General features: G+C 43.1%; 1 protein-coding gene and 1 pseudogene across 1 annotated transcript; one reads left to right on the forward strand and one right to left on the reverse strand.

Annotated features, from left to right (window-relative positions):
- Window positions 1–16,523: 16,523 nt before the first annotated feature.
- LOC141571953 (U6 spliceosomal RNA) lies at window positions 16,524–16,624 on the reverse strand (annotated as a pseudogene).
- A 2,779-nt stretch (window positions 16,625–19,403) lies between these two features.
- LOC109448935 (CLIC family member 5) lies at window positions 19,404–116,733 on the forward strand. Its single transcript, XM_019734726.3, has 6 exons — window positions 19,404–19,799; window positions 74,089–74,198; window positions 78,215–78,340; window positions 84,333–84,439; window positions 108,829–109,013; window positions 114,956–116,733. Exons 1-6 carry the CDS (start codon window positions 19,737–19,739, stop codon window positions 115,121–115,123), a joined length of 759 nt encoding a protein of 252 aa, XP_019590285.3. The 5' UTR covers window positions 19,404–19,736; the 3' UTR covers window positions 115,124–116,733.
- The last annotated feature ends 111,923 nt before the right edge of the window (window positions 116,734–228,656 follow it).

Genomic DNA, 228,656 nt, shown 5'->3' on the forward strand with positions numbered 1-228,656 from the left:
AGCGGTCACATCTGCTTGATGACCTTCCCTAACAGTATGTGATATGAGGTGTGACTCAAACATAGTTTCTATACTTGATTTGATTGTCCCCATGTTTTAAATAATGATTATTTCTTATATTTGTATATCCTATTTTTTTCATTTAGTAGGTTCTTATAATTGTTTCAATCTAATTTTGAAATACCTATTCTATTCCATATTATTTTTCCTACCTTTAACCCAAATAGTTTTGGTAATTGTCACTTGTTTTAAAATCTAGAAGGTAAATCTTTTATAAATCCCTTTGGGAAATAATCTTTTTGATATTTTTTTCCTGTTTGTTCTTCTGGAGGAATCTTGAAATCAGTGTTTCAGATTTTATAACATAGACTATGGAGACTTTAATTGTTATCATATAAATAGAGAGTTTTGTTATCTTAAGAATTTTTGGCTTTCCATGCATAAGGATGTACTATGGAAACTTGAGTTGTTATCTTATTTGAGTAAGAGCACGGAGAGAGAATTTGGAGGGCAGGGATTCCCAAGAATAGAATTTCCATTTTATTTTCAAAACAAGCTATCACAACTCTTACACTGCAAAACGCATAAGGTTTACAAAACTGGAACCCATGGGATTCCACTAATAAAACACTTGATATTCTGCAATGCTACTGAATTCATTCAACATTCATTCATTTATTCAACAAATACTTCCTGAGTACAATTCTGGCTCTGCCCATGCTCTGTAGGGAAATAAAAAGATATCTTCCCTAATCTCAAAGACATTGCCGTTTGGTTGGCAGATAACATTTACAAAGCAAAAGGAAAACTAATAATAGAGCACAAATAAATAAATGTCCAAATGATAAGTGCCAAATAAAACAATAAGTGACCCCGAGTTTCAAAAGGAATAAATCACTATAGGCTGAAGGAGTCAGAGAAGGCATTCTGGTAAGGTAGGACTTGGGTATTTGAACACAGGAAAGATATATAGCCAGGCCATTTGACTGGGGAGGAGGCATTAAAAAATCTACTCTGGTGTGACACAGCCACTGGGTCAGTTGGTGCCTCAGCCAAGCAAGTGGCCATTAGAGTGACTGGACTAATTTTGCAAAATGGCCAGTGACTTCAGCCCAAATCACCAAAGTGAAAGCCTGGGGTAGATGTAGACTGATCACAGGCTTGACATAAGTCTACTAGTTTTACACACACAATTCTGAGAGATTCAATAAAAACCCAAAGAATAGTAGAGATGGAGTCATTGATAGGGGAACTGAGGCAGAGTTATATCATTTGAAAGGAATGGAAGCATCAGACAATTCCAGGTAGTCATTTTAAACAACACATGTTTTAACAATACACCCTGAAACAAATGGCTATACTTGTCACTTAGTCACAAAGTGCCTTTTGAAGGAAAATATTTTCTGCTCCAGTAGCTTTTTTTTTCTTCTTCTAGTATTAGTCAATGACTTGAAAATTTCTGCTGTCTTTTGAGCAAAAGGTCACAGCACAATATAAAATAGGGAAAAGGAAGTGGCTATTAAAAAGCCAAGAGATCTGAGTTCCTGGCCTGGTTTTGCCATTGATACTCTTTGAAACTTGAGACCTGTCACTTAAACTTTCTTGATCTGCTTCCCCACCGCAACCTGCCCCCCAACAAGACCGATGGCAATACCACCTACCTTAAGTATCTTACAGGGTTATTTGGGTATGAAGTAAGATGCTATAAATACAATTTTTGTATGTTAGCACCCATTTTGAATAAAGTAATTTCACATTATTTATGTCATTTAATACTGAGGACAATAGTTCACATTAAGCATTAGTGGCCCTATTCCTCAATAAGGAAACTATGGAGAGGTTAAATAGTTTGTCCAAGGCCACACAGCTAATGCAATTCCAGTTCTTCAAACCCTAGAGTTACTCTTCCCTTAAATGCCCAATGACATAGTTTGAGCCTACACCCTGTATGCCTGCTCTGTCCTCCATCATTTGGGGCTCGTTTGCCTCAACAAGGTCTGAGAAAGAAAGTTCAAAGAGCCCAGGCCCTGAGATTGGATGGTGTCAGTCTGTATCCAACTCACTGGAACTGTCCAATGAAGCTAAGGCAGAAAACTGGGATGGGTTGCAGGAAAGTGCCATGGAATGCCCAATGCTGCAACTGTCATGGGAGTCGCGGTTCTTCTTGCGGACGCAGTGAAGAATCAAAGGTCAGCAAGCAGATTAATATGCAAGCTGGGCTTATTAGTGATGGTTCTCAGGGGGAAGAGAGAGGCCTAGCCGAGGTGGGAAAGGGAAGCCTAAGCCCCCAGTTTTTGTGATACATTCTCAGGGAAGAGAACAGGCCTAGCCAGGGTAGGAGAGAGAGAGAGAGACAGAGAGACAGAGAGAGAGAGACGTATCTTGACCGGAGGACTTAAAGTTTATAGTTTGCTGGGTGGGGTGAGGGAATTACATATTAATTTGGCAGGAAAAGTGAAGCATGCTCTTCCACGGGAGGGCGTGACCTCCTAAGATGGGTGGAAGTCTGTTTACTCAGATCTTTATCCTGCTCCAGACCACCTCTCTTCATCTGTTGTTGTAAAAAGAGATAGGTGGCTGGAGGCAGTTAAACAAAACTATTTATGAGCTTTTTCTGCACTATGGACCCTGTCCCACCCCTCCTCCTTCTCCTACGTTTTCTAACGTCTGCCTAACACAACCACCTTTTTATTGGTAAAAAAAAAAAAAGCGTGAAATGTCTCAGTCTGAAACTCTTGCATTGGGATTATTCCTCAGCTCCAGGCTACCTGGAGGGTAGCTCTTGTCTTCCATCTGTGGGACTCAAAATGCTCTCTCACAAGCAGCCGCCTCAATTTTGTCTACACATTAGAATCAACTGGGGAGCTTTAAACATAATCCCAGTGCCCAGGCTGCACCCCAGACCAGTGGCATCAAAATCTATGGGGATGGATTATGGGAATACACATTTTTATAGCCCCCAAGGGTAGCCAGGTTTGAGAACCACTGCTCCTCGAGAACAGAAGAAGAGTGTCCCCAAAGACAAATTTGAGCTTTCAGCATTTACAGGTACAGACGCTCCTGCAGCAGGGAGAAGCTGCTTCTGGCATCAGGTGAAATCGCACCTTTTGTTGGTTTGCGTGTTTTGTTTCTGCTGTGTTAGCAAGTGGTGAGTAGTCCTGGCATCCTACCCGAGGTCTTTGTATTCTACGACCCCATTGTTGCCTTTATAAATTAATAACCTCTTGTAGTAACAGAGCCTTTTTATGGACACCTAGTCTGATTGCTCTTAAAACTGGCTCTTCAGGTATCATTGAAGGACCAATGTTGATTTAAAAACACATTAGAAACAACAACTTCATTCTCATGAAATAGAACAGTCAGCACAGGAAGGAAGCTAGAGGAAAGACTCTCCCCAGATACCGATGAATCTACAGATAAATTCACCTATGGATAGAGATTTAATTTTACAAAGTGATGCTAGTCTTTTACCCTTTGCTATTTTTTCTCACTTCTCTATTTGGGGTCTTAAAGCTTTCAGAATCAAGACTTAAAACTTCCTGGGCTGAGACTGTCAGGGTATTGGTGGTGTGAGCAGAATAAAGGTAGGAAGGCTGTAGAGAACTGCAGAAAATACCCAGCCTCCAAGTTCTCCTCCCTTCTCTCCCTCTGCTGCCCTGGTAATGCAGCTTCAGTGGCCATGAGAATCCCTGGTGGCTTATCAAAAATGTAGATTTCCAAGTCCAGCCTTCAGAGTCAGTGTTTGTGGGAAGGGCTCAGAGAAACCTATTTTTAAGAAGCTCCCTAAGTGATCCTGGTACAGACTGTCCCGGGAAACTCTGCAGGCCCCACACCCTTCTGGGAATGGTGGCCTTTGTGTTATTAATTCCCTTCTCCTCTGATGCCCTTTGTGTATGTGTGTGTGTGTGTGTGTGTGTGTGTGTGTGTGTGTGTGTCTGTCTGTCTGTGTGTGTGTGTCTGTGTGTGTGTGTGTCCCTTTTAAAATGCAGATATGGTTGCAGCCTGAGCAAGTCACTAAGTTCGGCTCTGCTGTGGGTAGATGTGAGGACGAGGGGAGTAGGGGTGTCTCAATGTGTGTTCATTGAATGAGCCAGAGGAAAAGTAAGATGTGCTAGTATGAGAGTGCTGGTAACGGATGGGGGTTCTGAATCCAGACACAAGTCTGTGGAAGAGGCTAGTTGGCTTCCCAAAGACAAAAGTGAGTGACTTCACACTGCAGGGTCAGCGCACATAGCCTGAGGGTACTCTGAGAAGGCTGGGTACAGTCTAATTGACAGGTCTGCACCTTTCCCCACAATTTAATTAGAAAAGGAACATTCGCTCCTTGTAAAGAAACAAAAATTTTAGACACAGTAAAAATTATAAAAAGTAAAAATTTAAAAAATTCTCCCTTCCAATCCCACTATTCAGAAATAACCATTATTTACAGTTTAGTGTGTAGCTTTCCAGACTATATATATAATATAAAATTACACATATTTTACAAAAATGAAATCAATGCATGCACTCTTCCACAGTTTGTTTCTTTTTCATTTAGCAATACATCCTGGATATCTTTCCATTTTACTTCATATATGTTCTTTTGTGACATTTTTTATTATATGGATGTACCAGAATGTACCCAATTAATCTATTGATGGATATTTCGTTTTGCTTCTAGTTTTTTCTTATTTCAGACGATGGCACAATGAACATCTTTGAACATATATCCTTTGCTTACTTCAGAGTTTCCTATCAGTGGACCTGTTAAGTCTTCATATGACCCAAGCATGTCTTCAAATTTGATAGGACCACCAAAAGTATTGTACCAATGTATGCTCCCAACCCATATTACACATTTACCAACACTTTTTTTCATAAGTTTTTTAAAAAAATTTTTACCAATTAAATAAGTAAGAAACTCTCTCATTGATGCAATTTCTGTTTCACAGCTAAGTGGTATGCCTTTTCATATATTTATTTGTCCCTGTGTTCCTGTGAACTATTTATATCTCTTACCTAGAGTCAAGGCTCACCTCTGTGTTTTCACACACTGTGTTTTCTTATTTTTACTATGGCATCTGCTGGTAAATAGCAATTAAGTCATGTGCTAAAGAGAACAAATCCCACGGGGCGAGGGAGGGGCGAGGGAGCCATTTTCCATGTGATCAAGATACCAGAACCAGCAATTGATTAAAAAGCACAGCTTATGTTATTTAGTGTGTGAGACCCGAATAACTGGCGGAGCGGTTTATATTCTATAAAGCACAGTGATAGGACTAAAACAGAATCTTTTAAAGTATTTGTTGAATAAATGAGTGAATGTGGACAAACGGATCTAGACATACAGAGCTCGTCTGTACTAAGCGCAGGGAAACAGGTAAGAAACACCACCCCTGCTTTCTAAAACCTTGAAGATTTGTTGAGGCTGCCAATATGTGAAGTGATAATGACAATGCAAGAAGTGATTAATGGAGAAGGCATGAGTAGGTATCTCCTGTGCTGGAAAATCTTAGCTCTAGAGGGCAACAGATTCGTAAACAAATAATTTCAGTGTAACAGACCAAGAGTAGAGGGCCACACAGGGTGCTGTGGAGGAATGAGTTTTGAGGATGAGGCAGAGTTAGCTGGGTGAGGATACATGGGGAAAGTGTTTCAAGTAACGGGAGCAAAGACATGGTGGTATGAAACAGCAGGGTGTGGAGGTAAGAAATCAAACTCTATTAGGGTTTCCAGAATCTTTAGGGCCTGAGGCCAGATTGGTCCGAATGAGCAGATAGAATGAGCAGATAAGTCATAACTATCATCTCACGCAAGGGGGCATGGTCCACACTGAGCCACTGAGGTGTTTTTAGCAAGGGCTGGTGTGACCTGACGTGCAGTGTAGATAGCTCATTCTGGTTACTAGGTGGAAGATGGGTGAGAGGGGCAAGGTGGGTGCTTGAGAGAGAGTGCAGTTAGGAATGTTCTATGACAGTTCAGGCATGAAGAAAGGCAGCTGCAGTGAAGGGAATGAAAAATGGAGAGATTTGAGAGGAGGGACTTGGTAACTAATGGGATTTAGGATTACGGAAGAACTAAACAAAAATATGGGCTTGGTTTCTGGTTAGTGTGACTGGATAGATGATGGCGTCACTGTCTGGGAAAGAAAATGCAGGCGAGGATTTGGGGAGGAAGATTCTTAGTGTTGTAGTTTGGAAATGTTGACTTTGAGGCAACTGGGACGCCCAACGGAGGGATATATCCAACAAATAGTTATATAGTGGTATGAGGCTTGCAGGGAAGAGATACAGCCTAAAAGTTAAGATCCGAGAATGAATGAATGAATTCTGGATGACATCGGCTTTCAAGGCAGGGCCTTCATGAGGCTTATCCATAACTCACACATAACCAGGCATAACTCCAGGGTAAGTCCATTGTTCCTTTGAGGACCCATCACAACTGCAGTTCTGGAATGAATTCTGCCCTAGGTCCTTGAAGCCCTATCGATCCCCAACAGCCCAGCAGTGCCTTCTTTATTGTTGAATGCGAATGAGCTACCTACGGATCAGCTGTTCAAGTTTCCTCCCTGGAAACCAATTCCTCAGCCCAGTAGTTTGCTTGTGGTGAAAGGAAAACTGGGGTTTACTGATATGGGCTGCATGGTCAAAGCCAAGGGCACGCTTCTTTGTGAGAAGACGTGCTCGCTGGAGTAACGAGACAGGGAGGGAGGTCTTCTTTTTGTCACTATATCAGTAGGAATTACTTTCTTGTTTAATATTTGTCAGTTTCAATGACCTAGAGCCTGGCTTTAGGGGAGATGAGGCACAAGATAAAGGCACCAAATTACATCAGACAGTTGTCGAGGCCACTGCTGGCGACAGCACTTTCCAGGCAGGGAATTTGGACAAGTTATTTCACTTCTCTGAATCTGAGTTTCCTGATCTTGTTAAAATGAGGATAATAAGAGAACTATCTGTTCTCTTACTTTTCATGACAGCTATTATGGTAAAATAAGAAATATTTTTGGATGTCCCACACAAACGTTATCATTATTTGAAGATGCCTGGAAGAGAGCCTGCACTTAATACGTACAAACAGTCATCAAATGAACTGTGCCTGAACCACACTCATTCGTTTGATCATTTATTCAATCCATTTATTCAACAACAGCTCAATAACAGTGTGTATTTGATGTGAGGCACTAGGAATAAAAAGAGAATGAGTGGGCATTATGAAAAGACATGGAAGAATCACACATGCATATTATGAAGTGAAATAAGCCAGTCTGGAAAAGCTTCATACGGTATGACTCCAACCATATGACATTCTAGAAAAGGCAAAACTATGGAGCGGTGAGAAGATCGGTGGTTCCCAGAGGCTGGGGGTCAGGGAAGAATGAATAGGCAGAGCACAGAGGATTTTTAGGGCAGTGAGACTACTCTGCATGATATTAGAATGGTGGATACATATCATTGTGCATTTGTCCAAACCCATAGAATGTACACCACAAAGAGTGAATCCTAATGTAGACTATGAACTTTGGGTGACCATGATATGTCCTATGGGTTCATCGATTGTAACAAATGAACCACTCTGGTGTTGGATGTTGACAGTGGGGGAGGCTGTGCATGAGTGGGGGCAGGGGATATATAGGAATTTTTGGTACTTTCTGCTCAATTTTTCATTGAAACTAAAACTGTGCTAAAAAAAAAATAGTCTGTTAGAAAAGTAGGGAGCAAAAGAGAAAAAAGAAAAGAATAAAAAAATAGGGAGAGAGCAGGAAAGAATGGATGATGTGTGTCTTATAGGTCCCTACAGTTTACTAGAGGAGAGGGGGGATATGAACAGATCCTCAAATAGCAATAGGTGGGAGGTATAGCCACGCACGCACCCAGGGGGAGCACGCTCTTTACGTTTTTAACATTCCAATATTTTGTCTTCATTTGTGATGGGTGCATGTAATGGGTCAGTACTGTTTACTGTTCAGACAGGACCCCTTATCCTTTATATACTGCAGGGTCAACAGTCACCCAGTGGTGTGCAAATGTGACTGCCTCTGGCACCCAGGGAGAGGGGCAGGGGTACTGTGCAGTCAGCATCCACATGGGCAGCACGCAGCACCCCTATGAGCGCAGGAGTTTGTGTTGACTGGTGAACTCAGCCAGGCCACTTTGGCGTGGCTGTTTGCAGCCCTCCGCTCCTTAATTTGATGACTTCCCGCAGGAGAGCAGGGTGTGGTGAGTAAGGCAGAGCTTAAGTCAGAGTTTTGACCCTTCCGGCCTTAATGCTGGGAAGCTTCAGAAAGGGTATTAAGTCTGGTGTCTACCGATGCAGTTGCCCTGTGCTGTGTTCATGGGAGATAAACGACTGGGTCTGAATTCAGCTTTATTTCTCCTAGGACTTAATTTTTAGAGAGAGAAAAAAGTGAGGACAGTTGTGTTGACAAGATAGGGAGCAAGGTAAAAACGAATGAATTGCAATGTAATCAAATGACTTGCAAAGCAATTTTTTGAACATAAAATCAGTTAGATAAAATATCAGCCTTTGGGAATGGGTTCTGCCATTGCCCACAGGTGTAGATGCAGCTAATGAGCAAAGTCAAGGGGAAGGGACCTTGAGATGAAAACGTATTTTGCAAAGGTGTCTTACACTAAAGTCTGTCTTTTGTACAGGGCTCATTACAAACCCTTTCAAAGTGTGTTTAACTGAAGAAATTATGAATAGTTACGGAGCAATATAGGAAGTTATTTTACTGCAAACACCACACATTCAGTGGCATTGTCATTATTCCTTTATGCTAGAATTTTCCCACTGAATGAAAACCTCAGGGCAGATTTTCTCCAAAGATGTATTGAATTTACAAATGTTAGCTAATGTACAGTTGACCCTTGAACAAAATGAGTTTGAACTGTGTGGGTCCACTTATATGTGGATTTTTTCAATAAATACATACAGTACTGTAAATGTATTTTTTGTTCCTTATGATTTTCCTTAATGGCATTTCTTTTCTCTACCTTACTTTAGTGTAAGAATACAGTATATAATATACATAACACAAAATATATATTAATCAACTGTTCGTCTTATCGATAAACTTTCGGTCAATAGTAAGCTATTAGTAGTTTTTGGCTAGTCAAAAGTTATACACACATTTTCAAGTGCTGGGGGGTTAGGACCCCTGACTTTTATGTTGTTCAAGGGTCAACTGTAATTACATAGGAAAAGGTGAAAATGTGACCCCACAATGTAGACCCCATAGAGATACTATGGGAGAATTCAAGCTAGGCCTTCTGTTCCTCAAGCATAAAATGCTTTCTCCTACTTCAGGGCCCTCATACATGCTGTTCCCTTCCCTCTTCCCTATAGTCTTCCAATGACTGGCCCCTTTTTATCTTTCAGGGTTGGGCTTAAATGTCACCTCCTCAGAGAGGCCTTCCCCATGGATACCCTGCAAAGAGGGTCCCTCACACTCCACTGTGATTCTTTAGCATTATAACCCATAGTCCCCAATAAAGTTGATCACCTTTTATAATTAATTATACATCTATTTATTTGTTTGCATGTTTTTTTCTATCTCCCACCATAGATTACATGACCCACGAGGCAGGAGCTATCCACAACTGTTTCTCCCCAAGATACACCCAGTGTCTCTACGAGTATTTGGTATATAATAGGTGGTCAATAAATAAATGAAAATGAAAATGAGAAACTAGCTCTGGCCATCTCAGTGCAAGAGGACTCATTTGAGAGGCAGCTGGTGTACATTCAAGTGCTATTTCGTCCTCTGGTTATGAAAACTTAGGCAATGGACATATTTTCTCAATACCGTCAGATTTATTTCAATTCTATTTTCCTCAAAGCACATTGTATCTACTCAGCTAGAAAGGAGGTGAAGAGTGGAAGCACCCACATGTATTTCAGGCACTGTGAGCTTCTTGCAGGCAGGGCCTGGGTCTTATGCATCATTTTATCCCCAGCACTGAGCACAGTGCCTGGCACAGAACAGCCAACCACGTTCTGTTTGCTGAATTTCACTAAAATGAGATATTTGAAGTGCTTTCTGTCTTCTTCCTGACAGAGGGAAATTAATGCAATTCAAGGTAACACTCTCTGATTTTCTGTCTACCAGGCTTTGTGGAACCCGGGTTAATCTTCCTGGCAGACCATAAAAGATTACGCAGTTGGAGAAAATATATGATGAAAATGAAATTAAAGCTTCCTTCCTGAATATAGATTAAAGAGAATCTCTTATGACAGTGCTGCAGAAATAGATTGTCTCTGTATCTGCCCAGCTGTGACCAGGTATTAATGCATAGAAACGTTTATTCTGTGTATACAAGGAAATAAATGGAAAGAAAAAAGACTCAAATAAAGATATGTTTCTGGCATTCCAGGGGAGGAACAGATTTATATTGCTGCCCCATCCTTAGGCTAGATTATTTTAAAAATAAGAACAGTTCAATTAGATTAACTCCACTCATTTCCAAGAAGGAATTTGTAATTTTTCTCTATAATATTCTATGCCTTGCAGGAAATTATTTCTTATGTAGCTTAGAGAACATTGAAACGATGACAGGGAGACCAGCAAAAGATCAAGGCCATCCAGCAAGGTCAGGGTAATGATAGGGTCTGTATTCCATTCTGTACCTGGGATCATTTCTTGTTTGAATGCTCTCGTAGCTGATCTTCAGCCTTCGCTTCTAGACTGGGCCTGTATGTATGTATGTATGTATGTATTTAACTTTTCTGTTGACTTATGTAATTCATCAATAATAAAATAATACTAACTAGTACTCATTTATTGAGGTCATTAAAAGCAGATACTTGGATGTCAAACAGACCTGGATTCAAATCCCAGCTCCAGAGCTTTCTGGTTAGTTATGCTTACTGACTTGTCTGTGTGTATCAGTTTCCTCATCTGTGAAGTGGAGTCATGACAGTAGCTACCTCGTATACGGGAATGCAGTGCTGAAACTGCCTGTGAAATAGGCAGTGTTGCCTTACCTACATCGGGGATAAACACCTTTGTTCTTTGCTTACGGGTCACTCAATATGCTGGATTATGAATACTGGTAAATAATATTATTTAAAGTTTACATAAACTTCGGGAAAGGTATTGTTACCCTCATTTAATAAATAAAGAATTTGAGGTGTAGACAGGTTGATGACCAGGTTACAAAGGCTAGAAAGTGGCAGGAGTTGATTCATGAATTTGGAACTTCTGGCTCTAAGCCCAGTGTTCTTTTCACTGTACTAAGACATTGTCTCTGATGAAAAAAAAAATAAATTCATGGAGATGTTTTATGATTTTATCATTTTATTCTGTAGCTATCTATGATCACCTTAAATCTATACATATGGCCTTTCTCTGCAATTTTGTTAATTTCTGAACATATTTTTTTACTTTCATTTTGTATTTTAGTTCATGAGCCTGGAAAGACTATATAGTACTTTTATGAGGGTCTGGAACTTTCAAAATAATACGTTTTACTCCTCTCAAGGTGTGGCCTCCTTTTCAAAGTGCGTCACTGTGTTGACTTACGCCCCCCTTGTACTATTCCTGAGATCTATTTTCTATTATATGGATCATTTCTTGCCCATAGCCCTCTTTATTCTACACAGGTTCTAACTGTTGTGGATATAAATCTCCAGTTGCAAACATCAGAAAACCCAACTCGAGTTAGTCTGAGCCAAAAAGGGATTTTATTGACCATCAGGACAGGAAATTCTAGGGGTACCAAGTTTCAGGCACCAAGGGAGCCTGTCACTCAAACAATACATTAGAACTTGGGCTTCCTCTCTCCATCTCTTGGCCCTTGTGTTCTCTCTGCTGACTTTTCTCTCAGTCAGCCTGTTTGTAGTGGCAAGATAATGTGAGCAGTTCCAGGATTAAATCCTAGTTTCTCCATAAGTCCAGCAGAAGAAAAGTTGTATCTTAAACATATTTCTGACAAAAGTCCCAGATTTGAATCTCATTGGATCCAAGTTGATCATATGTCCATTTTGAACCTATCACTGTGCTCAAGGATTTAGTGCTTTCATTGGCCAACACAAGTCACCTGCCCATCCCTGAATTTCCACTTGAACCTAATGTGCTGTGTGAATGGAGATATAGATTCCCAAGGAATACTGGGGGGTCCTTTAACAAAAAGGTGAATGGATTCTAGTTGCCAATCATAACAACCCTTCACTTTTCCTTTCAAAACTTTACTTTTTTTGGTTATGGGCACTTGCCTACTTTCTTCAAAACATGCTGCATTCTGCTCCCACCGTATAAATACTGACTTCACCTCTCAAATGTCCTTCACCTTGCTTCTCCCCCAACCCTCATCCTCTTTTAGACCTTGCCCCTTTTTTAGTTATTAGCAAATTTTTTGGTCAATTAGCAAAATGAGCCTGTTGGCCAAAAGAAAATCAGATAGGTGGATAAAAGTACTATGGATCAACAGTTTTTGAAAAAATTTTGTTACAAGTATTTATTTTGGGCCCTTTCCAAGTTTTTTTATTTTTAATGTATTTGTGTAATAGTTTTGTTCTTGCATAATCTTGCTGGGACTAAAGTATAAAGTTTGCCATTAAGTGAGGACAATCACCAGAGGAGTAAATCTTGCCCAAAATGCATGGTGATGCAACAGAATATGACCTCAGATTCCCTTTTCTCCTGACTTTTGTTTCTCATGGTTTTTCTTTCTCTAGAGGCTGGGTATTTTTAATTTTTTTTTTTTTTTTTTTTTTTGTATGTGCCACATCTTGGTTGCTGGATTTTTTTTCTTTCTTTCTTTTTTCTTTTTTTTCTTTTTTTGCCCCAGCTCATCTCTGAGTGTCTCTTAGGTTAAGCAGAATAAAGGAGGGTTCCAGAATCCCCAAATTCAGCTATTCCTTATCCAAGATGAGTCATTTCACTGATTCCACCAATTAAATAAGCAATTTCTAAATCTCTATCAGCACCCCAAACTTCTCCAACCACATCCTTTTTCATGTACATAGTAAAGTGTGGTGGTTAATAAGATGGGCTTTAATGATGGAGAGACCTGGGTCAGAATACTAGCTGTGTGATTTATGATTTCCATGTGACCTTAGATGAGTTATTTAATGTCTTTAAGTCTTTGCCTCCTCATTTGTGAAATGGGACATAATAACTTGTCTTACTGGGTTATTATGGAGATGAAGCGAACTAATAAGGGATTCATAGCGCCAGTCACATGATGGGATCTTAGTAAATTATTATTATTACATAACTCTTTCCCATGTTTTAGGTCAAAATGAGAACCTTTATAAAACCCCACACTGTAATGTCCATTGCCTTTGAGTAATATCAGGGCAGAATCCTAATGGACTAGGAGGCTGTGAATAAAAGAGGTGTCAGTTATTCATTAGTTGAGTTCATCACCAATTTTTGATTGAGCAGGTACAGTGTACTAGGAATATTATCAGTTAATAAGTTTATAGCAAGGGACCATCCTGTTCTGTGGGCCATGCAAAAGAGACACAAACCTGAATTCCTGTCCTCAAAGAGCCTTTCCTCTTGTGGGAAAGACATGACTCAACCCATGAAGGAATCAGGCAGGAGCGAAGACTGCTTATGACCACGAGGTGATATGCACACTGTATGCTGTCAGCAGCTTCTATAAAGAGCACGAGCAGTGCCTGGCACACAATGGGCCCCTCCAAAGCACTGGTTGGAGAAATGAGTAATGAGTGAATCAGGGGGACGAGTGACAGCTGTTGACGAGGACTCTTGTCTTCAGTGCAGCCCACTCCCAGGCCTCTCCCTTTGCTAAGCACAAGTAGGTGGAATGCTGTGGGGACAAAGATCACTGTAATGTTGGGTACACCCAAGGGCGCATTAATTTATATAGGAATGGATAGGACTAACAACCCACCCCGATCCTCCTTACAGCCCAATCTGGGACCTCATACTGGTGTGATCCTTCCAGGGCTCACCTCTCCTTATACACACCCATGTCATCCTCCCACAGAGAAGGAATGTAACTGGTACTCCTGCCCTGCAGATGTCATCAACATTGACCAGTCCCTTCAGCTTGAACCTCAAGCCCTTGGGATTGTCCAAGAGATCCCCTGTGGAGAATGAGAATGTAAGGGTGGAACAACCTAATTTCCATAGAAATAGCTGCTACCCTGGACAGAGTGGGTTCAACTAAGTATCATTAAATACACGAAAGTTGGAGCTTGTAACTAATGATATGGTTATACTCTGGTACTGGATAAAGGGAACATTTCTGGAAAATCTCTCTACAAGAATCATCATTATTTCATAATAACCACTCTCAGTCTAAATATCCTTATTTTGTTTTATTTTTTTATTTCAATGAAGGTTTATTCTATTTTATTGATTGGCTATAATTAGGAAAACTAAGCCTCATGGCACAGAGATCCGTTTTATATTTCTGAAATCAATGAGATCTGATGTTAAGGATTTGAAGCACAGAATGTGTGGAAAGGGGATGTGGAAAAAGAACGTAGTGATTTTACATTTTTTGAAGTTTTTAAGCATCATGATCATTGACAAAATTTACATACAGAAATTTTGTTTGGTATACAGTTCTATATGTTTTTTTTTAAATTTTATTTTATTAAATTTATTGGGGTGACAATTGTTAGTAAAATTACATAGATTTCAGGTGTACAATTCTGTATTACATCATCTATAAATCCCATTGTTTGTTCATCACCCAAGTTCTATATGTTTTAACACAAACAAAATGTTTATAACCCCCACTACAAACAAGATACAAAATAGTTCTGGGAACTGAAAACTTTTCCTTGTGCATCTCTTTGTAGTCAAGCCCTCTCTTACCCAATACCTGGTAGCCACTGATTTTCTCCCCATCCCTATAATTTTGCTTTTCCAGAATGTTGTATAAATGGAATCATATAGTATGTAACCTTTTGAGACCAACTTTTTTCACTTAGTATAGTGCATCTGAGATTCATTTATGTTTTGTACCTAGCCATTCCTTTTTATTGCTAAGTGGTATCCCATTGTATGGATGTGCCACTCTGTTTATTCATTGATCCATTGAGAGACATTTGGGTTCTTTCCAGTTTGGGTCAATTGTGAATCATGTTGCTATCAATATTTATGTAGAGGTTTTTGTGAGAACATAAATTCTCATTTCTCTAGGCTAATCCGCAGGAGATGGTAAGTGGGTCACATGGTAATGGTATGTTTGACTTCATATGAAATTGCCAAACTTTTCCAGAATTATGCAATTTTGCATTCCCACCAACAATGTATAAAAGTTCCACTTGTTCTTCATTCTTGCTACCACATGGCATTGTCATTTGTATATATTTGACCATTCTAATAGGTATTTGTGGTACCTCTTATTTAGTTTGCATTTCTCTTCTGAATGATGCTGCTGTTTATCTTTGAAAGTGCCTATTTACCATTGATATGTCCTCTTTGGTGTCTGTTCAGATCTTGTGGCAATTTTTAAAATTTGTTTTGTTTATTTTCTTATTTTTGAGTTATGAAAATTCTTTACAAATTCTAAATACAAGTCATTTACTTCCTCCTCATTTCTGGAAGAGATTGTATAGAATTGATATTACTATTATTTTTTAAATATTTGGTTGAATTCATTAATGAGGACATCTGGGCTTGGAGTTTTGGGGGTTTTTCTGGAGAATTTTCAACTATGAATTCAATATCTTTAGCAGATATATGACTATTCAGGTTATCTACTTCTTGACTGAATTTTATCAGTGTGTGTCTTTCAAGATTTGGTCCTTTTCATCTAAGTTTCTAATTTATATGCAGCAAATTACCCATAGTATTTCTTTATTATTTTTTTTAATGTCTGTAGAGTTGGTAGTGATATCCCATCTTTTATACCTGATATTGGTAATATGTATCTTCTCTCTTTTTCTCTTGGTAACTCTAGCAAGAAGTTTACTGATCTTATTGATTTTTTTACTAGAACCAGCTTCTGGTTTCATTGATTTTTCTCTGTTGTTTTCTCTTTTTTCAATTTCATTAATTTATTTTCTTATATTTATTCTTTTGTTCCTTTTTCTTGCTTTGAGTTTAGCTGGCTATTCTTTTTCTAGTTTTTTAAAGGTGGTAGCTTAGATTATTGATGCAAGAACTTTATTCTTTTCTAAAAAGAGCATTACAAGGGTAAATTTCTTTCTAGGTACTGTTTCAGCTGCATCCCACAAATTTTGATATGTTGTATATTCATTTGCATTGTTAAAAATGTTTCCTAATTTTCTAAAAATATTTTCTAAAGACCTCCTTGCAGGCCAAGGAATTTCTTAAAGTGTATTACTTAAGTGAATTTCTTAAAGTGTATTCCCAAATATTTAGATGTTTTCTAGAATTCTTTTTTGTTGATCAAATTGATTCAACTATGGTCAGAGAACATACTTTGTATGATTTCATTCTTTTAAATATAATGCTTGTTTCATTCTTTTAAATATAATGCTTGTTTTATGTTTTATATCCCTTTATCTTCATTCTTTATGCCATATCAGTAAATCTGAATATATTGAAACTCCATAAGATATGTTCTATTTTTTGCTTTTAACAGCCATATAAAAATATGGATATTACATAGATTTTCCGGTTCCTTTCACTGGGGCCATGCTAATCTCTGTATTATTCTAATTTTAGTATATGTGCTGCCAAAATGAGCACTAAATATATTTTTGAAGTGTTTTTCTGGTAAATATTTATCCAAACTTGCATCAAGTTTGTGAAACTATGATTATTAGAAGGATAGTCTAGGATTGAGGAAATGTTTTTCTTTGAACAAAACTAAAATTGATTATAACCTATTATGCTTTGACATTAAAAGGTGAAAGATGGAATCTTTTTATTTTGAACTAAAGCAGAATGTGGAATTAAAAACTAGAAATATTTTATGACTAACGTTGGCTTTTTTTTTTTTTTTTTTTTTTGCAACATGAAGGTTTATAATATCAAAACTATCAGTTATCTGTAGGGATGTCTAAATGAGAGGTATCACCTAGAAATTAAAAGGGAACTGTTCAATTTTCCAGCAAGCAGTAGATTACTTGGAGAAGTTGAAATAAAAGCCAACTCTTCTAGGTTTGAGATTAAGGAGAATAGAGGCCATACCATATGTTGTTTAGATCATATTCAAGAAAGTGATCACATGTGTAAAGCATCTTTCATTAAAAAAATAAAAATAAAAAACCCTCAAAGGCATTTTTATACATATGATTTTATTTTCATCTGCCCCATTGCTATTGAAAATATTGTCCACGCTCCAGAGCAGGGAAGTGACGCATCTGTGCAGCATGCAGGGAAGCTGCCAGTCTCCCTCTGTAACCTTGTCCTTCCCAGTGTATGCAGTCATTGGCTCAGAATGTACAGCCATGAAGGTGACTGTTTCTCTAAGGCTTTGGTGATGTAAGCCTGAAACCACGGAGGAGAGCAATTAAGCCTCACCTTGGTCAAGCTATAGTGTACTGTTGAGTTGCAGGTGGGGTTTGGTGATTGTTTCTTCAGTAAGAAGGAGACATTTGCACTTGGAGTTTATAGGCAAACAGGCTGCCATAAAGGGTGGCCAGCATACCTTGCTGTTGTCTCATATTTTGTTGATGCCTGATTATTCAGGAAGGTTTGGCTGAAGTGCCTTCTGTCTTATGAGGCCTGCCCCTCGGCCCGCTCCAACGGTGGTGAATAATCTCGCTACATGCTGACTTAGGTAGCTTTTCCATCTGCCTAATTCATGTGGCAGCCTTGGTTTTCTTTTCATGAGACATTATCCTGAAATGGATTTTAATCTCCATTAAGATGAATGTTTCCTCAAAGTGACTTACCCAGTGGGCACTAAGTTTGAAAGAGGCAGTTAGTAGAACAGTTGAGACTCAGTCTTCCTGGGTGCAAATCCTGACTTGACCATTTCTTAGCAGGATGACTAGGGACAAGTTACTCAAATGCTTTAAGCCTCAGTTTCCCTACGTGTAAAATTGGAGTAATAACACTATTTGTAAAGATTAAACAAGTTAAAACCTGTAGGGTACTTAGCCTTTTTGTTGCCTGGTACATAAATAAATACTATTACTTATTTTTTATTAAGTGATTTCAAAAAAAATAAAGCTGTGAAATAAATGTATATTTGTAAGTAAGGCAAGACAGAACACAAACAGGATTAGCTAAAGAGAAGGCAAAGCAAACAGATTTTGACCAGATTCCAGATGCAAAAGACCTGGTGCCTATTTTCAAAAGAAATGAAGGGTGGAAATGTAAATTGGCACAACCACTTTGGAAAATCATCTAGTAGTGTTTACTCAAGAGGAACTCTCTCATACTCTATAGCAATTCCACTCCTAAGTGTATACCCAACAGAAAATTGTGCATGTATTCATCAAAGGATGTTTGATAGATAGAAGCATCCACAGTAGTCATTAACCAGAAACTAGGCAAATGCCCATCAACAGAAGAATGGCAAGGATAAATAGTGGCAAGGAAAATGGATGATTTACAGCTACCCACAGCAAAATGGATAAATCTCACAAATGTAATGTAAGGTTCCAGGCAAGAGTAATCTGTGCTGTCACAAACCAGCCTAATGGTTACCATGGTCAGAGAGAAGAGGGAGGGGAGGAAAAGTAGAGAGGAGAGACTAGGACAAGCTTCTGGGGGGGGGGGGGGGAGGGTGTAGCTATTTTATTTTTTTCATCTGGTGTTAGTTTTTCATGGGTAGGTTCAGATTGTGACAATTCATCGGCCTACACACTTAGGGTACAGTGCGTTTTTTCCCCTATGTGTATCATAGTTCACCAAAAAAGCAAACGGACAAGCACATACATGAAGTAAGAGAAGAAAAGAAAGAAAAGAATAGAAAGTAAAAGAAAAGAAAGACACAGCCAGCCTAGAATGTTAAAAGACATGAATCCTTGGCTCTGGCTGCACCTGACCCGGTTGGCTCTCCCCTCTACCTTGCAAGCGCCAGTGCCCATTTCCTGCCCCCTCCGGCCCCCAGGATCGCCTTACTCTATTTGTCCAGCATGAAGATGGCAAATGCCCTGTTTTCGGGGTCCTTTCTCTCCCTCTCCTGCTGCGCGCAGCTACTCTCCACTCTGAGCATTGCTAAGGCACGAAGGGGCTTTCCAATTGGGTAACGCTGGTAGTACAGTAAACGTGGAGCAGGTAAGGCCTCATCATTGAAACTTAAGACTTAAAGGCATCGCTTCTCTTCTACCTCTTCCTCTTCCTCTTCCTCTTCTCTCTGACTCCTTCTCCTCTTTCCTTTCCCAAGACACACTCTAGGCCTTGGTGGCAGTGCGGGACCCAGTGGGTCCGCGCCTCGCGCCCTGCGGAGTGGCTTGGCTGGGGACAGGCCAGGGACGAGGCCCCGCTTGCTCAAGGGGTGCCCCTCCTGCCCCGCCCGGGCTGACCCCGCCCCGCGGCCGCCGGCTATTTTGGGCGCGTTGGCGGCGACGCCGAGATCGCTGACAGGCGCGGATCCTGTGACACTTCCCTGCAGCCCGGCACTTGTTGCTCCCGTAACCTGCTGCCATCCCTGATCCCCCTTTCCCCGTAGCTCCCGGTCCCCTCCTGGCTTCTCTCTTTTTCACGTGATCACCCGGGGCACCGATCTCTCAGACAACGCTGTCCCCGGCTTGAGAAATAGATTAGAAAAAGAAAAAGAAAAAGAAACACCCGCCGCTCTCCAGAGAGGCCCCTTTGGGCAGGAGCAGGAACGCAGAGCGCTGGCCCCGGCGCCGCAGAGGTGGCGCCTCCCCAGCCCGGGACGGTGGTCCCGGGCCCCGACGGCATGACGGACGCGGAGACAGCTAATGGGGACGACAGAGACCCCGAGATCGAACTCTTCGTGAAGGTAGGTCGGCGTCTCGGCTCCCGCCGCACCTGCTGCGTCTCCAGCCCGGCTCCCGGCGGCGCCGGCTCACGTGTCCCCCGGCGCGGACCGCTGGGGCTCCGGACCTTCCCCAGGGAGCGCAGGCCAGCCCTTGCGGTCCCTCGGGTGGCCTTTCTGCAAGCCAGAGCCGGGTCTCGGGGCTCCCGGGCAGAACGGAGTCAGGTGCAATCTGGCAGGTGGCTTTCTTCTTGGAGAGTTGGCCGGCAGTTTGTCCGAGGCTCCGCAGGACAGGCGGTCACCGCTGCGGGTCCAGAGCTCTGTCCGGAGCTCTGCTGGCTTTCCCTAAAGGGCACCTCCAGGTGTAGGGAGATGGCAAGAACCTGGCTGGACCCGGGAACCTTTCTTCTAAAATTGAGGGGGGTGGGAATGGGAAAAAGGAAGCAAAAAATAACATTTCTTAAAACCCCCCTGCTCTCTTTTACTCAGAGCTATGGAAAGAAAAGCTGAAGAAAACAAAATATTTTCTTGCTTTGTGACCTGCAAAGCAGAAAACAAACATTCCATTCGCCAACTTTGTTATTATTCTCGGAATCGTGGGTCTGCAGAGTAGTAATCGTGAAATGCTGAGGGTGTGGCAATTCGGAAAATGTCCCAGTCAACCTGGGCTGACCGAGATGAAGGGGCACAGTGCAAAAATTAAATTCAGTGGGCTTGCTCCCTGGGCAGAAACAAGCTAACGTCAAAGCCGCTCCTTTCCTTTGCAACCTGTAGGATGGAGGCGGAGGCAGCGTTTCTCGGTCCGCTAGTGTAATAAGAAAGAAACATTTGATCAGTCCTCGGTGCCGACACCGCAGAAGCTGGGAAACCTGAGGCGGCAGGAGGGTTGCCTCCAGGACGGTGCAGAAAGAAACGCCAGGACTCGGGGAGGGGGAGCCGGCAGGCTGCCTGAGCGCCAAGACCTTTCACAAAGGGGGAAAAAAGCTTAGAATGTAAAGTTTCCCTAGAAATATGGAGATCACTGTAAAGGGAAGAGTGGTGCCTGTCCAGGGGCCTCTTGACGGAGTTTAAAAGGCACATACATTCCCTGGAACAGGGGAAGTGATCTGTCCCAGTTGGCCCAGCCTACCACAAAGGTTTGTTAAATTTCTTCCACTGGGTTTTACATTCTTTGTGTTTATTTTAAGAAATTATCTGTAGAAATGACACCTGTCATTTAGCGACACTTACTTTCCTCAGCCTGTTTCTCTCCCTTCCAATGTGGCTTCTGACGCCCTCATTTGGTTTCTGAGACCCCTCTGGGCAGGGTTTCCAGGGCCTCTGGGAGACCCAGGTAATGGAAAGGGTCGTATCCCCTCGGAGGCTGGGCAATGTGGGCCGGAGAGCCGGCAGCGGTGCCCTGGCCTCAGCATCCAGGCCTGCGGTCAAGGGAGTGAATAAGGAGGGCTTGAACAAAGCCCTGAGTCTTGCTGCTCTCCTTGAAGAAAGCTATTCTAGGACTTTCTCAGATTGCCTGGGAGCAGGTAGTTTCACAGTGTCAAGTTCCTGAAAGATATTTGAAACACAAATTGACTCTTTAGAGCCAAAGGAGCCCTTTGCCCCACTACCAGGCAGTGGAGACCAATTCTACCTGTACCATTGGAATTTCATGTTGGCAGCTTTAGAGGTTTTCTGCATTTATATAAAAAGCTCACTGCACAGCTCCCAGTGCCCCCAAAGAATTCTATAATGCTTGTGTTGTCATTCTTTTTTCCCCTAAAGAAAAGCAATCCCTGAGAGCCAGGCAGGGCTTCGTGATTCGCTCAAAAACCAGATTGATGCAGGGAACAAAAAATCAGATAGGAAAGCTCTTGTGATTTTTTCCCCCCCACCCTTTTCCAGCTTCTGGTTAGTAGTTATCATTTACAGGGACAAGTAAAGGCTGAAAATAATTGTGAAATAAGACACTGGCCCGGCTTTGAATGGTTGCATCTTAGGGAAGCAATGTCCTGATTTACAGAATGAAGCATTTCCAAATTTGACATTTCTCTTAGGTCTATGCTTCTCATAGGAAGAAAAGCCTTCTTGTTGAAGGTGTCAGGTACCTGAGATATTTTATGCAGGGCAGGGCACCCACCAACCTACTTTCTAGGATGCTTCCAGGCAGGCTGGCCCTACTCAGTAAGAGTTGTGATACTGACCGTCTTCAACACTCCTATGAAGTGACTCTTTGACCCATCCTGTCCACTGCGTGTCATACAAAACCTCTGTCACTCAAGGGGTTTCAAGGACATATGATTCTGTCCCATATGAATTGATAATCATTTGGTGCTGCTGCTGATGATAATAATAATAATAATAATCAGCATTTTAAGACTTCTGAAGCACATTCAAATATTTTATCTCGGATCTCCAGCATCCTTGTTCGTGAGCCTTGGTTCACGCATATGAAAAATGAAGAAAACTAAATGTGACTCACAGAGAGCTCATAAGACTTGGTTGAGGTCAGAGCACTCAGGGAGCTGCCATTTGCTCTCTCCGGAACAACTCAGGAAAATAGGAATGATGATTAATCCCATTTTACCGTTGAACAACTCATGTGCTCAGAGAAGGTACATGAACTGCCCAGAAGTAAATGGTAAATAACATTCAGATCCTGTCCTCAAATCTAGCAGTTTAGACTCTAAATTTCTTTTCAGACACCTGTATGTCAGGCCTTGCACCTTCTTTTGCCAAGTTGGGCTGTCAGGTGCCATTCAAGATGACAATTATTGATAACTTACTAATCCATTCTAATGTGGTCATGGAATGCTGCCAAGGAGCCCCGTCATTGTTGCTCTGCACTCCAAGTCTTCCCCTCCCAGGGAACATTCTAAGGGTGACTTTTAAGAGGTTATCCCTCCAGCATTTTTAGTTCTTCATCTATAAGAAGAAAGGGTTGAGTAGATCAGCTCTGATTATCATGTTTCATAATATCCGTGGAGGGGATAGAGGTTTGGAGACATGGGACCTGAGTTCAAGTGTTGTCTCTGCCTCTAGTTAGCTGAGTGACTCTGAACAAATCACTTAATTCCTGAGTCTCAATAGACCCCCTCCTAAAACAAGAGGGTGGTTATAAAATAAGGTGACCATATAATTTGTTGTCCAAACCAAGGCATTTCTGAGAGTGAAAGGAGGTGTTACCAATAATTAGGCTGGGGCAACAGGGGTGCCCTGGAGTTGTTCAGGGCCAATCAGGATGTGTGGCCACCGTGATGATGCAAGTGCTGTCACTACAGACTTGCTGTGAGAATTCCATGGGAGAGAATTGGTGAAAGTACTTTGTAAATGGAAAATGGCTATAAACACATTGAAGTGAAATAATGATACAAATTTCATGGCAGATAGAATCTTTCTTGAGCTACGTGTTTCTGATTGGCCTTGGGGAACAAAAGCCTGGCTCTTTCCTCACTCGCAGGGCTAGTTTGAGAATAAATGAGATCATAGGCAGCTTACACTTTGATCATAAAGGGAGAACAACCGGATAGAGAATTGAGAGTTGGCAGTAAGTACGGTTTATTGAAAGAAAAAAGAGCAAGGAAGTGAAAACAAAACAGAAAGTGATTTGGAAAGACAAACACAGGATGTGCTGAGTAGTTAGAACAAGACATCCCTCCCATCTTTATTGACTCCTTCACCCCCAGTCCCACCCCTAGACCCCAGAAGTAGGAAGCCACCAAAGGGAAGTGATGATGGTGGACCGATTTGCTACAAATGTCTCTTGGGCCACAGGCGTGGGCTTCAACAGAAACCAGTGGTTCTCACCCTTGGCTACATATTCAAATCATTTGGAGAGATTTTAAAACTCCTGATGCCAGGCTGTTCCCTGGACCAATTACACCAAAGTTTCAGTGGGTAGGACCCAGACACAATATTTTTACCCCCACTCCAGGAGACTCCAGCATGTGGCTGTAGTGGAGAGCCACGGAGTCATAATGAGAGGTGGGGGTGTTTGCAGACAGCTTCTGCCACAGCCGAGATAGCGGTAGGTGGCCTGGCTAGGGTGGATTCATGTCCAGAACTTCTAACTGCTTCGGGGCATCAGGATCAGGACTGTTTTTTGATAGAGAGCTTGCACCCAGCCGGTGCTCAGTTAACGGATGCTGACAGACTATAAAGCACTATCCACAGGACTCCAGAATAATCAGTGCATGGGATCAGTCTAGTCAAATCACCATCAGTTCAGCATGGGAGACATAGAGCAGAGTCCTGCTGATTGTCTGATGGAAATGACGAGCTGTTTCATTTACTGAGCGATCTGAAATGCTCTGACAGCGGAGCAGGGTCAAGTCAAGGCATGGTGACCCATGGTGTGGTCATCTGCCTTCCAGCACAGGCAAGATCACATCTTGTGGCACTCCCTCTCAGACCCCTGCTGCCTGCTGGTCGCTTGGTCACCTTGGGCAGCTTGCCTAAGCAGGGGCTCATTAGGTTTTGACATTTGCTTCATCACATTAAGCAACTGTTTTTCTTTCCCACCAGCTCTAGGTTTTGCTCATGTGGTCAATAATCCAATACAAAATTCATTCTCCCTGGTATGTTAGTGAGTGTGTATTTTCCTGATAACAAATCCACGGGAGTGTTAGTGTCAAAGGTCGACTAACGCACCTCTCAGGTGCTGTTTGGCAGGTGGTAGGAGTGAGGACAGGGGAACTGCAAATATTGAAATCCACTGTCAGTGGTGTCAGCTCCTGTTTCCCTGCCGATTTGTGTTGTTTCTCTGAGTGTTTGTTGACTCTCTCCAGCCAGGGCCAAGAGTTCATCCATTTAAACAGTCAGGTCAAAAGCTTTTCATTCTTGGTTTCTTTTGAGTACCCAGGTGCTGGGTCCATGTTAGTGGTTATAGGAGGGGCAGTAGAAGAGTGCGACTTTAGGTGTCAGGCTGTGGGTTACCTGCTGTGTGTTCTAGGACAAGCTGCTTGGCCTCTCTGGGCCACAGTTTTCTTACCAGTGCAATGCTGGTCAGGGCAGCATATATTTTGTGAGGTTGGTGTGAGCATTGAAAGAGCTATGTACGAACCTGGGGTATAAGTAAAGCCTCTGCAGGCCCAGTATAGTTCAAATGGAGAGAAGGCAAGCCCATGAGCTTCCCTCCCATGATGTGTCCGAGAAGTCAGAGCCGCAGTCCTGTCTGCCCTTGCCCCATTGCTGGAGCCGGGACACAGACCCCTGAGAGCTGGAGCACAGTGAAACCTCCACTGGCTCTGGTTGCCTCTGATGGGGCTGCTGATCAGAGAGCTGGCGACCTCAGAAGCCACCCTTTGAAATACTGTGGTTGGCCTGACCACAGAGCAAGTGCCGATCTCTGACCGATTGTTGAGTTCTTCAAGCTCAAGGGAAGCTCACCCAAGGGAACCCCCACAAAGCTCTGGGGGCTGGGCCAGGATGCATCACTGGGGTGCTGCACTTGCCACTCCCATTTAAGCTGCATGGGGATGTTATTTCAGGGGCTTCCTTCCCTGGGCTCTGGGCAGGGCCTCTCCAGACTCACCTGAAAGGCGCCTATAACTTTGACCCTAAGATGACAAAGAAGTCTTGGACGTTTAGTTCCAAAAGGACCACGGGACTTTCTGTGCAGATTTTCCCACTCCCTCCTCAGTAGCCTTCCAGCGCTGCATAGCCATTGTGGCTTTCGTAGAAAATATGCACACATGTTTACATGTATTTTCTATTGGGGCTACACACAAAAATAACACAGTCTCAATATCAGCTGTCTTTTAAAACTATTACCCGGGAGATAGCCTCATTTGTCTTTGTCATCAAGGGTGGAGGACGAGAAATAGTGAAGAAGCAAAGCGGTTAAGCATGGGTTTCGTGAAGATGTGAGTCAGTGAAAGGGTTCTCCCCACTCAGGGGCATCTGAGCTCTGCCCACGCTAGTGTTCTAAGGGGCCAGTTCCAACTACTGGGGATATTTCTCTGCCAGCGCCCTGAGTGAGTATCTACTTTGGAAGATCATATATTTATTCAAGGAGTATCTTCTGAAATGTGAAATTCTTTGAAGATAAATAAGACAGATAGTCTGCTGTGAGAATTTAAATGAATCTTTTCTGGGAAAAAGGAATGGAGTTGTTAACCTTTAGAAACACCCTCTAGCTCGGCTGGCATGGGAAAAGGCTTCGGGTTATGTTTATTGTTGCCCTCATGGTGAACAATGGCTAGGCCAATGGGGCTTTGTCTTTGGGGTATAAAAAAGTCACTGCCAAGCTTCTTCCCATGGACTTGCCCAGGTCCTGTCCCCAGAGGTCACTCAGGAGGTCAGCGTGAGGCCCAGGCATCTGTATCCTTAACAACCTTCCCCTGGGTGATTCTGGGGTTCATCACAGACTGAGAACCACTGGCCGAGACCATGAGTAAAAAGGGCTGAACTAGCCAGAGGGGCACCCAAAGGGCAAGAAGAAGTCTAGTTCCCACTGGAAGCCTGCACTTCATAAGATGGAGGAGGCTGAGGCAAATATGCTTGTTAGCACGAATCACCCCAGATTGACCAGAAATAAACCAGAAAAGGGAGGGAAGGAATGCTTTTGACCTTTCCTTTATAACTTGCTTTTCTTCCTTTATAGTTTTTCTTTTGTGATATTGGAGTGACAAGTCATTTTAAAAGCTAAGCATGAAGGAAATGTTAGTAAGATAAAACACTTAGGGAGTTAAGGGATTGAAAATAATCAGTCAATCAACCAATTAACAAACGTGGATGGAGCCACTGACTCTGAGCCAAGCTCTGCTAAAGCTGAAAGCGGGGAGGAGATATCAAAGATGGGGTCCTAGCAGTTCATGAACTTGCAGCTGAGGGGTAAAAATGCAAGGACACATCAGTGCCATATGAGCAGTAGGACATGAAACGAAGGGTGCAGATAGGGGGACCAGTGTGGCTTAAATGAGGTCTCCAAGCCTAGTCTGAGAGGAGGTGGGGCCCGAGTTGTGCTTTGAAAAATGATTAGGATGCACAGAGTGGGTAGGAGTGGGTACCCATTTCAGGTCGAGCCATAGTATGGAGGTAGGACGCTCAGGACCCAATGGTATATAAGATTGGCCGAAGAGATTGGTAGATGGAGGGGTGCAGTTGGAAATTGATAGGAAAAAAAAAGAAAAAAGAAACAGTGGAAAGGGTTTTGATGGCAGATAAGTGGTATTCGATCCCAGGTAAGTAAGGAAGAGTAATCAGAAGTTTCTACACAGGGAAGGAGTTTGATTTGGTCCCTGTTTAGAAAGGCTCCTAAGTTGCACTGCGTGATGTGGTGGGAAGACTAATGAACTCAAAGTAAGAAGACCTGGATTCCAGGTCCGGCTCTGCCACACATTGGTTGTGTGCCTTTCTTTAAGACCAAGTTTTCTTTTCTGTAAAATGGGATCAACAATCATAAAATCAGAATTTCTGATTTGGAGAAACCTCTCAGAAGTCATCTAGTCTGACTCCCTCTTATCAGAAATATTCACCCTCTAACATTTCGAAATACATGCTATATGGATTGAAGAAAGAGAAGTGAGATAAAATGTGAGATGCTGCTGTTCTTGCGACTGCTCTTATAACTGTATTCATTGTCACCACGTAAAGGAGGATTCTCCAGTCTTCCTGTCTGGAGGCAATAATGAGCCCAAACCAGGGCTGAGAGGAAGACTATGCTTTGAAAGAGTGATGTGAATACAAAATTGAGCCCAGGCCGTGGAAGGAACATGTGCAAATATATTTCCTGGTAAATTCACCTCTGGAGAGACTAGTTTCCAGATTTGGAATGATGATACCACCGATGGGCTTGACCGTTATTGTCAAAGACGTTGTAAATGGACTGAGTGCAGATAAACTAATTGAGCTTGAGCTTTCAGTTTCCTTTTAACTCTGAAACACTATGTGACTATGACAGAAATAGAGCTGCGAAGAAGGGAGTTGTCATTAATGAGGATAATGTAGTTTTGTTTGAGGGGAAGGTAGGCCAGATAAATGCAGATGTCCGTTAGCATGCCGGAAAATCAGAACTAAGAATGAAAGGCAAGATCGGGGCTAGGAATGTGGATTTGAACTTCTACTTAGAGCAGAGTAAGTTGAAGCAATAAGTTCCCTGGAGGAGGGAGCATGGAGAAGGAGTAAAGAAATAAGGGCTGAGCTTAAGAAAATGCCCATTTGAGAGGGAGGAATGAGGCACAAACAATTAGCCAAGGTGATGAACGGATCAAAGAGAGGTAGGAAATAAATGTAGTGTCATAGATGAAGGGAACTTCGTGGCCAATGGCTCATGTAGAAGGACGACATGGCAGGATGGGTCACGGAAGAACTAAGCGTTCTGCTTGGCTGTGGCAAAGGGAGTGTAAAGGGATGTCGGGAAGGTGGACAGAAACGTGAGTTAGGGTTGGATCACGACGCAACTCTGATGGCAGGCTGAGCGATTTGGGACTTTTATTTCTAATGTGGAAGGTACATGTGCCACCACCTGCTTGTGGGGCACTTATATTTTAAAAGAGAGGGACGTGCTTCGTTATCTAACATGGTGTGCCTGGTGCTGTTGCCTCCAAGGAGAGGTGTGCTGAAGTGGGAGGTCTTCCAAGTGTGTCTCGGGTCACTACCCACAGCCCGTAGAAGTTTGGTGCTAGGAGCTCTACATCCTATATCAACCTCTGAATCTTAAGATATTTTCCACTTCTGTTTATCATTATTTTATAGTAAAGGGGAAAGAAACAAATATCAGACTGGATGAAAAAAACACAAAATGTGAAAGAGGGGAGCTTGTGTACTGAATGGAATCTGACTGGGGACCTATTGCCTAGAGTGAAGAGAAAGTGAAAACCATGTCCCGGTGACTAGCTCTTAAAAATCCAACTTGGGAGGTTGTCATGGCAACAAGTGTAGGTTTCTTGGTTCAGCCCAAGGCTCCTCTCCCCTCAGTGTTCACCTCTGCTTCCTGACGCTGTCTGCGAGCAGAGACCCAGTAAACCCAGCAGATGGAGGAGGGGCGGCCTCACGTGCTTTTTATCCATTTCCTCATTTGGGTGCTGTGGCATTTTATAGTCATATCATAAAAATCTAGGATCCACAGTTTCTTTATAATTGGCCTTAGAAAGGTAAAGACCCATCTGTCTGTGGTTCTTTATCACAAATGCTGCAGTGTTTTCCTTTGGGGATTAAGGGTTCCGGGCAGGGCTTCATCACAGGACTCCAGGAGAGGGGAGCCACGTGGGGAAAGTTATGTGTGTGACCTCTCCTCGTTTGGGTACTTCGTGAGTATAACAGAGATGTGATCTGTCTGGCAGGATTATTGTTAAGTGTCAAATAAGATAAGAAACACAAACCCCTTTTGTAAATTAGAATTTTCACTGTTCAAATGTAAGGCATTGTGTTGGCCAGCAGACGCCCCGCTGCTGAAACAACAGCCCACGAATTTGTTCACATAATAGCTCAATATCAGGCTTGATGAATAGTCTTCCCACTCAGGCTCCTTCCACTCTGTATCCGGCCACCCCCAAGGGTGCCACCTTCTCTGCTGGACTCTGCGCTCCTAGCACAGGTGGAAGACCCCAAGTGGAGGGTCACATGGTAGGTTTCCATGATCCCTGCCTGGAAGTGGCCCTTCCACCCACTTTCTATAGTTCAGAACTCAAGTGTCATCCAGCCATGTTCCCAGAAAAAAGGGGGAAGGAGGTTTGGCAAACAACAAACCTGTCTCTGCCATAGAAATGATTTATTTCCTTGTTTGCTAACACTTCATCAACTCATCACCCCCTAAGACAGCATCCTGCCTACAGTACCCCCCACCCTGCCCTCTACCTACGATGCCATTAGCTTACTCTTCCTAGAATAATCCCTTTATCACATCCATTCCCCCACCTACCAGATCAAGTTTAACTGCTTCAACCTGATATTGAAGACACTCCAATTAGGCCTGCATTCCCTCTCCCAACCGTATTTCCCATGATCTCTTAAAATGGCTCCTTATGGGTCTATATACTTTCTGAAGCATTTTTAAGCCTCGTCTTGATTTTATCGTCATGCAGTCTCTTTGAGGAAGGAAGAGATTTGGTCCTCATCACAGACGAGGTGACTTGCTGGAGCCTGTACTGTGTCGGTCTGCACAAGCTGAGGGAGAAACCTGGAGATCCTACCTCCAGGCTTGAGTAGCCTCTACCAGAATCGGGTTCCCTGCTGTGCATCATATGAACCATTTGGGGCACCTTTCAAATTCCCACACAAACTTATGAATCAGCCCTCGTGGGAGGGGGTCTCAGACATCTGTCATTAACTAGTGCCCCAATGTTTCTGATGCACAGTCCGATATTGAAATACTGCCCATAACCCAACAAGGGCCCACAGGAGTGAGTCTAACGGTGGAAATTTAAAGCATTATGACACGAAAATGAGGGAGAAAAATTTAAGGGACAGTGGACCTTCTGGCTGCTTCCAGGTCACTCCAATGAACATGGTATTCTAGTCTTCTTAAATATTGGCCTTTGACTTTAGAATCTGTTCCATGCCCTGTGGACTTATAAAAACAGTGATAGGGTTTCTTTCTTCCTTCCTTCCTTTCTCTCTTCCCTTCCTTCCTTCCTTCCTTCCTTCCTTCCTTCCTTCCTTCCTTCCTTCCTTTCTTTCTTTTTTTTTTTTTTTTTTGGCACAGCTGCTCATCCCCACCCCCAGATTATAAGGTGCTTGAAGTGGACAATGTTGGGAAAGAGATTGGGGAGATGGCAGGGGCTACAAGGGTAAGAGAGACAGATGAGAACTGACCTGACTTACAAAGTAAAAGAATCACTCCTTATTCCCCAGTCCTTTTTGGTCATATGAGTCTCTGCATTTTCTGAAGTCAGAGACGAGTTTGGAAACTGAATAATGATAGCAGTGGCTATATGGTGTTCTGAACCTTGCTTACATGATCTCCTTGAGTTCTATGGGTAGGTCCTGTTATTATAATACTCCCAAGTTACAGACGAGGACACCGAAGCTCAGCGAGACCGAGTCCTCTGACTAAGTCCGCAGAGCTAGGACATGTAGAACATGGAATTCAGTAAATTCAGACCCCACCCAGGGGCATCAGAATCTGTGCTCTCTACTGCCTCTTTTCACCCAGACCCTCCCAGCTGTGTGAAGAGAAATGCTTGTGCTAAAGCAAGAGACATCTTTTTTTATTTTTTAAATGGCCAGTGAGAGCAGGATGCCCAAGGTTTTGTCTTTCCTTAATTCTCCATAGGTCATAATGAATAGCCCAAGATCAAGGTTGATCTCCATGCGTAGGCAAACCGGGCAATTTCCAGATAGGGGAGTTAGAGCCACCTAAAGACCCACCTGTTCTCACGTCTCCTTCCACTTCTCTGCCACAGGGACATCAATGCCCACCCTTTGTTTGACTCCTTTGTTTGAAGTCATATTCCCCAGAAGTCCTTTTGACAGTATGTGTTGTCTTGAATGGGCTATACACATGGACACTGGGGCCCCAGCTGCCACATTACCCAGGATTGCTTTATCAGGAGGCGGGAGGAAGAGCAACAGGAGGAGGGATAGAGAGAGACCAGGAGTACCATTGGGTACTGGAGTGCTGCACTACATGTCTGTCAAGGCAGGGAGATGAAGCAGAGCCTGTTGTGTGGTGTGGGGGTGGCTACCAAAGGCAGACTTTTTACCCAAGAGCTGACCATTGGCCAAAGTGCCTCAGGATTCTAGGGTAAGCTGTGAAACTCCTCTTTGCAAGGAGGAAGTCTTTGACGCAAAAGAAACCTTATGTTTAGTCCAGTTAACCCTTGTCACTACTAAGAACTAGACTCATTTACAGATACATGGAGAGTCCCACAACTTAAAAAAAAATATATAGACAATTTGCCAGGGCACTATAAAGATGAACAATGATAAACTGACAGGAAATTAACAACAATTTTTGTCATGGAGTTCACTGGATTCCATTGAATCCTCGTGGCATTCCAGCAGCTTCCAAGGAGCCTGCTACAGGGCACTGAGATCCAGAGAGTTTAGGCTGTTACAATGCCACACAGCAGCCTGAAATCAGAGGAGGTGGAACTTGGCTGAGGTTTATTCTATGGGGGCCCAGCCTCGCTGATACCAGGCCCTTTCTGAATCATTCTGAGACACATGACATGGTCTAAGGTAACAAGACCATGGGCGGCATTCTAATAAATACATTTTTTTGGAGCAGCTACTATGTTCTAGACATTGTGCTAGCTACTCTAGTTAATTCATTATGCCTAAAGCCCCAGTGCTGTTGGGCAAGTATGTTGTGACTTTTATAGATGAGAAATACGGGGCTTGGAAAAGATAAGTCTTTCCTCGGGGGTCTTGTGGAAAGTGATTGAGCTGTGATTCAAATCCAGTTCTGACTGACTGCAAAACCCCATCTTTTAAGTGTGTTGATAATCAAAAATAACAACATTAAAGTCAAAGTTGCTTGAAGTACACGTTTCCATGTGGCAGCTATTTATTGAGGTCTACCAGGGGTCTCAATTAACAGCTGGGTCTGGTAGGAAGTAAGATGCACCGGACAGACAGGGTCAGGCCCTGGCAGAATCGCAGCCTGGAGCAGGGCAGCCACTGAACCCACCCATGACTGTGACCCAAAGGCAAATGTGAGGCTCCGGGAGCTTGAAGCAACGGCACCTGGTACTGGGAGGGGACCGAGCAGAGTTTTCTGCAGCACAGGAAGGGAAGAACTTGGGGTTCAATTCTGGGGTGGGACATGAAGGAAGAGTCCCAGCTAAGTTGACGGAGAGAAGCGGGAGGAAGCTACCCACCTCTCCCCACAACAGAGGACTTGTCAGGGCAGATTCTGGAAGGAGCAGGTGATAATGGGACCCCAGGAGCTTCTCAAGACCAGGAGAACAGGGGCGCCACTAAAGTAAAACCATGGACGATCCTTTCTGGCCCCTCTCCCACTTTAGGTCACCTTTGAAAAGCTATTTGAAGCTTATCTAGGCCTAACACTCTTCAGAAAACATTTTTCTACCTGTGTGCCAAGAATTACACTATCACGGGTGACGCACATATCATTCCAGAGTGGGAGATAAACGGCCCTCGGTGGGAACGCCTGGCTGTTCAACACTTTGGAGTGAAGGCGTTACCTCCCAATGTATAATCGAGGAGGGGGAAGGAGTGGTTCTCAGGCGCACCTAGTTGATAAAGGGTTTAACGTGAGGGAAGGATGGAGGGAAGGAGGGACTGAGAAAAGAGGCCAGGGATGGAGGTCAAGATCACCCGTGCCGTGGCTCTGCTCACAGAGGCTTGTGCTGAGTCGCTTCTGTGGGGTTCAAGCAAATAGGATGGTACCCAACTGACAAGGGGGACCTTAAAGTCACAGATCAGTTGGATCTTTTCCTCATGGCTGTTTCCTACAAGACAGCATGTGTCCCATCATTTTATGATTCATATATATATATATATATATATATATATATATATATGTGTGTGTGTACATATGTGTATACACACACATATATTCTACATACATATTACATGTTATATATACAGAGGGTGCCAAAAAATGTATACACATTTTAAGAAAGGAAAACTGTATTAAATTGTAATACTCGATATATACCGATAACAAAAGATGAATACAAGTCACATTTGACTTCTGCAATGATAAGAGGTGCTCAAAGTGGTTACCATCAGCATCCAGACACTTCTGGTTATGGTGAGAACTACTGCTTGTGCAATATTGACCAAAGTGTCCACTTGTATACATTTTTTTTTGCACACCGGTACACACACACACACACACACACACACACACTTTTCTCCTGAGATTTGAGATCAAAGACTGAAATGCCTATATCCAGCTGATCACATTGCTGTGTAAATCCACACATATCTTTACATTTATTCCACACTCACCAATTATTTGTTGTGTGACAGAGCAATACAATAGAACTCAGGAAACTTGCTTTTTGCTTCTGCTCCCTGTCACTGTATTATTTTGGACTAGTCATTTGGGTTTCTTCATCTTTAAAAGAAGGAGATTGGATGAAATAGCTGAGGTCGTTGATTCTTTGATTCTACTGTGTAGTGAGCCCTGTGCGAGGCCCTGGGGGAGATTCCAAAAAGACTCTCCCAGGCAGTTTACCGTCTGCTTGGAAAGGGTCTTGGAGCTCCTAGGCCGGAGTCAGCGAGCTTTTCTGTAAAGTGTTACATAGTAAATGTTTTCGGCTTTGCAGTCCATACAGTCTCTGGCTCAGCTACCCAGTGCTGCCACTGTAGCAGGAAAGCAGCCATGGACTCTATGTAAATGACGAGTCTGCCTGTGTTCTAATTAAACTTCATTTACAAGAACAGGCAGCAGGCTGACCCCTGACCTAGGTGCCCAACTGACAGGAAATTGAACCGACTGTGGCGTGGTGCCCAGAGCTGTGGACTTGGCCTTCACTGTAAATGGTGATGAGGTTGGACAGGCTGCCCTCAATGGAGGTGGCCATACTCACCTGTCACTGTCCATTCCACTAGGCATGGAGAGCTGGTCTTTCCAGGGTGAAGCTGTAAGATGAAGCATTCTGAATTTCTTGGAGACTGTTCCTAGAAATTTTATTAATATTTCTATTCTGCATGTGATGAAAGAGTCACAGAGGCCGAGGCTCTAGACTTTGTTGCCAGACCAATGAAAAGATGTCCAGGGTGGGAGACTCAAGTCCTCCACGGGAGAGCCGCCCGTGGACAGAACTCATTCCCAGCTTCCACCCCCTCACTCTTTCTCACTTCCTCTGCCCTTGGGGTGTTGCTCTGTCAAATGATCCCCTGACATTTACTGCTTGGCCTGGCTCCCACCAAGCTGCATGCTGCTGACACATGCTGCTTCTCCGGGCAGTGCACTGACATCAGTGTGCTGGGACATGGCCACTTGGCAGTGGAGAGGTGCAGCAGGGTTTGCCCAGGAGCGTCACTGGATGAAAACACAACAATGACCTCATTTCCTGACCAATTTTGCACACCAAGTGAGACAGGGCGAGAATTCAAACAGGCAAGCCAGTTGGTGAGGCCTCAGACAACTGCTCCAGAAGGTAGATTTCCTGAGACAGGAGAATGCTGTCTTATAAGTCAAACATTCCTCATGGGAAACATTTGCCCTGGACCTGTTGAGTTATGCCCTTGACCCCCATGTGCCGCTGACCAAGACCCTCTGGGGAATTTTTCAACTATGAAATAGATGGAACTATCTTCCTGGGTCTACTGCTCTTGGCCTCGTTTCAAATTGTGTAAATTCATGGAATCCACTTATGGTCCCTGGCTACTGTTTATTTATTTTGGTTAACGTTCACATTAGTCAGTTTCTGTGTGTGTGTGTGTGTGTGTGTGTGTGTGTGCACCTAGTTGGCTCATATTCAGGGTTTTCTTTTTCAGTAGTCTCAGATACCATGATCTGGCAGGGAATTGGCCCTTTCTTATGTCAACAAGTAATAATAAAGGGTGTGTGGCTCATTAGTCATACGTTTATGTTTTGGAGAGTATTTTCAACTGATTTCAGTATTGACAAGTATAGTGGACATTTGTCCTATTGTGTTGCTGTCCTGCACCATTGAAACATGCTTCTTTAGGGCCCACCTTCTTCGAGGCAGAAGCCAGGAAATGACTTTCTAGACCAATTCCTTTTCTACTTAAAATAGCCAGAGTGGGTTCCGTGGTTTGCAAAAGAGCTCTTATCAATATTTCCTTAGGAAAAAATTGTGCAAGAGAATCTCCCTTGAAGTCTTAGCGATCCTATGACATTAATTACAATACGTAGCTTGGGTGCTTAGAATGTTCTATTAGGATATTTATCACTAAGTATTTGCTCTGTAGCTTCTGTAAATTCTTGGAGGTGATTTTAATAGAGACTGACCAAAACATCGATCCAGGGTCACATGTAGGACTTGTTATGAACCGGAACCAGCTGACTCTCTGGCCCAGCATGGGGGGCGCAGGGGTAAAGCAGATCATACTAAGTTCTCTCTCCTCCATCCTCACCTCCTTTAGTGCCACCAAAGTGAAGTCTTTCACTGAGTGACATCAAGTTACAATTATTCCCGAGATTCTTCCTCAAGAGAAAAGAATGATAGTAATAATAACGAGCATTTATCATGTGCTTACCATGTGCCTTCTAACTACTTTACGTGTATTCATCATTGAATCCCCACAGCACATCTGTATATTAAATACTACTGTTAGTATCCCCATTGTATAGATGAGGAAACTAAGGCACCAACAATTAGGTGGCTTCTCCAAGGTCACATAGCTGATAAGTGTTCCTAATCTTTCCGTTCCCTGAAGGAGTGACCTTAGAGGCGAAAGCCATCTTCGTAGTATATGGGGATGAAGGGATAGAGTTTTCAAGCCAGAATGGGGCATCGCTAGTTTAATCAATTAGATCTGCAAATGACTGTGCATCGGTATCTTCCAGGGAGCTTGAAAAAATACAAACCCTTAGGCTCCTCCCAGGAACTCCGGTGTGGGAGTGGAAATCTGTATTTATTGTTGCCTTAATGCCAGACTTAGACTAACCCATTGCAGCCTCTGGCCTCTGGACGTACCTTTTTAAATGATTGTTTTAATTTGGTTTTTGTTTGAAATGCTCTTCACCCCCTCCACTCCCCTTTACCTTCTTAGCAACCAGCTCAGGATTTGGTTATTTTAAAGAACTTAATTTTTGATTGACACACACTCTCCTGCATCCCATTGGCTCATATACTCTCTGTCTCAGTTAATAGAATACGGATTTGCAATACTAGCTTTACGTCTATATTGCAAAGAGGTGTGATTTCAGGCACACAAAGAAAAATTACAAGTTTTTCCAAATGGTGCAGCTACCCGTTAGAAACTTAAATGGCTACCATTGTTCAGTGTGAGTGAAACATCTGAAGTCAGACGTGAGATGGGGTGAGGGAAGCAGAACTGTAAAACTGAGTGCGCCTGTGAGCCCTCCATGGTTGGTGAGCAGCTCCCATGGGGTGGGCACAAGACCAAAGATGAAGGACACAGTCCCTGCCAACAGTGAGCTAGTGTCTGTGAGGCAGACAGATGGATAATCCACAATGACAGTACCTCTGTCACAGAGGTGCTGGGGAGACGACATGAATTAATGTACATGAAGTGCTTAAAAGAGTGCCTGGCATGTCATACGTGCACAGTAGATGTCAACTATCCTTATGATTTGGCTCTGTATGTGGCTCTGTGCTGCGCTATTGTCTACAAACTTTATGGCGTGTCTTTCAAAGCTTCTGGCCCTTCAACCAGCACTTGTCTCAGTATTTCATCTTATGCCCCAGGTTGTTGCCAGGCTGGGCTCAGAAATGACAAAAATGAAACAGGGCATGTGCCCTTGATCAGACTGGAGGGGGAGACTCCACTTCCACACATGCCTAACACCCCAAGACAGAGGGGGGGGGAGCACAAAGAAGCCAGTGGAGTGAACAGCAGGGTTTCAGAGGGGGAGCAGCCACTTCAAGCTGCGGGGTGAGGTCGGGTGGAGGAAGGCTTCATAGATGCCTGGTATTGGAGGAAAGCCTTGAAAAGAGCAGGACTGGTCGTAAGAATGGGCCACACTTTATCTCTTTGTACCTAGAACTGTGTGCAGGCATTGCCTGCACTGTGATTTAATCCTTACCTTATGAAGTAGGTCCTCTTAGAATCCCCACTTTACAGATGGGGAAACTGAGGCTTAGAGAGGTGAAATCACCAATATTCAGTATCTCAGAGCTGGTAGGAATATGTTCAGGCAGACAGTATGGGGAGCAGAAAGGACATTTCAGGCAGAGGTAGCAGTGAAAAATGGACAGAACATGAAAATATAAGGCATGGGGTAGGGATGGGGGTGTCCAGTGTGAGACCCCCATTTTGGCTATGCTCAGGGAAGGGGTAATAATTACACTTAGAAAAGCTGGTTTTGTAGATAATAATCAAATGATCTAACTTTTGACACCAGTTGTAGTGCTGGGACAAGGCCTGGAGACCCCACACCACACCTGCCATTACTCAATTAATGCTGAATGCTGGGGAAATCTGAAAGGTGCTGAGGGGGCCCGCCGGGATGGTGGTGAGGTGCTTTAAAACAGCTACTGACCAAACAGTGCAGATATTTCAATACTTCAAATCTGGCACTGCCCGAATATCCACTCTGTGACCTATCATGGCAGTTCTTGAACATAAGGTAGAGGAGTCTGGAGTTTGTTGTATAGGCATTGAGAGGCAGCTTTATTAACTTTAGGCTTCAAGTTACTATTATTGGTAATTATTTTGTTATGATCATAGCTTGCTTTGATTTTGAGTGCTCGCAAAACCGTTTTTGGGAGTTGGTGGAACCTGTAAAATCAACAACGTGAAATTAAAGACTCATTTTTTTAATAACCTGAAAAATTTACAGCTACTATCTATACTGAGCTTCCAGCTACTGAGACCTAAGAGTTATTGAAGCTGATTCTCGCCTCTGTGTGAGAGTCATTGCAGTTTCCAGATTACATTAGAAGCCTTTCCTTTAAGGGGCTAGAGATTGTCCCTCTACGTCTTCAGTAGAATAATGACTGCCATTCTTTTTTATTTTAACTTGAAAAAAAATTCCATAGTGATTACTTTAGGTTATCCTTGTAACGTCCTTCTGAGCTGAGTAAAACTCGTATAATTATTCCCATTTTGCAGATATGGAAACTAAGACTCCCCCCACACAGCTGAGAATAAGAGATTAGCCCAACTTTACAGTGTGGATCAGCAAACCCGAGCTGGATGGCCATTGTTCCACCTCATGCAGACCTGGGCATGACCATGGTGGCAGGGGCCACGTGAGGGTCCAGAGTGCTACACAAGATGTGTTCCCAGCTGCTACACCAGGCACAGCCCTTAGAAAAGGAACCAGGTGTGTCTGGGGAAGCTTGCTTTTCTTTCCTTCATCCAACAATTCTATAGATGGGATAAAGGTGAACGTTGTCTTCCTTCAATCCAAGTCTGTCTCTAGGAAATGATTTCCAGAAGCAGTGTTGTATTCGTTTTCTATGGCTGTGTAACAACTTGTCACAGATTTAGTGGTTTAAAACCAATGCATTTATTACTTCTGAGTTTCTATGGATCGGGAGTCTGACAATGGCTTAGCGGGGTCCTCTTCTCAGCATCTCACCTGGAGCTCAGAGTCCTTTTCCAAGCTCTCATGGTTGTTGGTAGGTGTAGGATGAACGCCCTCTACTTAGGCAATTCACACCCTAGCAGGAAGCAGCTTGCTTCAAGGCCAATAAAAGAGCCTCTCTTTTAGGAGCTTTCTCCTATTTAAGTCAGCCTCACTCAGGAGAGTCTCTTTTTGATGAAATTAAAATCAACTGATTTGGGGCCTTTATTACATCCACAAAATGCCTTCACCTTTACTACATTCTGTTGGCTAGAAACAAGCCATAGATCCCATCCACACTCAAGGGAGGGGATTATACAAGAGCATAAATGCCAGAAGACAAGAGTCATGGGGGTCACCTTTAGATCTCTCTGTCATAGGTAGGTTTAGCTAACTTTCCTCTATGCATATTAGTATTAATTAAGCACCTCGTATACACCATCTTCTCAGATCATCCAGCCTGAGGAAGGAATTGACATGGGCCCATTTCACAGGAAAAGAAACTGAGGCTTAGCAATCGAGTCCTTTTCCCAAGGTCACACAGCTGACAGGGACAGAACCTGGTCTTGAATTCAGGTTTGTCTGATATCGAAGAAAATAACCAAAAATCTATGTGGCACTTGAGGGAGCTGAGAGTCTTAAATACTCAGCAGACACCATTGTATTGGAAACTAAAGTTTTACTTTGACCTTCCTGATGCTCACCAATTTTATTTATATTTCTGCCCAGGCTTAGATTAAGAGAACATCTATGACCTTGGACTTGGCATCAATATATTTTCCTAGGGGGGAAGGTTACTCTTAACCTGTAACAAGGGTTTTTGCATCTATTCCCTGATGACCATCCTCCAGTGTGAATGTTACCCAAATTGTTGCTATGAGGAAAATCACCTGCAGGCTCAGGGAGGGTATGTGACGTTACGTTTCTTGTATTTGTTGGGAGTCAGATGATAGACTCATGATCTTTCTATGACACTTTGTTCCAAAGGACACTCAAATGGTTTTCTGAAACAAAAAGAAAACAAAAATAAAAGACAAGATGGAAGTTGCCTTTCGTTTGCTTTAGGCAGATATATTTTTAGCTGCCTCTTTAACTTGCTGACCTCTTGCTGGAATGGAAACTGGTAACTTAAACATGAATGGAAACCACTTTAAAAAATAATAGCAAGACGCTGGTGCTGCCTACAGTGAAACAGAGGGTGAGGTTTTCAGAGGCCTGCATAGCATCTACCTGGTTTTGCTTGATCTTAATAATGCCTTCTGTTGGTAAACCAGACTGCAGCCTATAAACAATATTGGCACAGTTATTTAATTGAGCTGTCACGACAGCTCTGTTTATGTGTCCCTACTTTGCAGAGGAGGGAAAGTTTCAGTGAGAGGCTCTGAGTCTTGCCCAGTGTGGCATGAGGAAGTCCAGGAAGAGCTTACTGCCAAGTTCTCCCTGAGCAAAGATGGACATATGGGTGGACATGTCACTGAAGAGAGACTAGGGATGTGAGATGAATCCCACCATGGACTCACAGAAACACCCAGGGTTGATCCCAGAGTTCAGCCATCAGCATGCTGTTGGTGAAACTCCTCAAACCACTGGCCCAGGATGATTGTCTCCCATCCTGGAGGGTGATGTGATGTGCCCTGTACTCTGCCCCTTGCACAACTTTGGTTATCTTTAATGGGATGCTTAGCTTGCTCAAGCTAATTTTTTAATATTCCTCATTTACAAAACAGCCAGGGCAGAGAATCCTTATAGAGAGCAAGCTGGGCTCCTCCCAGGTCCTCATTCAGCTTGAACTGTACTATCTGGTTCACATATTTATTGATATCGTGAACGCCATGTTGTGAAGGCAGCACTCGAGATACTGCTCAAACAGTTGTGTCAGGCACAGAGAAGTGGTTAATCTAGAAAACTACATCCGTTGATTTACATCATAAACTGGGGATTTTTTTTTAGTGCTTTCCACAAAATTTCAAAGAAGCCCTGACTTACACCAGTCAACACGATTCTTTCTTTACAGAGGTAGTATCAGGAATGAGGGTATTTATAGAACAACACAGCTTCCGCAGGAGGCTGGGACTACTTGTAGCACAAGCTGGAAGGGGATCTCTGAGGTCCCAGTGATGACAATAAGGAAATGGGACACAGTTTGTGTGAAATGATACCTGGAAAGCATCAGTGGGGACAGGGAGAATATCCAGAGTTAGAGCCAATCATGCTGCGTTCCCTCCTCCTTTCAACATTTTGACAAGATTCAAGTGGATGTCAAGTGCAGCCTCGAAGGGCAGACCAAGCCTCACACGTTAGCACCTCCAGAAGGCAGACCAGTTCTACCTGTGTGGGCAGGAGATTCACACCACAACCAGGGAAGGAGAGAGCCTCAGTCTCTTACTGACCCCCTGTACTCACAACCAGGGCCCTAGAGACCGACCGGCCTTTAGCTTTCTCCTCAGTCATTGCCCCCTGCCAGTGACCGCACCTGCACTGAGCCTGCCAGAGGCAGGAAAGGCTCTGCTCCACCAGGGGCACCACTACCAGTTGAGTAATCACCACAGTGTGTGAGAAGAACTGGAGGGGTCAGTAGCCGCCTGGGCTCTCAAGGTGCTATCCCTTGAGCCTATGCTCTTTCTGCTTTTAATTTGTACTAACCTTTTGTAGGCAACTTAGAACCCTGCTAAGAACAAAGATAATACATTAGAGCGGTATGAACCTCCTTGGGTTTATTGATGACAAATGACCACAGGGCTTCATGCTTTGGAGAACGGGCTGCACCCGATGACTTCTGAGGCCCCTTGTGATGATGGGTTAGCATTTTGTGTCAACTTGACTGGGCTATGGGATGCCCAGGCATTTGGTAAAACATTACGCTGGGTGTGTCTGTGTGGGTGTTTCTGGATGAGATTTACATCTAAATGGGTAGAGTGAGTAAAGCAGAGTACCCTCCCTAAGTGGGTGGGCCTCAACCCATTAATGAAGATTCCTCCTGCCTCACTGCCTTGAGCTGGAACATTGGTCTTTTCCTGTCTTTGGACTTAGACTGAAACATTGGCTCTTCTTGGATCTTGAGCCTGCTGGCTTTCAGACTGGAACTTACACTATTGTCTCTCTTACCGTGTTTCCCCGAAAATGAGACCTAGCCTTATGCATCTTTTGGAGCAAAAATTAGTATAAGACCTGATATTATATTATATTATATTAATTATATTATATTATATTATATTATATTATATTATATTATATTATATTATATTATATTATATTATATTATATTATGACCTGGTCTTATATTATATTAAAATAAGACTGGTCTTATATTAATTTTTGCTCCCAAAGACTCATTAGAGCTGACGGTCTGGCTAGGTCTTACTTTTGGGGAAACACGGTAGTTCTCAGGCCTCTGGACCCCAACTGGAACTACACCATTGGCTCTCCTGGGTCTCCAGCTTGCTGACTACAGATCACGAAAATTCTCAGCTGCCACAATCACATGTGCCAATTCCTTATAATAAATTTATTATAAGGGTTCATCAGAGAACCAAGATAGTCTGTCGGTTTTGTTTCTCTGGAAAACCCTGACTAACACAGATTTTGGCACCAAGAATGTAGTGTTGATGTAACGAATACCTACAAATGTGGAAGTGGCTTTGGGAGAGTCATGAGTAATGGGTTATGGGGAGAGGCTGGATGAGTTTTGAGGTACATGCTAGAAATGTGGGTGTTAAACACAATCCTGGTGAGTCTCAGAAGGAAATGAGGAACAGCTTATTGGAAATTGGAGAAAAGATGGTTTTTATTCTAAAGTGTCAAATAACTTGGCTGTATGGTGTGCTAATGTTTTGTGGAATAGCTTGTGAATGATGAAATTGGATATTAATCAGTGAAGATTTCTAGACCAAGTATTGAAGGTACAGCTTGGATCCCCCTTTACTGCTTATAGTAAAACGTGAGAGGAGAGAGACAAATTAAAGAAGGAATAGTTAGGCAAAAATAAACCAAATTTGAGATTTGGAAAATTCTCAGTCTCCCCATGTTGCAAAAAATGAGAACATTTGCTCTGAGAAGAACACTAAGGGTGTGTCTCAACCACCATTTGATAAAGAGATCATGGGTGCAACTCATGAACATAATCAGCCATCTCAGCAGAAGCCACAATAGAGATGGGATAATATCAGCAGAAGCACTGCCATCCGGGACTAAAGAGAATAGAAAAAAAATGAGACAAAATGAAGGAAGGTTGGTGGACTTCATAGCTTGTACAAACCATAGACCTAACATGCACTATTCACCAAGAAAAGAGAAGAATGACCCCGAAGGTGACTTCAAGATCAGCAGAGCTTCCCTCTCAGTTTCAGAGACTCAGGCTGTTGCCTCCATTTCAATAGGCCAAATGGCCTTTAACCAGAGCTGTAGGGGTTGGGTCACCCTGCAGGACTTTGGAAGCAGGGCTTCCCAGAGCCTTGGGGCAGGACCCAAGCAGAGCCACGGGGGTGGGACTGTAGCCCTAGTGGGTTTGGAGGGCAAAAGACAGAATTAAATAGAATCATTCTTGAGCCTTAACATCTAATGGAATTTGCCTTGATAGGTTTTGAACTTGCTCGGGAACTGTCACCCTTTCTTATTTCGTGTTTCTTCCTTTTGGAATGGGAATGTGTATCCTATGGCTGCCCCACCCTTGTATTTTGGAAACATAACTTGTCCGGTTTCACAGATTCACAGCTGGAGATGAATGTTCCTTCAGGATGAATAGAACCTGGAGTCTCACACGATTTACGTGATAATTTAGATGAGACTTTGGACGTTAGAGTTGATGCTGGAATGAGTTAAGACTTTCAGAGCTGTCGGTGTAGAATAAGTAGATTTTGCACATAAGAAGGATAGGAGTTTGGGTGTGTGTGCAATGCTATGGACTGAATTGTGTCCCCCTGGAATTCATATTTTGAAGCAGTAACCACCAATATAACTGTATTTGGAGATAGGGCTGTTAGGAGGTAATTAAGGTTAAATATGGTTTTAAGGGTGGGGGCCAAATTTAATAGCATTGGTGGCCTTATAAAAGGAGAAAGAGAGGGACCCCTCTCTTTCTTTCTCTTCCATGTGAGGACCCAGTGAGAAGGAGGTTGTCTATAAGTCAGGAGGAGAGTTCTCATCAGGAACCAAATCAGCTAGCACCTTGTTTTTGGGCTCTCCAGCCTCCAGAACTGTGAGAAATAAATTTCTGTTGTTTCAGCCACTTAGCCTATGATATTTTGTATGGCTGCTCCAGCAAACTAAGACACCTCTTTAAGATCTTGTGATTACAAAAAAAAAAAAAAAAAAAGGATCCTCTCAGGTCATTGATTTTTCAGCCAATAAATCAATGAACATTTTCTTTGATTAATCTGTGTAAAAGGCACTGCAGAAAATATAGAGGTGTGCAAAACTTGTTTCCTTCTCCAGTGGAGACTTCAGTTTAGCAGAAAAGATAGAGCTTGGACATGCACAGCAACAGGCATCTAACGTCAAAGGGCAGCCAAAGACAGTGCTGAATGTTGAGTTTGGAAGGAGGAACAATTAGTTTTGGCAGAGAAGTGACCAAGGAAGGTTTGGTGGAGTGAGAAGTGATGTTAATAAATGTCTCTAGGAAGCAAAGTTTTTGCAGAGCTCCCCCACATACCAGCTAAGTTAATGGGGTCAAATGCTTGGGTCAAGTCCACAGTACCAGTCATGCTGCTATTCTCAGCATCTTCCACTGGCTGCCAATGGAAGAGTATCAGGTGTCCAGTTTCACTGGCAACGCAAGAGCCACACTGGCTTTCAAGTGAGACACAACTGCCCCTGATCCATATGAGCAGTCACGGAAAATGACTCAGGTTAATGCTGCTCTAGAACTGTGCACAAGCAATACAGCTCCGGTTGTCCATCCCTGCACAAGCCGCATGTTGGGCAAGGTCACAGGTACTGCCGTTTGGTAATCTAAGCAATTAAGTGATGCCACGAGTGCTTGAGCTACTGGCGGCCATGCTTGTGGATTGTAGTGGAGATTGTATCCCTCCCAGGTTCTCTAGCCAATGAATGAGCAGAGAAGAAATCTCAGCTCTAAAAATCACAAAAGACTACACAGTTCCACCAGTCCCTGTAGTTTTTCAAGTACTTCCTGGTGGCAAGAAATCCTTTTTTGGTCAAACGAAATCATATATAGAACCTCACTATATAAAAACAGATAAAAGAGGGGCTGCCCTGGCTCAGCATCCCCCACCCTAAGGTGGCCCTGAGGCACTTACCCAGAACACTAGAGCTCCAGGGACCATGGTCCCTAACCCCATTTCAAGCCTACCATGGCCCTCTATTCTTAGACAATATAGTCCTTTATTCAAAGTAATGCCCAGAAGGATTTTTGCTTACCTGAGGTCACACAGCTAATCGTGGGTCAAGGTGAACCTGGAACCTGGGTTTTCTGACTCCCAGCCAGTGTTCTTCACCCTTGAGGTGGCCTTGCCCTTGTAAGGAATCTGACAGCCCTGCATTCCTGTTACACCAAAGATCCTAGTGACACAGGGAAGACAGTGATGGTGTGTGAGTCAGGAGCTCAATGGAGACTACTGGCCCCTCAAACTGGGCACTTGGAAGAGAGTTTAATAAAGGGATTATTTACAAAGGTACAAGCAGCGTTTAGAGGCACCATCAGGAGACAGTAGAGAAATTTGTTTGGGAGAGCAATAGCAAGGACCTTTTTCTACCCCCAGGCCTGAACCTTTACCTAAACCCAGAGTCATTGGAAGGAGTATGGTCTTCCATAGAAGGATGCAGGCAACCCAGAGTAACCCCATGGGGATGGAGCCAAGGCAACAAATACCCCAACTTCATGCTCCTTCAGACACCCTCTCTTCCTCTGGTGCCTCACTGGTCAACCTGGGCCTCTGCAGCCAGAGGGCAGGTGGCCCCTAGATGCTATCCCCCTTCTTAGTCTCTCAGGGTCCAGACTGAGTGGAAAGGGGATTGAGTGGGTCCGGAGGGACAAACAGATCTCCAGCACAGCTGGTTAGGAAGTCGTCATTTCACTGTTGCATTGCTTGGTGACACACTGTTTTGCGGTGAGTGTGCTTTTTACAGAAAGGTAACCATGGGAAGAAAGGAACAGGGAGGTTAAATATGCCCATTTCCTGCTCTGCTGTACAAAAATGATGCAATGACTTTTAGATTCCCTCCTTCAAATTAATGTGCGAGATTACATCTTTCTGTTTCTGCTCTAGGTAGAATGAATTGCTTCAGGATCTGTTCCCTGTTGATCTCTCTGGACCCATCTCTCACCATTCCCTGTCCTCTCCCCCAAGTGACAACCATACTGAACAAACAGCTCAGGGCTCCCAGAGGGGCCAAACTTTCTCTCCTCTCAGACACTGCACGTGCTTCTCTCTCTACTTTGGACTTTCCTCCTGATCCTTTTTGCCTGGACTTAGCTCTTGGAAGCCTTGAGCTAAGTCCAGCCCCTCCCTCCCACCCCTTGTGCTTGGCTTTGTCAACCACTCCCATCCCATTGCCTTCTAAGAGCACGCTGGACGCTGTGTGTCAGCCCGGGGGGCAGTCATGGGTCAAGGACGGGGATTATTGACCTTATTGCCCTGGTGTGAAGATGGTGCCTGACACAGGTGCTCAGGGAATGTTTGTGGAGAAAAAGAAGTCTTTCTTGGGCCCCAGTCTTCTCATCTTTGAAAACAAAGTGGGGAAAGCTCAATTAATTCTCCATGAGTGATTTTGATTGATGGCTATAAACAAAGGCAGCCTCCTAGTGATTTATTTTTCTCTTATCAAGTGTATTCTTAGAACTCCATTTTGTGAGTAACCAGCTCCAATGAAGGCCGTAAGCCCACGAAGGCCTCACCCTGCACTGAGTCACAGGAGGAGGCGTCCTGGTGACTCCCGAAGAGCGACCCTCTGCACGTGGTGTCATGATTTATGGGGCACATGCACTATGTTACCACTTTGGACCTCAAAACAAAACTGGGGAACTGTGGGCAGTTAATCCAAATGTCATGACCCCCATGTTACTGATAGAGGAAAACTGAAGCTCCCAAAGTGACTTGGTTTGCCCCAAAGTCCCACAGCCAGTTGTAGGTCAGTGTAAGGCTCAGCCTCCTGACCTTCTGTCCAGTGTCCCTTCTGCTCTAGCACAGCAAGTCTAAGGACAGCACAAGTGACATGAAACAGCAGTGGCATCATCTGTCTCAGACAGGACAGTCACAGCACAGGCAGGCTGGAAGGTACTTCAGAACCAACTCTGCTCAAGCCTCTCAGCTCAAACGCAAGGAACCAAGACATTGATGATTGCTGTGATGTTTTGCTTGTTTTTTGATGCCAAGTACCCTTTAAAATTTGGAGTGGATGGCCAATTCAATTTTTTATACTGAGTTTTTCTTTCCTTTGTTGTCCCACTAGTTGATTTTCCACATCCTTTTAGGATCTCTGTTCAAAGGACCAAGGTTCTGTTCACCTCTGAGTTATTCATTTAAAAAAAAAAAAAAGAACAATTTTTTGAGGGCCTACTATGTGCTAGACACTGTTCTAGATGTTGGAGTACATCAATGAACAAAGTAGACATGGTCTCTGCCTTCACGAGGCTTATATTTTATTGAATGAGACAGATAATACGTAAAGAAATAAGCAAGGTAATTTCAGATTATAAAAAGTACTACAAAAGAAATAAGCAAGGGGCTAATTTAGATGGGAGAGGAGGATAAAAAGACTTATCTGAGAAAGGTACTATATTTTGGCTCCTAAGGCAGGGCTTAGCCCTTATCCGGTGCTTAGGAAATATTGGGTGAATCAATGCATATATATGTACATTAAAATGAATGCATGGTTATTCTCTTTTCACCAGAATCCCCCCCAACCTACCTGTTGCCTCTTTATACCAGCCGGTCCACACCTAACACTCCCGGGTGGCTCCTTGAATCTCCCTCCTCCCCTGACACATGTGACTTCCGTGGTAAGCCAAGATGTACAGGAGCAGTGTAGGCCTGAGCTGAGCCCTGTGCAATGCCACCCTCACTCTTCCAGCAGGCTGTGATGGAACCTACCCATGATGGTATGTGGCATACAAGAACTCTTCCTGTCTGAACATCATCGCTTACCCAACCCCAACCCCCACTGAGGATTGTAGGGACATTACTCTTTCCATGGCACTTTGTTAAGTCTGGCCATGACTGCACATACACTTTCCCAGAAGGTAAGGATTTTTACAGCTTGCTAGTAAGAATACTAACAAAGCCCTACCCAGCCATTTCCCCAAATGCTTCCTTTCCTGCACGGCTGCCTGGACTTTAGATCATGTGGGATCCGGTTGTGAAAAAGTCCCCGGGTATAGGTATAAAGATTTAACAGACTTATCGAGAGTTATGGACTTTCACTGAAGATATGCCCCAAGGAAGCTCGGCTCCTCTGTTTTATTGGTATTTCATTTTCCTCCATTTCCTAGAATGGGCAGGCTTTTTCCCATGCAGCCCATAAAATTAGGCAACTGGCCTTGGTAATTCATCCTGTGATCGAATCATTTCTCCCCTGTAGCAAGGCTTATTCCATTTCTGGATTTATCGCTATTCTTTTCAGTTCTCACAAACTCCAATTGCATGTCATTTAGACTGACTCCCAGACAAGAGATAAAAGTGTCAGTCAGTACTAAAAGCTAATCATTGACTTCTTAAATGTCCCTTATTAAAACCACTCATCTATTCAGCCATGCAACGTGAGACAGAGTAGACCCAAGTCTTTATCTCTATGTGTGAAATCTCTCCTGAGTTGTGGAGCTTATATATGGATATATATAGACCCATCCACTGAAAGAACTGGAAAAGCCTTAGAGGTGAACTAATTCAACTCATAAGGAAACCGAGTCCCAGGCAGGGGCGACAAGGGTTTACTCCAAGTCATCCAAGCTGATAGGGTGGGGCTGGGACAAAAACAAGAGCCCTGTGCAGTTTGTGGTCCTGCATTCTTCCATTGTTCCGGTCTTCTTTCACTGCTGATTGAATGGCCACCTCATCCCACACCAGAATTTCCCTCTAAAGCCAGTATCCCTCACATTTCCCATTTCTCACATTAGCTTTGCCATCTCCCAGTGTCCAAAGATTAAAGCCTCAGTCATCCTTGACTACTTCCTGTATCCCATCAGATACTGAGTCTTCCTTCAGAGCGGTCCCTTTGGCTGATGCCCACCAAAGATGAACAGAGACAGGAAGTGCATAGTTTTCCTCCCATCTAAGCCTGACCCTCACGGAGTTCACAGTCAGGGCAGTCCTCATTGCATCTCATCTCAGCATGGACTGCTTACAGCAAAGGAACCTTATAGATATTGTAGTTTTTGCGAAACATCGAATCAGATTTGCCCACTGCTTAAACTTCTTCCTGGTTATAAATCATAAGCCTTTGAGAAATGACATTACTTTTTCAAGTGCTTAGAAGCTACATTTTTTTAATTTGTTAGATTAATTTTTTCACTTAGTTGTGACCCCCCCCCCATTGAGTTTCTAAAAAGTTCATAGTGTGTAGAAAATTCAGAAATTATATAGGACAAGAAGGTTCTAGTTGTCTAATAAGGAAAAGCATAAAATAGGAAATTGCAATAACATTGAAAATGGAAAGTACTCTTAAGAACCTGTAAGAGGGGTCAACATAGCCATTGAGAGTTGTTTCAAATATGATTTTAACATTCTTGGAAGGCAAAGGGAGGAAAAAAAAGAAAACATAATCTGTTATAGAATTCTCTTTCTGAGAGTGGGTGAGGCCACCTAATTTCTTAGAGGAAATAATATTTCCTACCCTTGAATTACTTGGAAAAATAATGTTATTTGTTTTCTATTTATGAAAACAATTCATGGAACAACTAAGCATAAAGACTATCATTCATAATCCATTTCCCAAAGATGACTTCTGATAGCATTTTGGTTTCCCACCCCCCCAGGCCTTTATTTATTTATTTATTTATTTATTTATTTATTTATTTATTTATTATTTTTTATATATTAGGATTATATAGCTTATATATTTTGTAGAGTGTTTTATTCACAACATTTATCACTAGCATTTTCCCTTCCCATGAAGTATCCTTTTACATGGGACACTGGGTGCTAAGGCCATTTCTCACAGGGTATTTTATATGGAGTGTGTAGGGAACACTGAGGAACAATGTTAGCAACTTTAAAAAAAAAAAGAAAATGCAGTAGAAAACTTTGTTATGATTTTCTTCTAGTGATTAGTGGTAAAAACTGAGGCCATGATATTAAAATGTCACTTAGTGAGGATGATTTTCAAGGTGCTAATCTTATGCAATAGGAGGATTTAGCTACTGGCAGCGCAACACGATTCAAGGCAAGACGGAAATCCAGAAGGGTACCTTAGGGGACCTTCCCTAAATGTCACCTTCCAGAGAGAGACTTTTACTAGGGAATCTATTCAGGTAGTAGTTGGTCTTTAAGCTACTAAATAATACTTCAGTCAACTGGGAAAGAATGTGACTTGCTTAGAGGGTCTCTCTTGCATTCAAGGAGTCATTCTGGACTGGAAAAGGGGAGGACACGTCCCTTCCCCTGACTCTTAGGTTTGGTCTCTAGTCAGTACATGTAACAGTTTACATTTGTCGTGGGTCCTCTTAACTCTGTAAGGTATGAAGGGAATGTTCCTGTTCTAATTTTATGAATAAGGAAACCAAGGCTCAGAGGAGGTGAGTGACCTTGTCCAATGAAGGTTCCAGTGAAGGATGGAACCAGGGCTAGAATTTGGGTTGTCTAACTTTGTCCAGGGTTCATCCCACTCGGCTATCTGTTTTCCTCAGAGCCTGGCTGTTGGCTCTTTTGGAAGGCTGACCCACAGCCCTCTCATTTTGTCTTCCATCCCTGGCACCCAGTACGGAGCTTCTCAAAGTGTGGCTCCTATGCCCAGAGTATCATCTGGGAGCTTGTTAGAAATACAAATTCTTGGGCTCCACCCTAGACCTGCTATGTTTGAACAAGCTTTCCAGAGATAGCTCTGAGAATCTGAGCTAACCTTTGCTAACATTTGAGAACCACTGTTCTTGAAGTTCTTAATAAATACCGTTGGATGAATATTTCCTAGAATTCCCATACACTTTCACTAACATTTTAAAAACATTTAAGAACTCCCATCTTTATTTCAAAACTTCCAATGACTTCTCAGGAACCTCCCCTTATCAAATAATCTCCAGTCAGAGAGAGAAATATTTTATCACATGGTGATGAGGAGGCCAACACTGTGTTCCTATATGTGGAAAGCACAGAGAATAGAAGACACCGTGGGGACAGACAATACCAATGGGTATTTCAGGCCAGATATAAGATCATAATATAAGTGAGTTTACTGTGCTCTTACTTTGTATCACAAACTATCCCTAAATGCTTCATATGGACTGTCTCACTTAATCCTTGCCACAGCTTTATGAGATATGTACAACATTGCACGCCCACTTTACAGATGAGCAAACCAAGGCCAGGAAACGTGCCCAAGTTTAAAAAGCTAGTAAAGTGGCAAAGTCCAGTAAGATTGCAAAGCACAGGGGCGTAGCTCCTCTTCTATTTTGCCTTCTCCTACTCCGCATCTTCCAGAGAACATCAGTGCCATAGGAAACCAGAAGGAAAGATGCTGACTGGAGATGCGTTGGACTCCCTTGCACCTACAACAGTACCTAGTACATGGCTGACCCCTAATATGTGTCTAGTGAATGAATGAAATTAACTATCCACAAAATAATTTTAACAGGAGTGGGCAGAAAGGCATGGCAGGGAGGGTGGGATCTGAGTTGACATTTGAAAGCAGAGATGTAGGGAAAATGCAATCCAGAAAAGAGAAAGGGTACAGACAAAAATACGAATATAGCAAATTAAGCTCTGACAAAGGTGGTGGGCAAGCTGTTTGCCTGGAGGCTTGGGGAGGCAAAGGGGGACGTCCTGAAAAGGGAATATTGATAAAACTGGGAAGAGAAAGTGGGAGCCCTGGGGGGCAGCACAAGGAAGTTAGATTTTATCCGATTATCAGTGAAAGGTAGTTGGAAGGTTCTGCGTATGGGCTCCAAAGGGCCAAAGAAACCATTTAGGACGTTCCAGTGCATCTGTCCACTATTTTTAATTTTACAAATGACAGAGGAAAGTCGGCTGGACTACAGATCTGGGGGAAGTGTGCTGGGACGGCAACAAGAAAACAGTCTTCCCCCAAAAGTCACAAAGCCGGTTTGATTCATTCCGATTTGCATGCAGTCCTAATAACTACAATATGCCTGTCACTAAAGCTTGCAGTGCCATTTGATAAAAATGAGATTTATGGTTCACTGTAAGAAGCCTGAAAGTGCTGTCATAGGAAAGAGGATGGCAAATCTAAGAGACCGCTGGGCCAAAAATAAAGAATGAGAAGTGGTTACGTGCAATCTCTGTTAGCCAAGGATAGAATGGAAGCAATTACCCAACCTATTTATTTAAAATAAATATTTATCACAAATATGTATATGATATTTACTATAAACCATCATATAGCTTAAACATGGTGTCTTTGCAAAAGACAAAGCTCTAAAAGGAAGTCGTTTCCTCTTTTGCTATGCAGTCAGATCTGTCTGAACAACACTGCCCATTCAGAAGTGAAAAGTCAAACAAATATGGCAACACAATATGCACTTCCATACACACAGCACCCACATAAGATCCACCCCTAGACACAATTAAAAGTATCCCTTTGTGATTGTTTTTCTGACTAGTTGCCTTTTATCTGCCCTACTCATTTTAAGAAAACTCATTGCAATATCCATCACCCATTTCAACAGAGTCGGGAGTGATTATTAAAACGGAGAATCACTAGATTTAATCCAATGAAGGATAAAATTGTAGGATTTTTTTTTTTTTTTAAAGGATCATACTATTCACATTACTTTGTGACTTGCCTTTTTCTCCTTCCATGACACTCCTTCCAGGATAATACAGAAGACTCCAGCTCATTCTTTTTAAATAGCTGTATACGATTCCTTAACATGGGCATATCATGCTTTAATCAACCATTCTGCTATTGGTGACATGTTGTTTATAGTATTGCTCTTTTGAGGATCAAATATTAGTGATTATAAAAGAACAATTTATCTACGGAGTTTGATTCATTTTATATATATTGGCATGTTGGTTGGCAAAGAAACTTTTTCTCTCCATTATACAGGGGGAAACCTTGAGGCCAATTTTTTTTTTTTTTTTTAAGAATTAGCTGCAGCATATTGTCTTTCTTGTTTTTCCACAAATATCTATGCAGGCTTTCTATGAACTTGGGGGTTGCAAGCAGGTAGGCAGCCAAGCCACTGTAGTGCTCAACGGTGGGTACTAGGAGCTGTCAGTGTGGCACCTTCAGAAAGCCCCGTTCACTAACTGCTGCATATCAGGTTTCCATCACTTAACCTCTCAGGTGAGGGTCCCACAGGCAAAGAGGCAGGCGATTTCTCAGGGTAGAGGATGGGCCTGCACAGGATGGATATGTTCAATGACTCTCGGCTCTGCCGGCTCCTAATGGACAAACCACATCATGGAATTTCAATAAATAATTTAACCGTGGCTCTAGTTTCAGCTTCAGTGTTCACTTTCAGTGCCAGGCTGCCATTCTTATTTGCAAGCCGGCCCATCCTCTGCATGAGGTATGGAAATTTGGCCGAGATTCACTGATGTTTTTAGAGCAAGTAGGGCCAGATTACTATGTTCAGGGGTAGAGATTTTTCTCTAAATGGGAGTAACGTGAAGTCCAGATGTGCAAAGATGTACTTTTTAAAACAAAACAAACAAACAAACAAAAACCTGAATATCATTGACCTAGTGCATAGGTTATGAAGGTCTTTGCGTTGTTGCTATATGAGGCCTCTGTCTTCTGAAGAAGCAGCCTTCTCACACACTAATAGGCATAAATTATCTAGAGATCTTGTTAAACATGCAGGTTGTGATTCAGTTAAGTCTGGGGTAAGACCTGAGGGTCTGCGCTTCTCCCAAGCTCCTAGGGGATGCTGATGTTGCTGGTCCATGGACCTGCTTTGAGTAGCAAGGCTGTAGCCAACCTCAAATTTCCTTCTATCAGGAAACTTGTTCCTTTTAGGGCCACTGCTGGAAATTCATGGGGGAGAGATAGACAGCTCTTAATGGGACTAGGTTGAGGGGTGGTCTCATGTTCATTTTCCTAAGAGGACTGTAAAGCTGTAGGACTTGGTATTCTAGCTGTAATTTCAATCCACTGATAAAAAAGAACTGGATGTGAGGGTTGTCGTATTATTATTGTGCCTTCTCCTTTCAGGGCGCTTGCCTGTGTATTCTCTCACAGAACTGGTGACGCAGGTGGGCAGCTGTTTTTATTCCCAGTTACAGGTGAGGGAGAGAGCTTTGAGGCCAATCCAAGCCATCTTTTTTTTTTCCCTTCTGGGTGAAAGGACTGAGAGAAGAAATGCCTTGCTCAAAACTAGATAATCACATACTCGACTTATATGTTTGTTTCTAAGGCCTTGTTTGTCTTTAGCCCCGTGGTATATGGCTGAGGCTGTGGTCTTTGCCTGCAGGCTACATTTTGAACAACCAGAATGATGCATCTGGCCCTGAACCACATCACAGGACTGAGAAGAGGAAACTAAAACAGCATCTGTTTCATGATTTAGTAAAAAGAAATCCTGTTAAAGAAAGGTGTGAAGAGCGAAATTATACTTCTCATTTTAGCTTTGCCCAATTTGTTTGATCTCTTCAGAAGTCCTCTGGTCTCTGTGTGGAAGTGTCTACAGAATTCCACGTAAGATGAGCATTAAAAATAAAACACACAATCACCAAATAACACTGACATTCTTTCCCCTGATCCTAGTTGAGACCTCAGAAATTTTCTACATCGTGCTTCCAGCGGCCCTTTTCCAATAGCTGTGAGATGAAGCACCAGTTGAAACGGCTTTGTCATTTCTGAGCCTCCATCAAAAAATAATTCGGAGGGGTTGGTCCCAAACGTTAGGTAGGATCTAGACGTCTATCTGCTATTAATCCTTGAAGGTCATCGCGTAGCATCATCTATTCTAAACATAGCTCAACAATAGCAGGCTTCCTTCCTTAGATAGGTTTTGCAAGTAAAGGGAAGCTATTGTGACTTGCTTCTCCTGGCTGACACATGGTAGAAATGGTTTGCTGGGGGCTGGGCTGTGGATGACACAGCCATAGTACAATTTTTAACAAACAGGTGCAGATATTCTATTTGGTGCTTTCGAAGTAAAAGTAGATACAGATGAGATGCTTTGATGACTACCTATCATGATACAAACTTCTACTCGAAACCTACTGAAGGAGAAATCTCTGTTGAGCTGGACACACGTCTGCTCATCTCCTGACATACCAAATGGCTGATTTGAGGGGTCCTCTCTGTGGATCCCAGCATCAGGAAGCAGAAGCCAAAACAAAGTTTTTGGGTGCTTGTGAACTTGAGTACCCCAGAAGCATCAAACCAAATTCTGAGACTTACAGAAGAAATCCAGGAGAGAGGAACAACTCCTGCACCCCACTTCTTTTGGAGTATGCTTATTTTGGAGTTATTTGGGGGTAGTTTTGTATCTTTATAATGGCATACTCAGTTTTTTCTTTGAGGCATGAGGTGGAGAATTATGCTATAGTTGTTCACAAGCAAGGGTCATTTCTAACTTCTTCATGCCCAATTAATAATGCTGAACAAGTGAGTATGGAGAGAAGCAGAGAATTCAGAGTTCGACATTATCCAGTCAGCCCTTCATTTTACGGGCAAGCAGGTAGGAGGCCACACTGAAGTAATGATTTGCTCAAGGACATATTTGTCTTATAGGACACCTGGGGCCAGTATGAAGGGCTTCTGTTTCCCACTGGCCAGGCAGAGAGCAGAATGGGCAATCTGTCTCTTGTAACTGTAGAACTTGTAAAAGAAAATATGGTAGGTCTTGGAAAAATTCCCTTTCTGAAGAGAAACACGGACTCCATCTCAGGTTGTGGCTTCCTGGGTGATGGCTGGGACTATTGTGTGTGTGGTATACTTCCTGGGATAAGTTTATTTATTTTTTTATGGGAGTACAATAAACAGACCGTTTCCTGCCTTAGTCTGCCATTTGGAAAAGCTTTCCATTTCCCCTTTGGGCCTAGGGGATTACAAAAGATAGACTCCTTTTCAATTATAGCTCAGCCTGAGCTTAAACGTGTAACTCAGTGGGGAACGAGCTCAGATTAAGTTTTTTCAAGGTTGAAAAAAACCAAATCAGGTCTTTTGACACAACACCCGGTTCAGTTTCCATGGTTGTAGCGGTGAGGCTGTTTTTAAAAAGCCCCCTCTGAAGCAAACTATATAATTATCCAGGACTACAATCTTTATGGTAAATTCTATAGGAGCTTGAAAGAAATTGCTTAGGTGGGCTCACATGACAGAAGACACTTGGTTGGTAGAACATTTCCCTATTGCATGGTGGCACAGGGCTTTCTCCAGGCCTGTGACATTTAGTGTACTGGTGGGGGTATGAGAGGGAAGATGGAGGGACAAGGCCCAGAGGGCAGAGTGACAATGAAGACAGCCAATGAGCTGAGTTTTCTCTCCACCAGGCACTGTGTTCCCACCTTACTTGCCGGTCCCCCTTCATCCTCCAATCTGCCCACAGGCAAAAGGAAGAGTGTGGAAAGGAGAGATTTAGCTACACAGCTTCTCCTCTATCCTCCCCCAGGGAACTCAGGAGCTTGACGTCTTGTCTTTACCTTCAGTGAGTCTCCCACATTATAACAGAATATACCTTGGTTCGAATCTATACCCTACAATAATCAGAATTTTTCCTCCGGTGGTTTCAGCATTTGACTCTTTTAGAGATTAAAATGACAGGCAAGCAAGGGCTAACAGGAGGGTTTCTAAAGATGACTTGTGAAAGGATTCAGTTCTCAGAGCTTCTGTGATTGTAGCTAATTACTTACATGGATGATTTTGACTGAGCTTTCAACCATTTTCATTTGACTGCAAAGTCCACCCCCACCGCGTGTCTGTCTCTTGGACAAGTTATCTAAACTCTGTACCTCAGCTGGCCACGTTGAAAAATGAAAGGGTTGGGTGAAGCTTGAGGGATCTAGGTGGGGGTTGGGGGGGGCAGCCTTCCAAAAGAGATGCTTATTTTAACTACTTTTTAAGGTAATATGCTGAGAATACTATGGAAATGTGTTCAAGGAAAGCCTTGAAGGAGCCTGCAAAGATGGTGACAGGGGGTTTTTGCTTTATGTCTCAATTCCCCCTCCAACCTAGAGTGCTGGCCCCTGCCCCACACGTCCACCTGCCAGCCTTTTGGGATAGAATGCCAGCATGCAAGTTCTGTCATACTCTCAGCAAACATTTTTTGAGCCCGTGCCATGAACCATGTGGGGTGATGGGAGCTGGGGACTGTCTACTCGTAGTTTGCCGAGTTTCTATTCAGCCACTAGAATACTTAGCTGCAAATAAAAGATGCAGTGATAATTCACCTCCTCCCAGCTACGTTTTGGGAATAGTTTAGAGTGTCTTTTAACATCATCTCTTTTAATTTATCCACTTTAATAAATAAAACTAAGGCCCAGGAAGGGGGGAAATGACTTGCCCCAAACCACATAGTTCTTTGTGCCCAAACTAGTTTTGGAAGGCGGGACTCCTAATCCTTTGCTTTTTATTACACCGCCCTCTTTTTCCTAAAGGGCTCCCCAAGGAACTCAATTCACCCAATCATCCTGCTTCTCCAAAACACTCTGGCTAACGTTTTACCACACACGTATAGGAAGACATAACTATCCTGCATTCACAGTGCTCCTACTAAAGGCAAAGTGAAACATTCCTATAGTCTTCTACCTGCAAATTAATTAAAAAGAAATACATTGTTTTTGTCTTTAAATCTTGCCCTTTCAACAAGCCCTGAAGTAATTTTAAATAGAAAAGTTTAAATGGAAATTAAAGCAGTGTGATAATAAGTGCTGCCCTTTGGCCTGGGCCCCCATTGTGGAAGCTCCATCCTTGTGAGTGGCAGGGGTAAGAACTGACTGGATCTCACATAGGATGTAATAGATAAAGGCCCACCTGTCCGGTTGGGCAGGAAGCTACCGTTGCCCTTCTTCCTCCTTTCCCAGTTCCTCGCTCACCTTCTGGCCGCTACCTGAAACTTCACCACTGAAGCTTCATCTCCTCTGCTTACGTCTGGTCCATGCTCAATGTTAAACAGTTATCCAGAATTCGCACTTAGGTGTGGATGCTTTCAGAATCGGCTTTGAGAAGTGGAATTGGAGAAGACGCCATGTTGGCCAAGGTTGGCCGAGGGGTTAGAGAGCCGTGATGACAGGAGTAGCAGACACAAGGGACACATAAGTCCCTAGAAGATAAGCTTTTGACTGCTTTGTGGTTTTGCCTATGATTGGGCTGGCACCCCAAAACTGGAGGAAGAGAGGGAACTGGAGAATTCTTTTGTGGGTTTCCCTGATACAGCACAAAGGACAAGACCAACTGTTTGTGGTTCCCTGCACACCCCACATTGTGTAATTCAGCCTCTAGACTCATGCTTCTGTGGTCACATCTCCTCCCAGGTCCTTACCCATTGCTTTGCTTGAATAAATCCTCTTACCCTTCAGGTCTCATATCAAAGATCATTGCTGCTCCAAAACTTTCCCAGAGCTCTTAGGTAGGCTCCTTCGTGCTTCCACTCCACCGATGCTCTAGCATTATCACACTTCACTTACGACCTGCACATCATCTCTTTGCCTTTTGCTGCCTCCATGTGGGCCAGTTTCTCAAGGAGATGGACCGGTCTCATTTATCACCGTACTTCCAGGCTCCAGCACTGAGCAGGCCCTCCGTGAAGATGCTGGTCCTGCTGTGTGGGCCTAAGCAGCCGGATGACCGCATATGGTGAGGGTGGAGGTAGAGCTTCTTAGTTAGTGCTCCACACAATCAGAAAATAGGAACATTGGACTTTCTGGGGTCCCACATTGTAGAAGAAGCAAGGTGTCTAGCTATTATTGGTTAGAGGGTAATGCCTAGGGAGAGGAAACATGATTGAGCCCATATGACCATGTGAGAGCTTGGGCTCAGTGGATAGGATTTTTGGACCTGATCACACTGCTCTGTGTCACCCTCAGGAAGGACCCACCTACAGAGCTCAAGAGCTTTGTGTGGAGGGGCACCCCTAAAGACACCCGTTGGCAAGTGAGGCTCCTGGCATTGTTTGTGGATGTGTTGACTAGAGGTTCTCCACACATCTTTATCCAAATCATGCTCTCCATGTCCTGAATGACTCAAAATGGAACACTTTTTTCAGGGCCTAGGCAAGGACTGACTGCAGAAAGGAACATCAGTAGAAGTGGGTGGTAGATAGAAGGCGGCCATGATCTGAAGGAGTTTCCAGTATAGAGAGGAAAATAGGGACCTAAAAGAGCTAAGAGGGCACTGCAGGTGTTTTCCTAAGATTCTGACTGTGTGTTGGGACTGGGCTCAAGGAGCATTTTCGTTACTTTCCTTTTTTCACACACTTCTTAGGTGATTCTATTGTACGTCCCAAATGTGAGACCAGGTTGCCAGGTCTGGTTCAGCATTAGAATCCCCTTGAGAGTTTTCAGAAAAAAATAAAAAAGCTTACCTGAGCCCTACCCCAGATTAATTAAATTAGAATATCTGACAGTGAGGCAGGACATCTATTTTCTTTCTAAAAATTATTTATTGCTTTTCAGTTACAGTTGACATTCAGTATTATTTTATATTAGTTTCATGTATACAGTATAATTGTTAGACACTTATATAATTTACGCAATGATACCCCCGATTAGTCTAGTACCCACCTGGCACTATACATAATTTTTGCAACATTATTGACTATATTCTCTATGCTGTACTCTACCAATTTCTACTTCTTAAATGCTTCCTTCTTTTCACCCTGACTCCCAAACCCCTTCCCATCCAGAAATCATCAGTGCTCTGCATCTATGAGTCTGTTTCTGTTTTGTTTGTTCATTTATTTTTTTCTTTAATTTCACATGTAAGTGAAATCATATGGTATTTTTTTTTTTTTTCACTCTGACTTATTTCACTTAGCCTAATAGCCTCTAGGTCCATCCACGTTGTTGGATGGACCTAATAATTTTTTTTTTTGGTGGAATCTTTAGAGTTCTCTATATATACTATCACATCATCTGCAAATACTAATGGTTTTATTTCTTCCTTTCCAATTTGGATGCCTTTCATTTCTTTTTCTTGTGTGATTGCTCTGGCTAGGACTTCCAATACTATGTTGAATAAAAATGGTGACCGTGGGCATCCTCATCTGGTTCTTGATCTTAAACAGAATGCTTTTATAATAGTGTTTCTCCATTGAGTGTGATGTTAGCTGTGGGTTTGTTGTATATGGCCTTTATTATGTTGAGGAATGTTCCCTCTATCCCCACTTTGGTGAGAGATTTTATCATAAATGGATGCTAGATTTTGGCAAATGCTTTTTGTGCATCTATTGATATGATCATATGGTTTTTATCTTTCATTTTGTTTATGTGGTGTATCACATTAATTGATTTGTGGATATCGACCTAACCTTGCATCCCCGGATTAAATCACACTCGATCAAAATGTATGATCTTTTTAATGTATTGCTGAATTTGGTTTGCTAATATTTTGTTGAGGGTTTTTGCAACCATAGTCATCAGGGATATTGGCCTATAATTTATTTATTTATTTATTTGTAATGTCTTTGTCTGGTTTTGGAATCAGGGTGGCCTAATAAAATGAGCTTGGGAGCCTTCCCTCCTCTTGAATTTTTTGGAATAGTTTGAGAATAATAAGTGTTATTTCTTCTTTGAATATTTGGTACAATTTACCTGTGAAGCTATCTGGTCCAGGACTTTTGTTTGTTGGGAGAAGCAAGAAACCCAGTTGGGCTTAGACTTTAGCAGAAGTCTGTTAAAGCCCAAGACGCCACAGATACAGGGCAAAGGTGCATAGGGCTCACCTAAGATTAAGGTTGGACAAGAACAATTGAGAAAATTCCACCCTGTCTCCACCACAATCCCCATATCCAGTAACAAGAAACAGCGGTCTACTGCTGGGGGGAAAGCAAGAACATGGAGAAAAGATTCCCTTGCTGTGGTACATTTCTGAGATGGAAGAATTCCAGCTTTCTTGATCCAAGTATTGGGAATCATGATCAGGCCTAAAGAATAGCATGGCAACTGTAAACATCTGTGTCAAAGGTTCCTGGATATTGAGAGAACATAAAGACTTCCAGTGGCTTCAATAGAATAATCACCAAGAATCTGTCACAGAACCTGACCCCGAGCTTCATCCATTAAACTTCCTTGAGTTTCAGCCCTTCTTGTATTTGGCTCCTGAACCACTAGAAAACAATATTTGGTTGGAGAATATTGTTGTGCCCAGAAACTCAACGGCCTTGCAGAGAACAGACATGCCCATACTTATGTCCCTTCATGGTCCTAGTTTAGGAACACTCTTCTCTGGCCAGTGGAGAATGGCCATGGTTCTTCTTATGTTTGCTTTCTCTAGTGAATGCGTTGCTCCACATACAAAACCTTGAGCACCAAGGTATTGTTGAATTTTTGTGCCATCAAGGAGAGCTCTACTGACTCTTTACTAAGGCATAACATTTCACAAACAGGAAGGTTTAATAAGCTCTTCCTAAATGTTTGTCATCTGGGGTCACAATGACAACAACTCTAAATGTATAAAGCAAACACTATGTGTTTTAAGCATATTACAATCCAGTTGTAAAATAACCCTGCAAGGTAGATGTTTCTGCCCCCAATTTGCAGATAAGGAACCTGAGGCTAAGTGTGTGTGCGTGTGTGTGTGTGCGTGTGTGTGTGCGTGTGTGTGTGTGATTTATCTTCTGGGTAACAAACCACTGCACAACTTAAAGGCTTTAAACAATGACAACATTTATGTTGCTCATAAACCTGAGTTTGTCCAAGGCTTGGTGGGGATGGCTCATTTTACTTCACTGTCGTTTGGGACAGCTCAAAGGTTGGGCACTGGAATCATTTGAAATTTCACTCATTCGCATGTCTGGTGGTTGATGCCACCTGTCAGCTGAAACTTAGCTGAGACCGTCAGCCAGAACACTGCACAATGCCTCTTCCCGTGCTTCCTCATAACATGGTGGCTGGGTTTCAAAGCAAGCATTCCAAAGGAGAGAGAGAGAGAGAGAGAGAGATCCAGGCAGAATCTGTATCACCTTTTATGACCTGGTCTTAGAAGTCACACACTGTGACATTCTTCTACTTGTATAGGCAGCCATGAAGGCCCACCCAATTTTAAGAAGAAGGGAAATACAGACTCCACCTCTGGAGAGCATGTGGGACTGGAAATGGTATTTTAGCCACTTTGTGAAAATAAAATTTTCCACATACAGCTGGTTGATATCGGGGTTGGAACTTGAACCTAGCTCTGCCTAGCTCTACATCTTGGCCTTTACGCTATACCACCAAACTCTGTGAAGTCAAGGATTCCAGCCTGCCTCTAGTGCAATGGCATTTAGTTGTTAGATAACATACCTGGGGCTAGTGCAACAGAAAGGCTCCAACTTACAGGCTGAGGGTTTGGGTTTGGGGATCTCCCAAGGCTTGGTGCAGGTTTATGATGTGAGAACCATTCTGCCTCCTGAAGCATGATGGAGTCACTTTGAAGATATCAAACTTAAATTTCTTGAGCACCTACTGGGTTCCAAGGTTTCATTAAAAAAAAAAAAGAAAAAAACTGAAATAAAACGAATCACCAAGTCATATCCGTGCTACTGGAAAACTTGCTTACCAACTATATTATTGGGAGGACTGATCATTTGGTGTTAAGAAATAATAATAACAAGGAATATTCTCTGACTTTTACTAATAAAACCTCAGGTATCTAGTAACTGGAAACTATTTACTGAAGTTGAAATGAGGCACATTCTAGAATAATATATGACACCGGAGTGAGGTAGAATAGGAGATGGAAAAAACAAGGGTGACTTGGACTGAGTAAGCCCTGCAACATTTCAATATTTTCCCTTTTCTGCTGTTACTCTTTGTCCTCCCTTTTCCTTTTCTTTTTGATAAGCTCGGGGTGTAAATAGCACGTTTATAGGCCTAATCGCCATAGTTATTGCTGACTTGAGGAGGATAATCAGGTTCTCAGGTGTCGATGAGTCACTGAAAGGGCACCAAGCATAGAGGGTGAAGAGCAGTGAGCCAAGAGGGCAAAGGTCAGGAAGAAGAAGATGTCAGCAAAGGAATAAGAAGGTCTCTCACAGGCAGAACCAGCTGGCTAATTTGTGGGACCCACTGCAAAATGAAAATCAGGGGCCCTTTGTTCAAAAATGATTAAGAACTTTGAGACAGAAACAGCAGGACATCAAGCCAAGTCCAAAGCCCTTCTGAGGGCAGACCCTCATGCAACTGTACAGACGGCATGTCCCTGAAGCCAGCCCAGGGGGCGAAAGGCACCAGGTGACAAGGGAGGCTACGCAGGGCTGTGTCTTCAGAAGAAAGGATAATCAGAAGTTCTAACTATAAGAGAAAAGTCAACTAGGAGAGAAAGAGAGAGAGAGAGAAAGAGAGAGGCGGGAGGGAGAGAGGGAAGGAAGGAAGGAAGGAAGGAAGGAAGGAAGGAAGGAAGGAAGGAAGGAAGGAAGGAAGGAAGGAAGGAAGGAAGGAAGGAAAGAAGGAAGGAAGAAAAGAAGGAAGAAAAGGAGGGAGGAAGAAAAAGAAAGAATTGCTTAGGCCAAGAAAGTGATTACAAATGACTCATTTTAGAAGAGGGCGTTAAGTGTAAGTAGGACTGTCAAAAGGTTTAAAACAGACCCATTCATTTATTCAAGTAGTTTGGGCATGAAAGAATAGGGAAAAAGCCATGGAGGAGAGGAAAGAAGGGGCAGGGAGGAGGGGCATTGGTGTTGGGATGCAAAGGGCAGCTCCTTCTCAGAGAGCACGTGAAAGAACAGGACAGCTAATACACACTCAGTGCAGATTGACATAACGCTCAGGGTAGGCCAAAGGATACTCCCAAGAGGCCTCCAGTGCAGCAATATTACACAACATATAAAGTTGTAGGTGGCCTTGGGCCCAAAGCCACCACCAGACAAGGTCAGTGACTCAGGGTCAAAGGCACCACTGGACCCTGCTCTCTTAGTCAGACACTTAAACGATATGGAGCCTACAATTGCTTTGGGAGGGGATATTTACATAACTATATTTTGTTGTTTATAACACCATCTGGCAAGCTAAAGTGTTGATGACAGATACTGGATTGATGGGTTACCTGTCTCAGGAGATAGATAGATAGATAGATAGATAGATAGATAGATAGATAGATAGATAATTTTTTTTTCAGATCATATTTTTAAATTCACCTGGTGTGATGTTTAATTTTATGTGTCAATTTGGCTGGGCCACAGTGTCCAGATACTTTGTCAAACATTATTCTAGATGTTTCCATGCAGGTGTTTTGTTAAATGAGAGTAACATTTAAATTAGTGGATTTTTAATAAAACAGATTGCCCTCCATAACGTGTATCGGACTGTAATGATGAGTGGGGGAAAGAAAAGGGGGGGAACACACGCTAGAATGGGGCTAATTAATTCATAAATTTATTTAGCAATATGTAATAGCAAAAGACAAAGACAATTAATAGAATATGCTAATGACAGAAAGTAAAGGTGGTTAAGACTAAACTATACACATTGATAACAATGTCACGTCAAAGGAGTACACACACTTATAAGTTTAAGAGATCCCAACATATGTTTACTATTGATCAAAAATCACTTGGCTAAACACACAAATAACATCAGTAAGGAGTATCCAACAGCAGTAATAAGCTCTATAGGATAGTAACTACTACAGCAAATGTCAAAAGCTCACCAAACTGGGGAGAACAACACTGGAAAAATCATAAATCAAAACCTTGCCAGGTCTGTAGCTGAGAGACACTCAGGCGTCTCCCACACCGCTGCTTGCTAGTTCCCAAGAATGCTGCTGCTGCTGTTGCCGTTGTTGTTGTTAGAAGTCAGGGCGTCTTCTGATGCTATAAGCTGCAAGCTGCATATAAGTTTTCAAGGTGTTAATCTGAAGAATGTTGCTGTTGTTGTTGTTGTTGTTAGAAGTTAGGACGTCTTCTGATGCTGTAAACTGCAAGCTGCATACAAGTTTTCTAGATGCTAACAAGTCCTCAAGAAGGCTAACCGTGGGGAACAACACTGGAGAGGCCGGGAACCAGCCAGCCCTCACCAGGTTCGCGGCTGGAAGTCAGGACATCCCCTGGTATTGTAAGCTATATGTTGCTGGAAGTCCTCAAAAATGTGAGAATGATGAAAAATCACCAATGACAAATGACCAAATGATGAAATAATAATAATTACACTGTCAACTGAGGACTATCTTATATATTTTCTCAGATGTGCCTTAGAGCCAAATTTTTTGTTCCTGCCTCCCCCTCCGGGAATGGCCAGTTCCAGGAGGGTCCGCAGTTACTGATATGAGTGCTGTCCATCTGGCTGAAGGGCCAATTTATCCAGATAAATAATATCTACTGTTCTTGCTTGGGACCATCAGCCCAAGGTCTTCCAAAGCCTGGCAATGTGTCTGTCACGTTGTCCTGATATAACGTAGCTACGTCTTCACTTCACCTGCTGATGTGGGCGAAACAGACAGAACAAAGAGGGAATTCTCTCAACCCCTGATTAAGAATTTCTTTAAATAAGCTAACCATCACCTCAAAACAAAGACAGAAAAGCAACCTCATCTCATATCTCCTATGCTCGGGAGAATGAGACCAAAGAGGGACAGACAAGCAACCTCCTCCCGTATCTCCCCTGCTCAGGAGAATGAGACCCAGAAAGTAACCTCATCCCACATCTCCCTGCTCAGGAGAAGGAGACCAAAGAGGGAATTTACTTAACCCCTGATCACAGCATAGAAATCACCTCACATGCAGGAGCAGATAAAAGCTAATAGACAAAAGCTCACATCAACCAACGAAGGCAAATTTTCCTCAACATCTACCCTACAGGGGCTCATCCATTCAGTTTAAGGCCTTATTAGAACAAATTGAGGAAAAGAAAATTCTGCCAGCAGACAGCCTTGGACTCAAACTGCAACTGTTCCCTGAGTCTCTAAAATGGTAACCAACCCCATTAGGTTGTGTACTCACCAAGCCTCCACAATCCTGTGAGCCAGTGCCTCAAACTAAATCTCTCAATAGATTAGATAGATAGATAGATAGATAGATAGATAGATAGATAGATGATAGATAGATAACCAGATAGATAGAAAGAAATAGAACATACACACATACACACACACACACACACACACACCCTAATACACACACGCACCCTGTTGGCGCTATTTCTCTGGAGAATCCTGACTGATACACCTTGAGTTTTTCAGATTACATTGCACGTGCAGCTGTCTGCATAGAGCTGAGTTAGCCTTTATAGTCAAATTTAGGTAACTGCTGAGAATCTCTGAAGCCTCAAATGTATACCTGTTACCTGCTGCTTACTGAATAAAAAATCCCTGAGTGACCCCAGTGCTTTAAGCCTTTTGTGGCTGCTGAGAAAAAGAATGTTGTTTCTTCAAGTGTGTAACTCCCTCTTTTCAAGTGGACCACCAACCACCAAGTGACATCCCCGCTAATGCAAGGCGTACCAATCAAATTATTGGAAGGACAGACCATTTAGTATTTTAAAAATCATAATAAGGAGTACTCTCTGACATACATTAATAAGAAATCAGCATTGTTATTATAAAGGAAAATTATTATTATAAAGAAAAATTATTTCTGTTCCATGTGATATGAGTCAATTTAGTGCTATATGGATAAGTCATTTTTCAATCCAAGGAAATTTCTCTTCCTGTGGCTTTTGTCACTTTGGTACTCTTTCCTGTAGCATAGCAGAAAACTAGGACTCAGGAATGATATCCCTGATTCTGCCATGGGACCGGGCTGTGTAACTGTGGAGAAGTCATCTAACCTTTCTGGGCCTATTTCCTTACCAGTAAAAAAGAAAGAGCTAGACCATATCATCCCTGAGGTCAGTTCCAGCCCCAGTGTTGTAGAATTTTTACCTGTAAACTTGAATACATTGTTTAATCCCTTGAGTCTCTGGGCTAGGGTTCATGGGCTAAAGCCCCAAAAAGTGGAAATGTGACATAAATTGTGACTCAATTAACTGCCTGGAGAAAACTGAGGCTTCTTCCTCCCAGTACCTTATTCAGGACTTACCCTTATCAGATTTTTAAAGGAATCAAAGAGCCTCAAAATCTTGCCTTTTGAAATATCAGACACCTGGGTAATTTGGGCCCAACCAGGAGAGAGAAACCTCACAGCAATTTAAGCAGGAGACATTGAACAAAAAGAAGGGTTAACTATGAGAAAAGAGTAACCATAACATATAAGGAGACTCTATATGATATCCTAGAGCAGAAGGAGAATAGCCAAGGACAAACTGGGAAGACATTATAATCTCACTGGAGAAGGTATGTTCAGCCCAGCAGGAAGCATAGATGTGCACTGGTTTGGCAAGGCTAGAGCTGGTCTGGAGTTGCTGGGCAAGCAAAAGACCACACACCCCAGAGTTCTGGTGGGGAGTCGGTGATCAGGCAGGTGGCATCGGCGTGTGGTGGGATCTGATGTCAGTGGGAACAGGAGGTCTTCAGGCCACACGGGGCCTGCAGAGTAAATGACCGATCTGTGTGGACACCCTGGCCATAGGCAGGCTGTATGCGGGCTATAGGGGTCTTTGACTTTTGTGATAAGAGGGCTGTGGAAAGGGTTTGCCAGGCCACGACTGCAAGGTGCTAGAGGCTCACATGCTGGGCCTGTCGCTGGGGCCGTCTCTCCTGGGTGTCATCACACACTGCCAACCCCGAGCCCACGCCAGAGACAGGAGTGCGTCTGCCTCCTGCAGGGAACCTTCAGTGCTCTTTCCTGAGGAAGCTACCTTCACGCTCACTTAGAAACGCGGAAACAAATTGTCTCCTATTCTCACAGTGCATTTACAATAGAGAGATAATACAATGATAAGTGACACAACTTCTGTCAAGCTTAAATGTCATCAGTCTGTGTCCTACTATTCCTTCTGGGATCTTCTCTAAATAATTCTTCCCTCTCTGGACCTTAGTGCCATCAAGTGACTCTTGGATAATTATCAGCTTCCCCTCCTTGTCTGGGGTACCTGGTCTGTTCAGGGGACGTCTTAAATCAACAGTTCCCAAATGCTCTTATGGACTCCTGGGGTCTCTGAGACCCTTTCAAGGGTTCTGGGAGGTCACAACTATTTTCAAGGTAATATCATTTCTCTCTGGGATTGACACTTCGTGGGTAAACCTACTGGTGTTTTAGCACAAATCAAGGCATTGGTATAAAGGTACTGGAAGTTACGCACGGGCAGAAAAGGAAGAGCCAGTGTCATTTATAAATGTCCCTAATGGAGCAGAGAAAAGTATATAATGCAATTAAATCTCAACTCTCGAGTCTCTTAAACATTCTGGCTGATGAAATAGGAAATGCACATAAAGCTCTTTCGCTAAATCCCGAAGTACAGTAGTTGTTTAAGGAAAAGCACGTGTGTGCTTGAGTTGTGAGCTGAGCCCGCCTCTTCCTTCACAGACACTGACACGGTTTTACTTGAAAAAGAAACTGGCAGACGAAACTATGGGTTTTCAGACTTGGTATCTGACAGATATTCCCTGCAAGATCAGTGAAATGAGGTTGTCATTTCAAGGATAACAACTGATTTATTGCCCACGATAAAATACAAGCTTTAAGAGAAAGTGAGAATCTTGGAAAACACGTATCTGCCACCGTGAGCGTGGCAGCTTCTCTTTTCACTTAAACTTTTCTGCTGAGCGTGGTGGTGATTTTACTGAATGAGATACTTTGATGCTGCCCAATGAAATGGATCCGCATTTGGAAGCTCTGCATACCTCAGTGAAACACTATTTTCCAATGACAAATTTGTGATGCTACAAAATCATTCAGGGGCAAAAAAAAAGGCCCATTCAAAGTGCGTGATAGATGAACGGGTTTTCATGGACCTGAAGAACTTCATTGATAGAGTTTCAAATTCTACCTATCCAGTAACCTTTAAGAAACATGTTGAGATTTGGTGTGGTATTAAAGAAAAATACCCACAATTATTTGAAAAGGATATTAAATTACTCCTCCCTTTGCCAGCTGTGTCTCTGTGTAAGGCCAGAATTTCTTCATCTGCTTTAACCCACTTACTCACTAAATCACTAAATTTCCCTTAAAAAAATAAATAAATAAATATATATATATATATATATATATATATATATATATATATATTTCCATTATATTAAAATATGTCATTTATGTTAACATGTAATGTGTTTATTATTATAATAATATTTAAATAAGTAAAGATTTAAATTATTTTCAGCTTTAATTTGTAATATAGTAAATATCGATAGCTATGAGTATAACCCACATACACAAAAGCTCTTTAGGATTCTCAACAATCTTTAAAGGCATATAAGGGATCTGAGATGGAAATGTTTGAGAACGGGTATCTAAGTAAATCTCCATTAGCCACTTGAATTCACAGAATTGCAGGAAGTTATAAGTGCAGTGATTGAGGCCACGAGAGGGAGGTGACTGACTTACTCAAAGTCACACGCGAATTAGAGGCAGAGACGGGTCTCGTACCATGAGCTCCTGCCTTTTCCTCAGGACACTCTTCAGAGTGCCAACATCAGAATGCGGAGATACTCAAGCCACAACAAGGGAATGATATCACCTTCCCCTCAACAGGCACTGGGTGTCAACTAAATTTCAGGCGCTGTGCTTGTTGCAGCTGAAGGCAAAGTAAATAAAACATGGCCCATGTTTTGGGGGTAGACAAGCTCATTATGTAGAGGGAGAGGCTACGTGAAACACAGTATCTTATAGCCTATGACTTACCCAGCATATAACATATAATATATAATCATATGACCTATCTAATTACATTACGCTATTATTATTATCACATATAACATTATACACTGTATACTATTTTGTTTGATTTTAACTTACAGTGTATGGTACAGTATAACATAGTACATAATATAGTATGACATAGTGTAACTTATAGTAAGTACATGTACTATATACAGGGAATAGGAAGCACTTGAGGGTAGTAGCTGGCTGGCAATTGTGAGCATGCCCACTGTGCCATGGCAAAGCAGAGCTGTGAACTTGGGAACTTTGCTATTAGCTGTACGTCATTCTCCTTTTGACACTTCCCTGCTTGCATTAGTTTCCTAGGGCTGCCATAACAAATCACCATAAACTGGGTGTCTTATCCCAGTTATGGAGGCTGGAAATTTGAAATTAAAGTGTCAGCAGGGCCATACTCTCTCCAAAATCTCCTCTAGCTTCTGCTATTTGCCAGCAATCTTGTGTTCCTTGGTTTGTAGATGCATCACTCCAATCACTGCCTCTGTCTTCATGTGACTTTCTCCCTTGTTGTCTGTGTCCAAATTTCTGCCTTCTTTTAAGGACACCCGTCATATGTAGGGCCCACCCTAATTCAATGCAACTTCATTTTAACTTGATTTTCTCTGCAAAGACCCTATTTCCAAATAAGGTCCCACACACAGATTCTAGGTGGGCATGAAGTTGAAGGGTACATTATTCAACCTCGTATACCACTTTTTTGGCTGTCTGCAGCCCCCATTACTCAGAGCCTCTTTGGACCAACGTTCATTTGGATTTTCCTTCACACTTTTCAGTGCCTGGGGTCAAATTGATCCCCTCCTACTTCTTCTTGGTTGATGTTTCAAGGGGTTGTCACAGGCTTATTACATATAACCCATAAGTTGAACAAATGGTTTATCCAGCCCACAGGATTGGTGAATTGTGAAGGAGGAAAAGAAGAAGCTGAGCAACTCAATAGTAAAAAAACTAATAACCCAGTTAAAAATGGGCTAAGGACTTGAACAGACATTTCTCCAAAGATGACACAAATGTCCAACAGGTATATGACAAAATGCTCAGCATCACTAATTATCAGAGAAATGCAAATCAAAACCATAATGAAAAATCACCTCACACCTGTCAGGACTGTCATTATCAAAAAAGCGAATGACAGCAAGCATTGTTGAGGAAGTATAGGAATTGGAGCCCTGCCTGCTGTTGGTGGGAATACAAATTGGTGGAGCCACTGTGGAAAACGGTCCATCAGTCTCACTTCTGGGTATTTATCCAAAACAATTGAAATCAGGATCTTGAATAGATGTCAGCACTCCCACGTGCCCTGCAGCACTATGCACAATAGCCAAGATGTGGAAACAGCCTAAATGCCCACTGATGGATGAATGGATAAAGAAAATGAGGTCTATACACACAGTAGAATACCACTGAACCTTAAAAAAAAAGGGGGGGGGAATTCTGAAATATATGAAACATGGATGAACCTCGAGGACATTAGCCAAGTGAAATAAGTCAGTTACAGAAAGACAACTGCTGCATGATTCCATTTATATGAAGTTCCTAAGAGAATCGAGGTCATAGACTCAAAGAGTGGAATGGTGGCTGCTGGGGTGGGGGAGGGGGGAATAGGAAGTTACTAATCAATGGACATACAGTTTCAATTAGAAACTTAGGGCAAGATATATAAGCTCTGGAGATCTGCTCTACCACACTGTACCTCTAGTCAACAAAAACGTACTCTACACTTAAACATTTGTTCAGAGGGTAGAGCCCATGTTAAATGATCTAACCGCAATAAAAGGAAAGGAAAAAAAGAGGAAGCTGAAAGACCGCTGCAAAGACAATTAAGGGAAGTGACAAGATTCTCATGTATTATTTCTATCGGTGCTTTGGCAATTCTTGCTTACTGGGCCTGGAATCATAATTCACGACAATAATGGAAGTGTGGGGAGCCAGGAAAGCCACCACCTTCCACACCCCTCTCATGGCTGTATTCACATGGACTGAAAGGTAGGATGTATGCATACACTTGTAGCACCATCACCTCCCAGCTCTGTGACCTTGAATGGACATATTACTTGTCTGGGTCCTCAGGTTAGACTCTGGTAGGTCGTAGCTCTGGATCTGAAGCCCGATCCCCTGGGTTCAATCCTGGGACCCTTAGTCCAGTTATATCCCCTCAGTTTCCACATTTGTAAAAGGGTGATACTATCCCATTTCTCATAGGAATGAGTGAGTTAATAATATACACAAAGCCCCTAGAACAATGCCTGGCAATATAGACATTAATTATTATTATTCATACTGTGATTATATGCATTGCTTGTCCAGCTAATAAGAATTCCAATATTTTACTAGTTCCCCCTTCAATTTCTTTATCACCCCGCTACCACCACTACCACCAGAGGGAAAACAGATCACCATCTGTGAATATGGCTTTTGTTCTTTAATTCTCTGCTTGTCACTTACATTATAACCGACTCTGGGGAAAACGTTCTTTTGTCACGAAGTCTTAAAGGACCAAGAACCAGGTACCTGTTGAGTGAGTATTGGGGGAACTGACATCATAAACTCAAGTTAGCTCCAAGCTATTATTAAATTAATAGTTGCCTGTCTGAGTGTGGCTTTCTCGGTAACTTTAGCTCTGTGGGCAGGTGCGGCACCCACATTGTGCCCTCCCACCTTTCAGATTTTCTATAATGGAGCCCACGGCGTCTCAGCTACTCAGGGGTGGGTCTGTTTCCAGCCCTGAGGAAAAGTGAGAACTGAATAGGGATGCGGCTCTTGGTGGAGTTAAGAGAGAGGTGAAATAACTGTAATTTCATAGCGATTACCTACAACCAACACTGTCAAAGGCTCCAGTTTTCCATTATAAACCTGAGCCTCTACTGGGAGTGATTTGCAAGACAGAAATAAGCACACAATTAGCCTCTCATGTATGAAAGAAGGCATCACTCCCTCTCTGTTTAAAGGCCACAGCGAAACAAACCTCAAGGGGGAAATAATGTGTTGAGCTTTGGGAATACATTTTTTTCCCCTCCGTTTCTTCCCCCCCCCCAAAAAAAAAAAAATCTTAGTAAGCCCCCATTCCAGTATGTTGGTTGGATTGTTTGCAGCTTTGTGAGTAAGCAACGGGGCCTCCCCTCCCAAAGCCTCCCTGTCAGTGGAGCTGGGTGCCCAGGCCACCAGATGGGTTCATGGTTTCTAGGGGAGCCAACAGCAAACTAGAGTGAGCGGGTGATTTCTCCTTGTAAGTACCATATCGGGGGACAATAAACCATTCAAGTAGAAATAAATAATACAGAAATCACTTCCCCAACCTTTCTCTGTGTTGGTGTGTTTGCTGAAAATGAATTCTTATAAAATTTATGTCTCTGCCATCCACTCAGAAGTAAAGACAGACTTGTCTTTTGGATGTTAAAAAACAACAACAACAACAAAAAAACACCTAAAACATGCCGTTCTGAGGAGGGTACTGAGAAGGGGAAATGTAATGAGCAGAAGTAGGCAAGTCCTTGGCAATGCTATCGGTTATTGTTATTTATGGGTGCCCACCCCACAGAAGGATAGAAACTCCTTGAGTAAATGCAGTTTTTTATCCCCTGTGCAATTTTCTCCAGTGCCTTGCACATAAATTGATAGTCAATATGTATTAGTTCTATAAAAGGATCATTTAAAATGACTGGTTTATCGACACTGAATGCCAACTACTAGGCAGAACTCAGTGGGGTATTGATTTGTCTTGAGGCTGCTGACTATGAGCTATAGGGACATAGGGTCCAAGTCTGTGGTATTTGTACTCACGGCATCCTTCCAGAGCAAGGACCGAAGGGTGGAAGAGGGTAAACTCCAGAGGACCCTATTTGGGTTAGGTCTAACCAAAGAAAAGCATTTCTGATTGTTGGAACTGTCCTCAGAACGGACTGCTTTGGAAGCTATAAATTATTGATTAATGGAGATATTCAAGCAAAGACTAGATAATTACTTGGGGGTATAGCAGTTGGTCCAATATCATTGGTGATATTGAAGGTCCCTTTTTACCCTGAGATGCTAGGGTTCTATGGTTTCTGAAAGTTGTGACTGTACATCATCTCCATGCTGGAAATTTATTGAGCCCTTACCCTGTGCCAGGCACTGCCCTGACAGACGGTAGGAAGACAAGGGTGATTAGTATAGGGCAACTGTCCTTTGAAGTTAGGCTGGGACATGGTTTTAGTCGTTCGCTTCAGACCATTGTGTGGGTGTTATAATCCTATGTTCCTTCCTGCTAGTATGCACGTGCAAACTCAGGACTCTGGCTCTCTTCCTTCTAGGCTGGAATCGATGGGGAAAGCATTGGCAACTGTCCCTTCTCCCAGCGTCTCTTTATGATCCTCTGGCTGAAAGGAGTCGTGTTCAATGTCACCACTGTGGATCTGAAAAGGTAAAGGACATTGTATGAATGTATGTTTAGCTGCGGGCACAGAGAACCTTCCGTGGGGGAGGGTGAAAGCCTTCCCATGGCTCCCAGCAGCCTCCCCTCATACCTCATTGGCAGACCCCGACGTACAAGAAAGGCTGCAAAACCCAGTAACTCACTTGGGGCTGAACACTTCGCTGCCCACATAAAGAAGGTTCAATAACAATGAAAAAGGGAATGGACATTGGATATGGTGTTGAGAGTGTCTGTCACAGAAATGGGCATGGACCTCTTAAAATCCAGGAGTTCACCATTGCAGTAGTTTTAGAGCCCCCGTCCTGGGAGACCCTTGTAGGACTTCAGGGGCAAGAGTCTGAGATTCCAGGGAACTGGGATCTGACCATTTTCCCTGCTCTGTTCCTATGTTTACAATTCCTTAGTGTGAGAGCTCTGCATTACAGGCAGGAGGGGGAGGTATTAGTGTTCCTTTTTCAAAGTGCAATTTTAATGCTTGTTAAAAATACCAGGCATTGTTCACTATCAGGAGCCATACTCCTTTCAGTCTTGGTTTTTGAATCCTTTCTACCACCCACCCTTTAAGTGTGGAATAGCTGGGAACTTACTCCCTGCCTGTGTATCTCCTTTCCTGGTGAGCTTAGCATGTTCTCCCGATTAACCTTTATGTAAATTATCCTATACCAAGAATCCTTCCATCTTCTAGATATTTCCACTTGCATATTCTATTATCACTTTAAAATCCGTATGTCAAAAACTGTATCTGTCATTTTTCCTTTGAGTTGGGCTCCCCTCTGGAGTTCCTTTGTTCTTCCATTTCTAAGCCCTGAAACGTTTCCAGCTCCCTTCATTTGCCACCGATGCTGTCAGTCAGTCACCAGTCCAGGGCACTTTCCCGCTGCGCTGTCTCTTACCTCCAAATTCTCTTGTCCAGTCTCACAGCCCACGCCTGGTTCAGGTCTCACTGCTGTCGGCTGGATTGTTTGTTTTTCCAACTGGCCTTCATCCTTCCAGGTCCTTCCAGGCTCGCTCTCCCTCCCTCCCTCCTTCCCTCTCTCCCTCCCTCTGTCATCCATCCTTTATATTGTCATAAGGTCATTCTTCCTAAAATGATCCTTTAAGTATGTAGCTCCCCCTGCTCAGAACACCTTCGGACCCTCCCTCTGTCATCCATCCTTTATATTGTCATAAGGTCATTCTTCCTAAAATGATCCTTTAAGTATGTAGCTCCCCCTGCTCAGAACACCTTCGGACCCTTCTCGTTGCCTGTGGAATAACTTCATCTGCAGCCCTCCTTTGTCCTTTCTTCAGTTCTTCCCAACCTTCTCTCCCAACACTTGTCTGTGACTAATCGGCCTCTGTCAGGTTGGACTGCCTTCCGCTGCCATTGTTCCCTCCAGCCTCCAGCCTGTGGCTAGGATGCTCCCTCTGTCTCACAGAGGCCGTCCCCAGCTTCATGAATGGACAGATCGCCCCACTGCCCCATCCACCTTCAGCCCCCTCCCCTGGGAAGCTGCCCCCTCCCACCCCTCCACTCTCAGATGCATCTATCGCTCCAAACTCACCCAGCGCCTCTTGTCCATGTTGCCTGATGTCATCATTTAATATTTTACAAAGTTATGGTGTCTACAGTCCCAACACTTTATGACTGGTGAGTGCTTTCCCATTAAAAAAAAATTGCATAACATATGACCTCATGAGGGAGGTCTCACATTTTCATTTTATGCAAGGAAACTGAGATGGACACATTTAAATGACTCGCCCAAGATGCCCATCTAGAATTGGAGGGGCTGCTTCTAAAACACCCGGTTTTCTTGGTTCAAATTCCATGCTCTTCAGAACGCATCAGTTATGAAGTTTGTTTTGTCTTTTGAATGAGACCTTAAGTCCCTCAGGGAGAGGCCCGGGTCATGTTTTAAGTTTCCTTGTATCTGCCCTAGCCGCTGGTTCCTTCAGGCCCTCAGCTAATATCTGTCAAATACACGAACATGCATCTGCTCTGAAATTATGGTCTGTGACAACTAACAAGAGCAGGCAACTTGCATACAGTTTGAAAGAGTAGTTTCCTTCAATGGAGAAGGGGAGGTCTTTGGGTCAATATGTGGACTTGCGTGTTGCTGGAGCTCAGACTAGGAGAGGGAGCCAGCCCAGCATTCCTCTGATGCTTACACTGCTCTGTCACTACCTGTTATCACATCCCATCCTGCCAAACACTTCGTGTGGTAGCACAGCCAAGTATCACTACTTCAGTTTTATAAATGAGGAAACGTTCTTCCTGAAGAAGAGAAAAATATATATTAAAGAGTTAAAGAATATTTGTTTACGATGAACTTTAACAGTTTCTGAGAAAACTGATTTCTTATCCCGGCACCGCCGGGATAAGACCTTGAACACGTTACTTCACTTTTCTAGTGACCTTGAACACGTTACTTCACTTTTCTGAGCCTCAGTTTCCTCCTCTGTACAATGTAGTACCTTGTTGGTAGGGTTATCGTGAGGGGTTAGCGAGCAGGCCGTGCAAGGCATTTGCATGCAGTACTGGGCCTGGCTCACAGCTAGAGTGCCATCCATGTTGGCTATTCTCAGCATCATTCCTGCCCTCAAGGAGCTAGCAATCGGTCAGGGAAGGAGGACTGATACACATGAAATTATCCATAAATTCGACTTGGGGATATATAGTTAAATGCTAAGTACATTGTTTCAACCATAATTGCTGAAGAGGATCAACAAAGAGGGAGGGCCACGACGGACCAGCCTCCCCCGGCAGCGTCCAGTGAAGCTTCGGCAGCCGTGGGCAGTACTTCCTAAGGGGGCCAGACTCCAGGGGCATCTGTTCTCTCAGGCCACAGAAAAAAAATAATCATTTCTGTCTCTTTAAGCCACCAAGAGGTAATTGCTGAAAAATAAAATCAGTATAGATTTCCCCTCTCAAGCATTGCTGCCTTGTGTCAGCTCTAAGAAATGGGAAAAGGTAAAAGAATGTTCTTTCACTGTCTGAAAGGAGGGACACACACAAAGTAAACAAAAGGGACTAAGTCAATTAGATTTTTAAAATACTTTCAGTCTCAATTGTCTAAGGAGTTCCAAGTGCCCCAGAATGCTGCTGACATTGTGTGTGTTGGAGGGAATGACACGGGTGTACCACCGTAATTGAAATTCTTCTCTTCCCCTCCCACACGGATTACTCCAGGAATTTGTTTCATTACAGACTCCTCCTGTGGTTTGCTTTTTTTCAGCTCCTCCATCGAGTGTTTGCCTCTCCTGACTCCCACCAGAAGTGTTGCATTCTCAGAGAGAGAGAGAGAGAGAGAGAGAGAGAGAGAGAGAGAGAGAGAGAGAGAGAGCATTTGGGGTGAATCCGATGGCCCAGCCCTGCTCATAAGTCTCCACCATTATTCCTCCTCTTCCTCACTCTTTTCTCAGCACGACCCTCTCCCTCCCTGTTTCCCTCAACCTGCCCACCCTTCTTCCCCTCACTTGGCTCCATCTTTACTCGTGCATTCTGACCTGCTAGTGGGAGCATGAGCAGGTCCCATGTCAAACACAAGGTCTCTTTCCTTCCTGCTGCACCTACGATTAACAACACAGAATATATCCCTTAGTGTACAAGTACCGTGATGGAATTCAATAATAGGCAGAGTTTGGAACTCTGTGTAGTGCATTTTTGTTCAGCTAATGGGTGAAGGAACTTTTGAAAGCAAAGTCCAATCTCTATTCTCGGTATTGAAAAGTTGGCACGAATTTCGTCCCCTGTCATTACTCTCCTTTTTTTTTAATGGTACTTAACTCTTTCTTCTTGAGTTGCTCCTCTCTTGCGGGCTTCCCCTAGAAGGACATCCTGTGTCTCACCACATCCCTTCAGAACCTCCTCCAACCTCCCCTCCCCTACACACCACACTGTAAGTCTGGTTTTGCTGACAGGCACGTTGGACAGCTTGGGAGTCTAATTTACAGTAAGTCCCAGGTTCACCTGAATGTGAAGTGCCCTGGTGTAAGCTACCATCTGAATCTTGCTCTCTTTACAGGAAGCCAGCAGACCTACACAACCTAGCCCCTGGCACCCACCCGCCCTTCCTGACCTTCAACGGGGAGGTGAAGACGGATGTCAACAAGATCGAGGAGTTCCTGGAGGAGACGTTGACCCCTCAAAAGTAATGAGCTGCTTATTTCCAGAGATAACACGTCAGGGAGGGGTCCATGTTGGAACTGAAAAAGCACAGTGTTAACTTTGAGGAGGCAGCTCTGCAAAGGAGCCTTGTTGCTTCAGAGCGTAAGACCCTCTTTTCAAAGAGAGAGTCTGGGACGTCCCTCCCTATCCCCAAAGGGCTGACAATCTCCAAACTGCATCCCTAAGTCTAACTCCAAGAGCAGGTATTCCTGTCACAGGCAGCAGATCACTCCCTCCTAAGCGGACTGACTTTAGGAGCATTGGGAAGGTCGTCACCTCTCCTTGCCCCTGAAGAAGTCCTCTCTGTACTTCACTTGGCCTGGAAGACACTCAAGTGAGGCCAAAGGTGCCCTCATTTCATAACAAGAGCTGTAAGGCTGATGAAACAAAAATAAGCCAGGAGAAAGAGAACCACGTGACTTAAAACCACACCAAGGTGTGAATAAAAGTCGTGAATCTGACCAGGCCTGATCTGAGCTCATAATTAAACATGAAGAACCTGACTGAAAACAACTCCTCTTCTAAAAATGAGCACAGGGAGGGGACAGACCAGCGGGATATAGTTTCATGTCAGATAAATAAGCTGCTCCTGATGGAGACTAGGAGTCCAGAGAGGCAGATGAGTTCTAAAAGTAGCTGGAAACTAGACTTGTGCACTGTACTATATTATTGAAATCGTGGATTAAACAATCACAAAAGTTGTTTTAAAAAGTAGAGAAATAACGTCACATGCAGAGTAAGACAGGAACAGACTTGATCCTGGAGGGTAGTTATAGGAAAATTCTAAGCAAAGGTGCTGGAGAGTCAGTTTTCAGGCTTACTTCGGGGGTTGGGGGAAGATGAGGAAGGCAGAGGATGGAAGAGCTGGAGGTAGAGAATCAATTAGAAAGAGCCAAAAGGTCCAGGCAAGACAGACAGGAGAGCTGAGGCAGTGATGGCAAAATATGAGGACAGACTGGAGCCTAAGGCAGTGATGGTTTTATCATATTCTAAAGTGTCCAAGACTCAGAGGTGAGAAGTGTTAGATGCTCCCTTCTTGCCTCCCCATGTGCCCGCGTTACCTGCCTTGAGCTCTGCTTCCTCTAGTCTGGGTTCTTTTCTGGACTACAGTTGTGTGTGGGAAGTTTTACTAAGTGCACTCAAGCCACATCAGTGGCCCAACAATCCACCACACCCAGGTAACAGAACCTTGGAACTGTTAAAATGCACAAATTCAGAAGGCCTTTCAAATGGGGGCCCTAGTGATGAGACCACCCACTATTCCAGAGCCCCCAGCCATGTCTCTTAGATGCCTTCATATGGATCAGACTGGGCAGGTGCCACAGTTACCTCCTGGTAAATATCACCAAGCCAGTGCCTCAGTACCACAAAGGGAGACCCACTCTTCTTTCCATAACAAGCCACCAGCGTCTGCTGGCTTCCCACTGACTCAGAATGAAAGGTTGGGTGGCCTGAGTCTTGAGGTCCCTGGAGGAGCACAGCCTGACCTTCTTGTTCTCTAGGGGGCAGCAAAACCCCCATCACTGTTCACCAAGTGCTGGTCAGCCATGTGTTTCTCATCACACCACTGTTTGTAAAAGCTGCCAGAGAGCCAAGAAATTGTGGGAGCCTTTTTTCCCCTTAGCTTTATTTTTTAAAGGAAAAAACCACATACAAACACTCCAACAATTTTCTTTAAAAATCACATTTGGTCCCACAAAGCATTTGGTGTCAAAATGAGGAATCCAGGAAGTCTCAAGTAGTTTCTAAATGAGACTAACTTCCATCCCTTCCCTTAGACTGACCCAGTTAACGCTCAGCAAGGGAGCATTTGGATTAGTGTTGAGACATGCTGGCCCTTACCTTTCATCTCCGTGGAATGGCCAGAGTTAATAGGATTCAGAACTCAGAGTCAGAATACCTAATTCTGGCCACCTTTCTTCAGTGTTTGTTTATGATCTTGGGGAAGCCTGTCTCCCGCTCAGACACTCCTTATTTCCTCATCTCTAACATGAGGCGGGATACTGCATGGTTTCTAAGCTGCCTTTCAGCAGAAGCTCTGCAATTCCGCAAGTTTTTCAAAGTACTTTTCCAGAACTGTGTGTTATTTAAAATAATCCTAGTGAATAAATGCTGTGATAAAAATTCAGTGAGGAGTGGGTGAACTGATACAGTTTACTCATGTGGCATGTCATTTAGTCAGTCAACTAGCAGTCAATGACCCCAACCTGACTGAGAGGCAGAAACTGGGAAATGCAGAGAATCGCATGGATATTTGGTGAGCGTGAATGGTCTCTGCTCCAGGTAAGTTACTTAAAACCTCTCTAACCTTTAATTCTCACATCTATAAAATGATGACCATGATGTTGATCTCAAGGGACGATTGTAGAAGATAATACTACTTGGCCTAGTGCCTGACATAGAGTAAGCTCGTTCAATGGCAGCTTGAAGAGTTAGAAACAGAGATCAGTGCCTCTTTTGTGCCTGCTCCCCATTGCAATCATAAGGACAATGGGTGAGCTTAGGTCTTAAAACCACAGATCCCAATGGGTTTCTTTTATTGAATAAACGAGACCCCATCCGCTTCCAAGGATCATTTTGTACATAGCAGAGACAGGACAAGGCAACACACAGTCGAGGATCAGAAGAGTCAGAAGCACAAAACCGCTTCTTGAGTGAGGGTTTGGTGAGATAAGGAAGCAGGGATAGTGGAGGAAGGACAAGGGGGAAGTCCTTCCACTTTTCAGCTCATTAGAAAAAGGAAGCTGCCAGGAGAGTTCCCAGAATCAGCAAGAACACTCTATGAGGACAGGAGGTGTATCTTTTTCCTCCAGTGTATACCCAACGCCAGGGAAAGGGTGTACCCCTGGCAGGCACTTACTGCATGTTTATTTAATGGCATGGGGTCTTTTGTTCAGTAACGTGGTGGTCTATGGATTGTCAATGAGAAGTCAATTGGGACTCTAAGCCAATCAGAGCACTTCCACATGCAATCATATATATATATATATATATACACACACACATATATATGTATATATGTGTATATATGTGTGTGTATATGTGTATATATGTGATTTTATATATATGATATATATGATTTTATATATGATATATGATACATATCACATATGATATATGTATATTTTGATACTATATATTTAAAAATTTTCTTTGATGAGAGGGCAACTGTTTTACTTCCCAAAATAAAGGTTTGGTGCATGTCTAAGATGAATGCATTTGAAATAATATCTTAAAAACAGAGTGGAGAGAAATTTTCATTAGTTACAGCAGAGCTTGGCAAACTTTTCTTTAAAGAGTCGGATAGTATGTTTGTCTTTGTGGGCCATGGAGTCTCTGTCACAACTCCACTTTTGTAGAGTGAAAGCAACCATAGATAATATGTAAATGAACGGACATGGCTGTGTTCCAATAACATTTTATTTATGAATGCTGAAATTTAAATTTCATGTTATTTTCACACATTGCAAGGTAATGTCCCTCTTTAGATTTTGTTCCAGTCATTTAAAAGTATAAAAACTCTTCTTAGCTCCTGGGAAGTACATAAACAGATGTCAGGCTGAATTTGGCCCAAGGCCCTAGATTGATAACCTCTGAGTTACAGAAATTCATCATTTCCTTGACCGTCACCAGACCACATCACAGTGTTACTTCAAAGATTATTTCTATGACTGAAATTCTATTTGCTAGCCTTTTGGAGAAAGAGAATGTACTCTGTAGCCCATGTATTGCATATTTAAAATATAGTGTAAATATGGACCTAAAATAAATGCACTTAACGTCTTGTACAGTAACCTTCCCAAATCCAGTTACCAAAACCTTTGAAATTAATATTTGAAGACCTGCTTCCCACAAGGACAAACTTCAAATGGGACATTATGCTACACGGTAAAGTGCTTAGAAAACAGGAGGGTACCACCATGGTTTCCCAAACAGTCAGCCCTTCGTCATCCGTCTTGGATTTGGTACCACCTCCTCATGTTTGGCCCACGGTGACCATGAAGAGATGGTCAGATTACTGGACGTCTGTTCACCGACAAACCCAAATTAAAATGCATTTTCTGGGCCCTTTTCTCTTTACATTGCTGCCTTCTCAAACAAAAATAAAGAGCACTTGCTTTATATATTAATAATAATTTAAGGCAATCCGTTCTACAAGCATGCCAGATTCTTTGTGAGAAGGCCAAAACAGGGAAGGGTGATCCTAAATTCCCAGCTCTTGGAAGATGACCCAGCATCTTGCAGGCAACCCTGCTTTGTGTCCCCAGTCAGAGCAGGTGAATTTGATAATTCCTAGTACACTCAGGACGACATGTGTGCAGAAGCTGTGCGGGACATCCCCCCTGCTGCTGGATGGAGAGAGTTTATCCATGGTGCTCAGCCAATCTCCAGCAAGGGTTTGGGAGCTTTGAGGGTAAAACAACAGAGTCGGCGAGAGGCCACACAACGTGAAACTTAAGAGCGGAGCTTCAAAGTGAAACTGCCTGTTGGAATTCTGGCGCTGCTCCCTAGTCATGTGACTTTAGACAAACCGCTTAACTTCCCTATGCCTCATTTTCTCGTGTGGAAAATGAGGCTAATAACAGTCGACCAACAGAATTGGGAGGAATAAATGATGAGTACAGAGGGGTTAGAAGAGTGCCTGGAACACCCTACTGAATGGTAAGCATTCAATACCAGTCAGCCGTTGCTGCTCTCGGAGACGTGGTGTGATGGGGTGGGAAGAACACGGCTCCAGTGGCAGGAAAAGGGGTTCTCGTGGTCCCCCCACTATTTATTATCCATGGGCTCTTAAGTAGTCCTTTAACTTCTCTGGTCCGCAGTTGCTTTCCCTGTAAAACGAGGGCGATAATGTCTACTGTACCTGCCTGATCGCAGAGGGCTGGACCCAGTAACCTTCTGAGGCCTCGTCCAATGGCAATCTCTGAAATTAAACAGCCACCTGACGTGACCCAAGAGTGGAGAGTCCTAGCTAACGGGCCAGTTGAGGAGCAAAAGAATGAAAGCACAACAAATAAGTGTCAAAGGCTTTTCGGTTCAAATTATTTAAAACATTACATAAGAAAAAAAAAGCATTTTGCTTTTTAAGCATAAAGCAACCAAACAGCTCACAGTTGACAGCCATTCACCCTGAGATCACAAAGTTCCACATAATTGATAGTAATGGTAACCAAGCAGGGGTTCTCCATCTCCTCCCACCGCTGCCCGACCACACCCATACAGTGTTTATGAAACAATATTTTTTTTAAAATTAGAAATGCTCATTTGGAGAGAGCTCATGGGGTCAAAACCATGGATTCCCACACAAGCAAATTTACCTCATTCAGGGTCAAGGACTATCATCTGAGTGCTAAGCCGTTCTAACCCCAGTTCTCCTTTTTCTATTGTGCTGGCTTCAGAATGAAAGAATGTGCAAGGGAGTGGGGCTGGGTCTGCACACAAATGAAGAGTGTGCAAAGCGTCTTTCAGAAAAGGACCATGGCTACCCTTCCTTTCGAGAAATGGTTCTGAGCCCTCAGTGCCTAGTATCTCTTTGCTCCACGAATTAGATCCTTGCAGCCAGGATACAAGCACAGGCCTGGCAGCGGGTAGTTATTTTAATATGGGTTGGGGAAATGTCACGTGAGCCAGAGGCAAGCCTGTTCAGAATTTTGGTTAGGGTCTTTTCATTGGATCATCACTGTTGGTGGTCCCAGGAAGGGGACACATCCTGGGCCCTCTGAATTGTGTCCTGGTTCCCTGTCCACAGACTGGGTCCCCCAGGTAGCTCTCCTCACCTCACTGGCTTCTGTTTTCCTCTATCAGTGAACAAGGGCTGAGAGCTCACCTCCTTCTCTATAAGACGGGGTGTAAAAACCCCAAAAGATGTGTAGATCCAGCTTGAAACAGGAGAGCTGCTTGTCGTGATGGGAATAGGCTCTCCTTTAAAGAAACCCCAAGTTCTTGCAGCTCTCACACCGCGTTGTCCATTCCAGGTACCCCAGACTGGCTGCGAAACACCGGGAATCTAACACAGCTGGCATTGATATCTTCTCCAAGTTCTCCGCCTACATCAAAAATACGAAGCAGCAAAACAATGCTGGTGAGTGACTCCCTGCCACCAAGAGCCCCCAGAAGTGCTGTCCCCTGTCCAGGGCATGCCAGGTACTGAGGGCAGAGAAACACCTGGAAGCAATGCGGCTTGTTATTCGCCCACCCACATCCCCCTTGGCTCCATTTTGGCTGTGCAGGAGCAAAGGACAACAGGCCTTCTCGCTGAATTGGAGGGTGGGATGCGGTGTGTGTTCTGAGCCTGCTTCAGTGCACAACATACTGCCCTGCACAAGAGGGTCCCAGCTGTGTGTACTACAGTTCATTTGTCCCCAGTTCTCAACCCTGCCCATGTTCTCAGGAACTCCTGATTGGAACAATACATTCCAGCTTCCTCCTGGTCCCTGACAGACTTCTCAGGGGGTCATCCAGAGGTCATGGTAGGACAGTGCAGTCACCAAGGTGATGAATGCTGAGGGTGGAACCCGAACCTCTGTGTTCTCCCTACTACAAGTACAGAGGGTGCTGGGGAAGCCACTTCTCAAAGCCTGGTTCTTCCTCTGCCTGGCTTTGGCTACAGAGCTCAGGTCTTGGTTCTCTTGTGGCATCTTCTCAGAGGGCTTTAAGTGCCTCGTTTAAGCTCATAGCACTTTTAGTCCCACATTTGGCATCGTCCTCTAAGAATTAGCTACAGAGATTTGAGTGGAACCACCACACTGAGCGTGTACAACACTTGAAGAGCTGTTAGGCCCTAGTGAAAAAAAGGAAGAAGGACAAGAAAGTTTGCTTGCCCTCTAAGTGGGAGAATGAGACAGCCGTACAGGGAGCCTGGAGCCCAGCACAAAGCCAAACAGCTTAGCACCTAATGAATCTTTGTGAATGAATGAATGAATGAATGAATGAATGAATGACCCACAGATAAACATACAATGGGCCAAAATAAGATGGTATATGCTAGATGTTCCAGGATTCTGGAAGAGAAAGGCGTCTCTTCAGCCCAAGCTGATCAGGAAAGGCAGGCATGCATGAAGTGAAAGAGAAGAAATTTTGCAGGCACAGAGTCGGTGGAGTGGGAAGTAAATAATTTAGTAACAGTTACTGAGGACCTGGATTGTGCCAGGCACAGAACTAGATTCTAGAAAAAGACCCAGAAAATGACATTCCCATTCTTCGAGTCCTGGCTGATGCAGGAAAAAAGGTTTAAATTCACACGCACAAAATATCAAACGAGAGATAAATGATGGCTTAATCAAAGGGAGTCTGAAGACCTGATTAACTGCCATGAGAAAGGGTCAAATAGTTTCTGCTGAAGTTGTCCAGAGCAGGAAGAGGTCACCTTCAGGGCCTTTGAGAAAGTTTCCTGAATGAGTTTCAGCCAGGTCATAAAGACTAAAGGGGAGTCAGCTGGCTGGAAACATAGGGTAGATGCTGTGAGGAGAGTGGGAAAAGGCCAGCGACAGAGACCAGCAGCGGTGACCAAAGCCTGCAGTGCCAGCCTGGGAGACTGGATTTTATCCTGGCAGCCATCACAGTTGTGTGCGGAGGCACTAGAAGGAAAGTGGCCTCTTAGGGACCAGAAGAAGAGGATGAGGAAAATATTGTTAAACTATCCAGTGACCTTGCTTCATTGCATTTGGATCCTGTGGTGGGTTGAGTAGGGTCCATCACAAATCCATGTCCATCCAGGACCTCAGAACGTGGCCTTAGTTGAAAATAGGGTCTTTGCAGATGTCATTAGTTAAGGGTCTCGAGATGAAATCACCCTGGATTTACTGTGGTCTCTAAATCCAATGACCAGTGTCCTTATAAGAAGAGGAGACGACACAGACATAGGGGAGACGGCTTGTGACAACAGCACAGAGATTGGAGGGATGCAACTAAGGACCCCTCGGGGCTTCCAGAAGCTGAAAGAGGCCAGATAGGCTTCTCCTCTAGAGACCGGGGAGGGAACGTGGGCCTGCTGACACTTTGATTTTGCATTTCTGGACTCTAAAACTGTGAGAGAATGGATTTCCGTTGTTTTCAGCCACCCAGTTTGTGGTACTTTGTTGTGGCAGCCCCTCATAGCCAGCAAGTGAAAGGGCCATTACTGCCACTTTCCTGGCTGAGGACTCAGAAGCAAATGAGAGGACTGGGGACATGTCCTCACCTCCCCCCAGTCCCCGTAGAGCTGGCTCTCAACTCTGATTTTCAGATTCCATATCCAGTGTCCTTTCCTCTCAGCCACAAATATCTTCCTTCGTATTTGTCAAAGCACCCTCAGAAAGTTTATCTCATCTGAGCCTTCCAGATTTTTCAAGTTATAAATGGTATTTACATATTATCCATACTTAACAGTTCTCCTATCCCCAAAACCGAAGCTACAGTTTCCACTGAATGTTGCGTATCGATTTCTTATAAACTCAGCGTGCTCCAACTTTCATTGTTTCCGCTTCTTCTGTTTCACCCTGTTTTTCTCCATGATGAGTTTTGCTCTTGTGACTCCTTCTCGTCCTAACTCATTTGCACATTTCAAAGCTCCCACGTTTCTCCTTTCCCCGAACCTATCCTCCGATCACAGACCTTGAAGCTTCTCCTCTCCTGCCTTTTAACAAGACAACACGCGTTCTTCCTTCGTTCTACCTCTAGCTCGCCCACTTCCCTCCCTTCCCCTTCCCTTTTCTTTCCCCCAACCCCATCCCCCCCCCCCCCAGTTATGGTCAACAGGGTCCAAATGCTCTTAGATTCAGCAACTAGAGGCCAAGGCTATGGCAGCCTTCACAGAGCACCGCCATGGCCCCACCCCAGTCAGCCACTTCCCCACTTCCCCTTGAGACAATCCACAGCCTCTGTGCTCTGTTGGAGCTCTTTAGTGGGGGGTTGGGGGCAGCTTCTCACAGGTCTCTGCAAAGGCAACGCATTCGAACCCAGACTTCCTTTGGCATTACTTCCTGCATGACTCTCCCATTTTCCCCTTTGGATCTTTAGCTTTGCATCTATTTCTCCAATGCCCTTTCCTCAGATTATCATCCCTTTTGTGTTTTCAGTTTTTTGTTTTTGTTTTTTTCTCTTGAGCAGAGTCCTCCCTCCCTTTCCACCATCTCACCACCTAATGTCCCCCACCCCATACATACACTGGCCATCGTCATGGGCTTTTCCTGCCCTCTCAACATCAGAGCATGAAAAACCCAGCACCGTGGTTCTGCAGGTGCTTTGTCTCTCCACTCCCATGGTGGATGCAGGAACCACCATTTAAAATCTCCCTGCCGTTCCACAAAAACCTCAAAAGTCCTCAGCCCCCCACACACAGACCCTATCCCGGGGAACCGTCCACACCTACCACACAAGAGTGTTGTCCGTTAGTGTGTCCATTCAGTCATTTTTTTATTCATTCAACAAACACAGATTGTGTGGAGGTGGCTACAAGTGTGAGCTAATGTTTAAATTGGGGCATTTCTTGTGTGCTAGGCACTATGTTAGGTTCTTTCTAGAGATGTCAAGACAAATGACACAAGGCCATTGTCTGCGATGAACTGATTGTGGCAGTAAAGCATATAAACAGGCCTGGCTGGATTCCAGACCTGCCACTTCTAGCTGTACAACTTTGCCCGAGAGACTTAATTCTCTCCGAGCCTCTGTTTCAGTATCTGTAAAATATACTTCATAATACCTTCAATTTCTTCCCCTGACACTTAAGGCAATTCATAGCCTACTCAAGGTTTGTAATGCAAATTCATTCATTTTATAAGTCAATGCTTGTAAATCCTTTAGCACAGCGCCTGACACATGGTATAACAAAGGCTCGTTAAATGCTCACTTCAATCATTGTTACTGTTGTACAAATGAGACAAACACAAATATTGGCATCAGGAACTGCTCTTACCCCCCCCCCCCCAACCAGCACTTTCAAGTCTCCCACCCATTTAATCTCTTTTCTGCTTGTTTCACTTTGTTTCCCACTTTATTGGTGCATTTTCCTCCTCTCGGATGTATCAGAGAGAGTCAGCGGCCTGGCCCTGGCTGTTAGACCTCAGTATTGCTGCATTTGAAACCGAGGTAATGGCTGTTCTATTGTCTGTCACTGCACTGCCTCCATCTTCTGTAACTGCCAGAGCTGGGTCCCCTTGGTCTTCCATGACTGGATTCCACCCCTACACCCCTCATGCTTCCTGTTCAAACTTGTTTTTCGCTTCATTTAAACATAGCATGGATTTTTTTTCTTGGCAAAGTCTCGAGACTCCACATTTAGTAAGATGCTACATGGTCTCCCTTTCCTGTCACTTGAGATTCCCCCACCACTCCCTCTGGTGTGGCAGAAAAACAGGACTTTGTTTGTGGACATGCTGAGTATTCGTGGCAGAGGCAGGCAGTTGTGTGGTGATTGAACTCACAGACCCTGAAGCCGACTACTAGGTCCAGACCTCAAATTAACCTCTTGTTGGCCTTGTGACACTAGGCCAGTTATATCAACTCTGTGTGCCTCCATTTCTCCGTCTGTGAAATGGGGTAATAACTGTACACATCTAATAAGTATGCTGGGAGCAGTGCCCACCGCTGTGTTCAAATGTCAGCTGTTGCTCTGAGCTGTTATGTAGGGGCACACAGTTATACCTCAGCAGAGAGTTCTGGGATAAAAGTGTAGTTTGAGGATATACTGGGGGTGCCAAAACAAGGTATACACATTTTAAGGAAGGAAAAAAAAACTTCTAAAATTGTAATATTCAATAGCCAGTGAGGAGGAAGGCAGGGGGTTGGGTAGGATGGATAGGATCATAAAGGTGAGGAAGCAAAGCTTTAAAAAAGGAGGGGAGGAAGGAAGGAAGGAAGGAAGGAAGGAAGGAAGGAAGGAAGGAAGGAAGGGAGGAAGGAAGGAAAGAAAGAAGGCAGGCAGGAAGGAAGGAAGGAAGGAGTGATCTGCTGTATAAAACACGGCACAGAAGGCCGCGGGAGGCATTTTCTGTCGTGTCCTCTGACTGTTCCGCCCGCCCACCTCAGCCTCTCACTCAGATCCTACACCACCTGCGAGAGCCCAGGCTGCCTAAGGAAACACAAGCCCCTCTCCCTAGGAAGGGGAGGTGCAGGGGGAGACCATAGGGAATAGGAACTGACCTGGAGGGTTCAACCGTGGTCCTGAAGGGATGATGCCTTTGAGACTGGAGAGAGCGGCACTGTATTTAGATTTGGTTATAGGAGTCCCTGCTCCAGCCCTTGCATTCCTTTTTCAATCTAGCAGGTAAAAGTTATGTCATTTGTTTGGTACTGACGGCCTATAGCGTTCTGAAGCAGAAGGATTGTGGGGAGGGTGCAAGCTTTGTCCGTCCCACCTTCGGCACATCTGGTTACGTGCCTGTCTAACCGGAATCAGCTCTGTTCTCACTCTGCATCCTGCCTCTGCCCGTGTGGCTCGGCCACACAGCTGAGTACAACGGTGGTCTGGTGGCCTCCATGTCTCACATCCTCCCATCTCTCTCTGCAAGTATCCCAGTTAAAAACCCTCACCTCCTGGCACGGCTCCTTTCACCTTCCTCTGAGATGTCACCATGGCACACAGACCCCAAGTGACCCCAGACCCGGCAGCCGGCACCCAGACTCAGCAGTTCTGCGTCTCCTCCCTCCTGTACCGCACACTTGCTTTGTCACTCTGCCATGGGGACATCAGTGTGGCTCTTCAGATTTATCCCTTCCCTTGAGGGGTTTATTTTACACCCGACTTTAACATGTCACCCCCACTGTCTGTCATATCGTAAAACGATCTGGGTGTCTCTCTCTGAATATCCATCTTATGTTTTGCATGTCTTACCCTCAAAGAGTCTGCGATTTGAACAGACTCTAAAAATCTCTGCCAAACCCTTTGGCTTTCAAGAAATTGATGTTAGCGACTTACCCTACTCCGGGCATACAATACTACATTTTACTTTGTTTGTTGCAGTCTCTCTTTTTCCTTATACCTCAGTCCTATCAACTCTCCTGGTTTATTTCACGTTTTGTACATACTGCAGATTCCAGGCAATTATCAAGTGGACCTAACGTGCATCTTTAGGTTCTCTGCCCTTTCTTAGTCACTATGTTTAAAGTCCCTTTTAAATTTCTTCCAGCCCTATCACATTTCCCCCCGACACACTTAATATTCCTACCCAGTATTACCGTCTCAGTTTTGGCACAAGTATCATACTCTGATGTGCTTTTCCCCATTTGCTTTTTGGTTGGAGAAAACGTGGAGATGTCTATGCCTGTCGACTAAGAGAGGAATCCCATGGTTTTCCTACTCTGTTCACATGCACACCTTCCATCTATCATCCTTCTGCACATGCTCTCTTTCCCCTACTCAGAGGTCTAAAAAGTCCCAAACCCAATCTCTTTGATCTAATCCACATATCTATACATAGGCCTTTTCCTCACTACATTTGCATATTCATTTTTTTAACACATCTAACAGACGTGCATGTCAGGCTGCTGGTACCCCGTATTTCTGTGCTACGTGGCATTTTTCCCAATTTGGATGATTTTGCTCTTTCAGGGTTTCCTTGGAATTCCCTCATCTCTTCGCTCTTCAAGTCTAGCTTCTGCTCTCATTTCCGCCTCTGTATTCTTCTGCCTTGTGGGACTTCTTTCTATTTTAAAATTTATACTCCACTTGCTCTAGAAAGACTTTACAGCCACTCATAGGGATACATAAAGCACAGCAAAACAGCATACACTAGAAAGAAGTGAGAAAGGAAAACAAGGGGGGACCATAAAACGGAGCTCCGGGTGCACTAAAACAGTAAGAGCAGCTCCCAGAGCCTCAATGCTTGACACAAATGGCAGACCACAAATCTGGCTCTAAACCTAGCAGATAAAACCAAAAGGGACCCCTGGTCAGCTACAGTTTGGTTCTCCCAGAAGAGAAAAACAAACCAACCTCCTAGGAGAATAGCACATATTCCTGATTTGGGGGTTTCCGTAGTAGGCACGGAAAAACTGTTATTTTCATTTTCTTTGGCCTTTCCCTCTGTGACTTCCCTTTCTGTTGGTGGTAGACTCCAAGCGTGCTGGCTTCCTGCTGATATAACTTCTGTCTGTCTTTCCCCTGTAGGCACTGCCTTCACCCTGCACCCCTCCCCTCCTTCCTGGTCTTCACCTGTGCCCTCTCTACACTGGAAATCCATTGTCTTCTTTTTTTCTCCCCATCTTCTCTTAAAGACCCATGAGACCTCCCTGTAGTCTCAGGCTTGTGTCACCAACTTCCCTGCTCTTCTTTGTCATTTCCAAGATTCAGGGCGCCCTGCCTACTCTGCCCATCTCTATTCATCATGACTGACCAGCCGCCATGCTGTGTTGGCAGAGATGTGCCCCTTTCCACTTATGGAAGACACTGGGATGTCCTAACATACTCCTCCTAAAGTGTTTGCCCCAGTAAGATAGTTCCAATTTTCTAAATAAAGTCCTCTAAATAAATAAATGTTCCTTGGGTACCTGTGATGCTGTGTTTAGAGGACAAGTCACATACTCAGATTGAGTTATCTTTGCCCTTCATTAGTTATAAGCGCAGTGGCCATGTTTTCCATACTGAAAATCAGATGTCTAACAAATTGCCTTCATTGAAAGTAATCAAATTATAAGAAATTGGTACCGTCCCAGAAAATCCAGGACACATGTCCCCAAATGAAAAGCACCTGGTTGGCAGTTAGCCCTCTGCTCCTCCTTCCTCCCCAGTCCAAGGCCAAACCTGGCTGCCACCATGGAAGGAAGGTGATGTATCACAGTTCCTACCATCTCCCAGCCCCAGATCCTTTGCCGGAACAAATGGGCTGCCCTTAGCCACAAAGTTCTCTGCGCAGTTGTAAGGGCCAAGATTTCCTCTTCCCAAAGGCTCACATCAGCAGCTTCACTTCCTGGGACCTGGAAGCCAGCAGTGTGCTACCTGGGTTTATTCTGAGAAAATTGATAATCACAGCCATGTACCCCAAAGAAGATTCTCGGGGTATTCAAGAAACCTCAGTAGGCCCATCTGAGCATTGGGTTGATCGTGCCTGCTTGATGGAACCGTGGCTGAAGGATTATGATGTAGTTACTATCACAATACCAGTTACTCCCATGCTGCCTTTCTCTGTTTCCTTCATCCCCTCCCAGAGCCCGCACGGAAGGCAACACAGGCAAACCAGCTACAGCTGGCATTCCTTGCTCCTTTCTTGTCTTCTTCCTCCATTCATGCCCAAATCTTCAAATTGCTCCTGTTTTCTTTCTTCGAAGAGAGCACCACCCACCCCCACCCACCCCCGCCCCGCTGCTGTGCGCCATGCTCCTGGATAGTACTGATGGAAAATGAATCCATCTGTGGTGCCGGCAATCTTTCCTTCTCTACCATGTTCTTGGTGGTTTGTGTCCATGCAAGCTCATTCCTGTTCTTCCATCTCGCAGCCTGCCTGGCTGAACCGCACCGACACACCGACTGCCCCTGCAGCCTGCTCTGCTCTTCCTACCCCACTGGGCAAAGTGCCTTCCTCCCAGCATACAGCCCTCACTCCCTCGTAATAAAATCTGTAAGACCCTTTAGGTAAATATGCTAAACAAGACCATCCCCATTTGATGTACAGGAAATTGAGGCTTACAGACTTCAGCTCAATAGTAAGAAGTTTACAATGAAATCTGTAGAATGGGCCACCGACTACAGAAGTGAGTGTCCCCTCAATGGGAGGGTGCAAAAAGAGGCTGGACCTTTGGAGGTAGGAACTGCCTCATCTAAGGTGTCATCTATTGGAAGACACTATTGTTTTAAGTACCACTAAGAAACAAAAACTGCTTTCAGGTAAACAAAGTTCTTTCACATAAACTACAGTATTTTGGTTGTAGGATACAGTCTAATTACAAAGATGTCAAATGCGGGGGTGGAAAAAAGTACATCTTAGTCTCGATGAAACACGGTAGGCGATTCCCATAGCCCTTTCTAAATCGGTCATTCTATGACTTCCTTAGAGGCTATGCAGTGAAATGCCAGACCCTCCCTTCTGCTTGACCTTGAGCCACCCTGTTGGAAAGAAAGTGAATCTAGGTCAATATTGCTTCCAGATCCCTTTGGGATAGCTGTCCTAACTCCATATTCTGCCCTCTGTCTCGCATGCCTGGAAATAGGTAGCACTTACCTCTTAGGTCAGGGATTGGCAAACTTTTTCTCTAAAGGGCCAGATAGTAAATATTTTGGAGTTGGCGGGCTATACAGGCTCTCACAACTGCTCACCTCTTCTGGAACGATAAAGCAGCCACTGACAGCACGTAAGCAAGTGAATGTGGTTGTGTTCCAAGAAAGCTTCATTCGTGGACCGCTGTCCTTAAATTTGAATTTCCCATCATTTTTAGGTGTCAGGAAATATTCTTCTTCTTTTGACTTCTTTCCAACTGTCCAAACACATAGAAACCATTGTTAGCTTGAGGGCAGGGCAAAAATAGGCAGTGGGCTGGATTTGATCCCTGTGATTTGCTGAGCTCTGTTTTAGGCCGTCCCAGGTTATAATAGCAAATTCTCCTAATTTCTATGTCTCCTTATCTCTAATATGGAGGTTATAATAGGGCTCTTTCTTGGAGCATTGTCATGTTAATTACATGAATTAATGCATTAAAGCACTTAGGACAGCCCTTGGCACACAGGAGGCACCAATGAGTTATAGCTATTGCTGCTGCTGGTGTTAATCTCACGAATCTTCCTCAAATTCTCCAGTGTCCACCCTTTGGACCCAGCCACCCAGCTTTTAGTGTATTATAGAAGCATGTGCTGCCCTCTTCTGGCGGGTGGTGGAATCGGCGCTAGTGACAGCTAATCATGTTTAGCATAAGGAGGCCTGTGGGTGTTCAAGTGTCTTCTTCTGTGTACAGGGACCGTTTTGCCCGAGCTTTGGCTGGGGGTTCCAGAAGAGGTGAGGTCTCCTTCAGGGGCTCAAAGCCACCTTCCATCATCTGCTCCCCAACACCCAGGGTAGGGCATGTCCTCCAGGTCCAATGGATCCTGCAGAGGTCGCTGAATGCCTGATGACACGCTGTCCACCGACTGCTGTTTTTTCTCCCTTGCCTTTCCCCCTTCTACCACCGCCAGCCTTTACTTTTATGAACTTCCTTGACCTAAAATAGAACACTGTTTGAAAGGATTCACAGCGGCCTGGGAGGGCTGTTAGCCCAGAACTAACAAGCCCCTTACTATCAAAGGCCCAGTGCTTTCTCTCAGAGCGTCATGAAAGCCAACTGCTGTTGGGGGGTGAGGGTGGGAGGAGGGTGTTGGGGAGGCGAGGTGGAGCATTTTTCCAGATTCTCCAGGATGTGGCGAGCCATGTTTAAAAGAGAGTGTGTGTATTTATTATTTCAAGCCACTTCAATCGCAAGGCGCTTATTTCCTTCTCTTCTTCCTCCCTCCCAGCCCTCAGCCCCCATGTCACATGGTGGCCCCAGTCTGGAGGCCCAACCTTTGCAAGGGGATGGGCATGGCCCCCACTTCTCATTTAGCCTCCTGCTCTGAGGTGAAAGCTAACACAATACGTAAAAAGAGTAGCAATGTGAGTTATAATTACTCTGCTCAGAAACAGAAGTTACTGAGGTGGCAGTGGGGCCGTGTGTCTATTCAGTTGGGAACAGAGGCCCGTTCTTTTGGAGGAAGACAGCTGTGACCCAACTCAGGACAACTGGTTCCCTGGAAGAAGACCTCAGTCCAAGTTGTTATCATGATGGAGGCTCCCGGGTGGTCCCTGGACCACCACAGTGGTGAGGATAACGAGGTGACTGTGTTGCCACTTCCTCATAAAGCAGCCATTGCTGTCTCCTTTCAAAAATCACCTCTGGTCATAAAGGAACCCTTCAGACTGCCTTCCTTGGCCACCCCATGTGCAAATAGCCAACTCGGGGGTATTTTGTTTGTTTGTTTGTTGGGTTGAAGTTTTGCTTTGATTAGCATTCTTACAAGGAAAAACAAATAACCTAGGTTCGGAGGGACCCGCCTCTGAGGTTTGGCGTGCCCTGCCTCGATGCACACCCGCACACAGGAAGGGTCCTGGAGGCTACGAGCAAGAGGGAGGGGGAGGGGTGCGTATTTCCTTCTGGCACCTCCTAGGAGTTGCCCAGGGGATTCCTCCAGAGGGTCATTGATTTCCTTCATTATTGAGGCAGATGCTGGCAATTTATAATTTAACAAATTTCGCTCCTGAAATGAATCCTTGGGCGGTCATAAGGAAGGCAGTTGGTGGCCACGTGGCTTGTGGAAGGGGGCAGCATGGGGAGGGAGGGGGAGGAAAGGAAATGGGGAGGGCAGGAGGGTCCTGCGTGGGTGGGCGCATTCATTAGTGGGAGGAGTGGGTGTTAGCTGTGTGGGCTCCCCAGCTGCAGTAGAGCGGAGACCACCAACACCATTCCATGTGGTGGAATTTCCCGCCGTCTGACCAGAACGAGTTCTCCTGGCCTGGCCTGGACTCGTATCAAGGCCTGGGGAATAAAGGAAGTTTAAATGACTAATTTGAACACAAGTTAAATGTTCTTTCACCTCTGGCTACTGTTACCTCATCCTGTGCAACCGACACCTCGTCTTTGTGTAGTCTATGCATGGGAGTTAAATAGCTAAATATGTCTCTCTCTCTCTCTCTCTCTCTCTCTCTCTCTCTCTCTCTCTCTATATGTATATATGTATGTATATATACACACACACACATGCAGCTTATGTGTGTGTTCTGCAATTTCTATGCATTAGCAGAGGCCATGACGTATTTTCTTAAATAAATAGGGTCATTATATATCAATTAATCTGAAAAAAAGGTGCTTTCGTGTAAAGTTGTATTAATGACAGGACATGATTTGGGTCTCACAGCTTCACCTTCCAGCACAGTGATGTACATGGATGTGTGTGTCTGCATTTCATCACTGTAGTTGGTTTATACGAGGATTGCGCTCATAATCCCTCATCCGTGATTGGATGATAGCTTTGAGCAAAACTCTCCTTCCTCTCTGTTGACTGTCAGTGCAGAGGGGCTCTGGGTAAGTTAGCATGTAGAATGGCTCCTCGATTTTTGGTAGAACTGGGGCTGACAATGACAAGACGTGAAATCCAGGGGGTAGGCTGAACCTTCTAACAAAAACTTCAGACACCCCAATTCCAAACTCCGCTTGTCAAATTTGTCACTATCTTGTCCAGGCAGGAGGGGCAGTGTTCTTTCCATTCACAAAAGAAAACCTGAAGCTTGGAAAAATTGTTCAGAAGATATATATGATGGAGTCAGTGACGGACATAGGACACACCGGGCATTTCTCAGCTTTTAAACCCTTTTTCTACAAACTAAATAAGACTGAAACATAAGAATTGAAACCAGGGGTTAAATGCAGTCTGGTATTCTGAATTTATCAGCTGCTTAGCGAGGATAAGTTGTTGGGAGAAAAAAAGTTGCTACACAGAACTTTGACTTTAAAACCCCTAGTCTTTAAAAATCTGCTCTAGAGCTGTCTTTCAGGAAGGCACCCCAAACCACCTCAAGCCTGTTCATGAATTTCGCCTGAGTAGCCTCATTAGCTAAAGAGACGCATATGTTTAGAAGTTGCGTGTCAAGTAACACTTCATTTTGCTTTCCTTGTTATCCAGACCATTTTCCAACTTGAGTGTACATTTGAGTCCCCTGGGGGTCTTGTTAAAATGCATATATTGATGCAGTGTGTCTGGGGTGGGCCTGAGAGGTCCCAGGTGATTCTGCGGCTGCTGGTCCAGGAGAGTGCTTTGGGAAGCAGGGTTCTAGGCCGCGGTCCCCACGAGGAGACATGCTGCATATGTCGCATTCATCATTATTATCCCAAGAGCCTAGCTTAGCATCTGGCCCAGAGCAGGTGCTCAATAAACATCGGTTAAATGAATGAATGAACCATATCCCCAACACCCCAAGACACCCCTACTCTGTCTGCTCATTTACCTGAGAGATGTTGAAAGGGCCTAATCTGACTCATCCATGTCAGGGGCATTTCTTCCAAGCCACTTCCTGTTCCGGCCTGTCTAGCCTTTACCTTTAAGCCTGTGGCCACATTTCAGACATTTGCATTTCCTTGATGATCTCAGAAATGTCCCAGTCTTTCTTTAAAGTTTATGATGTTCTATGACTAGAATGCTCTCTCAGCTAAGAACACAGAATGCTTTAATAACCTCTGTTATAGTAAATCAAGTTTTATCGTGGGAAAACAACAGCAACAAAATAACCTCATTTAGAACCAGTCAATAAAAGAGTGTAATAATCTGAACACATCTCCTCCTGAAGAACATCAGTGGTGGTGTTTGCTTACATGGTATTTTTCTTGTGACACTCATTTTTATAATTATATTCAAGGAACATTATATTTGGTGTTCAAGGTGAAACTTAACCAAGAATCAGAAGAGAAAACACAGAAGACTCAATTCTAGTATTCTTCCAGCCAGAAGCCAGAGTTCAAATTAATTTTCTAGGAACCCCTGTTCGAAGAAGCATTTAATGATCCAGATCATAGTAAGAAATCTGTTTCTTTGTGCCCACATCCAGAACCCTTTCCATCTTGCATATTCCAGGGAAGGAGGTCAAACCACATGATTTCTCTGCTGCTCCACATCCAGCTCTAACTTTGAAGGTCACGTCTGTTGACACGTGCACTGACAGTTACCCATGTTTTGCTCTATTGTGGGAACCACAAAGACAAGTTTTACTCAATACTTTGCCCGGGCCTGGGCCTGACCTCGGTTCTACCTGTGTCACTTGGCAGAGAGGTGCTGGCTGGTGGTGGCCTGTGCTCCTCGTTTGGCTCTGGTGACCCTGCAAGAGTGCATGCCAGGCCAAACAGATGGAATCCTTTCTTCCATCCCCAAGAGACCAAGCGCTATCACTACACAAAGAAAGGGAGCCATTGTAGGTCCTTTACTGAGACGAGCATATAGACTCGCATTTTAGGGTCTCCTACTTTCCTCAAACCCCTCTGAAGAGCTCATTCTTTCATAAAACACTTATTTAGTACCAGCCACTACACAAGGTGCTAGAATAATAACGTAATGATGAAATATTGGCAATATCTTTGTGTATTGGCAAAGGCTACATTTGGCTGTACATAATAGAAACCTGATTACAGCGGCTAAAGCAAATATTTATTTTATTTTACTTAGCCAAGCCTCTATAGCATTTTACTATGTGCCATGCCCTGCTCTAGTCACTCTGTGTAAATGTTTACTTCTTAATAGGAGTTTGCTTTTCTCATATAACAGAAGTCCAAAGAGTAGAGAGTTCCCGGCAGCTTTAGTGGCTTAAAGAAGTCACGGACCCAACTCCTTAGAGCACCTGATTCTCCATCTTTAGCATGACTTTTATCCTTATGTCACAAGATGGTTGCTCTACTTCCAGACATTACATCTGAGTTCCAGGCAGTGCTAGCTGTGTCTTGTCGTTTCTTTCCCAGAGCCTATTCAAAAATTTCCACTTAGACCTCATTGGCCAGAACTTGGTCACTTGGCCTCCTTTAGCAGAAAGTCTGGGAATCTGGGAAGATAAGTATAATTAACTGGGCACATTGTTACTCTGAAAAAGTCTGTGTTCTATTAGTAACAAAGAAAATAAGAGTGAATTGTTGTATATAATTCACTTTCAACTTAAGGTGATTTTTTAAAAACTATGGTGAAAATATCTGATCTAGCCACGCCAGAAAAAAAGACGCACTATTTCAAATTCTCCTTTGGGGTTGACAAAATCTGAATCATTATCCCACCTAGATTTGGGGAGACAGAAGTATAAAATTGCACACTTAGTCTGCTATATTCTTACTTCAAACTTTGGAAGATTCAAGACTGTGTAGTAAAAAATATGTAACTAAAACACTCAGTGAAAAGCTTCTCCCCCCCCCCACTAATCCATGTGGGGGAAAGTAAGGGCACCCAGAGAACTATTCTGAGCGGCGTGGGGGAGGGACAGGTGGTGGTGGTGGTGGGTATATTTGTAGCATATCTGGGAAATTCTGCAAAAGTATAAGCCACCCCCAACCCCTGCTGGACTTCCCCTCTAAGATTGTCTTATTGCACGACTGTTAGAAAGAAGGCTCACTCTGGTGGGACTGTGGTTACAGTGGCAGAGTCAGAGTGAAAGGACCAGCTGAGCACGTAAGACAAGACTGCATAATTGGTGTGGATGACTTCCTCAGGGCAGAGGACCAGTCAAGCACAATATTTATCAAGCAGACTGTTTTCTTGCAACTCTAAGAACGAATTAGCTATTTTGTATGCTTTATTATACATCAGCGTCATCACAAATTGCACAGAAGAACCACTCTCTGCATCCCAGGTACCGTCCTCAGCCCTCTGCAGGCATTACTGATTGCAACCCTACATGTGTGCCATGTTATGATCTCCATTTTGCAGATGAGGAAACTGAGGCATAAGAGGTGAAGCAGCTTGCCCAAGAGGGTATGTGGCAGAGCCAGGATCCCAACCCAGGCTGCTGGTCCCATGGTCTGTGCCCTTGACCTATGCCCATTAGACAGTTAATATAATCCATTCTTTAAAACGTATGGGGTGCTGAGTTTTTAAACAAGAGTAAGTAGGTCGTTGAGGAAAATGCTATTGAATCAGTTCATAAACCAACAGATACTGATGGAACAGCGACCATGTGTGTTTCCCTATATATATTCAACAACCCGGCTTCACCACCGGAGTCCTAACTCAGCAGTCCATGAGGGATAAGGGATGCCAAAGTTGGCCCACAGTGGGCACTCCAGAGATGCCAGTTTAACAGATGAAAGACTGGGCAACTGGAATAGAACGTAGGATAGTCACAGAATGACAAAGCCAGCAATTATGTAAATTTAGAATTGTGGTGGCAGTTATTAAAGTTGTTAATGGTTCTTATATAAAAGATGTGGGCATTGGAGGATGAAGCAAGACAGAATGTGGTTAAATCCCTTCAGCCTGAATGTTCGGAAGGAGGGAGAGCTGAGAAAGAAAGTCCCTAGGCCTGAACGCTGGAACAGATGACCCCTGAGAAAGTTAGAATCTCCCTTGACCAGCTCATTCCAAATGGTTGAACATCAGCACTAAACCTAATCTATGGTCTGATACTTAAAAATAACCTGTTATAAAGTAGCCATAAAAAACTCACAGTTTTTCAGCCTGATTCAGTCTGCTACATAAACTATAACCAGCATTAATAGCTTCAGTCAGCATTTATGTCGTTCCTTCTATTAGCACAATGGGTTTTACAACCATTTATGAGTTTCTGGATAGCGTAATAGAAAACACACGGACGGACGTGTTCCCTGTGAAAGATGCAGAAAAGTTTTCTTTGCAGAAGGATAGGCCAGAAGGGGTCGCCACCGCCCCACTCCTGAAGCCTGGGTCGGCCTCCCTGGTAGGACACATTCTCTCCTGGGGCTCCAGCTAGCAAACCCTCCCGGTGAATTTCTGCAGTTTCCTCTTCAACCGGCTCTATTCAGAGTCAATCCCTCTCTGTCTCTTTCTCCTCCTGTTGATAAATAAACATGTGAGGTGCTTATATGGTGCAAGCTGTATACACAAAAGGAAATCTAAATGTGAAGACCTAAGTAATAATCTTTGTCTTCAAATTTACTGTGGCTTTTAGGAGACTCGGGAAAATTATCTGAATCTGGAAGTGTCTGTCCTATCCATATTTCTTCCCTTCATTCTTGAAAAAAAACAAGAAACGACTTATGAAAAGTGTGCAGAAGTTGTCTTACATTCTTTACCGAGCTGGTGTTTTAAACACAGCCAAAGACTTGTCTTTAAAAAAAATATTTTGCTTTTGTCGTTGTTGGGACTAATACTTCTGAACATAGAGCAAATACCAGGTTGATTTGAGGAGCTGTATAAAAAGTATGATTCTTCACAATGATTCCCTGTAGGGGTCAGGGAGGAAGCTATACAGAGGATCTGTTTCTTCCTCAAGGAAAAGTCCCCGAATTAATCAGAAATGTATCAGAGTGCCCCATCGCTCCATGATTCTCTCCACCAAATATGGAGTGGGTGGCTGCATCCAATAGTGTCCTATATCCCATTTCACCATAGTTATAAGACTTGAATCCTACTTTGGGAGTAAAGAATCATTTACTGGCCTCTTACTGGAAATAACTATTGGCGTTTGTCATTTAATTCGCCCTCCTATTCAAGGCCAAAATCCTTTCTGGAACAAACAAATAATCTCCCCAGCAGCATGAGCTGCAGACTGTTCTCTAGCCCAGCTGACGCAGCACGAGGGAACAGCAGGGAGTCTTTTGAAGCTGCCATTGCGTTTTGCTTTCTCATAAACCGCTATTTGTCTTTCCACCTTTCCTGTTTTCACCAGTGCCTAGAAACAGAGCCCCGGGAATTGCTTCCCACATATGAACCCCTGAGTCTTTCACAGCCAGAGGCCATCTGACAACATCCTTCTTTCTGGTTGTGAGGCCAAGTCCAGTGTACTTGGTCTGATGCCAAAGGTGGACATGGATTCTGCAAGCTTTCAGACCAAGAAAATTTGACACACCCACATGGCCTGGAGAGAACAATGCCAAACTCAACGAGATGATTCCAGGCGACTTGGGATGCTGGACATGTTGGGAAAGGCAAGAGGGAGCTTCACCCGCTGAGCGCTCCAGGGTTTTCCTCATACTTGGGAAGTTCGGGGATGCTCAGATAAGCTTCAGTTCTGACAACGTCTGCCTTGAGTTGATCGCTTGCTCTTAGTCTTTCACTCAGCCTCTGCTTCCCTCCTATTCTCTCATAAACGTAAGTTCTACAGCCGGAATACTAAGAGCTATCTTTGGTTAAGTCCCACTGTGCTGTAGAAGATGCTTTAACAGCAGGCTGTGAACAGCCATAGCCAGGGGCAGAATTCAAACCCAGGTCTCTTGGACACCAGAGTAGGTGCCCCAATCTGCTATCATATCTGTTATCACAAGACCTCCCAGGGGAGCCTGGTTCAGGGCTACCTGACACCCCCAACCCTGTTTCTCTCTGTCCCTTCCGTGCTGATACCGGGACATGCTAACATAGCCAGAGGGCCCCGGCAGAAGAGAAGAGGGCCCACCAAACCTGAAAGAAAGCCCAGTTACCATTATCTACAGCCCTGCTGCTATTTCTGCCTCAGTGTGTTCTAGAGACCCAGCATAGATACTGTTTTAAGAGACAAAGGGACAGTGGGGATCAACCACCCCTTATCTGCTGTGTGACCCTTCTGGGTCACTATGGATCAGAGGGTGTGACCCCCAGTTTCCACCTGTTTGCTAATTTTGCCTCTGTGTGGTCATTCATACTCACGTAACCCAGCTATAACTGGGCCACTTTTCTCTCTCTTTAAGGACTTTTCCAAGGAAGAAAAGCTACACAACTTTAATTCCCCAAACTGGAAAGGTGAATGTAAATCTTTACAGAAGGTTTCTTGAGGCGAGGGAATTACAGTGCCTATTACAAAGCCAAATGTCCTAAAAATTTCTTTAGAACATCTATGTCTCACCTCAAAATCATAGTCTTTATAGCACCTTTTCTACCCACCTGGCCCGCGCCTCTTCTGCTCCCACCCCTCATAAGTCTCTGGGCCTTCCTGCTGCTCCAGCCCCCTCCTCTCTCCTGGATCTATGACCCTGGGCATCTTGTGTAGAGCGATGTGACCTCTCTCAGTTTCTAAGGAAAGGCTTCTTCCTCCAAAAGGTGAGGGAAAGGTGATATTTAATTCTTATTATTTGATTTTTTGTTCCCATGACATTATCATGCATGTTTAAAACTATCAAATATCATCAAGGTGTGGCCAGCTTTGTATTTTCTCTCCAAGAATATGTGATGGCCAGAGAAATTTACGCTGTGGCTTCCCTTGAACCACAGCTGTGCTTTGTTTTTTCGTTTGTTTGTTTTTGGTGTTTTTGTTTTTGTTTGTTTTCATTTTGTTTTGTTTTGTTTTGCATTCTTTGGTTATATCGACATGGCTCTTAAATGAGAAGATGAAAAGTAAAAGCTTCATTCAGGCCTCCACTAGTATCTAGATATTTCTTTCTTCATAGACAAAACCCAAGTGAATGTCTCACTTTTCACCCAGATGTTTGGCTGTCACACAGGCAATGTGACAGGATTGGTCCGAGTACAGGCAGAGTTGGTATTTGCTGCTGAGAAATGATGGGAAGGGTCCTGGAAGGATCTCTCTTCAGGGATAACTGCTTCTGGACCCAGTCAGGGTCACAGAGAGCAACATGAATTCAAGCTAAAATCAAGCCATGAATAGTAGAACATAAACGTGTTCTCAAAGGAGCTGAAAGGCAGGGCATGAGGAGTGATATTCTGATAGCCGCACTCTTGTCCGGGGGATGAGCGTGTGTGAGAAAGTTCTGCAGCGTGAAAGAAAGATGGCAGGCTGGGTGGATCCCGGGGAGCCATGGGCAAGTTCTTGGTACCAAAAGACACCTGGCAGAGTGGAAGAATGATAAGTTTTGGAATCCACCAGCCCTGTGTTTAAATCCTGGTTTTTCTTTTAACTTGTGTAATAGGGCTACTATCTTGAAAATATGTTTCTTTTTGCCTTTCTGAGGACATGATTCTAATCTATCTCAGGCATCCACAGGCCCCATGAGAGATGAGGATCTCGAGAGTGGAATTCCCAGAAAGACAAAAGCATTCAGGATTTAACTTCTGATACTCAAAACAGCATTTTCAACAAGACAGTAGCCTTGCAAGCCAGCTATTGTCTAAAAATGTTCTGAATTCCTTTATTTCTCAATTTTCGCACACGAAGAACCAGGCGTGAAGGACTCAGCTCACAGAGGGGCATGCTGTTCTGTGTTTGATGGACTATTTGACAGAGGAAAATGACAAGGAAAGCCTGCTCCTTCCTGCCTAGGGGATTTGGGATTGAAGGAGAAGAGAGAGGTGGGGGTGGGGGGATGGAGGGGGCAGTGGGGGGACCTACAGACATCTGGGAAGCCCTGTGTAGCCCTTTGCTCGGGTATCCTTCCAGGGTCTTGGAGGGAAGCCAACAGCCCACCTCTGACCACTCTAAGGTCAAAATCCCCATGGTTACTCTGGAAGGAAGTGGAGATTCGGTGTAATTGGGAAGAGACTCAGGACTTGTGTGAGCTTCCCCAAGCCTTCTGCCCCATGGACCCCAGGACTCCCATCTCCCAGGTACCATGAGGTGACAGGAGCCTCCTCCCCCACCACCCCCATTTACTCAGGGCAGAGGAGAAGGAGGCTGTCTGAGAAACTGAGCATTTTGTTATGCAAAAGTGATTGAGAATTCTCTAGAGGGAATATTTAGATGATTGCATCAGACTTAGGTTATAATCCAGAATGGACTAACTTGAAGTTGTTTTCCCACTACTCAGGGGTTGGGAGCGTGTAAGGAATCCACAGCAGTTAAAAACAAAAGCAGGTACGTTTTCTTTGTACATCCAGGAATAGTTTGAGCAGTTTGCTTGCACATGAGTTTGTGCCTTGGATAAGTCCAGGACTCAATTTCTTTATCTGTCAAGTGGGGATCAATAAATTATTCCCATCTCAATAGCTTCATTGTGTATTAAATGATAGTTGGCACAAACATCCCGATCCACTTCAGAAATTCAGGAAGACATTTCGTGTTGGTGCTGGGCAGCAGGATTAGAGCAGAGAGGAACCCAGTGGGATAGAAAGTGCTCGGCCTGGAACCAGCCCCCCATAGCCACGACCTCCTTCTCCCTGGAGAGTCGAACAGACCTCTGTTCAGGTGGCAGACATCGGTCAGAAGTGGACCCCTGGGTCTTATCTCTCTGCAAGTTCATAGGCCAGAGCAAAACCATGCATGAGAAGCCTAGTACATTCACCTGGGCCCACAGAGCTGTGCCTGTCCTTTCAAAGATCAGCTTTGACATCTGCTCCGTTCCAAGTGAATTTTGAGCCCCAAGGGATTCTGCATGGCTGCTTGCCGATCAATACCCCTGGTGTACGAAGCAAACCAGGGCTGAGCTGTGCTTGCAAGAGCTTGTTGGAAGCTAAACTAGAGTCTTGGCTCCCTGGTCCCCGTTCAGCCTCCATGCCCTGGTAAGAGTATATTATTTTCTCAGCTCAAATTGCCGTTTCCAAGTCATTATTTCTCTATGACAAGAAAACAATATTGGGTCTTATGTAACATCAACCTCAATGAATCTGGAAGTGATCATGGAATGGGTGGATTTTTTTCCTCCTTAAAAAAGAGAAAAATAAATTTAAGATTGTTTGCATATGGCTGAGAATATTTATGAACTATTCCCCCTTGTTTCCTCATCACATATTTTATCCAATGCATTTGTGTGTGGTACAGAATAAATCTTTATGGGGAGGGTGGGGTGGAGAGGAGAAGAGAGCAATTAAAGGACTGGGTATCCATCAAGTGCCTGGGATGTTAGTGGTCCTGGGTCTCGGGGTACCCTGGCCTCAGGCTTGCTTGCTGTGGTCTGAGGGTAACCCGTCCTACTACCCAGAGGAAGTCTTTTGGAGGGAGGGCTTCAAGCTCGAACACTGAAGGATTTAACATCTTCTCATCACTCTGTCTTCTTTCATATCCCCCTCACTCTCACCACAGCAAAAGCTGCAGCACCAACGTTTTCAAAACCTGGGTGCCGTCAGCCGAAAGAGATAATTAAATTCTATAGATGCCAGATTGAGTCAGGATCAGAGGAATGCATTGGCAGGTAGGAGGGAAAAGAACTGGCAGAGAATGTATTGGTGCTGGCATTTGTGATTCGATGATATGGCAGTGCATTAGCACACGGGCCTGTGGCATCTATTTCCCTCTGGCCATGCCTCTCAACATGGCCTGTCACCGAGAAGGATCCCAAGGGAGCATAAGGGACAGGGCTGTGGCTGTATATTAAATCAGTAAGAGAAACAAAGCTCTGGGCTGTTGGTTTTCTTCTCTGCCTCTCCTCTGTTTTCAGGAACATACTGACCAAGAATATGGGTGAGGGACCCAGAGCGGGATGACTGCCACATTTGCTGACGCAATAGCAGTAGCTGTCATTAACTGGTGTCCTAGTATGGGCCAGGCACTGTATGAGGCACTTTCCCTGCGTAATCTGAGTTAATCCTCACAATGGCTTTATGGTTTAGGGATGTTTAGTCCCATAGTTAAGATGAGAAAACCAAAGCTCAGTGGAGTTCCTGAACTCCCAGGGTCACACTTAGTAAGCCAAGATGAGGGATGTTTCCAGCACTTGTGGGGTCTGAAGCCAATACAATATATCCTAAAGAGGAATTTTAAAAGTCAACGTCAAGGCCTTGGAAGGGGCCCATGTAATTAAGGGACCTTGAAGCCTGAGCCGCAGCAGCATCGCATTAAATCCACCCTGGGCAGAGTCAAAATTTAAATACAGCACTAGCTGCAGGCCATATGGTCCCGTTCCTGCTGCCTCATCTCTTCTTTTCTCTACCACGATTATAACCAACTGAACTTTCATAGTCTTGATCCAAAATACAAAAATGCAAGTGATGAAACGGACACACGGAGGACATTCTCAGAACGTGGCTACTTGGTATGTTACATGGTAATATCACAGTCATGACATAAGGTAACAACCGTACCTTATTGCCAAATTTTATCCTTCCATCTCAAGAGATCACTGGAGAGACAGCTTACATTTATCCAGAACTATCCTCCCAAGGAGCTTCAGTTGCTGTTCTAGGTCTCTTTTACCAAATGTCATAATAGTTATCAGACCAGGCGACTAGGGCACAGACTTGAGCAGTGGCCTGCTCAGGTCTCCAAGGGGCATTTGGAATCAGACTCTTCAATGTCTCATTTCCCATAATATGTCTCTTTCCCTTGGATATCAGTTGGTCAAGTGACAACAAACACTCTGATTTTTCCTTTCTCCATTATAATCAAGATTTTGTCATAATTTTCATAACTGAAGGGGATTTGAAGAAGAAAACAACGCCAATATAAATCACAAGTGCTTGGGGGTGAGGAGGGCATACAATAAGTGTTGTTGGGTGCCCAACCTCTGCTATTGCTCTTGAATAGGCTTGCAATCCCATCCCAGTCTAGATAATTACTAGGGGGAATAAAAGCATTTTTCCCAGGCCTGCTCACTCTATTCTCCCAAACTGGAAACACAAAGCAGACGATGAAGTACGAGTTCAAATGCCACACCAGGGAGAAGGAAGTATTGAGAAACTATGTCCAACCTCCAGTCTGTTTTCAAACATTCCAGTAAGCACTCAATTGATTCATCTTGGGCTGGTGTCATTTCATTGTCTCAAACAAAAGGCCTTCTATGAGAAGATAAACGCGGTTATGTGAGGAGTAGCTAACAGAAGGCACATTTGGGAAAATTTGAACAAGAGCATACAGTCCACTGGGCTCTTCCTGCAGGGGCAGCATCCCCCTTTCATCTGCTGGAAATCGTATCAAGACTGATTCCTGTAATCTCAGGGAGGACTTGTTTACACGCTGTAAGCCAGGAGATGGGACCAATGACACAGGTGTAGTGGCCACTGAATGGCACAGCCAGTCATCTCCTCCACCTGTCTCTGAGCCCAGGTGGACAGTTCCCTGGGTAGTGTTCTATGATTGGACCGGTCTATGAGATTCTGGGTGGAATGAGTCAGTGATAATAACTTCCTGCATTGTCCTTTTAAGTATGTTGTCCTGCTCAACGAATTATTGGGGAGAGAATTATTGGGGCAAGACTATAAAAGCCTTTGGCCATATTATCTTCCTTTGGATGTTTATTCTTTGAGCTGTATCCATTGCAGATTTCTGTGCAGTTGTGATCGCACATTTCCAGTAGAGCCCACTGCCTGGTGCATTGGCCCTTCCATTTTTGGACAACACTGATTTTTAGAACACTGTTCTCTGGATTAATCTCAAGTATGCCTCCCTGACACCGACCGATTCTCTGGGGGCAGTACCAAACATGGCCTCTCACTTTCCCATGTCGTGTCCTTCTGGAAGACTTATTCCCTCCCTTCTCAGGTTGGGTTAGCCATAGTGAATACTTCCACAAAATCCGGTGCATATCTGTGTCCAAGGACTGCTATACAGTTGTCGTTTACTTGTGGAATAGCCCTTTCTTCATACAAAATTATGATGTGGGTTAATTGTGGAGTATTGGAAAAATATACATAAGCAAAAAAGAACAGAAAAGTTGATCACTGTTACTGCATCTTCTGGAAATAAGCACTAAGCTTTGATATATATCCTAATGGTTGCATTTATATATATATTTGTACTTATATTTATATATATATATAGTATTTATATATGTATATATTTATTTATATATTTACATATATAAATATGTATATATACATTATTTTTCAAAAAATAAAGGATTAGCTAGTGCCTATTGTTTGGTTAAGTCCTGCTTTTGCAGGCCATTTAATACTCTTCTACTGCATCGTGACTAATGGCTGTCAGGTATTCTGTAGTGTGTGGGGCGCTGGCGGTGTGACGAGGGGTTTGGGGTAAGCTACTTTACTCTGAAGTCGATGGCTGTACCCGGTGGCAAGACAGTTCTTTTGCTGTTCCATGCCAGCCCTTGAGAGAGGCCTGACCAAGGCGCTAAAGAAACTGGATGACTACCTGAATACCCCTCTGCCAGAGGAGATTGACGCCAACTCCACCGGGGAGGATGACAAGGGGTCCCGGCGCAAGTTCCTGGATGGGGATGAGCTGACCCTGGCTGACTGCAACCTGTTGCCCAAGCTCCATGTGGTCAAGGTAAGAGACTTCTACCCACAAGTGCTCGCCAGGGCCAACTCCATCTTAGGCTGGGGTCACCTGTGTGGTTTAAGTCAAGGGCAGTGCCCCCTGCTGGTCGAGAGGCTGTGCTCTGAAGTCACATGAATAGGAACCCAAAGTCAGCCTCCACTGTGTGCTGGCTGTACAGCCTCTCTGAGGTTCAATTTTCACCTGTAAAATAGGCATATATTGCTTATTTCCAGGGTCATTGGGAGAGTAATGTGGCATGAAAGTGCCTGGCATATTATAAGGGCTCAATATATAATAGTTGCTCTTGTCATATCATATATAGTTAATCTATAGTTCTAGCACTCCATAGGTTTTCACTGGTACACCCCCACATCTCTATTAAATGTGCCCTCATAGACACGTCTTCTCTGTGCACAGACCCACCTTCTCATTCCCTCTAGCAACTCCCTAGGGCAGGCAGGCATCAACTTCCTCATCTGTCAGTTGACAACATAGAGGCTGCAAGAAGTGACATCATTTTTTGTACTGTTGTTGCACTTATTGACCTTCAACAGGCACTGTAATCCTTGCCTGTACGAATCTTAGGATCTGTACTTTGGAAAGAAGGGAATTCAGAAGTTATCCAAAACAATCTCTCATTCCAAACAGGGCCACTTTCTGTTTAGGGCAGGCTCCTATGCAGCTGTGCTGTGACTGCACATTTCTGATGATGAAGAGCCTCTGCCTCACAAGTCAGTCCTACCATTTTGGACGGCTCTGACTATTAAAACAGCATTCCAAACGGCCTCGCTGCTACTGTCTGTTCTCTGGACCATCACGTGACAGGGCTGCTTGTTCTCTTTCTTCTCATTTGAAGACAGCAGCTGTGTCCCCCAACGTTCTCTAAACTAACACTTCTTCTTACATCCTTTCCTGACCCTCACCAGCTTAGAGAAAAGTACAGTGCGATTGTCGAGTTGCACGGTTCTCTACTTGCACATGTATTTATGTCCTATTGTCTCAGACAATAAGCTCTGTGAGGATAGGGCCTACTATAAGCATGATGGTGGGTATAGGTGATGCTTTAATAAAAACTCATTGATTGGTCATTTTATCACCTAGTTGTCTTTATGATACCCAGTTTCTTTATACCCTTCACTGACAAGAATCAGTTGCAATCATTTATCAGCTGGATATCCAGCTGTTGTTTTTCTCAGCTGAAGTCTGGGCTAGAAATGCAGGCTTCCTTCCAATCACAGCACACACAAGCTTGAGTTGAGCTCACTTAGCTGGGTGTGCACTGGTGTTCCCATGGGCTCGGTCTTAGCTGGAAACTGGGAGGGAATCATGCATGCTGGTACTGGTTGCCTGGGCAAATACAACCTATTAACATGAAGATACTTTGGGTTTGGGGCCAAGCCAATGGTCAATTGTAGGTCCAGCCAAGCTACATCTCTTTGAAGTTATTCATTAGTGCATACCCTACTCCACCCCCAAGACATCTTCATTCTCTTTTCCTGAGGAAAAAGGGGCACCAGCAGGGAAGATATGATTCCAGTTCAGTCACACTGTGTCAGAGTGATGTAATGGAAAGATCCCCATTCTAGAAGTCCGGGGATCCAAGTTTTAGTCCTATACCTGCTACCAACTGGCAGCATGAGCCGAGGCAGATCATTTACTCTTTTTAGTATTCTCTTTTCTCATGCCTCAAAGAAGAGATGTGGATTATATTCCTCCTTGCTTCTTTTCCCCCTCTTCCTTCCCTCCTTCTTTCTTCTCTCTTACTCAAACATGCATGGACTACCCACTCAAGAATCGCTTGTCAAATAAGGTAAACAAATGGATCTCCGAGACCCAGTAGTTCATCATCCTACGATCTCTCCAGTTCCTTCCAGCCCTTAAATGACTAAGTTACGCCTTTGTCCTTGGATGAAGTTCAGTGAGTTGTTCATTGAGAGAAGCTGGGAAACAGAGGGAGGATGGCCTGCAAGGGGACAAAGGCTGGGCCTCGCCTCCTGTCTCCTTGGATTTCTGCTGATGCAGCTTATCAGATCCCAGAGACCTGGCAAACCTCTGCTGTGCAGAGAGAGTGAAGGGGGAGCCAAGTCAGGCCTACAGTTTGCCTTCCAGTGCCAAAACTTAATCTGGGCTGTGGGAACTAACTGTTTTCATATGAAAGAGCAAATTCAGAACATGAGCATGGACGTTCTTGCAAACATCAGAGCTTCCTGTGTGAATCCTCACCTTCTCACTGCTGTGCATGTTCTCTCCTCTCTCTCTCTCTCTCTCTCTCTCTCTCTCTCTCTCTCTCTCTCTCTCTCTCTTTCTCTCCCCCCTCCCTTTCTCCCTCTTTCCCTCCCTCCCTCTCCCTTTCCTTCTCCCTCTCCCTCTCCCTCTCCCTGGCAGTCTTTCAGGTTCATCTTCATCCGCGGAACCTGAGTTGTTTTGGCCCAGGCTCCTCTAACTAAGTGCCTGGTTTGAACTTTCATTGTCTGGCTCCCTTCTATTTCTCATCTCCCCAAGTCAAGCCAACACACGAGGAAACAACCAGTTTTGCGACTCAGGCGGGTGCACAGATCCAGGCAGGGTGGACATGGCCAGCGTTTCGTAGTGTCCCCTGGGATCCTCACCTGGCGCAGGGATCTGTTCAGCCCCTGCAGCAAACAGGAAGGGAGATATAAATATAAACACAAACATGTATTCATAAATTGAAGTCCTGCTGTTTTCAAGCTCATATTAGGTCTTTTAAAAACTTGCAAATAAATTCCAGCATGGAGGCAGTTGAGGCTGCGGTATCGGTCAGTTTGTAACCCACCACTGCTGCAGGGATTTGCTCCTTGGCCAACACAGCCTCTTGTAAAGGCTCCTGGGCAAACCCAAGGGGCCCTCATCTTGCAGTGAACATACAGAGACCAAGGAGAACTGGCAGGGGGTATTGGCCCCAACATATACTCTTGGCGAGTGCTCTGTAAAAGCACTCTGAGTCCAATACCTTTGCTTATTAGTCACCCCTAAGCTGGATAGAACATTGAGGGGGGTGCCTTCTTCGGTGACCACACCAAATTTAGTATAAAGAAGTACTAAGTACTAAAGAACTACTAGAAATGCAAAACATATCGCGAGGTTCCACCTTCAGGACGCAGCTACTCCCCAGGGTGGGGGGGGGGGGAGGTCAAAAGGAAGAGGTTGGAATTATTAAAACTTGGATGAGGGTCCCTGCAGAGCTGAACCTTGGACCTCTGAGAGCTGAACCTTGGACCTCTGGGCACTACGCAGCTGCTGCTGGAGGCTGAGTTCAGAGGATGGCCCGTGGGACTAGCACCCAACTTCAGCAGTGAGGTCACTGTTGCATGCTGGCGTTTCTGAGCTGGTGTGATGACATTGGATTTGCAAGTGTTGGCAGAACAGCAAACTGGATGCAGCTGCTGCTACTGGAGAATAAAAGACTGAGAGGAACAGGAAGCCAACAAGAAGGGGCATGTCCCGTCCCCTCCTCCAGTCTGCAGCATCTCTCTAGCGCCCCCTTTTGGTAGAGCCTGACAGGGAGTTGCTGTGATTTGCAGCTTGAACCCCAGCATCACATAGAAGCGAATACAGGATAGGTTTGAAGATAAGCAACAATAGCTGATAAACTGGCACAGGAGATTCTGAGTAAAGCTCAGAATTGTTATCATTTACATAGGGCTGAGTGTCACGGTGGCGAGAACTGGAATTAGAAAGCAGGGGCAATAATAAATATTAGTGATTACTCAATAATATTGGTTGAATTAATTATTTTCCTGTGTAACATTCCGTAAGCCCCTAAATATTTTGTAGCTTCAGCTTGCTCATTGCTAAGGATCTTCAGTCTTTAAAATTAAGTGATTGCATTACATTTGATACTAAATGCACTTTGTCTGATGTTGGATAACTGAGGATGGTAAAGATTAAATACAACTTGAAACCCTCCTTATTTAACCTCTCTTTGCTTTTCTCATCTGTAAAATGGGAATATAATATACTCTTCCTTATAGTTATTTAGAGAGTTAAGTCGCTTGCAAAGTGCTTAAAGCAGTGCCTGGAGCAGAGCATGTAGTACATACCTGTTTGTGATTGTGGTTACTCGTCTTATCAAGAGCATTATTGTGATTATCACGAAATGAAGAAGCTGTGGTTCCTGTCCTCATACTGCCCACAGCTAGGAAAGTGACCGAGGACACTAAACAGTAACTGTGATTCAGGATAGAATAGTTCTTAGTGTTGTAAAGAAATTCAAAATTGATGTAGCAGAATGGAGGGGGCAAATGCAACCTCTTTGGAAATGTGACCCTATCTATGAGACTGAGCTTTTCATGCTTTAGGTTGTCACTGTCCTTCACTCAGAACAACTTTCCAGGGAACCCCGTAAAAAGTACTCAGGATTTCCAGACATTGACAGCAGAACAGTAAACCAAAAGCAGGGCCCTTCTGAGAGTGAGGCCCATGTGACTGCATAGGTTACATGTCTGTGAAGCCCTCCCTGGCTAGTGAGACCTTATGAAAGAGACCACTGTCATGCCAGGTGGCATGCGGGGTCTCTGGTCCCGCTCCCCACATAAGAACGCAGGACATGGTGAGGCCAAAAAGGAACACCCACGGAGCCATAGAGAGGGGAGTCCTACCTCTATAGTCTCACTGGCGGCTGGGTTGGAGACATAGAAAGCAGGAGCCACACAATCCACAACCTGCCGTCTACTTCTCTCTGCCGACCAACCTCACTTGCTAACTGCAATCCACTCTTGCTCTTACTAGCTCAGCCATCATCTTCTTGGTAGCCCCCATTTGCTGCTAGCATAGCCACAGGCAGTTATATTAGTGGCCAATGGGTCACTGGTTACAGATGACGGCCAACTAGCCACAGCTGATGGCCATCCAATCACAGTTGATGGCCATTGACTACCTGAGTGAGCACCTTTCCACGTGAGGCCGAGAGCCTGGAAACGGCACTCCTGGCTCTGTCCCCACAGTTCACTAACTTATTATTCCACGTTAGGTCCTGTTATTACCTCCATTTTAGAGATCAAGAAATCAGGACTCAGAGAAGTTAAATAATTGGTCTGAGGTCATAGAGCTGTTAGGTAGTGGAGTCAGAATTGTAGATCCAATCAGTTGGGATCAGAGTTCATCTTTTTAACCACTATGCTGCTCTTTGTCTCAACACAAACACCACTTCCCCAGAATGCCCAAGTCCACAGCCCCCAAGTGTGGCGATCTAGGGAGAGAACAGAAATCCCTATTTGTTCACTTTCCTGTCATACCTGGAACCTAGCTATACATTTCAACATCTAACTAAGTTTTTATTCCTTCCTATAAATAAAGATGCTTATGTAAAACAAAGTGAATAAGAGAAAATAGAAAAAAAAAAGTCTATAATTTATCAATTAGAAATAACCACTGGTAATATATTGGTATACTCGTATATACTTGTAGCCATCACACATGTTTCTCCAAATGTGTGATATTGCCCTTTAAACTTAGCGATCTGTCTTGAAGAGTCTTCCAGATCACTGGAATTTCCTCTGAAGCATCATTTTTAATGGTTTACCAGGACACCGTTGTATTTATATATGATAATATATGTATCCATTCATGTATTGCTGGACATTTGTGTTATGTACCCCTTTTTGCGGTTTTAAATAGTCCTCTGACCATATATATGTAGCTAAATCTTTGTGCACATCCATGATTATTTCCTAAGGAAAACTCCCTAGAAATAGGCTCACTAGGTCAAAGGGCAACTTATATTTACTTAAGGAATACAAAATAAAATAATACAACACAAAATAAAACTAAAGCAGCACTGCCGCCTTCTCTGGCCCACACTCTGCTGCTGGACCATTGTGAGGCGGGGAAGGTTTCCGTGCGGTGCACACACACTGGGTCACACCACTAACATCTTCTCAGTGTCTGTTTCATGCCTTCACGCCATCTCTGTCCTACCATCTCTGTTACAGATTGTGGCCAAGAAATACCGCAACTACGATATCCCAGTGGAGATGTCGGGCCTGAGGCGGTACCTCAGGAACGCCTACGCCAGAGATGAGTTCACCAACACCTGTGCAGCTGACTCAGAGATTGAGCTGGCCTACGCAGATGTCGCCAAGCGCCTCAGCCGATCCTGAGCACGGGCCACCTTGCCCCATCGCTGCAGCAGAAGGACTCAGCTTCTCCCAAAGGACTCCAGCTTCCCAGACTCCCCTTCTGCATTGCCTCCGGGAAATTTTTTTTTTTTTTTAAATCAGGTCGCATCTTGCTGGTATCATCAGAACTTCAGCCTGCTGTCTTTTGTGAAGGTCAGCGCCAACCCCATCTGATCACACAGGAATCTGCAAGCAGAAATGCTAGAAATAGTCAAGCGCTCAGCCTTTGAGCCTTGTCTGGGTTCAGTGGATGTGGGGTCAGTGTTAGAGAACCCACATTTGGGACTGTCACTGGCCCCTTCTGCCAATCTCAAAATATCTCTTAGATGCATTGGAAACATGCAATACATCTCCCACCCTCCTCTTCCACTCTCCTCTTTGTCAGTAACTCCAAGGCCAAGGACAAATGCCATCTTAGTTTTTATTAGAAATCACTGATCTTTGGGGAGACAGAGAGTGAATGGAGAAGGACAGAGCAGGCTTGGATTTTTGGCATCTGGCAGACACACCTTGAGTCACTCAGTACTTTGACAGTCCTGTCACATTGGGCACTGAAGGCCAGATTGGAAAACCACTTTAGACACAGTCTCAGTTTGCTTCAGTGCTGTGAATGTTGTGATGCTATTGTGCACGCGACAGGTGCTGACCTTCATTTTTATGCTGCCCGGGCCTTGCCAGGAAAGGAAATTGGCATGCAATTTCAAACTGGGGTGACTGGGAAAGGGTGGGGGAAGGGAGCAGTGTAGATGCCAAAAGGCCCACGGGGGTCTACCAGCCATGGGGTTTGCTTGCTTAAGGGTAGTTGTTTGGTTGGAGATTATATACCTGGGTTTGACTATGTTTATCCATGAGTGAATTTTGGTCTGTGAGAAAGCAGATGGGTGTGGGAGATGGAGGGAGGGGTGAAGGTGAAGTTCTTTATGATGCTCGATGTTCCCTGGAAAGTTTTTAGACAGGTCTTCTCTCTCATGATCTAACTAAGTCTTGAACTGGTGATGTCACATAACTACCCACCAGTGAGCAAAAACCCAAGAATTGGCCAAAAATGACTTTCCAGTCAGTCTCTTCAAGTTGTTCCTGGATGCAGGTCTGCTAGTTGGGTGCTCTCAGGCAGCTGTTTCAGCTGCAGCCTCTCTGATGGATGAGAGATATAGTTCGGAGGTGGCATGATCATGGAACCTTAGGAAGAAAGTCCATGAGCCTTTCAGACTGGGAAACCATGTGGTTTGAACATGAAGAAAAATATATGCCCATTTGGGTTAATGTTCCTACCCTATGAATCAACTACCAGATGAAAAAAAGGAATCTTTTTTTTTTAGCTAATTTTGTGCTCCTTAGTCTCCTTGAGTGTTACCTACCTGCTTGAGCCTGGGGACCTGTGCAGAGGAAACTAAGAGAAATGAACTAACCATCAGCTCCCTCTCCCAGTGCCCGCCTTATGAGGAAACCCATCCATCATAGTCCCTCACCTCCAACCATCCTCCCTTCTCTGTTGCCTGCTGGTGGAGAGTGAGCTTCCAAGTGCTGGAAAGCACCAGGACTTGGCTCTTGCTCAGGGAGGGCAGGGAGGGCATGGGTCCTTTCCATAGAAACATCAACACATTCTAACCCAAGCAATCCCTGGACCTACCTGCCTCCAGGGATCTCTGGAGGAAAAAAAAAAAAAAAGTGATCCATTGATCAGAGCAGAGGGGAGGAAGCAGGGGGTCTCCTTTAGCCCACTGAGGAATAGGAAATTTCTCAGTAGGACATTTTATAAGCTCCAGAGCTCTTTTTTTGTTGTTGACTTTTCCCCCCAGCTGAATGAGTTGATTTATTTCCACCTCTAAAGGAGCCTTTCCAGAGCTCCCTGGAAACTTTGTTTAAAAAGACCTGGTGAGGAAATAGTCCTTTTTACTGTAGGGAAAAGCCCCAAACTGGCCTCCTGGGGTATGAAAGCTTGAATGATCCCAAAGGCCTTTTAATTACCGTGAAATCCTTCCCTGACCTTCACAGCACAGGCACGATGACCTAAGAGGCAATTTACTTTCCTGAGACCCACGGCGGCACTGTTCTTGAAGCACATCCATGTAACACAGCCAGCACAACAGAGAAACAGAAGGACGCCCAGGTGGACTAGCTCCCCCAGAGGAGCTGGCAAATACTAAGCACCCTGATTTGATACTCAGAATTCAACAGTAGGCGAGTCTTTAAAAACAAACAAGCCAAACCAAATCAATATTGTTGTTTCTAGATGTTCCTTCTGTGGTTGACTTAGTTTTACATAAGTAACAATATTAACGGGCACTGAGTTGGGGGGGTGGGCAGTTATATGATCGCTTGTAACCATTTAAAAGAGGGGGAGGAGTTAGAGCTAGAAGGCACTGCTGAATACTAATTCAGGAATATCTTTTTATTTCAATAGCAGATTATCATATAATACAACTATTGACATAGAGCTTTAATGTCTTATGACCAGATTAATCAGAGTATTTTAAAATAATATTCCCTTCAGATTATTTTTCTTCCAAAGAGATGTTTTGTCCAGATCCTTCAGCCTCCTGGGACTTTGGCCATAGCCTTGTCCTACACACAGGCTATCGTCTCCCAGCCACAGTGTGATAAGGTTCTTAGGTGTCCCCAGAACCAATCTCAGGGAGTAACTAAGGTTCGCAGTTTGACCCCACACTAGAGTTTTAAGACAGGATGTAACTCTTCTGATGGGTCTTGAATGAATATTGATCCTTCAGAAAGCATTTCAGTGGCTCAGAAAGGAGACTAACTTTGATTGAGATCCTATTTTATTTTGGATTTATTTCGCTCCTTGACTTTCACATCACGATTTTTTTTTTGTTTGTTTGTTTTTGTTTTTTGTGAGGTAGCATAATGGGAGGCAGAAGTAGAAACAAGGGTCAAACTCAATGACTGAGCTGAATTTACCCATCTACTCAGCACTGTCTACCTCTCAGGTTGGTCCGAAAGATATTGGATAAGAATTTAATAACTAGAAAAGATGAGCTGGGAAAGTAAAATCTCGATTGATCCAAGTGTAATTCCTTCTGTTGTGTGCTTTCATCTCCTGACAAAGGAAATCAAATGCTTGACAATTCAGAATCACAGGCGTGAGTATGAAGAGCTTGTTTTAAACAAGGGATACAGCTACCTGGCACCAAACTCATGAGTTGAAAAGTGAAAAACACACTCGGTTTCTTTGGCTACAGGATCTCAGACAAGTTTCAGTTTCCCAGGAAATGGCACTGTCCTTAGTGTTCACTTCTGCTGGTGGGGGCCAGTGAGGATCTTGAACTTTTCATTAGAAAAAGGCCACATTTTCTAGCATTTGTCAAATGAAGCAACAGAAGCCCTTCACAGGCCCTGCGCCCATTGGCCACTGTGCAGACAGGCAACACCAAGCATCTTAGAATTGCCACAAAATAGATCATGCCTAGAATAGACCTTAAAGATGTAAGAGTCAGCACGGTCCAGACAAATAGAATTAAAGGGGAGGGGGAGTCAGGAAGGTGTAGGCCTATCTAGTAAATGTTTTCATCACGAGAAACCAGTGAGAGTCTGTCTCTAAAACTACATTGGTCCAGAGGCAACAGATAGATATCCAGTAGGTACTTGTGGGTCTCAGCCTTATGCCCACTGGCCTGGAGCCATTTCTATAGCAGAGTGATCAAGATGGTGGTGCCTGTCTCCTGGGAAAGGTGAAGCTTAGGGTTAAAATTAAGTCAATGATTCCCAAGGGATCACATTTTATTTTTATATATGTTGTTCAAAAACTCTGAAGCATTAGAGGAAGAAATGTATGTGTAAAGCATCTGGTTCTGATGTCAGGAGAACTGACCTGGTTGGATCGCTGGCTTGGGGCCTCTTTGCACACGAGGCCTACTGTCTCCTCTTCTTCGCTCTTTAGCCTTCAAACCAGATAACATGTGCCCTCCTCACAAATGCACATTCCTCTCCCTTGGTCCATAGTCTTCTCCCAGCTTAGTTTCAGGATGCTTTCACTTCATATTTGGGTATGATCCAAAGTGTGCATAATTTTATTTACAATTACTTAAGGAAATTTGATTCAATGCTCCCCTCCCCACCCAAACATAAATTAAAGATTGCCTTATTCTAGGGTTTGTGCTAATCTGTGTTGCTATGAAAGCAATCTGTTTTATGGCAAAACATAGTTTTAAAGATCCAATTATCTAAGGTATTTTATGTATAGGTAGAGATTTCACTATATTGACTATATATATATATATATTTAAAATACAAAATATCCAGCTGATGTTTGAATTTGTCTTACTTTCCTGACCACCTGGTTTGTCCCATTTAATAAGCTGGGGAGTTAGCTAATTCAGCAAAAGATGCCTCGCTTTTATAAAAGAACAAACATTTCACTTTACAAAGACACTCCAAATGATGGTTACTTGATTTTCTCAAGGCCTTTAACTGTGGTGATAAAAGAACAGGACTGGCTTTCAAGCCTTAATAAATGTAAAATGCCTTTTAATGAAGATAGTGCTGAGTGTTTTCCTCATGAATCTCAACCAGTTATAAATTTGTTTCCCAGTCTTGATTGGTATTGACTGATTCAAATAAAGTTGGTTTATTTTCAAATATTATAAAAGCAATCAACAGACTTCTTATTTGAGGTGGGGATTCCCTACGCTGTTTTAAAGGACGATATGAATTACCTCTTTTTTCCCAAGAAAGGTTATCTTATTTCCCATTATAAAAGGAAATACAAACTTCCAGTTATAAAAATAAGTTTTTTAAAATAAAATATGTTAATGCTCCTTAAAATTAAAAGCCAATAAAAAGAAAAGGTGGAAGAAGACGAGGACAACCAAAAGGCTTGTGACCCAACCATCCAAAAATTGATTTTTACTTTAACAAGGTTAAAATTCCATTATAGTACATGGGCTAGGTTAATATTATATATATATATATATATATATATATATATATATATATATATATATATATATACACACACACACACACACACATATATACATATATATATATATTCCTTGATGTTTCTTATTTCAATTTCCTATCTGTACTGTAGTACCTGGGGGCAGGCCAACAGTGACAGTCCAGGTGTGACTGGAGGAATGCCTTAAAACACTTGTCTACCTGCACCCAAAGCTTGGCCCTCAATGGCCAAGCCCTCGCAACATTCCTGGCCTGAAATTTCCACCCTTAGCACCACATCACTGACTCTGGATTAAGGTCCTCAGAGTCCTCAGTAAGTTTACCTGAAGTCAACACCTGATAAGGACCTCTGTGAGCGTTCACATCGCTAAAATGTGCAAAGGTCCCGGCAGTCCCCTGTATCCTCTGTGCTCCATCAGAACCTAGCTTCTCATTAGCTCGGAAGGGAGGAAACACCTGACCTAGGGAACAAGTCCTGGTAAAAGAGGCAGCCTCAGAGCAGGTGTGGCCGGTGCTGCTGATGGTCATCTCTCCATGCTGACCCCTCACTGTCTTCCTCTGGCAGAGCTCTGATTAGGTCAGGAACCTCCCTTCCACTCCTCCTGCCTTCCCACCAACCTCTCTCTTCCTACTCTCAGGTGACTCAGGTGAGAGGGATTCCAACCCCAGTTCCAGGGGTGAATCATGACGGCTCTGAGCCCATCTTCCTGGCTGTGGTTGGTTTCAGAGTGGGCTCTTGACCAGGTTCCACCCAGTATTGTGAGAGGATATTTGTTCAGGAACTTCTGAGAAAGATCTCCTTGTTCTTACGAAAGTGACTCCTTACGTCACCACCTTTGGTGCTGCCTCTGGATGCAGGTGTGAGGCATGGATCTGCTGCCACCCTTTAGAGACCATGATGGGCAAGACTCTTGCTGCAAAATGCAGCCAGAATGGAGAGATTTGGGTCATTGATGGGACCACTGAAATGCTGAATTGGCAAACTCTGAAACTGGTTTAAACTCTGTATTTCCAGTTCTGTAATATATCCCACATCGTTTGAGGGTAGGCTTGTCTGTTTGTTTGCTGATTATTATGAATGGCCAAAGGCATCCTTTGTGGCACATTTTTGTTGCTGTTGTTAATATTCCATTAGATCATCACATAGCTCTCCCGGGATGTGTTCGATGTTTCCATTGTCTGAATGAAGATGGTGGGCTCTACAGGCCGACCCAGGGCTGGGAGCATGGATTTCATCTCTCTGCCTCTGTGCTGTGGTGACACCTAGGGGCATATGTATGGCAATGGCTGTGACTCGCATTGAGAACTGAGTCCTGTTACAGAGAAGCTTCCAAAAAGCGAACTTGGAAATGAGACTATGGCAAATGTGTCGTGAACTGTGTTTCCTTTATTTTATGTCTAGCAGCTAAAATCCCCAGAATCCCCTTGGAAAGGCATAGGGAACCAGACTGGAAAGGTAGGAAGCTAAGAATTGAATATAAAGACATTAGAATTCTAATCATAGGACCATCACTAAGTTACTATGTGACCTTGACCAAGGCCTCCATTTCCCCAAGAGGATTATTAAGGTCCTTGCCTCTGAGATGATGAGATCCCTGATGAAGAGTACTTACTGGTAATAAAGGGTTATTTTGAGAGGAATGACATTTCAAGCAATTGGAATTTCACTCTATTGGAAGGTTTCACTCTGATCTTCTTTAATAGAAACAAGGTGATCACCAAAAAATACATGGATATTAAAAATTTGGGTTTTTTTTCTTTTAACGTAAATTTTGAGCTGTCTAGCGGTCAATTCACACTCCTGTCAGTTTCTTATCTTTCTAGTCTACAGCTAATGAAATCTACATCTACATGCAATAAAAATGACGCTGGGGCCCTGCAGTTAGGCTTATTAAGCTGTAGTTATTTATGTGGAAAGTAAAGCAGACTGACGTTTTGGAAAGATTGTCAATAAAGAGTACAAAGAAAAATTTTAATTTGAGTTTAACCCTTCTTTAACTAGAATATCTCAATGCCCCCAAACTTTCATATCTCTGAATGTATATAGGACTTGGAGTCTAAACCACACGAGATGCATAATACACACATGGTAATACAGACCAGCATAGTGCCAGCATCAAGTACTATTCTACCTGTGGAGCAGTGCTTGGTTGCATGCCGTTTCGTATCTACCTGGAATTGTTGCTGTGTGTTAGTAACTCCTCACCGCCCTCTCCCCAACTAAAACACTAAGCGCCTTTAAAGGGACGGAGGGTAGGTTATCCAATTTTTGTGCCACGTCTCACCTTGTCTAACATCCAGCAAATATGAGATGCTCGAAAATATTTATTAATGGTTGGCTGAAGAGTTCATGAGACAGCGTTCGAAACTTTTGGGTTCACCTTGGAGCTCACTCTTTATTTCCCTGAAGTCCCTGACTCCCACTACACGGTAATTCTGAAAATGGAGTGATAACAGAGAGCTGAGGAGAGAAACGGTATTTGTGTTAGTTAAATGTGTTTCCAATATACTTCTGAAGAATGGATCCTTCTAAAACAGTCCATACAGCATTTCTCTGTCTGTCGATGAAAAACTGCCTCGTGCTTATTGGAGCACATGGTTGTGATTAGGTAATGATTTAGTCAGTTCCCCAAGTTGGCCACAAAATTCTGCCTCGATTGGGTGTTACATGTAGAAGCTTTGAGATGAAGGGACTCTGTAGTCCTAGAATTCTCTGGTTAAATAACAGTTAAACAAATTCATCTTTTTTGTCTGAAGATATCTTCATTTGCTAAACTTCTAGAGAGAGTTTAGAAAATACAGAGAAGAAATTTAAAAACATCTGTAATCCTTACCCCCAGAGATAACTACTATTAATTTGTAAACAATTATCTTTCTAGGCTTTTTTCTAGTGAGATAGAAATATAAATATGAATAACTTTTTAACAAAAAAAGAGCTATGATTGAGAACCAAAACCAACGTACTCCTCTGTCTTTCTGATACACATGTATGGGCAAAGCATAGTTTCCTATTTCTGTGCCAAACAAGACTGGGACCAGACAAAAATAACTTGCTACTTGCTCCAGAAAATATTTGCTTATTTATCAAGACCAACAGCTTGCTCAACAATATTTGCTTCAAGACCTTACCTGACTGTGCCCACCACTGCAAAGCTACTATGTCATAAACTGCCCAATCCCAACCAGTTCCCAACCTGGTAAGACCCACCTTATACGCACTCAGCTCTGGCACTAAAACTCTGTAAATATACCACCCCCACCCCCAATTTTCCCCCTCTGAAATATTACCAAGACTCTGTCAAGAAGGTATTCTTTATTGAAATAAGTCTAATAAACGTAACTTTTCTTGATCAATAAGCTTTACTAGTGTTTTTTGTTGCTGTTTGATTTTGGTTTCGTTATTAATTATGAGCTCACATAACTTTCACTCAGATATCATAAACATTTTTCCTGCCCCTTTTCATCGATGACATTATTTTTATGTTTCATAATTCATTTAACCAACTCCCTATTATTTGGTCTTTAGGGTATTTCTAATTTTTTACTCTTACAATCAATGTTATAATGAAGTTCCAATAAGTTAGATCTTCATTATCTCTATTTTCCCTCCAGAATAGATTTCTGGAGGTGAAATTGCTAAATCAGAAGGCATGTATATTTTCAGGCTCCTGATGTATATTGCTAAATTTGCCTTCAAATTGTTCCAATTTACTATTTTTTACCAGAAAAATATGAGTGCTTATTTTCTTGTATCTTTGCCAGTATTCGGTTTTAACACTTTTCAATTCTTTTTAATTTGATAAGTGAAATACACCTGATGGCTATTTATTTATACACTTGTTGAATATCTCTTTTAAATGCACAATTCCACTTTCTTTACTGTCTTGAGGTTTCCTCTTTCTTGGAAGTGTGCTAGCTTCTTCCTCTGCAATTTAGCTACAACATATTTATGAGGCTGCCACATCATGGAATGACTTGAGTATAAACTGGTTCTTATGGCGCTGTAGTTCCCCTTTGGACTTTTTGGTACATTTTTAAAAAGAAGAACAAATGTAGAATTTCTTCTTTAACTAAAACATGAGAAAATTTAAAAAGACAAAAATCTTTACTTTAGACCACAGAAGAATTTCCATCCTAGATCAAACCCAGTATATATCCTGCCAGTAGAGTCTCAAGGGTATTAGATATATATTATGGGAAGGTGTGTACGTGTGTGTGTATGTGTGTGTGTGGGGGGGGTGGGAGGTTAGGAGTACTTTCTGACTTACAGTTTTGGAAACATTAGTACCAGACTTCTGAAGAGCTATTTTTCACCAGAAATTTCTACCAGAAACTCTCACAATTCACTGAACATTTGGCCTTCAGAGTAACGTCAGGGAAGATGAGTGTGCGTGAAGTGAGGAGGGAAAAAAAAAATATGGCAAGCTGGTGGGTCCTGCACTGGAATTTGTGGAAGTGTTTAGGAAAGTGAAGCAAGAGAACCTAAAACGCTAAATCTGTATTTCTAGGGTACTGTGATCTCCTAAGTACTGTGGCCTCTAAAATAAGACCCAAGAGATAGGCAAATCTTCAGTCTTATATCCTAGTTTAATTAATGGGGAAAGGAAACTTTACATTAACTTGGAACCAAAGTACTTCTGGGAAATGGTGATCTTCAGTCTTCCCTTTTGCTCCCTCCACATTCTCATGCATCACACATCTCCGTGAATACCATTTCTTATCACCATGTCAGTCATTCTCAGAGGGATTCTCAACAATCAAACCAAGATGTCACTAACTATCTGGACCTTATTTTATGAAGATGCTGTATAACCTGAAAACAAAAGCTAGGAGAAATGTGATGAATATGAAAGAGCATGAGACTCTAACTGAACCACTACATAATAAAGACCACAACAGGGCCAAGTTCAACATCCAAAAGAGACATGGAGCCCAAAAGCTATCATGTGGTTATTTAATTCTAGAAAAGGGAACTATATGAGGGTATCCAGGGGGGTAATGAAAGGAGCAGTTAAAATGTAAATTGCCCACAAGAGACTATTTTAAAATGCCTTTTTGGAGTACCTTGCAAGGAGCTCCAAAGTCAATAATAAAAGACCCTATAAATGCATCAAGGCAGAAAGCCAAGTAGATAATCGGTGCGACCACTTGACCCAGACCTACACTGAGAGAGGCGGTTCTTTCCCTTTTCTACTCTGTAAAAATGAAGAAAGACAACAAGGACATCTCCACTTCCACTTTTGATAAACATCTTCATAAATATGGTTTCAAACACAAATATGTCTAATGGACTGAGGGCAACAGATGTCAACAAGAGGCATCCTGAGGGGGAAGCCACTGGATTAAAATTCATGGCAAAAGATGGGGATAAGCTTCCCTGGGAATGCTCCATACAGGTAAGAACACAGCCCCAGTTTCATCCACAGAATATTGTTGCTCTGAGATACTGGTCCAAGGCTACCATGGCCAAAAAGACCAGCCAAATGCTGGGCTTCCTCTGGAAAGGTCTTGGCATGACATATAAAGCTTTGCTTTTCCTGGTGCAAAACCAAGGTGTGGTCATTCCTGTCTGATTGCCATATGCCAAAGAATATCAATCATGGTGACAGTCACCATGCTGAACTCCTAGCCTTGGGTCCTCATGTGCTAAATGGTATGTATTTGCATTATCTGAGATTCTACTTTTTAATTTAAAAAAATTCAATTACAGTGGACATTCAATACTATATTAAAGGTAAAGGGATTAAGAAGGTTAAACTGGCATTAACTCAAATTTTTAAAACACTCCCATAATATATACCAGTTTTCATTTATAGAATGGGAATCAGAGGCCCACAGCAGTTAAGCAAATTGCTCATGTTCACAAGCCAGTAGGAGCTAATATTTCAAACAAAAGACTTACATCAAGTCATAAAAAAGACAGACTGAAACAAAAAGTAGTCTTCTTCCGTCTTAAAGGCAGAGCTGTAATATGATCAAACTCAAAGTAATGTAAAGTGTTGTGAGTTGATCACCAGGTAGAAATGTGAACCAGGTAAGAACACATAGTATGGAAAACACTGAAGCAGTTAAAATTAAAAATACAAATTGCTTAACAATGTATCTTGGAGACTGTTCTGTGTAAGTGCATACAGGGGTTTCTAAGGTGTTTGTTTTGTGTTCGCACTGTTTTCCTTATATGAATGTAGCATTATTTACTGATTTATTTGTAAATATTTTTAATTGAAAAAAACATGCACATACAAAAAAGAAAACTCATGCAGTTCAAGAAGCATTACAATGAAAAGTATGTGACCTTCATACTGCAAACACACTCACCTGTGTCCCGAAGGCCACCACTGTTAACAACTTCTTGTTTTTACTTACAGAAAATTTCCACATGTACATGCACACAGACACACACACACATCACATTGCACATATATGTACTTTTTAATAAAAATATAGGATATGTGGGTATATATGCAGGCATTCTATGTATTTTATCAAAAATGGGAGAACAATGTTTTTATCTTGCATTTGTTACTGACTATATCTTGGAGAACTTTCCATATGAATACATGTTTCACATTCTTTAGAACATCACCATAGTGTTCCACTGTACAAATGTAACTTTATTCACTCAACCAGTCTACATTTAATTGACATTTAGGTCATTTCCAGTCTTTTGCTGTCAAAATAATGCTGTAGTGAACATCTTTGCAGGTAGTTTTGAATGTGTGTGAGAAAAATATTTGTAGGGTGAGTTCCTGGTGGTATACTTATCAAATCCCGGGATGTGTATTTAATTAATTAATTTTAATTTTAAATAGGAAATTTATTTGCATGGTTCAAAAATTAAAATAGCAAGCTATGCCAAATTTTTTTTCTGGTCAAGATGGCAGAGTAGGTGAACACTGTGCTTGAATCTCTCATGACCACATCAAAATTACAACTGAACTATAGAACAACCATCTTTGAGAATCACCTGAAGTCTAGCTAAACCAATGTTCTACAACTAAGGACATACAGAGGAAGCCACATGAGACTGGTGGGAGGGGTGGAGATATTGAATGGGCTGGTCTCACACCTATGTGTGGCTGTTAAAATTTGGAAGTAATATCTCAGCTGCAGAGGTTTCCTTTGAGGAGTGAAAAGTCCCAGCCTCACACCAGGCTCCCTAGCCCAAGTTTCCAGTGATGGGAAGAGAAGTCCCAACAACTTCTGGCTGTGAAAACCAGCAGAGATTATGTCTGAGTGAGACGGAGGGTGACTGGAGTCCCAGACGTTCCTCTTAAAGGGCCCATGCACAGACATACTCATTGACAGACTCACTCACTCTGAACTCTAGCTCTGGGGCAGCAGCTCAAAAGGTGCCAGGGACATATATGGAGGAACTGAATTGTCTGGCTACAGGGTGAGGGCTGGAGGGGCAGCTTCTCCCAGACAGAAGTGCTGGCAAAAGCCATTGTTCCTTTGTTGAGCTTTTCTCCCTCCCAGAATGCAGATGCAGGCAGCCACCATATCTGGGTCGCCATCAACCTGACTGAAATCATTTACCCTGCCCTGGTGATTCCCTGAGACCCTGCCCCACCCAACTTACAGACCCACCCAAGCTGCTTCCAGTGGCTTTTCCACACAAGCGACCTCTCTTGGCTTATGCAGCATACTTTCCTAAAACTTCTCAAAGGTTCAGAATCCACAAACCAGCAGCATCTGGTCTTGGTGTGCCCATACATGTTGCTAAGCAGCCCCAAGATTGGCATAAGGGGAAGCCATCCTCAGTTCACAGTTTAGTCTTTCTCAGGCACCTCCAAGTCCAGTGTGGGTGGAAGACATCTAAGGATCACACATGCCACTTGGCCCTGGGAAGGGCACATATGACAGCTGGACTTGGCCTATGGAAGTGCCCCTCCCAGTTGGCTCTGGGGCCAGCACACCTGGTGGCAAGCTTCAGATCATGCCTGAGCAACACCAGGGCACCTCCACAGTTGACACACCCAAAGGGCAGACTGGGAAGGCACCAGAGACCTGCTAAAGTGAATCCTGCTCTATAGATTCAGCCCCTTCACAACAGCTCCTAAATTTTAGTCCTGACAAGTCCTAACAACAGATCAGTATGAGATTCTAGCCCTCTCATTGACATGCCAATAGCAACCAAGGCACAACTACAACAGGAGGGCAAACACAACCCACATAAGGGACATACCTGGAGCACCTGGTTCTGGTAACCAGGGAGACTGTGCCACTGGGCCCCACTGGATACCTACTTCATAAGGCCACTCTACTAAGACCAGGAGAAATTGCAGCTCTACCTAATATAGAGAAACAAACACAGGGAGACAGTCAAAATGGGGATACAAAGAAACAGGTCCCAAATGAAAGAACAGAACAAAGCTCCAGAAAAAGAACTAAACAAAATAGAGACAAGCAATCTACGAGATACAGCGTTCAAAACACTGGTTATAAGGATGCTCAGTGATCTCAGTGAGAACTTCAACAAAGAGATAGAAACCTAAAAATGGAGGTAGAAAACATTAAAAAGAACCAGTCAGAAATGAAATATACAATAACTAAATATAGAATACCTTAGAGGGAATCAACAGTAGATAAGATGAAGCAGAGGACTGAACCAGCAATTTGGAAGATAAGGTAGCAGAAAACACCCAATCAAAACAGCAAAAAGAAAAAAGAATCCCCTTCCCCCCCAAAAAAAAAAAATGAGGATCGTTTAAGAGGCCTCTGGGACAACATCAAGCATACCAACAGTCACATCACTGGGGTATCAGAAGGAGAAGAGAGAGAGATCAAGGAATTGAAAACCTATTTGAAGAAATAAGGACAGAAAATTTCCCTAACCTGATGAAGGAAATAGACATACAAGGCCAGGAACATAGAGTATCCGAAACAAGATGAATCCAAAGAGGCCCACAACAAGACACATCATAATTAAAATGCCAAAGCTTAAAGACAAAGAGAAAATCTTAAAATCAACAAGAGAAATGCAGTTAATTACGTACAAGGGAGCTCCCATAAGACTGTCAGTTGGTTTCTCAACCGAAACTTTGTACTCCAAAAGGGATTGGCAGGAAATATTCAAAGTGATGAAAAGTAAGGATCTACAACCAAGATTACTCTACACAGCAAAGCTAACATTTAGAATCGAAGGAGATAAGTACATAGGACTCGTCCCCATTTTTCTAGTTGCATATTACTCCATAGTGTAAATATCTCATAGCTTAATTAGTTCCCTTTCGATAGACACTAAAGTTGTTTCTAAATATTTACTACTGCAAACAATACTATAATGAATAAATGTGTACATATGTGTACCTCATTTTATACTCATGAATAGATATAGGAAAATGCGTATAGCATGTTACCATTTGTGTAAAGTTAACAGAAAGTAGAATTATATATCTGTGTTAGCTGGCAAGTTTTTAATAATTCCTTGGAATGATAAACTAAAAGCTAATAATAATGTTTCTTGCTAGGAAGGATGAGGAATGAATGGAAGGGAATAAGGTAGGAACAAGATTTTTCTCTGTACATCTTTTTATGTTTTATTATTTAAATCATGTAGATATATGCTACAAGGCTACATAACTATTTTGAAAATTATGTAATGTGTCTAAATTTGTCCACAACAGGTTCAGATGAACTCATAGAGGTTATTTTTAAAAATAAGCCATTCGGGGCTCTCAGGCGCTTGAAGTAAAGTTACCAATGGCCATAGTGTTTCTCTTCTGAATTCATCCCGTGGTTCTCTACTTGGCTTGTAGCATAAACATCACCATCAATTTTCATGAATTTTCTTCCCCAGATGGTTAATTTAATATTGCTAGCATTATCCCCTTTTTCTGGAACCTTAGGAACATTGGAAATAACAGTTAACAGACTCTTCCTACAGAATCAAATTAAGGAATGTGATCAATATATATATGAAAAAAACAACAACAAACATAGATCCAACATCAAGTGAAGAGACATGTAGCTGTGGAGAATCCCTGGGCAGTCTTGGTTTGAAAATTCATTCAAGAACCCACATGTGAAATCGAACTACACACTGCTTTGTGCTTCAAACTCCAGGAGTCCCTCAAGTGTGAAACCTCTGAAGCTGCTCTCACATCAGCCATCTTTTCTGAACTGCTACTTCTGTGAACACCCAATAGTCTCCCACCACTTGGATCTTCCAGAAACTTTAGGACCAAACAGTGTATGCTGGTGCTGCCTTGTTAGTTTTTCTTTAACCATGCTTCTTCAATAAGTCAGGCTATAACCAGAGGGAGGTAATGGAGGAATTCAATCTATTAAGTTCTATCGATCATTTTTCCTGCTCCTTCCAATTCTTTCCCTCCTCCTCTTTTTGTTCTAAGAGCCCTTCCTATGACAATTAGGTCCCCAGTGGCTTCCCTGCTATTCCTTCAGGCTTACAGCCTCCTACTATATTTGTATGATAATTCTATTACATGTGAGTCTATTACACTGTATTTCATTATACCAGGTTGTATCTTTTTAGAATTAGAGCAAAAAATTAAAAAGCCATTCACACTTTCAGAGGGTGAACTCAAAGTTGAAGTGACAATAGATCTAAGATTCCATAGTATTCCAGGTATTCATAGGATAAATCCTATGAATAGTAACTTTGCTTTTTCACATATCTATGTATAATAGTTTGAATTATAATCCCCCCAAAGATATGTTGGAGTCCTAATCCCTGGTACCTGAGAGTGGGACCTTATTTGGAAATAGGGTCGTTGCATATATAATCAGGTTAAGATGAGGTTGCAGTGGATTAGGATGGGCCTTAATCCAATAGGACTGCCATCCTTATAAGAAGATGAAAATTTGAACACAGACAAACACAGAGAAAACATGACCATGTGAAGACAGAGGCAGAGGTTGGGATCATGCTACCACAAGCCAAAGAACACCTGGAGCCACCAGAAGCTGGAAGAGACAAGGAAGGATTTGCCTAGAGGCTTTGGAAAAGTATAGCTCTGCCAACATTTTGATTTGGGACTTCTGGCCTTCAGAACTGTGAGAGAATACATTTCTGTTGTTTCAAGCCACCCAGATTGTGGTGCTTCTTATGGAAGCCCTAAGAAATTAATGTACCATGTATTTGTTTTATTTCTAAATACGTCCTGCACATGCCCCTTCCTTGTTCTGCTTCCACATATTCCCAGCCAAGATGGAAAGTCACTCAAGCATCTTCAAAGAAACTGTCTGTTGCATCGAAACTGGGATTTCAGCATCCCATGCCATGGCGTCTGAGACCAAGTGGCCTGCTCATGCCACCTCCCTGGCCTCCCCTGTAAGCATTCCAGGGCTACTGCACTGAACCGGGCATAGGTAATATCTCAGGAATGTTCTGAAGATCAGAGGTTTGGCTCCATCTCATTACTTTGCACATCATCCCACATCCAAAGGGTTTCCCATCAGTCTTGCCCTGGCTCCAGGCATTTGACAAACATGTCTTCTTTTGCTTTCCTCCACCTCATCATACAAGGAGGTACTCATCAGTGTTGTCCATTCGAAATGCCTTTGAGCTCTGCAGTGACTGAGAAAGGGACAGAAAAGGCCCATTTTCAAAGCTGTTTGCCTGAAGAGCACCTGGAGGACTTATTTGGCAGGTTTTTCCTTCAGATTTCCTTTCAGGTGATCACGGATTTGGCAGTGGGGCACTTGGCTAATCCTCAAAGAACACAAATCAAAACACCCCGTTCTCCTGCCCCATAATTATGTTATCCAGTTACTCCCCTCGAGCTGGTGATAAAAGGAAATATACCAAGTGGGTGCTCGACAGGTGGCCTTAAAAGGTTTAAATTGCCACTTGAAGCTGGGCTGATGAAAGGGGTCTGTGCAGGTGTGACTTAAGCGGACGAGGACAGGACACATTTGTTCAGGGTGGGGCTGCTCAGAGTGCACCCAACTGATAGAGGGTTAGGCAAGTGTCTTCTCTGTGGTTCACCTTTCGTTACTGACCCAGACGCTGAGGCACAAGCCTGAGCAGTATCAGGACTGAGGGCTGCACCTGAACAGGTGTTAAAGATTCTGCCTCCTCATGCCACGTGGTACCATCTATGACCAACCCATCTCAGGACCTAAATGAGCCCCTTTTGAACTGACCCAAAAAAAGCCCTTATGGTAAACTGGGATTGTCATAGTTCAACCTTGAGTCCCATTCCACGTACATGAGGCTGTCGTCCTTAGTTATTGAGCATTGAGATCCACATGTATGAGAAGGTAGTCTCACTGCTGTAAACAGTAACCACCATATCTCAGGGCTTCACAAAATAAAAGATTAATTTCTCATTCAAATCACAGCCCAGCTGCTGGGACAGAATCCTGAGTGGCCTCGTGGCTATTGCGTTCTCCTTTGCCAGAGACTCAGTTTCTCAGCCTTTCTTCTGCTAGAGGTGGCCATGTGACCAAGTTCTAAGCCATGAGAGAGAAGGTGAGTCTTTGGAGCTGCCTAGAATTATCCTCCATGAAAAAAGGAAAGCACTTTTCTACTGCCTCCTTCTTCCAAATCCTGCTGGGGATCTGGTATCAGCATGCAATACCTTTCTGCTGAGATAATTTTCGTTCTAGGCTGTCTCCTGCCTCCGATCTCTCTTCTCCCACTTCTGCCTTTACACTGCAGCCAATCCTCTTATAAAAACACTGGTCTGATCATATCAGTTCTCTCTGTAAGAAAGCTTGACTTCCTTTGCCTGTAGGATACCTCCAAATGCTTACATTTAAGGATAAGTCATATCATTCGTGAGAAATATGCCTGGTTCTGTGGCAGCCATCTGTTGACATGAGGCAACAAGCATGATGATGAAAAGCCAACATGCTGAGGAACAGCCAAGTAGAGGGATGGAACGAGCCCAATGGCTGAGCTATTGAACCAGTCCTAGGCTCTCTCATTATGGACCTCCAGGCTCCTTATTATCAGAGATACTTGTGTCTCTTTTTTTCCTTGTTGTTATTGTTGCTTGCTGAGATAGACTCTCTTAGTCTGGTCCCAATCTCAGTTTTCTCCCTTCCTTACAATGTGTCTTGCCCTCCAGCCACTACAAGCTACTTAAACATTCTTATACCTCTTTCTCTTTATTGATGTTCCTTTTGTTGTGCAGGATGCTTTCCTTCTGCTTCTTTTCCAGACACATAGGTATTCATACCCATCCTTCTAGATCTGCTTCTGATGGTTCCTCCTGTGAGAAGCCTTCATTGCTGTCCTCCAGGAGTGCTTATTCTCCTCCAGCACTTTGTATCTATCTCAGCAACAAGCCGAGGACACATATTACTGTGACTATTTGTTAATATCCATTATTCTTCATGATTAGGAGCCCCTTGAGGTCAGGGGCAGTGTTTTACTTATTTCTGAGTTTTTGCACCCAGCACAGTACTCTACATTTATTATACTATATGCTATGATTATTAAATTATACTATATACATGTATTAAACTCTTTTGATTAAGTACACTATAGGTACTTAATTAACATTTCTTGATTGATCAGCTGGTAAAGACTTTCCTTTCAGCTATGACACCCCGCCCACGTGCCAGAAGCCCATCACGCTGTGATTGCAGCTCACACCACTTCTCTTAGACTTTCTTTCCCCCACATATTCTAGCTCCGTGTCATCTCATAAATTCCTGGGATATTAGAGCTAGAAGGGACCTTACTGTTTTGGTAAAGTTTACTACAGCAATAGCTATTAAGTGAAATAAAGAATTTCAGGAATAAATATATTTTTGTGTTGTTAACAATGAGTTAAACAAGATGTAGACAAGGCCTTCGCTGTAGAACCCCTCAGAACCCATCATATGCTAGTACATGCTGGGAACCTCCGAGAAAGGAACATGGTGACATTTTTCAATGCCCCACCCCCACCGTAGGTCCCTTTTCTCTCAAAGCATTCCACTTTGGACTCAGTTCTGTGGAACGCACCATGGGACACTGATCTACTACACCCCACCCCAGCCCCCATTCTACACAGGAGCATTTCCTTCCTGGGACCACAGAGCCAAGCCAGCAGTGAGGCTGCCTGCCTCCCAGCTCAGAGTCTTTCCATCGCACTCAGTGGCTCCATCTTGATCGTCTCTGCCACTTTCTGGTCACACCACTAATTTAGCACTTTGTATGGTTGGTCATGTATGCACTTATGTCTAGAGCTAAATTATAAGTTTCTGAAAGGGGGGGGCATTTCAACACTCTCCTAATCTCGCTATGCATAGAGCCAGGCATGTGGTCGATTTACGCTTACTGAAGAACAAATGGCGAAGGGATGAGCAAGAGAGGTCAAAGTTTATCACAGTATTTTGACAAGTGATCAGAATCTCTTTGGGGACCAGACTAGATGCACCATTATTTTACGTACCACTAAAGAGGGAAATGCTTTTGTGACCTCACCACAATACTTTCTCATCCTCAAGGAATATTCTAATTTTAAGGGTGTTAACAAACAAAAACAAATGCATATCTTAAAATTAGTGAAATACAGCAAAGATATTTACTCAAAGCAAAACTCCATTCTGCCAAAAACCTCATTCCACTGAAAACTCATTTTAAAATTGTCCAATGCCTCCAAGTGGAAAGGGAGTGGGAAGGAAGCAAGGCTTGGCGTCACAGGGGTAAGGAAGAATAGCTAAAATCACTCTGCCAAGGGCCCAAGTTGTGAGTGCCTTGAGGTTTTCGAGGGCGGTGGCCATTGCTGTCGGGCAGGCTCCAGCTGAAACCCGACAGGCAGGGCACACAAATGGCATCAATTAATCTGAGATTGGTAATGACATGTTTGTTTTGGATTGAAGAAATGCCATTGTGGCTTCAGGGCAGTGGTTGGGTTGTTGTGGATGGAGGGTGGGGAGATGTGTGTCCTGGACACAGTCATGCCATAGCCCTTGGAAGCCATCCAGGAAGGTTCCGGGGTGTTTTGGTAGTTGGGAGTCTCTGGGGAAAAGCATTTTCTCAATAATTTTCTTAAAGAAGAGCAGCAATTGTGCCTTCTGAGCCTGTGAACCTGAGGCTAATGCTAGCATGCCAATGGCCACGGGGTAATGCTCTAGAGTCGATCTGTACTTTTTTTTTTTTTTTTAAGAAGCCTTCCTTCTCTGGCCATGTAAACACTGGGGCCAGGGGAAGTCATTTCCCCATTGCCTGAACATGGTCCAAATTCATGAGTTTGACATTTCAAACCAGACCCATGCCCTCAGTGGTCAGGTTGGTTTTCCTTTGGCCAAACACAACCTTCTGCACTTGGAGAGGGTGGCTTGGGGTGGAAGGGCACTTACAGGGCTTATTAAAAAGGGCACCAAAGTCTTCTGGGAGAGAAAATAGCTCTTTCCAGAGAGATTTTCATGATTAAGTGCAAATGAATCTAAAACACATGGATCAAATTTCCCTGAAATTACACACAGTTTTAAAAAATAAGGGGGGGAAAGGGAATGGTTTTTTCTGGTAACCCCAAAACATCTGAAGAAGAAACACACACACGCGCACACGCACACGCGTGCACACAAAAATAAACCAACCGATGGTGTCTGAGGCCTCCTATAAATGCGGGATCCAGCTGAGCCTGTCCTTCCTTGGTGAGTAAGGCTGAAGCCTTCCATCTCATCAGCTAACGGGAGAATTGGTGGCGGGGAGCCCTTCTTCATCTGAGATGCACTGCAATTTTTAAGAAGGAGGCAGGGCAGTCGGAGAGAAGCCCATTTTCTGTCGGTTAAGCCTCTCCATTAGTCACCTTTCCCTTTATGAATGCTGTTAAGATTTAGGCTTTAACATACATAACTTTAAATCAGTAATATCCTTCATGGTCCCATGATTTGTTGGCTCCATATGTAACCTCTTGGCCCATTAAATTGGCTCCAACTCAAATCCTGTTGTTCCTTTACTTTCAGCGTTCTTTTTGTTGGGAAGGGGCATGGAGTGGAAGAGAGAGCAGACAGAAGACATGAGAAGAAGTGAGAGAAGGAAGAAAAAAATGGAATTCCTTCTATTGAAATTTCTAAATGTGGAATTCATTGTCTGTACAGGCTTTGAGGCAGAAAATAAAATAAAAATAAAAAAACTAAGAGTTGAAATATTTGTTGAAGTCTGAATTTCCCCTTGCACCCGTTCCCCCCCACCCCATTCCCTCTTGTAAAATTAAAGCTGAAGCTAGCAGTTCACGTCTACCTCTGGAAATGTCACCAGCAGCACTGCTATTATTCTGATTTTCTGGGCAACGCCCGTCGGTTCCCTGCTGCAGCTCAATTAAGCTAACTCTGCCTCTCGCGGATCTGGTCTGACAGCTGCATTGAATTTGGGTTCATTGGGTGATTTATCGGGCCTGCTGATGTATAGCCGCGTGATTTAGGAGTGCAAAAAACCCTGGAATGCACCAAAAAGCAATATATGCATTATTATTAATAATAATAATAAAGATAAATGTCAGCCCCAAATGACTCTGGTGGCCCTTGCCACTCCATTTAACATTTTAACGGTGGCATGTGGCCCCTGCGTGGCACTTGGTTCTGTCTGGTGCCTTCAAGGAGGCTAAGAAAAGGTTATTTGTCAAATGCTGGGTTGGAGTTGGGGGGGTATTTTTAAAGCTCTAGGTCAGACCAGCCCAGCTGCATTCCTGTCCCTGTCATTGAACGAGCTGAACTTTGTCACATTATTAAGCTGTCAGCAACACCAGGGCGTTGTTTAGATTTCTGGTGGGAACTCCTCACACATGCTCCAGGGCTCCATGGGGATTTTATCAACACCATTGTAAAACATGCACAAATGAGCTGTGCTGGGACTGCCCTGGGAAGACCGGCTTGCTCGGCCTCATCAGGAGGGGATGGAAATACCAGAACTGGCTCTGGTGCCACCCACGGGCACCCTGCATGGCAGGTCCCTTTGCTCTGCTGTGTCTCTTCTCCCTGAGTGTTGATGGCTGAGTGTCCTGCCTTGGCTTCGGCCAGTCAGGATGCAGAGAAGCTCTGAGTTCAAATTCAGACAGAGTGGATGTGGCCCAGTGGGGCTGTGGTTAGGAAGTCCAAGGTCAGCCTTTCAGCTTCTCCGTTTATCCTTCTTTCTCTCCATACTCCAGTTTCTCCCTCACCCCGGAGAGTCAAAAGTTCTCATACTGTTAGTCTTCCAGGCTGGGAACTTGGAAAACTCCAGACACAAACTGGAGAAGTTAAACCATCAAGAATTATGGGGTACGGTCTCCACAAGGGAGACCTGCATTTAGAGGAGACTAGACTCAAGAGGCGGCTTCGTATTTTACCTCTCAACAACAGACGCCAACGAGGGGATTGAGGCCTGAGAGTTTCCAGCAGCTCTCAAATCACACCACCACGTGGAGCCCATTCTTCACGTCTGCATGGAACTGCCTCCAAGTGGTGGAATGGGGTGTGGGGAGAAGGACGTGGGCAAAAATGAGAGTTGATGGGGACACCTACAATGTAGTTCCAGGATCCCTCAGGTCTTGGAAAAATAAAGCTAGGAGAGCAGTGTTCCCACCACCGCCAGGCCCAATACTGGAAGGGGAGAAGTGAGGCCCCGCATTGTCCGGGACACCAAATACCAGGCTAGCCTTGAGCAGTGTGTAAAACACTCTCCCTTACTGGACCTGTGACCTTGGTCCACGCCCACTTGTGCAATGGATATAACAGTAGCACGTGTCTCGTAGGCTGATGTGAGGACCAAACAAAATAACACAAATAACAATGCTGAGTATCCTCCTGAATACAGCAGATACTCTTGTTTTCTAAAGAAAGCAGAATGACGAAGAATGCTCTTGGTCATTCCTAGGCCCTTCTGCTCTGACTTGGAGCCGCGCCAGATGCTGGGACTGGCTGTGCCATGAACCAGCTTTGTGAACCTGGAACACTCACTCGACCCTCTGGCCAGTGAGGAAGGTGCACTAATGACTCAGTCCTCCTCTAACTTCTGGGACTCCTTTTCAACGTGCATGATCAGAAACAGAGCGAAGGAGTCAGAGCCACTGTTCAGAATCCAGGGGCCACATAAGGCTGAAACAATGTAGGCAGTGTGACACTTACACAATTGAGCGACCCACACCTAAGTAAAAACACATGGCCGCTTCCCCTCCCCTTTCCAGTGCACACAGCATGTGGGTGGTCCCCGCAGGGAAGTAGAAAAGATTGTGTACCTGCTCCGAGGATTTTTTTCCACATAAGAAGAGCCCCAGATCTTTCTCCAGACCTCCCACTGCCGACAATTTGGTCCATCACCCTGCAAAGAACTCCTCAGGGATGGGAAACTTCTCCTAACAAGGCTCCTTGTTACCACGACGGGGAGCTGGCTAACAACCTCATTAAATCCGGTCGGCCAGGCCTTCGGATGGATGCTCTAGACATGTCAGGTGGAAGCCACAGGCCTCTCCCAAGACACGCAAGGTAGTACAGTTTCTCCTCGTTCAGAGAGTGTGGTGGTGGGTATTGTGAATAACCATCAGAGACGTTGCCACTTTTTGTTAGTCGCCAAGGCCAGCAAAATGTAAGTCCTCACCCTTGGCACAAGACACTGAGATACTGGGACAGGTCACGGACACATCATGGCTAAAACTTGGGAATTAGATGGAGGAAAGCTGAGCTATGCCCAGTTTTGCCATCACGCGACCCTCAGCAAGACACTTCCATTCACCACATCACCTCCTCAATTCAGAATGAAAAGAATCATGACTGCACCTGTCCTGCCTACTCCTCCACTGACTCTGGTGACTCAGAAGAATAAGTGGAAATGGAACTTTTAACAATACTACCCCCAAGGTAACTAAATAAAATAAAATGCCTAAACTTCTTGACACAGAGGAGGGCATGCGGTAAGAGCCCAATAGTTATTTGCTGTTACTATCAACGTCAATCTATCTACCTTCTAGGTGTAGCTAGTGCTGGATGCTAGGCTGGATGCCATGAAATATTATTTCACTTAATCCTCATACATTATATAGGAGGAAACTGAGGCTCAGGAGGATAGTTTCTCCCAGGTGCTCTAGTCAGGGCTGTGCCTGACACGCAGGCTCTCTGACCCCAACGCTAGTGCTCTCCCATTTTTAACTGAATGAAATTATGTGTGCAGAAGCACAATACTGTCGGTAACTCATATTGGTATTGTTTCACTAAAGACCCTGGCTTCCTCGTATAATAGTCTCTATTGGGATGCATGTGGCCACATGTGGCAGGATGCCCAGCTGTCAGTGGTCCAGGCATTATATTATCTTACATGAACACAAGAATGGAGAGAGGTAGTTTTAGATTCAGTAGCTTGTGAAGCCAGAACACCAAGGAGTTGGGTTGGCACGTCCATGGTTCTCTGGTCTCCCCCTCATTGCTCCAAGATGGCTGCCAAAGGCCCAAATATCATGGCTTCACACTACAGCATCCCAGTGAGAAAGGCAGAGAGGGGTCAGAAAGGCTTTTTTTCATATATCTTTTTATTATTATTATTATTATGGAGAAAAATCTTGTCCAGAGGTCCCTAGCTCAGTTTTACTTATTGGCTGAATTGAGTCATTGGCAGTGGGGAAGAGAGTAGCTGTAATTGAAGTAGAACAATCATATTATCTCCTAGAACTGCAAGAAGAAAACTGGAGTTCTACTTAGCAAGAGGGAAGAGGAAAAGGCTATCGGCTAGTCAACAATTCCTCTGCATAGTGTTCAAGCCCTCCCTTGCCCCATCTTATAGGCCACTCCCCTTCTACAGCCCTACATGTCATTGCTCTCCCGTTGGACCCTGCTCTGGCCAACAAGTCTCCTCATTATATGACCCACACACTATGCTCAAGCCTTGGTGTGTCTTCTCTTAGTCTTCTCTCTGTTCACAATAGCTTTATCTCATACATTTTGCAAGTGACAATTCTATTCCACCATGAAAAACAATATCATAACTCACTTGCATCCCCAATAACTACAGTCTACAGCAACATTGCCTTTTTATAAATTCGGGAATGCTCACCATTGGAAAGAGAGGTGATTTAGCACGGTGGTTAAAAGCATGGACTCTTGAGTCACCTTTAGTGTGTTTGATTCCACCTATAATATCTACTAGGTGTGTGAACTTGGGCAAGTCATGGTGTTTCTGGGCCTCAGTTTCCCCATCTGTAAAATGAAATTAGTAATGGCACCTACCTCATGGAATTGTTGTAAAGGCTAAAGGAGTTAATGTAGAACAACTTTGGAGCAGAATCTGCCACCTAGTAAACACCATTTTTTTTTAAACTCTTGTTTTATTATTAAACTATCCCTTTCATTAGTTAAATCCTAGATTACAAGACTATACAGAATATCTAGATCAGTCAATTCATATGGCAGTTATGAAAACTGATGTCCAGAGAATTTAAAACTGACTTTTCCAGGTCACAAAAGCAATTACATACTGTTGGCAGGTGATTGAAATAGGAACATTTTGATGTCCAGGGTACTCTTTGGGAAACTGTGAAATGTTTCTCAGCCTCTGGATCAGGATTTCTCAAAGCCTGGGACTTCACGACCACCATCAGCACCCCTGGGAATGTGTTAAAAATTATGATTCCTGGACCCTACCTCATATTCCCCGAATCAGGCTCTCTATGGCGAAGACTCAAAGCTGTTCTTTGCATACACTTCCCAGATGATTTATGAACCACAGATGGATACCCACTGCCAGAAGGCTTGGCATTTCCTTCAGACAGAAGGCTCCCACGGACAAGGCCTGGGGTAGGGAGAAGGATGTTTTTAAGAACCAAGGTGGACCTCCACGAAGACATGCAAACTTAGACAGGTTAAGGACCCCTTGGCTCTAGTTCAGTTAATGAGTCAGACCCATAGGATTTTAGGAACTGAGAAGTTTGGCAAATGCCATGAATTTTCTGAAAGGAGTCATGTTGAGGAAGAAGACAAGATGGGAAGGAGCAACTCCCCAAGACCTGGCCTATCACTCAGCTCTCAATCTTGGGCATTTTTGCAGGGGCTAATTCCATTTAAAATGTCATTGGGGAAGGCCAACAGTGTAGAGGACCAATGGGATAAAAGACCCCTGTATTGGTTTTTTATCGCCACATAACAAATTACCACAATTTAGCAGCTTAAACAACACACGTTTGTTATTTTACAGCTCCTGTGGGGCAGGAGTCTGGTCCGAGGATCCTCTGTTTCACGATCTCTCATAAAGCTGCAATCATGGTTTTATCTGGGGCTGAGAGCTAATCTCAAGTTTCGACTGGGGAAGACTCTGCTTCTAAGCTAATATGGTTGTTGGTAGCATTCAGCTCTTTACAAGTTGTTGGATTGAGGACCTTGGTTCCTTGTTGGCTATTAGCTGAAAGCTGCTCTCAATTCCTGGCCATATGGACCTCTACAATGTGGCAACTCACTTCATGAAAGTCAGAAGGAAGCGACAATATTTTGTAACCCAGTTGTAGAAGTGTAACTCTAATGTATAACCTAATCATCATTGCAGTATTCTATTGGCTAGAAGCAAGTTACTCGAGGGAAGGGGATTGCACAAGGCTGTGAGTGCCAGGACTCAGGGGTCATTGGGAATCTCCATATTGAAAAATGTTTCTCTCAATCAAAGTGTTGGAAACCATTGAAGAGAACTGTGGAAGATGGAAATACATCACACAGGCAGGATTATGTTAATCCACATATACTAGCTCTCAAATTACTTTATGCCATTAGCTGATCACCTCATATTTATCCATCAAATATTATTGATGATTGATTAGAGGTATACTATACTATACTGCACTAGATGTATAAAACAAGGGACTGCCCGCAAGAGGATTTTAGTCTAAAAAGGGAGATAAATTATTATAATAGCTGCTGTTAAATTCCTATTGCCAAAATCCTCACTCTGAAGCCACTTCTGGAAGCAAGAACACAGGATCTCCTAAAAGCTCCTATTAATTGCAAATATAGTATCCCAGGACGAAGAACCCAAGGATACATTATATTTTAGAAAGATTGCACTGGCAGGCACAGGATGGTGTAAGTAGAAACACAAACTCAAACATGGTGGCAGGCACTGTCCAGCTTTTGGAGGCATATAAAAGGGCCTCTTCATGACTGGGGAGGGGGCTATGGTAGAAAGTGTTGGAAGGGTGTAGGCAGGCAGTACCAAAGGGACAGTCTTCACCAACAATCCTTCCATGGGTGGACTCAAGTTTCAGCCAACAAAAAGTTACCAAAAAAAAGGTGCTTGGTAAAATAAGGACTCCTTAACCACCATCCCCCACCTCCAAACATGATTAATGCAAAAGGAAGTATAAAAGGAGGGTCATTAATTAATTTTATGCATCCAGCAAGTATTTATTGAATGCTTCCTCTGTGCAAAGCATGCAGGCTCTTGCTTTGCTCCTGTGCAACTTGTGGTAGAATCACAAGCAAGATAACTTCACGCCCCCCTTGTAATACATGGAGAGAATCATTCTATAGCTCACATGGGAAACCTGCCAAGCGGGATAAAATATGGCCCCAATCCTCCTTTAATGGGGCTCTTTGTGAGAAAACAATGAGAGAAGCCAGCCTGACATTTATAAAGTGGGAGCCTCCTGTGGAAAGCGCTTCTTGGAAAGACCGCGGGAAGAGAGGGGCCGAGAGGTTTGGAAGCAGCATTTGCTAACAACGCTGAAGGGACTGCTCCTTTGGGATTTTAGTATGGTCCCTGAGCTCTAATTGGTGTGGGAGCAGCTGGGACGTAGAGATGAACACACCATCTATTTGACAGGAGGTATGGTGCTTGCCTTCCAGGGCCAGGCCAGGGACAGGAGGGGCAGTTGTGTCTGGGCTGGGGAGGTGGGAAGGACAGGTCTCCAGCTGAGGCTTCTGGTCAGAGTTTAATTGCTTTATGATTTCCAGAAATCACAGCTGGAGGAAGAGAGAAGAGAATGTTTGCCCTGAGCTACCCAATTCTTGTTCTATTTTAAGCACCTACATTTCTTTAACACTACAAGATATGTTTCATGTTTCAACTTTGCCTACACTGGTCCCTCAAATTCATGGCACTTCATGGAAATTTCTTATGCAAATGAAGAGTGCCCAAACCAGTCTCTTTGACCTACACCAGCCTCCCAAGCTCCGGGCCATTCTGCTTGGTGTTCAAGGACTGTCAAAATGCAGCTCATGCTGTGGAGTCAGCATGGTGGAAATTAAACATTTCAAAAGATAGATAGCTATACCTTTGGCATTCAGAGCTTCATGAGAATTGCGTCTAAAATGGACATCTAGCCTCAAGATCTCAGGAGGGAAGAATTTGAAACTTCAACAGAGCTTAGAAACCTTGAAACTCTAATCTCCATGCAAAATCCAGAGCCAAAAGATGTGAGAACGTGTTTCTCTATTAGTGGCAGAACCAGGTGTCTCTGTTGGGATGAATACCTCTATCTTACGGAGATGTTGAGTAACAAGAATGTGGGGAGGCTGAGGAGGGGCGTGACACAGTCTAACTTGGTTGTGGGTCTTTTCCTAAAATGGTCCTCATGATTTTCCTTGAGGTCTTAGTCTCTCTCCTGATTTTAATATTTGTGATCTTTGCATTGTCAGAAAACACATACATAACACATGTCACAATTATTATGTTGAGTTTAAATTCTATGATTTGCTTCCTTTCACATTTCTAACACTTCCAACAGTTTTCTCCTGTAACAGGAGAACTCCACATGAAGAATTGTCAGGAGTGCTAAGATACATAAGTTCTGGGAGGCAGAGGAGAGGGCTAAGGTAGAGAAAGGGTACACACCTACTTCAAGTCTCCCCTCCTACCGTGAAGCTATACTTATGACTTGGAGCAGGTCTAACAGATTTGCAGAAAAGTTACTAGAAATGGTTAAGCTCAGAATTTTAGAATAAGCAGTGACTTGGAGATCCTTTCCTACAATCCATTCATTAGACACCCAGAAAGGGGAGGTAATGTGCCCAGGTCACAACCAACAAGGAACAAGACTAGGATACAATGCCAGGTGTGCCTGGCTTCCCAGCTTGTATTCTCTCTCCATGCTGGGCCACCCCTGAGAATCTCAGATATCGATACTACAGAGAGATTCAAGCATCAGATACATTCCTTCTTGGGCCTCTTGCAATGACCACTTGCTACTTGAGTATGTAAATCTCTGTCCTATCCTCCAGTGGGTAGTATGCCCTCACTCCTGTTGTGTCTCTCCTCTGTTGCCACCCACCCCGCCCCAGTGTGCCTTGCTATCTCCTGGGTCTCAGTACACAAGAAGATGCCTGTCCAGATGAATGAAACCCCTTGGTGGCAGAGTACCCACCCATCTCTCTTTTGTGACTTTCAATAGTTAACAATAAGAATCCCAATCTAAGGAAATGTGAATATTTAAAAAGCAAAGAATATGTTTTAGTTCATAGAGCAGAGCTGATCTGGAAATAATCTGGTTTCGATATGCCTCTAGTGTAACTCTTTGAATATAAGACCCTTGCAGAACTCACTATCTCTAATTTCTTTTGTTGCAATTTTCCAATAAAATCTGGCAGTGGCCCAAGTTCTCAGAGGACTAATAAGGATAAGAATGTCCCTGATTTTCCTTCAAAATGAGAAATCATTTCAACGTGAGGAGTCCAGCCACAACTGGCACAATCCCCATGGGTCTCTGGATTTCAGGAAGGAGACCCGGGCCTCTCTCTGGCCATCTCAAAGCCTCCCAGACTTATAATTATTCAGTCAGCAGCCCAGAATTGTGGCCTACTTAGTTTTCTCTAAAAGCACTTAAGGACAGTTTAATGAAAGGAAAGAGCAGCAAGGAAAGGGGAAAAATGCTTTTTTTAGGAACAGAACAAAATATCATGTTTTCTTCTCTCTCTCTCGCTCTCTCTCTTTTTTCCCTTTTTGCAATATTTCTCCTCAGAGAAAATTATAGTCTTTAAAGCCAGCAATGGGCTCTGTATGTTTTGCTTATTACAGTGGTTAAAATGAGAACCATGGGTGATGGAGTATCATTATAACATTCTTGATACCCCTGATATATTTGTGCAAACATAGTTGTGGGCATTGCATACACAGAGATGAGCCCATGTTGTCTGGAGAACTTTCTCCTTGTCTTTGTTTATTTGCACAGCCTTTGGCCTTTCTCTGGGATCCATAGTTTGTATTCATTTATTTTTATAGTTTCTGCCTCTTCAAACTCCATTTTTTATAAACTCACCTTCTTTTCCACCTCCCTCAAGCAGCATTGAAATATTCCCAAATTGCCAAACAATTTGCAAGGGAAATGTTTCAAGTTAGAAATGAAGTAAAATGGAGGCTGTGATCACAACCGTAGGCTCGCGAGTCATTACCCCTCCATTCCCTTTGGTTCGTACCTGTGTCTTTCTCTATTTTCTGTTCCTGTCAGTATGATCCCAGGAAGAGCCCCCTCCCTCCCCGCCCCACACCGCCATCCTACACAAGGGGGCCTGAGAGCCAAAAAATAAAAAAAGAAATCAAATCAAAATGTGAGGCTTCCATCAACCTGCCGTCCTTGGGCCACAGACACAAGTTACCTGTTGATCCCCGTTCCCATGGGGAAGACTCTTATCAGACCTGCTCACTGTGGTTTCTACTCCTATCCTGGTATCCGAGAACTTGTTCTTTTCTTGAATCCACCTTCTCACTGTTATGTGCTCACCTTGTGTCTGATCTCCTGAGGGCTGGGCTCTAACACCTAAGATGGCAGTCAACCAGTTAAAGAAATCCATGTCAACATACTGACGGAGAAGAAATAGACAAGACGCTCATTGCTCTTGTTTCCGTCCCAGGTAAGACCCATGCTTCTTCATGGTTGTTTTCTGGAGGTAGCACCTAAATTTTATTATCTAATCACAAAGTATCTCCCATGAATGGGATGAGGGGAATGGGATGTGTGTCTTGCGAAGGTTGGAGAAGATGCTTTGCGGCAGGGGAAAGCTGGTCGCACTCCTCTGGTCATTCTCTATGTTAAGAAAGATTATCCAAAATTTGGAAATAACACAAAAGATTATTGAGTTCCCTCTCAGAGTGATTCTAGAGCATCATCTCAGAAGCCTCGCTGAGGGACGTCTGATTCTGTCTTGGGTTATAGGCTTTTTGACTTATTGTTTAATATTGATTAAGAGTCCAGACTTTGTAAAGTTAGATCTTAATTTATAGGAGACTGACAGATTGCATATAATTTTTATCTGGTAGAGATGCAAACGACGTCTATCTAATAGAAAAGATAACTTAAGAGTTACAGTTTTTTTGCCCATTAACTAATTTTGTATTTAAAGTTTCTATCTTACTTCAGCAATCTTTCTCTCATTGACTATATAAAGAGGGTGCCGAAAAAATGTATACACATTTTAAGAGAAGAAAACTGTATTAAAATTGTAATACTCAATATATACTGATAACAAAAGATGAATACAGGTCACATTTGACTTCTGCAATGACAAGAGGTGCTCAAAGTGGTTACCATCAGCGTCCAGACACTTCTGATGATGGAGAACTACTGCTTGAGCAACGGTGACCAAAGTGTCCATTTGTGTACATTTTTTGGCATCCCTAGTATACTGAAGTCTCTTTTATTCTCTTTTAAACAAGTTTTAGCATCTTTCAAGTTTCTTGATTAATGAGTTCAATACTTCTTTGACTTGTGTTCACTCTACAGTTATATGGGAATTATGCTTTTAATTTTTTTTTCTTTTGTTGAGAGGACGTGCTCCAACCAACTGAGCCATCCAGGAGCTCAGTGGCAGCTCAGCTCAAGGTGCCGTGTTCAATCTTAGTTGCAGGGGGCGGAGCCCACCATCCCTTGCGGGACCTCGAGGAATTGAACCAGCAACCTTGTGGTTGAGACCCCACTGGCCCATGTGGTAATCGAACTGGCAGCCTTCGGAGTTAGGAGCGTGGAGCTCTAACCACCAGAGCCACCGGGCCGGCCCCTGATTTTAATTTTTTTGAAAATTATCAGCCACATGTCAGCTATGGGCAGAGGCAGTGTCAGAGGCATTTTAACACCCAGAGTGCTATGTAGAACAGCACTTCTCAGACTCTGTGCACACACAAATCACCTGGAGAGCTTATTAAAATGCAGATTCTGATTTCAGTAGTTCTGGAGTGGGACTCTTCTCACAAGCCTCCAAGAAGGTAAAGCCAACTTTGCTGGTCCACAGACAGCACTTTAGTGAGTCTGCAGAATGTGAACAGTTTTCACAAAAGACTGAAAGAAACCGTGTCCCCTCCTTGATCCCCAAGAGATAGTGACTACAAAGAAGTGAGCTTGGTGGGGAGTTTCTGGAAATTTTTTGGGGGGATGTTTAAGTGTAGGTAGAGGAGTGTGGGTAGGAGGGTGGGGCTACATAAAGGAAATGAAGTGATTCATGCTGAACTGCGATTGCACGAGCATTAAATGCAATCCAAGGGAAACCCAATCTCCCCATTGCAGAGGGAAATGTCCAACTTGGAGCACTGCTCACCGCTCCACCCTCTCCTGATGGGACCCACCCAGACTCTTCCCCAAGTGGCCCTCCAGGGCTGTCAAGTGCATGGGCAGTTCTCAAACTTTGTGTTTTCCATGGCAGTTGAGCTGTTTGCGTCTCCTTTGGGGAGAAGAGAGGTGGGTCCCTTTTGTTTTCAGTGGGCACATTTCAACACTTTGGTGGCCTGACTCTGCTCTGCTGCATTCTTTCTTACATCATGGTACACTAGTATTTTTAATCCTTCACATTTCTTGGAAACATACAGATTTCAGAGACTCCAAGAAACACACAACGGTTTAATTCACATCTACCCAGGGGACTCTACAAAAATGAAGAGGCATGTGTTCCCAGGGAGAATGGAGAGCTTCGATTCGGGTCTGGCTCTCAAAGTCCTGCTCATGGACTGGACTGCACTGAGATGAGAGGGAGAGGGAGAGGGAGAGGGAGAGGGAGAGGGAGAGGGAGAGGGAGAGGGAGAGGGAGAGGGAGAGGGAGAGGGAGAGGGAGAGAGAGAGAGAGAGAGAGAGAGAGAGAGAGAAAGAGAGGAGAGAGACGAGAGACGAGAGACGAGAGAGAGGGGGAGAGAAGGAGGAAGGAAGGAAGGAAGGAAGGAAGGAAGGAAGGAAGGAAGGAAGGAAGGAAGGAAAGAAGACAAGCAGGAAAGGAATTGTTCATAGAGCTAGATTTATTTCATGAAAGAGCTGTCCCTTTTTCTGAAAGTATGTTCTGCCTTTCTGGAGGTAGTGTTAAATGTCTTCAATGAGATAATATTGGTAGTAGATGATGAGTTTTTTGTTATTTTTGTTTATGTTTTTTATATCCCCATTAAGTAGAATAAAATTTTAGCAATCCCACATCAGTGCTCCAGTTTGGGGGGAAATTGTTCTACTCTAAAAAGCCACACACCCCAGAATCACTTACCCTGGGCTCTGCAGATGAGATGCCCCTGAATAACAGAGTCTACCACCTACCTGGAAAACCCGTTCTAGACTCCTGGGCTGGTTATGTGGGAGCAGGTAACCTTCTGTCAAACATGGAAGAGCCTTTCTCCTCCTCCCATCACCGGTCTGCCTGGAAGGAAGCACCACTTGACAAAACAGGTAACAGTAATCTTCTGCAGTGGTTTAATGTGAAGTTTGAAGACTGGGAATGAATTGGAGTTTGAAGACCTGGGAGTGAGTCTTGGTTCTGCCACTTAAAAACAGTGTGAACTTTTGCAAGTGAGGCAATCTGTTTGAAGCTGAAAAAACATTCAAAGTTGCCAAGAGAATAAAATCAGTAACATATATAAAGAGCTCTGTAAAATATAAGATAAAAGAGCTGTGAAAATATAACCTATTGTTACAAGACCCCTTCCTGTCCTCCCAGCACGTTTCTACATACAAATGAAACACTGTTGGGTTGCTAGGTAGCTAAGATTTCTGGCTGACTGTGCTCACCCTTGGTGACAGTAAAATGATCTCAGACAAGCAGAGAGATTTTCAATTATTTCTTAGATTTTATTGATCTGGCATCTGTCAGGACACCAAGAGTTATCTCGGTAATTAAAATGTGTATCCAAGGTCAATAACCGCTGTTTACAGAAATGAGGTAGAGAAAAGCTATCTAACCTAACTAGGTAAGTTACAGCTTATCAAATCCTCTGACATAATAATGTCATTTAACTCTAAAATAATTGAGCACTACTGTTTCCAATCACATATGAAAAACAGAGGTTCTAGAGATTAAATTACTGCCCAAATTTACATCATCAGAGTAGCAAGGTCAGGATGCAAACTAGTTCAGTCTGACTCAGCAGCTCTGCTCTTTACCCTTCACTACACGGTGCTATCAGAGAACCAACCCTGGAGCTTAACTCAAGGGCAGTGGGAGAAATACTTCAGGTAGGACAGCAAGGAACAGGCTGTCCCAACTACACTGCTTATCAGAAGTGCAACATTGGACCTATCCCTTCTGATAGAGCCTGTACAATTCATAGGAGAAATATATAATCATCTCAAATAATTTACAGGGGAGCATTTACCAAAAAAAAAAAATACTTTGCAATTGTAAAAGTTGTAATCACCAACTTTCTATAATGAACTAACTCACTATTAGCCAAGACTTGTTCTTTTTGCTGTAACCAAAATACAAATGCAATGTCATTTATTTCTCTGGTAGAGCTGGTAAGTGGACTTGCTTATGCCTGAAGGGTTAAACAAAATATTGTTATACTATTTATGTTGAACATTAGCTAGCTCCCTGGACTAATATTGGACATTATCCCATCAATGTACATTAGACGTAACATATGCATCTGTTACTGATGTTAAACATCTAATTGGGGGAGTGGAAATATAATATAATAAAAAGAATGTATATATGAGGAAAACTAAACTCCAAAATGCTTTAAATTACAACATGATGCTTTCCACTTTATTTAATCAAGTTCTTTTTTATAACTCAGTTAAAATGAGAGGGAAGAGAAGAGAGAGGGAAAGTAATACTAAAATTTATTTCTAATTTTAACTCTGAAGTATACAATAATCATAGTGATTTGGTGAAATAGTTTGCAGTTTCCAAAGCAAAAAAAGAAGAGTTCTGTGTTTTTCCTGTAAGACCTCTTTCAAGAAGATAAATACAGAAACTTTACCTTAGTCATTCTAATATTTCAACCCAGGAAAACTAAGACGTTGATAATGTTAACACATCTGCTATAGAAATAGACGTGGCCCAACAGTGATCGATCTGAATGACAAGGGTCAGAGCCAGATGTTCTACTGACGTTCTCAAATCTTATGGACAAAGCAAATTTGACTGACCAAGCATTTTTGTTCTATCCAGTGAGGTGACCCAAGTTAGACTGAAAGAGACGTGTGTCTGCTTCTATACGTCAGAGTATGTTTGACTTAAAAATGGGAGGAGGAAGCAGAAAATGAAATCTGTGTACCAAAAAAGTCCTTGATCTTGTCCATCAAAAAGGCCATCTTTCTTTCTTCCTTCAAATTCCTCCTGCCTCAAAGTCACGCAAAGATGGTGGCATCCAGTAATGACGCTGCCTCACATAGCAGCCACGGAAGCCACACTTCCTCAATACAGGAAACTTCCAGCTCAAAGGAACTCCACTAAACCAGGGGTCAGCAAACTACCCCTGTTTTTCTAAATAAAGTTATATTGAGACATAGCCATGCTATTTGTTTATGTATTGTCCAGGGCTGCTTTTGCCCTGCAAAGGCAGAATTGAGTATCTGGCACACAAAGTATAAAATAATTACTATCTGGTTCTTTACAGAAAAGGTTTGCCAACCCTTGAACGAGAAAGGTGCGAGCTATGGTGCACCAAGATTAAAAACTCCAAAGCTCTGGTTCCCAACCCTTCTGTAACACCAGCCACCTGAGGGGAAACAAACATATTCCCATCAGTAATACCATCTTTACTACAGCAGAGATGCTCCCCATACACACATAGGTGAGAAAAGGATCTCCCATGAAGCTCGTGAAATGTAAGCTGAAGGACCACTCACATGCACAAGGCCTTGGGAGGGGCCCTGGTGATGTGTTCAATTGCATATATTTTTTTTGTGGCCTTTGAAAAAATAAGATATAGAGACCATTGTCTCTTTCCACTCCAGCTTTCCCTCTACCAGTCTTCTCCATATGTTGGGTGGTGCTAGAGGGATGTGGGAATTTTGTGGATCCAATTAAACAGAAGTTGAATTGGGAAGTTGGGGATACACCTAGTTTGAGTTTAGTGGGGTACCCACAGAGATAGACAGAGAGAAGCTTATTGTGAAGTGATTGGCAGTCCTCTCAAGATTGGAATGACCCATTGGTGCTGTGACACAAACGTGCAGGCATAGCTGTCCTAGCACTATGTGACTGTGTCCTATGGCACCTATCATTGAAAGTGGTTGTGAGGGAGCAAAAGTTTTGAAGTGTGTGAAGCCAGAAGCTAGACTGTGGGAAATTCTACCCAGCGGTACAGTTCACATAGGAAAGAAACTTGATAATTTTCCCAAATCTGACAACAACCTTAAAACATTACATGGCACTATCAAATACCTGTTGTGATGCTGATCAATGACCCTAAAGAAAAGGTCAAATTAGTTTTCTATTTCTGCAGAAAATATTACATTTTAACATTTGTAATTATATAGAGATAATCAAAGAGTATGCAGCCAACAAATGTGGGAAAACTAGTATTATAGAGTGTGTTCAGCTGTTAATTAATAAAAATAACATGTTGTTTTCTGGATTTTGTGATGTTTGCAGTCAACATTTTAAAATTTGCAATTTCTTACGATATTATTTTCATTCTAAAAAAAAAATTACTTGTCTTTTTTTCATAAATAAAGGTCTCCAAATCATGTAAGCTTTAGGCCCACAAAAACTGGCCTGCTTACATACTTGCACACACTTGTAAATTATTAAAACACACATTTTTAAAATTCTGATCCTCATAACCCACGATGTTTATGTTGTGGCCTGGGAATGACATAGGATCCACAGTTGGAAAACACTTCCTTAAAAATCTATATAATCGAATTATTATTTTAAGTGAATCTATTATTAAATGGAGCATGTCTCATTCCAAGCTACCTTGCTACAATTGTCTGGATGGGATGCAAAGAGCATACATGTCAGAGCTCAAGAGACCTGGATCTGAATCCCGACTTACCTTTTTGGCCCTGCGTGTTCTCAAACATAATATTTAACTTTCCTGAGCCTCAGTTTTTTTATCCGTCCAGCAGGGGAAACGGTGCCAGCTTCACAGGGCTGCCCAGAGAGTGAAATGAAGAAAGGTGTATTCAAGGCCAAGTTCAGAACCTGGCCTCCAGGGGGCCTTCCGTGCTGGCGTTTCCTTCCCTTCACCATCCACATCTCACTGGGAGCCCCCAGTGGCTCCCGCGCAGAGAACACAGCTGGCAAAGACACTCAGAGGAAAGCCTCTGTAATTAATGTCATATTCATTCAATTTCAGGTCTAGACAATATTTTTCTAAAACAATTGCTTCCAAGGGCCAGTAATAAAAACAGAACAATGTCAGTCATCAGAACTCAGAAAGGGGAGGGTAAATACTGCCTGACGGGTCCACGCTAACTTTGATCCGAAATTCTCCATTCCTCTGGGAGACTTGTAGTAAATGATTTCCACACTTCTCCACGGCTGTTGGTCCCTGCTGTGCGTGGCCCTGTGTCTCCGGAACAAAAGACAGGAATGCAGGGAGAAGGTGGCTTTAAGACTCTCCTTTAGAGGGTTCAGAAGCCTCAGTGACTGGGGGAGCGGATATTAATTGTCCTTCAGAGCTCGCTGTCCTAGATAGTGTGGTATGGGTACTCTGAGAGCTATGGGCAGCCCCAAATCTCTGACCGAGAGTATTTCCCCAGCCTGCGTCCCAGGCGTCTGACATCCCATCTGTCTGCTCCTTACGGCAGGCAGCTGCCTGTTGCCCTGGAGCAGCAGAGGACAAGGTGAGAGGGGTTGCATTGTCCCCTTGTATTAGGCCTGTTGAAGGGGGTCTCTACGTTTCCTTGTTCCACTTCTCCTCTCACCCCATCCTCATTCTTTTAGTTAGAAGCAGGGACTATGGAAGGCACTGACCACAGCCACCAAAGCATCATGACTCTGACAGGAGGTGATTTTGGTAGCGTTCTGTGCAAATGGCGCCTCCTGGAAACAGGCAAGAGTGCAGTCCAGTTGCTGGCAACTTAAATTTCTGGTCCAGAGAAGTTTCTTCGCGTCTCCTGGAGAGAGAAAATGAGACTAGAAACAGAGAGAAATGGAGAGGCTGACAAAAGGGAATGAGATCCAGAGGGAGATGGAGCAAGCAAGCTGGAGACAGAGGCTAAGTGGTCTTTCTTACAGTCCCAGGAAATACATCTAAGGCTCGCTACTAAATAGAATTCAGCAAAGCCAGCAGATATTCCCACAAACACAGGACACAGACCACCCAGATCTCAGACTGCTTTGCCAGATCCTGGCGTTTTGTCACCCGAAGGAGCTTCCTCCGTCAGCAGGGGCCCTGGAAGTCATTTATTTGTGTCTGCCCCGCTACCTTACATTCCAGCGTTGGAACAAGGACAAACCTTTGTGATCCCAAAGGAAAATCAGCATTCCCCTCTTCCTTCACCCCACCCTCATTCAGTAGCTAGTGATATTTAGCATAATGCTCTTCAGAACAAAAAGGAGCAATTCATCCCAAAGTGGCATGCCACCTCCTGGACACCTCATTCACTAGGCACCCAGCAACCCATTTTAAAGTTCTCGTCCAGCCTCCCAAAAGAGGTCTTCTTCCTGCAATATCTTTCCAGCTCAATCAAAATCCTATTCTCTCGTGAGGGGATTCTTAGCTCAGTACAAAGGGGAATCCTATGTAACTAAATCTTACTCACGTGTGAGTGACTGGTGATCTTTCTCAACCCTTCCAGGGCTTTCAGCATTTACATGGTAAAAAGAGCAACTTACAGCAAAAACAAAGAAACAAGACGCATCTCTCACTGGTAGGGTTTCAGATAGGGTGGGAAAGGGGAGAGAAGAATTTCAGGAAGGGTGGAAGGCTTCATGGAAGGCCAAGCCTGTCTCCCAGAGCTCTTTAAGTCATATCATGAGGGCAGCTACTTACTCTAGCTAAGGCTAGAGCTGCTTCAGCACCCAGGAAGTCACACCTTGCTTCAGAAACCTGATACATAGCACTGAACAGGAGAGTCAGGTGACACAAGGCAGCGGCTCTCAAAGTATGAACCCCATGTCGGCAGCCTGGGCATCACCTGGGAGCTCGTTAGAAATGCAAGTTCTTGGATACGAATTCTCTCTAGACTTATTGAATCAGAAACTCAGGGGGTGGGATCCAGAAACCTCTGTGTCGACAAGCTTTCCAGGGGATGTTGAAGCCCCTCAAGGTTGAGAACCATCCACACAGAGCATGACGACCTGGGAGCCACGCTCCTCCTCTGGCGAACTCGAAACCTTGAGCAACTCAGTTAACTTCTGTGAACCTCAGTTTCCCCAAGTATAAAATAATAGAATGGTATGTAATCAGTGTCCTATGAAAATCCAGTGCCCTGGTTTCATCAGCTGCTCCGTGCAAAATGATTCTGGGAAGGCCTTTCTTCGAAATTCTATTAAGGATTCCAACAGTCCAATCATGACTAGAAAAGCCTGTTTAACTGTCGAACCCTATGCTTGGAAAACAAGTCGGGGCATAGATCCTCTTTCCTAGTCATGTCCATTAACATCTGGAACTTGAGGGTTTAGGTCATCGCCCAGGTCTCTTCCAACTGTAATATCTTGCAGGTCCTGTTCCAGGGAGGCGAGCTCTCTCTGTTCTGGCCTGTGTTGGCTGCAGCAAATGTAAAATCAGCCGCAATCAGCAACCACTCAGCTCACACAGGGCCTGCACCCTATACCAAATTTTATCTACATTGTGATTTATGTGTATTCTCTGGTTTTGTTAGTGTTGTGTACAATCTTGCCCTTCTTTGCCATGTAGAGAAAAAACACAAGATGGAGAAGGGCACTCAACAGCTTTGAGGGCAAGAGGTGAGGTGTGTGGAGACAGCAGGAAAGGTGAGGGAGACATCCTGGGGGGGGGGGCAGTATAGAGAGTGAAACTCCTACAGAGAATGGCAGAAACGCCCTGATCTCTGAACTCAGGTGATGCCAATAATAATAATAATAATAATAATAATAATAATAAAACAACTAATAATCATTAAAATGTTCTGCAATTTACAGAGTATTTCCACATAGATTCTTTCTTAATCTTGGCAACACAAAAGCTGTGAAGTGGAAATTACTTTTATCCCCATTTTTCAGATAAGAAAACAGGCTCAGAAGGGACTCCCCCCCCACCCCCCCACTGCCACCAAAGTCTAATAGCCTGTAACTGGGAGTAACAGGATTAGACGGTAGGGCTCTTCCATCACCCCAGGTGACAGTGGTCTCCAAGGGCACATAATCTACTTTTCTAAATCAATTTCCATCTAATTAAATTATCTTCACACCAGCCCACTGCAACCCTGACAACAGACGGTACCCTCTCTAGTAGAGTCACGGTTAAGAACATGTTCTAGAAGTGATTTCTCAGGGTTGAACCCCAGCTCCTCACACTAGTTGTGTGATTTTGGGTTCTGTAAGGCTAATTGTGTAAAATTTTTAGCCCAGTGCCCGGCATTGGAAGGGCTCTCTGAGTGCTGGCTATGCATCCATCATTGTGAGAAGATAAATTTTAGCTGAGTTCAGGCACCAGAAAAGATAATAGTAAACACTAGAGGGTTGAAAAGTCACTGACCGTGCCAAGACCAAGTTGACGAGAAATGCAAAGAACAATGGACTTGGGCCTAAAGACTTTGTTTGCAATCTTCACGTTGCCATTTCATTCCAGGTGGCCCTGAGCAAGCATTACCACGTTCAGTGTTCTCTTCTGCTTGTTGGGGGTTGTAGTGCCTAACTTGCCGTCTACCCAAGGCTGTTTGAAGGTTAGACAGGCCAGGCATGACCACACGTAGCTGACAGTGTTGGCTGCCTACCTAACAGCCACTCACACCAACTTCTTGATAACACACCCCAACTTTGTTCAGGGGTCTACCTCTTCACACAGCCATGCGCTTTATGAGATGTGCTCTGATAGGTCTAAGGAAGAGACAGTTATCGTCTTCTCAAGGTCATATCTGGATGATACTGGTCTTACTGCTGAGATGTCTTGCTACCATTACAGAAAGCCAACTCACTGAGGATGGGAGAGCCGAGGGATGGAAAGCATCTGGGTCTTTGACAATCTCATTGAGCAACTTAGTTAACCTATCTTAAGATGCCCCGTCTCTGAAAATGCTGTGTGAGATAATAAATGTATTATGTACGTCAGGTAGTGGAGTCAGGGTTCTGTGCTGCTTGCAGCTGAGAGCATCCAGGTGACATATCACTGTAAAAGACTGTTTTATGTATACAGAGGGTGGCAAAAATTGTAGACGCATTTTAAGAAAGGAAAACTGTATTAAAATTATAGTGCTCACTATATACCGATAATAAACAATGATTACAAGTCACATTTGACATCTGCAATTACGAGAGGTGCTCAAAGTGGTTACCATCAGCGTCCAGACACTTCTGATTATGATGAACTACTGCTTGAGCAACGTTGACTAAAATGTCCACTCGTACACATTTTTTTTGCCCCCCCCATCCACGGAACTATTATTTGTATCAAACGTTCCCAACTCTCTGCATAAGTAGAAGCCTAATAATGAATTGCCCAGAAATGCCCCAGTGGCTTATAGGACTCAGGTGACAGGCACAGCTCAGTGATGCAGAATAGAATCTTGATCTTGGTACCAAACTGAGCCTCACTGCAGTTCACCATTTACTTCCCTTTAATGATATTCAGAACTATACCTCCCCTGTTTTTGTTTTTGTTACTTTTATATTCAACAAATGATGAGTGTCCTAAAGAAATAACGTATTAAAAAGGAGCAAATTCAGCCACTCTACTAAATCCATGTGTATCCTTCTTTGCCATTCAGATTTCCAAAGCTTACGTCAGTGTATCAGGAACATAGGCAAAGCAACTGTATGAAATAATCTGAAGTCACAAGTCCATTGCTTCTATTTTTTGGTCAGTGAAATGGAGAGAGGCTTGCTGTACCAAGCACTGCATTTTCTAAGTAGAATGCTTTATTGGGCCAGGCCAGATATGAGCTCATGATAGAGATTCAATTGCATCTGAGAGGAAGAGAAATTAAAATATAAGTAGTAAAACTGCATATTCTTACTAAACTGAACATGACAGAAGTTTTTTTTTTTTTTTTTTTTTTTTTTTCTTCTCGTAGCTGTTCAGTCTTATTCTTTCTGGTTTGATGGCAAATGGTAAATGTCATTTGATGGCAAATTTAAAATAGCGTGGGCTTGTGTTTGTTTTAAATTTTGTGTGGGAAGGCAGGCAAACTGTTACTGGTAAAGAATCAAAATTATGTCCCAGAGACACTGTGTTGATCGGACTGATGCCTCTGAGTAATGACAAAGCCCACGTTCATTCCTGGCACATAGAAAGTGCTCAACAAAAATGTTTTAAAGAGCTGAAGCACAATATTCTGTTGACTCTAAGCAGAAAACCATGCGTGTTATCGAAAGGGGGCTGTTGAATATTATATGAACAGGTGTGAGATGTAAATTGTAATACATGACTTGAGTAAATGTGTATTCATTGGAAAAACTATGCTTTTTCAGAAATATATGCCAATGATCATCGATGTCCCCGATGAGCCACTGCACTGCGGTTTACAACCTCTAAGTACCTTAAATGGAAGCATTATTATGAAGAGCATGGAATTGGAAGTCCACTGAACTGGGATTCTGTCCCGGGCTTCTCCACTTAGTAGTTTCACAGCCACAGGCAAGCAATTCCACCTTTACGCTATAGCTTCTTCACTGGCCATATGGACAACACATGTGCCTATGTTATGATATGGTTGCAGGGACTGATGGAGATAATGCTTGAAAAGTACTCACCAAGGTGTCTGGCGTATTAGTCCTGTCAGAATCACCCAAAATAGAATAAGCAAATGAGTGAATAGCTGTGTAGGCAAGAGCTTTCCAATCCCATATTATAGCCTAGTTCTGTATGACCAATTCATGGATGATACACACAGGAGCTCAACTATCCAGACTCTTTGATTACCCAGAGCACACATCTAGGATTGTGCTTACCTTAATGTATTATCATTATTTATCTATTAGCAAATTTATCTATAGCTAGAAAGTGAACGTCAAGTGGGCATGAACAATACTGACCTTTCCTTCTCCTAGATGTAGCTCAGCGTTTGCCATAGAATAAGCACTTAATACACATTTGTAAAATGAGTGAGTGAGTGAGTGAGTGAGTGAGTGAGTGAGTGAATAAATACAGAATTTCGCCTTGGGCCAGACCTGTTTTCTGTAAAATATTAAATGACTGGCAGGGAATCCATTGGTAGTTACTAAGACGAGTCAAGATGAAGCCACTACAGAGACCCCTCTCTGAAAGCTAAAAACTATAGGCTCCCATTGCTGGCCCTGCTGCCAGATGAAAACCACATTGTGTGGCAATTTACATTGTGTTCTTTTAACATCAAGAGATTCAAGACAGCCTGGCTCCTGCCATCTTATGAACAATTCTGCCCCAACACACTGGCTACTGTTCTCTCTATTGAATTGCAACTTTTTTTTCCCTGGGTATCAATAAACAGCTGCAGAGTCAAATTAGTACTGTTTACTGTCAAATTAAGATGGAAACCGATCCTTTCTGTTCTTTGTTTACAGCGCCTGTACTGCTTGTCCCAAAGCTCCAGAGTAACTAAATGTGAACGGATGACTTTCTGATGGTGGATGCTGTCCCAGATCAAACAGAAGGCAGATTTTGTTTGTCTTCTGAAATAAACTATCTTTTCAGGTTCAGGGGCTCGGAATAACAGCTATCATATTTCGCCAGCTGTTTTTTATTCCTTTGCTAATTTTACAGCTTGGTCTTTTAGAAGGAGGGCTCTGTCCTTGTTCCATTCCTATGGTGCTGGTTCAGTGCCAGGGGAACAGAATATTCACAGAAGTTTAGGGAGCCAAGAGAGAGGAGACTGTGTTTGTGATTTGGATGCATGGATAACAGCGTTCTGAAAACTCATCATGAAATAAACAGTGTTTACTGTCAAAACCTAAATGCTCGAGCAATCTCTACATAATAGAGTTTTTAAAATCCTGGTTCTTATGCCTTAACATTTATTTTCCTTACGGGCTCTTTGCCATTTCAATATTTGATAGGCAGACCTTCTATATAATCCTCTAAGTTTTTTCCTTAAAATGTTGAACTAGGTTGGTAGTGGCGCCACTTAGAAACCATCTGCGGATTGATATCGCTTTGATTCCACCCCTTGGGGTCCCATCCTAAAACCAGCCAGATACCTGTCCTGCACGTACTCTTCTGTCTTGTTCACCAGTCTGTTATGAAGAATCTTGCATGTTGCTTCACATGCTACTGCTGTTGCGTTTTCTGGAAGGGTCAGGTGACACTCACAACACAGAGAATCGTCTTGTGCTCATATGAAGAGTTCTCAGGGAAATCATGCTGGCTCCTGGACTTTACAACTTTGTTTCACGCTCACAAACCAAGTTCTCAATAGCTTGATCTAGAATCTCACCCAAGAACCCCATCACACTGATTGTTCTCCAGTTAGTAGAACCTATCTTCTGACCCTTTTCGAAAGTAGGACCGATAATTTGCCAAATTCATTTACCATTCGTTTCACAAAGAGTAATTTTATATACACTAATCTTCATGACAATTTTATAAGGAAAGTATCATATCCCCACTTTATAAATTGACCACCACAGAGAGGCTAAGTTCTGGAACAAGAGTTGAAACCTGTTTGCCGTCCCTAGTCAGACCCACTTGCCATCAGGCCCTGCCTTCCCTTCCCTAGAATTCAAAGCCTCAGACCTAAGTCCAATGGCTTCTAAGCCATCTTTAATGTAACCCCACGCTTTCACTTCAAATTTCCATTTCTTCCGTTTGAAGCTCCAGTCAAACTGGGTTATTCCCTGAGCCTAAACACATCTGTACCAGCTTGCCTCCATGTTCATGCCATTCCCCAGTCCTTATCCCATAACCAGATTCCAGTTAAAATGTCATAGCTCCCACAAATCTTCCTCCCATATAGACACACATATAGGCACACACGGAGCTGTTGCAATGGCTGGTCCGTCATTTGAAAGTGAATAGACAGAACACCTTGCTTGGTGAACTTTGCAATCTTTAAAGTTAGTAAGCTGAAGATTCCAGCTGAGGAAATTACTTAGCGGGCCCCAGGGACTGGGGCAGACTGGCTGGGAATAGCAGGCCGAGCAGACGCAGGGCTTCAAATACCTTGCATCGTCTTCCTCTTCTCACTGGTGCTACACCTGGGGACACAGACCCATCCATCAGCCTTAGTGCAGCAGACACAGGAGAAAACATCAACCTGCATAGCTCCTAGCAGAGTGACAGTCTTCTTGTGTCAGAATCAAGTGGGGGAACGGCAACTGGAACCCTTGTGGTTCACACAGTGTTGCTGGTAGTCTCCTCGACCTGTGAGAAGCTGGGGCTTCTTGTCCAAGCCACCATTCCTTCAGTGAGAAAATATTAACCACCTTCCATTGAAAAATACTAAAGAGGATAAGAAGATGGATAACAAAATCGTACCTACACTCAAGAGTGTATAATTTGGTGTGAAAGATGACCTCAAAGACCACAGCACCAGGCAGCAGTGCATCAGCATCTTATCAAGCAGACAAAAACAAACAGAAAAAACACTCTCAAAGTTCAGAGGAAAGGGAGACAAGTTGGAAACTGAAGACTATGGAAGATTTTAGGAGTATAGAAAAAGGTGTGAAGATGGAAATTGCGAGGATATCAGACAACAGCAAGTGGATCTAGGCTAGAGCTCACATTCCCTGCAAAGCATGGGAGGGAATCCGTCGAGGTAAGACTGACCACCTCTCTGAGCACCAGGCTAGTGGGTCTGTAGTCTGTTCTTCTGGGTAGGTGACGGAAGCCCTTGACGGTATCTGAGCAGGGGAGTGACAGGATGAACGCAATGATTAAGAAGGTTAATCTGCTCATTCTGTGCACGGGGAAGAACTGCTCATGCTACACGCTCTAATTTCACCCCTGTTGGGAAATATCCTGTGACTCTTCTCACTTCTGGTTCCTACACTCATCGCACATTGTAAGGAAGCCTGAGGTGGAATCCAAACCCCCTTTTTTCCCCCTTGTTTTATTATTTTTTTAAAGAACAATATAACTGTCTAGTTCTAGTTATGAATAAAAAAATGGCTATGGTTTGAGTCAGACAAGCTCCTGAAAACAGGAAGGAGCTTAAGCTGAACCTGGGTCTGGTATGGCACAAAGTTCATCGTCACCATCACCACCACTAACAACTATTGAGCACTAACTTTCTACTAGGTACTTGCTGTGGACCCGTTTAATCCTTATAATACTATAAGCTAGAGAAAACTGGCTGACCTTCACTCTTGAGCAACACGACATTTGGATTCTCTTTGGTGGATGCATAGTCCGGGCCCAGAATAGAACTTTCAACCTGCATCCTGGGAACCCTCTCAGGACTCAAGCTGGGTATAATCTGGAGTTCTGGTTTGGTTCTATCTTTGGACCGAATCACTATTCAGATGTAGATTTCTTTCTTTCACTCTTCAAATATTTCTTGAGCATCTGCTATGTGCCCAGCATTTGGGTGAACAAGACAGACATGTTTCCTGCAATCATGGATGATTTTTGCTTGGAATGCCTGAAGGAAGAAAACTTTACCACCACACGTGTTTACAAGGAAACCTGAGTGTAAGATTTGACTCAGATGCTAATTATTCTGAGACCTTTGCCAAGCCTTTAAACCTCGCTGAGCCTCAGTTTCCCTGTGGTGAGAAAGACAGAATTCACCTGGAGAGTCTCAGCTGTTCATCAGAGTCTATGCTTTTCAGAGTTTAAAAAAAAAAGGAGGCATGCTGCAATCAGATGCCTTGCCCATCTCCTGGTCTCAGCCTTTCTGCTCTCTAGGTTTAGGCTTCAGCGGAGCAAACTTGCCACATTGCAAGCTCTTCCTCATGGAAGGTAATTGGAATCATTCTCCTCTAGGCACACCCACATCCTACAAAGGCCTGATAGGTCTTGCCTGGCTGTTTGCTCAGTGTCACTCTGAATCTAAACTTGTTACATTTTAACTTGACATTGTTTCTCTGTTTACTTTACCTAACACATGAATCATTTAACTCATGAAAAGCTCATTTTGGAGCTGGGGTGGAGTTCAGAAAAGAGGGATGGTGGTCATTCTTCCTGACTCTTTCATTAGCTGAAGTACTTGATGAGAGGTGATGTCATTCCCTGAGACAGAGGCTAGATATACAAGGATAAACAAAGTTGCTATTCTCCTGCCATTGCAAAGCCAGTGATGCTGGGTTCTTCAGAAAAGGGAACCCAGGAACTCAATACCAGTCTTCATTATGTAGACACCACAAAGACTCCTCGAATGTAGGACTCTGTTGACCTAGACCTAGAGCTTGCTATTAAATTGGGAAGCCGGATTAAGTAAGGCAGTTGCAAATCACAAAGCATCTGAGCCGCCATTCATTTTCACCCTCCTCTACTTTGAAATGAGTATGCAACTTGCTTTGTTCTATAATATTTGGCATCTGCCAACCCAAAGCCATTTTGATTTTTCCTATTCAGTTGTGATTTCAGCCATGCATCAGTGACCTATCTTTTTCCTTTTTCCCCCCACATAAAAAGAAAAACAACAACAACAACAAAACAATTATGAAAGAATCAAAAAGTTGATGGGAAGACTGGCACTCTTTCATTAGGAAGCAGAGGGGGAAAGTATGAAGTACGCAAAGAAGTTGTTTAACCACTTGGCCTCACCATTTTTCTGTGAGCTTTAGTCTCCTTCAGAGAAAAGGAATGGCAGCTACTTCCAGAGAGTGGGGAGATTTCAACAAGACACTGTCTATGAAACACAGCACTCTTCCCTTCACAAATTTGCTCATTCATTCAACAATACTCTGTTCTACATAGGGACGACTTTTAACTCCCTTAAAAAGACTAGAATGTCAACTTAGCTACCAATCCTGTTAAAACATATGTTTTCAACATTTGTTTCAGAAAATCAGTGTCTAATAACCACTTCCTTTGAGACATTTTTTCTCTGTATCTTCCCTCCACTTCCCCCAGCTCAAACTTCTTCTAGAGAAAAGCTTCTTCTCTCGATGGCCCCAACTCAACTCCCTTCTCCATAAATCTTTTCTCGAATCCAGGAAATCAGCCTGGGACAAGGTGTCTGGGGAAAAGACACATATGAGAAAGAATGAATGACTTTTTATTGATTGAGTTCCTTGTGAAAACTTGAAGGGTGAGTTCATTCAAACCCACATCTAGTAAGTACATATTAGACACACTGCTAGGTGGTATGGTAGCTCAGAAAGAGCTGAGTTCTAGTCCCAGTTCCACCACTAATTAGCTTCCTGACACTAGCCAACTCTATTGCCTCTGTGGGCCTCGTCCTCTATAAAGGGGGGCTGGAATAGACGGTCACTAATGACCCTTCCAGCACTAACATTTTATGATGCTGATGAGCACAGGGAAAGAAACCCAAAAGTAGCTCTTATAAAACTGGAACAGCTTGGCCATTTCCGGCTTTCATTTGACCACAATTACTTAAATTATTTAGAACATATTTCCATGTTGAGGTGTAATTACAGGATTTTCTTTCCTTTGTGTGTGTGTGTGTGTGTGTGTGTGTGTGTGTGTGTGTGTGCTGTTGTTGTCATTGAAATCCAACTTATTTGGATAATTTCCTCGGGTGGAAACTTTTAGCACTGAGTATAGTTTTATGAGTATCTTTAAAAGAGAAATTTAGATGCAGTCCCTCTGCCTTGGTATGGAGTTCCCTGAAATTTACAGGAGGGAAAAAAAAGAAAAAAGAAAATATATATAGTCACTTTGAATCTAGGTCAAACCAAATTTTAATATCTAAAGAATTTAATCAGAAAGCTGGAGACTACATTACTGTTTTAAGATACTAGATTTGGCAAGTGTTCTATTTTGTTATGAAGGGCTCTACCCATGTCAAGCCTAATGCAGTATATATTAGCATTCAAGACCTCAGGAAATCTCATTGTGGTTTCAATTTAACTCTATGTGTCCTAGTATTTATTAGATAAGGAATCCCTGTGGCAAATGTCGCCTCATAGATCACATCAGATTTATTTCTCTAGTTTGGGGTGATTCAAGAGGTATCAAATAGTTTAACACATTCCAAGAGTAAATATGTGTCATTAATTCAGACTTCACTGATTTAGAATGTATTCACCTTGAGTTTACATAGGCAAATCTAAGCAAATCAGTACTATAACTGACATTGAAGGACTGCTTAATATTCTTAAAAATACATGTTTTAAATGCATTAAAAAAGGTCTTTTGCATTAAACAGTTGCTAAATACAAATGATCCGAAGTTGATCTCCACAGCTGACACAGTAGCCACTCTTTGTGCAATATGTTTTTAGCCATTATTTGTGACACTGTTGAAATTGTTTTTTAAACATTCTACAATCCTAGCTTGTTCCCTTTTGAGTGTACTTGTGTCACAACTAAACAAAAATTAGTAATATTGCTGCTATCTAAGATACCACATTGGAAAATGTGATGTGTTTGCTGTGAAATTTGCTTTGTATGACTCACCCCAGAGTACTGATGAAAGCATTTGTGGTGGCAAAAATATTTGAGGCGAGTTTGGGTAAACACAGAAGGAAAGCCTGTCATCAAAAAATTGATCCAATCATCTGATTATGAGGCAAGTAAGGCTCAGAGAGGCATACTGCTTTTCTGGAGGTTGCTCAGGTTAGCAAGTAGCAGAGCAAAGACTTAGAAAGCATGGCTTTTGGATGCCCAGTTCAGGATATTTCTCTCCCGTGGCCTTTATGTTATGAAAGGAGCTGATCCTACACTTGGTACATCTTGCTCTTCCATCAGTGCCCTTACGCTGACACAGGGCCTGAATGTCAAACAGCCACAGAATCACTTGTTGAAGGTACGTTGGGAGCCTGCCTACAAAATCGTTTAAGTTCGCTCAAAACCATGTGCTTAGCCTCTAGAATTTGCTTTTGTTCCAAGGCCTCTGACTCAGTGTGAGCCCCATATAAACACATTTATTGGGTGGGGGAGGAGAGGGAAGGGGTATACATCCTGCCACGTTATTTAGCCTGACCCTTCTCCCCTCCTCCTCCCTGGTAAACCAAGGGTAAGTGGGTATTTGAAGGAAACTGTACTGAGAGAGATCACCAAAGCAATCTGAAGTTTCTTCAAGTTGAGCTGACAGCCCACAGGCCACAGTAACCGGATTCTTGAAATGTTCAGCACTGATCTTGGCAACTGTTTTCTTTCTGGTTTGTGATTTTCAATAAGGTCACAAACAACCAAAGGAGGAAAAGGAAAAAAAGAAAAAAGAAAAAAGAAAAAAAAACACAGAACAAGCAAAGAGAAAAATCTTTAACTTTCCAAAACCAGCCATTTGTCCTCGTCATTCACACACGACCTCAAGGGAGGTCACTGCTACTTAAGAATTGGCGATGACGCTGTGGTGAGCACCAGAAGGCAGTTTTGGCCTAACAAACCAATTAGCCGGCCATCATATCCACTTCCTTGCTCCTTCCTGAATTTCTTAAACATGTGTTTCTTGGAATCCACCTCTTTTGCCACATAGACTCAAGTGACAAATCATCAACCCCAAAGAACCAATGCTCCACAACAAACCACTAGCATATGTTGCAACTGTTGGAGGCAGGAGGGAGCGATAAACCAGACTACCAAATTTGGTAAAAAAAAAAAAAAAAAAAAAAAAAAAAAAATTAAAAAAAAAAATAATACATGAACCTGTTTGTACTGGCTAAGGAGTATATTCCAAAGTGCAGTGATGGAACTTACTTATTTGCAAAATGTTCTAAGATCTGTTTCCGTCAAGAGGAAGCTTGGTGGGAAGGGTGGGTGTCATCAGGGCAGACAGGGCAGCCACCTGAGAAGCGGTAGCTTGATGAAGTTTCCACAGTCCATGCTGTCGTTCTCAGCCCAGCAGGTCCCGCAGTTAGATTTAGCCTGCACATAACCAGAGATAAAAGCTCGATTTGCTACGGACTGGTGTTTGATAATCTAACGCATAGGGGGCAGATGTATAAACTGGCGGCTAGTCAATTAAGTAAAAATGGGGCTGACACTCTTCTGAAGCTGGCATCTGTGTCTGCAATATCTTCCCCAGACACCTTGGAAAACATCTTAAGAACCCGAAGTCGACTAGCCAGAAGAGCATTGGCTCAACAGAGGCAGGGAGATGGTCTTGACGAAACTTTCAACCCAGCCAAAATGTCCCTCTTCCCTGAACCGGACTGGGTGACTCTTGCACATTTCTGTCTTTCTACAATTCCAAGCTGCCTGCTTTGCTTGTGTTTTCATTTTTTTTTTTCCTGAAGCTCCTGGTGGCTGTGAGTGGTGGAGCCAGTATTTGAAGCCATATGTGTTTGTTTCAAAATCCCATGTACTCAGTCACTTCCAGATGTCCTTGGTATCTTCTGATATTCTGGATTCCCTCCTTTCCTTCAGTCACTCATTTTCTGAAAACAAGGAGTAGGGCTATTGCTAACCATGGCAGAAAAGGCAGGGAGAGGAGAAAAGGGAGGAGGGTCTGAGCACACTGGGAGCTAACAGGATACCAACTACCTCCAATGGTGGAGAGGACAGAGCATCCTGAGAAAGCATCCAGCTTTTTTTTTTTTTTTTTTCCAGTTCAAGTAGCAACCAAAATAACAACAACCAAAATCTACCTAGGTGCTAATCTTTATTAAATAGCTTTAATTGATTTTCCACCTTAGTTACTGAAGTCTCATAAATATAAATTGAGCCTTTTTTAGATTATCAAATGTGTAATGACTATAGAAAATTATAGATATAGCTATAGTGGGTATAAAAGATTGTTACAAAACTTGTTTTTTTTTCCCCCGTCCCCTTTCGCTAATGGGACCCTGTTCGCTTGTGATTTCTCCTTAAAGCTGAGCTCAGGCAAGATAAATTCTTGTTCTGCAAGGATGATGAGTTCTATACCTCTGTTTAATTGGAATTTTGCAGGCACAGTGATTTATAGAGCATGATAATTTATAGCTGGGGGGACTGTGGCGGTCATATAATCCAACCACGTCATCTTATAAATGGGGAAATGAAGGCTCAGACAGAAGTGCCTTGCTTAAGGCTGTTCAACCCATTAGTAGCAGGGCCAACATGTAAACCATATCTTCTCACTACAAGTGGAATGATCTTGTCACCTAGCGGGAGTGAACTTGGCAAATGACGGAGAAAGCTGTCACATTGATGGGGAGAAGGACGTGTCTCCCTCTGTCTATGTTGAGACCTCAAATACAAATATCACCAATTCAAAGATATTGGAGATACCTTTCCCTCGCTCCTGTAAATCCTCTCTTTGTAGAGTGAGGCAATGGGTGACGTTTCTGGGTATCTCTTTCTAGGATTGAGTTAAATGAGGACATTGAACAGGTATCTGTTTAATAGTGGAGCCTTGTCTATCCTGAGTACATCTAGAGACCCTCAATACAGAGAATGGACAGCAAAGGAGGGAAAAAGCCAACATTGCCCCTCGGATGGAGTCTGGAAGAGTCAGGCTGGGTCCAGCAGGGGAGACTGCACAGCATAAGGCAAGTAGAAACTGGTTTCAGAGTATCAGTTGAGGCTGGGCTGGGCTGCAAGATCTGAGGCATCACATCGAAGAGAACTAGTGAAGAGTGAGAAGATGTGAGGAGAGACAAACCTAGAAAGACACCCAGAGATGATGGGGTGCAGGAAGTAGGAACCTTCTCATGGTTGCCATGGCTAACTGTGACAGGATGGAGAGGAGGGGAAGGAAACTCAGTGGCTTACCTCCCTGCCTCACCCTAGCACTTTAGACATTGCAGAGAAGAAGGGGGCAAAGGTCCGAATACGCTAACCCCACGGCCAGGGCAGAGTCCATAAGAAGCATGTTTACAGGGGTGAAGTGCAGGCATCCCCAACACCACTGAACTGGTGATAGAAGGCATGGGAATGTCCCTGTGTCCTTCTCCCCCATCGATGTGACAGCTTTCTCGGTCACTTGCCAACTTCACTCCCACTAGATGACAAGCTCATTCCACTTGTAGATAGAAGATATGGTCTATATGTTGGCCCCGCTACTAATGGATCCAACAGCCTTAAGCCTTACTCTCTTCTCTCTTGGCTTCCTTGGGGCCTGCAGCTAAAACAATTAGCTTTTAAGGAAAAAACACACACAAAGTTATGTTACAAATAATGAACTTTGTTGCAAATTATGTTACAAACGTGAATTTTTATTTAGAATGAGAAAAGAAATCACAAAATATTACAAAAGATTATATATATATATATATATATATATATATATATATATATATATAGCCATCAAATACCACAAACATCACAAAATCCAAAAACAAATACTTCTAGTATTTTTAACGATTAACTTTCTGACACACCTCTATATTATTTGGGGTTTTCCTACATTTGTTGTCTGCATATTCTTTTTGATGCATCACTTCTTTAGATAACCATTTTTAAGTATCATTTTCTATATAAAGGAGGAAAAGGCAATGCAGTTTTTCTTCTAGCATGGTTGATCAAAATTTGTTTTTCATTCCTTGGTATTTTGGCTAATAGTTCTGATCAGGCATTGATGAAATGCCTATAGCTTCTGCTTGCAATTTTAGATACCTGATGATGGGGAAAATTTTCCACAGTGTAGCTTCTGGCTCTACATGTGTATATCTTTCTTCTCCTCCACTCCTCTCATACTATCAGTGCCAGGTGCCTTAGGACACAGTCAAAATGGGAGATGACGTTGCCACTGTACCTTTATGTCATGACATGGGATGAGTCCACCCAGTGGGTAGTTGGAATGTCCCTGCCATTCCTACACTAAGAGTGTTTGCAGTAACCTAACCATACACGGAAATGATGGCGAACCACATTAATACACCGCAAGAAACCTGAACTTGTTTATCCCAATGCAATTACCCCTTACCCAGATCCCCAAAATGCCCATGGCCATGTCACCTGATAGGATGGGAGGTGTTGGAGGGAAGGTGAGGGACGAAAGACATGTGTTGTAATTGACTGCACTAAAACGGCTTACTTTTGCAAATTTTACAAAGACATATGAGCAGTAAGGCCTTTCCCACGCAAATGGGGTAAAAGTGGGGGAGGGAGGTCCTGCAACTTAAGCCTCATCATCTTTATAGTAAACCCAGGCCTTAAATCTGGGAATGCTAGACCTGTTGATAACGCTCAATGCATCCACTCCCCCCAGTAGTCTGGCTCACCTGGTGTCTGCGCCGAGGAGCTGATGTTCTGAGGTCTGCGGCCAGGGAATGGGGGTGGGGGGAGATGTCCCAAATAATCCTTAAAATGAATACATATGTGGCTGGATTTGTCTGATGAGTGGGAAGGAGTGTGAAGAATCTAGACCAGCAAACATCTGTATTCATGGTTGATTAGCACTGTGGGGAAAGAGAGGAAGGAGCAGACTGGTGTGCAGTGTGGGAAGCAAGGAGCAGGAGGACAGCACAGGGTCTCTCTCTCTCTCAGTCTCTCATGCATACACGCGTGCGCGCGCACACACACACACCAGCCAGTTCTGAACAGGTGTCCGGGCACTGTGGAAGCAGGCACCGCCATGTGAATGAAGCTAGAGGAAGGGATTTCTAAAGGACGTGGCACGTTACGGGGCTCTCATGCCAAGCCCAGGTGACTGAAGTATATGACACAGAGCACGGCAGCAGCCCTTTCATATCTGCACACAGAACACAGCCTGCCTTGCCACCTTGAGGGCTGGCCACTCTCAGAGGAGGTGGACCTGGATGTAGACAAGGGCCTTCCTTCCCACTGGGGTGCAGGCAGCAGGAGCAGGGGAGAGCACGTCCCTGGGAGGGTCTCGAGTGGGAGAGGCAGGAGGCGGAGAATGCCACATGGTGGCCACCACTGACACACATGACACATTCTCTCTGGACTCCCAAAATGACCGGATGGGGCTCTGCAGTGTGAGCTGGTGGGAGCAAAACCCAGGAAGGATTGTGCTGTTGTCATTAAGACTGGAGAGTTTCCAGTTCCATTTCATGGACCTTAGCCTCTCAGCGTGGTTTATGAAAAACTCATTTCAGCAATATAATTGATCTGATTTTGAAAGTTGAAGAAGGGTATGGAGACCCTCCCCAGACCCATTTAGGGGTGAGAGAGTCAGATTAGAACGAGGTTCTACTTATTCATTTAGTCCTTCATGTGTTAAATATTTATTGAGCTCCTATTATGCGCCAGGCACTGCTGTGGGGGTAAAACCGAGTTCTAGCTGCTCGACTGCCAAGGGAACTGGCAATACTGAGTAATGAATCTCTCCATCTCATGGAAGCTGGTGTGCGTACCAAGACAGGGAGGCAGTACCACCTAAAGGTCAAGGTGGTGGGCACTGCAGTCAGACTGACCAGGGTTTAAACTGATAGCCACCCTTCACAGCTGTGAGAATTTGCACAAACTACATCATCTCCCTGAGCCCGGGTGTTGGGGTCCCCACCTGTAACATGGGACTACTAACACTTGCCTGCAGGGCAAGCATGAAGATTAAACTGTGGAATCCGTGGGCGTGTTTAGCACCACGTCTGGTGTGGTGAGAGTGAGCTATTCACAGCCTATTCATATCAGTGTTCTCCCACTGTCCGCAGTTGGGAGTTGGACGGCACGCAGCACAGAGCTGTGAACCAGCCCAGCGCATACATGCCTGCAGGAAAGAAAGCACAGCCTTCCGCAGGCCGCACGCAGTCGGAGCCAGTGCGGTGGCTTCCGTAAGGCCCGAGCACGCTGACAGCCTGTTCCTCCACGGTCAACAAGGGAACTGACAAATGCCATACAGGGTGTAGAGAGATACAGAGCTGCACATAGAAGCACACAGATGACACCTTCTGGAGACTCGCAGGAAAACTGGGGGTGGGGGCGCATGAAGGAAGCTGAGGTTCCCATAGTCACGGGTGGGGTCAGAGCTAGAGAACTAAGCTTTGCTGAACTGTGTTCCCTCCAGCCTGGAGGCTGGGAAACTGCAGCTACAACAGACGTGCCCTCCTCTTCTTAGGCCTAGGTAGAGAGGAAGCACTGTCTTGCTGAAGGCTGAGTAGTTTGCTAGGCAGGGCACCCTTTTTGGAACCACCACATTCCTGTACGTGAAGGGGAAAGAGGTGAAAGGGAACAAAGTTGGAAAGTTAAGTTGGAGCCAAATTGTGAAACGCATCCTATGCCAAACTCTACTCAATCTTGCAGTTTGCGGGGCCCACTGGAGGTTGAGAAGCCAGAAGTGGAAAGCTGATAGAATAATCAGGTACGCACTTTATGGCAGTGTGGAAAGTAGATAGTGTAGGTGGCGGATAGGGTGCAGGGAGTAACCAGAAAATGTCGGAGGGCTGCTCACGTGGCACGTGAGGATATACCTTCTTCTCTCTCTGCAGGTTTTCTAATCTCCTTTGTTTCTCCATAGCTTGGGCATATTAACAGCTTTTCACAGTTAGCGAACTGCAAGGAGCTTCTGGCTCCTCCGAGTCTTCATCCTAAGGACACAGAAAACACCAATTTGGCATCCAGAACAAGGTCACTCTTAAAACATCTATGCTTAGAGCGTAAAGGTGCATTTGAACTAAGTAGGGTTAAAGAACGGTTGATGTTGAGGCCATCTTTCTACTATCTTTAATATCAGAGTAGATAGCTAAGTTAGGTAAGAGCACCGGCACCCAAGTTATGTTTTTATGCATGAAATGATCTAAAACACTACGAAATGATCTGAGAACGTTGAGAAATGTTCCTTGATGCCCAGGTTGATTCTCTTTCACAAAATGATTTGTCTCTTTGATGGGAAACAGGAAGAAGCTATGACCTGGGCTCTTTGCCTCTTGTTTTTCATGCAGCTACCAGTGTTAGCATGACATGAGAAGGGGATGGTGGGCAGAGTAATGCTTTTTGTTGCAAGCACAGACCCTGGAGCTCTCCCGCCCCATGCACCCACCACCAGCAGTCTTACTCCTCAGCTCCCTGTTTCCTCACTTGCACAGACCATGCTTCTTCTTCTCCCCGAGCTTGCTTTACACCCTCACCCACATCCAAAATACCCTCCTTCCTTGTCCCCTCATCTCTTCCATCCCTCCGGGTCTGGAGAACGCCTCACATGTTCCATTGGTCTCCCCTCATAGGCCAGTACCCTTTGCCCTTTACAAGGCTTCCCATGGTCATAGGGACCCTGGGAGGCAGCTGTCCTGTCCATTCCAGATCAGTCAGCTGATGCTCACCCAGCTACAGCGTCTTCTCCAAGGCCGTACGCTGGTCAGCAGGGAGCAAGCTCCAGACGCTGGGCTGTGTGACGCTCACTCTCCAGCACTGAGACCCACAGGTCACCTTCTACAGCATCTGTAGAGGCTCCATGTCTGATCCTAAGAGCCTAGGATGTCTTCGTACTGTTTGGTGTGTGTTGGACTAAGCTCTTTAACTAAGATCACCTAAGGCAAGGTCCCGATCACGTGTGTCATTATTCCTGTACCACTGGTGCCATGCTGATCCTGAACTACTTGGGGAATGAGACAAGGCAGGCTCTATGTGGCTACTAAGCTCCTGTCTCATTTTTTACTTAGAAATTCTGCAGCAGAGGGTGGGCTAGTGGGGCTTCTGGATACTGAAACAAGCCCTCCGGGTTATTCCGAGTGCACCAACATTGAGAACCACTGCCCTAAGGGCTCTTCATGTATAAACAAACGCATTGACTCCTCATTCCGACTCTTTGAGGTGGGTTGTATTGGTAAGTCCACTTTGGAGCTAGGGGAAATGAAGCACAGAGAGGGTAGGGTACCTGCTCTAAGTCACACAGCCAGTGAGGGTAGAACTTCCAATCCCTCCGTGGGAGAGAAGGCTTGACCTCAGGGAATTTGGGGAGCTGTGGTAGCATCTGTCTTATCCCTGGAAAAATGTCTGAAGACAAGAGGGTGGTAGGCTTGGAACTAACTACTCTGGGACTTTGGTCAGCCTTGGACATGCCAGTTTTCCAGGAGGTCATGTGGACCTGGGAGCTATTGCTGGCCCCAAGGCAGTTAAGAACAATTTGACCAAGTGTGTCTGAAGGTGGTGCTGTAGGAAAAACAAAGCATTTTAAAAATCCTCCTCTGCCAGGCTCTGATTGTTCCACACAGACCTGACACAGTAATTTTCCAGCCTCCACTTACAGAAGTCCAGTGACGAGGAGCGCGGTGGCATGCTGCCACAGCCCCCGGCCATCTGATGGTGTCCATCTTAGACCAGGGGCCTAATTTGTCCCATAGCTATGGGATCCTTTTGTCTAAAGAGAAATGGCTGAGGGGGCAGAAAGAGCACCAGGAAACACCCCCACGGGGCTTTTTTGCCCAGCCAGGATTCTCCATCTGGGGTCCTGGGAGAGAGCTGCGGATGGCCACCGTGAAGCAGTAGCACATTCCTGTGGTTGGTACCGTACAATTTTCTTTCAAAGTGTGCTTCAAGATTTTACTACCTTTGGGGATTAGGGTAGGAGAAGAGACAGGGAGATAAATAGACAATAACAGACACAAAGACAGAATAAAGATGTGAAACTGACTGGAGTAAATTAAGTAGAGCTGGTATAAAGATCTGTGATCTTTTTTTCCCTGCTGGTCCATCTCCTGGCCCCTAAGGGGACCCCAAGTACCCACACTATGCTGGGTGCTCCGTGCATTGCTTTGCCTCAATCCTCACTGCCACCTACGAGGCAGATGTGATTGTACCCACTTTGCAGACGTATAAGAAACAAAACTAGGCTTTACCTTCCTTGTGTTGTTAGGATGTAAGAGCAAGTTCTCTGATCTCATCACCACCCCACCCCACCCCCTCGCCCACCCCCTCGCCGCCCCAATAACGACACTCCTTGTCTGAAGCATAAGGTCTCATATTCATTCGTTGAAGGAATATTTGTTCACTTCAAATTTTTCAAAATAAATCTTCAAGTTCAAAGTGGTATATTGGGCCTACTCCACCTCTTGTCACTCCCAAATCTCATGGAAATAACAGTACATAAATGCAAATGAATAAATCTGTAACAAACATGAAAATGTCCCATCAGCAACTCAGAATGTTTCACAAACGCCTAGAACACAAAGAAGATGAGACCATATTGATGGATAAAGCTGAGTGGAAAAATCTAGACCCCAGAAACACATACAAGAAGAGAACTGGTTTGAGGTGGAGATGCCGTTTCCAGCAAAGGCCTGGAGAGAGTCCCAAATCAGAGCCTCAGCTACAAAGAACAAGGGTGTGCTGTGGGGTCATTAATTAAAAGCCTTTCTGAAGTGTGTAGCCCTAACTATCTCCACAGACAGCAACCAACTACAATGGCATTTGCCTGTGTGAAAAAATCACAATCCTTTTGGCCTTGGCTTCTGGACTATCCCCCCACCTCAACAACACCCCCCTCCCCGCTCCCTGTTAAGTGAAGCAGACTTGGTCATACTACTTGGTTCTGTAGCATATATGATTTTCGTGATCACAATACTTTACATTCTGCGCATTGCTTTTTGGTTTTTTCTAATCAACTTACAGGTAAAACTTGGGAGTCCTAGAATATAAATCTTATAAGCCTTGAAAAAGCAAAGTGAATACTATCCAGCTCAGAGAAGGGAGGTGGGGAAGGTGGAGAGGGAGAGGATAGGATGTACTCTCGTCTGTGTTTCATCCAGCCTCCTCCTCATCTAGCAACAAGTCAGAAGTAAGGATCTAGCTTGTGTCGGGGCTGTTCTGGGCCCTACAGGCGTCAGGTGTCAAATGGACATACATTCTCACCTCTATGGTGCTTCTAATCTAGTGTCAAATAAATAGATAGCACCTAAAAGTGGATGAGTCACAAAGTGAGGGTTTAAATACTTTATTTACAACTATAAAAGTAGCCACAAGATTATTAAATACAAAAATCCATAAAAGAGAAGAGATAGCGTAAAGGTATCAAATCCCTGTCATAGCAGAGGAAGAATGGGATGAAGTTTAAATTGGACAAATTCAAGAAACGTGTATAGGGAACTATCTGTTTGTGGGGGAATCACCATAACTAAAAACTGACTTGGCTAAGGAGTTACATCCTGGGCATGGGCCCAGGGCTGAGGGCTTCAGGGAGAGACTTACTCACCAATAGCCCTTCCTGGGAGCGGGGGGAATATTTTTGCTCATGTGCATATAAATAAATAAGTAAATAAATAAATAAATAAAATTATAAACGACTTCACAAACCCTGGGCGAGGTGTAAGGTACATAGTCTCATCCACATTTTGTACCTGAAGACACAAAATTCAGCCCTTGGTCACATACCTGGGATTAGAAATCGAACGTTGATTGCAGCTTTATTTATAGTGGCCAAGACATGGAAACAACCAAAGTGCCCTTTGATAGATGATTGAATAAACAAGATGTGGTATATACACAATGGAATACTATTCTGCCACAAGGAAATATGAAATAGTGCCATTTGCGACAACATGGATGGATCTTGAAATTATTATACTAAGCAAAGTAAGTCAGACAGAAAAAGTTGAGAGCCATATGATTCGCTGATATGTGGGATATAAAACTGAGCACAACAAAGGAACAAGACAAACAAATGAAGAAGCGAAAACTCACAGACACAGACAATAGTTGAGTGGTTACCAGAGGGTAAGGGGGGAGGAGGTGGGAGATGAGGGTAAAGGGGATCAAATATACTGTGATGGAAGGAGAACTGACTCTGGGTGGTTAACACACAATGTGATATATAGATGATGTATTACAGAATTGTACACCTGAAACCTATATAACTTTACCAACAGTTGTCACCCCAATAAACTTTTTAAAAAAAGAAAGAAAGAAACCCAGTGTCCTGACCACTGTCTCCGAATTCCTCCCTTAGCCTCCTCCCTTCAGATGCGGATTGACTAGGGTTGCAATCCCTGATGCATTGCAGTGAACTTTAGGCAACTGACTGGTTATTTGGAAAAATAGGGAGACTATGACCACCACCCTGTGGGCTGCGATGAGGGTCCATGCCAGTCGCCTGGCACAGCCGGGCATAAAAATGTCAGCTTCCTTACTTTACATTTCTTTTTTTAACCCGTCCAACATTTGGAACATTAATACTATTTGTCAATCATGGTTTCTTCTTATCATTTTATGTGATTTATCACTAATTCTCACTAAAGGAATCTTGGCAATTCATTCTAATGTGTGGGCTTGGCTCTACCAAAGGGTTTGTCACAACCTAGGGAAGTAGAGAATGTCAAGATTAATACATTTGGCAAGAAGATGTGATTCCATGCACAAATCCAACGAGTTCTCCAAGCAGGTGCATTTGTGGGCATGTAGTGGGGAGCGATTACTGGGAACAGTTCTACTCTTATCCCCCCAAATATCCCTTTCACAGTAACCACACTGAGCTATCCCCCTCAGAGTCACTCTTTTGGACCTTGAACAGTTTTGGATTTTTCTGGCCCCCTAGGAAAGTGCAAGTTTTCCCTGGTTACCTCCACCTGGAGGGGGTGGCGGTCCAGCTGAGTACACAATCTCTGGGGACTGGACCACTGGGGAGAGGCCTGGGCACAGGTGGAGAAAGAGGGAGGGAAGGCGAGAAGCACAGAAGGGAGAGGCACTGAGGACAGTTCCATAGCCTTTACCCCCTACCACCATCACCACAGGTTTCTTCTGCCTGTGATAACCAGGGAGAAGCAGCACTTCCTCCAGGATGCTGGACAAATCGCATATAAGAGCTCACAGGATTAAGTACCAACTATGTATGTACTAGGTAGGCACTGTGCTAATGTTTCACAAGCGTCAGCTCGTTGAATTCTCACAACAGCTCCGTGAGGGTATCACTATTATTCTTTCCCTTTTACAGATGAAGAAACAGACAGGCTAAGTGTCATGCGGAGTGTCATGCGGGTCTCAGCTCCCGCTCCCCACATAAGAACGCAGGACGTGGTGAGGCCAAAAAGGAACACCAATGGAGCCATAGGTAGGGGAGTCATACCACTATATTCTTGCTGGCAGCTGGGTTGGAGACACAGGAAACAGGAGCCACACGATCTGCAATCTGCTGTCCACTTCTCTGCCAACCAACCTCTTGCTAGCTGCAATCCACGCTTGCTAGCTTGGCCACGGCAGTTATATTAGTGGCTAATGGCTAACTGGTAACAGCTGATGGCCAACTAGTCACAGCTGACGGCCAACTAGTCACAGCTGATGGCCATCTACTACCCAAGCCAGCACCTTTCCACGTGAGGCCGAGAGCCTGGAAACTGCTCTCTGGACTCTGTCCCCACACCAAGTTACACAACTGGGTGACAGACAGAGCCAGGAGCCCAGATAATTTGACTCCAATGTCATACTGTGCACCAACACACTAATCCCCACCCTATAGTCACACACACACACACACACACATACACACACACACACACACCCCGACTTCTAGTTGCCAAGTTCTGCCTTTTAGACCAGGAAAGCAATGAGAACTTGTTCATTGTGTACAAGAGTGCTTATCTGATGTTCACATAGTGGATTTACTCTCTGTCACTCCAGACCACGGACCTAGGACTGACGGGAAGGACTTACAGAAGGCAGACTCCACGTGCTCAGCCTCGACAGTATAAGAAAAACGGGCTGCTCTGATAGGCAATGAGCTTTCTGTCAGCGCAGGTGTTGCAGCTTGGGTAGTCGCAGGCCTGGATGGCCTATGCCCTGGGGACAAGGTTGGAAGAGACGAGAATCAAAGCCCCTCTCAGCCCCAGCAGTCAATCCAAACACACTTCTCCAGATCTGCCATCGCCAAGCAGGGTGCTGAACCCACAGGAGGTGCCTGGCAACTAAGACCGACCCAGCTTCTAGAGGGTTTACAATATGATTCCCGGGTTTTCTAATATCGTCTTCAGAGAGTCTCTGGGAGGAATTTAATAAAGAGCAGTGAGGATTCATTCCTTTCATCTCCTAAAGGTAAATCTGTCTGACCTGCCCGATCACTCTCTATTCTCTGTCTGCTTCCGGAGAGTGCTATGAGGACTCAGGCTGATTTAAAGAAAAAAAAAAATTAAAAAGGATAGTATGTTCTATGTCTTTTGTCTCCGCAGAGGAAATGCTCTGTGTTACTATAAATAATAATTTGCAGGTCAGTGAAGGTTGTTAAATGTCCCTGATGCTTTTTCTCACTTCCCTCCAGACTCTCGTAATTACTACTGCTCTGAACCCAGCGGGCAGAGATGCATAGTTCTCTGTCCAGGAAATGACAGTGGTGTGGGACCCCCTTCTCACTGCGGTAAAAAGCCTGCATGGCTATGGATCAGGCCTGTCCTGAACCCATATCAGAGCCATTCACATCCCTGCCCAGAAATAGCCACATAGGAACCTGGCACGTTGTCCCCCAAGAGACCCAAGGCTGCAGATCAGGGCAGCTGGGTTCTAATGCCGGCCCTGCCACTGGCTGCATGACTTCAGACCAGTCACAAAACCTCCTGGGCCTCTGTTTCTTTGTCTATAAAGCTGAGAACACAATACTTACTTACCTTGACTAATAAATATCATTGTTATGAGAATTCATGTTTTTCTTTCAATAATTTTACTCTAAATATTTATGCATCATTGCTAAGGGTCAGGCACTATTGTATTCCCCAGGGGTGGGGTTGAGGGTGGGGTGGGGGAGCAGTCGTGAAAAACCAAACAAATAAAAACAGGTCAAAGTCTCTCTCCCCCTGGATCTTCTTTGGGGGAAGCAGATAAATACATGAATGATACAAACATACAGAATTTCTAATGGTGATAAGGGCTTTGGTAAAAAGTAAAGCAGCAAAGGGGAGTGAGCAGTTCTGGGGGAGTAGCCAGGGAGGGCATCTCTAAGAGGGTGCTGTGGGGACTTAGACCCTAAGGACTGGAGCCCAGAGAACATTTGGTGGGAAGAGCATTCCAGCTGGTTGGAAAGGCAATTGGAAAGGCTCTGAGCAAGGGTGAGCCTGCATGTTCACAGACCAGCGAGGCCAGAGGGGCTGGAGCACAGTGGCTGGGAGAAGGCCCCAGGGAAGCAGGACCAGACAGGGGAAGACCTTGTGATGCCTTCGACTTTGAGTCTGAGTGAGGTGGGAGCCTCTAGAGGGTTCCAGCAGAGAAGTGACATAACCTGATTGCAGTTTTAAAAGAACCTCCAGCTGGTGTGTTTAGAAAAGAGAATCAAATGAAATAATATTTCCTGAGGTGTTTAGAAAAGCACAAAGCACAACGTGAAAATGAAATACAGTAAAAACTCAGCCCTCCAGACCCCTCAGAGAACACGTTGTTCTGGAGACCTGATGGGGTGGATTAAATATGACCACGCATTTGTTGTCACGTTCCCCATTGAAAAGTGGAGTCCGTTGCCCCGCTTCTTGAATCTTGTTGGTCCTGCAAGGACTTATCAAACAAGATGCAGTGGGGGTGACCTTGGGCCAGGTCCAAGCCCAGCCCTTTAAAGGAGTGGCTGTGCAAGAGAGGAGAGCAGGGCTCAGGGCTCCACCTCTGGGGCTAATGTTCCCTCATCAGGTTCTCTGAGCACAATTCTCTGTTGTGACCTGGAAGTCCCCAGTCAGGCCAGGAAGCTGAGAAGCATCTTCTGAACAGAGACGGGGAAGCACAGGGGAAACGCAATGTTCAGCTCTACCACTTACCAACCCTATGATATTGGCAAGTTGCTTGGGCTCTTTCAGCCTAACTTATTCAGGATAATAAGTTCCACTATCCACTATGAAAAGTAAGATCATACACATGGCGTACCTAGCATGGTATCTTGCACTCCGTTAAGATTCATTTATTTATTATCATTCCTTGGTTGTGCCCAATATAGGCTTGGACCTAACACAGTGCGAGGTTCCCTACGTGGCTGGAGTAAAGCCTTTCTCTCTGTGACTTTACCTACTTGATTGGAATGTTCTACCTCTAGACCCTCCCCTCTGGGGACGGGATCGCAAAAGTGGGAGACTGTCCAGGGAAGACATCTAATAAGAGGTGTGTAGTTTGTGGGAGAGGCTTTGGTGGGATCCCAGCTAGAACAAAATCCAAGTTTGCTGAATCCTGTTTATAGGACCCTCTGCTGGGCAAGGGCTTCTCTGGGGCTGAGGAAGAATGGTAGTTTGCCAGAAAGTGAATGTTTGAAGAAGGGACACAACCCTAGAAGCCAGCAATGAGAAGGTAATGCCTCCTATCCTGTACCCCACCCCCATCAATTCCCTGAGGACTGTGAAGCCCCTAATACTTGTTTTGGAAAATTTTTAGTCAGTGTTCAGAGGAAAGAGGAAAAAAAAAAAAACAAAGAAGTCCGACAAATCAATGACAGATTTTTCTTCCCATCAGTTGGTTTAAAGTATTAAGCCAATGTCAACCAATCTAGAATTTCTAAGTTGTAAATAAAAAATTGAACGGTAAGATTTTTATCTGAGCTGCTTCATGAAAGCCACTATTCACAGTCCCGGTTTATCACACTCCTCACGTAGTCTGAGCTGAGGTATGGGTGCAACACCTCATGCCAGTCCAGGAAATTCAGTGGGAAAGTTTTCTTCTTTAGTTGGCTCAGGCCGCGGTGGTTGGATACGGCAATTCTACTGGATCTTCTTGTTTCTCTCCTTACAGATTTCTTCTACCCTGAACTAAGTATCCAGAAACAATCAGACAAATGAAGGACAGAACACTGAACAACCTCATTGTTCAGGATTAAACAGTCAGTAACATTCCCAGCACTGTACCAAGTACTGTGGAGAATAACAGTAACAACAACAGTAATAATAGTAATGGCAGGTATTATTTATTGAGCACCTACTATATGCCAGGCACTTGCCTAGCCACTTTTCCTATCTTATATCTAATTCTTTTAAAAATAGATAAAGTGGTTATAATTATTTATGTTTTATACACATGTAAACTGAGACTTAAAGAAGTTAGATAAGTCACTCAAAGTTGCACAACTAGTGAGAAAAAAGAACTATATGATAGTTTTCTTGTTCCAAAAGAGTTTTAGGAAATACCACCTCTCATTAATTATCCAGAAATGTTTTCTTGCTTCTAACTCTTTATTGATATTCATTCAGCCAATAAATATTATAATGCACTTACAACGTGTACACTGACAACAGACAGAAAATATGTAGAACAATTATTTATTCAATTTTGTGGAACATAATAAAAAGTCAGAGAAGCCAGGGAAAGTTTCACAGAGAGAGACTTGAGTTGTGTCTTGTAAGATGGAAAAATATATATATGCAAAAGGAATTTCTAGTCAGTGGAACAAGATAAGCAAAAGCATTGAGGCAGGAATAAGCAGGACAGGAGGAAGAATTTGGGAAAGAAGTGGAAATCAGATTTACATGAAAGACTGAATGTATTCGCACTCCCTATAAGTAGTGGGCAGGGGATGGCATTTGTCTAGGTATTTAATTGAACTATTGCAAATGATAATTCCAATGCTTCAAATTTCTTATTCTAAGTAGGTTTCTGAGTATGGTTAACAGTCAAAAATGAATGGGAAAAAAAATACCTCAAATAACCAACACTACTCTGTGTTAATACTTGAATCACTAATTCCACTATGACAAAAGCAGTCTACCAAATGATGGGATGGTTAAGAAAGTGTTTCTGCCCCTTTTTGTGGGTTGAAACTGGAGTGTCTGAAAATTAATCTCTGTCCTCAGAAGATTCGTGTGTGTGTGTGTGTGTGTGTGTGTGTGTGTGTGTGTGTGTGTGTCTGTTCCAACAACAGATAACCAATGAAGGAAATAAACATACAAGGCCAGGAAGTGCAGACAGTCCAAAATAAGATGAACCCAAAGAAGCCCACACTAAGATACATCATAATTAAAATGTCAAAGATTAAAGACAAAGAAAGAATCTTAAAAGTAACAAGAGAAAAGCACTTAATTACCTACAAGGGAGCTCCCATAAGACTGTCAGCTGATTTCTCAACTGAAACTTTGCAGGCCAGTAGGGATTGACAGGAAATATTCAGAGTGATGAAATCAAGGACCTACAACCAAGATTACTCTACCCAGCCAAGGTATCATTTAGAATTCAAGGACAGATAAAGAGCTTCCCAGCCAAGAAAAAGCTAATGGAGTTCATCACCACCAAACCATATCACAAGGAATCTTAGAGGGACTTCTTGAGGATGGAAAAAAAAAAAAAAGGATAAAAATATAAATAATAAATGGCAATAACTATATATCTATCAACAATTACTTTGAATATAAATGGATCAAATTATCCAATCAAAAGATAGGGTGACTGAATAGATAAGAAAACAAGACCCATACATATGCTGCCTATCCAAGACTCACTTCAGATCAAAAGACACACACAGACTGAAAGTAAAGTTATTTCATGAAATATTTCATGAGAATGGAAACAAACAATCAAAAACCTGGGGTATCAATACTTACACCAGACAAAATAGACTTTAAAACACAGGCTAAAACAAGTGACAAAACAGGACCCAGTAATCCCACTTCTAGCTACTTATCCGAAGAAACCCAAAATGCTACTTCAAGGGGATGTGTGTATCCATATATTCATTGCAACATTATTTACGATGGCTGAGATGTGGAGGCAGCCTGGGTGTCCATCAATGGATGAATAGATAAAGAGTAGGTGGTACATATATACAGTAGAATATTGCTTGGCCAGGGAAAGGAATGGGTTCTTGCCCTCTGTGGAAGCATGGATGGACCTGGAGGGTGTTATGCTGTGTGAGGCATGTCATACAGTGAAAGATAGATGCAATGTGATTTTGCTTATATGTGGAATCTAAAGAACAAAACAAACAAACAAAACAAAAATAAACTCATAGATACAGAGAACATTTTGATGGTTGCCAGATGGGCGGGGGGATTAAGGGGTGGGCTAGAAAGGGGAAGGGATTAAGAAGAACAAATTGTTTGTTACAAAGCAGTCATGAGGGTGTAGAGTATATATGATATAATATAGTCAATAATATTGTAATAACTATGTATGGTGTCAGATGGGTACTAGATTTATTGGGGTGATATATGGGAGGAGGGGGTTGGGAGACAGGGTGAAAAAGGTGAAGGCAATAAGAAGTACAAATTGGTAGTTACAAAATAGTCATGGGGATGTAAAGCATAGGAAATATAGTCAATGATATAGTAATAACTATGTATAGCGCCAGGTGAGTACTAGACTAGACAGGGGCATCACTTCTTAAATTACATGAATGTCTAATCACTATGCTGTACACCTGAAATTAATATAAAATAATATTAAATGTCAACTATAATTGAAAAAATTAAGAAGGGGGGAAGGAGAAGGGAATAACAGTTTCAAATTTCCAGGTATAAATCAAATAAGTCACGGGGATGTAATGTACAGCATAGGGAATATAGTCAATAATATTGTGATAGCATGGTACGGTGTCAGATGGTTGCTGGACTTATCATAATGATAACTTCTTTATGTATATAAATGTTGAATCACCGTGGTGTACACCTATACTGTATGTTAGCTATATTTTAATAAAAATCTTGAAAAAATAAAATAATAATTTACAGAGGAAAGAAAGAATGCATGGTTTAGAGAACTTATGCGTGAAGGATATAAAGTGAGGAAAAAAGACCCAATCACTTCCCTCAGAAGCTTATAGTTCAACATGAAGGCTTTGTCTTGCATCATCAGCAACCCTAGTAAAGGAGAGAAACCAGAGGCACTGGGATAATTTCTATCTAAACCTCCAGTGATGACTTTAAGACCCTTCTCAATCCAGGAGTTTAGTAGCATTAGATCAGGTTTCACTTCTGAGCCATCATCAGTGGGGGCTCTACGTACGAAAAACTGGCAACGACCCGTGGTCTGCGTGGAAATATTGTTGGGAAGTATTCCACACACATTTATGGCACAAAGAATCATTTTTGTTAAAATTTAACAACAAAAAAACTGTTTATAATGAAACACAAGACAGAATGGAACAAATTCCTCCAAAAAAATTAAAAATGGTTTATTTTCAATCACTTCTATTGAAAAACCATTCAGCAGCGTTTATATAGCCAACCCTATTCAAGATAGTGTTTCACTTTCTTTAACGAGGGAAAGAATTTGAAGCTGAAAGCCAACTGCTACTTCATTACTTTAATGGAAATCCCCTTGAATTCTATGATCTACCCAATCATAAGCTCATAGGTTGAGTCACAAAAAGGTAACAAACTCTAAGAAAGGGACTGAATGTGAAAATCATTCCATTTCACTTTAGCACCTTGGAACATGTTATTTTAATGTTTCTGGTGGGGGTGGGGGATAAAAATTAAACACATGCCATGCTCCTCCATTCAGCAAATACTTATTAAGTGCTGCTATGTGCCAGGCACCACATTAGGCATTTTTTTTTAAAAAAAGAAGTCCATTAGGGAAAGAAGTGGTATCACTCTAGTATCTGCAGCATGCCCAGTCTTATTCTTCATATGTGGGAAGTTCAAAATGCATTATTAAAAAATTATTATATTACGTGGGGAGCAGGAGACCTAGGTGCAAGATCCACCTCTGGGTCTGGCTGTGTGAACCTCTGTCCGTTGCCTAATGTCTCTGGGACTTGATTCCTCCATCTGTAAAAATTAAGGAGTTATGTGAAATAGTGGTTCTCAACTACTGCTTTCACCGAGGGAGCTTCAAGGATATACTGACACTTGAGTCCTATCCAGGGCCAACTGCCTCAGAATCACTAGAAATGGGACTTGGGGATAGGTCTTTTTAAAAGCTCTCCTCAGTGGTTCTTCCAGCTCTATTTTCTTTGCTCAAGACTAACGACAGAACCCTAGAGAGGGACTCACCTAAAAACAAGATGGCAGCCCTGACTTCCTGACCATGGGCAATTCTCAATGAAACGGAAGAGAGGACAAGGTTGGTCTCCACTACGTCCAGTTCCTATTTTAGCATATTTATGCTTTCCTTACTCCTTTTCCCTATTACTATCTGTTTCCTGACTCCCTTTCTTCTCCAACCCACTTGCTATGGCCTAATGCCCACTCTATCTTTCTTGATAAAACACATAGTAGCATTTATTTGCAGATTACACAGAATTCATTTCAAGAGTTCCTGCTTTCAGGAAGGATGACCTATAACAGTAAAACAAAAGACTGTGTCCCCTGAGAAAGCAATTACAGGCCTCAGCAAACAGGCTAGTGTACTTACCAGGGTCAGAAACAGGTCTGAAATCAAACCCTGTAGTACTTTCATTTTCTCTGTGGAATAGGCATATGGCCTTGACCCCCAGTAGGAAAATCAGACAAAATTTCTCCAGGATTTAACCTAACAAGCTAAGAAATTTGGAAGCATTGAGAAGTCTTCTGGTCAGAAACTTCCACCCACTGCTCAGGCTGCCAGGCCCATGAGGGACACGTTTTACTTGATGTGTTCTAATTTGTGGATGTTACTCTTTAAAAAACAGAACTTCCATTACATTAAAATAGCCTTTTTAAGATGTATAGACATGCTTAAAACTGAAAACCCCAGGTGCCTCTGTAAAGTCCAGTTGTTTTATCTGCCTGAAGACACACATACTGGGCTGTCTAACTTACATCTACAATCACTTGAACATAGAAAGTATTCAGCTAATGTTCCCTTCTCCTTCTTATAAAATAAATATATTTTACACTGTTAAAGTTAAAATGGGGCATTTTTTCCTCAATGTCTCTATGGCGTCTTCAGTACTTTTTCTCTTGTGTAAAGCCACTCTCCCTTCCTTATTCTCAAAACTGCACCATTTCCACCACAAGAAGACTTGGGCTACTTCAAGATGAACTACGGCCAGGGCTAAGTGCCAACCACCCCCTTTGTACTGTGATCAGATGGCACTCTCCCTGCCCTTATCATGTATCCCATGAAGTTGCTGCCCACTCAGTTGGTATGGCACCATGATACCCTTACAAAGAACTTTCTATTCTGCCTGCCCCATCAGGCTCCATGAAAGCATCCTGACGTCTCAGTTAAGAGAAGATTAGTTATTCATTCAGATCACATTCACAAAACGATTTTTAAATTTTTCATTTTGAAAGAATTATATATTCACAGGAAGTGACAAAAATGTACAGAAGGGTCCCCTGTACCTTTCGCCAAATTTCTCCAATTCATCAAACTAGTTTGTAGTTTGACAGAATAACGTTTAACAAGTATGTTTATGTGAGAGAACGGGAAATAGGGTGATTTGCCCAGAACTGCGGGGGTTCCCGGACCTTGGGACTTTCAGTTTTAAAACCAAAACAGTCCCAGGCAACCCTGGATGAGGTGGTCACCCCCAAAATTTCCACATAAAACTACTCAACAAGCAATATTTTGGAGGGAAATATCCTCACTGTTCTTTTCTGCCTCTTCTAGAACTGGTTACCGACGTTCCCCTATGCTCTCTGGCCGTTTTTCTTCTCCTCTGGTTTGAAGGCTTTTACCTCCTATTATTCATCCCAGACTTCTGTTTTAGAATTAAACCCTCACATTTTCCTTAGTTTCCCTTTGGCTGTCAAACTTTATATTTTCTCAATTCACACTGCTGGTCTCAACAAGATATTGGGAGAAAAACCTTTCATTCCAGTTCAGTGGAAAGAGCCCTGGACTGGGAGGCAGGAGGCAAGGGTTTTCATCCCTCTCCTGCCACCACTCGGCTGAGTGACTTTATGCAAATCGTCTTCCATCTTTGGACCCCTTACTCCAAAAATAAGGGAATTGATCTAAAACAGGCTTTCTCATCTTACTGACACTACTGACACTTGGGGCTGATTATTCTTTGTTTGGGTGGCTGTCCTGTGCATTGCAAGATGGTCAGCCAGCACCTCTGACCTCTACCCTCTAGATGTTAAGTGCATCCATAAGCTATGACAACCAAACGTGTCTCTCAACATTGCTAAGTGTCTTCTGTGGGATAAAATCACTCCTGTTGAGGACTTGTCTAAACTATTTATGTCACTTCCAGTTCTGAAAGCATGTGATATAAATGAATCCCCAGTAAATTATGAGTGATGAATAGTTTCTCCTCACCCTCCCCCAACTATCTGCATTTTCAAAGTATTACCTATATATTTGTAAAATAAGCCTAGAAGCATCTTCACCAAAATATTATGTTGTACTCATAGAGGTTTAAGTGTTTTTCTTCATCTTCTTTTCCTTCTCTCTCTTCCTCCACTTCCACCTTTTTTTTTTTTTTTTTTTTTTTTGCTTTAATATCAATACAATCATGTAGTACCTGAGTTATTAAAGAAAACAACTGGATGTTTTTTGATCCAGATGAAATTAGTCAGTAGGTTTTCAAGCCAGCACTTGGCAACATGGGTTTAAACAGGAGAGATTGCAGTGAAACCCGGGCCTCACTAACTCAGATAATTTTGAGCTATGAGACCTTTTCATAGAGTTGTGTTTACTTTGAAATTTTTCTGATGTATTTATTCAAATCAGATTGTTTTGGCAAACAAACAAGAGTCTTCAAAATATTTTTTACACCAAAAGTAACCCTCTAGTTTCAGGTACTTCAGCTGGAGATAACCAAAGCTTGTCAACTCACCTTCCAGGAGTACAGTCACCAAAAACCATCAACCTCTGATACTGGGCCTCTTTGGCTAAGGGAGAGTCACAGAGAATGAATTTCTTGGAAAAATCTAAAACATGTTCGAAAGATTATGGATTATCCACTTCCTACAAAGATGCTAAAATTTGATTGAATCATATGAAATTGTTCCTAGCTGATTGTTTCTAACCTACAAAAACTACAGCTTCATATGGTTTCCCCCTTATACTATTCAGTATCTGTCAAATATGTTAGATGAAGAATCATACCCACCAGCACTGACCCTCCTACCAGGTGCCTTGATATAGGAAGTACATGCAAAGGCAGAGAGAAAGGGATGAAGGTAAGGCTTGCGAGGAGAAAAGATAGGAACGCTAGCCTCTAAATGAGTGGTGGGCTATTCGGATGATGGTGACTCTACATCTGACTGGATCCGTGACGTCACCAAGAGGAAAGGCTGGGAATCATGGCTCCTCCCTCTGCAGTGTGTAAGCTCCTTGAGGGCAAAAACCATCTGCTGCTATAACCATCTGTGTGTTTCACTCTGTGCCTTTCATACTGCTTTACATACAGCAAGGACCCAGTCATTGCTGCTGAAAGTTATATGAGTAGGAACATCAAAACCACATTCTAGGATGAAATGATTCATTTGGACCTTTATTCATTCATGGATTCCTTCATCCAAAGTGTATTTATTACCTTGTGTGTGAAAAAAAATGCTAGATAATGTGGTTGGTTCAATAATTTTGTCCTACCTCTCAAAATGTTTCTAGCCTATGCAAATCAGGCCTAAAGAAGTGGTTTCAAAACTAGAATCCAAGTGCGATATGGTTCCATGTGAATGGTTTCATCATCACTGAACTAAGTGAGCGAGGGGAACTCCCTTGAAGCCACGTTCATGCCTGCAGTGTCTCTGACAACTGACAGTAACCAGCGAAAGTGAAGAAAAACGTCTCCCTGGACGATCAAAGTAGGTTTACTCCATTAATGACTAAATCTTCTCATGCTCAGCAACTTATTTTTGGGTTCTCAAAAACCATGTGTTTGCCCCTATTGTCAAACACACACACACACACACACACAAAACCACTAGCAGCAAATGCTAGAAAAAAAAATCCAATATGCCACTTTCAGATTAAAGCAATGAGGAGGGATAATTCTAAATCTTTCGGATTATTTTATAACTGCTTTCCCCTCACCTTTTTTTTTTTATAGCACTTATGGTGTATGAGCAGAACTGACTTGGATCAGGCCTTCCCATTGGTGGAAAGCCAGTTAGATTCATTCTTAATGATTAGATCTACTAGCTCTGACATGAGGTCAGTAGAATAAATAAATCATTACTCAACGGGAGGCTGTTCTTCCATTTTCTGTAAAAATTTCAATAAAATTCTCAAAGTTGAAAACCTCATGCATTTCGATCATTTTCTTGTTTTGCCCTGACATTTGCATTACTAATAACTTCTTCCAACATGGCTTGACTGGCATTAAATGACTGCCAGAAATGAGGCAGGACCATACGTAGAAGGCACAACCACATATCAGTATCGTGTGGCGCTGCTCCTCCAGCTCACTGACTCTCTTGGTTACCATGATGGAAAAATCTATAACTCCAGCTTAGGTCTATTACATCTTCCCAAGAGAAACTGGCCTGACGTATCTTGCTTTTCCAACCTCTTCTTTAGTCATCCAAGATCTCCGAGACAAAGAAGACTACCAAAGGATGGAAGGAAATTTAGTACAGTGCAAAGGTCTACAGGAGTCATAAGACCTGAGTTTACATCCTACCTTTCTGCCTCCTATGGTACCAGGAGACATTCACACTTCTTTTCTACAAATTGCAGAGGATAATTTAGTTAACCCCGAAGTTAGTTCCAGTTTTTGTTCTCTGCAATTCTACTGCCAGTTACCATAAAAGTATGCCTCCCTTTTCCCCTTCGTTTCTCTCTCTCTCTCTCTCTCTCTCTCTCTCTCTCTCTCTCTCTCTCTCTCTCTCTCTTTCCTCCCCCCACCACCCCTATAGGGCTTGCTAAAGGCTGGCAAATGCTTCCCAGCAGCCAAATAGAAGTCATTACCAGAAGCACCGAAGCTAAACAGAGGGAAATGTTTAGGTAAGCATTATAATGGGCATGGAAATAAAGAGACCACAATTCAAAGCAGAAGTCATCATGGATGAGGATGCACATGTTTGGGGCTAGGTTTATGAGAAATGAACGGGATGATGCTGTGCTGGCGAATCCCTGGGCTTGTGTTTTCTTAATGCCAGGAGTGATTTATTTTCTGGTAAACAATTTTGCTCAAGTAGGGCATCCAATTACTACAAACCTTGTTTGGTATAAAAACTAACTGCATAGAAAAATATTGCCTTAGCAAGGTTTAACTGGTTTTTAATCCAAACATGTGGCAGAGCCCTAATTCCAGGGCTCAAAATATCCTCCCGTTTCTCAGCAGCATCCGAACGTCCAGAGGACATAATCATCACTCTCAATGAGGCGTGACTCCGAGGTAGCGTATGCGAAGAGGACATTTCCAGAAAAGCCATGGTATGGAAACCAAGCGCCCTGGGGGAGGCAAGGTCTCCCTTAGGTAGAAGTTCTGTTCAGCTCCTTTGAAGTACGAGGTTGGGCTGCTTTGGAAAGATGAAAAACAGTTTTTTAAATCCTCCTTTCCACACAAATCTCTTCACATACAGCTCTGTTCCCTGGGATGTTTCATCACCTTAAGAAATATATTTAAAACAGACACAAGTAAGAGTATCTTTTTCTATAAGGAAAGCAAAGCTCCAGACTTTTATTTTTTTTAACAAAAAAAAAAAATTTAATTGCCTCCTTCAAGTTCTCTGGGTTTGCCTCTCAGCATCCAGAAGATCTAATTGTCATACTTCAAATATTTTGTTTTCAAGTGAAAAAAAAAAGAAAAAAAAAAAAAAAAAAAGCTCGAAAGAATTCAGGAGAGAAAGAAAAATGAGAGAGAGCGAAATCTGGTCATCAAGAAAATTTTGCTTCTGTGTCCAAAAAATGTTTTAAAACAAGAAAGAGAGGAGATGAGTTTAATATCCGAATCTTCCGGTTTCCTACATCTCTGTTCCACGGCGTTTCCCGCTGTGCTAATAGTTTTCAGTTGCCTCTATGAGGTGTCTGGTGACCATGTACTCTGAGCACTGCAAAATACACGCTCGGCCTGAACGTCCTGAAGGATTTGTTTAAAATACTTTTCCTATTTCAAGGTGGCAATTGGCAGTCAGAAAGCTCCTGAAAGACTCTGGAGCCACTGGAGTGGAAAGGAACGTGAAGTGTCAGCTTACTCCGGCACACAGACCAGCAGCTTTGCCACAAGGCAGTAGGTTCCTGGCTCTGGGTCCAGGGTTCCCGCCACAGGCAATCCACGCAAGGCGGAGAGTCGGGACGTCCCGGGGGCACTCGGCCCGCAGAAACCCTCCTCCCTCAGCCGTCCCTCTAGCAGGCAGATAACTAAACCATTCCACCACGTGGATTCACGCAGATCACATTAATTTAAGAATTCCAAAGATGGGGATTTCATAACCTTGCTTGGTGTTCATTCCAACGTCTCACAGCCCTTCGCCCAGGACCTGCTTCTTCATCTCTAACCCTCATCTCCCCTGACGCAATTCCAGCCTCTCGGTTTTTTTCTGTCTTCACTAGAAATGAAAACCAGCTGGACACCACCTTCTGCATAATAACCCTCCGTAAACTGGGAGACCATTATTAAATCAACCAGGTTCTTGTCTCTCCAGGTTAAATGATGGCCAATGCCTTCAACTTTCCTTCATACTCGCTGATTTCTAGCTCTTATTATTTTCATGACTCTCTGTGTCACTTCAGTTGTCAAGGCCCAAACCAGAAATTTTATGACGATTTGACAAATACTAACTAACTAAATGTGTGTGTTTGTGTGTGTGTGTGTGTGTGTGTGTGTGTGTGTGCACATGCACATAGGAGGGACATTTAGCTCACAGTTCCAACCAGTTAACACTTTAAACTTTTTTATTGTGAAAGATATCAAAAAGAGTTTCTCTAACATACACGTAGAGTTTAGAAAACAAAGTAAAATGAGAAATCACACACCCTGCCCCCCCACACACACACACATTATTTTTTCTGTTCACACTGACCTTGTGTTTGATTTTGCTTTATTTGCGAGGAGGTGGAGGGTCATTTCCCTGTTGATTACATTTTAAATTACATTTACATTTAAATCACACTAACTACATTTCAAACCAATGACGCTGTTTTAACTCTTACACACATGTTTTGTTATAGCCTCTTTCAAATCTGACAATATTTAGCTGAAGCATCAAAAGTTTTATAAGACGGTTCATTCTAAAAGAGCTGAGCCCAAATCAAAAAATCTTTCAAAAGCGAATGTTTTCAAAGAGCCAAGTTTACTAACAGTCTAGCTCTCTATTATTGAAATATTCATGTCTGAGCATACAATGTTTCATCAGGAAATGTCAGGAAACAGGCCATTTAATCAGGTTTCTATCAGACGATATTCGATGGTATCATTTCCATCATGCAAACAAACTGCCAAAAATCAGATGTGCCTTGCATTCAAGTGAGTTAAAGATTCAAGCCCTCGCAGGTTTAGTCTCATGATTTTTCTACTTCTTATCAGTCAAAAAATGCTGCTTGATGAAAATATTTGAGGTTAAGTAGCATTAACAAACCACTACCATTTTGTACATTTCAGGGAAAAAATATGTTAATGAGATATTATTTAATCATTGATTTTTGGCTCTTTATTTATAGTCTACCTGATTCTTTCCTTGAGTCAAAAGCCCAAAAGCTTCCTGGACATGAAGCCAGAACTTTCAGCTCTGCTGCCATGAAAGGCTGTACAAGGACTCTCTCATCCACAGATGACCTCAGTTTACTATCTCGGCTCTGCTTCTTCCAGAGTTATCCACTGCTAACTTTTCATGTCGTAAAAAAAACACAGAAGTAAAAGCTGTTTCTCACCATCCTTGTATCTATTTTCCTCAAGCAGACTGAGGTATTTCTTGCTTTCTTTTTTAAATTTACCTCGCTGGCCCTATAACTTGTTTTGTGTTTACAGGTCCTCTGCTCATGACATCATCAAGGTTTGGACTTGGTACTAAACTTATTTTTTTTTCTTTTAAGACTCCAGATCCAAAAATTGAAACGATTTTTGAACGCAGACTTCAACTGGCCTCATCACACGTTCCCAAGAAGCTGTGCAGAGTTTGTGTCCTGCATCCAGTCCCTTTATCCAACACCAACCCTTTCCCTTGGCTTCGGGTACAATATTTTTAAACCATCTCCATGCTTTCTAAGAATTTATACAGACTATCCATTTCCCCTTTTTCCCTAGCTAATGCCCCATTGTATTCTAGTTCCCCTTGCTAAGATCGAGAAACATACAGGATTTTTTAGTTCTCTCTGGTAGCAACTTCACTGTGGACACTTCCTGCAAGGATTTCTCTCCACTTGTTAGAACCAAAGCCAGACAATGTTCCATGCTTACAGCCACTCCAGGCTCCAGAACAAGGTTGGACCCACCTGGCAGGCTCTACACTGGATGCAAGATAGGGAGGAGCTCGGCTATCTTTCTTGGAAAAGCGAACCTGGGCGACTTAGGGCAACCCACCTGATACCATCCTGGGGCATCGGACTGGCCTGTTAAGAGGGAAAGGAGGGGAAAGAGAAAAAACAACATAGCCAAACTGATCTCAGCAATACCCATGGAGTCATTAATGTGGTTTCTAGCAAACTGCTCATAAAATTCATGGCAGCAGCTAATTGCTACCATGTTCTTTCTCATATACTCTCATATTAAATTTGAAAGAAAGAAAGAAAAGCCCTTTCAAAGCTATATTAATCCATGCACAGCAGTGGAATGCATGATCTAAAGTGAGCCTCTCACATCACCACAGCTATGTGGGCTGGCTGTCAAGCGGGGGATGTCATGTCACTCACAACACAATGAACAATTCCTTTGCCTGCCGCTGGCTCTGCTGGGCCCCACTACCCTGAACCCCGACAGCTCTAGCCAGCACGGAGTGCCCTGTGAGCGCACACATGTGCAGGAGCATGCATATCAGCCTCGAAGCCGTCTCGAGGGAATTCGAGCTAAATCTTGGCGTGTACCTTTCTGCCTCCACCCTCCACACACATTTGCCTGAACGTTCTCAGCAGAAGAGTGGTGGCCAGTGGCCAAACTCTGGCTGCCATCTTACCCTCATGAAGATGTTCCACTGCATATGCCGTGCCTCAAGGCAGCTCTTGCAAGGACTTAAAACAACTACAAACTCAAAAAGCCTATCATACTTTCCAAACTTCCCACCAGTAGAAGGATCCTATTGGAATTAATTATTCCAAGCAGTCATCGGAATCATTGGCTGCTCCTCAGCTGGTCTGTAATGTTGTGGCACTGTCAACGCTTATGGTCAACTTCCATTCTGATTGGCCTGATTGGCCACGGCGTCCATTCTGATTGGCCGTGGCATCCATTCTGATGGGGTGCAGTATCCATTCTGACTGGGTGCGGCATCCATCCCACTGGTCTTGGCATCTCTTCTCATTGTTTGAGCCAGTGTCAAACTGCTTGTTACATATTGTAAATGTATTACATGCAATAACTCTAGCTAAGAAACCAATGACTTCAAACAATAGGTCAGAATAACCGGATGACAACTCGCTAACAGCATGGTTGGGTCTGCAGTAAGCAGTTCATCTGAGAATTTTCTGCTACTGTATGAGAATATGACCCTTTCCCATGTGTATCAGAGATGTCACTGCAGAATCACAACCGATTAATGTTGGATTTTTTTTTCCCAATCCTGCCTGAACAGGAAAACTAAAGAGGACTTGATGTGTGTCTCCCTGGTGGGGAAAGACTAATTTCAGCATTTTACTGGTGACTACCTTATCTCTCCCTCATTAGCACCTCAGATCCATTCTGGCCCCAAGTCGGCCCTAAGCAAACCAAGCAGTAAATTAGAAGCCCCATACCAATCAATGGGCATGCTTGGAATGCATTTGGAATTAGTCATATAAACTGATGGCTCATAGAAATGATGAGGTGAGCATTCTGTGTCCACCAAGTCTCAGCATTCGCCTCACCTTCTTGGTCATTATTCCTCCATATCCCATTACTTCCACAGAGCAGATGCCCTTCTCTGAACCACAGCCCATGAGGCAGGTCTCTATCCTTCTCGCCTGTAGAAATAGCTCAAGGCTTCCCTCTTTTCCAGGTGGCTCCTCTAATCGCCTCAACCTTCTGCCACTTCCAACAAGAGTGATGAAATCATGGTATCTCAGATGGGGGGAGGTGAGACGGGCACAAATGGCGCCAATGTCCTCTTTCTCTCGGGTTTTTCTTTTTATGTGCGTCCTTACTATCAGAGTGGCAAGAGTAAAACCATATATAGGCCCATGGGAAACAGGCCAAAGAGACCTGACTTTAAGTCTTGGATTACAGGAGAAAACCAGGCTCCTTATAGTTCATACATTGCCCAGCCCAGTCCCTCAGGGATGACAGCAGACAAGAATATGGGGACAAAGTCTGAGTTTCAAATAAAGCATGTTCTCTTTGCTCCTGCCCCTCAGGAGCCTGTGGCAATAATAAGTAGCTGGTCAAGTATTAGAGTTAAATAATATTAGACAAATTATTTCAACAAACACACACATAGCTCTAGCCAGGTCTCTCTCCCCAGGTTCAGAAGCCTATTATCCTCGTCCTCATTGACTGCAGTTCTGCTTCTAATAGACAAAAGTTCCTGGATGCTCAAAGCACCCACGCCCCAGACAGAGAATAATTATCCCTATCTGAATACTCTTCTGTTCATCCTACCCACCATATTGGCACTCTAGGATGTTTTCAGCAATACACATCCAACCCAAGTTCAGGCACTGACATTGAGAGACACACTCGGGATCCTCCTAGAGTGACAGTCCCCCAGTTGGCTTCACACGTGCTGACAACCTCTCCTCTCCTGCTGCCCTACCTTGGAAGTTTCAGATTGCCTTACAGCCATGATGAGAGAAGTGACTGATGTATGTCCAAAAGTGGAATTGTTTCTGAACACTACATATTTGTGATTGTTTCAGAGGAAAAAAGAAAAACATAAGAAAATTATTATGCAAATCAAATTCTCAGAGGACTGGGGTTCAAGCAATAGTGTTTATGAAAGTCTGTTGAGAGACTTGATATCTTCCTTGAAGATTTCAGATTGTCTGTTATTGAGAAAGAGGGGTTCTCATAAATAATACAACCCAAGTGACACAAGGTCGACAGCTTTGGGTGCTATCTTCTGTCTACTGTTCATGTAAAATAAGTCAAGCCTTAATCCTCTGCAACTGTGGGGAATCCAGTGACTCTCCAGTATTTCTCAGGATTTCTATAAGGTATTTACAATCTTTTGGAGCTTGGCTATACCCATTAGCCCTAAAATTTTGTTCCCGGTTTGCCCCCCAATCATCTCTGACTTCCGTATGTGCTTTCCTCACCCACACAACTGCCCCCAAGAGCAGTTAAGTCTCCTTTTATTCCCCAAGGCAGACCTAACACTTGCCTTGTGTGGGACAGACTTTGAAGGTTTGGGCTAACACCGCGGGATTACAACAGAGGACAGGAAAAAGTTAAAATCGGATTAGTATCAGATACTAATGTTAATAAAGTTGGTTGTCTACGCTCTTCATGAGGGCTTGGATGGCTGCTATGTGGCTCTAGACCCTTCACAAATCAGAGTTCCTCTCTCATCACATTTGTTCCCCAATGGTGAGCCCTTAGGCTTCCCCAAAGGACACTGACATTTCCATAAAAATTAGGCAAAGCCATTTCATGCCTCTCTTGGACTCACATGTGTCCACATAAATAAAACATGATATATAATTAAAGGTTCGTTACAGTGGTTTTTTTACAAAGAACAGCTCCCTACATACTAAAAAGTCTACTTTCATTCTAGGAGGAGGCATGACCATAACTTTGAAATGCAGAACCTTTTTTTCGTTTGTTTGTTTCCACCATGATAGGCTAATGCTAGGACATATTCCTATCACTGTGGCGGGCTTTTATTGCTTTCCATTTTCTTAAATATTTCCAGGTGGATTTTAAAGGTGGTCTATCTGGAGGAGAAAGAAAAGACCTCACTTACAAACTAAGATAGTTTTTTGTTTGATGCATATATGAATGAAGAGAAGTTAAAACGATGCTACAATTATGTTCTCCGAGATATTCCAGCATCATAGTTGGTGGGCCTTAAAACTGAAATTCAAAATGAAATATTTTTTGGAAAGGGAGGCTGAGTAACAAAAGTCAGGGAGATCGGCAGCTATGTTAACTTCACAAAACGGCTATTGAAAGGTTGCTGTCTTCTGGAGGGCATGGGTGATGCCACCCAGCTACAGATGATGGGTGATGCCAGGAGCAGAGCATCTGGCAAATGCCAGAATTTGAAGACATTATTCCATGGCCTCATGGCTCAGGCAGGGAACGTATCTCACAGGGGTTGAGAAGATCTTAAAAAGAAGTGGGGAGGCAGTCATTCCTGAGATGGAAAATTATCTGTCAATCTGCAAGTGAAAGAAAAGAGGGAAATGCCTCAAATAGGCTGATAGGTTTATTTGGAATTTTTATTTATTTGTAGTGGTACTGATTCCTGTACTCCTTTTTAATAATAGGGGAACTGGTATAACTTTAAACAAAATTAAAAGTAGGTCTGACCTGAAGTAACTTTTGAGAACTTCATTATCCATTTGAAGCCAAAAGATCACGGAGGAGACAGACAGTATAATGTCCCAAGTCTGTTGCAAACGTGTGTATTATGACAATGATTAATATAGATCCCAAGTAATCCCCTCTCTTAGCTGTACAACACAATCTTCTTGTGGTTTCAGCTCCTTCCCTAAAACACAGCAGAATCACCACATCATAGAGTTGAAGCAAGAGGCACAGAGAGGAAGATATTAGCAGAAGGCATGGGATCAACATGGAGATATTTGGGTGTCCTTGTATGCACTTGACAGCTTGTTGAGCTCCACTTGAAGTACTAGTTGACTTGACACTTAGTCTCTCTTCTTATTTGCAGATGAATCCTAAAAAATACAGATCCTCTCTTTGACTTAGAGAATGACACCAAGTATTCTAAGAAACTAAAAGGAGAAACCTACTTGATAGATAAGGAAAACAAGATATGTCTTGCTTTATGTCACTGATATGTCAGCTGATACGTCACTCAATGCAGAAAGGCAGGAGGATAAAGCAGAGCCAAATCCTGGAACAGTTCTGATTCCACACCCACGGTGCTTATGTGAGAAGTCCCAAGTATCCCTCAGTTCAACAGAAGTCAAGCGACATCTGCACTTGGTTAAAACAAACAAAAAGGTAATACAGTTGAAATAAACAAGTGTTCTTGCAGAGGAAGCTCTCCAAAGAGTATTTAAAAGATAGGGACAAAAATGAACATTAAATCAAACATGAACACACAAGTTTGGCTTAATTGGAAGAAGAATGTCAAGAAGGTCAATACCCTGATAGGGCGATCAGACATTCCAGTTTGCCTGGGACTGGGGGGATTCCCAGGCCATAGCACTTTCAGGGCTGAAACTGCAAGAGTCCTCAATAAACCAGAACGGTTGGTCACCCTGATCCACAATGAGTGAGACTCATGACAATGCAAGAGTCAAAAGAGGTTTTTTTATGGTACGCGTTAGACTAACTCTACGGTCAGAGAGAGGTCTGGGGGCTGGTTTTAATGCTGTATATTTTGAAGGATGATTTAATGAAATCAGAGCTCTTTAACTCCTGATTTTTCTTTTGTTCTGTCTGGAAAGAAGAATGATCTTCAGGCCAAGAAGAATAAAATCAAAATTGGTTAAGGGTCTATCAAAGTTCAAGATGGATGTAGAGCTAATAAGAGCTGATCCAGCTGCTCTAAATGAAATCAAGAGTGCTAGCCCAGAAACTTTCAACCTGAGAGAAATTGCAATCGAAACTACCAACCCCCTGTGGACAGTCTGTAAAGAAGAGTTCTCAAACTTTTGAGTGTGCTTGATGTCCTCCTGGGAAATGTGTTGAAGATGCAGGTTCCAGGGCTCCACCTTCCCAGAGTCTTATTTGATAGGTCTCAAAGGTGAGGTTCTGCATTAATAATCAATACTCCAAGTCATTCTCTTAAAGGTGGACCTTGAATGGTCCACTGCTTGGGAAACTTTTGGTGAACAACCAATTGGTGAGCAAACAATTGGTCAAAACCGCCAATTGGTGAACGAACAAACAAACAAAAGGAAAAAAAATAGAGATTAAAAAAAGAAAACTATTTGTGTGTATGCACATACCCATATTTTAATTTTCAAATAAGAAGTTTGTATGATGGATTTCACACACACACACATACACACACACACACACACACACACACACACACACACATACACATACACACACACACACACACACACACGCAGCCTAATGAGCCACTTGCCAGTTCCTGTCAGATGCAAGGTCCTCCCTCTCAGGGAGGACAACGTAGCTGGTGGTGGCAAAGGTTAACCTTGCTCCTCTGATGTCCACTCTCTAGAGACCTTTGCACTGAGCACTGTTCTGAACCATCTGTTTGGAGTCAGTGCCTTTCCCTAAAAGAATGAACCTCAAGGTTAAAATCGAAGACACCCTGACAAACCGAAGCATAGTATCACTTAGGTGTATTTTTGTCATCAGTGGGCCAGACAGTTACAGGTATGCAAATCAGAGTCCTGGAACCCACACCCAGACAGCCTGTGTTCTAATAATGGCACTTCCTTCCTATCTGGTTGCTAATTCTCTGACATGCAAACAAAGAAGAAATGAGAAAAAGAAACGACCTGCCAACTAGCTCCGTAGAAAAATTCCTCCCAGATTAAGATTTTGATCTCTTGTTAACTTTGGTTTCTGAAACAACAACTACCATGTGCATAGTGCTTTATTCATTAACAAAATCCTTTCACATAGAGTATTGTCTCATTTCATTCTCCCTCCAGCCCTGTGAAGTAGGTAAGACCAATGGTTTAATGACACCTGGGTCCTATGAACTGAGAAGGGGCTGAGCTCAAGTAATCAGAGCTGGGATTCAAACTCAGTCTCCTGATTGCAAATCGGAAACCATAACCCTCTGAATTGGACAGTCATCTCCTTAAATCCTTTGTGGGAAAGGGCAGTGCAAATCACTTAACGAGCTAATTTGTCCATTGGAGAAATGGCTCAGGCAGTTGAGGCTGCTCTCATGATTACATTTGTGTTTGCTTTTTCTCAAATATAACTTCATTATGTTCCTGAGTCCACGGGTGCAGACATGTTTCTGCAGGGAGTTTCAATTCTGGGCTGGAAGGAAGCTCCGTCTTGGACATCTTGCAAGATCCATCAAGGAAACTGATGGAAATTGAGCCTGTCGTTAATGAGACAGGGCAATTTGGCGCAGAGAAAACAATCTCCTAAAAGGACTGTGTCAGCAACCTCATCATGTGCACTTCCCACTGAAACGAGCAGGGACCAGTTCCCAGAGGGCGGGGGTCACATGGTGAAACACTTACATGCTCTGCGGTGCCTCGCAGAGTGTCACAGGCAGAGTGGGTACCCAGGAATGCCTGTAGAATGAACAGTGCAGGATGGCTACATGCTTTGTGAGCTGGAAGGAGATGCAGAGAACAGAACCAAAGGATAATGAATTTGGGTCTTCATCTGGGATGAGAGTTTTCTTCCCAGCTCCAGACTTGTCATCAGAGTATTGTATGCTTCTTTCTCACGGGTAATGCACTCTAATGAAGAAGAGGACAAGCTAAGCATCTTATTTCTCAATAATCTCGACAAAATCTGCCAGAGGTGAGTAGGCAAGCAAAGCAATTAAACCAAAAGAGGTTAACAACAGAGGGGAAGCAGTCCAAATTCATAACGGAGAATCCTAGCTAGGAGAAAAAGCAGTTTAGATCACTTCCCTTTGTAAAATGATCCTTCTTGGCTAAAATGAGGTTGACTGTATGTTGAAGGGTTAAATGCATTACCAGCTGGCAAATGACCTTCTTTAGAGAGAAAGGGGAAACAAGAGAGGCCAAGGCTTCAGAAGTAACTTGTTTAATAAAAATAATCTCCCCTTCTCATTTCTGACACCACCGGGCAGCCACACCATCCTGCCTCGGGTCACCAGACACGGCTCCACGAAGTCAGAGGAAATTATACAAATCCATCACCGCTGAGTTTTGTGAACTGGTTATTACTCGCTGCTTTTTATCTTCCAAACAGTCCCTAAATTTAATTGCTTCGTTGTAATGGATTAACCTCTGAGGTCCACAGTAGCATTTATATTGTGTTCAAAGGGAAAAGGTGCAGGTTCTGAGCCTGTTTTGGGAATATGCTTTATCCGCCCTAAGCATTCCGGCTCAGGTCTGGGTAAGTCGGGCAGACACTTGTTGGCGGAGGTCACCCGGATGTCCAGACAGAGAGAAACACAAAGAGACTCTGATTTGACCGGAAGGACTCAATGCACACCCTCTAAGCTGATTTCAAGATGAAAGAGGAGTAGGCAATGACCCTGGAGACTGTCACTCTGCAAATAGATATTAAAAGCACTGGTTTTAGAAGAGGGTCAGATATGGGTCTTACTCTCCTGCCTTGCTTATCTCTCTATCGCTTCTAGACCATTCCCATCGGCCAACAAACAGACCCTACTATCTTCCATCTATAAAAGTGACTCTCTTGGCTCCCATTTCTTTGCTGTTTCTTGAAAGTATTACCTATATTCCCTTCCCACTCTATCAAACTTCTCATGTCAGTCACCAACAACCTTCTATGGAGTCAGATTCAATTGACACCTTTTTTTGGGTTCCTCTTCATCACCATTGTAGTGACATTTGATACAGGGGACTGCTCCCCCCCTTCTTAAAACACTGCTTCCTCCTAACTCCTGGGAAACCCACACTCCCCTGGATTTTCTTCTACATCTCTGGCCATTCCTTCCCCATCCCTTCACTGGTTCCACTTCTCCTACTTACCTACCAATGTCAGTGGACTTTCCTGGGCCCTCTTCTCAGGTCTCTCTTCCTCCTTTTCTAGAAATTTTCATCTGTGCATGTGGCTTTAAATGCTATCTATACACTGATGACTCTAAAATATACGTCTCTAGCTTCTGACTTCTTTTCTGAACTTCAGACTAGTGTATTCACAACTCAGCTGGCCCAAATCTAACTTCTTGTGTACTCACCATTTCAGAAAACGAGTCCCGCCCCTCTCACACTGCTAATACATTGGCCAGTCCTGTTGATTCTCCCTCCAAAGTATATATCAAATGAATCCAATTCTCCTTCTCTTCATCTCCACTGGCATAATCTAGCTCAAGCCACCAACTTAGCAAAAGAGGCTCCGAACACTTGTTTAGTCTTCCACTTGGGCTCCCTCTCCATCCACTTGCCACATAATAGCTGGTGACTCCCAAGGTAGGCTCACACTCTTTCTCTCCACCTATTCAAGTTTACGTGCCTGCTTTCTATTCCTCAAATATGCCAAGCTCATTCCCACCCCAGAGCCTTTGCACTTGCTATGCTCTCTGCCTCAAATTCTCTTTCTTCTGATCTCTGATTCCTGGTTCTTTCTTAAACGTCACCTCTGCACAGAGGCCAGAGAGACTAAGTTCAAACTGTAGCTCCCCACTTCCTAGCAGTAAAATTAAACCATAAAGAGCAGGAGTGTGAGGCAGGAATGTGATGTGGAACACTAAAATGCCGTTAGGTTTGAGTTCTGACTCGGATAATACCCGCTGAAACCAGTTAGGAGACAGATAGTGGTGATCCAGGGGGAAGGATGGCCCCTTGGATCAACAGTATAGAGAAAAGCTGATGGAGTTGAGAAACAATTTTGAGCTATAATTGAGAATATTTGATGGAAATTTGCATGTGGAAGAGGGGGAGGAATTGAGGATAATTTCCATATTTTTGACATGGAAATTTGAGTGGATAGTAATGTCCTTTACGTAGAAGAAAAAGATTGGAAAAGACCAAAATTTGGAGGAGAGCCTAAAAATTCCTTTTTGGACATGATAAGTTTGGGATGCATGAGAGATGCCTAAATGAAGAGTTAAGAAGGCACTTAGTAGTTATGGGGTTGGAGTGCAGAAGAAAGTCTGGGTATACCCAGGTCGGCAGCAGGTGCCTTGAGACTGGGAGTTGTCAGCACAAATGGTATTTAAAATCATGAGAACAGAGAAAGTGATGTAGGGAAAGAATGTACAGTGAGAAAAGGACCAGGATAAAAGCCTGAGGCACTCCAGCACTTAAAGGTAGTATGAAAAACCTAAGTCCCACAAAAGAGACTGAACAGGAGTGGCCAGAGAGAGAAGTGAATCCAGGCATCCTAGGAAAAGGCCCAAACAAGTGCGTTTTGAGAAACAGGGAGTGATTCATTGTGTCAAACACTGCACAGATGGCCAGGAAAGATATGCGCTTTGGAGTTTGCACCATGGAGGCTAGTTGTGGCTTTAGCAAGAGCAGATTTGAGCTAATGGTGGGAGGATACAGACTCAGGTTGGCAGATGGGGAAGTACAAGCAGACTGTGTAGGCAACGCTTTCAAGAAGCTTGGCCAAGAGGATAATTGGAACAGGGTGAAAGCTAATCACGGTGATAGTATCAAAGGAGGATTTTAGTTTTCTTTTGTTTAGGGAGCCATTTGCACAAGTGGGAAGGTAACAGAATGATCCAGACAAGAGGAAAAGTTGAAGATATATGAAAGAAATTAGATTATTAAAGGAGGCCCTCATGGAATGTTGGGTCTAGAGCATAATGCAAGTCACATATGTAATTTTAAATTCCCTAGTAACCACATTAGAAGAATAAAAAAAAAGTATAATTAATTTTAATACTATATTCCATTTTACAAAACATATTCAAAATATCATTTCAACATGCAATCAATATGAGCAATTATTGATGAGCTATTTTACATTCCTGTTTATACTAAGTATTTTATACTTATGGCGCATTTCAATTCAAACTAGACGCATTTGAAGCACTCACTAGCCACCTGTGGCTGGTGCTACCATATTGGATAGCCCAGGTCTAGAGCACAAGTAAAGGGTTTGACCTTTGATGTAGTAATGAACACTTTCTCTATTGAAAGATACCGTAGAAAGGAAAAAAAGTGTAGATACAGGAGGCTTTGAAATTTGATGGTGATTGGAGGAGGGAGAATGAGAGGAATATTAAAGACCATGTAGAATAACCACTACTACATTACTTAACCTTTCCATCAATATACTTCTTCTCCCTTGAAATTTCCTTTTACTGCCATACTACTTTGGGAAGTCACTGGGCTTCTTGAGTCCTGGAAGGTAGGTCGTTTTTACATTGGAAAGCCTCCCATGATATCTAAAACAAATCACTTTTGAAGCAATGTAAAGACTTGTTCACGTTCTCTTTTCATATGTTTGGAGAGAGAAAGCATCATTCAGTGGTAAAGCAAGTGTAAGTTCTGTGTCCTAAGCGTAGTCTTGCCACTGACCCTTCATCATACATGCTGGGCAGTTCACTTCAGGGGGATGGCCTGAGCAACAAGCACAAGAAAGAAAAAGAAACACTGCAAAATATCTAAGTGCCCATATACACAATCAATAATAATAACACCACCAATGACAACACTACACACGGGACCGACCACATCCGCTTAGTGTTGGCAGTTGATGACCCCTCAAACCTATTTTTCTCTCATAGAAGGATCAACAAAACCCCAAGTGTGATTCTGCTTAAGCCTTTTCCTCCTTTCCCTTCAAACCCACATGGACTTTGAGGTAAATCTAATCCACATGTTTTTGATTCATTTACACTTAACTCATCAAAATATTGTTTTCTAACAGCTATTTGATGGCCAAGAAGTCTTTCTTAAAGCTCCTTTTTTAGAAAAAGGATGTTGTGGTTTGCCAAGAGAAAAAGAAGTTAAGCCCCAAAAGGTTTGAATTTGACTTAAAACTAAGAAATTGTGAAGTTTGGACCAAATTTGGCCAGATGCTTTCTTATTATTCCTAATAACCTTTCTCCCCCAGGTGATTTTTCAACTCTCATTTCAGTGATGGACAGAGTGAAAATGCTTGGGTTAGGCAGGGTTGCTGGTCCAGGATCACACTGGAAACAAGTTGAACTAGGAAATTGGATGTATTCAGAAAGGACATTTTCCTGTCAATTCATTTCTCCTCCCTTCAAATTCCCTTTACCTTCATGGTTTACAGTAAGCCTCTTGTCAGCTAAATGGCAGCTCCTTTACTCACCCCAGGCTCCTTTACTCACCTGGGGTGCTTTTCACGCTCACAAACTGCTCCCCCTAGGGTGGGGCTATCCATGGTACTTGGAACCACCACTTCTTTCTTCATTTCCCCTTCTCAATGAAAGCTCTGTGTCAAAGGGTTCAGGAAAACAAAACTCCCAGAGCATGAAGAATTTCATGGTCCTGCAAAGAAACAGAAGATCTGTTAGGTCAGATGTTAGGCTGATAAACTCACCAACTCCCTTTAGCTTAAGACTTTAATTAAAATGACCCTTGTAAGGGGGATTAAAAATAAACACTCATTCATGGTTTTGCTCTGGAATCCCATAAAATCTACATGAATAGACTACTTCTGGTTTATCGTAGCTTCCTAAGACACCCTGTCCAGATGGATTTTATTCCTGCCATTTGGAATGAAGACACATCTTTAGCAGCCCTCACAGGCATAAAGACTCTGATCCATGTTTGTTTCTCTTTGGGCAGCTTCAGACATGGGCCACTGGATGCATAGGACACTAGCCAGATGAGTTTATGAATTCGCTCTGGTGAAGGAGCAAACTGTGTAGTCTGGCAGTAACTAGGACACAATAAATGTCCAAAAAATATATGCATTGAATTAATCTATATCAACAAAACTCTGTGGGTCTACAGACCTAGTGGAACGGAGAAGAGGAATCATATTCATAGTTTGCAAAGCAAAAGAAGAAATTGAAGGGGAATGGAATGAGGAGAAATACAGAAAGAAGTTACCTAGTAAAGTCATTTTGCAGACAACGTCAACCATTGACTTGTTTCCCAGTGAGCAATGAATAACCACTTCTAGAAAGTTTTACCAAGGTGACAATGGATAAGATAGGATAATCCAGGTTTTGTGAAATACAGCAGTATAGGACTATTTTGTTATTATCTTCCTGGAGCAATGGGAGAAGACCACACTTTGGTGTGTATAAGAGGAATTCTTCCCCAGATGATCCGATATTCTCACTGGAAAATGTTAGGATAATGGAAGAAAGGAGACACAATCTTTGGACTGGGATGGAGGATTTTCCTGTTTCTCTCAGAGGCCAAGTAGTCGCTGGACCCAGACATAGATTCCATTAATCTATTCCAGTAGTAGGGATCAGCTATCCTTGGGGAAGTGGAAGGAGCCAGTAGCAACAGCAGTGTGGAAAGTTGTCCCATCTCTGGGCAGCCAAGATGCAGGGCAGAAGTTGTGATGCTCTACAGGCTCAAGTAGGGGTGTCTGGGCTTCTAGTTCCACTAATAAATATCAGAAACAAGCTTCCGTGTCCCTGTGAACTTGAGGCGAGCAGTGCCCCATCCTGAGGCGATGGTTAGGTCATCAACAGCACACACTCAAATGAGATGGCAGAGAGTCATTCTCAGAGCGTTCCTCACCGAGCCAGAGCAAGATGAGAAGATGGAACTTGAGGGTTAGTTCAGAGCACAGCCTCCTGCAAAACTCTCAGAAACATCTGAGACATTTTGGAGGTGACTTCTGTACTGCAAGTATGTAGGCATGGGCTCATGTTCTAACATTTGGACATTAAGAAAGCAGAACTCAGTACCTTAGAAAGTCTGAGAACACAGATGGGTGACACAAATAGTGCCTTCCTGGGGGGCCCCCCGACAACTATTTAGGTACCATGCCTGTGTCTCATGCTTTAGAGGGACTCCTCGACTTTTATTTAAAACCGCCTCTCTGCCTTCTTCTGCCCTCACATAGAATCTCTTCCTGACGTAAAAGGGTCAGAACTGATGGTTAATTGGTATTTTTAAAAAATGTAAAGAAGGCAAAGCTTGTGTGATCTAAGCTACACTCCTGGACAGCCACAGATTCCCCTGCTTAATGGCGTGATCCTCCCCTGAATTCAACCACCATCTGAGCTTCTATTCCGTGTTCAAGAAGAATTCAGCTACCTCACTCGGGGTTTCCTCCTGGGATGCTCCTCAGGGGACCCCTCCCCCTCTGACCAGCCCCTGACCCCCTACTTCCCGTTCACTCTTCATGGAGGGCAGTTTGGGTCTTCAATCTCATCTCTTACTCTTTGGGGATAGAGAATCTCCCCGTGCCCACTTCAACAGTGTTCTAAAAAAATATGTTGCTTCTCATTAACTGATGGACTCACTACATATGGGACAGGAAAATATTGTTTGTTATTTGTCATTCCTGACACCGCTGCACCCCCCCCCCCCACTATGTCTCCTACACAGAGTGAATTCTTGAGACTAGTCTTTAGTAAACTGAGCACCAAGTTATCATCTTCAAGATAACGGTCTTGCACATATTGATGGTAATATGATGATGGCTGCTTTCTAAACATTTTTCACTGTGACTCATAATAACAAATACATTTTATGTCATTAAGAGAATGTGACTCTTTTCCGTAATGCCCATTGAGGTGGGCGCAAAGAATTTGAATTCATTTATGTTGGTATTTTGGTAAATTTTTATTCATACATGAGTTTAAATAAGATCCTGTTTTGTATTGACATTTAAAAAAAATTATTAGTCTCCTCCCCAAAATTGATGTAATACACCACTATTGATTTAGAAGCCACAGCTTGAAAAACATTGAAAAACTAGATTTGTGCAGGTGTATTTGCGTGTGTGTGTGTGTGTGTGTGTGTGTGTGTGTGTGTGTTAGAGAGAGAGAGACATACACACAGAAAAGAGTTGAGAGAAAGGACATAGAAGTGGGTCTGGAGAGGGTTAGGAGATGAGGGTGGCTATGGTCTAAGAGTAACTCCAGAGTAGATCAGAGAGGTTTAATGAGGATTTTATTAGTCGCCCCTCTAATTTCTAGTACAATTACATCCCCAGTGATGCTCAGTGATGCTCTGCAGAGTGGATGAGCTTGGCAGGTCTGTATAACAGCGTGCCATACCTGGTTCAAGGATGGCAGAGAATGAAACCAAAGGCTTCCCCAGGACAGCAGGAGCATATAGACTCTGCGTATTAAAAAGGCAAACTATCTAAATTCCATGTAATCCCATGCCTTGGGAAGTCAACAGAATTTAGAGAAGAATGACAGATGCACGCATGGGAAGAAGGAAAGCTGGGAAGCCAGGAAGCTTGGGTCCCACTCTAAAGTGGCTCTACTCTGCACAAACTCACAGAAGCCACTTCACCAGGCTGAGCCTTATAACCACCTGGAAAATGGAAGAATGATAAGATTTGTAAGATTCTGGCCACCTCTGACTTTCAAATATTCCTACATTGTATTTCTTATCCTTAAGAGATTTACAATCTTTATTGGTCAAATAGAGCCGGCATTATTTATCTCCATTGAATTGCATGTCAAACTAAGCCGCCGTCTTTGGAAGATCACCTCTGATACTTACAACAGTATACATGCCCCTTCCCCACATATACACATTCCCTTGTGCACATACACATGGAGTGTGAATGTGTTGGTGATGTGGGCTCTCCCTCCATGTCTATCACCATGCTGCTCTCTGCCCTCAGAGACTGATGTGTGGATAGACCCAACCAACAGATTCCTGGGCCTTCTACTTCTCATCGGCTCAGTGGAGGGCCCTGACAGGGGATAAGAGAGAAGGAAAGTAGATTCTGGAGACTTGTTCTGTTTACTCTAGGTATCCTAGAAACCTATCCCCTCAGTTCCCTCCCTGTGGGGTTGCTCTCACCCTTCCTCTCAGAATGCTCCTCCTTCCTGGTTCTGATGACCACTCCTCCCTCATCCCTTCCTCTCCTTCTCCAGGCCAAGGGGTAGAAATAGCTCTGCTGCTTCTGGTCTCATTTCCTTCACTCTCCCTTATGGCGCCTCTACATGCCCCCTGCACCTCTATAATTAGGCACTGCAACCAACTCTCATAGAATGGTCCTAATTAGAACGCACCATCATTCCAATGGAGACCTAGACAATAAAAGATTCAAAAAAGATTTCCAGACTTTCATCCTTAAAAACCGGTGACAAAGAAAAAAAAAAGTCAATGACCTTTTGTTGCTTTAGAAGCCAGTGGTTATAAAAGGATTCAAGACTTAAATGTAAGACTGAAAAACCATAAAAATCCTAGAAGAAAACATAGAAAAGAAGCTCCTTGACATAGGTCTTGATGACAATTTTTTTGGATATGACACCTAAAGTATAAACAACAAAATAAAAAATAAACAAGTGGGACTACATCAAACTAAAAAGCTTCTTCACAGCAAAACAAACAATCAATAAAATGAAAAGGCAACCTGCAGAATGGGAGAATATACTAGGAAATTATATATCTGTTAAGTTATTGATATCCAAAACATATGAAGAACTCATATGACTCAATAGCAGAAAAACAAACAATCCAATTTCAAAAAAATGGACAGAGGATCTGAACAGACATTTTCCCAAAGAAGACGTACAAGTGGAGAACAGGTACATCATCACTAACCATCAGGGAGATGCAAAGGAAAACCACAACGAGATATCACCTCACACCTGTCAGAAGGGCTATCATCAACAAGACAAGAAATGACAAGTATTGGTGAGGAGGTGGAGAAAAGGGAACTCTTGTGCACTGTTAGTGGGATTGCAAATTGGTGCAGCCACTATGGAAAACAGTATGAGGAGTCCTGAAAAAATTAAAAATAGAACTACCATGTGATCAGCAATTCCAATTCTGGGGAATATAACCAAAGGAAACAAAGTCACTCTGTCAAAGAGATATGTGCACCCCATGTTCAGTGCAGCATTATTTACAAAAGCTAAGACTTGGAAACAACTGAAATGTCCATCAATGGATGAATGGATAAAGAAAATGTGACACACACACACACACGCAAATACAAATCCACCCCCAGTGAAGAAGTATAGCGATTTTATATATTATATCGCTTTATATGCTATAACAAGTTTTTTTAAGCTGATAGTGTTAAGGAACAAGTAATTGGACATTTAATTAATTAGACACATGCATACATTTCTATTGACAAAATCATATATTTGAGATAGTAATGATTCCATAGTTTAAAACAAATTATACACTATAAAGTGTGTGAATATCTTAAATATTTTATTAAGACAACGATTTTTACTCAAACTAATAAGTTCATAATAGAAATATAAACAGACCTCTGAACACTGAATGATCAACCAGGTTATAAAAATCACATCGCCGGGGCCTCTGCTCACCTCTTCTATTTCTTGGGAATTGCTCACAGCAGTTAGCTCAGAGCTAAGCACCTAATAAGAAGTTGAAGAATAGGCCTGACTGTTGACTAAGTTAAGTTAAGCCAAGTTAAGACTTAGTATGTATTTCTTACACACACACACACACACACACACACACACGCGCACGCATCTGTAGTCAGATTAATACCTCATTTATCTGACATTATTGTTAGTACATTGCCCAAATAAATAAAGCTCACCCATTTAAAGTTATATATTTTAATTGGGATCACAAAACTTTCTAAAAGAAAATACACACTACTCTAACTTCTTAAACAGAAAATTCTCAACATAATATAAACTGTAAACAATGAGTCGTGATGGTTCTAATTACGAGCATCAGTCATTTTACTGCACTCTCAGATCCTGTTGAAGGTCTTTTAGCAATCATCAGACTATTTATTATTTTTAAACTGCATTCTAAACAGCTCAGGCAGTGAGACCTCTCTGCCTCCTACAGCCCCTTACATCTGGCGGCAACTTTCGCCTCTAGAATAAAACCGGAGAGTTGATCTCTGAAGACAATAGGTTCTCTCCTTGGGAAGGATCCAGATATGGAGTTACTGAGATAGTATTAAAATAAATTGTTTGGTAGCTTTAGCCAGTACTCTCCTGAGATTCAGAGGGAAACAAAAGCGCAGCTCCACCCAGGAGTGAAATATACTGAATGGCAGCATCTCCAAATGGAAGCTCTCTTTATGTTGCCCCTCTGTGGGTGCTCCAGCCTGCTGGAGCTCAGGCACTCTACATGAAAGCCAGTGCCCTGCCCACATGAACAGAGTAGGCAGTCAGTTTGTCTTCCTCGTTATGGGAGAAGCCTATTAGGCAAACAGCCAGGTAGGAAAGCCAGGGAACCCAGCCACCAAGGATCACCCAACACTGAAGAAAAGCTGTTTCCATCAAAGAGAAGAATCAGATGAATAAAGAAATCAATTATAATTCAGAGATCCAAAATGACATTTTTAAAAAAAGTATAATTAGTATTCGCAGAGAGTTTTAAGAAGATAATAAATTCAGAAATCATGAACAGGCAGCTGCTGCTGCAAAAAAAAAACACATTCAAGAAAAAGAAAAGGTACCTGGAAATTCAAATTTTATCCCTGATAGAAAATAAAATCATAAAAGTATTCAAAGAAATGTGGAAAATTTTAAAAAATAATTTTAGAGGAGAAAGGGCCATTCTCAGTGTGGCACGAAAAACAAAAGCCATAAAAAGAAAGATTAATAAATTTGACAAATTAAAATGTGAAATTTTCTGCATGGAAAAATAAACCACAGAAAAGCTGATTTCCTCACTATACAATGAAATCTTTAGAAATTGCTACAGAAATTAAAAAAAAAAAAAAAGCCTTGATTGAAATAGAAGAAAGGGCTAAGGGTAAGAACAGTTCACAGGAAAAGGAATACAATCACTCTTACATGAAAATACATTCAATTCATAATAAGATTAATACAAATCAAAACTATAGTGACATACCATATATATATTCTTACTTGAACTTATATATTCATAAAACAGTCTGGACAAATAGGAAAATTGCCTCTGGAGAATGGAAGTGCCATGACTAGGAGACAATGATAGATGAAACATTTACTTTTCACCATATACCTCCTTGTTTTAATTAAACAATGTATTTTGAGATAACTGCAGGTTCACAGACAGTTGCAACAAATAATACAGAGGTTCCTTGTTCCCTTTACCCAGTTTCCTCAGAGGTAACAATTTACAAAACCATAGTATAATATCGCAACTAAGATATTAATATCAATACAGTCAATACACAGAACATTTTCGATCCCTCGTATTGTCCTTTTGTAGCCACATCCACTTCCCTCTCATTTCCAACCCCTCCTTAACCCCTAGCACTCACTACCTGACATTTCAAGAATATTACACAAATGGAATCATGCAGCAGATAACTTTTTTGAATTGGCTTTTTACACTCAGCATAATTCTCCAGGTTGTTGCATGTATCGATAATTTGTTGCTTTTTAGTGCTGTATATACCACAATTTACTCACTCATTGAAGGATATAGAGGTTGTTTTCAGTTTGGGGCTATTTTGAATAAAGCTTCCCTAAACATTCATGTACAGGTTTAGTATGAACATAAGTTTTTCTTTCTCTGGGATAATGCCCAAGAGTGTAATTGATAGGTGGTATAGTAGTTACATGTTCAGTTTTTAAAGAATTTGTCAAACTTGTGGCTGTACCTTTTTACATTCTCACCAGCAGTGTAAGAATGATCTAGTTTCTCCACATCCTCTCCAGCATTTGGTGTTGTCAATATTTTTTCTTCAGCCATTCTGATATATGTTTAGTAATATCTCATTGTGGTTTACATTTACATTTTCCTAAAGGCTAATGATTGTTGAACAACTTCTCATGTCCTTACTTGTCATTTGTATATTCTCATTGGTGAAATGTCTCTTCATGTCTTTTGTTTTAATTTGATTTTTTTTGTTTTACTGTTGAGTTTTGAGAGTTCTTTAAATATCACAGATACTAAGCCTTTGTCAGATATGTAATTTGCAAATATTTCTCCCTGTATGTAGTTTCTTTTTTATCATCTTAACAGGCTCTTTTTCTGAGTAAAAGTTTTGAATTTTAACGAAGTCCATCTTAACCATTTTTTCTTTTATGAATCATGCTTTTGGTATCAAGCCTAAGAGCTCTTTGCTCAGCCCTAGATCCTGAAGGTTTACTTCTATGTTTTTTCCTAAAAGTCTTATAATTTTGTGTTTTATGTTTAAGTGCATTATCCCTTTGAGATATTTTTTTGTGCAAGGTGTGAGGTTCTTCTTTTGGAAAGTCTATGGATGGTCAGTTATTCCAGCACCATTTGTTAAAAATGCTACCCTTTCTCCAATGAATTGCTTTTGCACCTTTGACAAAAATCAGATGGGCATATCTGTGTAGGCTTGTTTCTGGTTTCTCTATTATCTTCCATAGACATATGTGTCTATCACTCCACCAATACTACAGAGTCTGAATGACTACAGCTACAAGACGAGCCTTTAAATCAGATATTCTGATTCTTTTTTATTTTTCAAAATTGTTTTAGCTCTTCCAGCTCCTTCTCCTTTCAATAAAAAATTTACACTTAATCTTAGCCAACAGGCTGAGAAGCAACTCTATATAAATTTTAGAATAATCTTGTCTATATCTACACACACAAAAAAAATCTGCCTATGATTTTGATAGGGATTGAGTTAAACTTGCATATCAATTTGGAGAAAATCGACATGTTTACTATGTAGTCTTCTAATACATTAACACTGTATGATTTTCCATTTATTTAAATCATTTTCTTTAATTACTATTTTGTAGTTTTTCAGCATACAAGCCCTGAACATGTTTTGCTAGGTTTACATCTACTATTTCACTTAGCTAAAATTATTATAAATGGATATGGATATATATGATCATGTGATTTTTTTAGCCTATTAATATGATAAATTATATTAATTAATGTATGAATACTGAAACAGCTTTGCATCCCTGGAAAGTACAAATGACAAGAATTATTAATGCATATTGGTTGTGGTATCTTTGAGCCTCACCCAAGCTCCGTCACACTTCCTCACTTGCTGGAGGCATTGCAGTTTCCAAGGGCGGTTGCAGAGATGCAGGCAAAGATCGCCAGACCATGGTGCTAACAATGTCGCTGATTATGTCTTACTAACTGCTCATAAACATGCAAAGTATAATGGGAGAATGCATCCAGCTAATGTTGGAATGTAGTACTTATGCATAGAAAGTCACATCAGCGTCCTTTGCTTTGCTACATTCTACGAATTCATTCTACATTTTTATTTGTGTGGAATAAATTGTCCTCAACGAATTCCAGACTTTGCCACTCTAATCTACTACTAAGTCATAAAAATACCCATAGACCTCAAACATTGCTTATAGGCTAGGATAATGCATCCGAGAGAGATGAAAGTTGGAAATTATGTTTTCTAGCCCAAAGTCTGTATAACAGTTAAGCTGCCTGGAAAAAAAAAAAAAAAAAAAGGCAATATTTGGTGTCTGGAGGATCTGTCTTTTTGCCTAAGACCCCAAGGGAAGGCAGAAAACAGAGGCAAATCTCCTTTTAGAAGCAGAGGCCATCTATAAATCTAAGTCTCTCAAATAAGTCATCTAGAGAGGAATTTATACACGTCTCGTGAAAGTGGAAAAACATTGTCTAGCCTTTAAAATTGAAAGGGCTCCATTTTCTGCTTATTTTTCTTTCCTAGATCATTATTTCTCAAACTTTTTTCATTATATCTCTCCCTAAGGAAACTTTTTAGTCATTTGTTTCCAAATTGTCCTGCTGCCCTTATGAAATTTGGATGCCACAGATATATTGTATACTGTTTATGTTGATGGGTAAGGTTGAGCTTTGGAGGGCCATAAACCATTGAAATATCTAATTCCCCCAACCAATTTTTGTCCCCTTGGGAGTGGTATCACCCCTGTTAATAATGCACATCCTAGATAAAGGAGTGTCCAAATCCTTCACAATCTCCTCAAACTTGCAATGGCAATTATTTTCTTTTATCTGGGTGCAATTGTTGGTATTCTTCAGTCTAGAATCAAGTAAAAAGAGGTTTATGACAATCAAAGAAGTGTCAGGAAAGTCAATTTCATGGAGTCTTGAAAGGGCTGAAATCAGGCATTCTGTTCCTCTCCAGTCTCCCTTGAGTGGATTCTAGATGATGGCTCCCACCTGCTTCTGTGCAATACTGTGTGTCTCCTGCACAGATCCAAATGCCTAAATCCTTCATCTACCTAACCTTCCAATGTTCCTTTACTGTCATGACCAGGAAGGGAAGTAATAGAAGGTGACTACTATGGTACAATTTGTTGCAATATTTGGTGGCTGGACTCAGTGGTCATTTATCAGTGGACCAGCTTAATTTAAGACTTTGTATAAAACCTGGAGTTATGTCTTGGGATTGAAGTCCAACAGAGTTTGGTACATGAGCCATGACAAGGGTGGTAACTGCAATGTGTTAATAAAGTTGGGTATCTGATTTACTCACATGAAAAGCTTTTCTGATGACTCTCCATTGGACTTGGGCAGCCATAACCATGTGGTCACGTAGCAGGGAAGCTGAATCTGCATGATGGCAGCTGGTCATGCTGGGGTACCAAGGTTTGCCAAGGAAGATAGCTGCTGAGGTTGACAGAGCCTCTAACAGTTTCTCTCTACAAACTGGTTTAATGGGGAGTCGCAACTCATTGGGAAATAAATGTGAAACGGTTTCCTTTATCAGCTATCTGCCACCAACTGGGATCTGCTGAACTGCCCTTTTCCCTGAGTGCGGCACTCATAACCGCAGCTGAGATGACAGCATACATTTCCTGTCACCTTTATTGTCGAAGCAGTCTCACTTTAATTCTGTAAGAGTCAGGGCTGTCAGTTTTAAATCTCTAATTCCATACTCAAGCAGAAGCTCTTCTCTTTCCTCCTTCCCAACCTCAGCGTGGGCTACATTGTGAGCTCACGTGGCTTGGCCGAGAATAGAGAGTGAGACACATTCTGCTTTCACACCCCTTCTTTCTCTGCTCCACTCTCATATTGGGGTGGAGAGCAGAGGGATAGAGGGTCCATATCTTATGTGGCTGCTCACAGCAAACTTTCAGACTTTCCTGAATTCACTTCGGTTGGTCATAACGGCTGACTTGGTTCATTCATTATCTAGGAACTCAAAATGGTCAGATGGTGGTTCCCACAGCCTTGCAGATAAAGGGGCTCAAGGAGGAGACACTCCCCTAAGCATAGGTCACCTCTTTTACTCGTCCTCCAGCCAATGAATTCACCCACTGGCTCTGATGTTCCAAAACGGCTTTGGTCTCTGGCAAGACTATGACCACAAATGCCAATTACCATTCCTAACCGCAAATCGGGGGTCCACGACACATGCAGGATCTATTTTCCATATTCTCAGGAACTCCAGAGGATCAGTCCTTGTCTCTGCCTGGTGGCCCACTGTACCATCTCTCCTGGGGCTCTTTCTGCCTCTCTGTAGTGCTATGCGTTCTCAAGACTGCTGATGTGATGTCACCACTACAGAATAAAATGTCCAACTTCTTCTACTTGCTGGACTTACTTTCAAGGGTCTACATGAAAACTCATGAGTTATTCTCTTGAGGTCTCCATCCTTTGACTTCAGAGAGCAAACAATCTCCGGGAAAGGAAAGGAGAATGATTTGAGGGTCTCATGGCACTTACTCAAGTAGGCGTCTCATTCCTCTGCCAGTTGCCCTCTGGTATTTACTGGGAGAAGGGTTGGAGAATAGTAGAAGCCATGCTTCTCTGCAAGCCCAGTGGAGGTGTCTGACCTATCGATGACAAGAAAATAGGCTCTCACCCACTCCTGTTACATGGCTTCTTTCCAAGGTTTTTAGTTCCTTTCTCCCCATAATGAAAGCTTGCAAATATGGCTCTGGGTTGTTATGGTAGCAGATCTGGCAGCCACTCCACCTGCCCTCACTTCCGCAGCTCAGTCAATTCCATGTGGCTCAACCTCTGGATCTCAATGCAAATTTTCAAAAAAAGGAATCTGATTGGCTCTGCTGGGGAAAGATGTTTACTACGTGCTCAAACAGATGTGGACAGAAGAGTGGGTCACGAGGTAAAATACGTCTTTCGAGGCTCACTCATACATCAGGGCCTATCCTTAAGACTATTGTATCCTCATATCAACAAAACTGAGGAATTCTGGAGAGTAAAAGGTAGAATTACCAATAATCGTCAGGGACAAGAGGCATAAATTGGGACTGTCCTTAACGAACCAGGATGTATACTTGTCCTACCTGGAAGAATTCCCAAAAAAAGAAGAGGTAGTGACTACACAGTGTACCGGGTGGGTACATTATGATGAAGTTGAACAAAAATTAGTCAAGAATCTCCTCGATGGAAGGAAATATGTCTTATACACCTTTATATTTTTGAGTCTAACATATCTATTCTGAGGTACTTAACAGACAACTGCTAAATGAATGAAAATTTAACAAGCTCCAATATCTTGTTGAAAATGTAGTTAATTTTTACACGTGAACCTGGAAAACTTTTATCCAAAAAGAGGGAAAATGCTCAAATCCTTCTCTCTGAGAGACATTTTTGTAGTCTCGTCGATCCAGTTGCCAACATTATGCATTGAGAACTTGGAAGCTTGGGACAATGCCCTTCTTATAATTTGGCCTAAAACATACCTGCACCAAAGCAGCGTGTTTTATTTCTAATGAGAGTCTTTCCTTGGCAACATTGGTGATTCTCAAGTTTCCATTCAGAACTTCAGCCCTTATCCATAGGGTTAGGTTGGCAAGTATTTGTCAGGAACTTGAGCAGAAATTACAGTCTCCCACCCTCGTGGTCGGACACCCTGGATGGCAGGGTAAAACAGAGCAGGAAAATGGACTACGGTTTGAAGTGGTGGGGAGAAAGGGTACAGAAGAGAGAAAGTAAGAAAATAAAACACAAGAAGGTATCCCAAAACAGGAGCAAGGCTACAGCCATGAAAAAACTGAAAACCACCTCTGAACATCATCTCTGAGGGGTGCCAGGTATGTGGGACCCCATGGTGCCTGTGAAAGCTCACCAACTCCCAACTACCCTCCTTCTCAGGGACTCCCATATCTTCTCCCAATCTAGGCCTTTCTCAGTCATCTGCAGCCATTTCCACACACCTGCCTGAAGCCACCTCCAAGAACAATGTCTTTGGAGCCAACAAAAGCATCCACACGAAACTAGGTTGACCACCTTGCCCCTCCTCCATTCGATAATCAGTGCGTCCTTCTCCTTACAGCTCTGTTAATTAACATAACCATGGGCCTCCGGCTCTGTTCTAGAAGGCACCTCTGACTCCAGGGACAGTAACAAAAATAATAACTAAAGACTGTCAAAAGAAATTTTCCTTCTTTATTTTAGACGATTATTTTATTATTTGCTATTTATTATTTTGTTTTAAATGGGTTTCTATGTGACTCTTTTCTACAAAAATAGGACATGATTTACATAACAAAAGAAATTTAAAAAGATAGATAAAGAAAAACTATATCACCTCTTCCCCATCCCTCTTTTAACATTTTGAAGCTACATTTTTTATTTCTTTAAGTTGTCATAGATATTGTTTTATGTTGTTGTTGATGCCTGTACTTATGAATCAAATTGCTTTGTCTTCCTTTCCTCTTAAGACTGTATTATTTTAATGAAAATATTGGCTACATTATGTCAATTTCTTTGGAAGGAAAGCACCCCCCCCACCACCACCACCATCTTGTTCTGTGGGAGAAAAACTAATGCCAGGCATTTTCCTCTCTGGGTGGCAGCTGCCTGAATCACAGACACAAAGCCTCAGAGTATTTTATGGGGCTGTAGAGACTCCCCTTGCAAACTCAAACTTAATGAGGACAGAAAAAATTATTAGAGAGGTGTCCTCGATGGCATAGAGAATGAAGGCACATTTGCCATTGGTCAGTAACAACAGGGTATATATACCCCACTATATGTCGCTGCCAACCTCAGGCTCCCAGAATTTTCCTGAGGTCTAGTTGCCTCCAAAAAAACCAACAAACAGTCCAGGTTATTTATTGGAGAGGTGCTCTGCCTCTCACCCTCCATTCACCATTGCCCTGGGTGGCCTGACCACCCTTGCATTTAGGTTGGGAAAATGGCAAATTCAGGGCCAGTTTATGCAACTCACTGATTTGTCACATGTAAGAAGAAAACAGAGAATAAGTCTCAAGAAATCAGTTAGTCTCAGCACGAAAACATGAATGCCTTTATATTTAAGGAAAAGAGAAGGGTCACAGGTTTTGATTTGTTTTTAAGATTTTAGAATGTTTTGTGATGGTTTAAGCACAAACAATACCATTTTTTAGACCACCGTTTGACAAATGATGGCCTGGGGTGGGGGTGAATCTGGCCAGCCATCTGATTGTGTAAATAAAGTTTTATTGGAACCCAGCCACACTCACTTGTTTACGTATTGTTTATGGGTGCTTTTGTGCTACAAGGCAGAGTTGAATAGTTGCAATAGAGACCAGATGTGGACCACAAAGCCTAAAATATTTACTATCTGGCCCTTTACAGAAAATATTTGCCAACTGCTGTTTTAGACAAACATTGACACAGTCTCATCTCGCTCACTAATTGAACAGGAGGACGTTTATATAGCAATACAAAAGTAGAACACATAACCCTCCCGCTTGTAATCATGTCATTGTTTTCCTGCACCCATAACTACTTCCTAGAGCGGGTGGTAAATAGCAGAGAGTTGGGGTTCTGCCCTCATTCTTGGCCATTGTAGACCTTAGTGCCAGTCCCTTCCCCTCTCACGCTTCCTCCTAAGTAGGTGCCTAGCTCACCTGGTTGTAAGGAGGATAAAATGAATTAACACATGTAAAGAGTCAAGGACTCTGCCAGGGCACAGCATGGCCTCAATGAACACTGGCTTCTAAGTGGTTTCTTTTCATTATGTGGCCATTCCTTTTACACCTAACATGCCGTGAAACATATATCTACTAGAAACGGGGAAAGAAGGAGAACATGAAAAAGAGGCTAGGAACCCATTTGCAGTTTAGCAAAATCTATGTACCTACTCCTTGGTTGTTTTTCCTAAAAATCATTCACAACAACCCATCACCCAGAGATACTAGCCACGTACAGATACAGAGAACACAGCCACGTACACAGTGTGGCTCCTGTAACATGCAAATGAACAGCTGACATGCAGAATGACCATACTTAGCTGCACTGAAATCTGCTCAATTCGCTGCCTTCCCGGAACGGGTCATTACGACTGGCTATCATGCTTCAGTGGCCGAATTGTTCCTTGCACACACTCACCCGCCTAGACTCAGCACCCAGCTCTCTTCAAAGTGCTTAATAAATTAGCGGCTCTCCACACGTACTTACCCGTGTGCCACAAAGGCAGACACACCAGGGTCTGGGCCGACCTGGATTTCAAAGCAGTAAAGTTAATCAGGTTCTTGCTCAAAGTCACTCTAAAGAGCTCAGGAGTAATTTGCCCCAAGCACCCAGCCTGTGTTGCCCCTTGACAGAGCTGTTGAATCAATTAGTCTAATTAAATGAGGTGGAAAATTACTCCAGCAAATAAGTTGCCATGAAAGGCAGGTCTTAATTTGGCCTAAGGGAAAGCAAACAGCTCTCGCCTGAGTCTTGCCAGAGTCTATGAATGGGGAATAATTGGCAATTTGTGTGTGTGTGTGTGTGTGTGTGTGTGTGTGTGTGTGTGTGTGTGTGTTTAAGGCCAGGGTATAAATATATTTTCGTTGACAAGCAGCTGAGGCTTTCCCTGGTATAAAGAGAGGGTTCTAATTAAGGGATAGTATAATTGTGTGTGTTGGCTGAAGCGCAGCGTGTGTATTATGGCTGCAGACATCGTGGCCTGGGATCCAGCCCCCTGTGAGCAGTGAGGGGCTCAGGCCAGGACCACCAGAGTGGCACCTGACAGCAGCCCCGTCAGCCTCTGCTTTCCTCTGGGGAGATGTTTCCCCCCTGCTCCTAAACCACTCAGAGAGGGTCTGAGGACTCCAACGCAAGCAACCTAGAAAGACAAGCTAGGAAGTCAAAAATAATGAAAACAAAAATGGTGCCCTCATCTCGGGGAACCCACTACAGGCCTTCGGAACGATGTTGCACAGGTATATTTCTGAGTGTATGATGGTGATCGACATGACTTGATAAGAAACACAATTGTTACACGGTGGTGTGAGCCAGTGTGGAATACAGCCACCTCACTCCTCCACAACCCAGCATCCAGCCTCTGGGGCCGTCCCAGCCCTCCGCCTGCCCCAGCCCATTCCCCTGTGCAGGGAGAACTCGGAGATCCCTCCAAGGTGTAGGAGGCTATAGGTCCTCAGCAAAAGGCGTCTACAAACCCAGCAAAGCTGTTTCTTGCCTACGTGGACCTCCTCATGCAGTGTAACTTTGAGACTTTTTTTTTTTTTTTTTCCCACATACACACAAATGTCTCTTTTGGATGTCTTTCTGAAAGACCTCTTCCCAGACACGATGATTGTTCGAAGGTAAGGAGGTTTTGGGGAGGAAGAAAAATCCCTCCTACCCACAGAAAATTTAAAATAATCACAGGGTGAGATGTTCTCCCAACACCCTATTCCTGGGTGTCAGGTGAGACCCACAGCAGTGTGGTTCTCAGCCTGAGGGCACAGTTCAGATGAGCAAGGTCGATGTGGGATTCTCAGTCAGTTCTCAGTTTTCCTGGCCTCTCCCTACCATGGGGCCCCGAAGCACTTACTGTTTGCCAGCTTGTCTTTGTGAGGCCAGCTTATCTCTCATTTGGGCTCCTAGACCCCTGGCCAGCTTCTTACACTCTCCTTCCATCTAACTGGGGACAGTGAATGGTTAGCTAATGGCCCAGAAAGCAGGAGAATCAATTGACTGAAAGGATTCTCGAAAGGAAGGTGCTTGATGTGATGGAGGGACTCAATAACACAATCTTTTAATTGACTGAGGACTATGGACATATACTCTATGGATACCGAGGAAATTACTACCAGTCCCTCTGTGCCATGACAGGGCTCAGTTTTTGAGATATTAAGATTAAGAGGCAGTATACAGTAATCCCCACTTCTCCATGGGGGATAGATTCCAAGACCCCCAGTGGACACCTGAAATCACGGATCGTACCAAACCCTGTATATATGGTACTATGTTTTTTCCTATGCATACATACCTATGATAAGGTTTAATTTATAAATTAGGCACAGTAAGAGATTAACTAATAATAAAATAGAACAATTATAACAATACACTGTAATAAAAGTTATGTGGTATTAAGCAAAATACAGGTTACTTGAACGCAAGCACTGTGATACTTTGACAGTCGATCTGATAACCAAGATGGCTACTAAACGACTAAGGAGCAGGGAACGTATACAGTGCAGAGACCCTGGACAAAAGGGTGATTCACATCCCAGGAGACACAGAGTGGAATGGCTCAAGATTTCATCATGCTGCTCACAATGGAGCACAATTTAAAACTTATGGATTGTCTGTTTCTGGAATTTTCCATTTAATATTTTCAGATCACAGTTGACCATGGGTAACTAAAACCTCCCAAAGCAAAAGAACAGATCAGGGGGGACTCCTGTAGCTTGCATTTGAGAGCAACGGCTCTGAAACTAGCCAGAAAGAAGGATGGAAGGAGGAAGGAGAGGTGAATGTTGGGAAGGAACGGATGGGAGGAGGAGTGCTAACCTGCCACGTGCTGTGCTCTTATAGACATTATCTCATTTAAACCTTCCCCAAACCTATGGCATTTATTAACCAAAGAAGGGCATCTTCAAGAGAGCCCTCTTGATAAAGCTCAGAAGTCATATAATTAAATGTTCCATTTATCTGTAACTCTCAACCCATCTCTGCCCCATCCCTGAGCATAGTCCGTCCTAAACCCTCTCTCATCCCTGAGATGAGGTTCAAGGATGTGTGGGAGGCAGAAAGGTGTCTTCCTCATAAGTCGTTTGATAATGTTTCAAGGCTGACATTTTGATGGTTTTCTTTTTAGTGTCGTCAAATTTAGTGTGAATGCCAAAATCTCTACCGTGACTACCAAAATGCCAAGTCAAATTGTTATATTATCCATTATTATCCCCATTTTACAGATGAGAATGCAGAGAGATCAAATAAGTGGCCCACATTTACAGAGTGAGACAATGGTGGAGCCAGGACTCCAAAGCCATGTGTGTTGGTGTGTCTGAGCGCCTAGCTTGTGAGTCCCTCACACTGCCTCACATTTCCTGCAGGACTTGAGGTTGTGTAGCATAGCCCAGAACTCATCCGCTCACCCATCTCTCTACCCCACGCCTAGGCCAGGACTCAGACCTTCTCTGAGTGTTCAGGATCATGGATCAGCTTGAAAATGTCCTCTAACACCTCATGCCTTAATTTCCCTGTTAACGGCCCAGTAGCTTATCATGTGGAATTAGTCTAAAGAAGGTCTGGGGGGGAAATGGTTCTTATGAAATAAACATTAAAAATGAAGTCAGAAAAGATGCTGTAAGGAAAAGATTTCTTTTCTGATAGGTACCATTTTTCTCAAACCCACATGGATATAAAGTGCACCAGATGTTGTCTCTATTAGTATAACACAATGGTCAGGTAAACGGACCCATAGTACCAGTTTCTGTTTTCTGTTTCCTTTAAAATTATTTAAATAATGTGGGCATGGGCAGTTGTTCCGAGGGTGGGAGAAACTCTTGAGATTGGGGCAGTGAGATGATCTAGAGAGGAGAGACTGAGAAAAGCCTGAACTGGACCTTGAGGATATTCTCAGGCTGCAAGATTTTCACTCGGGCTTCTGGGACTTTGAAATTCCTGCTGAAGCCCTATTTATTTTCATTGCTCCTTATTGATGACGATTTCATTTGAAACCTGAACACACGAAGCAACAGATCCTTCCATCTAAACTCAAGAGGAGGGCCGCCGAAGCAGAAATTGACTCTCTGTTCAACTTATCAGAAATGGGGAAGGGAGTAATAAAGAAATTTTGTCATAGGACAAGCTTCCACAGTTAGTCACTGCCATATGTGGCCATCTGATAAACTCTCAGGAGACGGAACAGAATAGGTAGGTATCTCCTTTTCTAGCCCTGAGGTGACTCATGGACCAAATGATTCTAGTGTTTTCTCTGCCTTTTCAACTCTGACCATTGGCAGTCCCTCATTTCTTAGTGTCTGTCAAGATTTTTTTTTTTTTCAATTCGAAACATGTACCCTAATTTGAAAATGAATGGGTTTTCTTTAAAGAAATATTTGTCACCTTTTAAAGAGGTCGATTTCATCCCAGGCTGAGACCCAATAGCCAGAGGCTTGGATGGAGATGGGTGGGAATGGACTGGCCGAAGCTCCCCTTTCCAGACTCAGAGCATCTTTGAGTCCACTGTGGCTTGAGTGTGGTACAGCCTTGTGGGCCTGGCCACAGAGACACATCTGCCACAGAATCAGGAAGAGGGTGAAGTTCTCCGCCAGCCTGGTGCAGCAAGATAGAGATGGGGGGGGGGGGGGGAGCATATACACAAAAAATAGTTTTAAGCCAGAAAATGGTCCCATTACTAAATAAAGACAGTAAGTATTCAGCAACCACATCAACACCTTCAGCACGCTGCAGAGTAAGTCAAGTCCCCTCAAAATTGAGCCCCAAAAGGACAGTGCTGCTCTGGGTAGCAGGCCTCCCAAGCAGCCTCGCTACAAGGCTGAGGGAGTGTTGTTGCTTCATTTCAGGGTCCCAGTGGGAGCCCTCCAAAGGGTCCTAAATAGTATTTCGGGGTCCTCTTTTAACCTCTGTATCTCAACTAAATCTGTGGTTGGGTTAGAGCCAAGATGGGATTAAGGGGAATTGTAGTTTTCCTAGTAAACAATTTCCTACTATTAGCAATTTTGCACCTATAGCCAAGGTTCACCTTTTCCTCCTCCCTTTCTTAGCCAAGAAGAATGTATAATAATTCTGCTGTGTAAGATGATAAAAGTGAATTGGCATCTTAAGATGACTCACCATAGAGCTGGGAGGTCTATGGGCAGAGCTGGGCGCCTTGTTACCCTCTAGTCCTGACTTCCTGTTAATACTTTATGGTTCCAACTTCTGGGAGAAGGATTTATATAGGGGGCCATTTTGGGAAGAGGGCTTTTTCTTTTTGCATATGGGCGGCTGGCTGGAGGTCTGGCCGGAAGTGCCTGTGTTCACACTGCTGTGGTGGTCTTTGTTTCTTTTTCTTTTTCTGAATAAACCCTCTTTTGGTGGACTACCTGGAGAATTATTTTGATAAATTGTGTGTGTGTGTGTGTGTGTGTGTATGCATGTGTGTAGTGTAGTATGTAGTAGGCCGTGTGTGCATATGCACACCAACAAGCAAGAACATGGTCACATCCTTACCTTCACTGTTTTCAGTGTGCGTGCCTGTGTGTGTATGTGTAAACATATATAGATATATATCTTTTCTATTCTTACTGATTCTCTTCCAAAGATTTCACCAAATCGATAACCACTCCTTTCCATTTTTCTATCCAAACCAGGCTTTCTGTTATGTCTGCTTCAAACAGCATAAAACAAAGGCTTTTTTTTTCGTTTTTTCTTTTTTAAACAACTTCAGTCACAGGACCTAGAGCTGCTACTTCCAGCTTCCCTTGCTGGCCTTGACCTCTCTGGGATATCTCCTACCAGAATTCCCCAGACAAACTCCATCAACCAGGATGCATGGCCAGGCATCTCAAGTGCTCCTTCTGGGTTATGTTATAAATTTTGGCTGAGATATCAACATATGTCAACATGTTACTTTCAGTGACATGTTTGTCTTTTCTTTGTTAGCTTTGGTTCAAGGCCGTGAATCCATTTGGAGAAGCAACGTTTCCAAGCGTAAGCAAAAGTCTAACATGCTTCATGGACTTTGGGGTTTCTCCTTGCCTGCCTCCTCTTTCCATCACTCTCCTTCGCCTGTTATTTTTCTTAGAAATCCAAGTGAAACGGATATTTGGTGATCAAAGCGAATTTAACTGGCAGGGCATGAATGAACACAAACCAGTGAGCTCCCAGTGACCTCTGTCTTTTGTTGGCTCTTGATGAGATCCATCGCAAGGGTCCACATTTGCTGCGGAGATCACAGCCATCTCTCCTCTTTTTCATCTGAGCTCTGCAGCTCTCTTCTTATCTTTCCAATGACAAGCGCAGTCTATACTCAGGTTTTAACCCTGCTTTGTTAGGTCTCTTCTCTCCTTCTTCCTTGTTCAGAATATCTTTGATCTGTTTGAGAGAGGATTCTAGGGTTCCTATAGCATTCCTTTCAGGAGTTCTGAATCTCCAAAGCCATACTCTGCTTGCCCCAAAGAGTCTGCTTCTCTGTTCACTTCCTTTTGCCCTTACGAGAGCAATTTCCCCTGGCTGTGCTTTCGTTACCTGCTGTGGAAAAGGAGGTGCCGTGGCAGCCCAGCTCAAAGATAGGGCGTATGAAAAGTAATCTAAAAGTGAAGGTGTAGCCCACATTCCTCAGGGCCAGCTGAAGGTGGCCAGCAGGAAGCCAGTTTACAGGTAGCAAAAGAAACACGGTTTTATTGCCCCTTTCCTTAGGAAAAAGAAAAAAAGCTTCTCAGGTTTCGAACAACTAATGTTAATATACAGCTTGAACATACATCTTAATCATCAACCTTAAATCCAAATTAGCTTTGACTGTTCCCGAAACCTATTCGCAAAGGATAAAGATTTACCACCATTAGGATATCCTAAAGAATTAGTCACAGACACTGAAGAAATCTATAGCAGGAGACAGCACGCAGCAGTGAAAGGGATAATAATAAACCAGAAGTCAAGCAAGTGGGACTCTGACCCCAGAAATGCTTCTGTGTGACCATAGGCAAGTTATTTAATTACTTTAGGTTTCAGTTTTCTCTTCTGTAAAAGGCTGGGGGGGGGGGGGGAACTTCTAAATTTCCATGAGTTCCAAATATGTCTGAGCAAGCAAGCAGTATTAGAATATGCAAGTATTCACCAAAGGCAATGACTTTTGAAGGAAAATATATTTATTTGGATATACAAGTTCTGGTGTTTGTTAAAAAAAAAAAAAAAAAAAAAGATTTTCATTGCTTTATAGTCACACCTCGTATATTCCAGCTTCTGTTAGAAGCCTTTTATGACTCTGTCATTCATAAATTTGTCCAAACTCTTTTTTAATCCATTTACATTTCCTGTCTGTACCGCCGCTCAGGGTAATGAGTTCCATAACTTTATTACGTGCTAGGAGAAGTATTATTTCCTTGTTTGCCCTAAACTTACCTCAAGCTTCCAAACTACCTGCTTGCCCTAGTATTTCAGAATTTGATGAATAAGTTCATCCATAGTCTTTGCTTTATAAACTGGAGCTTAAATCATTTTAGGCTACTTCAGAAAGCAGCAGCCTACCCCACACATTTCCCTTAATCATTCTAGTTACTTAGACAATAAATGTGGGCACTGATGGTATAAGGAAATCCTGGTTCCAAATGACTGAGAGTCAGGAGAGCCTGGAGGTCTAACAATTAGGCTCTCAAGTCAGACAAACCTAGGCTCAGATTCCAGGTCTGGTGCTTGCTGTGCGGTCTCTCTAAGCCTCATTTTCTCAGCTAGAAAATAGAAAACAGTACCTACCCCGGAAGTTGTTGCAAGTGTTGACTAATATAATTTTGTAATGTGCCTAACACAGGGCCAAGTCTATTGTTCATATCTCCCCAAGTCTAGTGGTGGTAAGGTGATAGTTAGTGAATGCATGACGCTAGCTGGACTTTACGATACTCTAGAATCATTGCTCATATCATGAGCAGGGTTCAGGTAACTGGTTGGCAAAGAACAATCTAAGCGTCAATGCATGAGATAATGAAAAGCTGTGGGTAGGTGGGTGATGTTCTGAACACTACAAGTGGGTAGAGTTTAAGAGGAGATCTTTGGCAACAGATCAATAGGAAATGTGACCTCAACTTGAACTAAAGTGGCACCAGATCATGGACAATAAATATTTATAAGGTGGTAGAGGAGATTTTTAAATGAAAAGAAACAAGAGGAAGCCCATATGCTCTTTCCAGAGCAATGGCCCAAGTCCCAGGGAGTAGAAATTCAATTTTTAGCATTTACCAACCCACTGTGACCTTGAACAAATCAAAGTCATCTCTAAGTCTAGGTTTCCTGACACACAAAGTGGAATTATACTAGTTTACTAACTTACAGATCATGCTCCTTGGAACCTATGTTAGGAAGAAAAGGAAAGAGATTGGGGTGAGCTAGGAGATGAGTCTTCATTCCTAATTAAATCCAAGTAGCTACACTTCTAAGGTCCTAAGACTGGCTCATCAAGGAGAATTTCATAGAGCCAAAATTACTCTGTAATGATCCCTTAAATCACCCAAGCATATACTGTTAAAAGTTCAAAGGAACCAAAACCAAGTGAAGAAAAGCAAATTCACCTCTCTCATCTCACATGTACTCTGGGGTATGACCCCAGTGAGCCAAGTCAGTCTCTCTCTCTCTCTCTCTCTCTCTCTCTCTCTCTCTCTCTCTCTCTCTCTCTCACACAAATACATTCACTTGAATGAATGCATGAACAAATGCTACTATAATGAGCTTCCATTTAAGACTTAAATTTTGGTTTATAAAAAGGTTTCCTAAATTATAAAGAAAAATAATTGATACTACTAGATTATATGCTGGAGTGACTTCTGCTCTAACAGAATTAGATTCCAACAAGAATGTAAGTCTTGGATTGAGGAGTCTTATTAGAAGGATTTGGAGAGAATCCATTCATGTAAGGGGAAATTGAAACAATTTATTTGCACACCTAATCAGACAACCAACAGGTGTGGGAAGTAGATGGAAAATAAGCCAATATATATATTGCTATATATATATATATATATATATATATATATATATATATATATATATATATGCATTTCTGCATGAATGCTGGAAACCTAACAACAACAAAAAAGAAACACTTGGCATCCAGTACATTCATAACCCAACTGGTGACCCCACATGCAACTGGTTACAAGAAAGGAATGCATAAGACGCTATAGACTATTCCCTAGAGACGTCTTCCCAATGTGTAGCCAGG

Source organism: Rhinolophus sinicus, chromosome 2 (genome assembly GCF_057876585.1).
Source record: "Rhinolophus sinicus isolate RSI-liver-muscle chromosome 2, RSI-T2T, whole genome shotgun sequence".
Taxonomy (NCBI): domain Eukaryota; kingdom Metazoa; phylum Chordata; class Mammalia; order Chiroptera; family Rhinolophidae; genus Rhinolophus; species Rhinolophus sinicus.

Bases quoted from the DNA above. Each gene is read 5' to 3' on its own strand.
- LOC109448935 (XM_019734726.3), top strand. From the start codon at position 19,737: ATGACGGACGCGGAGACAGCTAATGGGGACGACAGAGACCCCGAGATC. The intron at 19,800-74,088 runs GTAGGTCGGCGT...TCTTCCTTCTAG, and splicing joins AGATCGAACTCTTCGTGAAG to GCTGGAATCGATGGGGAAAG. The intron at 78,341-84,332 runs GTAATGAGCTGC...TGTCCATTCCAG, and splicing joins GAGACGTTGACCCCTCAAAA to GTACCCCAGACTGGCTGCGA.